At 43.7% G+C, this 288,358-nt stretch overlaps 4 protein-coding genes across 10 annotated transcripts; 2 read left to right on the forward strand and 2 right to left on the reverse strand.

Annotated features, from left to right (window-relative positions):
• Window positions 1–10,874: 10,874 nt before the first annotated feature.
• On the reverse strand, window positions 10,875–174,350 carry MAP4K3 (mitogen-activated protein kinase kinase kinase kinase 3). 4 transcript variants are annotated; one of them, XM_074989288.1, is made up of 34 exons: window positions 174,151–174,350; window positions 161,300–161,357; window positions 140,919–141,009; window positions 131,435–131,499; window positions 126,316–126,371; window positions 124,175–124,222; window positions 121,730–121,772; window positions 120,161–120,233; window positions 118,143–118,274; window positions 117,794–117,856; window positions 117,436–117,517; window positions 117,219–117,329; window positions 104,601–104,673; window positions 103,381–103,439; window positions 101,162–101,224; window positions 77,371–77,429; window positions 75,532–75,570; window positions 75,191–75,244; window positions 69,604–69,646; window positions 66,405–66,567; window positions 64,316–64,428; window positions 60,594–60,635; window positions 55,975–56,059; window positions 54,542–54,621; window positions 51,022–51,082; window positions 50,822–50,939; window positions 47,181–47,239; window positions 44,019–44,122; window positions 42,450–42,621; window positions 37,277–37,345; window positions 37,094–37,186; window positions 34,109–34,179; window positions 24,071–24,126; window positions 10,875–12,694 (listed from the first exon to the last, which is right to left on the reverse strand). In XM_074989288.1, the coding sequence occupies exons 1-34, from the start codon at window positions 174,250–174,252 to the stop codon at window positions 12,607–12,609; spliced, it is 2,688 nt and encodes an 895-aa protein (XP_074845389.1). In that variant the 5' UTR covers window positions 174,253–174,350; the 3' UTR covers window positions 10,875–12,606. The 4 variants fall into 4 exon arrangements, with proteins under 4 accessions (XP_074845389.1, XP_074845390.1, XP_074845391.1 ...); XM_074989289.1 differs by lacking the exon at window positions 75,532–75,570; XM_074989290.1 differs by lacking the exon at window positions 101,162–101,224 and having other exon boundaries at window positions 10,876–12,694.
• A 3,449-nt stretch (window positions 174,351–177,799) lies between these two features.
• TMEM178A (transmembrane protein 178A) lies at window positions 177,800–192,206 on the forward strand. 2 transcript variants are annotated; one of them, XM_074988427.1, is made up of 4 exons: window positions 177,800–178,166; window positions 188,113–188,226; window positions 189,412–189,552; window positions 191,965–192,206. In XM_074988427.1, exons 1-4 carry the CDS (start codon window positions 177,800–177,802, stop codon window positions 192,204–192,206), a joined length of 864 nt encoding a protein of 287 aa, XP_074844528.1. The 2 variants fall into 2 exon arrangements, with proteins under 2 accessions (XP_074844528.1, XP_074844526.1); XM_074988425.1 differs by having other exon boundaries at window positions 189,415–189,552.
• Window positions 192,207–194,582: 2,376 nt separating this feature from the next.
• LOC142010815 (uncharacterized) lies at window positions 194,583–225,071 on the reverse strand. 2 transcript variants are annotated; one of them, XR_012644892.1, is made up of 20 exons: window positions 224,947–225,071; window positions 221,796–221,878; window positions 217,088–217,202; window positions 215,668–215,796; window positions 215,061–215,177; window positions 213,191–213,309; window positions 212,821–212,922; window positions 211,826–211,952; window positions 208,639–208,840; window positions 206,091–206,235; window positions 204,249–204,434; window positions 203,251–203,315; window positions 202,537–202,624; window positions 201,732–201,801; window positions 200,954–201,173; window positions 200,605–200,695; window positions 199,747–199,860; window positions 198,711–198,829; window positions 195,818–195,993; window positions 195,117–195,226 (listed from the first exon to the last, which is right to left on the reverse strand). XR_012644892.1 is itself a non-coding variant. In XM_074989292.1 (19 exons), the coding sequence occupies exons 1-19, from the start codon at window positions 224,989–224,991 to the stop codon at window positions 195,081–195,083; spliced, it is 2,283 nt and encodes a 760-aa protein (XP_074845393.1). In that variant the 5' UTR covers window positions 224,992–225,071; the 3' UTR covers window positions 194,583–195,080. The 2 variants fall into 2 exon arrangements, 1 of the variants encoding a protein (XP_074845393.1); XM_074989292.1 differs by lacking the exon at window positions 195,818–195,993 and having other exon boundaries at window positions 194,583–195,226.
• Window positions 225,072–238,894: 13,823 nt separating this feature from the next.
• Window positions 238,895–288,020, forward strand: NPHP1 (nephrocystin 1). 2 transcript variants are annotated; one of them, XM_074988428.1, is made up of 21 exons: window positions 238,897–238,984; window positions 239,592–239,665; window positions 241,560–241,620; window positions 242,576–242,712; window positions 244,543–244,768; window positions 246,833–246,934; window positions 248,010–248,113; window positions 248,574–248,616; window positions 249,407–249,491; window positions 250,238–250,332; window positions 256,033–256,161; window positions 257,503–257,577; window positions 259,768–259,878; window positions 264,931–265,013; window positions 269,747–269,823; window positions 272,137–272,236; window positions 277,551–277,663; window positions 283,242–283,315; window positions 284,336–284,385; window positions 286,326–286,370; window positions 287,514–287,648. In XM_074988428.1, the coding sequence occupies exons 1-20, from the start codon at window positions 238,916–238,918 to the stop codon at window positions 286,354–286,356; spliced, it is 1,839 nt and encodes a 612-aa protein (XP_074844529.1). In that variant the 5' UTR covers window positions 238,897–238,915; the 3' UTR covers window positions 286,357–286,370; window positions 287,514–287,648. The 2 variants fall into 2 exon arrangements, with proteins under 2 accessions (XP_074844530.1, XP_074844529.1); XM_074988429.1 differs by lacking the exon at window positions 284,336–284,385 and having other exon boundaries at window positions 238,895–238,984; window positions 287,514–288,020.
• Window positions 288,021–288,358: the final 338 nt, after the last annotated feature.

Raw genomic sequence — 288,358 nt, forward strand, 5'->3', positions numbered from 1 at the left:
GGTGACTCTGGCCACAGCCTGAGCAGATTCCTCTGCAACCGATGGCGGTTAAGGAGGAACTGGCGGGGACCAGATCGCGCACGTGGCCGGAAGCGCACAGGGGAGCAGCGTGCGCTGGCGCATGCGCGGTACAGCAGAAACTGCTGGAAAGATCGGATCTGCGGCGCCGGGGCGAGCCCAGCACCTACCGTGGAGCACCCACGGGGACACTCGAGGAAGAATTTCAGTTATGTTCATAAGGGGGAAAAAAAAACCAAACCCTTTTGGCACATACTCCGTTCACCTGGGTCACAGTGCCAACAACCACAAACAGGACCACATTGAGTAAGTTACCCAACATCTCAAACACTCATTGTCTACTCCTAATGAAATACTCCAATAATATACTCCCATACTGCATAATTTTCCTCCACTATGAAATTGACTAGCCCTCTCCAATGTTAAGTAAACTGTTCTCCAAATAGTGCAATTTTAATAAACCCCCCCCAATACCCAACCGCACTAGATAATTATTTTACTCTAAAAGCATCTTGATAAAGATGCTATTCAAAACAAGCACAAAATTTAAAAATGGAGTTTGACTGTTTGCAAAGATCCTCTCTCAAATGGGGAGAAAAAAAAATGGGAAAAAACAAACTCCTTCCAGGAGCCAGACAACGCACTAAAGGAACTCCTGGCTTCTTCTAGATGGTGTGAAATGAGGCAGTGAAATCCAAACAGCTCCATCTGCAGCACTACACTGTGGCACTAGAAGAGTTTCAAACAGGGCCGCCATGCTAGGAAGACAAGGAGCCAGAATGCAGTTTAAATCACAAGCCCACCTTAGAGGATTTTTCTAGAATGGTCATTGTTTTAAATATTTTAAGTACTTTTCTTGTATGCACAATACATTACTGTCAGCTCTGTGTTTGGCTCTTTGTAATAAATAGGTCAAAATTTCTTGATCCTCAAATTAATTATCTTCACTTTTTTTTTTTGGTAACTCCCTACTCCAACTGCTACATGTCTGAACCTGCCTCTTTTCTCCCTCCAAACCCTGTTAGCATGAAATGTTCTGTCTGTGAAGGGCTCACACAGGCACTATGGGCTCATTTTTCACTGCAACATTTAGCTTGTTAGTACCCTTGAGTTATTCCACTCAAGCTAGCCTGGTCAGCGACAACAGTGTCCACCTCATGCACCACTTGAGCTACAAGAAATTGTAGGATTAGCTGCTGATACATTATAACTTGGACTGCTGTGTCCTCCACTAGCTCAAGTATCAGCAATGCTGAACTCCATATCTCCCATGTCATCATCCATAGCCCAGCTCCTGTGATTTGAAAGTACCATTTAATTTAAATTGGAAAGTTTTGTCTGCAGACGAGAATCAGGTTAAAGGCGAAACTTAAGTTATGCCCTGAGCTAACGAAGACAAGACCTAATGCTGGCTTTAAAATATGACAAAACTTTCACCATAAGACGATTATCTATTTCCTTTAACACAGGCGTGTCCTCCTACCTCGTCTTCCAGAAGAATAATTCTGAAGATGTTTTTAATGCACTTCCTCTGGTACACTCCAAAGTTGGCTGTGAAATGCCCTTTGAGCATTATGCACCAAAGGGAATGACTTACATCAGAAACAGGGAAAGTTCAATCATCATCATCATCATCAATCACAGGCTCAGTGCCTGTTCATGTCTGAATCCTCCTTTACTATTTCCTTCCATGCAAGCTCAGTCTCCCTCATTACAAACACATCCAATTTGCATATATTTAATTGTGAGAGCTTCTGAAAAGATCCGCTTTTCAGCAAAACTAAAATGACGAAAGGTGTAGAAAATATGCCCTACAGGAGACTAAAAGAATTGGGTTTGTTTAGCTTGGAAAAGAGAAGGCTGAGAGGGGACGTGATAGGAGCTGTGAAATACCGAAAAAGTGTGTTATGAAGAAGAGAAATTCTCCTTAGCCTCTGACAGGGATGATATAGATGGTGCTTTGTCCTGCCATGAGAGCAGGGGACTGGACTTGATGACCTCTTGAGGTTCCTTCCAGTTATATTCTCCAAGGCTCAATGCTCATGTTGATTTTATTTCCTTCTTTCTATTGCATACAGTAAGGTCTCAGAGCACGTGAGGGTTCCGTTCCATGCACCCTTGCATACCTCGGATTTCACGCAAGTTGGGGTCTGGCTTTTTCCCCAGCAGAACACACGTTCTTCTTCGAGTGTCCCCGTGGGTGCTCCACCATAGGTGACGGGTTGGCCGGCGCCACAGATCGGATCTTCCAAGCAGTTTCTGCCGGACCGCGCATGCGCCGGCGCGCGCCGCTCCCTGGCGCGCTCCTGGCCATGTGCGCGATCCGGTCCCCGCCAGTTCCTCTCAACCGCCGTCGGCTGCAGACGGAATCCGACTAGGCTAAAGCCACATAGCGTATTCAACGACTTTATTTGTTTTCTCTTTAAAGTTTTCAGTTATTTAGGCTACCATAAGTAGCCGGTTGTTGTTTTTGTGTTTTTTTTTTTTTTTACAAAACAAGCTACGGAGGGACAGCTCAAGCCAGTCCCAGTAACAAGCGCCGGAGGCCGGGAGCTAGGGCCATCAGCCCTCCTGCTGAGGCAGGCCATCGGACGGGGAAACAGCACAAAGAAGGTGCTAAGTACCCATAAACAAACTCAAAGACTCACCAACAATGTCCTCCTCAGGCTTTAAAAAATGTGAGTCCTGCCGAGAGGCGATGCCAGTGTCCGATGGGCACAGTCTATGCATAAGGTGCCTGGGGGAGTCCCATGTGGCACAAAAATGTGCCTTCTGTGCAAAATTAACAACCAGAGCACGGAGAGACAGGGAGATGAGGATTAAACTGCTGCTTCTTGACAAGGCCCTCCAGCCAGACGTGCCGGAGCGGCTGCAGCAGGAGGGACCCTCCGGGGCCCTTAGAAGAAAAGCTGCCTCCCTCACTCCATCAGCGCAAAAACGGAGGAAAGTTTCTCCAACCCGATCCCTGCCGGCAGCAACAGTGAGCGGGACGGGAGGAGCAAGCAGCCCCCAGCCGCAGCAACAGCTGATCGGCGGCGGCACGGAGAGCCACGTGGAAGCGGCTCAGCCTCCGATAATCAGCCAGCCGCCCCGCACCGCAGGCAGGGCGGCGGCTAACCAAGCGCCGGTACCGGCGGCACCGCAGGCAGCGGCACCGACCCCCGGGGAACCGGCGGTGCAGAGCGCGCAGGCACGTAGCCTGCAGGCGCAGAAGGACTCCGCACGTGCGGCACCGCCTTCGAGCGTGCCTAGCACGGTGCCGACGGGGCCGGGATCCCCCGCCCATCAGGGGGCGGAGTTACCTCCCTTAGGGAGGGGAAAGGCTGCACACAAGAGGAGGCACTGCAGCCCCTCTCCAGACAGGGCTGTGGAGCTCTTTTCTCACAGCCCTCCGCTCATGTTGCAGACTCCAACCAGAAGGCAGGGGTCCCCCCTAGCCTACCCGGAGCCCCCTTCTCCTTTCCTGCAATCAGCCTCCCCATGGCTGGCACCACCCTCACCCTTCCTGGGATTTGAAACGCTGGACTATTATGCAAAATCGCTCTCTCCAGTGTCTCGACGATCCCCCTCTCCCAGACACAGAGGGTACGTGCAAAGGGAATGGTCAAGGTCACCTTCCCAGGAACAGTGCCTATACTGCCATGGTCGTCCCTACCACGCGGGGCATGGACACCATCGGCAATCTACCAGGGAAAGATCCCCACATACTACCTCGTACCCCCGAGGGCAATCGCGATCGGGGACAGAGACTCAAGCATCCCAGGGGGAACTGGCCGTGGACCCACGAGATTTTCCCTCGCAAACCTCCAGCGAGAGGGCGCACCATCACCATCAAGAACCGGAAGGGTCCAAAGAAATGTACCCCAGCGGTTCCTCGTTTTCCTCCCCGGATGAGGCCACGGCCTTAGGGGACGTCCATCCTAAGGACGATCTCAAACAGTTTCAGGAGCTGTTTAAGAGGGTAGCTTTCACGCAAGGCATCCAGACAGCACAAGTGCAAGAGAAACATCATAAGCTCCTTAAAAATTTGAGCTCCCCGGCCTCCTCCAGAGTAGCAATACCGCTTGATGAAGCGATCTTGGAGTCCGCCACTACCATATGGCAGACCCCTGCAACTATTCCGCCTGTCCAAAAGAGAGCGGATAAGAAATACTTCGTGCCGGCGAAGGGCATGGAGTTCTTGTTTAGCCACCCCCAGTCAAACTCCTTGGTGGTGGAGTCCTCGCAACAAAGATTAAAAACATCTCAATTTAAAACAGGGGGAACGGACAGAGATGCCAAGAAGCTAGAGCTGTTCGGCAGAAAGGTCTATTCCTCCTCCACCTTAACGTTGCGAATGGCAAATTACGCAGCGCACTTGGCGAACCATAATTTCGACAACTATGCCAGATTAACTTCCCTCATGGACTCGCTTCCAGAGGACAAAAAGCCGGTCCTCAAGGCCATAGTGCAAGAGGGCTACGCGGCTGCGAGGATGGAAGTTCAGATTGCTTTGGACGTTGCGGACACGGCAGCACGTTCCACAGCAACTGCAGTGGTGATGCGACGGGAGTCCTGGCTCCAGACCTCGGGTATACCGAGAGATCTGCAGGCGAAGATAGTCGACCTTCCCTTCGACTTGCAGAAGCTGTTTGCTGAATCAACTGACTCGGTCCTTCATTCCAGTAAAGATTCAAGAGCCACACTCAAGACCCTGGGGATTTACACCCCTCCATACTCAAAGAAAAGGTACTACCCACAGCAAAGGCGGTACCAGTACCAGCAACAGCGCCCCCAGTATCACAGGGGTTACGAGCAAGGGCGGCATCAGCAGCACCAGCAGTACAGAACCCCCAGGCGACGCTCACAACAGGGCCGGCCGTCCTCGGGGCGGGGCCAAAGGCCACAAGTTTGACATACAGATCCAGGGCTGCACCATCACCACCATTGCACAAGATCATCCGAAACAACTTTTTCACCATCGCCTCCGACCATTCTACGACCAGTGGCAAAGGATCACCACAGACAAATGGGTGCTGGAGATCATAGCCACGGGGTACGCCATCCCCTTCCAGTTGCTCCCGCCGCCGCGACCCCCGCCCAAGCCCCACCCCCAGGAGGCCTCCCATGTAGCCAGGCTCAGGCAGGAGGTGGCCCACCTCGAGTTCATAGGGGCGGTGGAAAAGGTGCCGGAGCAACTGCAAGGGAAAGGGTTCTACTCTCGGTATTTCCTGACGGAGAAAAAGACAGGAGGCTGGAGGCCCATCTTAGACCTTCGTGGCCTCAACAGGTATCTACGCAAGCAACGTTTTCGGATGATCACGATTGCCTCCATCCTTACAGCACTGGACGATGGAGACTGGTTCGCAGCCCTCGATCTACAAGACGCGTACTTCCACATAACCATCCATCTGGCTCACCGGCGTTTTCTCCGGTTCATGGTGGGCAACGAACACTTCCAATACAAGGTCCTACCGTTTGGCCTTTCCTCGGCCCCCAGAGTCTTCACCAAGACCTTGGCAGTGGTGTCAGCCTACCTGCACAGACAGGGGGTGTTTATTTTCCCGTATCTGGACGACTGCCTGCTCAAAGGGACCTCGAAAAGGGAGGTTCTCTGCATGATACGCGTCACAGCAAACACGTTCTCCTCACTTGGCCTGGTTATCAATCTGGCAAAATCAAAGATAGACCCCTCACAGGACATAGAGTTCATAGGGGCTCGCATAAACTCGGTCTCGGCGAGAGTATACCTACCAGAGGCTCGCTTTCGAGCCATCGGTTCCCTCGTGCAGGTCATCACCTTCAGCCCTACAGTGCCGGTCTTGACGTGCTTGCAGCTGCTGGGCCACATGGCAGCGGCGACGTTTGTGGTACAGAACGCCAGGTTGCACATGCGCAGCATGCAACACTGGCTGGCAAGTGTATACAAGCCGGCAGTACACACCGTTCACAGGGTGGTGTCGCCCTCACCTGGGGTGCGCGAATCCCTGCAATGGTGGGTAAACCCCGGGAACTTGCTAACAGGGGTACCCTTCCATCAGCCGCAAATATCGGTTTTCCTCACTACGGATGCCTCCCTCATAGGGTGGGGAGCGCACATGGGCGAAGAGGTGGCTCAAGGACTGTGGTCACCCACGGAACAGTCTCTACATATCAATGTTCTAGAGCTCAGAGCAGTGTTCAACGCCTGCAAACACTTTCGAGACCGTATACAAGGCAAAGTCGTCGGGATCAGTACAGACAATACCTCCACCATGTTTTACATAAACAGGCAAGGAGGAGCTCGATCCCGTACCTTATGCGCGGAAGCAATCCGCCTATGGAACTGGTGCATCGCCCACGATATAATCCTGAGAGCCTCATACTTGCCGGGCGCGCACAACGTGAAGGCAGACCAGTTGAGCAGGCGTTTTGCGCTCACCCACGAGTGGCAGATCCGTCCCGATCTACTACGGCCGATTTTCCACGCATGGGGGTTTCCCCAAATAGATCTGTTTGCCACTCAGCACAACAAACAGTGCCCACGATTCTCCTCCAGAGCAGGGCTGGGCCGGGGGTCCCTGGGGGACGCGTTCGCGATCCCGTGGGGGGGCCCCCTGCTTTACGCGTTTCCCCCCGCAGTGCTGATCCACAAGGTTCTGCAAAAAGCCAGGAGAGAAAAGGCTCGGATGATCCTGATAGTCCCAATGTGGGATCGCCAACAATGGTTCCCCCTACTCCTGCGCATGTCGGACCGCCCACCGATGCCTCTTCCGGTGGCGCCGGATCTGCTCATGCAAGCCCAGGGGTCCATAGTGCATCCGCACCCCCAAAGCCTGCGACTGCAAGCGTGGCTAATCCATGGCTCAGCTCCCTAGAGAGCACATGCACAGTGGAAGTACAGCAAGTCCTAGAAAGTAGCAGGAGGACTTCCACTAGGAAAACCTACAAACAAAAATGGACTCGCTTCATGGCTTGGTGTTCTACCAAGCAGCTGGCCCCCCTTTCGGTGCCTATACCTACAATTCTAGAGTATTTACTGGACCTCAAGAGAGCAGGACTCTCGCTATCCTCGTTAAAGGTCCACCTTGCCGCCATCTCGGCGTTCAGACATGAGGATGGAGGGCACACGGTGTTCACCCACCCTATGGTTACCAGGTTCCTCAAAGGGTTGGTAAACCTCTACCCCCCTCGGAAACCGATTCCACCCTCGTGGAGCTTGGACCTGGTGCTTACCACACTCATGGGACCACCATTCGAGCCCTTGGCCACGGTTCCCCTTCGCCTCCTTACAATAAAGACGACCTTTCTTCTTGCAATTACGTCAGCTCGTCGGGTGAGCGAGCTTGCGGCAGTCATGGCAACGCCACCCTGCACTGTCTTTTCCAAGGAGGCGGTAACCATACGGCTGCATCCAGCCTTTGTTCCCAAAGTTTCTTCCGAGTTTCACATCAATGAACCTATTGTTCTACCCTCGTTTTATCCAAAGCCTCATAACTCCAGCGAAGAGGCGCGCCTACACCTCCTGGACGTGAGGAGGGCGCTAGCTTTCTACGTAGACAGGACCAAGTCCTTCCGGAAAACGGATAGACTCCTAGTCTCCCTCGCTCCCAAATCGAAAGGAGAAGGTCTCTCATCGCAGAGAATCTCAAAGCACATTGTATCCTGCATAAAAATGTGCTACGAGCTCAAAAAGACTCCTTTGTCGGCCACTCCCAGGGCTCATTCCACCAGGGCGGTGGCAGCATCAACAGCCTTTTTCAAGGGCGTTGCATTGAAAGACATTTGCAGAGCGGCGACCTGGTCATCCTACGACACCTTCGCCAAACATTACGCCCTTCACAGGGTATTCCAAGAGGATACCCGTCTCTCTGCAGCGGTCCTCTCGGGGACAAGCTGCACATAATCCGATTACCCACCTCCTATCTTGGGTTACTGCTGGGTAGTCACCTATGGTGGAGCACCCACGGGGACACTCGAAGAAGAAAGAGAAGTTACTCACCGTAGTAACGGTGGTTCTTCGAGATGTGTCCCCGTGGGTGCTCCACTTCCCGCCCATCCTCCCTGCTTCGGATCTCTGTTAGTGTTTTGCAGGGGCACCCGAGGCGGTTGGTCGAGGAACTGGTGGGGACCGGATCGCGCACATGGCCAGGAGCGCGCCAGGGAGCGGCGCGCGCCGGCGCATGCGCGGTCCGGCAGAAACTGCTTGGAAGATCCGATCTGCGGCGCCGGCCAAGCCGTCACCTATGGTGGAGCACCCACGGGGACACATCTCGAAGAACCACCGTTACTACGGTGAGTAACTTCTCTTTCTGCAACCAGGGAAGCAGCAGAAAAGTGGGGGGAGTAGCTGGGGACGGTTAAGCCTGGCGGTGGGTTGGGGCCATGGGAGGTGGGGGTGGGGATAAGGCTGGGGTGGGTTAAGGCTGCTGCAGGGAAAGGGGTGGTGGTAAGCTGGAGCTGTGTGTGGGGTGGTGAGTCAGCGTCCTTCTCAGGCGGTGAGCCAGGCCGCGGTGGGGGGTTGAGCTGGAGCCAGAGCTGGGCGTGGGTGGTGAGACGGCGGGGGGGGCGGGTGTTGAACCTGAGCCACGCATGGGGGATTTAAACCGGGACAGGCGTATGGAAACGGGGCTGCATGCGAGGGGTTTGAATTAGAGCCACGCAGGGGTTTAAACTGCGGTTAGGGAAAGGCGGGGGGTCAACCACAGTCACACATGAGGGGTGATCAGCCAGAACCAGAGGTGGGGGTGGCAGGTGAGCCAGAGCCGCGCATGGGCAGAGAGCCGGCAGGGGGTGTTGAACGGGGACGAGGGAGGTTGAGTTGGAGTTGCACCTGAGAAGTGGTGAGCTAGAGCCAGAGGGAGGGGTGGGGGGTGAGCGGAGCCGGGGGGCGGTGCTGAGCCTGGGCCATGCAGAGCCAGCAGGGTTGAGCCAGGGTGGGGGGAGCGAGTTACGTGCAACTGGAAATCGCCCTATAGGGTTTACAATAGGAATCAGGGTCATACGTGTAACAGGGGGGTCACGTGCTCTGAGTTCGTCTGCTCTGAGGCCTTACTGTATTTTAGCAACATCCTGTTTCTTCTGCTCATTGGTGTTCTCTCCATGCTTTACCATGTTTTTAAAACTTCCCTCCTCTTTAAATCACTCATTTTACTGTCCCCCTGCAGAATCTCTCAAAATCTGCTCTCGTACCCACACATCTCTTCACTTATCCCTCTAGATGTGTTCTCAGTAGCAACACACCCTTGGACCAAGGAACTAGGAAAGCAGGCAGTGACCCTACGTAGCTGGGGAACAGAAAATATACCTTTCGGTTCTCTCTGCTCCTGTGGTTCTTTGCCAGTCCCTGAGAGGAGTCGGGAGGTAAGAGGCTCCCTCCTTCTGCATGTAGGCCTGCAGGGGAGCATGCTGTTCCGTGGGGAAGCTCAATGCTGATCCAGGTAACAGAGGAACTGCAGCCAGAAGGTGGCACTCACTGCATCTGCAGAACCAGAGGCAGCCTGTGCTGGAAAGGAATTGAGCTGAAGCGGAAGTATGTGCCTGAGAAAAATCGGGATGAAGGGCAGCCCTGAAGATTCTAGGAAGCTACTGCCCAGTGCAATGTCAAGTTGTCTGAGTCCAGCCTTGAGAATGTGCCGTTCAACTATCAGCTTCCTCTGTAGTACAGCTTGTCCCACAAAGCTGAATCTGTCACCAGTGGAGATACCCTGTCTGAGGTATAGCTAGTGGACAGGGGTTTAAGAAACTGTGACTTTAAGAAACTGACTTCAAACTAGTATGTTGATCTTGGGAGGTAAAATCCTGTAGGCCTGTTTGAGAAGACCATGGATGTACTAAGTATTAATGTGTATTTGGGTGTATTACTGATAAGTACATAAATGATAATGTAATAATGTTTACATACGCAGAGAAATGTGAGGCAGGAAGGGACCTTGAGTAATCAAGTCCAGCCCCCTGCACTGAGTGCAGGACCAAGTCAACCTAGAACATCCCTGACAGGTGTTTGTCTGACCCCCTTTTAAAAACCTTCAGATGTGTTGAGATGATTTTCAGGAGACTGGACAACCCCCTCTCAAGGAAGGTCTAGGACAGGAGTTGGCAACCTGCGACTCCAGAGCCGCATGCGACTCTTTAAGGAGACACTTGCAGCTCCCTGCTCTGTCCCTGCTGAACTAATGGAACTAAATTTAGTTTGTTCAATGGCCGGCAGGGCGGTAGGAGAGATCTGGCCATTAAAGCAATTCACTTTAGTTCCATTATTTCAGTGGCGGCAGGGCAGGGTGCTGCCTGCGCTGCATGTGGGGGAAGTGAGCAGGGAGAGGGGTGGCTGAGACTGCCCCTGCTGGAGCTGCACAGCCCCACTGAGGAGGAAGAGGCAGAGGGGGAGGCCTCTTGGGAGCCGAGCACAGCTTCCCTCCCCACAAGGCCAGTGTGGTGCCCCCAGCTCCTCCTCACTCTGCAGCCAGGGCCCCTCCCCATTTCTCCTGGCAGCTGCCGGTGCCTGGAGCCATGTTCCAGTGCAAGCTCAGCTTCCCCAGGACCCACCCTAGGGACCTGGTCAGTCTGGTGCTGCTGGGTGAAGTTACAGGCACTTTCTGTCCTGAGAAGTTGAGCAGGTGGGAGGGAAGGAAGACCCAGAGCACATGCAGTGGGAGAGCAGCGAATGGGCAAGTAAGACCCAGACTCAGCAGGCAGGTTGAGGCAGGGCATCTGAGGCAGGTTAAGCCTGGGACTAGGGGGCAGTTTGGGGCTGAGAGAGGGTAAGCCTGGGGTTGGGGGAGAAAGTTTGGGGATGGGAGGGCAGATTTGGGGGGCTGAGGCAGATAAAACCTGGAGATGGGGTTAACTTCTTAACTGGTACAAATCATTGTGTGCAAGCTGTTCTTAAAAAGGGGCAAAAAAGTCCGGTTTAGCATTATTTATTAAGGACTGTCTCATATTCACATGCATTGCAGCTCTTGAAGGATTGATTTTGTAACTGAATTTGAAAAAAAAAAATTGCTCTTCTTGCTGCTTTGGTTGCAAACCCCGCAGTCTATAAAGTTTATTGGGTCCTGCCTCAGCACACAGGGCTGGGCTGGACTTCTCAAGGTCACTTCCAGTCCTACATTTCTAGCATTCAATGATTCTGTAAAGATACATATCTGCCAAAATCCAGTGTTAGGTCAAATGTAGTAGGGAATATTACATTCCTAGCAGCCTGACCATTCATACAGTCAGAATTCCCAGTTTATATATCAGGTACATAAACATTTAATATGGATATTTTCCAGCAGCAGTTTTTTAGTCTTATATTGAAAATAGTGCAGATGGTAAGCTATTTGTACAACAACATGTTAAAAAAGTTTATTTTACATTATGTACATTAGGGAACATTCAAAAACATTACCAATCACAATAACACAGACCATAAATTGCTTTAAATTTAGTTTGTTCTTAGTGTGTATTATAATAAAATATAAAGAACATATATAAAACAGAGCCAAATGTATTCATTTTGCTAAAACTTGGCAATTACATACTCCATTGGAAAACAGCAATCAAAAATACTTTTGATCAGAACTATGTTCCTGCAATATGAAATAACCACTGTGTTGTTTGTATGAGGTAGTAACTAAATTATTTTGGCCATGTGCTAATACCCTACATTGAGAAAATGGTCATAATAAGGCCAACAAAAAGTCAAAATATGACAAGATCTTTGAACCATTTCCACAGTGTGGAATGTTGTAGTTCATGATATGAATAAAACCATTACGAGAAGTCTTATAATAATGCTAATTTTACCATAGCATAGGCTAGTAATTCAGACAACTATTGCAGTGTTACATCAAGGTACCAAGTTCTGGATTTAATATCCACTCCAGAAGATATTGTTTTCAATCGCAGAGAAGTAATTGTTACAGAACTTCAATTAATTATAAAAATGCAGGTGCTTAATTGGTTTGTTTCACCAAAAACTACCAAAATAAACTAAAAAAGGTACTCTGAAGCCCAAATCATATCCACAAAGTCACAGCTTACCTTTGTGACTAAATACATCACAGATAAATACTTTGTGCAAAACAAACAATCACACCAGTGTAGTTGCATGAAAATTAAAAACAAGATTGTAATCTGATTACAGCCTTGGTTACAATTTCTAAAAGTTCATTTATTTTGATTAATATATATACTGTATAATAAAATACACTAATGATGTTAATATGCACTGTGTTCACTGCTAGCATCCCATTTTATAACAACTACACATAAGAAGTCCTTAAAATAGTACCCCAGTTGTGTTTCTGCTTCCTCGGCAATCTTTACATCTGTACAGGTAAGACACTTGTACATAACAGAAGGATCCCTATCTACAATTCGTCAGTGTAGCTCTTCAGCAATGTGTTTCACTTAAAAATACTGCATATATGTACAAAGATTACATAACAGTGAATTATTAAGCACTTCTGTGGTATAATATGCTACAGGTGTCCATACCACTAACAAAACTACCACCTTTTCTCTCATGCTACAATAAATTACAAAGTAACTGAAGTCAGGTTACTGCATTTTTTGTGCAATTTCAATCCTCCATCAGTGTTGCAGCAGTAGTGTTTTCTCCTCGTGGTTAACGGCCATGCGTGATTCTCAGTAACTGTTTTCATGCCCCGCCAGGATGTACAAGTTGCTGTTGGCCATAGGATTATCTGTCGGTCTGCTCTCCAATACAACCACCCTAGAATTTAAAAAAGTAAAGTAAAGTAATCTAGTGAACAATTATAACAATTACGATTTCAAATTCCCTGTCTGAATACTCAGTCACTCCCTAATCTAACTTTCCTTCAGGACTCATCTGTAAATTTAGTTGTCACCAATGAGTCAACTTCACTATTGCTGATCGGTTCACTTGCTTTTATCCCCTACTCCCTGGGCTACTGCAACTCTCCTCTTTACTCCCCCCCACCCCCCAAATCCTCCTGTTCTTCTGACCCAAGAAGTGCCAAACAGTGCTGCTCAGCTTCTCACACATACAAGCAGCACATCCACTTGACCCGTCCTCCAACTCTACTGGCTCTGTGCTGACAAGGAGGAAGAATGGCGCCGGTCTTAAAAGCACAGCACTAAAAGTCAGGATTCCTTCTGCTCCCATGTCAGCTCTGCCATAGACTTCCCATGGGAACCTGGACAAGTCAACTGATCTCCATTTGTTTGAAACACTTACCTACTCAGAGGTTTTATGTGAATTAATGGTTCGTAAAATCACATATGATTAACAGAATATGTTTATTTCACATAGAGTGCAGGGCTGTATGTACAAAACCAAACTTTTCTTCCTCTTAATTGAAAAGCAAATAGGTTACTTTCCCCAAGGAAACCATCCTGCATCTTAGAAAGGAAGAGTAGAGATTGTATGATAACTGATCACAACCTGACAGGTCAACAGGCTTCTGAAATAAAAACTAGCAGTTGAGGGAAGCTGAAAATCCTACTAATCAACCTTCAATGGATCTAAAAACTTGTTCTGTGTATAAGCCATGAAGACAATGGTTCCAGCTTGCAAATCTTGCAGCACCTCTAAGCCTTTAGAGAACAACACTGAATCTCTCCCGGAGAAGACATTGGGTATGCCCCATATAGGCACAGATCAGTCTCTAGAAGAGCGCCTAACCTAGTCTGGAAACTGACACAGTGATACGGATCACTTAGTAGCTGGGTGCAAACTACTGGCATGTTAATACAGCCAAATGCCAAGTCAGACATCTAGGAACACGTACAGCCTCCTAGAAAGCAGGTTATCTGACCACCTGAGCATGATCTCAGTTAGCATGAGTCTGTGGCCAAAAGGCCTAACAAAACCCTTGGATGCACGAACAGGAATATTCATCAGGAGCAAAGATGTGATATCACCTCTGCCACTGACACTAGTGAAACCACTGTTGTGTGCACTTTTAAAAGCATGTCCAAAATCAAAGAAGGTTCAAATAAGGGCTTCAAAACCGACTTAGGGTCTGGAGGACACATACCTTGCCATGAGAGAGGCTAATGGAACTCAATCTATTTAGTTTATTCAAGAGAAGACGGGAACAACTTGATTGACCATGCCATATGATATTTACACAGGGAGAAGATATTGGACACTAAAGGATTCTTTAGCAGGCAAAGGCACAATGACATCTAAATGACTAAAAGTTCAAGCACATGTAATTCAAATCAGAAAATGCTTTTCCCCCAAACCATGAGGATGACTAACCACTGGAAGAGATTACCAAGGGATGTGGTAAATTTTCATCATGTTGAACTTTTAAATCAAGACTAGATATCTTTCTAATTTCTAAAATATATACTGCAGTTTAGCCACAACTTAGTTGATGCAGGAATCAGTTGGTGAAAGCTTATGTCCTGTGTTATACAGGTGCTCAGACAGGATTATTTTAGTGGTCTTTCTAAATAATTTGTGGGTGCAACTGCTCTTGGTCATGAAGTAGAAAGAAGTTTCCCAACACCCTGTAAGGTGCAAGAAGGCAAGATCTTTGTATGTAGATTATAACCAAGTCATGGTAGACATCATGTAAACATCAATCAATCAATCTTGGACTGAACAAAAAACATCAGAGTAGGCACCTTATTCTCCAAATGCACACTGCCTGACAAGGACTAGCTGGCTGGAGGATTGTCCATGCACAGCCCCGCGTCACAAAAAGCTCATCCTTTTTCTACCCAAACTTATCACAATAAGACAATACTCCTATAGTGAACATTCACGTTCCTCACTTTTCACTTACTAACAAGTGGCTAAGAACAACTACTCTTCTTCTCCTGACAAACAATAAAACCCCAGAAAAACAAACATACGAGAGAAAAACGATATCAGATAATGATGTGTACAATTTGGCCACTAGTGGTGTGCCAGCCTACTCTCCTACAGCTCCTGCCATTCAGAAGTGTCTTCCCCAATTTCTCTGCCTGATTGACTCTGCTGCTATAGTCAAATGTTATCTGGAAAGAGATGTTTCTCCTGCTTTTTAATGAAGATCTCAGTCTCCTATGCCATGATAAAACTACACTTTTTAACTGTCTTGGTAGTTGCAGTCTTAACATATCTCTAATACAGAGACACTGAAAGGGTTTTTAAAGGTTGTTGACAACCACAATTTTTGATCTGTCAGGTGCCAACAGAATGCATAGCATTGTACAAGACACAAAATTAGGCAGTCCCTCACCCAAAGAGCGTGCAATCTAAGAAAACAGATACAGGTTCAACCTCGCTACTCCAGCACCCTCGGCACCTGCTGATGCCAAATGAAAGCATTGGCTGAACCATAAGGGGTCAATATTGTCTAGTAGCATTGCAAACACTTCCACATCTTACTGGGCTTTAAGAAGACATTTAGCGGTAAATTACAGCAAAATACCAGCACAGAACACAGTCAGGACTGGTGACTGTAAAACTATGGGACCATAGGAAATTTGGCCACACCCATGAAAAGTGGTGATCTGGCTAATTACATGACAGATTACGGATGTTGTCGGATGAGTGTGTTCTGGATTAGAGAGTTTCAACCCGTATAGGGAAATCTGTACGAAGAAAGGGGTTTCTAGAGGAAAAATAAGACCAGACAACTCTCTTCAATACAACACACCTTTTGGGAAATTACAGAGAAGTAACAAGTCTTTGGGCTGAGGAGAAGACAGTGACTTGGAGATTGACAGGGAGAAGCTTTTCCCATATATATATATATATATGGAAAACAACAAGCACTGGGGAAGAGATGAAAGAAACAAATAGAAACTGAGTCTGGCACCAGTGGCAAAGCTGGGGAGACAGGGAACTTGAAGAGACAAGATGCGAGATGCACAACGAGGGAGGCTGGCTAAGATTTTGTAGACAAGTTGTTAATATTCTGTTAAAGGGAAGACCCAAGGAGGAATTCAAACTGGGGAGAAATGGTCATCCTGATGGGTAAGGGAGAATGTTAGTAGCCACATTTTTAGATGGAATGAAGGACAGTGTTTTAACTATTAAGTAGGCTGTAATTCTCTATGCCTATTTGCCTCACACTCCACTTCAAGGGAGAATTGTGTTCCTTCATCTATTTTTTGTTAAAAATGTTTCTAGCCAATATGGTTTAATTGAGGCCACTCTAACAAAAAGCCATTGATTCTCTAATGAGGTGTTACGTGTGTGGACACACATTTCAAGAAGCGGACAAAGCTTCTGCAGCACTATGAAAACTGGCAGTGGGTGTGGACTCTTTGCAGGTTCCAAATGAGATAAACTTCCAGTGGCACATGGAAAATTGTGGTTGCCAGGGCCCCTGCAACGAGCTCTGCCTCAAATGCTGGGTTTGTAGGGAAAATGACAGCCTCCTTGGCATGAGAAGGAAAGATTATGGCAGAGCACTGAGCCTACTGGATTTTGAACCACTGGGCCTTGCAGCCTCTGCTGATGTATGGGCGAAAGCTCTAGGACAAGCAATGGTAACGGTTATGCAACCTCATCCTGAGTCAACTTCATACCGTAAATTGCATTTATTCTGGGGGGTGCAGTCCCAATACCAATAAAAGGGGACTCTCCAAGAGAATCCTCCTTACTCCTATTCTCAGAAGAGGCTCCCACAGCTCCTGCTATGCTCGCTCTCAGTAGGTATCATAGAGTTATTAGGTCAGTAAATGGACCGGGAGTAGTTGGGGATGATGCGATACATCTGGCACACAGGCTTGTGGAAGCCATAATGGGTTTTCTCAGGCCCTTAGAGGGGAATTCATGTGGATGGTATAATCAGAAATGTGACTTGGCAGGACGACAAGGGAGTATGTAAGGAATATGGAAGCAGGAACTTGAGGAATGTGTTCTTTACGGATCACTTACGTGGAAGGGGAAGTGTTTCAGGGAGGGTTTGTAAACAGTTGATTTGTTTGCAAGACCTGGTGTGTAGTAGATGAAGCAGTGTGTTTCACCTACTGTAAACAACTTGTAAAGTCACAATTTCTGTTAACACCCAGTGTAAGAATTGTGGAATATCACCAATGGTTGAAATAACTGTGGGGACACAGGGCAGTAATCATCACTGGGTAAGACGTGGCTCACACACGTCTCCCCTCAGCAGAGCACTGTGGAGCAGAAGGGGGTACCGGCTGAACCAACAGAAAGCCTTCTGGCCCTGCAGTCGTAAGTCTGGTTTGACTAGTCTCCCCCCTCACTGTTCAAAGACAGAACTAAAGCCCAGACCAGTGCTGGGATCTGCAGTTACTCTGTGAGAACACACCCTGGTGGATTCTGAGATTCTTGTGGCTAGGCCTAGAGCAGAAGCGACACAGCTGAAGCCACAGGGTTTTGCCTAATGCCAAACCCACAAAGCAACAGGCAGGCCAGCTGGGGAGAGTAGCAGGCAAAGTGGCCAGCAAGGGACAGCTGGGTGAGAGCAGTGGGCAAGTGGGCAGCCGGCGGAGAGCAGTGGACGGCTGGCAGGTGATCCTGCCCCAGTGTGGCAAGTCTCCATGCAGATGTACCTGTGAACTCTGAGTTGGTATGGACCAGACTGCACTGTGAATGGAAAGTTGAGGCACAGGTTCACTCTGTTAGTGGGGATGTGCAGATAAAAAGCTCCAAGGCAAGGGACTTAGCTCAGCAGACAATGGGGATAGTGCCTTGCTTATGGTTTCTTCTTTTCCTTTGTTTAGGAATACTGCGTGTGTCACTGTGTAAATTCATGTCCGGCTACTGTTATTAAACAAGCTGTTTCTATCTCAGACTCCGTGCTTGCAAGAGGGAGAGAACTGACTTCACAGGTACCCAGCAAGTAGGGTGAGATTGTTTCAGGTTACTGGGTGGGGGCTCCAGCCAGTTTGGTTGCATTATTGACAAAATATCCTAGGAACTGAACCTGGCCCTTCCGGTGGTCACCTGCCATTAACAGAAGGGTTACACAAATGGGGTCTTGTCCAGAAATACCCTTGAAAATGTGAACTTCTTGTAACCAGTGCACCTATGTGCACAGACAGCCTATAACAATATCCAGATAGATATGAACTCCTTCATTCATCTCATTAGCGTGCTACCCCTTCAGACTAATTATGACAGTTTAAAGAGCAACATTATTAGTTATTTCACAGCCATTCATTTTCACAGAACGCTCTAGCTAATGTGTTTCTTCTACAATTCCAAAAGGCCTCTCAGGCCTTTTTTGATACCTCTACCTGGTTGCTAAATCTCCAGCTTCTGCCAACAACTCAAGTATGCATTGTTAATATAACCATCAGATGCAATGAACGCTGAAATTCTAGAGGAATCAAATGCATTGAATTTAATATCAAAATAAATAGAATGCTGCATTGACTGCATTATTTATTTTAATATTCAACTCAATTAAAATTATATTTTAAATGTACCTGAAGCTGCAGCAGGATTTCCAATGTCATGCTGGTGTGCCACAGAAATCACAGGGCCTTGCTGCAGAATTTAGGTCCGCACTTTGCTTCAGAGTACATGGGGCCTTAGCTATCAAAGAGGCTGGTGAGAAGGATGCAGTGATCAAGATGGGAGATGATCAGGTCATACACGAATACTTTGGCTGTCAAGATAGAGTAAGAGGCTGACTATTTAAAACGCCTCAGAGAAAGTAACTGCAAAATCTGGACACAGCATGGATGCGTGGAGAGAAGCAGGAGAAAGGAGTCGAAGATGACCTATGCATGTTGTGAGCTTGAGAGATGATAGGGACCCTGGTGTAATTAGCAATAATGGAAAACTGTGGAACTTAGGAAGGAAGAGGAGGAAATATAAGGAATTCATCTGGAAATGTTGCAGATGGGGTGAAATTTAGGACTGAATTGGTAGCGACAAGTTAGAAGTGGAGAAGTAGTTTTGTGAATCAGCACAGATGACTATTTGTTAGAATAAAAAATTATTACCAAGAGATACAGGAGGAATAGAGAAAAGGAGGGGCCAACAGACCCATATGAGGGCACATCTAAGCAGCACAAAAAGACCTGCAGCAGCGAGTCTCAGGCTTAAATATATACCACTGCGGAAGATCAACCTGCTCAGGGTCAAATCTTCCGGGTTTGATTTCACAAGCTCTCAGGAGTCAAAGTTGCAAGAGGTGAGGAGTAAGGAAGGTCGAAGGGAGAAATGCTCTCATCGACCTTCCCCTGTTTAGGCAGACAAGTTAGCTGAGTGCAGGTACGTCGATTTTAGCTACACAATTGGCGTAGCTAAAATCACGTATCTGCAGTCGACTTCCATGTCTAGTAGAGATACAGCCTCAGAGCCTGGTTCAACAGACAGGCTCATGGGGCTCACAATAGCAGTGTATACATCCAGACTCAATGATCTTCCCCCAAGCCTTGTTTCAGGATCCAGCCTGCGCCCAAATGTCTACAGATGGCTATTTGTAGCCCTGCAGTGCAAACCGAAGATAGTTGACGCAGACTCTCAGATTCATTGCTGTGGAGGTTTTTTGGGTCATGTAGATGTACCTGAGAGTCCAAAGAGAAGCGAGGAACCAAGGAAATGGTAAAAGACTGGTCAACAAATGGGAAGGCAGTGACATGAAATGAAGGTTGATCAGATGCCAAGGAGGAGGGAACATTCAGCAATGTTGAAGACTGCAGAAAAGTCCTGGTAGATAACAATGGAGAAGAAGGGTCTAACCAACTGCCATGGCTTAAAGATGGGATAATCCATGCCAATATTGCCATATGGAAGCTGACCTTCCAAACTCATTTACTAAATGTTTCCAATCAAACATAAGCTGAAAGCCCCCAGTTTTCAGTGGAATAAGTAAACAGCAGCAATAAAACCCTTTTCTTAATGCAATCAAGGTACTGTATGTTGCCTGACTTCTTTAAGACCTCACATGAAATAAAGGAGGCTAGCTTTTTTCAGCACTATCTTTCAAGAAAGACATTTGAAAAAGAACGGTGAAAGAGAACTGGCAAGCAACAAGGAATGGCAGTTGATTGTATAACCACATTTGATCATGTATAACATGCACCAGTCTGTGATAATTCAAATTTACAAGCAGGAAAAACTGGGTTCTGTGTATCAATTGTCCTGTGAAATTTGTTGTCTCATGAATAGACAGACCAGAAGCTGAGAACATACAGGAAAAGATCTTTCTCTGCACTAATCATCTTTATAGTACCCTGACTTCTGTTGGGGTTGAGGTTGAGATTTGAAAAGGCAGAAACACAAGTAGAGGTCGCATAGGAATACTGAAACTAGAATACAGATTTCTGCACCTGAACAACTGACAGAACCCAAGAGATCTTACAGTTGGACTTGACATTTGGTGGTTTTAGTACTTTAGTTTTTCCACTGAACAAGTCAGTCCTTGTGAAAGGTATGTCTTCAGTTTCAGCCTCTGTTGCCTGCAACTAACTGCATGATCTTAGCCAGGAATGTCTTTGAAAAGAGAGAGCTGATGCCACAAAATGGCCAAAAAGCCTGCAAAATAGCAAGTCAGACAATGGGCACTGAGGCAGACTTTGCTCTTCAACCTCCAACCATTCAGTCCTTTTGAATTACCCTTTTAATAGGCAGGTGTTCATGTAAAAGTAGCAGACAAAATCCCTAAAATGGAATGACGACATAATTGTCTTGTATTTGATTTTTCTGATTGGTGTTTCCTTTAAGCTGAGTGGTGGGTGGTCACTCGAGAGAATCAAATGCTGCTGTTTAGCAGAATGTTAACAGCCAACAGTATGTGGTTCTTGTTTCCGTATCTTGTTTCATCATGTGGTGCACATCTGGCACGTCTTGGTGCACATAAAATTTATTCCGCTATAGTGGGAAAACATTAAACACTTGATTCCGACTACCAACCTGATTAAGAAGTATAGAGTATATTCCAAGCCCCATGTTTGTCTGAGGGAGAAGAAGTAGTCTTTTGATCTGTCTACTGCAGCTGATATAATATGGAAATGGTGGGGGGGGATTAAAAGCCCTGCTGTTGCACTTGAAATAGCTGATCAGCTTCTCTGGACACAGCAGGAGTTGCAACTGTGGATAGCTAGCCTTCTTCTGCAATTCTCAGGAGCCCTCCAGGGGTTCGCAAAATGATACTGCTTCTGCATTTGAAATTAATGGTACTGGAAAAAGTAGCAGGTCTTCTTGGTTATCTCCAGATCTAAAGAGTCAAACATTACTCCTACCAGCTCCTCGATGCTTCAGTAGTCTGGACACTGCTTGCTATGTCATCACACAGCTAAAAATTCCCTTTTTCTGACACACAGATCCACTGTTTTGTCGTCATTGCTTTGGTACTTACCGCTTTTAGGTTTTTATGAAACTCAGCAGCTGTGCTAAGCAGAAGGCTGCATGTGGGTCCATGGTATTAGCAGTTATGGACCAACAGCCTGAAGTATCTATAAGAAGCCCAGGAGACTTGAGACAGGAGAGCAGCGATCTGTGAGAAGCATACGTATGTTTGGAGTGGCTGGGTAAATGTTAAAATTTAAACCACGTTGGAAGACAAGTGCAGTTACAATGGAAGTTCAGCAACGAAGGGTCCTGTGGCACCTTATAGACTAACAGAAAAGTTTTGAGCATGAGCTTTCGTGAGCACAGACTCACTTCATCAGATGCTGATGATGAATGAACTCACGAAAGCTCATGCTCAAAACTTTTCTGTTAGTCTATAAGGTGCCACAGGACCCTTCGTTGCTGTTACAGATCCAGACTAACATGGCTACCCCTCCGATACTTGACACAATGGAAGTTCAGTTGTTCTCCTCACTGGAAACATCTAGTGCATAACATTTTCAGTGTGGTAAACAGGTTTTAATTGTAATGCTTCCTGGTTGCCCAACAGGTCTAACTTTTCAATGACTAACCTCTCCTTACTGGCCTGCTGCCTGCCAAGCTGCTGGCACTAAATTAATCAATCTGGGCTCTGTGCTGCTTAAATTTAGACCTAATGTCCCCCACAGGGAGCAATGCCTTGTTACTGTCTGAGAGGACACACAATGGACTCTGATGTTCACTGTAAATGTGGAAGAATTAGGTTCATCCCAGTGTTCATTCCTCAATATTCTCATCACTGTCAGAGTGACTACTGTGAATGCCTGTGACTGGCAAGGACAAAACTATTTATGCTTGTTGAAAGAATGGCCACAGAGGTCAAGGATTGCAACTGGGGAGGGATACCTCAGTGGCTTGAGCACTGGCCCGCTAAACCCAGGGTTGTGAGTTCAGTCATTGAGGAGGCCCTTAAAGGGTCTAGGGCAAATAGATTTAAAAAAAAATGTCACGGATGGTGTTTGGTCCAGCCAAGAAGGCAGGAGACTGACTCGATGACCTCTTGAGTTTCCTTCCAGCTCTATGAGATGTATATGTATACTTACACAGAACAGCTCACAAGAACACCAAAATGTAGGGCATGTCCATGTGATGACACAACTTATTTCAAAATTTCCCGCACTCCTAGAGGTAAAATGGATTTCACAGAATGGAGAGCTGTGCCAAATAAGTCTAAGGGTCTCAGGTGCTGGAAGACAGTAATTAGCCCTTTGATCCATCTGTTGCAGCTATAGATGCTAACTCAGACAGCTCTTGGTTCTTCCTAGGCCTCAGGACAGAGATTTCACACCAACATCTGAGACAAGGCAGAAATTGCAGGAGAATCAGGTCCTTTTAGGCTTATCCAAATATCCTGAATTCAGTCAGACCAAGCAACTGGCAAACGCCTCAGATCTGACACCCATGCTCTTGTCTTTAAATCAGACTGATTTATTAAAAAAATCAGATTGTGTTTGCTCTTAACTATGAGAAATAACTGGCTTAACAGCACTGAACTTCAGTAAGTACCCCAGTGGGAATGAAGAAGCCAAACGCTGTCTTAAAAGGGGTCTGTGTAATAGCTAAACAGCTATTCACTAAGCCAAAAAATTCCAAACAAATATAAGCTAAAGGAACTCTTCCCCAACACAGCTAACATTAACATGCAGTTTATAAAGGCACAGTGCAACATGTCACATTCTGTAAATCACGGCTGTTCACAAGAATTACAGGTGGTTGTGGCATTGACAAGATGCTTGCAAATTCAGATCAGTGAGGGCAGGCTTTCAAGGTCCCAACGGACAGTGCCCTTTTTGATAGTTCTGAGCTGCAGTTGCCAGGATGAAGTTCTGACAAGTGGAGACAAACATAGGCAGTTCTCAAAGGAAAACTAATGCATACCTTTGTACAGTACACAAAGGTGGAACTCTACTCTTGGTATATACTACTTAACACATACAACATATGCTTCAGGAATAGCCTTCAGAACACTGCAGCACTCCAGAGAAAGTAGGAAGGTCCCTGTGAAGCTCCTAAACTTCTCAGGAAAGTTACTGGTTGGAGAAGATGACCTTCCACTTCATTATTTAGTACTGCAGGACCAGGCAGAAAGAGTGATTTGGTACCATGGAAAGCAGCCTCTAAAGAGTAAGAGGAACAGAGGTCCTGGTAGGCTCTGAAAACAGCTCCTGGGCCTTCTTTTGTAATGTACTGAAATTTATGTTCTTAATATTTTGAATTTGTTTTGAGGTGCAGATCCCATTGTCTAATAAAGCGTAACAACTTAATGCAATATCTGAAATCCATTAAACTATTGTTTTAAACATGCAATGTACGTTCATGGAGGATGTGCCCACTGATGGCTATAACCCGTGCTTGAGTGTCGCTAACCCCTGTCTGGCCAAAGCTGGGAGCAGACGATAGGGAAAGGATCAGTTGATGATTGCCGGTTCTGGGATCGGCCACTTTCAGAAAAGAGGATACTGGGCTAGACTGCTGACTCTTTTCACCCTGCATGACAATTCGTACATTCTTATATGCTAGAACACCAAAAGAGAAATGTTTGGGGGGCTATGTGTGCACCTGTGAAACAAAAGCTTAGCAGTATTTTGTCTGAGGATAAACTCAGAAACAGTTGTATTACTCCTCAGGAAAAAAAGACAAGGAACATATGCAAGGAGAGGGCTAAGAGGAAAATAAAGACACGAAAAAAAGCCCACGAAGGAATCTCAGGTGGATGAAGTATTATGAGAAAATACTTACAAGAAATAGGAGGAAGAGTACGTATGTTACTCTTTAATTTTAACAGACCACATCTGGTACCATGCATACCTGTCAGATCCGAGAAGCCTGAATATTCTTGTACTGTCAGAAATTTCCTGTGTGATCTATTAAATGAAAACATACAATAATTATTCATGAAGCAAGCGTAGTTATATTTTCACTGATGTAGTATAACATTTCTTGTAGCTAGAGAAAGGAATTAATGCTCACTGAATTAACTAACTTGAGGTAACTGCCAATTCAAGTCAGTCAGAGAATTCTTTAAGTCTGTCCCTTTAAAACAACGGCTAAAGAAAGGACCATTTTCCAGAACTTTCTGCCGGATTATGCAATGTATGGAGATTAATTACTGTAACCAGAAGTTCTTCAAGATGTGTGGCTCCTGCCTGTACTCCACATGTGAACCATGTGCCTGAGTGCAAGGAGTTAACAAGCATTATCTAGGGGCCCACAGACCCACTGTAGGTTTATTTCCTCATGCTCCTGCATGTATAAGAGGCTCTGTGAATCAACCTCTGTCCCCACACACCCCGGGTCCTTTTCTTACTGTGAATTCAACCAGATTCAAAGCAGAGGGGGTAGCAGAAGGTGGGTACTGAAATGCACAGTGAAATGTCTTTGGGAGAAGTGTGGGGTTTTGCTAAAAAAGTAGATGGATAAATGAATACACTGGTTGAGGTGAATTTTGGAGAGGACCTTGTGAAGAAACTTAGGGTGAAGACAAAGGGACACCTTGTACTTCTGAAATGCCATAAAAAGAATTAATGCTGACCCTCCTGGCTAACATGATGGCCACTAAAATGTATTTGTGGGACACGGAACATGTCACTAAGAGTCCAAACAGAGGTTTGGAAAGTTTGAGCAGCATGAGGCTATGTTCTCATAGTGGTGTTGGTTTAGTTTCTGGATGCGATACCTTGATGAGGCTCTTCATAAATCAGATCACAGTTGGGTGGGCAAAGAGAGCACTCATCTACTGGAAGGAGGAAAACACTAATGGCTGCAAAGTGGACCTGTTACAAGCTGACTGATGGACCAGATTTCTTTAGCAACAGGAATAAATCTAAAACCATTAGGCACTTCTAAGAGGTTGAGTAATTCTGATTGTGCTGTACCGAGTAAGAGACATGCTTCCGTTTAGCCAAACAGCAGGTCTTAGCCAAGTCTTTTCTACTGTGGGTAAATATGGTGACAAGTTCTGATGGGTGACATTGACAGAACCAGTGCATCCAGGTCACTGTGCATTCGTTGGATGGACAAGCTGGTATCACAGGGTCTGGACGTGCTCTCATGGACAGGAAAGGTGGAGGACAATAAAGATCTATCTTTCTTTGCCACAATCACTGCTGGAACTAGCACTTTCTCCTTCATGCACACTTTATCTTCCGCCTGTGCCGTTTGATGTCCCTGCCTCCTCCCACCAATTCTGTTCTTTAGGGTCTGAGTGTAAGGAATGCCCAATCCTAACAGCCTTGGAGAAGAGGCATGTCTCTTACGGACCGTCCTCCATGGGGATCTAACCTGTGGCCATGAGAATGCCCCTTGCTCTCTGTGGGAAGCCCTGCAGAAAGAGTCTTTGAGCTTAGAAAATGAAGGCACTACTCCTAAGCACATGACTAGAGAGGCACTGCTCATCTGGTGAGGCCAATGTATGGGGCAGTTACCCTGGGCCCAGATGGTGATGGGCCTCACGGCCTTCTCCATTAAGTATTTTTAAGGTGAAACTTATGGGCTTCATGAGTTCTCAGTGGAAACAAGCAACAAAAGCTCCACACTTCACTGAAACGTGTCTCATCCACACAGCAGAGGCACCACAGGTATGTGTCGCGGATGGACAAGGATCTATGACAGGCAACAGGTTTTGAAGCCTGGGACTCTGGGCATAGCCCCAGATTGTGGGGTGGGAGTTCTCGGTCCAGGGAAACGCTTACACCAACTATACTGTACTGTAACTAACTGTACTAAGCTAAATGAATCTCTGTTTACTATTCTATTTACAGATTTTTCTGGACAGCTCAAGAAAGAGAGGACAAGTATATTCTGACTCAGGTCATGCAGAGGTGAAAAGGAACTGAGGGGCTATAGACCCACACTGCCTCTTATACATTTGCTCCGGAGCATGAAAAGATTTACTGTGCATGGGAGGGCCAACAGACATCACTTGTTAAAAGCTCCAGACTTGGGCATGTGGAGTGCACGCACAGAATACACAGAGACCAACACACGAAGAACCACCTCTTCACTGTAGACCAGCAACAATGGAGAAAGTTTAAGGACACATCCACACTGCAGCAAAGTGTGCAACTCTTCCTCGGATAGAGGGACTTGCACTAGCTCTAACCAAGCTACCATGCCAAGGATTGCAATGCAGCTGCACTAGCAAGTGACCCAAATAACAATCTTGCCCAACACCCTAGGTTTGTATTTGGGCAGCTAGCCCAAAATACCACTCGTGTCTGCAGCTACACTGCTATTTTCAACACACTAACTTGAAAGCTAACTAGGTAGGACTATCCACCCTGGAAGTTACATCCGAAGTTGCAGTACATTCTACGGAAATCAAGACCAATACTGCTAATCAAAGTAGTGCAGACAGACAAAGAGAAAATGTGGATAACATCTACTGGACAAAAAGCACGTGAAAAGGCACATGGCTATTTTGAAAACTGATTATGGGAGTACCAAAAAAACTGCTGAGTACACAATCACACTGAACAGAACATTTAATATTCCAATGTGTATTTGCTTTAGAAGGTGCCAACACTTAAAAATGAAGCTTAGTGTGGTGCAAAGAATCATACTATTGTAATAAGCTTTCATTTAGGTGAGCATGCAGGGCACTACATAAAACTGCTGGTGCAGTCAGTGAGGTCAACTATAAAAAGTCCCAAATTCACTAGCTGATTAAAGTTCAGCCCATTTATGCCATTTACAAATTTCTACTTCTGGGAATAGAGTAGAAGCATCTTGAATAATCTGAGGGTTAATTTGCTTGTATTTAGGACTTTGAGAGAAAGTTAACTCAAAGTAGTAAGTTCTGCATACAATTGTAAAAAGTCACCGTTGCCCATTGTAACAGTGAACCCAAAAAGTAGGTCAAATTCCCATGAAGGGTCTGTCTCGGCCACTCATACTTCTCTCCCTGATCATTAACAGCTTTACTGGTCCACTGGAATGTAGCAACAATGAGAGATCATGGTTGTGGTGACTTTTTATGTAGCTAAAAATCTACCCCATTCTGAGATTCTAATAGCCCAGAGAAGCTAAGCTGATGTGTTCAGAGTGGCCTGTGTTGCTAAGCAGGCAGGCAGGCCTGTCATCTTTTGTACCAGTCAGAGCTAAGCCATGCTATGTTGATTCATTCCTAGATATGATTTTTAAGTACCACTAGAAGGTAAGAAATGTATGTATCAACATGGCCAAAGTCAGTGTCCGATAGGATTAGGTATAATGTTCCGGGGAAACTACAAAGGAAAATTTTTAAAGACTGTGGCTATTTGGCTATGTATCAACAGTAAGATATCAAACAGACCCCAAATATTCAGACCCTGGAGGATGCACAAAAAGTAAAGGCAGTATGTTTTCATCAGAATGCATAAGTCATGAACTTGCCTGACTGCAGTTAACACAGAGGTATATTTTAAGTCATGAAATAAAGAACACTCTGCCAGTGGCTCAAGGGATGGTTTTATGAGCTGTATTAAAGCTACAAACTGAGGTCTATCCCAGAAATGGGTCCTTTACAGATTGAAAAAGATTTGAAAGTCCTTTTGTAATTTTCTGACCATACTATGTGCAAATACTGATGTATCAACACATGATATGCCAATACAGCCGCCAAAACAACCTTCAGCAAAGAATCTGAAAATACCTCCAGTTTTTAAATATAGCAAGTATAACAAAATACACTGGAGCCAGTTCTGCACTTTTAGGTTTCTTCTGTATCCAGCTCAGAAACCATGAGCATTTAAATTGGTATAATCTTCTGGTTGACTGTTTCCTAGCGTAATCTGCGCTTGATGGACATATCAAGGTCAATTAGAGTCCAACCACTTTCTGGGTTCACTGTCACTGAGGTATGCCTAGAATTGTCTGAAATCTTAGAAATCTGTTGTCTGGCAGAAAAGGCCACCTCTCCAGAGAATCTAAGATTCCTTCTATGAAAAGAATCTTCTGAGCAAGGCATAACAATGGTTTTGTCACATTTATTAACAGACGCAACTCTCTGCAAAGGGATGATGTACACTGAATGCCTCTGAGAAGTTCTGTATGTGATGTTGGTTTGAGTAGCCAATCCTCTATATATGGATAAAACAAATGTCTTTCAAATCAGCTGCTACAGTTGAAAAGCACTTTATATAATCCCTGAGAGCCACTGTAAGGTCAAAAGGGAGAAATTCTGCTGAAAAGGTTTTGGAACTTCCCTGAAATGGAGGTATTTGCTATGGCTTGGTCTTTCAGAAATATAAACACAGCAACAGTTGAGATTAAGAGTTTCATAAGCAAAGTAGGAAAACGTGGTCTAGGTGAAATTAGTATAAGGTGAGAGTACAACTGGCTGAAAAAACTGTACTAGGAGTTGCTATAAAACTGGTAGGTCACACCTACCGGGGGCTTACAATATTTTCATTAATGACTTGGATAATGGAGTGCTTAAAGCACTTACCAAATTTGTACATGACACCAAAGTGGGAGGGGTGCAAGCCCTTTGGAGGATAGGATTAAAATTAAAAATTACTTTGATAAATTGGAGAATTGATGTGAAACAGATGGGGCCTCTAGTTGTCTAATTCTATCTTGGCCCTCTGGTGGTTGATTCAACCTCAAATACATTACTGATATGAACAGCAGTGTCACTGGAAACACTCCAGATCCACAAACCAGTTAGTCAACATTTTAATGGAATGGGGCATTCTGTCAATGACGTAAAGGTATGTGTGTTACTGAAAAGGAATTATCGCACCGTTTTGGAAAGAGAAACATCTGAGCTGGCTTTTATATTCAAATTCGGCACATTAACACATGGTTTAAATCATGATGGGAACTTTCTGAGTCACTATAGGGGCTTGTCTGCATACTTGGCTCAATCTAATTCTTGACCTTCCCCCCCCAACCCCTCCACTCTCTGATTTGCTCACCTTGATTATCTTTTTCTGATTTGTCCTCCTTGCTTACTGTTTTTGGTTCTCTGTGCCTTAAATATTGAGTCTGTTCTGGTCTGAAGAAGTGGGTCTGTCCCACGAAAGCTCACCTAATAAACCATTTTGCTAGTCTTTAAAGTGCTACTTGACTGCTTTTTGTTTTGATAGTGTATAGACTAGCACAGCTTCCTCTTTGTTACTATGGAAGCATCGAATGAACCATCAAAACAAAGGTCAAGTAGCCGTAATGAGAACCCATGCAGGGCAGACGTGGGCCCCAGGTACTGAAGACCATTCCAATCCAACCAGAATATGCCAATCCAGCCTAATTTCCTTCTTTGACAGGGTTTCTGGCCTAAGCAGATGGGAGGGAGGGGGAAGAACTAGATGTGATATATCGTGATTTTAGTTAGGCTTCTGGCATAGAGCTTCCTAGATAACATTCTTATAAGCAAAGTAGGAAAACGTGGTCTAGGTGAAATTAGTATAAAGTGGGAGCACAACTGGTTGAAAAAATTCTCAATCTCAACTGTTGTTGTTGACGCAGCCCTCGATGCTGTCGAGCTCCTACCAGTAATGGACGAACTGGACCAAGAGCCGACCATGGATGAACTGAAGAGAGCCATCGACAGCATTGCAGCTGGAAAGGCCCCTGGTCAGGATGGTATACCACCAGAGGTAATCAAATGTGCCGCGGACACACTCCTGGAACCCCTGCATGAGCTACTGTGCCTGTGCTGGAAAGAGGGTGAGGTTCCACAGCATATGTGTGACGCTAACATTGTAACGTTGTATAAGAACAAAGGAGACAGAAGCAACTGCAACAACTACCGTGGAATCTCCCTCCTAAGCGTCACTGGTAAACTGTTCGCTCGCGTCATCCTTGGCAGACTCCAGAAGATTGCTGAGAGGGTGTACCCCGAATCGGAGTGCAGATTCCGCACAGAGAGGTCTACTGTTGATATGGTCTTCTCTCTAAGGCAGCTGCAGGAGAAGTGCAGGGAGCAGAGAAAGCCACTCTACATAGCCTTCATCGACTTGACCAAAGCTTTTGACTTGGTCAGCAGGGATGGTCTGTTCAAACTGCTCCACAAGATAGGCTGTCCTCCACGGTTACTGAAGATGATCCAGTCGCTCCACGAAAACATGAGAGGAACCATCCAATATGACGGCGCATTATCGGATGCTTTCAGAATCAGGAGCGGCGTCAAACAAGGATGCGTGCTTGCTCCGACATTGTTTGGGATCTTCTTCGCACTCCTCCTGAAGCATGCCTTTGGATCTTCAACAGAGGGCATCTTGCTGTACACAAGATCTGATGGGAAACTGTTCAATCTTGCAAGGCTGAAAGCTAAGTCTAAGGTGCGACAAGTCCTCATCAGAGACATGCTGTTCGCAGACGATGCTGCTGTAGTGTCTCACACAGAAGACCAGCTTCAAAAACTGCTGGATCAGTTCTCCAAAGCATGCAAGGACTTTGGGCTTATCATCAGCCTAAAGAAGACGAATGTACTCGGTCAGGATGTTGCTGAATCCCCATCAATCAGCATTGACAACTATACATTAGAGGTTGTCCACGAGTTCGTTTACCTAGGGTCCACCATCACTGACACCCTGTCGTTGGACACTGAGCTAAATAGGAGGATCGGAAAAGCGGCCACAACTTTGTCCAGACTCAGCAAGAGAGTGTGGAATAACAACAAGCTGTACACTCACACCAAAATGCAAGTCTACAGAGCCTGCATCCTCAGCACCGTCCTTTATGGCAGCGAGACTTGGACCCTGTATGCCCGCCAGGAAAAGAGGCTGAACGTCTTCCACTTGCACTGCCTCAGGCGCACTCTTGGAATATCATGGAAGGACAGAGTGACCAACACTGCCATCCTCGAGCAAGCTGGAATCCCAACCATGCACACCCTCCTCAGGCAGCATCGACTCCGCTGGCTTGGCCACGTCCACAGGATTAACGATAGAAGGATTCCAAAAGACATCCTGTATGGTGAGCTAGCCTCTGGCAAAAGACCTCCCGGACGCCCCCAGTTGCGCTACAAAGATGTCTGCAAGAGAGACCTCAGAGAGGTAGACATCGAGCTGGACAACTGGGAAGATCTAGCAGACGACCGCAGCAGATGGAGGCAGGGGTTACACAAGGGCCTTCAGAAGGGCGAGTTGAAGATCAGACAGCTAGGAGAGGAGAAGCGAGCGCACAGAAAGCACAATAAGGACTTGCCAGACACCCACTACATCTGCAAGAGATGCAGCAAGGACTGTCACTCTCGTGTGGGTCTTCATAGTCACAATAGACGCTGTAAATGAAGTCCTCAATTGAAACTTTAAAGGGTGCAATCCATAGTCTATGCAGACTGAAGGATGCCTACTGAAAGACCAAGCCATAGCAAATACCTCCATTTCAGGTAGCTTATTCAGGGCCTGAAAGGAAGTGAATATTTCTGAGCTACATGAGGCATTACCTCCATTTTGTATCTCTTTTCAGAAATAAGAGCTTGAATGAAGTCATCTGACGCTTGCTTGCTTGCTTGCTTTCTACAGAAAACTCTCCCAGGGATCCAGACCATTATGCATTCCAATGGGATGAAAATCTGCTACTGCTGTATCCACGTTTTGCAGTTCTGATAATTGCACCATTGACAGTTATGGTTTTGTCTTCAACATTGGCTTTGGACCCAGAAGAATTAAGGGATCCACAAATTGAGGTATCCATTTAGATCTCTTTGGACTGCTTTCATTTTTAGTCTGTGAACCAAAATGGACAGATTCCAGTCTGATGGACCCAATGTCCAACAACACATTTAGGATCTGACCCTGCTAACAATGGTCATCTTCTCTCTAGTCATAGTGTTCAAAATCATCTTCAGATGGATCAGATGGTATGGCCAATGCTTATGGCACTTTTTAGGCTTTTATAAATGAATCCTATATCCTGAATACTAGATGTGCTGTACGCACGAGAGAACTTCAGTGCTTATTCAGCAGTCTTCATAGGCATCTTACATTAGCAGCCACTGAACTTGGAGTGGACATGTTTTTTGCCTTACGTTCTGAGCTCCAGGACACCACACATCCAATAGGGAGGTTTACTGCCAATGCTTCCTGGAGAGCAGGTGCCTGTAGTATTTTGTCTGTCCTTACATGCTGTAGGAATTAATGTACTACAGACTGAGCATTTGGGTAGAGAATGTCCTTCATCAAGACACGCCAAACACCTTACACAGAAGTACAACCCCTGCAAAAGCACTGTGATCCCCTTCTGACAACAAAAATTGCTAACAACCCCAGAAGGGGGAGGGTGGGCTGAAGTGTGAGTCCACCGAAGCCCTGCCACCTCAGAGTTGAAGCCAGAGATCCAGACAAGGGGAGCCAAAGGGTGAAGAGGCTGTAAGTTGAGTCCCATCATCCAGGGCAGGAGCCAAAGCCAGAGTCTTGCCACCTTTTGCACCTCCTTTAGTCCCAGACCTCAGCAAATCTAACACCAGCCCTGGAGAACCCTTTAAAACAGGGTCCTGACCCACACTGAGGGCTCAACCCACAGTTTGGGAACTTCTGTTCTACATAAATAATGCAACTGTAATAAAATGGAATATCTAACATTGATTGATTGAAGTATGTAGACAGCAAATTGTATTGAAAGGTGTTGTATTGCTTACTCTCTTTTCTGATATGACAGATACGTTTACTATTTGGCAACAGGAACTTCAATTTCCTAACATTTAATGCTAAAGTTGAATGCACGAGCACCCAATTGTTGGGAAATCCCAACTATTGGTGTCAAAGAGTTAATAACTAGGGTACTGGTGTAATTCTTTGAACAGATACTCAAATAATTTTTGGTAAACATTTTCCCAGTATCCAAAGTAAATACCCATGTCAAGAGCACTGTGCACTCCTTATATTTCACTGCAGCAGCATTGTTAACTCTGCTTCTTCTTTCTGCTTCTTCAGCTGTCTCTTTTTCATGACTGGGAGAGATGAGTAGGCACTATCCTCCCCAGGCCATGCAGCTTCTCCTTTCATGGCGGTAAGCACCATGTCCTTTTCTAAGCATACGCAGCTAAATGAACATATGTAATTCCTGATCTATGCTGATTCATGTTGTTGGACCTGATTCTCCACTGCTTTGCTCCCCATATAACCATTTACAAGAGGGGGCATAATGCTACCACACCAGAATGTAATGCCTCCAACGTACCTAGTGTAGATTCCACAATATTCCACTGGGGAGGAGTCTGCACCCTGGCATGCTGTTCCTTAGCACAGCAAGCTGAAGTCCATTTGTTTTTGGTGAGGGTTTACAACACTAAGGCCGTGTCTACACTAGCCCCAAACTTCAAAATGGCCTTCGAAGTTTACTAATGAAGAGCTGAAATACATATTCAGCGCTTCATTAGCATGCGGGCGGCCGGGGCACTTCGAAATTGACGCGCCTCGCGGCTCGTCCTGACGGGGCTCCTTTTCGAAAGGACCTCACCTACTTCGAAGACTCCTTATTCCCATGAGCAGATGGGAATAAGGGGACTTCGAAGTAGGTGGGGTCCTTTCGAAAAGGAGCCCCGTCGGGACGAGCCACGCGGCGGCGAGGCACGTCAATTTCAAAGTGCCCCGGTCACCTGCATGCTAATGAAGTGCTGAATATGTATTTCAGCACTTCATTAGTAAACTTCGAAATGGCCATTTGCATGGCAATTTCAAAGTTTGGGGCTAGTGTAGACACAGCCTAAAAGTTTATTCTTGGGATGACATACTGAATTCTGTTCATCATGAAATTTAAATGTGGTTTATACAGTGTTAAATATTCAGCTGTAATGTCCAACACAGAATCCTATTTAAATTTATTCAGTTCAATAAAACAATATTAATTTGCTCTTATTCTTGTTATATTCTAACTGAATTAGGAGAAAAAAATGTAGGGAAGATACCACATGCTCACCTCATTTGACCTAAAACTCCTTCCTTGCATTCCATGCTTCCAGAAAGCTAAAACACTGTCTTGTAGGCAAACTAGAAAGAAAAGAACATGAGTTAGTTTTGGTGCAATTTATTCTTTCAAGGAAAAAAAAATAACCATTGCCTTCTATCAGAGCAATTTTACCTTCTGTCTGTAGACATTTTTAATTACACCAATTCCCTCACAGAAGAATCCAAAATGTTACTCCAGAATGACTTGAGCCACCACAGTGTCATCAAAAGACTTCTTTCCAAACCCTATTAGCTATGAGCCCTGTGCTATTTGTAAAATATTAATTCTCTCAAAAACTGTAAGAAACTTCACAAAACATGCAATGTTTGCAGGAACATAAGCATGGGAACTTCACAAAAACTTGCATTCTGCCTTTCCCTCCCAGCCTTGTGAGAACAGCTGAAAACTGTCTGCAACAAAAATCTTTTTACCCTCCCAGACCCCTCCAAAATTTTTTTCTTCAAAATGGGGAGTTATAGCATACACCCTAACTGCCTTCTAAATTGCATTAAATTCTAATTACAGAAGCACTGAAGTAGCTTTTTAAAGACCTGTATAAAAAGCTACTGAACTATAGTATGTTAAAAACTCAGAATTCATTTTCAAAAGACAGGGTGACTTTTTAGTTGTGACCCTAACAGCCACTTACTGCTCACTGGCAAAGGGCCAGTATGCAGGGACTCAAATCAGGCCTGACACACTCACTAACCCCAACATACCGTTATATATCCAAAAGGTATCCTGTAATGTATCCTACATAACTTGGTAAAAGGCTGGTCATTAATATTGCTGTGCTACGTATGCACTGGTTGTGTACAAAGCATGGCATGAATGTACTGGAAATACATTCTCAAAATGCATTTGCAGGCAGTGTATGATTCAAACCTCTTTTGAGTGAAACGTGAAACCCCTTGTCTGACTAGTTTGATTACAGCTAAAGGACAATAATGGTACATTTACATCTAAGGTAAACATAGCAATCAAGCAAGGGAGGAAACATCTTAGAAAGCACTCCAGGGACAGAGATTGCAAATCCAGAATGCCTCCCTGGTTCTGGAAGCACAGAAAACGGACGCTAAATAAAATAAAGGCAGCAAAGAGACACGTAACAGCCTGTCTACACTTACAATGCTTCAGTGCAGACACTATACCAAAGGTAATCCACATCCCTGAGACCCCTGACTGATGTAATTAAATTGGCCTAATTTTCTAGCATTGAACAGGCCTTATTTATCAACTGGTTAAGGGAGAAAACAGTGCAGAGCTCTTGCAATCTGTGAAAGGTGGATCTTTCAACAACGTGGAGGCTGAAGTGTCTGGAATTGACTACAAGCAACAGAAACTGTCTCTGACCAAGACTGCAATCTGTTAATCTGTAACCTGCTGGTTGCATGTTGTTTTGTTTATAACCATGCATAGGTCTCTTTTCTCTTGTTTAGTATCACTTACATCTGTTCTTTAAGATGCGTATTATTGTTTTATTATACAACCATCCCAGTGCTGCATATTAAACTGAAGTGTGAATCCTCAGCTAACATAACTGTCTGGCCTGAGCAGTCACAGCATCTTTTAGCTCTTCATCTTGAGCCACATGAGTCCAAGTCAATTGACCCAAGCTCAGACTCTGTGCCATGGGTTTTAACTGCAGTACAGACATACCTACAGAGCCCCGAAAAGTTTGCTGGTGTATTAAATTGACAGGTGTGGCAGGGAACTGACACATGGTCTAATCTCTAGCAACTCTCATTCTTGTTCACTGAAATGCATGTTGCCATATGGCCCAAAATAATTTGTGGCAGACATGGCACAACATGCTGTATCAGTAAAAACCCTCAAACATCTTCCAAGGAGTACCCATTTCCGTGCATGTGTGGGTGTATTATCATGGCAGGCTTTTGACAGAAACAAAAAAACAGTATAGTGCTCTCATGAGCCCCATCTGGGAAGAGGAAGGAGAAATGATGCAGAGAAATGAGGAAGTTGAACCAATCCACTCTGCCATAACCATACTAATAATATTTAGATCAGGGACCAGCAACCTTTCCGTGGCACAGTGCAGAAATTTGACCTTTTGACGCCTGTGCACAGTTGGAGTGCTGGTGACACTTTTTAAAGTCACTCAGAGTCCTACTTACAACAGCTTCATTAGTAAATAAATAAAGAGGGTCAGTGGTGAGTCTCCAACCATGGTCTTGTGCTCCTGCCCCCTTCCACGTTGCATAGCAGACGAATGGCGGACCCAGAGCCCCCACCGTGTGCCACTCTCAATCAGCTCGTGTGCTGGGGCGGGGGGGGAACCCCTGATCTAGATCTTCTATAGCCTCTTTTATTCACAGACCTCATTGCACTTTACAGAGGACAGCATCATTATTCCCATTAAAGATGGGTGAGAACTGAGGCACAAAGCAGTGAAGTTACTTGCTCTAGGTCACCAGGAACACTGATCACCTGAGTTCCAGTCCAATAAACTAGCCACTATGCCACACTGCCTCCAACTAAGGAGCCATAATTTATTTTCCTGAGACAGGGGGGTGCTGTATAAATTTAGTAAGAAAATAAAAACTGGTCAGCAGTGTGTTTTAGTTCACACTTCTCGCATTTGCAGTGTTCACGCTGAAGTAAACTAATGAACTGAAAGCATAAATGAAAAGAATGAATTAGCAACAGGAATAATTGATGAGTTTGAGTAGCCTGGGTGCAGACTCTTCTGTAGAGACAGTGTCCCAATGTTACCACACCATTTAGCCTAATCGGCACGGGGGGAATTCTAAGTTCACTTCCAGTCTCATCCCTCTTTTGGAAGCCTATCAATCCACCGAACTCTCAACCCAGCTCATACACCTACAATAAAACATAGGAACTGACACAGTTCATGTCAGCAAAGCCTGTTAAGTTACTACTGTGAGGGCCAAATTAAATGAACTACACCAAGCTTGAGTCCAAAACCATACTCACCTATTGATTCAATCTGGAAGTCAAACGTGAGCTCTGAGGACAGTTTTCGGCTAGATTTTAATCTGCCTTGTAGATTCACTATTTTTATACAGCCTGGAGAATAAACAAGATGTCACTTAGCCATTGCTCTCAAACAAGTGACCCAGTTTGAATATGTATATTTGATACATAACTAAAACTTACAATCCAGACACACTAAAATGGTATCTCTTTCCAGCTGTGTTAAATGTACAACACTTGCCTGCGCACTGTCTGTAACAAAAATAATTCCAGTTAATTTATACATAACACAAACAAATTAACATAAAATTTGAACGTGTGAATTCTAATGTTCAAAAGGTCATAAGGTACTGTTGTGTTTTTAACTAAAGAAAGATCTTCTTACTAGTGGACTTTCTCTTGTCTTGAAAAGACATATCCACTTACACAAACTGCTGGCTACGACGGAGACAAATCAAGCTGTAATATTAGAGTATTAATATTACAAAGCAAACAGATTTAAGTTGCTATCCACCATCACCTCTTTGTCCATCAGTATTTCTACTTCCTATAAAATGTGTGTGTTTCAGATGACTTCCTCTGGATGTGTCAATTTGCATTTTCCCAACGGGAATCCTGTTCTAACTTTCAGACACTTGTTTCTAAATCTTGCTAGGACACTTTCTACTTGTTCTCACTCCTTGCTACGGTCTAATTTCTCCTTAATCTGCAGATTTTATATGCTATTTACTCCTTCTTCCAAATTGCTAATGAAGGCAGTTAGAAAAAAGAAAGAGTAAACTTTCTTTCATATTATAGCTCCACCTGTCTCCATCACAGCAACCGGGGGGAGACTTGACTAGTGGACATACCAACTTAAAAAAGAGAAAATATAAATTCTTTTAACAAAGAGATGACAAAAGAAAAACTCTGCTAATCTCACAGTTATACCACAGGTACTCTAAGAGCCATTGACAAAACCAAGAGTAAAACTAATTAATTTTCTATTAAATGAGAGATTAAAAGGTTTTACATAAAATACGAAAAGCAGCTATGAATCACTCAATGAAGAACATTTTCGCCCCTATGAAAGAAAGCAGTTTGCCTCACTGAGCACATCTACTGCCTCTTATGTGCAGTTTGCTCATTTTTCTTTACCTTGCGCAGGACCAGTCTCCCAAGCTTGATACTTTTGAGTTCAAATTTGAGCTTCAGATTTTTATCACGACCTTTACAACACTCCAGAACTGGCATCCGAACCAAAGTGCCAAAAAACTAGTCAGACTATTTCTGCTATTCCTAGTCCTTCACCTGGCTCCCTGACTCACTACTGGATTCTGAGACTGGGGCCCATTGTTTTAAGGTATTAATTGGCAATATTTGGATCCTATACAGTTGAGAAGCACAATACAATTTTAAATATTTTCCCCTTTAACGCTTACATAAATCATACTCTGATCCCAAGGGATTATGCCCCTATTTTTGTATTCATACTGCACCTGCAAGAGTCTCACTAAAGCAGCTGTCCCTTCAGCTGAGTGGGCTGTGACTTGCCCTCCAATAACCTGAAGTCGCTCCTTAAACAGCTGGAGGAGTCATTCAGCGAGTGAAGACATCACCCTCCTCCCTCGTGGCTGAACAGACAGGCTTCTGATGCCTGAAGCACAACCTCACACGAGTTAAACCACTAACGATTCAGCCAAGACTAAGATTTTAAAACAGTAATACTACTCATGTAAAATCAAATTAAGTCGTGGAAAAAAATGTGCAGTACAATGTATGTGAATATTCTCATGAGCTATGTCTCTAGTTATGGTCTAGAAAGCAAAACAATATTAAAATATTTTTCTATATTTCAAAAGATTTCCCATCTAATGAAAAATTGGGAAAATACATTATAAGGCATTACAACCTTTCATGGCAACAAGCTTGGCTGACACCATAACCAGAATACACAGTGGTACTGCTTTTGGTGCCAGTGTCTTCTTGGCAGTCACTCAATAACGAGTAGGACGTCTTCATGTCACCCTCCTATTTGAGAGTCCATTGATGGCTGATCAGCCCGATGCTGGAGCCACAGATCATATCACCGAAGGAGCAGGCGCTGGTGGCCATTGAAGGGATGTGGGTAGTTTCTAACACTCTTCTTCTCAACCTCCCCTCTTGTGCACTGCAGCAGGACCTCTCAAACTCTGCCACCCCCTCATGGATTACCATTCTCCACTAGGGGTGGTCTTGGGCAAGGTTCACCCAAGAGTTGACACTGATGCTGCGCTTTTTCACACGTGCCTTCAGCAAGTCCTTATATCGCTTCCGCTGGCCCCCAATGCTCCTCTGTCCTTCCTACAACTGGGAAAACAGAATCTGTTTTGGGAGGCACCAATCAGACATCCCAACCATGCGATGAGTCCAAGGAAGTTGTTGATGAATGATAAGGCTTCAATGCTGGTCATGTCTGACTCTTCCAAGATGCTAGTGTTTATGCATCTATCCTCTCAAGAGGTATTTAGGATTCACCTGAGGCAGCATTGCGGATATTGCTCAAGTGCCTTCAAATGACGCTTGTATGTTGTCCAGGTTTCATATATACACAGTAGTACTGGAACAACCACTGCACAATATACAAGGAGCTTCGTCTTGGGATAGATGTCCCATTTCTTGAAGACCCTTTGTCTCAGGTGGGTGAAAGCAGAGCAGAAAGATGACTTCCAAGGTTTGTGAAGTGCTCCACATTTTCTGGTAGTTCTCCATTGACTTCAATAGAAGGTACATGAGATTGTCGTGTTGATGAAGGTTGGTGGAGCACCTTGGTCTTTTTGATGTTCAGTGTGAGGCTTAGATTCTCGTATGCATGATCAAAAGCACTTAAGATGGTCTGAAGGGCTGAGGGGAAAAAGAGCAGAACCGTGTTGTCGTCTGCGTACTGGAGCTCCATGATAGAGGTTATGGAGGTCTTGCTTTTAGCATTCAATCTGAGATTGAAAAGCTTCCCATTCATTCTATAGACAACCTTCACATCATCTGTAAGCTTGACATCAATGAGGTGAAGGTTCCTGGTGATGACGATGCAGAACAGTGATGGGGCAATGAGTGTAGGAGGCAGCTGGGAACTTCATCTTCTTTTTCCCTCCTTTGCCCCCATGACTGTGAAAAGAGACTCCTCACTCCATCTTTCTAATTTCTGGGACAGAGAACTCCAGTCTCAACCTTCCACCTACGTAAGGAACACAGCAGGCTGAGAGGTTGCTGTGATTTCAGCACTGGGTGCTCTGCTCAGAGTGTGAAGAGCAGCCCTCAGAATTACTGAAAATGCAACACATACTATCCTCCCTATAACTTAGCTGTCAGAAGCAGAAGGATGGGGATGGGGGAAATTAAAATAGGTACTGCTTCACCATCGCTTTCCAGGATTTGTATTCTTTGCCATTTCAAAGGAACTGCATTGGCTCTGCTTAAGACCACACTCAGTGAAGCAATATGTCCTGTGCAAGTCTCGCATGCCATCAGGCATGATTGTTTCTGGAGCAAAATGCACTTTCAGAGCCAATAATTTGGCCTGTCAGTCACAAGATGTATGCATATTCTGATTCATGATCACACAAACAGAGCAAAGACAATTATTTTGGAGCACATTTCCAAATAAAGCACCATGTATATAAAACAATAATTTGGTGCAAGCTATTTATGACCTACACATACTGCAGACATTCCCCTCTTCTCAGAGAGTGTTTTCGACTGTGTTCTCAATGCCCTGTCAGAGGACGGGGAGACTGATTTAATCACATGGCTTAAAGCACTGCTAATATAATAAGGAAAGAAAAACTGCCAACAGTACAGCGGCCTTGCAAGGACATACAAATGACTAAAAAAGAAAATTAGGATATAGGATATGGAGTGGGTCATTCTGTTAAAGACCCAAGAATCTCTGTCCTGCATCACAGAGAATTTAACAACAGATTAGAGCGTGAGATTTCTGAGTTAAAGTACATATTGAAATTCGACACACAAACACATATGAACAGAGACATCAACTACCTCACAAATCACAAAGGCTGCTTCCCTTTCTTTGATGCTCGTAATTATCTCAGACAGGACAATTAACATCCCCCCATCTCTCACCCTCTTCCTTCTATCCTATTTGATTTGACAGTTTTTATTGCCACCCCACCCTTTTTTTTCTTCTTCTTTTTGGTCCTCTGTACTTACAAGTCCGTCTGTATTGGAAATGAAATTGATCTGAAGCAGTGGGTCTGTGCCACAAAAGCTCATCATCGAATAAATCATTTTGTTAGTCTTTAAAGTGTTACACTTCTGCTTGTTTGTTTTGTAGGACAGAGGTAATAATTCAGGGAAGTGTTAAACTCTCCATGTTAGAAACAGAAGGTATTAAGGGAATAAAGATTTTACATTCACAGAGATACATTGCTGATGCAGACAGTGAAGACTGATGGACACAGGTACATTTTTAAGTAGTAGTTTTTCAACATTCTATTTTAATTATATTAGGAGCCCCAAGCACCAATTTGAAAATGGACCTCGAAGTTCAAACACACACGTATTACAGTATTAACTGGCCATCTGTGGCAGTGCTGCAGCGTATAACAGTCATTTGTGTATCTGCACTTCTATATACATCAATGTTTTTAAGATATTCTTGTAAAAAGCAAGTAAAATGGCATCTCTGTGAGCTGCACGTGATCGGATCACTGGGGCTTGTGCAAAAGTACTGAGGGATGGCAACTTACAAGCTCAACACAGATCAACAGGAGAGTGCCATTTCAGCTTACACCTCAGCCATAGTGCTCACTAAAGCCCTGAGAAAGACCCACTTACTGCTGGGCCAGCTCCGAATGGCAACTGGTTTTCAAGAGGGGCAGGGAGCAATTTAGAAAGGCTGTCTATCCACTCCCCAATAGCCACCTTAGCAGTTCCTGTTGCTGCCTCTCTGCGCTAACTCCTCATCAAAATGGCACTCAGGCCAGCCATGGGGATCAAAAATAGGTGAGGGCTTCCTGACCCAGACTACAGGGCACACGTGCCTGGCCCCTTTCTCTTCTCTTGAATATTGGGAGAAGGGAAGTATTTCCCTCTCAGCAAAAGCAAGCTAACTGGTGCCTTTGATCATGCTTCCAGGAGAAGGTGGTAGGCCTGAAATTCTATTAAAATCCATTTAAAACACTGTGAAGAGAACAGTGAAATTGCAAAGTGAAGCACACGATTCAAGAGAGGCCTAACTTATGGAAATAAGCAACTTTTAGAACTAATAGTGGGATCACTGTGTCATCTCTGTAACAAACTATGGAACCCAGATATTACCAGGTCTCTAGTTATAATACAGAAAACAATGTTGGGAATTCAATCATAATATTGCACAAACCTGTTTCTGTAAACCATGAAGAGGTAGAATTAGGGTTGACAGTCTCAAACTTCACCACCTGATTGAAGTCTCTCCCTCTACTGACACCAACACAAACTAAGGGGAACTCTTGTTCAGGTACTACTAGCATTTCAAACAATCTTAATGGACAAGGTACAGGAAAATCTATGTGCTAGAGTAAGAAACAAAAGAATTATTAGATAAAGGCAAACAAGTTAAAAAGCAAACAACTTAGTATATGTCAGGATTAGTAATTTAAACAGCATAGTAAGTTGGAAAAAGTAGTTTTACCAGTCACAGTTAACCTTGGTGTTACATAAGTGCGCTATTTCCTGGGATCACAATACTTGGCAGATGAAAGAAAAATCTGATTTATGAAGATTCAGGTTCCTTATGTTGATTTTCCAGCATCTGAAATTACACTATAATTTTTCTAATGGCTGATTGCAAGAGAGCCCCCAGATCCTGTCAGTGACATCACTAGGTGGGGAACAAGTTTAAAACATTTGTCCCACCTAGCTGACCAGACTATAGCTGCTGCCTGTGCCAGAAACATGAAGCACTGTGGCCTCAGCCTTGGAGATATTAGCAGGAGGAGCAGCTATTTGATTCTGAAGCACCCAAACGGTCATCCAGTCCAAAATGTCTTCTCCCTTAGTGTTTGGCTGCAAGTCAGAACTAAGGCGGAGGGAGAAAACTTGTTCATCTTGGCCTCTGAGGATAGAACAAGAGGCAATGGACTTAAATTGAAGCAAGGGAAGTTTAGGTTGGACATTAGGAAAAAGTTCCTAACTGTCAGGGTGGTCAAACAGTGGAATAAATTACCAAGGGAGGTAGTGGAATCTCCATCGCTGGAGATATTTAAGAATAGGTTAGATAGATGTCTGTCAGGGATGGTTTAGATAGTACTTGGTCCTGCAATGGGGACACGGGGCTGGACTTGATGGCCTGTCAAGGTCCCTTCCAGTCCTAGTGTTCTATGATCAATGTTCTCCTGCTAATTTTGGGGAGTAAGGGCACTTCGAAGTTGCACAGGTACTTCAAAGTGCCTGCAGCTACACAGCTTGCCGGCACTTCCAAGTTTGCAACTTTGAAGATGTCATGGGGAGAATTAGCCAAATGCGGTGCTGCATATTTGTTGCAGCACTTCGTTAGTATTCTCCACTCAGGCTGATTACCATGCTCCCTTTGAAGAAAGGCGCTAGCGGAGACACAGACTTACTATATAAGTGTGAAATAACACTGAGCGGTAGAAATAATCAACCTTTAAGACTGGATATTTGCTGGGGAAAGGCTCCAAATGACGTTTAATTAGGATCTAGAAAATGGTTCGGACATTTTAAACTGGTATTTTTCAAAATGATGTGAGCAGAAAACACCACTCATCTAGGGGCATAAGAAATTATTTATGTTTTGGTTATTCTCAACTTAATTATTATTATTATTTATTATTATTACAATAAGATAAAAGCATCTGAAAAAAAATCAACATTTTGTATTAAGACGTTCAGTCCTAAAGAGAAGGCAACTTCAGCTTGTGGACATGTTTGTGTACTTTTTACTTTTTACCTTAATTAACATGAACTTCTGCATCAGTTCAACCCATTCTAACAAGACAATGCTAGACTGTAGTGCTCCACAAAGGTATTTGAGGCCTGTGTAAGGATTTCTCACTGCCAAGAAAGAAAAGTTAAAGTATGTTAGCAACACTTTTTATTTACTATAAACACTTCCCATCTAATCTAACACCGACTTTGCAATTCTGAAAGTGCCAGATAGGGAAAGGGACTCTGAAAATCAGTTTTCAAACTACATACAATTCTTGGATTGTGAGTGCTTAGGACTGTCTTAAGAGTTTGGAAAACACTTAGGCCATGTCTAGACAGCCGTTTAGCACAGAGCTGCTGCCAGCAGTGCTATGCTAATGACAGGTCAGGAAATTGCAAACAGAGGACCATCTGCAGACTTGTGTGGTTAATTAGCATAGCCACACGAGATCTTACTGTCGGCGGGGGTGTGCTGGCAGTACACAGGCCATGTGGACGTGCCTCTGCCAGCTAAGTCCCCCTGTGTCACCAGTCCCTTATGCCTGAATGGTCATCTACACGGGACCTTATTGTGTAGTAGATGCTATCACAAATATCATCATAAAGCCATATTTTATATAAGGTATAACATATCTAGCTTATTTTGATATATCTGACTGATTATTTTTGACTGATGAAAGGGACCAAACATTCCTTGGCTTTCTTCAGGAGACACTAACATCAAAATATCCCATTTCAGAATGCAGGTGTGCCCCAATAAATTCTAATTAACATGAGAAACCTCCTCTAGTGTTCAGACATTGAAGATGATGCTGGGTATAGCGGTTGTTTTTATGACACTGACACTTATCCAACAGGACCTGAATGAACGCCAGCAACCAACTGACAATTGACAGTTGCTCAGTAGCCTCTCAGTCATTAGTGTCCCACACCAGGTTCTGCCAACTGATACAAAAAATGAAAGGCCCCATATATCCACTGTCAATTCTTCCAACTATCCAGTTGCTCTGGAAACTCAATTTCAGTGACAAAGTTGGCCTAAATATGTCACACTTGGTATATTTTGCACCAGTACCTAAAATTCAATTAGTACACTATTTAATTTTACACCCCAACTGAAATGAAAAAGGAGGGACATCAATCATCATAAGTTTTACTAAAAATCACTCTCCTTATCACTCTTCTCAGCACTCAATTAAAAAAAAAAATCTTCATTTAAAAAGAACAAGAGGGTGGACCGATACACCCTGAAAAGTTAAGGCTTAAAGTTGCATGCACTGCCTCAATTCTGCAGATACGTTACTTTACAAACTAAGTACATGAGTGCACTATTAAATCAACAATATGATTGAAGCAGTGCAAGGCATATAATGATAAAATCTCTGCCACAAAGACCTTACAATCTAAGGGTCTCATGCAAAGCCAACTGAAGTGATCTTGGGCTAGATTTATAAAGGCATTTAGGGGCCCAAAGACACAGAAAGGTGCCCAGTGTGGCTTACAGAACTGCCTGACTCACTGATTTACAATGTGGCTCAGTGGATGAAATCCACCAGCTGCCAATATTTGCATCTTTAGGCACCAAAAACACTTTTTTAAAAATCCACTCCCTTGTGCAACACCTCAGTTAACTACCAGTAAAATGGGGACAATGACACTTGCTTGTCAAATTAAAATTCAGTTCGGTGATATGAACTGCAAAGTCCACATAACTATTAACAGTTGTTCACAAGATGAGGCTAGAACGGTCTAGTTTTGGCCATCATTTTAGTGCTGCTTCTGCTAGGCCAAGGGGTACAGAACCTGTCCCCCATCACAGCCCTGATTCTACTATGTGCGATATTCTCTGTGGTCTGGTCATTTTTAGATGCTTATTGGTCAAGTTGGTAATAATAATAATGTTCTTTGAGCACTGCAGAAAGCCACACAGCCACATGCTAAGTATCTGCCTGGCCACACATGCACTCTTCTGACAAACCATGACAGGATTATCATGACAACTACATGATTATAGAGCTTCTCTGTTCTACACTGGAAGAGAAATCTTGTAAAATAAATCAGGCTGAAAGTTACATCTGCGTTCACGAAGAGCCTAGATAGTTTTATATCTGCTCTGAGTTTTCTTCCTGTCATTCCCCTGCCAATAGGTCAGACACTAAATCTTTCAGAAGTTCATTGTATTATTTTTTAACATTACACAGAGGCCTCAATCAGGACAAGGGCCCTTCATGCTAAACATTGTATAACCATATAGTAAATGACAGTCCCAATCAAAAGGGTTTACAATCTAAATGACAAGACACAAGAAGCAGATGAGAAAAACAAGTGATAGGATGTTTCACCAACAGCAGGAAGATTTTCAAGCTTCTCCAGTTCCCACTTACTTGAAATCAGAGTTGGGCACTTAATTGCCATATGAACCTTTGAAAGACTCCCCCATAAAACAACAGAACTATACTATGCCATTACTTATGTCAGAGAAATTGAAAACATTTCACGCTGATTTCTGTTCAACAGGGTCCTAAGTGCTACATGTATAGTGATTTGAGATGATCCCAGCCCACTTCCACACTCTACAGCAAGCACTCAGAGTTCAAGCAGCAAACAATTTTCCTGCCTTTTATGCACATTTATTGAACAGTAATGTTTCGCTGTTTGCCTCTCTTATACAGGAGTGGTGACTCACTGGTTGGTACACTGGACCATTGCTATTTTTATATGGTACTATTTTTAGAGAATCCATGCTGCCCTTGCATATCTTTCTAGCACCCCAATAAAATCTAAAATGAACCCCACAATATCAGTCAATAATAATATAAACAGTGATGGGCTCACACTGGCCAGTATTAGAAGTCCTGGCCCATGGCCTGATGCCTACTGTATGTTTCCCAGGGAAAATGAGGTTTCACAGGAAACCTGACATGCATTCTGCTGTTCTGAATTTGCTGTGGAATCTGATTAAGAGACAACAAAGGGGAAATTTTCACTCCCAATAAATGTGAGGACTAATCTGTTTGAATGTATTGCCTGCAGATGTATACACCTTTCTGATGACAGGAGAAATGTGACAGCTTGATAAACATTCTACTCTCCTTCGTTCCTTCCCAAGAGGCAGCTCGTTACAAGTATCTCAACCCTGCAGATATTTATTCCTCTGACATTTCTACTGTACATTTTTACTTACCAACACAACACTTCTGACACCATTTGGTTTCTGGAATTTTTGTAGACACTGCAAACTTCCTAAAGGATAGGAAAAAAGAATTATAAATTCAGTAAAACAAACCGAATCAGAAGTAACAGAGAGAAAGCCGTGCTAGTCTTTATACTACCAAAACAAAAAAGCAGTCAAGTAGCACTTTAAAGACTAACAAAATAAGTTATTCGGTGAGCTTTCATGGGACAGACCCACTTCTTCAGACCAGAGCCATACTAGAACAGACTCAATTTTTTTTCTGATTTTTCCACGTTGATTACTATTTTTGGTTCTCTGTGCCTTAAATATTATCAAGGTGAGCAAATTAGAGAGCAGAAGGGCGGAGGGGGTGGGGGAGAGTAAAGAATAATCTTGAATCAATGTGCTCCTTCTACAAGACGTTTGTAGAACAATCAAATTGTAGAACATTCAGTGACTGATACTCACTGAAAAGAACTAAATTAAGAGAACTATTGTACTTAATTGTACATTTCTCTTCTTCAAAACAGCATGTAGGACACATACATAGAGGTGGGTCTTCTCCATTAAGGTTCAGATTGACTTTAATTAGAGTTACAGCAAGTAGACCTAGTAACAACTGCTTTCCTCCCAGATTGTCTCACTCAAATAGCTGTAAAGACACTGTCAGAACTGGTTTACTTAAACAGCAACTCTTCTCAGCAATGAATTGTATGCATGAGGGATGAGAGGAGGGGACTGCATTTGTCAAGGCCAGAGAAAACGATGTTATGCTAACAGAAGTAAGATACTGAGAGCCTGGACAATAGTTTTAACAGTGTGGATGTTATTTGGAATGAATTTAACAAAAATTTAGACACAGACGTGATGCAAGGATCTGGAGGGACAGTGCAGAACTGGAGAGGATGGCCAGGTTATGAGCCTGAGCGACTGGCAGGACGCTAGTGCTGTCTTCAGTGCTTGAGAAAGGAGGGCTGAGCGAGGATGTATGGGGAAAACTCCGGCCACACTGAACCTAAGCTGACAGCTGGGCATTCCTGATATGTCAGAGACAAGCTGAGATTTTAAGTTCGTACATGACGAGATAGGTCTATAGTAGATTTGTGAAGAGTTCGCACACAGATTACAGTTAAATTTGGTTTTGCAGAGATTAGCCACCAAAAAGGGGGACGGGAAAAAAAGGGGGGGGGCTGTCGAAGGAGAAGAGAAGGGGACCAAACATAGAACCTGGAGGAACCTCCTCAGAAGGTTTGATGTGGGGGATGAAGAGCATCCTCAGAATGGCCCCACTGAAGGAGCAACATGAGAGAGAGAGGGCAAACAGGGAAGGTCTGAGTTAAGAAAGTCAGCAAAGGGTAAAATAAGTTGATTGACAGTTCCCAAGATGACTGACAGGTCAAGAAGGAAAATGGAGTATTCGTTCCAAGTTGTTCCAGGAAGAGGTTTATTAGGGACTTTGTCAAGAATTACTTCCGTGGAGTTCACATGAAAGAAACAAACAAACTGCAGATCATGACTTCCACAGATTGTAGGGCTCTTCTATCAATGCTGTGTCAGTTAAGTCCCAAATAAAGCATACTGTGTTTTGCTAATTTATGTACTGATGCTGATGTAGCTGCTTTGAATTTTTATTTGCTTTCTATATTTTAAGCTGGTGCATGATCTTTTCTCTGAAGAGAATTTTGCTTTCATTTTACATCAATTTTTATATTGCACTCATCATTGCATCCAAGAAACTATTGAAGGACGTGCTTTGACATCCTGCAGAAAGAATTCGCCTTGCTGTTTACATATTAAGACATGCATCTAGTAATCCTCCCTGCTACGGCATCCTTCTGGTGCCTATCATCCAAAAAGAAGAAGGCACCGAAGCGCAATTGGGAATATCTACATGATTCTGTCCTGTGTTATGTGTGTTTTTTTTTTTTTTTACTTTTGCCCCATGTACATTTGGGCTATTTAACATTTTCCCAACACACATAGCCTTGTGTCTACAGTTACAGTATGGGGTCTAGGAACAGAAAAAATGCACAGGGATATGCAATACAATGGTTGGAAAGCAGGCTGTGCTAGATATTGTGAGACTAGTTAAATTTCAAGGTGGTCACAGTGTTTGGTGGGTGTAAAACAGCTATGCATGCAGAAGATTGCAGAGGCCTTTTCTGCATCATACAATGAATGAAGTTACAAATGCTAGCTGTTCACCAAGGTAGCTAAGAATCAAGCCCAGTGATAAGATTGTTCTTTCGGAAGTTATGTATTGTGAATTGTCCTGCTGATTCATTGTGCCTTCTATGCCACTGAACGTTGTCTCCATGCTGCATCCTCAGGTTTCTTACTATTATCATTTCTCTCCAATGCTAGCACCATTAATTACATACCCAGAACACTTCTATTTTCAAGTCTTTGGAGTGGCAAAGGTCCTGTGGCTAATGGAGAACAAATTAGTCCTATAGCCCCTATCACCACGTTTGGTGCAGTCAGCAAGTGCCTGGCACTGAGACTGATGCCCAGACTATTTTTAAGAACCTATTCCCTAAACCTTGGTTGGCAACAAATGTAGTATTACTTGTGATCTCTAATATTCCCTGTCATCCCTGGTGATGCATATATTTGGTGGGATTCCATATGGAATTTGCTTTGGACATGCATAGGATAATACATCTATAGCTAGAGCCCTATAATCTCATCCTGAATAAATACTTCCCTATCCTTCTCCCTCTGGGAGGATAGGAACAACTTTATTTTAGGCTTCTGTGTGATGCATGAAAAGCATCTGTTCCAGTTCCATTCCCTTGATTTTTGAATTGTTTGACTGGCCCCTTCACTTGGCAGTTAAGTGTGTTTCTACTACTCCTGGGCTTTCTTCTGAGTAAACTGGTTCCATGGTTCTTTGATTCAAAACATGCTCCATTTCTTACATGATCACCTCCTGTTTACACGTCTCCCTTTGCACTGGAGGTGGAATGAAGAAAGAACAGCAGAGTCTCCAAGGAGTATCTAAAGAAATGAACACAGATTCCCACATACCCAACCTTACACAGAACTTGGCATCTGCCCTTCTAGGCAGATGTGTTGTTGAGCTTCTGTTGAAAGTGCTACAATTGCAGGCTTTATATTCCATGGTTCCAAGGTTGGAACAAGGGGTGTCCTCTCTTCAAGATCTCCGGGTGCAGCAATATTGAAATGAACATCTCTTAATCAATGGCCATCAATCTGTCCTCTAGTTCTAAGGTAAATATGCCTGAAACTTACCATGAGGTTAAAACAGAGGCAACCAGAACTTCCCTCAAGGAACAAAAAGTTTGACTTGTTCACTTGAATTATTCTTGAGTTACTGAGAAGTAAAATGGAACTGGGTCAGAATAAACCTGGTCTGAAATCAGATCTAAACCCGGTCTAACGTGACAAAAATGTGAAATGCAAACAACTGAAGTTTTCCTTTCAGAGTGTACAGTTTCATCTTCATTCATGTGAACTTAGATACCTGAACTCTAATTAAGGCTAGTATAAGTTATTCATGGAGCAAAGAAATATAAGCTCCAAAACGCCAAATGATTAAGTAGTCCCCATTGAGGTGGTGGTCCTGGGTCTCAGAAACAGGATCTTCTACAGAATATTGCTAATGCATTTGAGTAATGTATATTTACCTGGGTAGTATTCGGTCAGGCAGTTTGTGTGCTGGAATAGACACAGGTAACTTTTGCATTTGCCTTGCATAATCAAAGAGCCCTGGTAAATTATGGGAATACAACTGTGAAGCTTTACCTGGAAATTAAACAGAATAAAGCTTAATACACAAAACTTAAGATTTTCATGCATTTACACTACAAAAAGCAGACAGACTTACCAGATATTGATAATAAGCAATTGTTCATGACATACAACCACGTACATCTTCGGGGAAACAGCTGATAAAGAAAAAACACAACACACTCAACACAAAATATTGTGTAATACAGTAAAATTTGTAAGTTAGAATTTAGATAGACAATATAACCTAATTAACCTTGCAATGATTTGCTGTAGCAGAAACTGGCCTCAAATAAGTTAAACATGGTATTTTCACACATTTTAGAATTAATGCACAAGGCAAAGACATAGTACACACAACCTTTATATTTTACAAACACACACACACACACAATAGATATGCATTCTTTTAGTATGCTATATAACAGAGTTAGTTCAGATTTAAAGTTGAAAAAGTTTTTATATTTAAATTTCAGAATACACACCAGATTTACTGCACAATATTCCTTTATGAGTTCAAAGAAAGAGTACCAAATTGTCTCAGAGGGGTAGCCATGTTAGTTTGTAACATCACAAAAAACAAGTAGTGCTGTAGAACCTTGAAGACTATCAGATTTATCAGGTAATGAGCTTTCATGGGCACGACCAACTAACACTCAGTAGTAAATGCACCTTAAGTAAAATATAACAGTTCTTCTAACACTGTCTGAGAGAACCTTCCATGTCTGTGTGATAATCCATTTTGTCTCGATAATAAAGTAAACTGACTTCTGGTGAATGAAAAAGAAAACCTAGCCAAAAGACCTCCTGAGATAGCTAAAGCGAATTTTGTTGTGATCCTCAGCATCCAAATAATCATACTGGGCTCTATCAGTGGCCTGCCCAATAAGGGCTTGAAAGCTTGGGACTAGTCAATCTCCTTTAATCAGCCCCATTTAATACCATAATTATCTACCTCTCAGCCTAATGGGGCAGGTGCCTGATAATCACTGGACCTCATAAAAGGACACAGAGCTGTGTTAGGGAGAGAGAAGGAGGAACTACAGAAAGGAAGCTGGGATCCTTGGGAGGGATGGGGGTGCAGCCCATGCTGATTCAGGGTCTGGAAGATTCCAGAGAAGTAGCTGGAGATTCACCCCTCTGTCCCAGAGCAGAGACATGACAAGGAGAAGGGCTCCCGGGAGTCAGTGCTCTATTCCAGACTGGAGAGACTTAAGGGAGACCCAGAAGGTGGGGTGAAGAACAGCAGAAGTGGAATGAAATTGTTTTTGTTTGTTTGAACTTTTGTTACCCTGGAATTGGACTGAACCTTCAAAGTGACCTTGCTGAAGGGTTGAGTTGTGTAAACCTCTGGGAGAGTCAAAACCTGAGTCACAGGAAATTAAGGCAGGGACTGGACCAATGGTATTACCAAGCTCAGTCAGGAGGGGGTGCTCCTGGACAGGCACAACCTCAAAAGCCTTCCAAAATCCCAGATAAAGACCCTTTTCTAGCCACCTGGTTCCAAAACAGGATTTATTTTCAGCAGAGGGTCAAAACAATTATTTTTAATATACCAAGAAACAGGGCTAATTCCTCATCTGGAGATATTAAAAATGTTCTAATGAGATGCTTCCCCACCTTCTCAATGTCTGTAGAGTGATGGCAATTGGGCTAAAGATATTACTGTAAAAGAATTAACTTATTCTTCTCAGGGTATTTTAAATCAGACTGTCTATTAGCTCCTGGGCAGTGATATTTCTGATCTCTGCTTTGTTCACTGGAATAATAGCAAAGAGTAATCAGAGGAGTTAGCTTTTCTTTACATTTTGCCTCAAATTTCCAGTCAGTGCAGCAAATGACAAATCAACTTTATTTTAATTTAGTTCACAAGGAGATTTATTCCTTTTTTTTTTTTTTATCACTGTATAACTATATTCTCCACTGTGATTCTGTGCTTGGCCTTCAGTGTTAGACCAGCTCTGGGCTGGGTTTCTATATTATTTACACTGTTCCAGCTTACAGATGAAGGAGCCCTCCCGATTTTCAGTCCCTTGAGACTCCATCATCACTAGAATTTTAATTATTATTTTCTACCATCTCATATTAAGCATTTATGAAATCACTCAGATTCTTATAAAACTCATTAGACTCTGCAGTGTGAAACATGTCAGTGAGAGAGAAAACAAAAGCACGAGTCAGTGTGTGAATTCATATGTATTTATATTTATTCTCATTCTGCTCTTTGTATATTTTGGCAGAATCATCACACTAGTGGCATCTTTCAGGGCCTAAACCCTGTTAGATAAATGAAAAAGCATTTATGCCATCAGCTGCTTGTTTGTCCTGTCAAGCCCCGAGTCTCTTTCAGTTTGGTGCTAGCTGCACAGTTCTCTAGGCAGATGTACTCCATGCGGCAGTGAGGAGATGGATGCAGGGAGACATCAGAGCAGTGGCGCTGAGAGCCGTCATGGGCCCTGGAGCAAGGTGTGTGGGGGGCGGGGGGTCCTGGCTCCAAACTCCTGAAGGAGTGGGGCTAAAGGTAGAAGGGGCAAGGCTTAGAACATCTGGCTCTTGGCATCGTCTGGACCATGGCATTGAGCATTCCCGGCAGTCACAGCTGTGTGCAGCCTGAGCAGTGCTGCCATGGCAGTTCAAAAGGGGCCTAGAGCTCCAGTCAATGCCATTGCCAAAGGGGCAGTGGCTGTGGACAGAGCTCTGGGCCACTCAGAAGCTCTGGGCCCATGGGCAAGTCCCGGCTTTGCCCATTAGTGGGCATGTGTCAGTGGGAAAAAAGGGTCTTTGGGAGGAAAAAGGAAAAAACTTGAAGAAAGAGTGCAAAAGAAAAGGCTGTTATGGGGTCCACAAAAAGAAAACTGTTTGAGAGATGCCGAAAAGGCAGGAATTTCTGATGAGAAGGCAGAGAACTGTTGTTGTTGACAACTAGCTGCCAGTTGAGACCATCAAGACAATTTAAGACATTGGCATTTCCTCATTTTGAATGTTTCCCTTGATAATAAAAAATTAACATTTTTAGAAGGAACATTTTAGATATTTAAAACTTGATATCAAGGATTCACTGAGGATGCACTCAAAGAGGCACTGCCCTGCTCAGCGTGTACATTAACAGAACGTGGTATTAGATATGTTAACGCCTACTTAACTCTGCTATATTCTGTATGCACCTTCATATGTTGTACAGACCAACATAAGTTTGTTGTGCGTGCTGCCAAAAGAATGCGTGGAGACCACTGTTGAAATGAACAATAAAGAACTTTTGTTTCTTAGTAATCAAATAAGTTTGTGAACACCTTGTAAGTCGCATAGGCAAGTCACCATCCAGGGGCTATTTCCAAGACTTAGGGTTTATCATCTGCCTTTGTACTCAAAATGGAATTGCTTGTTCAAAATTTCAGACTTTCACCCTCAGCCAAAGACCACACCTGGAAAAATTTCAGTCTTGAAAGGTGAGGTCTGATAATGTTACAAGTAAATTAGACTCTAGAACTGAAACACTCAGGTAACCTTAAATGAAGCTGTAGGACACACAGATGCACTAAAGTGAAGGTGTTATGTCATATTACACAACACTCACCTTAATTACTGAAAAATATCTCAAAAATTCAAAACAAACATACCTGTTCCATTGATGTTTCATGAAGCTCATTGAGATTGAGAGTGTAAATACCTTCTTCTGCACCAAATATCAAGTACTGATCTATAAAGAGAGAAGGTAAAATTAACATATCTGGCATTAAGTGAAAATTCTATGAATATGGAGCTGTTTAGCAAAGTACTGTTTCACTGTAAGTAATTGAGGCACTCACATCAAAAGCAAGCAAGCAAGCAAATCTACTTTGTTTAATTTTCTTTAGATCAGGAAATTGTAGGATGCAGCAGTAGTCTTTTTTTTTTTTTAAAGCAGCTAAAAGAGATTCCTCTTATTTTAGTCCAAAATACTGGCCATAACAACTACTGCTGGAAGAAATTATATTAACAATATAATTTAGTCAACTTCCTGCTACAGAGATTAAGTTGAGCTCCTTAATATATGTTACTTAACAGTTCTATAAGGGTTTATGCAGATCCTATAATCGCTTATAGGGTGTTTACCAATGATGCTACTGCCTGACCTGTTGCACCAGTTCATCTGAGGGGCCCCAACAGATTTCGCAAAATTTAAGATAATTCCACATCTCTCTCTCATTTACAAGGACAACCTACTGAATATATTGACTGCCATAGCACTCGAGTTCTGAGTTTCCAAACAAGACCGAGTCAAAACCAATATTTGCTGAGAAACTGCAACAGTCCTATGAAATGCCAATCCAAAGACTAGTTTGATCACTTCAATTTCAGTGAAGTATGTTGTTGCTGGTCATTTTAGCACTACAGGTTGAACACCTCCAGTCTGCCACTCTCTTGCCTGGCAACATCCATAATCCAACATGATTTTAGTTAGCGAGATGTCCACTTATCATGAGTGTGGCCAAGTTTCTTGTGGTCCCATAAAGTTTGTTTACAGCCACCAGTCCTGGCTCTGTCAGTGTTCTGTGCTGTTATTTAGCTGTAATTTACCCCAAATGTCTTCCAACAGCCCAGTAAGCAGTAGTAGTGTTGGTAACACTGCTAGACAATATTGATCTCTCGTGGTGTGGCAAATTCTCTCATTCAGCAATAGTCTGGTCCCAACGGTGCTGGACTAGAGATGTTCAACCTACAGAAGCTTGTTACTCTTGGACTGAAAGCAGAGTCCGGCATTTCAGACAAAACTTGGGTTCGTTATCACCAATTCCCCATAGCATAGACCATTTCATCCCACACTGAAATACCTTTGCCAATGATGAGAACCGTGGCAGCTTTTCTCTCTGCCCACAACAGATTTGAGAAGTTAAGTGAACAATACTATATGCAATGAAACCACAGGGGAAACTGAGCAAGTCAGGAAATGGCTGTTTGTTCAAGTCACTAGGGATAACGGCATTACATTCTAACCTTGCATTTTTTATTTGCAAGAGAAGCACGTGTTTTAAACCTCAACCGAAAGAACACGTATACCATTATATACTACCTCTTGTCTCTGGATTAATCCATGATGTTGCACAATGAATTTTTAATGGACACCCATTGAAAACCTTTGAAAAGCAAGCACCCATCTGTAAAAGTAAAACAGAAAGCATTTAGAACAGAACAGTGAATGTTACTTTATATCAGCTCATAAGATAGCAATATTTCTAATTATGTATTGCAAATGACACAGTTTTTGCCCTATCTGAGGGATGAAAAAGTTAGTGACCAGTTTATTCTATTTTTATACGGTAGTGATTCAATCCTGATAAAACATACCAGAGAAAGGACAGCTTTTATTTTTCAAATTAAATGTGGCCACTCATTGCCTCTCATAACTTTCTGAATGCACACTGGAACCAACAGGTCTTGAAATAACTGATAACAACAGTGTCTATTCATTGCAGCATGGATGAAACTGAAACAGGCTCTATGTGAAATACAGAAGTATGATAAAAATCACAGTAGTCTCAAGAGTGCTATCTTTATTTTACAATTTTGAAATGTGATTAGTTGTTGCATGAACTCCATCCTGGTATCTAAACAGCTGGAAAAATTAGCTTAAATTTTTGTTTTTAAACTGCACTTGTTTGTAATATTTAAGTCCCCACAAAGTGGATCCTTTTTGAAGGTTTTTGCTGCCACACAAATCTCAGTAAGTTGAGCTTTACCATAAAATGAGAAGTTTCTTTAATGTAATACCCTCTTCCTCTACACCCTCTGCAGACGACCAGTAGCTTTTAGTGCTACTTTCTTTCAAAAAGCCTTTGTTAAAGTCATGTCTTCATTCCCAGCCAGCAGCAGCTGTGGAAAGAACAGAAAGCAGGGGTTCCTCCCTTCCATTCCCACAAGCAGTTAGCATCAGTTCACTCTGTCTTGCTCAGTCAGAGGAGAGAAGTGAGAGGAATCCTGGATACATCCTCTGGAATGTGCAGCATCTAGTAATGACCTGATGGGAATCAATTAAGTTGAAGAAGTGGACTATGGCTACACGAGCGAGTTTTGTTGACAAAACACTCCGCACATCCACACACAAAATGAGTTTTGTAGACTGTCTTTTGACAAAACTTGGCACTTCTGCTGACAGCCTTCTACCTCTTCCAGATGAAGAAGAGTGCCTTTGTCAACAGATTGTCAACAAAAAAGCTGTGTGGACACTGTGGGAGGGGCCTTCTTTCAACCGACAGGGCTTCCAGGACAGTGGGCAATCCTGTTTGCTGTGTGCCGCTTGGCCGTTTTGTCGCAGTCTGGCTGCTCCGTCGATCTGCTTTAGTGTATGGCTACATGCCGTTGACAGAAATGTTGTCGGAAAAATCTCCTCCGACAAACATCTGTTGACAGATGCTTCTAGCGTAACCATAGGCATGGAGTACAATTCAACTTAATGTGTTCATTAGTTAATTTCCTCTATTAGTTATGAAAGAGTTTTAGATTAATTGGGAAGACAATTCAATTAATTTCTTTAATCCCTCAAATCTCTCCTTTATTTTAATTAAAAAAAAATCCTACCAAACTGCAGTCAGTTGAAGCTACTAAGCAACCAACCAGTTCAGCTTCATTTAATCCACAGTAATTCCAGGCTGCACTCTCTAGCAACCAGTAAGCGGCAACCACAGCACCCACCAAGGACTTTAACAGTCACCAATCTTATACCACTATTCATGTATTCTACAAGTTCTCCTTCCTGAAAATCATCCCCCTGACAAATAGCAACTTTCTATTTACAATAACCTCAGTGTTACAGCTGTTTGAGACGCAAATATTTATAATGGGAAAGGACACCGAGCCCAGAAACTGTGAACTCAAATAACAGTAGCTTAAAAAACTAAGCAATTAAAAGCAGGATTCACAACAGAAACTGTTAACGCAATCTTAACTATATATCACTGCAGTCAGAGGAGCATGAGCATCACCTCGCCTGTTTAGACAGCACCCGGCTGAAGTGCTGCTTGCGAGAGCAGGTTGCAGCTTTCATTTTCTAGATAGCAGGAAGGTTCTGAGCTCATTTATGGCCCTAAAATCTGAGGATCCTGGCAGGCGCCCAACCCTCCTTCAGTTTCTAAAGCAACTAAATCTTGGAATGAGATGGCTGAAGTAGGCTTCTAGACCTAAATCTGAAACCCAAGGTTGAACAGCTGCGTGGCAGGCACTCATAGGAGTATATGCTTTCACTTTTCCTAAGAGCAGCCATCTGCAGTACAGGTTGAAACTCTCATGCGTGGTACTCTTTCATCCAGCAAGAGTCACAGATGTTGCTGGACCAGAGAGCACTTGGACCCAGCTGCCCAGAGTTGGTCTGGCTGGCAGGCTTCTCCTGCTGGTGAGAGAGCCCTGGGGAGTGCCAAGCTGGTGTCAGGGTGCCCCACTGCAGGGACCCCAGCCAGGCTGGGGAACCCTGTGGGAAGCCAACCCAGGACAGGGAGCAGCAGTGGGGAGCTGAGCCTGGTCAGGAATCCCCAGCAGCAGCCTCATGGCTGCAGAGAGCTGAGCCCGGCAGAAGTGGGGAGCCAGGCTGGGGCCACGGATCCCTGGAAGCAACTCCATGGGAGCAGAAAGCCCAGCTAGAGCCAAGGATCCCTGCCAGCAGCCCCACAGCGAAGAGGCCAACCAGGGCCAGGGATCCCTCCTCGCAACCCTGCAGCAGCAGGGAGCTGGGCTGGGCTGGGCAGAGCCCTTGCAGCCCAGAGGCAGGGAGCCTCACCAGGAGAGGAGCCACCAGGCAGCCTGTGTGTGGGGGGGTGCTGGTGGGGCCCAGATGGGGTGGCCTCCCCACCCGCCCCACACCAGGTGAGCCTGAGGCTTGACTTCTCCTGGTCCAGCAAATTCCCTCATTTGGGACCGGTCAGGTTCCAAGGGTGCTGGACCAGGGAGGTACAACATATCCTGCCTCCTTGCCATTCCCAGAAATGGACTACAATCACTGAATTGCTAATGGTCCACATGCAGGGAGAGGAGATGAGAGCAGACTGAGGCTGAACAGTGCATAGCTATGCCAAGACTTGCAAGGGGTGTCAACTAGGTACCATCTGCATGGCCCAACTGGCTGAATTTTTGCTATCTTAGCCACACCAGAATGCAATCCAGTAGGTGAAAACCAGCTGCTACCCTTGAATCCAGATTAATCCAAAGGCTAAAGCCTACCTGGACTGAAATCCAAACTATTCATATGCAAGATTAGATTGTGGAAAAACAAGAAAGGGAACTGCCATGCCCAAGGGATTGCAATGAAAGCCAGAAGCTGAATTGTGCAGTCAGGAGTGGAGGGCTCTGATTTTTCATTCATGTGCCATCTTTCCAGTGTTCCTCCCCACACGGAGTTAGTGGAAAGAAGCAGCTTCTTGTTCTCAAAGCCAGCTATTTCTATCCTGCCTATAAAAGCTAAAGCTACCACCTCCCAACACCAAGATGACTCCACATGTAAGCAGCTTTACAGAGAAAGTATTGATTTCTAAGCACTAATTTAGTTACTTCCTACAAATCTATCTCAGTAAGACATGCATCTCAAAGGATGAGAGTCCTGAAGCCACCTTGACTGTTTGAGAAGGGAATTACAGTGCCTAGGAACACTATGTGAAAGACGTGGAGATCAAGAACTCAGGTTAACCAATGCTGCTTCTTTGGAATAAATAAGTACCCGGAATAAAATCATCTGCATTAACAGAGGTCTGAAAGTGGTTTTATTTTCTTAGCTGCAGAAGGGTAGCCACTTTGTCTCAACACGTGCTCTTGACACAAACCCCTTAAGAGAGATGAAGGAAATTAGAAGTAAAACATTTCATGACAAGAGTGCACACAATTTATTGCTACAGTTTACAAGGTCAATTAAATCCAATGTTTTAGACTATTAGGCAGAAAGTAGGACAAAATTCTGCCTAAAGGGAAGAAAAGTGAAACAGTATTTGACAGATTTACTACTTCACTCTGCAGCTGGCTCTCAGAATTGCTACTAGAAACTATCACACTATTTGCACTCTCCATCACTGGAATTCTTTAAATCAGGATTGGGTGTTGTTCTAAAAAACATGTTGTAGTCCAATCACAGCTATCACAGGTCTTAATGACAAACTGAAATGTTGGTAATATGCAGGGAAGTTGGACTGGAAGATGGCAGTTATTCTAGCTTCAAGAGTGAATGACTCCTACCCTCAAAGTTTTGAATCCTGGCTTTGAAATAATACACAATTTTAATGCTAGTTATTTATGAGTCATTACCTGCTAGAATCATATGGGAAAACACTGCTCTTAAAATGATTGGCTGATAAAGACATACATCCTTTCAGATCCAGTAAAATTAGTTTAGGGCCATGAAGCAGAAAGAAAAGTTTTGTTTTTGCACAAGTGCACGTGCACACACACACAAATTTCACCACTCACCTTATGAGGAACTGATCTTAAAACTCAATCTGCCTTGACATGCAAATATTAAGACACAGGTATTGTTAATTATACGGTTTTCAAATATTTCACTTCATAATTATCTAAACCAGTTGCTCTATTAGACATTTTTAAACAGAACTAAAACTTGGCTGCACACACAAATTCAACTTTTTTCAGATTTAATCCAAAACCATTTCTATATTGTATACAACAATAGTTTGAATGGGTCCGGGGTTATATACTTACATGCACTTTAGGTGTGGGTGGAAGACCATTACTAATTGGTTTCTAGAAAAAAAAATATTATAAACTAGGATTATTTAATAGCTACATGTCTTTTAATAACAACAAAATTAGTTTACAGATTAAACATTAAAATATATTTGCTTTACAACCAGACAGTGCGTAATTTAGTATTTATAAGTACAACTATAGTAGATGAAAATAGCAAGCCAATATTTGTTCATGTATCTACTTGAATGACAACAGTGGCAAACGCTGTGCAAATTGTTAAACACAATAAATATAGGCATGATGCACGTTTTCAAGTTTAACACTGCACTTATTTAATGAGATGCACTAAACAATTACCAGAATACCAGTTTTCATAAAATTTGATGTGTGTGAACCTGTTAACCTTCCTTGTCTGCTGATGCTACCAACTTCCCCACCTCCTATAGAGGAATTACTGTTCTAGTGAAATTAATCAATTATGATTCCTTTAATTTCTACATAATTATATAACAAAATTTTCATATCAGAGATGTAAAAGAACACTAGTGTCATCATCCAATATTATAAAGCTTATACGAGCATTAATTAGCTGATCAAAAATAACTGGCCATTTGTCTAAATGACTAAACAGAAGAAAAAAATACACTAACACACAAAAAGCTGTCAAAAAAAGATGATAGGAAACATTTTTTTTTTTTTTTAAGTATTTTTTCTCCCAGATTTCTTTTCCCAAATATCTTCTCTTCTGCTGTCCTCATCCACTGTCTTTCTCTTGTCTTCTGTATTTGCTTTCTCCTGCTCTGATCCACATAACTCTGCTTCTCCTACGTCTCTTCTCCCATGTCCCTCCTGCCTCATTTCCTCTCACAGCAAGAGAGGAAATCTAGGAAGAGTCCACAAGGCTCTCCAATAAGGCTATTCAGCAGCTGCTAACTGTACTGTGCACCAGCACGAGACCCTCCCTTGCTGGCAATCAGCTGTGAATAAGGCTGCCAGCAGTGGAAAGAAAGCTGGGCAGATACTGAACCTTTTCCTCAGAAGATGTTTTATTTACTGTAGAAGTGGCTTTTGAGTTTCTCTCTGATAAGGACAATTCTCTTCGTAGTCAAGCAGCAGGAGTTAAACTGCAATCCAAAGCTAACTAATCTGGGATAAAGAATGCTATGACTCTGCGTGACATTATTAATTGAGCAACATGATCCTCAACAGCTCTCACAAATGGCAGAGCATTCACACAGATATTTTCTATTAACTCTAATGCAGCTTATACATAGCCCTAAATGTTGAATAACTAGTGGAAATTACTCAAAACAGTCCCTAGCACACTGATAAGAAGACAAAAATGAGGATTTGCTTGTACTGATATCTGTTACGCTGCAATGAAATCTGCTCCTAGCAGGCAGGCTTTCAGAAAGTAAAACAGAACCTCACTAATCCACATCATTTTATAACCCACACAAAAAACTCCCAACTTCCACAAAAATGCTTTTATAACAGAAAGTGTTGTAGTGAAATGTTAAATTCTTAAAATTATTTTTACACATTGTTAAGAATTAAATAAAGGCCAAATAGCAATTAGCAATGCAAATTAAACCACCTATTGTGTTACATTTTCCTTGATTTCCAAATTTTTTTGTTTGTTTTCCAGACCGACTAGTCAGTAGAATTTATTAATCTATATGTCCTCAACTCATCATTAACATGAATTATTGAGGTTCTACTGTACTGGATAGACAGGACACATCAATGAAGTTTCATACAGACACACAAATCTTGAATGTACAATATTTATTACTTTTAACGAATGACAGCTCCTAGTAGCATTTATAAATAAAATTGATATTAATGTTGACTGTTTAAATGTAGGTCAAAACTGCAGCAGGATTAAACAGTATAGACAAAATGTTTCAGGGACTCCTAAGGGAAAGCCATTCCATTGTTATAAAACACAAATCAATCATAGGATCACAGAAATGTAGGACTGCAAGGGACCTTGATAGGTCATCTAGAGCAGTCTCCTACACTGAAGCAGGACCATGTATTATACCGTTCCCGATAGATCTTTGTCTAACATGTTCTTAAAAATCTCCTATGACAGAATCCAAAACCTCCCTAGATAATTTGTTTCAGTGCTTTCCAACACTGACAGAAATTATTTTCTCATGTCAAATCTAAAATCTCCCTTGCTTCAATTAAAGCCCATTACTTCTTATCCTGCCCTCAGTGACCAGGGAGAACAATTTATCACCCTCCTCTTTATGTTTTATATACTTGAAAAGTGTTATGTTCTGCCTCAGTCTTCTCCTATAAAGAGTAAACAAACCTAATTTATCTTCTCATAGATCATGTTTTCTAGAACTTTAATCGGTTTTTATTGCTCTCCTCTGGACTTCTTCCACCTTGTCCACATCTTTCCTGAAATATGGTAACCTGAAATGGACACAGTACTCCAGCTAAGGCCTGATCAGTGCTGAGTAGAGTGAATGAATTACATCTCACGTTTTGCTTACAAACACTTACACTAATATATCACAGAATAATATTTGGTTTGGTTTGGTTTTTTTTTTTTTTTTTTGCGCAACAGTATCTCACTGACAACTTATATTTAGTTTCTGATCCACTATAATCCTTGATCCATTTCTACAATACTGCTTCTTAGGCAGCCATTTCCTATTTTACATTTGTGCAACTGATTGTGTCTTCCAAAGTTTATTATTTTGTATTTGTCCTTATTGAATTTCATCCTATTTAATTCAGGCCATTTCTCCAGTTATCAAGTGCCTGCTGAGTTCTAATTCTGTCTTCCAAAATGCTTGCAACCCCTTCCAGGTTGGTATCATCCACAAACTCTGCAAGTATCCTCTAAGGCACTATCCAAATAATCTACGAAAACATTGAATAGAAGCAAACTCACAAAACATCCCCATGAGGCCCCACTTCTTGTGCCCTTCCAGTTAGATAATCACTCTGACTAGCTTTTCAGATGGTTGTGCACCCACCTTATCATACATTTGCCTAGGTTATATTTCTCTATTGTTTATGAAAAAGTCATGTAAGACAGTATCAAAAGCAGTCAAGATATATCACACCTATTGTTTCCCCTGCCATCCACAAGACTTGTTACCTGGTTAATGAAGGACATTAGGTTGTTTTGATATGATTAAGTCAAACTCATGTTGACTTATTACCTCTTCTTTTTCTGGGGCTTACAAAATAGAATGGTTCATTATTTGCTTCATTATCTTTCCAGGTACTGAAATAAAGCCAGCTAGACTATAATTTCCTGGGTTGTCCTTATGCCCCTTTTTACAGATAGGTACTATGTTAGCCCCTTTCCAATCCTCTGAGATCCCTCCCATCCTCCGTGACTTCTCAAATATAACTGCCAATGGCTCAGAATCAATTCTACCAGCTCCTTAAATATTCTAGGATGTATTTCATCAGGTTCTACTGTCTTGAAGATACCTTGTCTAAGTAACTCCTAAACTGAATTTGTTTTCTTATTTTAGTTTCGAAACCCACCCCATTTATACCGAGGTTTGCTATGTCATCTAGTTCCTGCTAACTTGCGTGGTGAAAAACTTCTGCCATTGCTGCATTTTCTGTGATAGTCTTTCCCACCCCACCGTGTAATGGGCCCATCCTGTCCTTAGTCTTCAATAAAACCACATGCTGCTCCATCGAGGTAGTTTGTTTAAAAACAATAGGAAAACACACTTAAAGTCTTCACCTACCAGTATTTCCTTCTTTTCTTTCCTCGAAAAACTAGTGTCTCTATTTTCATTTGGCTGCTGGTGTGGAGATCCCTCTCTGTCTCCATTTACATATGAAGAACTCACTCCATTACCTTCACAAGAAACACTTAGGGTTACCAAAAATCTCTGCATTCAACAAAATGCAATCATCCACACACACGACACTGAAGTGTCAAACTCTCTAAAGACATTAATACCACTGTTTAATGGAGTTACAACAGCCAATAAATTGGCCCATTACATCAAGAAGAGTTGTAACCCTTTCAAGCCCCTTAAAAAAGATCAATTATTAAACAATTTCAGTACAAGACGGTATGAAATAGAGTTATTTCCACTCTTTTGGTATACACGGCGCAGGTGGAAAGAGGGTATTCACAGATTTAGATTTTCAGTCTTTTACTTAGAAAACAGATTTTCTCTTTGTAAACATGGCTGCCATTCCAGACCAGACCACGCCACCCAGCTGCTTCAAAGCAAAAAATCAGCAGGAGTTACAAAAGCCCATTCTCTGAAAAGAGAAGCTTATCACATGTATATCTTCATTTAACCTTCTATACTTGGGAAATTAATTATTTGTTTTTTTTAATTGATTAACAAAATAATTATATAACCCAGAAATTTCCTCCCCTCCCCAACTCTATGTAAAAATACCAGCTACTTTTTAAGCTAAGGGAGCCTGAAAAATCATGAATCTGAAGAATGTGAATGGCTTTTTTTTTAAAAGGCCAAATTTTATCTGACTAGAACTCAAGCTAATTAACAGATTTACCTGAATTTAATTTGCTAAATTTATTTTTCCTCAGATTATATACAGAACATTTGGGGCATACAGATGGTTTTTCCTACCAAAAAGATGGACTGCCACTTCAAATGCAAAATTAACACCCTTCTTACCTGTGAAAGGACTATAGTTCTTCACGGATACTCCAACACACACAGACACACATACACATAGAATTTTATTCTATAGGTTCTACATATAAATTGCTACCACATTTAAGTCACTAACAGAAAAAGATATGTGAATGTGGAGGTCTACATATGACTGAGACACACTTTAACCACATTTTGCAATGCTACCAGGATACCATATATTCTTATGCATATAAACACAAAACTACACGGTGCCTAAAGAATTAAATCCACACCAACCCTATCTTGGTCATCAAAACAAGTGAACCTATAACCAACACCCATGATCAAAGCAAAGGCTGCATGTTGGTTTTTTTGCATGAGGCGGCATAAAAATGTGCTTTTGTGGACAGAGGAAAGGATGAAGTTGTAGTTAGAAAGAGGAAACAGATAAGTATAGATGGATATTGAATAAAAGTTGCTTATTCCCTGGGATTTTTTGTTTGTGTTGGTGGGAGATGCGGCATAGGAACTATAGCTCAATGTTAATTTTTTTTTATGAAGCTTGAATGCATTTCTAACATCTAAATCTTTACATGTATTACATAAAGGTACATTTATGGTAACGTGACAGCAGAGACACAGAGAAAACAGTAAGATACGCTACAAACCAAGAATGAGTCTGATCCTGCATATGTTTAATATTGGGAAAACTAAGAGCATTTGTCAGGCCTTAAGCTCCATATTAAATGCAAAAGAAATACTTACAAATAGGCAGGACACACAAATAACTGGTATCTAATTAGTGAAACCTGCTCATTTGCTTAATTGTGAACCTCTGAAGCCAAGTTTTACTCTCAGGCATGTCCACACAATTCCAGTAGAGTTTGAGTACCAGGTCAGAATTTGACACCTAGTGTCTACGAAAACCTACAATGCTGCTAGTAATTACACAGTTTCAGCATATTTCACCTTGAGTATGTGGCTTAAGGATTCAATCCTGTCCATGCTGTCATCAAGAGGAAGTCCATCAATGACTACACCGGGAGATGTCTTTGGCCCAGATACATTGCATTGTACATTTATACTGCAACTGATTTCCCTGTGCTATTTTTGCTACTTGCCCACAAAAGCACACACTACTGTAGGATGGGTCTTGTGTAAAAGGATGCAGAAGTAAGCTTAATTGCACACTGCTTGGTCTCATTTGTATTACCTATAGGATTAGGCTTTGGGGGAGGCAACCGAGGAGGGGGTGGTCTGGGTGGAACTTGTGATGCTGATTTTGCTGGACTGTCTGAAACAGGGCATCTCTTGATCGTTCCTTGATTATCATCTTCAGAAGAGTGACCTTCGTGTGGTATGCAGATGGACTTAGGCTGAAAATATATATATAGCTATATTAATAAACAGTATAAACAAAGTAATTTATCTAGGCACTTATACCCGGCTCATCATGGTGATACTGTACCAAAGTTCTGCATCTTCTGTATCCCATGAGTGTATTGATAAAGAAAACAGTAAGCAAAAAAGTGTTTACTGAAGAAAAAACACACAACAATTAAAAATAAGTTCTCAGGCTAACATAAAACTCAAGCAGTGCACTGAAATCACAACTGGCCTGCTTAAATCTCATTACTTATGTCAGGCTCTGCATGCTGGGTGGCCAGCTCTTGTTGCTGGAGCAGTGGCCAAATGGGATCATCGGTTGAAGCCCTGGCTAAAAGCAACAACAATACCAGGGTCCCAGGACAGGGGTTGGACCTGGGGTCAAAATCTGCAGACAAGCCAAATCAGGATCACAGTCAGAAACAGGCAGAAGGTCAAAACCAGGCTGCAGTCAGCCTCAGGGTCATGAGGGAGGTGCAGGGCTGGACCAGAGAAACTAGAGCACGGACATGACTGAAACAGGCTGGGGCAAGGCTCAGGCAGGAACAGGGATTGTATCAAGAGCAGGCTAGAAGCCTAAGAAGTTTAAGGCCAGGTCTATACTGTACTGCCCCCAAACCCCATTTGATGTAACACAGGCAACGTCAGCTACTTGAATAGCAGAACTGAAGTCAACATACTTCCTGCGGTGCCTTCTACACGGTAATGTCGGTAGGAGCTGCTCTCCCATCGACTCCAGCTACTCTTTGCATCCTGGTGGCATATCAGAGTCAATGGGAGAGTGTTCGGAAGTCAATTTACTGAGTGTCACCATGAGAAATTGCCCACCAGCAGATAGCTTGCTGCAACGTCAATCCATTGTTTAAGTGTAGACATACCCTAAAGACTGCAAGGCAGTAACTGGGTTCCCGGACAAGTAGTGTTTTTCTAACAGACTAACCTGAAGCTCTGGCAGGGTCAGTGAAATACCAGTGCCTGTGGGTCACCTGACCTGGCCCCTGCTCAGGAACAGGCCCCTTGCAGCATTCGTTGGACGATGAGTCACTGCAGGTTTTGCTTATGGGATGAGTCACTGTGCAGCTAAGTTGCTGCACATGCTAGAGCTACAAAAGACTGCAGCAGGCTCTGCTGAGGAGTGAGCTGGGGCATCTACTGAGGCTGGGGGCATCTAAAGGCCTCTCCCCAGCCTAAGGGGGGAGCCACTGGCCCCAGGTATCAAGAATTATGGGGGAGAAAAATCCAAAAAACAGGGACAGGAGTGAAGATCACAGGACCAAAAGCAGGAATTCAGAGGGAATCTCTTCTTGCTCTAGTTATTCTTTTCTACCGTACCTTATTATTGTGACAAAAGACAGAAAAATGCCACTTTGCATTCAAGAATATGTTCTAACAAACACATGCGCTTACACAGCAATGTACTGTCCAATATGCCACCCAAACATTAATTTATCCACACAAATGGCCAAACAGATACATTCATAATTTCTATTTTATAAATCAGGAAATAGACACAACGAGAAATTGGGTTCCCCAGCATACAAGTTAGAAGATCCAGAATCGAAAAATTCAGAAGTCTTTAATGCTTGCCCAACACCCTAGAACTTGCTGGCTTTCATACTGCTCTTCTGCAGCAGGGAAAGACATTGAATCAAGTTTTAAATTGATTCTCTCTCATTTTTTTAAACAAACACTGTTCCCATTCATGACTTCAGCCTTACAAAACAACTAATTTGTCTGTGCTGCATTTTTTTATATTAACATTGACTGTCCTACTCTTGGAACCTTAAGAACCCAAGTCAGTCAATTACTCTTGCTCATTACGTCAGCATGAACAGCACCAGGCAAAGATGGTGCAGAGGTAGAAGTCCTTTCTTGGCTTTAAGAATGGCAACATCGGGGCTTCAGTGTGTGGTGCTTTCGCTGATGCAGGGCATACGTAGGACATACCACAAGAATGTGTCTGTTGTTCTGTGGTCCATTATGAGAAATGGAAGACTCTTGGTTAATGAATAGCAACAGCACATGGAGGCAAGGGTAACTGGAAGAGTCAGGGTTGTGCTTGCAAGGGTCACAAAAGCCACCATTATAAAACAGACAGCTGCAGCACTCCCTGAAGAAGAGAGCAATTATGAATGTAACAGCAAGGGTCCACTGGAGTCAAGAATCCCATAGGCCCACTAAACATCAGAACTACCTGGGCCACTGGGACAGAGTAACACTAGGCTCTGGGGGCCTGTGACTTCCTGGAGCTGATGTGCATGCTATTCTAGGGGCAGAAACTACAGATTGAGGAAATAAAAATGAGCCCAAAATCTGTAAAGCAAAAATCAGCAGAGGCCAACAGCTCAAGTGTAGACTACAGATATACAGTTGGAAGACAGTGGGCAAGATGACATCTAACAGACTCTAGGAGCAGGATGTTTTGATGCTAAAACACTGGATTCTTTTACGCCTATCTGCATAGCTAAAAGTGGGCAAGGTTAACCCATCTGAAATGGTGAATGGACACACAGAGAATAAGACGGGGCTTTTTTTGCACCTTTAAACTTACTCTGAATGTATACTGAAATTGTAGATCAGTGTTCACGTAAGTGACAGATTCTGAGATGATCTGTGCACACAACTGTTATAATTTTGTCACTGCATCTCAAGTTAGTTGTTAGATTCTTGCTGTGATACCCCCTCAGATGGAAACTCCTGACTCTCCATCCCCAAATCCTGGAAATACCTAATCTAATCCTGCCCTAGGTATTCATGATTGAATCACAAATACCATACCTGTACTGCTGAATACCACAGATTACATTATACACATTTTGCCAAATTAGATATGTACACAGATATTTGAAAGGTCAAATCTCACCCTGATTGATCTGGAACCAAAAGACGTTTTGACTAAATATTTCAGAAGTTCCTAAAGCTTAAGTCACTAAGACTACTAAGTCATATAGGCACTTATTAACTTTAAAAAAAATCTTTTAAGCATATTTCCCTCCTTATGAAATACAATGGAAAAACCGGCTTACCTTTGGTGGTAAAGGAGGTGGCACTTTAGGTTTCATTGTAGCTCTACAAAGAAAATAAGTAAAGATCATTTAGAAGCTATACAAATACAGATCTTTGAGATATCCTCACAATGTTTTTTTCTTGACAGAGTTACGTCGGATTTATTTTTACAGTTTTAAAACAACATACACAATTGAATCTTCCTGAGCATTTTGATCAATACCAGTGGTATTTCTAAACATTAACACTATGTTTCTTCTCAGTGTTGCTCCTCCCTCTGCCTCAGATAGAAGCAGGAGGAACCTAAGTGCTCCCTTGGAGCCCACCCCAAAAGTCATGAGTGACTATTTTCAAATGCTTGGCTGTAGAGACTATAAGGACTTGTGCTGAAGGAGAGAGGAGAGATTCCACAGAGGACACAGGGTGAATCCAGCATGTGCTGAAAAAAATGAGGCAGTTTAATATTTAAGTGGAGAACAAAGGCTATTTAGAGGGTTTTACTAAAAGTATTTATAGGGATTATGATAGTGCAGAATCATAATGATTATATAAAATCATGATGTGGTGGTGAGGTATGCATGTGATTACATGTGGGGACTCCACATAGGTGTGCTGTGCCTGAGGACAGCACACACTTACTGAACGACTGTTCATCTCATGCTGGCCTGTCAGAAAACTTTCCAAATGCCACACAGCTGGCCAGAAGTGTACTGAACTGCTAAAGCATGTGGATGCTACTTAAACCCTTTTACCACATTTTATTGTTTTTAAACTTATACATCTTTACCATTTGGAGAATTGGTCTGAAATCAACTAGATAAAATTCAGTAAAGTATTACACTTAGGAAAGAAAAATCACATTCACAACTATAATATGGAGATAACTGATAAGGTGGTAGCCCTGCTAAAAAGGATCTGGGGGGAGTAATATTTTGGGGATATATTAACAGGAACAAGAGCAGTGCACAAAGAGAAGATTGGGAATACGGGCACAGAGAAGGACCTAGATAAGAGAGTCAAAGGGATAGTCATGGCAATAGAGGAGGCAATTGAGCAGACAGTTCTGGCAAAAGAAAAGATCAATAAAAAGTGGATTAGGCAGGCGACACTGATGTTGATCCAAGAGAAAAAAGCACTGAAGGTCAGAAGGGATGTTACTGAGAAGGCAGAACAGCTATACAGAATGAAAACGCAATGAGGTACGGAAAGCGGCCAGAATGGCTAAGGCGAAATTGTTAGAGAAGTGTGAAGATAGAGAGGTATTATGGTGAGTATAAGACCAGGGAAGTGTATAAAATGATTAGGAACATTAAAGTGCCAGCCGAAGCAGATGTTGATCAAAGACGAGAATAATGAGGTGCTCATAAACAAGGAGATGGTTGTGCAGCGATAGACAAGATATTATACCTACCTGTACAAAGCACAGTTGGACCCAAGTGTCTCAGAGAGACTGATCAAAGAAATGAAAGAGATCTCTCCCAAGCATCAAGAGCGAGACCAATGTTTTCAAAGAAGGAAGTAAAAGAATAGTGAAATGACTAAACAAGAACCCTGAAAATGGTAAGATCACAGGAGACAGGATCAAATATGGCAGAGAAAAGTATGTTTCAGGAAATACACTGACTATATAATATAGCATGGAAAGAAGGGAAGAGACCGAAGGAATGGACAAGATCTGTGACAGTCACAATACACAAGAAAGGAAGCACGTTGGGAGTGCAACAACTACAGAACGATTGGCCTAACAAGTCATCTAGGCAAGGTGCTGATGATGATACTGACAGAGAACATCTAACGGATGAGCAAGAAGGGTTCAAGAAAGATAGAAGTACCATACAGCAGATACTGACACTAAGATTAATAGTGGAGAAAGCTCAACAAAAAAACAAGAACATCCACACTTGCTTCACTGATTTTCAGGAGGCATTTGATAGTATAGATCAGGAAGTGACTTGGGGGGGTGTTGGAGTTGTACAGAGTGGATAGCAGACTGATACTTTTTGAGGTTGTTGAAGGATATCAATGACAATGCAGAGGCAGCAGTGAGAATGTGAGGAGAGTTGGGAAGTTGGTTTAGAACGAGAAGAGGTACAAGACAAGGAGACCTGACATCACACTGAGTATCTTTGTCACGCACCTAGAGAACGCGATGGACAAAATCAAGGAGGAGGCAGAAGGGATAGTGGTGCACAGGATGAGAATTAACAACTTGAATTTTGCAAATGATATAGTTATCACTGAGGAAGATAAAGAGATGCTAGCGGGAATGGTGCAGGTGCTAAACAAGGAAGAAAAGTGGTAGAGACTGATTATGAACATCGATAAAACAAAAACAATGGTATTTGAAGATAAGGAAATAGGAAGGAAGATCACAGTAAATGGGATCAAACTAGAGAACACAGAAGTTTACATATCTGAGGAGCAAAATAACATGATCTAGACTGCAAGAAGGAAATAGCAACTAAAATAGCAAAAGCAAGAGTTTGAAGGCAATGGATAAGACTTGGAAAAGCAAAGCAATTAGCTTAGGAGAGAAGCTGAGTGTCTTGAAGATGTGTGTATTCAGCAGCATGTTGCCTGGATACTACAGTGTTAGACTAGCACGGCTATCTATCTCTATGTTGTATGGATGTGAAACGTGAGTGATAAGGAAAGACTTGAAGAGAAGGATATTGGTGTTTGAAAGGAGTTATAGAAAGATCCTGAGAACAGGATGGATGCAGAAGGTCACCAATGAGAAATTAAATAGGAAGATACACCCAAAAGAGAAGCTACTGCAGAAGATTATATAACAGAAGTTACAGCTATGTGGGCATATCTGCAGAATGAATGATGAACAGAAGATCAAGACCCTGGCATTTGGCATAATGGATGGTTTGAACAGGAGACACAGAACCCACAGAGAATGGGTAGAGGATATCACAGATTTGTGTGGAGCTAGTCTACAGAAACTAAGCCACTCCCCACTGGACAGGGAAAGATGAAATGAAATAGGGAAGGAGTCATTGGACACCAAGAGGTGCTGAGCCCATGGTTGCTGTTGATGATGAAGCAAGTAGATGGACTCCCTGGGCCCTGGGCTGTGGAGGGTCTGGCTCTGCGCTCCTGAAGAGGGCAGAGTTTCAGACTCAAGGGACACGGTTGGGGCAGCCAGTTCTCAGTGCCACCAAGACCATGCACCCCACCCCCAGCGCCACCCAGAGCACACTGACTGGGGCTCTGAACCAGAATGTGTGGGGCTCTAGCAGTGATTCAAAAGGCTTGGGGCTCCAGCACGTGAGAGCTCCAGGCCTTAGGACAACTGCAGGAGGGATGAAGAAGCTGGATGAGCGCATGGTGGTGAAGAAGCTGGCTCAGCAGTGCTGCCCATTTTACCTGCTCTCCTCACGCACAGGCACTGAGACGCAAAGAATGGAACAGCCTCGGGCATGCAGGAACAGAAGGAGCCAGCACCTGCCACCTGGTTAAGAGTGCGGCCTTGACCAGACCCAGTCTGAGGTGTCCAGGCCCTAGCCAGGCTCCACCCCATAGTGCAGCACAGACTTGCTCCCTCCATCCCTGCTTGGCAGACACCAACTGTGCAGCCTGGCCCCCTCTAACATCTTGGCCCCACACACACAGGGCAGAACCTGGCTCTCAGGCGTCTTAATCACACGGGGAAGCAGCCAGCAGAGCCGCTGTTCCCAGCACCATGGTGCTGGCCCAGGGCATGCTGAGCTCTGCAGGCCTCCAGGGCGCCGCTCACTGGATGGCAGCGGCAGCAGATGCGTGTGTCTGTTCTCCTCCACCCCGGGGCACGCGAGCGGTACTACAGAGCCTGCAGGGGTAGTTAGCTGCAGCTGGGCATAGGGGTGGTGAGCTGCAACCAAGATGGGGGTTTAAACTTGGGCATGGGAGTTATGGTGATGTCCAATAATCCGGAAAATTTGGTATGCACCTGTCCAGTCCCAGATGTCCCAGAGTAAAGGAATTTTATTGGACTATAAAAGATTAGCAGCTCACAGGTTTCTAATATGAAGCAACAGCTCTTTTAAAATAAAATGAACCCTGTCTCTAAGAGAGTCTTTGCTCCTATCTCATGCAAATGATTTAATTGTTTGAAGAAGGTGACCAGTTTCATATTTTAACATAACTCCTTCTCAGGTCTCCTCTGCCTTTACTACAGTTAAACTCAATTAATAATGGTCATTTTATTTTTTCTACTTAAATGCCCAATATCATATTTTTAATGTTGTAAATGATAACACACCAGGGTTTCTGATGCAACAGATTATCATTTCATGGTTTAACTACACTACAGTTTTGGTGAACAGGGAAAATAACAAGGTGGCAGAATTTGCAGACAAAAAAATGATTCAGGACAGTTAAGTCTGAAGCAGACTTAAAGAGTTAAAAGGGGATCTATGTATCTGGCTGATAAAATGCCAGATGAAATCAATTTTGATAAGTACAAAGTAATTAATAGTGGAAAACATCATCCTAACTATACATATAAAATGAGGGGTTCTGAATTACTTGTTACCACTCAGGAAAGGAATCTTGAAGCCACTATGGATAGTTCTCTAAAAACACCTGTTCAGTGTGCAGTGGCAGTCAATAAGCTAATAGAATATCAGAAATAATTAGGAGAGGGATCTATATTAAAACAGAAAATATCATAATACCACTATATAAATCCACACCTTGAATGCTGCATGCAGTTCTGGTTGCTCCATCTCAAAAAGATATTAGAACTGGAAAAATGTATAAGGAAAAGCTAAAAAATCTTACTAGGGGATGGAACAACTTCTAAATGAGAAAAAATTAAAACGACTGAACTATTCAACTCGGAAAAGAGATGACTAAGGGGGAATATGACAAAGATTTGTAAAATAATGAATGGTCCGGAGAAAGTTAGTAAGAAACAGTAATTTAAATTCTTTCCATAATGCAAGACCACTGGGTCACAATTAAATTAACAGGCAATGGTTTAAAACAAACAAGAGGTAGTAATATTTTACACAACACAGTCAATCTGTAGCACTTATTACCAAAAGATGCTGAGAAGGCTCATAATATAGTTTAAAAAAAAAAGAAGTAGGAAAGTTCATGGAGAATAGGTTGCCAATTGCTATTAACCAAGACAGGCAGGGATGCACCCTGAAGCTCCGGGTATCCTAAGCCTCTGACTTCCAGAAGCCAGGAATGCATGCCAGCGTATGGATTCTACGATGATCGTTCTGTTCTGATCATTCCATCTGAAGCATCTGGCATTGACATTTTAAAAAGAGAGCCTGCTGGGATAGGTATATCACTGGTCTGACCTAGTATGGCCATTTTATGTTGATTTAATTGCAATAATTTAAGAAAAAACAATTAAAAGGCACTGGGAAAGGGCTGCATGAAGAGCTGAATATTAAAATATTAGTGCAATGTTCATGAAAGTCAATGACCAGAAGAAGCAAAACACTAACAAGATGATCCACACAGAGATGACTGTGATTTAGTTACCTTAAACTATATCAGAAGGGGAAGCGCTGTCACACACAGAATACAATTCAAACCGACTGAAATTTTCAGCTACCCACGAATCAGAGCGCAGATGCATCAAAATAGGAAATGACTTACTGTTTAGCATCACTGTCTGCATCATCCTCATCTTCTAAATGTGCCACATGTCCCCTAGGGAAATAAACAAGGTACCATAGCTGAGTGCCCTTCATTAAGATGGCTCTAGCTACTATGAAAGAATTCTGGTACGCACTACCTTCTATACAGAATGTTATGATGTTTTGTATTTTTATTTTCTTTTTCATTATTCTTTAAAGCACAGATCCAGCCCAGACAAATGAGACCTCTCCCACACCTTCTTGGTAAATACAGATGCAAATGAGCATTAGTAGATTCTAACATGCAAGAAATAAATGGAGAAAAAAAAACCACTTCAAAAGAGAAAAATTAAAAGTTACCGCTGATGCAGTTCTTCTTCAACTGATTTTAGAAGACTCCTTCAAAATTATTGAAAAAATTACATTCAGTAACAACTGAATAAACAGTCAGAAAATAAGACAAATACAAAAGTTCTGAATTCAGAATAAGGTACTCTAGTTAATTCTAATATGTCTTTTTTTGTTAGTGAATAATTTAAATGTTTCTATATAGTTGCTGTATACTATTAAACAGATATTTATCTCCACTTACTAATGTACTCCTAACCAGTGTACCTGGCACTCATTTCTCTGCTATTCTGGCTTATTTCAATATTTACCTGTGTAAACTGAAGCCAAGATGCCCAAGATACACAGCACATTATAATAAAAAGTAAGATCGACAAAAAGATTAAATTAATATGGTCAATCACTACTACCAATTTTATCATCTTAAAATTCATATATTTTACAATACCGTTTTTCCCCCCCACAAAATGAAGGTTTCAACATGCTAAAAGTTACAACTTCTAAGCCAGTCAACAAAACTAAGCCCAGCAAATGTTGGTTGCAATGCAAACATCTGCATGCATACATGCAACAAAAGGATAGCTGGACTTTTTCAAAAAACAGAAAATGTCATTGTTTCCTACTGAAAAATAAAAAAATCTGTGAAGGAAATGCAATGCTTATACTTTAATCAAAATACTTATACAGCTTATTATTACAAAGTTATATGTCAAGAGTCTGACTTCAACAGACCGCCATTTTACATATAGAAGCACCATATCAGAGGGGTGGAGAGAGGCTATGATTATCTCACTTTACACAGTTAGTATCTGGATAACCACATTCAAACTGGATCTGAGCAAGCTTTTTCATATAGTTGATGGATCTCCATTCCAAATAGCTAAATGTAGTGCCTTGCATGTTGAATAGTAACAGAGAGGGTCTGTCCCATGAAAGCTCATCACTGAATAAATCATGTGTTAAAGTGCTACATGACCGCTGTTTTGTTTTGTTGGAGTACAGATTAACAAGGCTACCTCTGTTACTATTCCACATGGAAACTGACAGTGTAAAGATTAACTTAAGGAACTCAATGACAAAAATGTAGCAAATAAGTTCCTTACATATGTGCAAACATTTTAAATTCTTTTGTCTTTTCTTTTTCAACAAACAAATCACAAATGTGTAAGTGCATCCCCATAGCTGGTCAGCTGGGCAGTATCTTGCTGTAAGGGAAAGTTTGCCATTAAACAAGCTGATGTCTGCAACTGAAATGGCTGTTACATTTTAGAGGGGGGAGAGAGAGAGAGAGTGTGCGTGTTTGCATGCACGTGCGTGCGTGAGAGAGTCACACTCAGTATCCTGAGAGTAACTGTTCTAACTTTCAGGCCACATCTACACAGCATTCCCTTTTGGTGGAGGAATGCAAATGAGGGAGATCAAATATGTAAATGAAGCTCTGATTTACAAATCTTGTGCTTCATCTACATAATCTCACACGATCACGCTTCCAGAAGAGACTTTTTCAAAAGCAAAAACAGCCATGTAGATGGGGTTCCTTTGGGGAAAAAAACTCCGTTTTCAAAAGAACCCTTCTACCCAAAACAAACAAGCACTTCATTTACATTTTCAATCTCCCTTATTCACACTCCTCTTCCAAAAGACGTAGCCTCAGCTAGCACAATTATTATTTACAGAAGTCAAAAACAATTTAAAGAACTGTACTAATGTAAAAACCACAGGTTTAGCATGTTTTGCTGCATAAAGATCAAGTTGCATTTTTCTACTACATAGCCTGCCACTTGAAATTTAAACAATGAATTTAAGTCTCAATTCAGTTTAATAAACAAGGGAAAATGCCCTTTTACTCACTTATTTGCACCTAAGTAGCAGCCACTCTGGGGACCATGAGCATATTCTAGCTGTAGATCCTACAAATAGAAGAGAAATTGCTTTAAAATGAAAACGACAATAGAGTTAAAGACACATAATCTTGCCTCATTCGCTTCCCTGTATCCAAGCCACACAACAAATTCTGTCCTACTGCCATTTGTGGCTCTAGACACTCATTCAGACACTCATCCACTAAACAAGGGTCCCTTCCAAGCCCCAATTCTGTCATGGCTCACATCTCCTCAAATCCCTCCTTCAAACATACTTCCTTCATAAAGCCATTCAACTACCGATGCATTCTCAAGGAAACACTGAACTTGAGGTGCCTTTCCACTCATCACTATGGGGGGGGGGGGGGAAAAGCTTGTGGAACAAGCAAATGGGCTATGTCTACACTTACCAGGAATGTCAACGGCTACTACGCAATTTTAGGTACGCCAACTGCATACCTAAAACCGATTTTGCAGCTGTTGACATTGGTCCCTGTCTTCACTGCAGAATATCCACAGGAGTGCTCCTCCCGCCGACATTTCTTAATCTTTGCAGCTCGCAAGGAGTTCCAGGGTCAACACTGATCCCTGAATGCACCGTTTCATGCATGCATGAAATGGCGCCCAAAAGATCGAACCTAAGTGCTTGATCTTCCCCAGCTACTGTAGACCTAGCCATGGTGCATTAACCTTCAACTACTCGTACTTCTTTCCCATCCAATCCCCACACATATTGTGAAAGGTATGTCTATATCAAGTAGTGTATCCGTTCTGCATTTTTTTCCAAGAACTCCTCTTAAACTGTAAGATCTATGACCACAAAATTTGCTGTGCAGCTTCCTCTTACCAGAACTTAAACCAAAATCAGGGTTTAGTTGTGCGTGGACAGTCAGAAATGCCTGAAGTCCCAGATTTTGCGGAATATGGAAAGAGAGGAGGCAGAAGGAGGGGGAAAGAGAAAAGGGAGGTGAACAGACAGGAGGGACACGATACCGAGAGTGGCTACTGGAGGCAACTGTAGCACCAAGAGAAAGGCCAACAGGGATGGGGCTCTACTATCTTGTCTACCACAAAGACCGGGTAAGTAGCTTCCCTGCCCCAAACCCAGAGACTTCCCGCCCCAGCTGGCCCTTGGGGATTCTATAGGCTGCAGAAGGGGTTGCTGGAGGTGGAGCAGCTTGCAGACAGCCTGCAGGCCATGGGAAGAGGAAACAGCTGGAGAGGTGGAGACCCCTGCAGCCTGCAAGGGAGGAGGAATCCACTAGAGGCTGGGGGCAGCTCCAAGAGCTTCCCTTCCACAGCTTTGAGGCCAAATGGGAATGCCCCACCAAAGAGGCTGCAGGATTGAGGGGGCCACTGTGTGCTGGGGGTAGCCCCCAGGATGTCACCCCCACAGACCAGTGCAGGGCCAGGGCCAGGGCAGGGGCAGCTAGAGGCCAAGGTCAGACCACAAAGCACCGCACACCTTCAACATGCTGCAGGAGAGGGTGGCCATTACCCCAAGCAAAGACAACCCCTCCCCAGATTAACTGCAGGCTTGGGGGGCAGCAGCACGCTGGGAGCTGCCCCCAGAGTGCTGACCTCCCCCACACAGGCTGGAGGCCAGGGGCTCTGTCGACTGGCCCAACCTCCTGCCCCAACTGACAACTCCCAGATCCCTCCCTCCCTCCCAGGAGGAGTCACTGGATGGGGAGCACAGCCCCAAAGCCCCTGGGAGCTGCTACCACCATGAGAGCAGCATCCTCACGGCCAAGAGGGCCCAGTACTCCCACACTTCCCAGCTCCCTGCCCTGAGGCACCTGCCTTAATTCTGCACCCCCACTTGCCTTGACTTCTATACTCCATACCCTCTACCTTGAGCCCTTACCAACTCTGACCTAGACCACCCATCCTCCTCACCTCTGAACCCTCACTCCAGCCTCTTTTGGAAAATACCAGCACTGAAAATAGTATGCGTATTTTTCATTTATTTTCAAAAAATGACTTCAGTTATAGAGCTGAACAATGCTGGGTACATCTGCTAGTACCTTCTATCTTGAGCTCTTCAGGGCAGGGAACCTGTCATGGCTGTCACATAAAATTGGTGCTGTCCACATACATTTACAGGGACTACTGCAAATATCTTAGCTGTTTTGGATGTTAAGGCAACAAATAATTTAGGGACAATTACCATACAGACATTTATTTTCTATGATTGTACATGACTGGAGGAGATATAATCAATGCTCCCTCTAATATTTTCTATCAATGTACTATTTTTTCCATCCATGTGCATAATACATTTTTATGTGCACCAGAGAAAGTATGAATGGGAACCAACCATAAAAAACACAAAACTTAGCCGTGGGCACTCTGCTAATCAGCTGGGCAGCATTTGAATTTCTTCTGAGTGGTCACACAAATACACAGCTTGCAGGGAACTACTGGATATAACAGAGGGCTATAATGTCATGACTGATACGGAGAAAGTACACAAGGAATGTTATTTACTCCTTCTCCTAACACAGAAACTAGGGCTCACCACATGAAGCTAGTAGGCAATAGGTTTAAAACAAACAAAAGGAAGTAAGTATTCTTACACACAAACCAGAGTCAGTCTGTGGAACTCCTTGCCAGAGAATGTTGTGCAGGCCAAGACTATAACAGAGTTAAAAAATCCAACAACTAGATAAGTTCTTGGAAGATAGGTTTCTCAATGGCTATTAGCCAAGGGGGGCAGGAAAGCTGTCCCTAGCCTTGGTTTGCCAGAAGCTAGGAATGGGCAACAGGAGATGGATCACTTGATGATCACCTGTTCCGTTCATTCCCTACGGTACACCTGGTGTTGGACACTGGTGGAAGACAGGACACTGGGCTAGCTGAACCTTTGTTCCGATCCAGTGAGGCTGTTCTTACATTCACTCTGACTGCTCTAGTCATGTTCACACTGACTGCTCTCGTCAACACTGCAAAGTCCACTGCCCAGAGGTCACACATACCAGAAGCCTACCCTCCCCTTTAAAGCCCCATGGGATTTTTGAATTTCTTTTTTCTGACTGACAGCTTATGGAGCGTACCTAGCAGCTATTTGCTGTGGAGTGCAACTGTATAGCTGCCCACACAAGCTACACACTCCAGTTATGTTCCAACAAGAGATATTGATTCTTCTAGACCTATAAGGAAAATAAGCTGGACAAGAACAGGTATAACCAGCACTGAAACATGGACACCTACGAGCCAATTGCTCAGGGGAATCAGAAGAAGGGGTACTACATAGGCTAGTAATACTGTGGCACAAAAGCCAAATAGCTACAGCTCCCATACCAGAAGACCAACAAATGACCTGATGCTAAGTCATAGACTTGCTGCTTTTATTATGAGCTGTGTGACACACTCAGCAAAGACCCCATTTCCAACCTGCACAATAATGACATCATCACCGAGGCATCCAAGTAACAGGCCTTTATCAAGAATGGTGAGGGGGAGGAGGAGGATGGGTAACTACTAGCTCCATCTGCACTGGGAGCCAAGATCTATTCTTGATTACACCACAGTCCAGCCAGTTGAGCACAGGCTAGCCCAATGCAAGGGAAGGAACCTAGGATAAATTCTCCATTAGAGGAATGTGTTCCCCAAGCTCTGGTCCCATATGACCATAATCTTTCATTAATTTACTTCAGCTAGATCAAGTACTTCATGACTTACAGATTCACAAGTATGTTTGTTTGGAGCTCACAGCTGTTAACTTTTAACCACAGAAAACATCCTTGTTGGCAGTGGGATGATCCCTTGTAAGCTTAGCAGAATGCACATAGGTTCTTTTATTATTTTAATGTTCTTTTCTCTTTAATGCTTTTAACTTAAGAATAAATGTACTTGAAAGAGCTGTATGATAACTTGTTGCTATGGCAATTACACTGTTTATACCCTTTGAAGAGTATATAAAAGCAAATCAGGCCTGCTCAAGCAGTCAGATTTTGTTAGGGACATTCAGTGTAGGCAAGGAATCACAGAGACTAGAAATACTGAGGTCAGGAGGGAAGACAGACATGTCTCCATCCAGGAGAGATGATGGCTGGGGAGCTAGAACCTAGAGTGTATTTCCCTTCTACAGTACAGTAGACCAACTTAAATGATTTTGACTTAAGTGTTTCTTGCAATAACGCGAGTCAAAATCGTGATTGGTGGGGAGCATGGAAACTGACCAGTGCTGCTGCAGTGGTCAGTTTCCTGGCTCCAGCCAGTTGCAGCTCCCACACCTGACTTCCCTCTGCTTGTGGGAGCAGGGAAACTGACCCATGCAGCTGGAGCCAGGAAACTGACAAGTGAAGCACTGCTGATCAGCTTCCCAGCTTCTGCAAGTTGAGGGGAGCCAGGAAACTGATGAGTGCTACTGCGCCTGGCTCTGGGCTCCCTGCTGGCCATGGGCAGAAGCAGCCAGGCACAGCCAGGACCAGGGGACCCTAAGGCCGCAGAGCCCCTCCCCCACCTGGTACCAACTTATGCAAAATTTGACTTGCATGTGGTTACCCAGGAACACAACCTATGCATAATTCAGGTGTCTACTGAATTCTTGCTGGACTGCAAAAGGGAAATACAGCTACCCTGATTTGTGACACCTCTAGGCACTATACAGCTATCTAAACTGGGAGAAATTTTTCACCTTAAGTGAAAAGCATTTTGAATATAAATGCTAAAAGCATAAGACAGAAATTCTTTTAAATATGGAAAGCCAGGGTCCTAAGCTGGACAGAGCTAAATGGTCTGCTTTAATTTACACTTTGAATAACATGACAGGATACATTCTGCAGAAGTGACAGAAAAGTTAATATGAAAAAATAAGTAAACCTCTACAAGAGATCCTTCATCTGTCACTAATGGTTATAAGCCCTGAAATAATTTTTTTTATGAAAGATGGCATCTGTCAGTGTTACTTATGCTTATATATTTTAAAAAGGACAAATCCTTTGTTTTTATCCAATTTACTACCCTGCTGTCTGCAAGCATTACTAGATTATGTTTTCAAAGGGCATTTATGTTCTTCACTTCCTGTTCTAAACTGCTGTATGGTGTTCCTATTTGCTTTTGAAACATCACTGTATTTCGCTCAAATGTGACTACACTTCGTTACTGGGTAAAGTAATTCCTTATGTGTGCTAAAAATCAACCAGTGGAGAGTAAGAGTACAATATGGTGGGGGAGCTAATTTAGCTATAACTAATCTGGAAAGAGATCTTGGAGTTATTGTGGATCGTTCCCTGAAAACATCCACATAGTGTGCAGCAGCAGTCAAAAAAGCAAACAGGATGTTAGGAATCATCAAAAAAGGGAGAGAGAATAAGAAAGAGAATATCTTATTGCCTTATATAAAATCATGGTATACCCACATCTTGAATACTGCATATAGGTGTGATCCCTCATCTCAAAATAGATATATTGGCATTAGAAAAGGTTCAGAAAAGGGCAACTAAAATGATTAGCGGTTTGAAACGAGTCCCATAAGAAGAGACCAGAACTTTTCATCTTAGAAGAGACTAAGTGGGGATACGACAGAGGTATATAAAACTATAGTGGTGTGGAGACGGTGAATAAGGAAAAAATATTTACTTGTTCCCATAAGAACTAGGGGGACACCAGGTGAAATTAATGGGCAGCAGGTTTAAAACAAATAAAAAGAAATTCCTAACACAACACACAGTCAACCTATGGAACTCCTTGGAGGAACTATGGAGGCTGTGTAACTGGGTTTTAAAAAGAGCTTGATAAATTCATGTAGGTTAGGTCCATTAATGGCTATTAGCCAGGATGGGTAAGGAATGGTGTCCCTAGTCTCTGTTTGTTACAGGCTGGAGATGGATGGCAGAAGAAAGATCACTCGACCATTACCTGTACAGTTCACTCCCTTTTGAGGCACCTGGCATTGGCCAGTGTTGGCAGACAGGACAGTGGGCTGGATGGACCTTTGGTATGGCTGTTCTTATGTTCTTAAGAGTTTGTAAAGATTGAGATTTGGATAAAATCCATATCCTCATCTCCATCCAAATGCTCTGAGTTTATTACTGAGTTCATAGCTGATGAACAAAAACAGGCAAATAGACACACGTACAGATACCTACTGCACACTATGTACATTCATCCTCTCATCTAACACACATAAGGTGACAATATCAACCAAATGGCACTAATTCCTTCCTTTCTTAAGTGTCATGCCAACTGGTGTAGGCGATCATGGCCCTCCACCCGTCTATTCTGAGTGCTTTCTAGCATTTTTACATTGCTTCCGCACCATAACCAGGAAGTAATACTATCCCATAATTTCTTTCACTGCCTACCCCTACCCCATTTACCATCTAATTTCCCCATCATTACCAGGTATTCAAGTCCTAATTTCTTCATTACATGTCCTATAAACTTTGCTTGCCTTGTCCTTGTTCTCACTAGCAACGATCTCCCATACTGTGCTTCAATCAAAACGGACTCATTCGTCCTCTTAGCTGACCATGGAATATGCAACATCCTCCTTAAAAACCACATTTCGGTGGCTTCAATGGACTTCTCAACTTGCTTGCTGATTGCCCACGCTTCAGCCCCACACAATAATATTGGCTCAATATAACATCGCAAAACTCTTTTCCTAACTTCTAATGATAACGACTTGTTAGTGAGGATACTCATTCTCTGGAATGCAGACTTGGCTTGTGCAATTCTGCCTTTAACTTCCGTTGTACACCTACCATCTGAAGTGATATAACACCCCAAGTATTTAAGTTTAGTCACCTGACGTACAACTATCCCGTTTGCACTTATGTCACACCTTGGCATACCTTTGCTTTTAGTTATTACCACTGATTCCGTTTTTGCAAGGTTTAAATTAAGTTCCTTCAGCTCTCTTTCCCTATTAACTACATTGACTAATTCTTGAAGATCCCTTTCATTTTCTGAAATTAAAACTGTATCGTCAGCATACCAATATTTAACCCAGGAAGACCCTCTATTTTTCACATAATCCTTTCACTATACAAATTAGAAAGATTTGGCGAAAAAACATAACCCTCTCTAACCCCCCTTTTTATTTTCCTACAGTCACTTAGTTCGCCACCCATTCTTACAGCTGCTGTTTGATCCCAGTATATATTCCAAATTATTCTTAAATCCCTTCCATCTATGTCCAGTTCCTCTATGATTTTTATCATTTCACCGTGCTTTACCCTACCAAATGCTTTCTCAAAGTCTATAAAGCATAAATATAGGTCCTTTTGTACTTCTAATGCTCTTTCTATTGATGACCGTAAGATGTAAATAGCATTGGTAGTCCCTTTACCTTCTACAAAGCCACACTGTTCTTCAGAGATAACTGATTTTATCCTATTTCATGCCCTATTCCTGAGGATTTTCAAGAGTAGTTTGGTAATGTGGCTCATGAGACTTATTGTCCTGTTGCTCACATTCAGTAGCCCCTGGTTTCTTCGGTAAAGCAATGAAAACTGACTTTGATAAGTCCACTGGGATACGATCTGTATGGTATATTTCATTTAAAAGTTTTGTAACTACATCAATACCAAAGTCTTCTAATGCCTCAATCATTTCGCTCGTAATACTGTCTGGTCCAGGTGCCTTGCCTCTTTTCATGCTTTTTAAAGCTTTCCTTACTTCTGCCTGAAGTATCTGTGGACCATCTGCAATCTTACTCAAGATGTACTTTTCAGGCCTTACATCAGCGTATAGTTCTCCTGTGTATTCTGACCATCCATCTAGAATATCCAATTTCTCTGTTGTTATCTTGCCGTCTTTTGATTTCAAGCAGCCAGATGATGAGCATGATCTTTTTCCTGTTACCTCCTGGATGCACTTACGCATCTCTTTTGTACTGCTTCTATGCTGCTGTTCTATTATCTTACACCGCTCATTTAGCCAATTCTCCTTCACAATATTACATTTTAACACTATTTTCTTATTCAATTTTTCATATTCATTTGTTTTCCTCTTATTTAGTCTCCTTTTGTCAATTAACTGCAAAACTTTCCCCATCATCTTCTTTGAGTCTCTTTTCTTTATTGCTATGCTCTCTACTGTGGCAGCCTTAACTGAATCCCTCAGTGCTTCCCATTGCTTTTCGACATCACTTAGGTCTCCTAAGGCACTAAATCTATTCTTAACAGCTATACTGAATTGCTCCTGAACTTCTTTATTTGTTTGCAGTAACTTTAGATCCAGTTTTACGTTTCTCTCTGCTCTTCTGATTCTCTTTAACTTCGCTCTCAGCTTTCCTACCACTGGTACACGATCACTATAGCAATAGGCACCCGGCATCGCTTTAGCTGATACGAGAGCATTTCTGAATCTTTTATCTTCTGCACAGAGCCTTTCTATGTCACCATGGCACTAATAAAGCACATGAATGTTAAACACTAAAACCTGAGCCCTGTGTTTCTGAAATATTGTGAAATATACAACCATCAGCAGTGGGATATGGAAATTAAATTTTCTTCATACGATGCACAAAATTTCCCAAATTGCACTCTATTCTGAGCACTTGGTTAACAGCAAACCAGGACCTATTGCTGGTATTATGTATAACGGAAGTTCTACTTAGGCCACAAAAACCCCACTTTTAATGAGAAGTGTGTGGGCATCTACTTATAAAATCTCAATATAGTGGATAACGGTAAAGAAAAATTATGCAGAAGCATGAATCATGCATTCCAGGGAGGAAAATCTTTTTTCTTTAAATATTAAATAAACATCAAAGATGGGTACATTTGGAGAGTATGGCCATAGTGTGAAATTCCCCCTGAACCAAATCACACCTTCAACACTTGTCATGTGGTCTTAAGCTTACTGTAAGAAGTCCTGGGATGCCCAGCCCTTGGCCTAGGCGGCCACCACAAGGATTATAACACCGGCTTGCACTCAGTTGGGGGCGGTCAGCAGTTCCCAGTACAATACAATACAGGCCCCAGCCCTCAATCTAGGGCGGGGCAGCAGTTCTCAATAGCAATACGGTACCGGCCCAGCCCTCAGTTCAGGGCGGGACAGCAGTTCACAGTTACCCCAAGGTCCCGGCCTGGCTCGCAGTTCAGGGCGGGGCAGCAACACAAGGGTTTGAGCACAGGCCCAGCCCTCAGTTTGGGGCGGGGCAGCAACACAAGGGTTTGAGCACAGGCCCAGCCTCAGTCTGGGGTGGGGCAACAGCACCAGAGTCTGAGCGCAGGCCCAGCCCAGGCTGGCCCTGTCAAGGAGTGGGGTAGGGGGTCGCAGGCCCTCCCACTCCACTGCGACCCAGCCCGGGGCCCTGGGGGTTGCTCACACACGACCACGGCAGTGGGGATCCAGAGCACAACACACTGCCATGGGCTCGGGAGCGTCGTTCCCCGGGCCACTTCCTACCTCTACCTCCACTGGCAGAAGGTCCCAGTACATCTGGTCGGGGCGTCCCTCTAGGTCGGTCTCCTCCAGGTCGTCCACCTTCAGAGGCTCCAGCCAGTCGCTCATATCAATATCATTGGGGTAGTCTGGCGGCGGTAGCAGAGGGGGCCCGAGGCGATCGTGGGCCTGGGGGCTGTAGGGATCCACCGGGATGCTCGGGCAAACCGCTCCTGGGGCTTCTTCCAAGGCGGGGAGTCTCCGCCGGCGCGAAGGTCCTGGCAGGTCTGGGAAGTCTGGGTAGTCCCCCTGGGGCATCTGGATCCGGGGTTGTTCGGGGCCGCTGAGGGCTTGCTCCTCCGGCCTGGCCAGGTGGCGACAGGCCCTCTGCCCTTGGCGGCAGGGAGCTCGTGCAGGTGCGTCCTCCCTGCCCAGAGGCTCAGGCTTTAATGGGTCCCGAGCCCTGCCCTTGCCTCTTCTAGCCCTGGGCCCCACCCTCTGAGGGGCGGGCCTCTGGTGTTCTGGCTCCGGACCCGCCCACCAGGGCCTCTGCGCAGCCTCCTCGGCCTCTGCGTCAGCAGGAGGCCATACTGACTCACTACACTTACACTATTTCAATTCCAGAAAGTGCAATGTGTGTCATGTAGTATCTTATCATGTAGGAGCTATCTTTGTAATATTGATTTTCTGCTAATTTTATACTCTTAATTCTGAACATATTGATTGTGTAGGCATGAGCTGTACATAACAGTTTACTTTCTCATTTACTTTTAATTTAGCTTTCCAACAATTGTATTTGAATATGCATATGAACCAACAGTTTACATTTGGATACTGCATTTAACTGTAATTAAGTGGTCAGTAATCAGATTTGGAAGTATAACACTTTGAGATTAAATGTACTACTTGCTGGTAAGGTAACAGAATCAGAATCACAGAGCTGGAAGGGCCCTCAGGAGGTCATCTAGTCCAGCCCCCTGCTTCAAGCAGGATCAACCCCCACTAAGTCATCGCAGGCAGGACCTTGTCCAGCCGGGACTTAAAAACCTCAAGGGATGGAGAATCCACCACCTCTCTCAGCAACGCATTCCAATGCTTCACCACCCGCCTGGTGAAGTAGTTTTTCCTAATATCTAACCTACACCTCTCCCTCTTCAACTTCAGACCATTGCTCCTTGTTCTGACACCACTGAGAACAGCTGCTCATCCTCCTTTTCAGAGCTCTCCTTCAGGAAGCTGAAGGCTGCTATTAAATCACCCCTAAGTCTTCTCCTCTGTAAACTAAACAAGCCCAAATCCCTCAGCCTCTCCTCATAGGTCTTGTGCTCCAGACCCTTAATCATTTTTGATGCCCTTCGCTGAATCTGCTCCAGCAAATCCACATCCTTTTTATATTGGGGGGCCCAAAACTGGACACAATATTCCTGATGTGGCCTAACCAGTGCCAAATAGAGGAAGAACTTCTCTAGATCTGCTTGAAATGCTCCTCCTAATGCACCCTAGTATGTCGTTAGCCTTCTTGGCTACAAGGGCACACTGTTTACTCATATCCAGCCTTTTGATCCACCATAACCCCTAGGTCCCTTTCCATCGTACTGCTGCTGAGCCAGTCAGTCCCCAGCCTGTAACAGTGCTTGGGATTCTTCTGCCCCAGGTGCAGGACTCTACACTTCTCCTTATTGAACCGCATCAGATTTCTTTCGGCCCAGTCCTCCAATTTATCCAGATCCCTCTGGATTCTCTCTCTACCTTCCAACGAATCTACCTCTCCCCCTAGTTTTGTGTCATCCACAAACTTGCTGAGGGTGCAATCCAGTCCCTCATCCAGGTCATTAAGATGTTGAACAACACCGGCCCCAGAACTGAGCCTTGCAGCACTCCATTTGAAACAGACCACCATCCAGATATTGAGCCACTGACCACTACCCGTTGGGCCTGACCACCAAGCCAGCTTTCTATCCCTCTTATAGTCCAAGGATCCAATCCGTATTTCCTTAACTTATGGACAAGAATGTTGTGGCAGACCATATCAAAAGCCTTGCTGAAGTCAAGGTATATCACATCCACTGACTTCCTCATGTCCACAGAGCTTGTTACCTCGCCATAGAAGCTAATCAGATTGGTCAGGCAGGACTTGCTCCTGGTGAATCCATGTTGGCTACTACTGATCACTTTCCCCTCTTCCAAGTGCTCCAAAACGGATTCCTTGAGGATTCCCTCCATTATTTGCCCAGGGATTGAGGTAAGTCTGATGGGTCTATAGTTCCCTGGATTGTCCTTCTTTCCTTTTTTAAAGATGGGCACTACATTTGCCTTCTTCCAGTCATCTGGTATCTCCTCTGATCTCCAAGAGTCTTCGAGGATAATGGCCAAAGGTTCACCAATGACCTGTGCTAATTCCCTCAGTACCCTGGGGTGCATTAAATCCAGACCCGTGGACTTGTGTGGTTTTTCTAGATAGCTCAGAACTTGTTCCTTCCCCACAGATGGCTGCCCTCCACCTTCCCATACTGCATCTTCTAGGACCGTCATGTGGAAGTTGACTTTATCCATGAAGACTGAGGCAAAAAAAAGCATTGAGTACTTCAGCTTTTCCTGCATCATCTGTCACTAGATGCACTACTCCCTCAACCAGTAATGGCCCCACACCTTCTCAGATAACCTGTTTATTGTTCACATGCCTGTAAAAACCCTTCTTGTTACTCTTCACATCCCTTGCCAGCTGCAGTTCCAATTGTGCTTTCGCCTTCCTGATTACTGCCTGGCATTCTCCAGCCATATGTTTATACTCCTCCTCAGTCAACTGTCCACGTTTCCATTTCTTATATGCATCCTTTTTGAATTTAAGCTGACTAAGGATTTCCCTGTTAAGCCAAGCTAGTTGCCTACCATGTTTGCATTTCTTACCATGCAGCAGGATTGTTTATTCCTGTGCCTTCAGTAAGACTTCTTTAAAACACTGCCAGTTCTCTTAAACTTTTTTCCCCTTCATCTTCATTTCCCAAGGGATCCTGCTCATCCATTCTCTCAGGGAGTCAAAGGCTGCTCTTCTGAAATCAAGGGTCTGTATGTTACTGCTCACCTTTCTTACTTTTGTTCGGATCACGAAATCTGCGATCTCATGGTCACTGCAGCCCAGATTCCCTCCCACTTCTATTTCTTTTACTAGTTCTTCCCTGTTTGTGAGCAGCAGGTCAAGTTGTGCACGGCCCCTGGGTAGTTTCTTCAGCACTTGTACCAAGAAGTTATCCCCAGCATTCTCCAAAAACTTCCTGGATTGTCTGTGTGCTGAGTGGACAATACAAAATGGCCTAAACTGTTCAAAGGCAATCAGATGATGCTGAATATCTGCCATTAATTTAATGTCTACATTTTTTCCAGTCTCCCAAGTAGAAGAATAACTAATAATTCTTAGCCTCACATTCCCCCATTCAGGATAATGCTTACTGATTAACACATCATCGAATGCCTTAAGTCCTTATTTTATTAAAAATGAGCTTAAACTTTTCAGATGATGATGATAGGTTTACAAGGCGAGAGATACTAGTCTTCAAGGACTTTAATAAGCACACAAATAAAAAGGTCACAGCCAATCACCATGCAGGAATTTTGTAAATTATTATTGCATATCCACAGTTTTTCTTCTCCCCTTGTTCTGCAATTTCTTGCACAACCTTATATAATGAAGAGAAGTGTATCAATTTTGATTGGCTACTGTAATCCCTCTGCAGTGCCTGGCTCATAGAATCAATCTTTTAAAAACAATCTCTCAGAAACAAAGTCAGCTGTCTCAAAATATAACTCCCCTTGTCCATAACAGAAAATTTGCACAAAAGGAAAAAGATCACACCAAAGAAAATGTAGCTATTAAACTAATGGAAAGAACAACAACTTAGGGTCCTGTGGATTTATTCCCCCTTCCTATTTATTTATGTTTCCACTGAGAAAAATTTCAAGAATCTCCTCTCTCAATCCACTTTTGCAACATAACGTAAACATGGTTATTCTAGGGAGAAGACACTTGGCTTACAATGACAGACAAGGAGTGGTGGAAAAGACAAGATGGCACAAGGAGGAGGGAAATTAAAAGGAATAATGGGAAGGACATAGAAAAAATCCCCCAGCAAACCTGCTCTCTAACCTATTTGCCCTTCAACCATTTGACAGTACATTAGTTGTGTTCCCTTATATTTAACATTTAAATATTTAGTTTACAAATACACTAACAACTTAAATGATTCATCAACTTGGTAATAACTATATCCCGGAATACAACATTCCTTGGCACTGACCTCAAATTATTTGTTATAAATAGTTTGACCTTAGGCAACAGTTTCTTCAGTCTGGGGCACATTTACTAAATCATAAAAAGGAAGCTACTAATGTAAATTAGACCAAGCGTATCAGACCATTTGCAACGTACAAGAGCATAGATTCCGACGGAAATTTAAACCTCTTGAGTTCGTGACCACAGCATTTATTTTGTTCATTTAGAAATTCATAACCTAACTGAAAACAGTCATTATAATCTGACATTTGGCCTACCAGGTTAAATACCAGTTAATTTATCAGTTTACAGTTTATATTTTAAACATGTAAAAACAAAAATCACTCAGTATAATCTAAAAACACTTAATGTTTCTCTACTACAAATCCTTCCACAACAAAACAAAAACCAAGACTGCAGATTTATTGCTAAGAGAAGCCTCCTATTTATTTTTAGTGGTTACAATGAAATGGGATATGAACCTTCACATCTCAAGCAGGTGAGGAATCTTCTGTAAAAATGATTTTTCAACTGAAAAATGCAGTTTCCACAAAATGGTATTTTTCCCTTGGATTGTATTTTTTTTCAGGTGGGAAAGCTGAAATGAAAGATTTCATTGTGAGCTGGTTTGACCTGAATCAGGTATTGCCAGTTGTTGAAGTGACCCCATGCTAACACACAGGAGTACAAACAATCCCATTTTTGCTCTATTTCTCTCCTGGGGGGCAAATTCCTCAACTAGAGTACATCGTCCACTGATTCAATGCAGTCTCATCCCAGACCAAGTGGAATGATGAATTATGCAAGTCACATGGCTGCAGCTGTATCATGAGAGTTCAGTCCTCAGAGGAAAATGGAGGCATAAGACCTAAGCTACAACTTCCACAAGGCAATGCACTAGTAAATGGAACTGCAGTTTAATGCTGAACTTACTCTAAATCAGGATCTCAAACGCAATTTACCTTAGGGCCAGCTCCTGTTCTCAAATCCTCCTAGTGGGTCACCAGGCACCTGTGTCTGGGAGAGCTCCAGAGGAGGGGTGTATGTGTGTGTGTTCCTATATGCATGTTTGAGAGAGAGAGAGAGAGAGACACACACACACACACACACTCCCACCCACCCTGGCCCCTCCTACTGACCCACATGCACCCCCCACTCCCACTGTGCATCCCTGGTCCCACCTTCTGCCTGTGCAATTTATCCCCTGCCATGCTCCCACCATCCCAACAGGGCCCCAGTGCCATCACCAGCAGCACAGTGAGACTACAGCGGCTTTGGGTGCTGGATCTGTGCTGCTGCCAGCACCTACCTGTGGCCCAGGAAAGGTGTATTCACAGCTGTCCCATCCTTTGGTATGGCCTTTCTGGGTCCCACAGTGCCTGTCCCAACCATCTTATGGACATGATGGTCCCCCATGCTCAGGTTAGCCTGTGGGGTCCTGGATGCACTGGGTCCAGGTCAGGACCCCCTCTACTCACTGCGGCAGCAGGAGCCCAGGGGAAGTGGAGTTATGCAGTAGGCTGCTCCGCTCTGCAGCCATCTCCCAAGCCAACCTGTGCTGGGACTGGGGTGTGCTACTTCCCACTTCTGTGGTGAAGCCAACTGACCAGGCTGGCCTGTGAGCTGGTAGCAGAGCAGACCAGAGGCTGCTATGTTGCTTCATCTCCCTGTGCCTTCTGCCACTGTTGTGAGTGCAGGCTACCCACCTTCCTGGCTGGCCCAGGCCAGGACTCTGGTAATCCCTCAGGGGAGGGCACTTGAAGGAAGGGATGCAATGTGGGGACAGGGTGGGGTTGAACCAAGAGGAAGGGTATGAACCCCCTGGTCCTCCAGACCTAGGGCCACAGAAGTTAGGGATTCTTGTTCCACTGGATGTGTTGTGTGCAAGCTGGATTGTGGTACTGTGGAGCCCACAGATGGTCCCCAGGCTGTGAATTCAAGACCCCTGCTCTAAATGAAACTTTCCTGGTCAGTTCACCAAATTACAATGAAACCTTTTGATTTAGCAATATAAACACTTGGTTTTTTTTTAATCAAAATGCTGCCAAGCAGACAAATGTTTTGCCATTTCAAACAGGACATTTCACTGCATGAACAATTTTACTATTTCGACTTTTTGTAATAATGTGCATCTAAAACGAAATATTGAAAGATGGGCATTTCCCCCAGGATGAAAATTGTTTTTGCTCATCTTTACTCATGACATCATACATTTGATAAATTGTCTACATATATACTTGAATAAAAGTAATAGGTGAAGTATTTTAGGACTATTATGTAGACTGGGCCTATTATACCAATTCAGCGTTTCCCAAAGTGTGGTCTGTGGCCCAGTACCAGTCCTTGGAAAAAAATACCGGTCCTTAGAAAATACACAAATTATCGCTATGTACTATTATTATTGTGAATAAATAAAAACAGTGAAAATTTATTCATTTTTTTTTTATACACATTTATGTTTTTGGGCTGCAAAAAAAGATACTGAAAAAAACGGGTTCCAACTATATAAAGTCTGGGAAACCCTGTACTAACTCGCATACAATTCTAGGACTTTCTCATTAGGACTATAGAGCCAAAAGAAAGTGAACTGTCTTGCTTCAATATTAACTCGGTACAATGTCTAAAAGTCACTGTTAAACAATATTCACTGAGAGCAAGATTTGGAAATTATTCTTCAAACGTATACTTTTGAGACCCCAAGAATCAATGCATTGGTTTTAAAGGACAAACAGGAATCTTGATTTAAACTATACACTGGCCTTTCTATACGACTTAAGTGCTAGGGTGTGCAAATTGCCAGCCCGCAGAGTGAGTAAACAAGGGTTGCACAGCCTGGAGTGGGATTCTTGTGTTCTCAGCAGGCTGTAGTTTAGGGTGAACTTCCCCCAAGGCGCACAGATAAGACTATCTTGTGCTACCTGGAAGCAGTACTGATTCACTCTGTACCCCTTGGTAAACACAAACCGCACAGTCACCAAAAAAAGAACAGTGATCTCCAGACAGTAACAAGCAAAGTACATATAACTACACCCCCCCCCACCATCACCAATAATTAGGAAGGCATCAACTTAGCTAGGTAGGGCACTGGTAGAAGACTCTGCATTCCCTTACAGCGCTAAAAGAAGGCATGGAGAAAAGCCTGGGCTGGAGATTTCCTGACAGATACACAGTCTCTTCTCAGCCCACAACATAGCTACTAACAAAGTAATAAGTGTCCTTATCCCTGAATGGGAGGACTTTTGGAAATCAATACAGGATCTCTTAATATGGGAACCTATGGGAAAACAGTGGAATATGAAGCCATTTCCAAAAAAGTAGAATTGACCACAAAGTATTTTAGGGCTGTAATGTCACCTAGGGAACACTAGCTCACTTCCTTTGAACAGGATGTGTTCAGACAGAAGGGAAGGAAATTTCCTAAGGAATGATTTCAGAGCAATTCTAACAAACTGCTTATCTGTGAAAGGCAGAAAGAAGGTTCTTTATACAAGCATCTGCCTACTCATTAATTCTTTGAACAAAGGTGATAGAAATAAGGAACATCAGTTTAATAGAAAGATAATGGAAAGCAGCTTTTGCCAGGGGCATGAAAGGAGATTTGTTGAGAGCATTCAGAATGAAATTAAGGTTCTGTTCTGTTAAATGATTTTGACCGAGGGTTTGCAGCATTTAGCAGCCTGGAAAAAGGCAAGTGATGTGAGGATGCAGAATTAGGTTGTCAGATCATTTAGTCAGGAAATGAGAATGGATCTCTGACATTCAAGAGTGTTATAACTCAGCCCTCTGATACAGCTGTCTAACAAAAGAGGTGTGCTTGAGTTAGGGGGCCACTTCTCGTGTAGCGCCCACTAAAGAAACAGCAAATTGCTGTAATATGCTTGATTTGTAGAGTCCTGCTTGGATGTTAAAAAAATGTCAGAGGAGAACAGAAGCCAAAGCTTTGGAAAATTATTTTGTTAGCAACCAGGGCTGAAGTTTCTAAAATGACCAGTGATTTCTGGAGCCTGACTTGAAAAACATGCTAGGGAGTTGATTTTCAGAACATGCCAAGCACACGTTCCTTCTGACAATCATGTACCTGGGTGGGCACACACAACTGAAGCACCAAAAAAACCTCTACTTTTTTTTTTTATAAAGGTACTCTCAAGCTGCTATGCACAAGATGTAATCCGGGGCACAAGCTGGATCCTGATGGAGAAGGTTCCTTGTTTGAGGGACTTGCCATAGTTCTGATATGGACAGGCTGAAGATGACTGGGGAAACAAGGCCCTGTGGGACAGTAACAGGGAACAGATGATGAATTTGGCAAAAAAGGGACTGAAGGAGAGGCATGTGTTTAGGGGCTGAACTGTTGAAGAGAAAGCTTTCACCCTCCCAGTGTGAAGAGCCTTGTCTCTAAATCAAGACAAACAAGCTAGCTGTGTCTAGATGTGAAGCAAACATGTCTCTTTGTGCACAAAGCTCTATAGCAGCACCATCTCGTTAGTTTCTGCCATAAAGGAGGGTGGATCTGCTAGTCAGTCTTTTTGAGTGTTGAAATTTCCCTAGATATAGCCGAGAAACCAACTACTGAAACTTTTCTTCAATCCAAATGGCCATGTCAGAAACAGGTTTCATTTTCCCATGTCCACTTTTACCAGTAGTCAAAGTTCAAAATGTCAAGCTTCTTAAATATAATCTGCATGATGCTGGCGAAAGACGCTGCAGAATGGATAGATCCAGTGCCCAGATTCTGAAGATGATCTGAAATTCCAACTTGGGTCAATATCCAAGGGCCCCATATAGGCACTCCAGTCAGACACTTCTTTTGGTTATGATCCTGAAGACTCATGGGTTTGCCAAAAGCTTGTCCCTGATAAAGTACAGGTATATATTCCACAATGGGACAATTTCCAGACTCAAGTGAAATGGGAAGTCAGGTCCTCTTGATGAGAAAGAGCTATTCAAGCCCACTTCCTGATGGCTTAAAGAAACCATATATTGAACTGTGTCTGCAACTGTGATGACCTTCTCAGCCAGAAAACAAGAGCGCTCCCTTCGGTTTCTGTGCTTTCCAGAGAAAAGAAAAATAAATAAATAAAACCTCAAAAAAGTAATGCGACCCTGTGAACAAGTCAAGGAACTTCTCTCTGTTTCACAAGGAGCCAATGGAACTGCAATTTGGAGAGTGCCTGCAGATGAAGCTGAGGGGTCTGCAAAGTGCTCACGACTTTAAAGAACTCCTATTTAAAACTAACATTATTTCCTTCTGTCTTCTTTGTAGCAATCACTGTTATCCTAAATTTAAAACCACTGGTGAGAGGAGATGTCAAAGGGGAGGTATAGTCAGGATGTAAAAGAATCTTGGGCCATGTTACACTCAGTCAGCAAGGGGACAACACATGGAACAGCTACTTTAATCAGCTTATGCCAATCTGTGAGGGGCTGCACGAGTCTCATTAGAAACAGCTACCGAAAGATCTGCCAGACCCACTTCCATGAGATTAGCAGGAACAGTCTGCGTACAGATACAGTGAAGATGAAAGTGGCAGAAAGAAGTCTGCAAAAGAAGAGTCAGTAGCTGAAAAGAAAAGCTGAGCTGGAGTGCAGGACACTGCTGCTGGAAGCAGAGACACTGGAGCTGTACTCCCAGAAAAGCTGTTAAAGAACATTTGTGTATGTAGAAGAGAAAAATGTACACGGGACGGCTTCCAAAGCTGGAGTAAGCACGCTCAAGCTATTGGCAGACAGCATGCAAAATGCTGACTGTGAAAAGCCACCATTTTGGTCCACATTTATTATTCTTCAATAGACTCTGACTTGAAATGCTCAGTTTACTAAGCAAAACAAACTTGGGTTTAGTTGGAAGCACAGCATGTTCCACCTAATACAGAGTCCAAAAAAATGAAAACGTGCTCTCACTACTGTACACCTAACCACAAACCATCACCAACACCAGATACAGAAGCACAGTAAAACTTGCTGGCTTGATTTTCATTCTGCACTGCTAAAGAGGAGAAGATCTGGAAACAAGAAAAGGCACAGTATGGGCAGTACCAAACACCAAGGCTGCATCTACGCTACAGTTCTGTTTTGAAAGAACGCCTTTTAAAAGAGAACATCGAAAGATGCTCTTTCGAAACAGAGCGTCTACACACACCAGTGGGGACCGAAGGTTCAGTCCGTTCTTACAAAAGGCCCCCAGCAGAATTTTGAAAGAGAGCGTCCACACATGCCAGGCCACTCTTTCGAAAGAGCAGGGGCAGGAAGTACTACGGGCAGGGTCACATGGTGGATGAGCCCTTCTGGGGCTGCCGTCCGCCGTCCCCTTAAAGTGGCTCCCCCCAGACCTCAGCCTGCACACACCGAGGGCCAGCAACTCTGTCTCCAGGCAAAGCAAGAGCGAGAGGAATCAGAGGTGGCATCCTGGTCCCCCATGGACCCCAAGCAGCGGCCCCCATCCATCGCAGCCAGGGCCAGCACCCTGGCCGCAGTCCTGGCCGCCGTGCTGCAGCAGCTCCAGGTGGCCACCACAGTAGCCACCCTCCTGTATGCCACCCTCAGGGTGCAACGCCCCCAGCCAGTCCCCTGGGTCATCCACCGCCTGTGGAGCTTCCCCACAAGCAGCGACTGATGGGACTGGCTGGTGCTGGAGGACTGGGGCGATGACCGGTGGCTACAGAACTTCAGGATGACCAAGGGGACGTTCCTGGAGCTGTGCCAATGGCTCGCCCCAGTCCTCCAGCAACAGGACACACACCTAAGGCTGGCGCTCCCCCTGCAGAAAAGGGTGAGCATCGCCCTGTGGAAGCTGTCCACCCCAGACAGTTACTGATCCATCAGACGCCAGTTCGGGGTGGGCAAAGCCACCGTCGGGGCCGTCCTCATCGAGGTAAGCCAAGCCCAGCTCACACCTAGACTGCATGCAGGGGGCAGCCTAGCGACGGGTACCGACAGGAGAAGGGCAGGCACCCTGGGGCCGAGGCAGGGATGGAGACAGGCAGGGGCAGGCACCCCAGGGCCAGGGGCGGGGAAGGGGGCAGGTACAGGTGGGCAAGCCACACCCCAGCCCGTGCTCACGAGCACACCCCCCTATGCCCTGCAGGTCATCCAGGTGATCAACAAGGTGCTCCTGAGGCAGCTGGTGCGTATCGGGGACCTGAACAACACCATCCGGGGATTCCAGGAGCTGGGCTTCCCCAACTGCTTCGGGGCCCTGGATGGCACCCACATCATCATCCAGGCCCTGAAGCACAGCTACGGGGCCTATGTGAACCGCAAGGGCTACCACTCGGTGGTCCTGCAGGCCCTGGTCGACACCAACAGCCAGTTCCAGGACATCTACGTGGGTTGGTCTGGCCGCGCCCACAACGCAAGGGTCTTCAGGAACTCAGGGCTGGGATGTTGTATGGCTGAGGGGATCTTCATCCCCTGGCGGGAGCGCCCCATTGGGAACACGACGATGCCACCCTGCATCATGGCGGACGCAACCTCCCCCCTGCAAGCCTGGCTGATGCGGCCATATACCGGACACATCCAGCCAAGCCAGGATCTTTTTAACGAGCGGCTGAACCGCTCCTGGAACATTGTTGAGCAGGTGTTCGGCCGCCTCAAGGAGCGTTTTAGATGCCTCTACGCCAGGGCTGGATGTGCGCCTCCCCAAAGTACCGGTGGTGGCTGGGGCCTGCTGTATACTCCATAACCTGCTGGAGGCAAAACACAAGCCCTATATTTAGAGGTGGGCCACTGAGGCAGGGCGAGGGTACGACCAGCCGCCTCCCGCCCCGTGCCACCAGGACGGGGTGTGTGTAAGGGAGGCCCTGTGTCAGGCCTTTGAGCGGGGGCCACGGTAACCCCCCCCCCCACTGCACACACACGCACACCCACCCGCACCCATGCACAGGGGACACAGGGTAAACCATGAAAATAAACCATTTATAAGGGAAAACTGTGCCCCTCGTTATTCAGGGTCAACTATGTACAAGTGTGGGGGGAAGATGAACAGGGAGAACTATATACACGTGTGGGGAGAACTGTATACGTAGGAGGGGGAAGGTGAATGGGGAGAACTATTTACATGGGAGCAGGTAGGGTGCAGGAGTGACCTGCAATGGAGAGGCGGCAGGGTGCAGGTGGCTGACCATGGCCTCGGTGAGGGCATCCAAGTTGGACCCGCCCCCGTGGGTCTCACACCTGCCGCTCCATGGCAAGCCACTCCTGCACGACGCCCGTCAGCTCCCTCAGGGCAGCTGCGTGGACCATGTCCCCTGCCTCATCCTTCCTGGCCTGGTGTTGCTGGCGGAGGGGCTGGCTGTGGCCACGCACTGTCCCAGACCGAGGCCTGGGCCGCACCCCCTCGCCCTCTAAGTGGGGCTCCCCAGGCCCGTCACAGGGCTGGTCCGGCTGCTGGAGCTGTAGAGAAAAAACAGGAGAGGAAAGGGCCATTAGTCCTGGTGAGGGACCCCCTGAACCCACCCCACCATCCCACCTGCCCCATCCCAGCAGTCCTGCAGGGACCACATCCGGGGTTCCCAGTGTGGGCTGCAGGAGCGCTGGCTCTCCTCTGGCTCCCTCGGTCCCTCTGTGGCCCAGCGACCCATGGCACTGTGCAGCCCGCATGGTGCTGGGTGCCACACATCAGCCCTGCGAGGCCAGGGCAGTGGGGCTGTTTGACCTGCCCATGCCCTGTGGCTGATGTCCCTGTGGGTGGGCTGTGGCCATCCTGGGTGGAACTGCGCGCCCCCTCCCCACGGCCACCAGCATGCCTGGTACATACCTGTGGGTCCCTCCAGGAACTCAGGCGAGGCATAGTCAGAAGGGGCCGGGCTGGATGGGCCTGAGGGGACGTCGATGACGAGGGCCCCCTCTCTTGAGCCCTCGTCAATCGCTGGTGTCCTGGATCCTTGGGGGGTGCCTGCAGGTGGCCAGTTGTCCAGGCCAGTCCTCCCACTTGGTCCTCATCCCCATCTCCTCCGGCTCGATCAGAGGAGTCGGTGGTGTCGACGTACACAGCTGGGGGTCCTGCCTCCTTGGGCCCACCGGTGATGCCCTTGGCCAGGCACTCGAAGGTGGGTTCGTTTCAGCACCAGACACCCGTCTGCTGCAGGACCTCCTCATCTCCCCACAGGGCGAGGAGGTCCTGCAGCTCAGCCTCTGTCCAGGAGGGGGCCTGACTTTGGGGGTCTGGCTCTCCTCTTGGAAGGACTTCCCCCCCAGTCCCTGGACAGCCCCTGGAGTGGGCAGGAGTCCCGGCTGCTGGCCATGGTGCCAGAGGTGCTGCAGCTTCCCCCAGGGCACCGCAGCTGGGACCTGTGCGGAAGGCAGTGTGGGCTCCCTGCTGCCTGCACGCTCTCAGCTTCCTGACTGAGGGCTTCTGGGAGCCTGCATGCTGAAAGGCAGCCGGACCCAGGAGCCATAGGGCTCTGCTATTCCTGTGAGCAGCACCGCTTCCTGCCAGCTGATCGTGGCCATGGAGGACCTGCTCTTTCGAAAGAGCAGGTCGCAGAGCCTCCACACTTGCTCTCTTTCAAACCTGTGTTTCGAAAGAGGGAGCTTTTCCCATCCTGGGAGCGGAGGACCAACTTCGAAAGAACGGGGGAGTTCTTTCGACGTTAAATTCAAAAGAGCGCCGTGTCAGTGTAGACGCTCTGTGGCTTCTTTCGAAAGAACTTGGTCTTCCAAACCTAATTTTGAATGTACTTGTTAGTGTAGATGCACCCCAAGAGAACCATATTTCTGACCTTCTTTGAATGGTTGTAGTTTTACCAGCGTACACATTAATGTTTGTCTTCATTCTCTATTGTAATTACATTTTGGATAGTCAAGTCAAGAATACATATATATTCTAATCTTTCAAATGAATGGTTGAAAGAACAGTCAACTAAAAATACTAAGAAATATCTTCTAGACCCAGTGAAAAAAGTTAAAGACATTACAGTCGATGCATAATACCAACCTATCCTATAAAATGAATAGTTTAAATATATATGTCTGCTAGGTAAAATACTTTCAGAACTGACATTAAATACATAATTTCTCTCCTGTTTTTTAGAAATATTCATACACCTTAATCTATAGACTTTAAAAGCTCTTCTACAGAGGCAAACACAATGCAAGAAAATTTTAGCTTTGAAAAACAAAAATAAAGACACAAAACCAAAGTTGACAAAGAAAATCAGAAGATGAAATATACCAGGTTAGATCTTGCAGTGTAGTATATTTCTTCTGAACTGTCCAAAAAATCGTTACTGTTGGGCTGTTCATTAGACAGAGACCAAGAAATGTAGGTTATTTACTTTGAGAGTGAAAGCCAGACACACAAAAAGGGAAAATTTTTTGCCAACAATTTTGTTAATGCAAAATTAAGCCATATTAAAACAGCTTGTGACAAAACTGACATTTCACATCACAGCATGATTAATTTAGCATCAAGTTGAAATATTATTTAAAAGCAAAAAAAGCCAAAGGATTACTTTAATAAACTGGAATCAGCAATTAGCTTCCATTTCTTAATCCTCACACTCCAGAATTTTTTTATCTTCTGTTGGAATACTGGATATTGTCACAAACCTCTACCCTCAATCTCTCTTCCTACAAGGTCTTTCATCAAAATGAGTCTTAGAATGAATGGGACTACTTCTGCAGCCAGTTAGTGCTCGGACATCAATTGCCCAGAATGATCTAACTGTAGCGATACTGTTTCTCCTTTCCTCAATCTTTGTGAGGCTGACACCATCACCACATTCCTCTTGTTCTCTAATATGGAACCATTCCCTTAGTTTCAAGGATCAACATGGCTTTTTTTTTTTTTTAAACTATGCAGCATATTAAAAAAATCAGCCATTAAAGCCATTTGTATTTAATGTAATAAAAGCAGGTATCAAACTATTAGAATTATGTAGGTACAATTTCTTTTTCCAGTTTACAGTTACATTTCTATACAGTTCAAAGTAACCTCAAATACCAAAATAATGGTATTGTTTCACCTACATGCACTCTAAACATGAGTGCAAATACTTTTGCAGAGTGTTACAGGTAAACTGCTGCCATGGCCTCAGGAATAAGGTGGTGGCAATAATTTTAAATTAAAAATATCTGAAGATGTCCTAAAATAAATTCCTTTATAGTTAGAGCAAAGCACTCTCCTTCATCCTTCCTATTTCTATGCAGGCAATTAAGCAGTCTCTTTACCTCCCTGCGCATTAGGAGGAGCTACACTTGTTTATAAGGCTATTTCTGAGGAGGGAAACATGGGGGTTTGGGTAGTAGTTGTCTGTCATTTTGGCAGAGTCAAAACGAACAGCTCTGGTTCTCCCTTCTGGCAATGGCACCGGATTCCTTTTGTGCTGGTATTCTTATCGGCAAGATCAATCACTTCTCACAAGACAAGTAAGGTTCTAAAGTGCAATACTCCGGTGTGCTTCAACTCAATATGAAGTTGAAGTCTTCTCTTCCAAGAACATCTGTCAAAGAAACACTCTTTATGGCTTTGCCTTAAGTTCCAGAAGAAAACTTCACCCTCAGTTTGATAGCTCGTGAGTCTTTATTGCAGTGCAAGAAAAACGCTCTGCTGTCATCGAACACTGCCCAGCTGGATGGCAGGTACATACACACAGTCACAGTACATTTGGCCTTTAAAAGTCCTACCTAAAAAGGGCTGTCCTCTTCCTAATTTTAAGCCCCTTTTTCTTCATTAAAACTCATTTTGTGATTGTCATGCCACATATTCAAGAACTTCTCAAAGAACAAAAAGAATAACACAAAATTGGGGAAATAAATATATGCACAACTAAAGATTTCATTAATCATGTTTTCAACACTTCTCTGTAGTCTGCATCACTCTCAGAGGTAAAGTAAGTGGACTGACATTGTATGGTGACTTGGGCTATACTTCTCCTATGTATTTTTCTTGCCTGGGTTAGAATTGCTGACCCTCTGGTTTTTATCATCATACATATATACATAAAAATATTATAATCAGCATAGCAATAAATAATATGATTATGCAGCTGCACAGATGGGTGTGTAATTCCTCTCAAGTTGACTAAATTCTTCTTCATGTTAGATAAGCTGCTTCTCTCTACCCTGTTGGGATACTACAGGCTACTGTCCACCTCTCCCACAGCAGCTGGCTGGGGCAGAGTATGCACAGGAGCTCACATCCCCTAAGTCAGCTGGCTCTTTGCCAGAGGAAAGGATGAAAGGAGGGGAGGAAGCAGGAACCCTTGTAAAGCACCGCACAAGGAGCATACCAGCTCGGCTCTGGCATGGTCCGTATGACAAACGAGGGCAGCTCTGGCCTGCTCTCCTCCTGAGCGGGGAGTAGCTTGTAGATTTAATTGTTTGTGGAGTGAGAGAAAGGACTATAGCACAAGTCAAACTTTTTTTTCGTTTGCAGGAAACGTTACTCACAAACTCATGATGTGGCTCTGTCTCCTTTCTTAACGGAGGATTGAACTTTATTTGACCAACTACAGAGGGGAAAAAATAAAGTCAAGATCTGATTTACTTGCTTTAGGAAAGGACTCAGTTTCTAGTAGCAGTTGCCCACTAAAAATAATTCAGTTTTATGTACAAATTTCTGATCCAAATTTCTGGTGTACACATGCCTGTAGCATCTTGAGCTCAGAGCCCTCCAGAAAGCACCAAGTTCTGGGGACTGCGTATCCTTGCTTTTGTTCAGAGCTATGTAAAGGGATTACCCTTTGTTCCTTGCCATCCACCTATTAGAAGGATTACAAAGGATTCAGTTATGTTCATGGTACAGGAACATAACTCTGGAAGGCAGCTTACTCACCTGTAACTAAAGTTATGAGTAAGTCTTTTTAGTGAATTGCTTCTTCAAATCCATACTGTTAGCAGTAAAAATCCTTGAAGGAGGATTGAGGAGTACTAATTAAATTTTCCAATGCTGCCCTTCTGCAAGACACACTGGCCATTGTACCAAAGCTGGGAGCACAACAGTATCACCAATCTCGATAATTCAGAACTTGTTCTTAGTTTATAAGTTGTAAGATACAAACCCCAAATTAAAAAGTGCATTTTTAAGAAGGCGGCAGCTTGCCTTCTGATTCAACATCTAATGACACTCTCCCTCCACCAATTTGTGTGTTATCATTGCAGTTTGAAAATAAAACTGATGATATTAAAACAGTAGTTGCAGGAGCAATGTCAGTGTTATGCTCAGGGTTTTCTTTGCCATGGGTTCTTTACCAAGGCTTCAGGGGGCTTCCACTCCAACTTTAAATGAAACATTTTCTGAGTGACTGGCCCAAAGGCATTATACCAGCAATATTCAAATTAAGGAATCCATCCACAATGATAGCAACACGACGATGACATTTTGTTCAGTCCTATTTTGCTAGGCTGTACTAGTAGAGAGATGTGACATGAATGGGGTCAGTAAGGATAGTGCGCAGAGCACTCCTTCCCCCATGGGGCACAGGGCTGTACATGGCCCCAGCCCCTGGCCACTTTGAGCGGTGTGTAGATACGCAGCAGACAAGCAGCCTGCGTGCCTGAGGGTCCAGCTGGAGGCGAGCCACATCTTGCTCCTCATGTAATGTAAAAGCTAATTTCAAGTTATTATAACCTTCAACATTCTTTACTTAATAATGCAGGTACATGCTTACAGTTTATTTCAGAGCGTGTTTTTTCTTCTCTCACATTTCGACTTGTTGAATGAATTCTATGAGGCACAAGGGGCTAGAAGGAAAAAAAAAAATTATTACCAAATGCATACCTTCTATTCTGTGCACATACAATTGTCTGTCATGTATTCTACTAATTCCCTTATGTTTTTAAAATATGATTCAGGACAAGTCTAAAAGCAAAGCTATAAAGAGCATGTTTTGCATATTAAAGATAATATCACTACTTCAGACTACTGTCCAGGTGCAACACGTATTTCCATTACAGCAGTACGTTTTGTAGTCTAGGTGACTGCATAATGTCTTTATAGCTCTTGCATGTCGTTCTGAATTTAATGGGACCGTGCTAAGCCGTCCTGTTTCAAGAGCGTATTTTTCAGGAACCGTGGAAACACTTAGGGAAACATGGTTTCTATATCCAAATAAGAATTACGGAATCCATTTTAACTGAGCCACCCAGTCACCTGACTTACAATTCTGAGGAGGTGGGAGCTGCCAAGTGGAGCCCTTTAACCCAGCTGTTGGTGACTGTGCTAGAATCTGACTGAGACCCACGCCCTTCTGACACACACCGACAATCACAACGGTCAGGAAGCATCCACCCCATGGAGGACAGAGACCTCCTCATGGAATCAGATGAGGTGAATGGAGAAGACCTTTAAGTAGACTATAAAAAGTTATGGTTGAGGATAGAGTATAATGGTCTAGGAATCTCAAAACTGTAGACTTCCAGCTGTTTCCCCTCCTCCCCACATCCCCTGAAAGGCTGCTAACAATGCCTTCCTAAAGGACTGGAGGCCCCAGACACCATCATAGAAGGCAACTCAAGACTAACTTGTTTGTGCCCAATACCAAGACATCTTCAAGAAGAAACCAAGCATGAAGAGGATTATGGCCATATCGACTGAAGTCCTGTGGCACAGAACTGAGGCAGTGCTAGTTATGAGGATAAAAAGGTTAAGCAGACTACTGTACACATTTCTGTTTATGCTATCCTTAATCACGGTCTTCAGGAGAAGCTTTTTGAAGTTTGTGTTACAGACAGGGTAGTCCATGACCATAAACCTTGAACATCAGGGGACAGAAACTGTGAGCTCTGTGTTCTGTGTGCTGACCTCTGGAATGACTATTAAATGTTTTTATTGAGGTTATGTAATGCAATGTCTGTGCTTAACATAAGAAAACAGAGAACAAGGGATGCCCTTGGCCAATGCTGTGCAAAGCTCAGGAGAGCCTAACAGTACTTAAGCAAAATTACCATACTGAAGGATGTGTGCTTAGTGGACCTCCTAACCCAACCAAAAAGTTACAGAACCTTGCATACGAAAAAGACTAATTGTAAAAAATCTAAAAATATGTTAGTGAATGACCAGGGGACAAGCATGAAATATAAAGTATATTAAAACTTGATACCTGCAAATAAAAATGTCAATTAAAAAGGTCTTCATGACTGTGTTTCTAATAGAAGGTCTATGTGGCACTTAACTAAGTTGAAAATATTAATGGAGCTTCTCCATTTGTTTTTAAGGGTTATATGATTTTTTTAAATAAAAATAGTTTAAAAGAATCCAGCTATTATGTTTTTAAGAAACATACTTACAGCAACAAGCTGAAGTGCACATAGTAAAATCCAGGTAAAATAAAACAAATGTGTTCCAAATAAACCAAAAAGACTCCTATATTTTGTATAAAACATGGGTGTTTGAGACACATGTACATGAGAACAACTGAGGTGACACCACCGCTGAATTAAGCTGGTTTAACCATCACCCACTGAGAAAATGAGGTTGTGGGGAACTTCTGCCTTCAGATATAATCACTTACCTTAAGATTCTGTCACAAGTATTTTTAGTAAGAGTCTAGGACAGACTGCAAGCAATAAACAAAAATTCACAGAAGTTCAGCTGTTCTAGCAGTCCCAGGATTGGCAACACGTTAGCTGTTATGGCAGCACAGGACTGACTACGGGTCAGCTACTCTGGGACCCTGGAGCTGGACACAAGCTCCAGCCTTGACTCAGTAGTCCTGGACAGCAATGGAATCCACGACTTCAATAACAGACTCATATCCTTAGTAATAACATCCTCAAGTTTCCTTCATATTCCATCAGGGTTAAAGATGCTGAGTCCTTTGTGGGCTGGAAAAATTATCAATAAGTAGGTTGACCAGCATTTACCCATTGAAAGGAGGGTGGTGAGCACAGATAAAAAGTAAATTAAAGGAAGTATTTGAGGAGGGAGATGTAATTAATAAACAAATAATCTAAGAGCTGTAGTGATCAAATTAATCTGCTCAATACAGACACTGAACTTTGTCTGAAACAGAGTTGGGCTGGCATAAAACTGCTTTTTCGGAGACTGTCTTCTTATAACAGTCTCAGAGGGGTAGCCATGTTAGTCTGTATATTCACAAACAACAAGCAGTCTTACAGTGCCTTAAAGAGTAACAATTACATTAAGTCATGAGGTTTTGTGAGTAAGACCCATTTCTTCATTGATGAACCCAACATTATTCATGATGAATTTGGACCCCTCGGAAATTTTATTTTGGAAATCCAAAAATCAAAGCACACTGCCCACAAGACCTCTTCCTCAATGTTACCTGTCAGACTGGGTGAAACTCTCTAGGTGGCAGGAGAGATACATCCATTCTGATGAGGAGAGTGTCATCCTGGGGACTTGGGGCACAGTGGAATTGATTAGGGTTATATTAAAGGGGCACAAGGCAGCCAAAAAACCCAAAAAACAAGAAAAAACCCACCCTACGAAATCTGACAAATTCTGAAAAAAATCTGACAAATACTTTCCAAGTACATAAAATTACATTTCCATCAGAAACAAGAGACTCCAGGGTACCCTCAGGTGGTATAAGAACAAAGAAAACCAAAATAGGTAAGTCAAAGACAGAAAGTGTCTGATCCTCACAAAGTGCCAAACTACTAACTTATTTTTAAATTTTCTGCAGGGTAAATTAGGTGAAAGAATAAACCTACCCACTAGCAGCATTGTGAAACCCTTGACAAATTTCAATACCTAATTAAAATTAATATTTTAATACCTCCCAATTATGAAGTTTCATCCTTAAAGTTTATCAATGATGCAACAGCTTGTATGTATTGGAAGCACGCAAAAGAATATTACATGGCCTCTAACACCTTTATGTAACATCTTCTGGGCATATTTCACAGCCTTTTATGGCTGCTTAGAACAATACAACCTGCTAGACAAGTTCAAAAGAGATACTAGTCCCATGACACAGAGTAGATGTGAAAAAGGAAGGAGACTGGAACTCCCCTCTGGGGGATTATTTAAGGGACCTTACAAGCAAGATCCCAACAGACCAACATATCACGGAGTCTGTGTCAATAAGTTCAAAAAGCATATGGGTACAAGCTGCCTGGAGGAAAGACTTGCATGAAAATCAAGGACATTACCCTTAACAAGACAAACTATGACAAAATCAACTTTGACAATCTGACAGATCTAGTCTTCAATTATAGCACAGATCCTGAGAAGTATAACCCTTCTCCCCACCCCGCTCCCCTGCAAAAAAAGATAGAAGTGCAGCAGTCCTCTAACATAATGAACAAAAATCAGTTGCAAACAGTGACAAAGCCCCTTAAGAAAACAGTCACAACATGAAGGCCATCAGAGGAGGAGTTAAAAACTTTCCAAAAATGGATATATAGTAGAAATATCCTTTTTCTTTAATTCTTGCAGGAACTAGCAACTTTGGGAAAAGCCATTTTCATGCGGTGGATAACAATGAACAAATGTCTAATGTCTGAGACTACAGTAAACCCTAGAGAAGTGCGATTTCAATTTGCACTTAACTCACATTAATGCAAGTTAAGTGCAAATCAGCCCCCACCCCCCATCTCCACGCTGGGCTCCCCAGCTTGGAGAAACCATGCCTTAGGCAGCTGTGTGCCCCTCCGCTGGGAGCCATGTGGCTGCCACCCCCCTCCCACATCCCCCAGCCAGGGGAATTCGGGAATCTCCCCAATACCCCCTCCCCTCCCCAGTTATGTAGAATTTGATTCATGTGGAGGTTGCCCAGGATGCAACCTATGCGTAAATCCAGGGATTACTGCACTGTATGATACCACAGCTGTGGGCAACCTCAATACAAAGTAAATAAGATTGTCAACTATTTGATGAACTCTGTTTGTGAAAGTGCTGAAACGGAGAAAGCCTTTGCCAAGTACATGTATTACAGGAATGTGAGCATTATGCATATACAGGTTACATCTCCCAAAACTGGGATTCTCTAGTCTGGCAACATCCATGGTCCAGCAGGGCCACAGATATTACTGGACCAGTGAGCCCCAGCTTGGAGGCTGAGTGCTGGTGGCTGGTAGTCCGGCCCAGCAGGAGCCCAGCAACAGGGGGGCTGGCAGTCCTGTGCAGGGAAGCCTGGTAAGGCCTGTGTCCCCAAGGCTGAGGCTGCATTAGTAGCCCAGCTGGGGCCACACTGACAGCCCAAAAGAGGCTGAAACCAGTGCCCTTGGGGCCAGAGCTAAGGTTTCATCTGGCCACAGCTGCAGCAGATGCCCCCTGGCCTGGGGCCGAGTCAGACAGCCCGGCACAGAGGCATGGGGGCCAGGAGAGAGGAAGGAGAGCTGGTGGCAGGCTGGGGCAGAGACTGGGGGAGCGGAGGCAGGGGACTTCCTTTCATCCAGCAAATTCCTTCCTTTGTGACTGGTCTGGCACCCTGGTGACCTGATAAGGGAGATGTAACCTGTAGTTCAGAATGTATTTGGTCGGGGGGTGGAGAGAGTTGCACAATTAACCTAAATCCAAAGTACCTGGGTCTGTTCTTGATCTGCAAGTGTATGCCAGCAAGGCACAATTCTTACCAGGAACTTTTGAGGATGCTACCAAAGATACCTTATGGCCGTCTGGTAGTGGATTTAAATCCTTGACACCAGAAATTTATACATTAAGAACTGGTATTTACCTTCCAGACTGGCGCACACATTATATTTTGAGAACAACAGTTGGGTATAAAAGGAGATGAATTTCTGGAGGTTGCCAAACACAAGCACACCCAGCTATGTGAAGAGAAGCCTGGTCATTCTAAAATTACTTGGCAAACCAGCCCAACAGCAAAAGAACACTATTGTGTATGTTGTAAGGAAGTTCATCAAAGAAACCATTAGCTCACTGAGGGTCCACTGATAAAATTATAGCTGTATGGTGTGCATAGTCACGTGTAGTTTCATATTGTTTCTCCTACAATCTCTCTCTGATATTGCCAAAACACCCACACACAAATCACATTCAGTGTGTCTGTTAAAGCCTTTGCAACACATTTCTGCTCTCATTTTCCACATCATTGGTTGGCAAAACCAGGTTGAAGACGAAGAAGGTGTAACCCATGTAAACTGAGCATGGTTGATTAATAGAGAACAATCTTCCATTCATTTACCAGCTGCCTGTACCAGATTCACATTCTCTTGCACACTTTCTGGCTTTGAACTCTGGTTGCAGAGGGTTAGTTGGTGTCTCTTCACCATCCACACATAAAACCACAAAATTAATGTTGTAATTTTTAAAATGAAAATGGCTTCTAGCATATTTTCCACTAAAAGGCATCATTATCCACACACTAAAAGGACAAGCATTTTGGGTAACAATCCCATGAACAAGTTTTCCTGGATACTGACCCTGCTGCCTGCAGGGACGCTAAACACTTTCACTCTCATGAAGTGCATGCAGTGTTTAATATTAGGGCTAAGCAGTGTCTCCATGTATCCCAGAAGGACACAAAAAAGGATCCCAAATAATCTGTATTTTAAGGCCTTTCATTCCACAACCCATTAAGCAAATGATGTGAAAATTACAGTGGCAAATAATAAAACATCCAAATTATATTAAAAAAATGTACATTAACAATAGTATCACTTGAAAAAAAAAGTTGATGGTCCAACTATTCTATCTTCCTGCTCTGGGTTGTCAGGTTTGCCTGACTCACAAGCCTTTGATTCTCACCATCCAGTTATGGTGCTTTGCATTGTCTTTGTAAAACAGACAGGCAGAAACCTGTGCAGTGATGGTGCCATTGCCATAACTGAGCAGTCAATTCTGAAAAGGCCATGTAAGGGTAACAATTGTTACTTTGAGAAACCACTTTACAAGCTAAGTGACATCTAACTGATTGAAAAGATAAGGAGGAACGGTTAGAGGAGCAATGTGAAGATACAGAGAGGTATTATGGCGGATGTAAGACCAGGGAGGTGTATAAAACAATTAGGAATATTAATAGGAAATGGCAACCAAAGCAAATGGCAATCAAAGATGAGAACAAAGCAGTGCTCGTGAACAGGGAGAAGATTGTGCAGCGATGGACGAGATATTGCACTGATCTATACAAAGCATAGTTGGACCCGAGTGTCTCAGAGAGACTGACTGAAGAATTGAAAGAGATATCTCCGCTAACCATTGAGAGCGAGACCAATATTTCAAAGGAGGAAGTAGAAAAAGCAGTGAAATGACTAAAGAACAAGAACCCTAGAAATGACAAGATCATGGGAGAGATGATCAAATACGGTGGAGAAAGCATGATACAGGAAATACACCGACTATGTAATATAGTATGGAAAGAAGGGGAAGCGCCTAAGGAATGGACAAGATTTGTGCTAGTGACAAAACACAAGAAAGGCAGTACATTGGCGTGCAAGACCTACAGAAGGATTGCCCTCATGAGTCATCTAGACAAGGTGCTCATGACAACACTGACGGAGAGACTAAGATTGCAGATAGAAGAACATATAGCAGATGAGCAAGCAGGGCTCAGAAAAGACAGCAGTGCCATACAGCAGATATTGTCACTAAGATTGATAGCGGAGAAAGCTCAAAGAAAGAACAGAAACGTATACACTTGCTTCGTCAATTTTCAAAAGGCATTTGACAGTATAGATCAGGAAGTGACTTGGGCAGTGCTGGAGTCATACGGAGTGGATAGACTGATACAGTTGTTGAAGGGTATCAATGACAATGCGGAGGCAGTGGTGAGAACATATGGGAAGTTTGTTTAAAACATGTAGCGGTATGAGACAAGGAGGTCCCATATCGCCAAGTATCTTCATTGCACATCTGGAAAGAGTGATGGACAAGCTCAAGGAAGAGGTAGGAGGGATATCTGTGCATGGGAAAAGAATTAACAACTTGAGGTTCACGGATGATATAGTTATCATTGAGGAAGATGAGGAGAAGCTAGCAAAAACAGTGCAGGTGCTAAACGAAGAAGGGAAGCAGTACGGACGGATTATGAACATTGATAAAACAAAAACAATGGTATTTGGAGGTAAGGAAATAGGAAGGAAGATCAGTGTGGATGGTATTGAACTAGAAAACGTAGAGAAGTTCACATAGCTGGGGAGCGACATAACGTATGATCTAGACTGTAAGAAGGAAACAGTGACTAGAATAGTGAAAGCAAGAGCGAGTTTGAAGGCAATGGATAATATCTGGAAAAGCAAAGTGATTAGCTTAGGAACGAAGCTGAGAATCTTGAAAACGTGTGTATTCAGCAGCATGTTGTATGGATGTGAGACATGGGTAATAACGAAAGATTCAAAAAGAAGCATATTGGCATTCGAAAGGAGTTGTTATAGAAAGATTCTAAGAATAGGATGGATGCAGAAGGTCACCAATGAGGAATTATGTAGTAAGATACAGCCAAAAAAGAACCTGCTGCAGAAGGTTATAAAATGGAAGCTACAACTATACGGGCATATTTGCAGAATGAACAAAAAAATCAAGACCCTGGTATTTGGTATAACAGACGGTTCAAATAGGAGAGGCAGACCCCACAGAGAATGGAGAAATGATACAGTACATTGGTGCAGAGCTAGTCTACAGATATTAAGCCACTCTGCACTGGACAGGCAAAAATGGAAAGAAATAGTGAAAGAGGCATCACACACCAACGGGCACTGAGCCCACAGTTATTGATGATTATGATGATGATGAAATAAGAATTTACCAAGCCCACCTCAGCCTCCACCCCTTGTTATTAGTGGTTCCATGTTTCTACAACACTGCACCAAGAATATCGCAACTATTGTTTAAATCCACATCATGTGTGCTATTCACTCCTCTAAAAATGTCAATGGGAGCAGCATTCATAACAGCCAAGAGAGGTGGTACCTTGATGTAGTTACTAATCTTAATGTTGGGACCATCTGGAACAAGTCTAGTTTGGATAGAGTGCACTCTTCAGACCTGCACTGAACAAAAGCCAGGTTGACTGAAATCTCTTTCCCTTATGAGGTAGACAGTAACTACTGCAGTTTTCACGGCCGTGTTTCCCCTCAGAATTTCCAAAATTTCTGAAATATACACAGTTGAACCAAGATCTCCTCTTCCACAGGGAGAGGGAACTTCTAGGAATAGAGCTGCCAGCTAACAGTTAAAATCCAAACTGAGGGTTCTAGCTAGATTCTTGTGTTATAACTATTCTAACTGGTGTATGCTTCCCATCCAGGAGGGCCTACGGGGTAAAACTCGATTAGTACAGGGCAATGGGGGTCAGAGTCCACCTCTTGCCTCTAGTCAGGTGTAAATCTCGATGCTGGAAGTAATGTCACAGAGAGTCACTTATAGTGACAGCTGGGTGAGATCCTGGAGGCAGGATTAACTTTTGACTGACTTTGTATCCCTAGACCACTGGCTCACCTTGGCTAACTTTTCTTTCAACTGCTACAAGTTCCACACTTGAAAAAAGTTTCATTAATTCAATCTGCTGGCCCAGCATCAAAGAACTGAGGTATGTGTTGGTATGATAATTTTGCTTCTGGATTCACGATTTCACTCTAGGCACTCTTCTGTAAACTATCATTAAATTCTAGTAAAAGGCTGCTTACTGATCTGTGACCTCAACATTTCTTTGAGAAGACAGCAGCAGCTCTGCCACCATGTACTGTAAGCACTCCACTTAGGAAACAGATTCTCCTTTCTCTTCTCCCCAGCCTTTTCCCATGCTTTACATAAGATCTAAATAATGCTGCATTTATGTCTCTTATGGCATTAAGTGCACTCTCCTTTAAAGGCTGGACATTTTCCAAGAATGATAGAAAGTTTTTTCCCCTGTGTCTTCCACAAGCAGTTTTCCATCCTTTGTAGACTACCTCCAGATCATCTGCTGAAGTTGTTTCAGTTGTGCTTTCTATCATACCTCACCACAAATTTGCATTCTTGATTCAATTCTTGACCTTTGATTTTAATCGGAAGTTTTTCAGACTTGCTAAATAAGTGAATGAAGACAGTTTCTTCACTATGTCATTTAGACCTGGAGTTAGGTTGGGTGCATTAAAACAGGTCTCCTGCCATAATAAATGAGAGACAGCTCATTTTGTATTTCTCATTTTCCATGCAATGATGTAAAATTTCTTGTCACACGACCCATTTTTATCATGCTCGTTTATCAGACAAGGGAAAATGTCCTGGAGGGATTATTATAGGAAATATTAGTTTCACTGCTTGTAAAGAAATGTAGTTCTTTTACAATCTGCTATTTTTTCCTGCTGCTTTGGTACCTTTAAGACATCGTCTATTCCCCCTCCAACTTCTCCTGTGGCAATACCTCCTCTGCCCGTTTCTGTGTCTATGGAGCTGGCAGACCTTGCTGAAGCTGCTTCAGTATGTGGCCCACATCCCAGTGTCTTAAGACAGTCTCTTCTCTACATTCCTTTGTGAGGTAAGTCTATTTTTCTCTGGTCCCTACTTTGGGTTGGAGTTTTTCTTGCCCTCCATTTTTCTTCAGTCATTTAACTGGTCTCTCAGTTTCCTTCAAAGCTAAGCTCTGCCCTGATACCCGAACCAAGGCTGCTACAGTGCTTCAGGATAAGGAAATTAAACTTTCCATGCTCATGGTAATGAAGTTTCACTGATTCTCTCTCTTTTCTTCTTTCTCTAAAGAAATGATACAGCCATTTCTGGAGCCATGTTGCTTGTACTTGAACACACAAGCACTAGCAGCACACTTATAAAGAGATATAAGAACTTTATTAGTAGTAAGCCAAAAGTGACACAAAAGGGTAAGCCCTGCTTTAACTCTAAGAGCACTTCAACACAATTATGATCCCCATGGAATGAAATGGCTCCAGTAAAGGAAGATTTGACATGAACCATTTCCAGGGTCCAAAAACAGAATTCAATATGAGTAAGGTGCAGATTACATCCAGGACCCTTCCACAGGCAAACTGCAGAAGAAGACTTTACAGCAATAATTCAATCCAGCTTCCAAGGAATCACAGAGCACCCCATAGAGAGAACAACTCTAAGGACCTCTCCTTCTTAACCTCCTGCTGCAATTTTAGAAGGAACTATATATGCAATTTTAAAAGGAACTTCTCCCTCTTTTTCCTGTACAAACAGTATTTAATAAGAACTAAACAGCAAATCAGAAATGCAGGAAAGTTACTGGTTTCACTCTCTGTCCATATGTTGTCTTTTTGTAAATCTTAAGGAGAAGTTTTTCCTCTCATCATCATCATCATTTGGATTATGGAAGTTCAAAAGGTAGTGACTGACACCAGTCCAACAGGCGTAGCATTCAGTAGATCATCTCCTTTAGCTGCGTGCTGCTCTCCCTTATTAATTGTTTAAACTTTAAATTGTAAGATTTTCAACGTAAAAATAGGGTCTATATCTCTTCGGTAAATTGCCTGGATGCTTTCTGGTATTACAATAATTAACAAGAATATTACATTTCTATACTGCTTACTCCCACCCCATGGCATCTGTCTATATATTTTATTTCTCAATCTCTTCACAGCATACATACTACTGCGTAGTGTCCAGCAAGTTGTTGGCATCACCAGAAGCAAACAGTATAACATTGACTCATTTCAAGTTCTAATGAGATATGTTAGTCTACTATTGTTATCTTCAAGTATTATTTCTTATCACATCTGACCAGCTTTTCTCTACCAGTCTCTGAAGTTAAAACTAATACATTTTTAATTCAAGAGTTCAACCTGGTCTCACTTTGAATGATTACTTCAACTTACAGACATTCTGAGACAGGCAGACTTGTGTTTGATCTCTTTTGTGAAAAGCTATGCTTTCAAAAACCAATAATCAATCTGGATAACTAGTTTGGATAGCCTACATTTATACTGTGTATTCAAATATACCATAAACTAGATACTGACTGCATGCTACCCATTTTCTCTTGCTTGTGAAACAATTACTGGATAGTTTATCATTCTTCTATAAGCATACTACCCCCCACCCCCAGCCTACACCAACAGAAGCTGGAACTGATGTTATCATGCCTTATATGACCAAATTATAAATGCAATCAAATTTTCAGAATATCTTAAAACTGGAAATAATATAAATATAACTCATAAAAAAGACTATAACAGAGTACAAACAATTAAAAAAGGATAAAAAATTATGTGAAATATACTTTTTCCTGTGAGATTAGTGCTGACAGACAAGATTAGCAGTGGAAGGCAAAGTTGTACATTGACCCTAAAATAGTTTCCAAGCATTATCTCCTTGCTGGAGATAAGGCAGAGGTGAAAGGGTAAAGCAGAAATCCCAGTGTAGAAATGGACAGAAAGAGACCCTTGCTTTCCACAGTAGTACCAAAGAGTTGTATACCTATATGGTTTAGGGCAAAATTTCTGACTTGTTTAGGGAATGTTGTTATATTCCCAGTGCAGATCCCTTTTAGATGAAAAGAAGCAATCACAAGGTTTGCTACTAAAATTAAATTATTTGGGGAAGAGATTTCAAAACAGGAGAATCTCTGTGCTCCACACTCACGAGCCTGAATATCCATTAACAAGAGATAAAAGAATACAAGCAGGTTTTGTAAACAATTTCTATACCTATATTGCTATGGGTTAAGGTTTTTTTTGTTTTTTTTTTTCTTCTTTCAGTGCCACGTATGACCTGGTCCTTATTTAAATAATATTTAAGAATGTAAAACACCACAATTAGATAATCTGAAATTATTTCACCTTTGCTTCCTGCTTCATGTTTTTCTTATCAATTACAACAAATTTTGAAAATTTACTGCACTGATTATACAGAGATGAAAATGACCTTTTAAAAGCTATGGAGATCTCAAAACAGCTGCTACAGTAAATGCTTTTATATCTGTAAACGTCAAACGTTTAAGAAAACATTTACTAGCAAACTGAGATTGAGAGGTGAAATTACAGGACAGCAGCTGAAGCCAGTGAGAGCTGAAATCACAGGGTTTTGTGGTGAACCAACCCCACAGCCAGCCAGCCTTTAGCTCACGTGGTAGAGTGCAGGGCTTTAGAACCTGTGCTCGCAGAGTCTATCCCTGGGCTGGCAACCCGGGTCTGTCAGCATCACACACAGAACTCTCAGGGGAGGGATAGCTCAGTGGTTTGAGCATTGGCCTGCTAAACCTGGGGTTGCAAATTCAATCTCTGAGGAGGCCATTTAGGGATTGGGGCAAATAGATGTCAGGGAGGGTGCTTGGCCCTGCCAAGAGGGCAGGGGACTGGACTAGATGACGTCCCCAAGGTCCCTTCCAGTTCGAGGAGATGTGTATCTAATATTTAAAAAAAAAAACTCATTAATTTTTGTGGTTAACACGTATTCTTACCTCAGGGTCATCATCATCAAAATCATGGTATGCAGAATGATCAGGATTATTCATTTTATCCAATAATTCAATAGCAAGGGTTCGATTTAATGGCTGTGTAACAAAAGGATGCTAAAAGGCAAGGACAAGGAAAAAGAGGGAGATTACATTAAAACTTCAACAGTCAGTTTAAAAGCACTTTCATCTCTCAACTACTTCAGAAACTACAAAATCATACCTGTAGTAATTTTTCAGCTGTAGGTCTCTTTTTAGGATTTTTTGTAAGTGCCATTTTCACAAAGTGATGGAAGTTATTTGACCTGAAATATGGAAAAAAAAGGAACATTAGAATTTAATAGTTTAGTGAAATGCGTGATTAATCTCTCTTTGTATATAATTATTTTTCATCCAGGGCAACAGAATGATGTCATCACATCAATCTGCAGCCCAGGGGCTGGAAGGAAGGAAGGAGAGGGAATAGGAGACTCCTGGAAGGCTGCATGGCTCCCACCCCCTGGGGAGGGACACTGGTGAGCACAGCTAGCCATGGATGCTGCCCCTTAGTATAATATAAGAAGACAGTAAGATACGTTTACCATTTCAATTTGTCCTTTAGCTTAGGAGGCTGAAAGTTGCTTTTCGTCATCAAAAACAGTGCTCTGAAAAAAATCAATAATAGTTTTGTGACTTGTTGTATTGTGATTATCCATTACTTCATAATTTTTTTTTTTTTATTTTTGGCTGCAATAAAAGTCTGTCAACCCAAAAAACTGAGAAGCGGCTATCTCTTTATGCAAAATTCAGCCACTAGAAAATTTTTGTGTGTACACTTCGGAAACTTGCAGCCAAAAGAACTTGCAATAACCCCTCATTCTACAAACCGTCTAGCCGACTATTTTAAGCATTATTTACAGATCTTCACAGCCTGCCATAAGCATTACCAACCTCATGGGATGCAAGTCAAACATGGGAGGCTGAAGTTCTGCAAGTTCTATCGCAGTAATTCCAACAGCCCACAGATCACACAGTTGGTTATAGCCCCCCTTCCTTTCAACTGCAGCAACTTCTGGAGCCATCCTAAAGAAAACATGGTTTTAAGACATTTCTCTGTTAGTTTTACTTCCCTCTGCGAGTAACTCAGAACACCTTTCAGTTTATGTCAATGATTTATTATATAGCACACTGTATACACGACCTTTCATTTATATACCTTATTTGTAAGCACTTGAAATCATCTTCGGATCTACTGAGCCTCAATGGTACTGCAGTTTTTCCCCCCCAACTTTGTTCTTTCCACTCTACGGCATTAATGTTGTGGTGTTCACTCACTCATTTGAGGAGCGCTGGCTGCAAATCATTCCAAAATCAGTTAATATTCCTGAGTAACTGCAACAATGAGGTGGAGTTCTCTCCATATTGAACACACTGCTTCCCAAATACCTCAAATGGACTTTTTAGCCATAGCACATACCACTAGACTACCAAACTAGCCCTGCATTTTATGATTAAACTGAACTACAGTCTTAGTACAGTAAAAAGTTTAAAAACATGACCCTGGAAATTGCTAAAATGAAGGATAAGAGAAATCTACAGGAAAACGCATCTAACTTCTTTTGCATTCCTTGAATCTCCAGACCTGGGGTCTATTACCAGCTCTACACACGTCCTCTATGCTACTTAAACACTTTGCACCTCAATTTCCTCATCTGCAAAAGTGAAAAAAAAATTTTCTAGTTCACTGGGGTGTTGAGACTATATTAAAATTTGCAGAATACTCGGATATCCTTAGGTGTAAAAGTACTATATACACAGCTGATATGTATTAAAAAAAGCACCAATACATTTTAACATACTGACTAACCCAAAAAGGCTTGTTTTGGTTTGTTGTACAGAATTACATGATTACATGCTATAGCCATGTCAAGTGCTGAATTCTATCTGAGCATGGATGGACTCATTAATATGGAAGACCAACAAAAACATCCCAGTTGGAGTAGGAGTTCAATAAATGTTATTCTTCCCTCTCAGTTAGTAACGAATCAATGCCTCAGACCAGTGGCAGATGATACTATGTAACAGGAAAAATTTGAAAACTGCTCTAAATGCCAATATCCTTACCACCTGTGACCACAAAAGATGTTCTTTGCCTATCTGTGTTGTTAAATGTAATGACTGCCATCATGTTCCAACATGGATAAATACTGTCTGCTTGCCTAAATTTGTTCTGCCATCTCGGCTGAGTACATTAGTCTATGTTCACTGTCCCGACTACTGTGTAACTTCACTAGAGGTGGTCAAAAACCAGTATTCAGTTACGGATCTTTTTTTTTCCACATATTCAGCTGGGTCCTGAACAAGCAAGGAATCTGGGCAGCAGTTAAGCCAGGCTGCCTCTAGAGCAGGGGTGAGCAAGCTGTTTACGTCGCACTCCCTTGCCGCCTTTGGCCCTGTAGTTAGCTGCCGCCACCGGCCCCCGCAAACTGTAGGACGACCACAGGAAGGGATATGGGGCGGGGGAGGGGGAGAAGAGAGTAGGAAGAGGGTGCTGTGAGGCTCCAGGGGGTGCCCCAAATGGGGGGGGGGGTGCTTACGGATAGGACATTTGAAACTCAAATGGGTGAGTAGAAAAAGTATTTGTAAGATCAGAATTAAAGGGGTGCAACCCCATGGACAACTTTAAAATTAGATTCAGTTACTGATATTAGTCAATGGTGATGAAGTAAACAGCTGATACAACTATTTTTCAGAGTATCACAGTATTTTGACCACAACATTCTGGTATTTAGCTAGTTTAGCATTTGGCATAAGTCATTAAAAGTAAAATATAAGAACAGTAAACTGAGGTTCTCAAAATGCTTAGTCTAACCAGGAAAATTAGTAAAGAAATTTCTTTTTATGCAAATTATTATTTTTGGTATTTTAACAGTTACCATTACTGAAACAATGAAGTAAAACACAATTACCAATATGGGGTACCAATGAAAGATTTCCTTTTGGCAATTGTAGCTGTTATCTGTGCAGACACTCCAAAATCAGCTATAAAAAATGAAGATTATTAATTAATAAAGTAATGATCAAATTCAAGTAATTAATTATCAACAGGAGAATTAAGGTTTTTTGCATAAGAATTTCTAAAGATCTAGGGACACAGAAGCTAATGAACTTTTTGTAGGATCCATGATAAATTTCCACTGAAATTCTCCTAGCCATCCTTTCAAATACACACCCCAGGACATGTGAAGAAGGAATTACAGTGTACTAGTCCCCAACAGGCTCATGTACATGGGAATATGGATATACTCCCATGTTAGAGAACACCTATGAATTTTACGCCATCTATCCATGTAATAAAAACCTTAAAAATGCTTTAAACAAAGTTATTTCTTTCAGCTGTGCTCTGCTGAGAGCATATCATACCAGTACTTGGAAAACCTCTGTGAAGAACTGAAACGTGTGCTTTATATTAGACACATAATATAACTTATTATAATACTTATCATATCGTACACGTTCATTTTGTTAATATAAAGCATGGCCAGAAATGTTAATATTGATAATATTTTAAAATAATCTTTGTCGCTACAGTCAGGGGCATTATAACCATGGTTAATGATCATATTAATGTATCTTGAACAACATAACATAGTTAAGTTTAAGAAAGTCATCCGGAAAAAGTAATTAATTTACCAGTCAAAACAAAACTATTAACATAGACATTAAACCACCTATCAAATAAGATTGTGTCTGACCCAAATGAATTGTAAGAAGTGTTTTAGTGTGAATCATCTTCTTTTACAACGGTGGTTTTCTCTTTATTCATTTTTAAACAAAGTATTTCTTTATCTTTCCAACTGCTAACCAACTCTGACCGGGAAGTCACTTAACTCATGTTAAAGTTAATATAAATTAAAAAGAAGTAAGACTTGAGGGTTTTCGTTTTCTACTCTGGCATTATGTAGAATGCAATCAATAAGATCAATAATATATTTTACTATTTAAAATTCTCTCCATAATTATGAGTAATTGTATAAATTTAATGCAATATATTTCTGTACCTATGACAAATATTTGATTTTTTTAAAGAGAGACTCTGGTAAGTACTGTGCTCAGAAGGATTTTCTGATATATCCTTTTAGACTGATGTAATTATATACCTTTTTGAGATAGGGTTTAATAGGGACTTGAAACTGCCAAGTCTCAAAAATATAAAAGCTATTCCAATGAAACCTATTAAATGACTTAATTTTTAGCTCATCTTTTCACTGTTAGACTAATTCACTATGGGAGCCTGTCTTTTGCCTGATTTCCAAAGCTACTATCTGATTAGCTAGATGTGCACATCTACGCACCAAATCAATGACAGATGAGACCTCATCCATGAAAGAAATAGTTTTAACAATATCCCCTTCACTGAAGTTTACTGGCATTACATAACATTATGGCATTCTTGGGCGAGAATTCAAGGAAGGTCTTATGATCTGCAATATCTTTTAGCATACATACAAACTGATTAAGATTTCTGAACTACTTACCTAATTTCACATGGCCATTATCTGTTAAAAGAATATTTGCACCCTTAAAAGAGAAAAAAAGAATTAAATTAAAACATACAGCTTTTTCTAACATTATACTTCCTTATATTATGAAATATAAATCCTGACACCAAATATTACCCATATCCTGTATTTTATTTAGTTTATTTAATTTTACACAAATGTTAAGAGAACATCTGTCCAGGCGTTCCAGAAGCCCTTGGCATAACAAAAATAAATCACAAATAATACTTAACAACAGTACAATTTATTATAATCTCCCATCAATAAGGCAGACAAATTAAAAAGGGGTCAAATCCCCTGTGTCTCCAAATAACCTCCCACCTTTACTTAACTCTATGAGCTAAATCTACATTAGAGGGTTTTGTCGACAAAACTCAGTGTCTACATGCAAAAGTGATTTAGCAGCAGAAGTTAGTGCCACAACAAGCTGGTATACCAAAAAGCCAAGCAAGTTTCCAAAAGTACTGCTTGTTTTTTTGATTACCAGTATTTATACAAAAGGAGAGAGTAGGCCCTAAGTAACACCCATGCAACCGAAAGTCCTTGAAAGGCTTTGTGCAAGTGTGACTGATAGACTTTGCAATTGAAACTTGGTACATAATTCTGCAGCTAGTGCATAGCTGTACTACAATCCAGTTCCCTTGCTAAACTACACTGATTTTGCAGCAGTAAAAGCAGCAAACGTGTAACTTAATCACCAAAGCAGGCAGACATTGCTCAATACAGGAAGCATACCTTTAGCTTAAGAGAATGACATCTTTCCATAGTTATTTTTCACTGTAGGATTGCATTTCATCATACTAACACAGCTTTTGTTTAAATTTCATTAAGCATTCTGGGCCTGATCTATAACCAAATTAAGCCAACCGAAAGATCCCAAACAATGAATCAGTCTCTTTATTCCTGTAATATGAGCAGGGGACAAAAAGTAGTTCTAGATTTTGAAACTACCTTCAATTGAATTTTCAGGTCTTCTAACACAAAGGTCGTGTCTACACTAGCCCAAAACTTCAAAATGGCCATAAGTTTACTAATGAAGAGCTGAAATATATATTCAGTGCCTCATTAGAATGCTGGCAGCCGTGGCACTTTGAAATCGCGTGGCTCATCCAGACAAAGGTCCTTTATGAAAGGACCCTGGCAGCTTCGAAATTTCCTTATTCCTAACACCACACAGGAATAAGGGGATTTCGAAGTTGCCGGGGTCCTTTTGAAAAAGACCCCCATCTGGACGAGCCGCGTGGCGGCAAGCCGCATCAATTCAAAGTGCCATGGCTGCCAGCATTCTAATGAGGGGCTGAATATGTATTTCAGTGCTTCATTAGTAAACTTCAAAATGGCTATTTGCATGGCCATTGTTTTGGGCCAGTGTAGACATATCCATACGCTTTTATGTGGGCCAAACTAAAGCACTTATTACAACTCTACAATCTGATCGCAGTCTTGCCATTAAACAGCACAGAGATCTGGTTGAGGAAAATTCAGTTATTTATCCACACCTTGTTTTCTTAAGTGTCCTTTCACTATATTATGGCCAAAAATTTCAAATCTAAATCATTAAAGTTAAGCTCCATGGACAAATTACCTGATTGTCACAATTACTAAGTTCCTACATATTCAACTGAGATAAAAGGAAGTTAGTCAGAATGCTTGAAAACCAGGTCACATGCACTAACACACCTAGGATTAAAAACTCTGCCTACAAGTTTTGTATCCCTAGCATATTTTAACAGCCAATACCATAAGGACTTGACGTCAAATTTCCAATAAATGTTTAAAATTTAGCATTTAAAAAACAGTATGTGAGAGGGTTTGGGTTTTGATATTTATGAGTTATGATGTAAGAATTAATTCAATTTACTGCTAACACCATGATTGCAGCTACACGCTAATCTGATGACACAATGGAGGAGAATGAATGCCACCCATGATCACCTTTTAGTGCGAGATAAAACAGCAGCTCCTGCCCTGAAAGTTACACTCAAAAAAGCTGCCTTTGGCTGTGCCATGACTCCATCCTACTGGCTGGTGCTAAAGAATGTCCATGCTGCATCTTAAACATGTTAAAGATTAACTCCTCCTCCTTTTCTCTAGCACAACTGAAAACGCTCTCCCAAGGCAACAAGTCTCTGTATTTTCCCCAATGCAGGACAGTAGCTAAAGGCCACAATTTATCCCCAAATAAGTGTTCTGTTGGATTTACATGTTAAAGTCTGAATTATTCTCCAACCATACACTTCAGAAGTATCCAACTTCTTCCCTCTTTTGTACAGAAATGGCGTGTGGCTCATAAAAATGGCATTCGTATAAAAAAGGGTTGGTTAGAAGCGGTTCTTAAATATTTCTCTATAAAATGGATATTCAATAATCAACTAATTGTGAAATATTTTTTCTAATTTTATCCCAAAACAATTGACCTACCTTTATGTCTCTGTGCATTTTTCCTTTACTATGGAGATAATATAAGCCCTGCAGTATAAGAACAAGGTTTTTAGTTAAATATTTAAATCGTCTACTCTGAAACATTTTTCATTTTCCAGAAAATTACTTACTAGACTAAAAGAATAAAACTTGGGATACAATTCAGTGCTTTGCTACAGTAAACAAATACTATTTGGCTGGCTGTGAAATGAGAATCAAGCTCTACATTTTAACAATCATATGTTCAAACTGCACTTATCTAGAGTGCCATATTTTGCAAGAGGACAAAGAATGAATAGGGACAAGGAAAAAAAATCAGTAATTAAATATAAACACCACCTCATCCATACCAGGAACACACAGAGAGTGACCATATTGTCCTTCTGGGCAGGTAGAGAGCCATCTCTGTTGTCCAACACTTAGCTATTTCTAAAGGTTTTATCATTGCTTTATCTTTTTATATGTATCAGTAGCTTAGTTACTGATCTTCAATTAACCTCCTGAACTGTGCATAAATATATAATTTTTTGTGCACAGTGCAGGAGCTCCACTCTGGTCTATTAGGGTCAGGGGTGGGTAGCTCTGTGGTTTGAGCACTGGCCTGCCAAACCCAGGGTTATTAGCTCAGTCCTTGAGGGGGCCATTTAGGGGTCTGGGACAAATAGATTTTTTTTTCTTTAATCTCTCAAGGAGGCTGGCAGGACTGGGCAAAGAATTTACTCATTCCCACTACTGATATGAAAGAACTCAAGGCCAAGACTTTAGAAACCAGATGTCCAAGACAAACTCCATATTTAGGCACCTCAAAAGTCCTATCAGCTTCAATAGGACCAGGATTTCCCACCTTGCTTTGGGAAGCCTTGGACTAAGATTAAAAAGACCTTTACAGAATGATACAAGATGTATCTTCCTCAGTCTTGATTGATGAGGATGGCTGGACTATAAATTTTGCCTATTTTAAACACGTTAGAATCTATGAATGTTATATTTGTTCAAAATATTGCAGGTTTTGATATCATACATGAATCAAGTGATAGTGTCAACCTACAAAAACAGTAATTCATATAATATTAAGAGAATGTATAGGAGGTATTTCATTATTTTTCCTAAACATACACATACTAAATGACGTCACCTTCTCAAATAACTAAAAATGAAATAGCTCCAAAAATTTCACCCTATTATAGCCAAAGAAATCCCTCATTTGAGCGAGAGCCCAAGACTCTCAGACTAGAAGGATAAAATGGTATCAAAGTTTTCCCAAACAAAAAGGCAAGAGACCAAATATTATAGCTTGGTGTTTTCCAAACAAAGATATATGTATCCTGTAAGTAACTAAAATATGATTATATTTATTTCATAAGAAAAGACCTATAACTTATTTACATATCCAAAACTGAGCTTTCAAGTTCTCTACTAATCTATGGTAAAAATCAAATATTTTATTTAATGTAATTATGCACACACAGACAAAGTATATGTAGTTGTTTCCACTAGTCTTCAACCTTTTGCTGTCAATTTCATGACAATGGGAAAGATGGAAGATATTAACTTCCTTTTTTGAAATCTTTGTGATAACATGGATCAGAGGACAAAACTCTACATTCTGTGAAGGCTATTATACAGGATCATCACTCATAAATGGATACCTGAGGCACATACTTTGCTTTAAATGGCAAGACTTGGTTACAAATGAGGAGCTTTGGAACAGAACAGGAGGAGAATCATTTGACATTCAAATCAACAGAAGAAAGTGTGGATGGCTAGGCCACACACTCAGAAAAATCAGTATCCAGCAGAGCCAATCAAGCTCTCAAACGGAACCCACAAGGAAAAGGCAAGAGGAAGACCTTCGACAATGTGGAAAAGACCTACTGAAATTGAAGGATAACAACTGGGGTACTTCTGGGGTCAGCTAGAAGTTTTGTACCATGACAGAGTGAAGTGGAGGAGACTTTTAGATGACCTATGATCTACCCAGATTACAAGGGTTTAAGTCAAGTTAAGTCAATTCTCTTCAGCAAAAGCTAGAATAATTGCTAGGGTATGCAACATGATTCTTCCAGATGACAAGATGTTTTAGGTCATTTTATTTTTCCCTGTAAGACTAACATTTGGGATCAAATTAGAATGTTAGTTACCTGTAGTGTTTCTCTACAAACATACGCAATCTGCTGTTCAGAAAGTGGTCCAGTCACTGCAAGAAAGAAAATATTTTTTTCCTGGTGTTGTATTTCAGTGCTCTACATAAATTCAGCAGACAATATGCCAAAGAACTAGTTTATCTTCTGTTGTTCCAGGTGTACCATTTTTACCCTGAAACTAAATTATCCTGTAAAGAAACAGCAGCCCTCTTCGCAAACTCTTCCAATTTGGCAAAGTAAACAGAAGAAATATGGCAGCAAAAATGTAACACTTTAAAGACTAACAAAATGATTTAATTGGTGATGACCTTTTGAGAGACAGAAAGCTCATCACCAAATAAATCATTTTGTTAGCCTTTAAAGTGCTACGCTTCTGCTGCTTTGTTTTGGAGTACAGACTGACACAGCTACCTCTCTGTCACTAGAAGAAATATGGGACAAGCAGTCCTGTAGTACCTTAAAGACTAACAATATTATTTATTGGGGAATGCTCATTACCTAATAAAACTGTTAGCCTTTAAGGTGTTACAGGACTACTTGTTTTTGGTGCAGCTGAAGACTAACACAGCTACCCTTCAAAGAAGAAATATGGATGAAGACTGAGATTTCCCAAAGTAAATTAAGAGTTGAGTGCTAACATCCCACCAAAATCCAACAGGAGCTGTGTGCTTAACTCCCCTAGACTCCTTTGAAAATCCCAGCCTTAACACAAAACACCATCTTGTAATATGAAACTTGACAAAAAAAATCTAAATTGGTCTTTGCTCTCCTGAGGATCTTGAAAAAAAACAGTAGTTACACTTTGGAAGCATGGAGCTCTGGACTTAGATAAATCTGGACATCCAAGAAATCACAAATTTTTCTTAAGAATTAATAAGGGCCCTACTAAATTCATAGCCATAAAAATGTCACACAGTGAAATCTCATCCATGCCTGTGAAATCTGGTCTTTTGTGTACTTTTACCCAATACCAGGGGTCTGCAACCTGCGGTTCCATAGCCGCATGCGGCTCTTTAAAGACTTCTTTGTGGCTCTTGACACCACAATTGCAAAGAAAAAAAATCCTTCTGATTATTTTTAACAAACAGCGAACATCTAAAAGCCCAGAAAATGAACAACTCATATATAAATAGAAAATAATATGTAATCTCAAAATATTGTGTAACTTTCCCTAGTGTCCTCCAGAGAGGATGGAAATTTGGGAGTGAAAAAAATCAGGAAAACAGTGGTACAAAGTATGAGGAAACAGAATATGTAAAAAGTCTGAACGTCCTCAGTAAACATGTATCACATTACAAATAATTGTATGTGCACTGCTTTTAAAACAGGGATTATAAAGAGTATGGTTTGATGTTATTAAGGGCTGCCTCGTATTCACATGCATTGCAGATCCTGAACTGAGTTTTTTTTTTTTAAACCAAACTGGAAAAAATGGCTGTTCTTGCTATTTTGGCTGCCAAGCCCTGCCCTATACTATACAGACTACCTACAGTAGACCAGCATTTCTCAAATTGGAGCTTCATGGTAGTCACAAAATTATGTTGGGAGGTGGGGGAGACAAGAGAAGATGTCAATGTATTGCTACCCGTGCCTCTGTGTTGCCTTCAGAGACCTGTGGCCCAGTGCCCCCACCAGCATCAGCACAAAAGCAAGGGTAGGAGTATCATACCATGCCACCCTTACATCTGCGCTGCTGCCTTCTATTCTGAGCAGCCAGACAGTGGCTGCTGGTGACTGAAGGCCCAGCTCTGCGGAAGGGTGACAATACCATACTATGCCATCCTTAACATTTGTGCTGTTGCTCGGAGTAGTCTGCCTTCAGAGCTGGGCTCTCAGCCAGCAGCCATAATTCTCCAGCTGCCCAGCTCTGAAGGTAGCACCACCACCTGCAGCAGTGCAGAACTAATGGTAGCAGTACTGCTAATCGCCTCTCCCACCCCCAAACACACAGCAACCTTGCCCCCTCCCCTTACTTCCATTTTGGGTCAGGACACCTACAGTTACAGAACTAAAATTTCAGATTTCAATAAAATAATGACATTATTTTTAAAATCTTATGGCAATGAAATTAATCAAAATGAACCGTGAATTTGGAAGAGCTCTCCCTATAACTCATCATTTTGAAAGTCTGTCTTTAACTTGCTAGTTAGGGACTTTCATTACAGCACATGTATATTAACCCAACTTAGGCTATCAATAATTCTTTGATTTCTGATTTATCCACACAATACTGAGCATACATACTTCTTCAAATTGATCTCACAACATCAATCAAAGTAAACAACAATATTACATATTGAGATCATGACAATGGCCCAAGAAGTTAGATGAGTGGCCAACTGAGAGGCTGGCATTTCTGCTAACATTGGTAAGAGTGCCAGTTGCAATGACAGTTTCTGTGATGTAGAAGAAAATACGCTTATTTCGCATAAGTAGATGAACAGATGTCCTATAGTATTTGGCTTCAACCCTGCTTTTTGTAGTAGAAGGACTCTAAGTCATTTAACTAATTTCCAAACTGTGCCCCCACCCAATCAGACCTCAGTCCTCAACCATTAAATTCTATGTCTACACTGTAGTTAAACACTTACAGGACTCTAGCCAAAGGACTGTTCAACTACAATGTAAAATGTTGGGCTTCAGGCTCTGGGACTCTACCTTCTTGTTAGGTCTCAGAACCAGGATTCCCATCCTTGCCCAAGCATCTACACTGCAATAAAAAAGACCCTTAGCCTGAGTCCTGCAAGATCAAGTCAGCTGATACAAGCAACTGGAAGTATTTAGTTCCAGTGTAGCCATAAGCCCTCAGGGTTATGTCTACACAGCATAGTTAACAAACAGCTAATATTTCAAAATAACTATCCTTGCATTTACACAAGGCAACTGCTATTTCTAAATTATTTTGGAATAGCAGTTGAATTATTTTGCAATTGGTAATCCTCATTCTATGAAGAATAGCGCTTATTTTGAAATAGGCACTGTTAAGAAAGGGAAATAGTGCCTATTTCAAAATAGGCACTGTGTGCAGACAATGTATTTTGAACTATCTAATTGATATTGAAATGCATTTTTGTGTGTAGCAGTGTTACTCTGAAATACCTATTACAGAATAGCTAAATTCAAAATAAGGCTGCTGTGCAGCCATACCCCCTGGAGCCTAGGCTTCAGCCCAAATCTAAACAAACACAATTTTTAGCCCGGCAGCATGAGATCAGTGAGTCAATCATTTGACCTGGGCTCTGAGACTTGGTGCCTCTGTTTTTTGTTGCAATACTGATGTACCCTGAGAGATAACATCAATGGATTTCAGTTCCATAGTACACAGGTTTCTCAAAATACCCATTAACAGGGTCATACAAAATTCATGGTCCACTTTGGCCAATTTCACGATCACAGGATATTTAAAATTGTAAATTTAACAGATTGCACTAATTTCACTATGTTGCATCTGCACACAATGTTACAGCTGACCCAACTCTGAAGGCAACAGCGCAGAAGTAAGGATGGCATACTATAGCCACCCTTACTTCTGCGCCACTGCTTTCAGAGCTGGGTGCCTGGCCCCCAGCTGTCACCCAGCTCTGAAGATAGCGCAAAAGTAAGGTGGCAACACTGTAACCCCCTACAACATCCTTGAGACACCTCCCCTCAACACTCCTTTGAGTCAAGACCCCTGTTTTGGGAAACACTGGTCTCCCCCATGAAATCTGTACAATATCAGGGGAAAGTACATGAAAGACCAGATTTCATGGACCATGACATTTTTCAGAGCTGCGAATTTGGTAGGCCCCTATACATGACAATATACGTATCTATTCGAGAAACTCTATTTATGACACTAGGTCCAATACATCAGCTATCTACAAATAATAGTGTGTAAGAAGGTAAAACCACACGTATAAGAATGTGGAAGGAGATATATACTAAAACTGCATGAGCGGAAGACATGTTCTTCATTTTATCTTTTACATTACAAATACTGTAGTTTGCTTCTTGGCCTTATGGCTAAGACATGAAAATATTATCTAGTATAAAAAACACACCAGTTATTTCAATTTCTCTCAAAATTTTGTTTGTTCTTGCAAATGTTTTCTTCTACTAAATAAAATATTACTTGTCCTTAAACAAGTTAAAACTGCCATTAAATGGCTTTTCATATATATCAGAGCCTAAGACACAGTAAACAATGCTGATCATTTTTAAAAACTTCATTTTTAACCCTGTAAATAGGATGACTAAATTGGTCTAACAAGTTATATTTAACAAAACAAAACGGCAATCATGCAGCACTTTAAAGACTAACAAAATAATTTCTTAGATGAGGAGCCTTCATGAGACAGACCCATTTCTCCAGATCTCCAGGTTGCAGGTGGCCGGATTTGGGCTGAAGCCTATGCTCTGAGGGGTATGGCTACACAGCAGCCTTATTCTGAATTTAGCTATTCTGGAACAGCTATTTCAAAATAATACTGCTACGCACAAAATGCATTTCAATACAGCAATCAGCTATTTCAAAATACATTCTCTGTACACATAGGCCATGTCTACACAGCCCCCTCCCTTCCAGAAGTAGCATGGTAATGAGCAAAGGGGAATATTGAAATGAGGCACAGATTTAAATATCTCATGCCCCATTTGCATAGTCCCACCAGATTTCACTTTCAGAAGAGCCCCTTCTGGAAGCTACATAGTCACATAGACAGGGCCCTTCCAGAAGGAACCGCCCCCCTTCTGAAAGCCCCCTTACAGGGTTCCTTCCAGAAGGACCCCACCTACATGACACTGTAGCTTCCAGAAGGGGCTCTTCCAAAAGCGAAATCTTGCAGAACTATGCAAATGAGGCATGAGCTATTTAAAACCATGCCTCATTTGAATATTCCCCTTTGCTCATTACCATGCCCCTTCCAGAAGGGAGGGGGGCTGTGTAGACGCGGCCATAGTGCCTACCTCCAGATCAGAAAAAGTGGGTCAGCCCCACACAAGCTCATCACTTAATAAATTATTTTGTTAGTCTTTAAAGTGCTACACGACTGCTTTTTTGTTAGGATACAGACTAACACGGCTACCTCTCTGTAAGTTATATTTAAACTTTCACAGACATACAGCAGTGGCTTACCGTGATAAATGTCCTGTAGAGAACCACCTCCACAAAACTCCATGCAGATCCATAATTTATCTCGCCTAAAAAGTGAAAACATTCATTAGCTTTCAATATTTACAACCTGGCCTACTAAAGATAACTCAGAAGTCTTAAACATTAAGCAACAGACCATAATAAGCCCACACATTATGCAAGTACATACGAAAAACAGACAGTATCTGTTCTAGTATGCTACTCAGAATACCCACTTTAAACAAATGTCCAATTTTTTGCATCAATGTGAATAAGGATGAAGCATATGTGTGCTTTAAAATGCCTAAATCAACTACAAAAAAAATTTAATTCCCTGCTCACTGACTAATTTGCTGCCTTTTATTTATTACTACTACTACATTTATTTTATAGACTAACGGAAATGTATGAGCATAAGCTTTTGTGGGCAAAGGCCCACTTCATCAGATGCAGGTGCACCTGCATCTGATGAAGTCAGCCTTTGCCCACAAAAGCTTATGCGCATACATTTCCGTTAGTCTATAAGGTGCCACAGGACCCCTTGCTGCTTTTGCAGATCCCTACATTTATTTTGTAACAGTGGAGAGAATGCAAACACTTACTACCAATCGCTTGATCTGAATGGCAGATAACAACTAATCTCCACCCCATGGTTTTCACGCTCCAAAAATAGAGGAAAGGAATGATCAGCTAGTCCTCTCAAAGGCATACTTTACAGAAGATACTAAAGAAAATTTGAACACTAAAAATAGAGATTCATTTTTTAATTTTTCTCCTACTCAGACAACTTTACTTAAATTAATGAAAATATTTTTGTGGAAAATACAAGTCTAATACGGTGCACTGAAGAAACACAAAGCAATGTAAACACCCATCATAATACTATGAGAAATGGAAGAAAAAAAGAATACATATCTTCAGTAAACCAAAAGTTAAAAAGCAGAGAAACATTCCTTCCTTATCAATAAAGCTGAATCACTCAGATGAATCAAAGAAAAATAACAGGCTATAAAATTCTGATTCAACCAGCTCTAACACAGTAGGGCCCCCAGGGGTAACTGAGTGGGCTCATCCCTTAAAGAGTACAAATAAAGAATTAATAAGTGTTTTCACTACACCAAACAGAATTAGTTACTAAGATGCTGGCAAGCCAATGCCAATTCTAGCTAAGGCCTGCCTCGCTATGGCGAAGAACTAACAAACTCACATCTGGAAACATAACCAGCTCCCCTTAATGCTATTACTCTTATTAGAATGTGTTTAATATTTAGACTATAAAATACTTGTAAACTGCTGCATGCATTTAATCTCACTTGTAATGTCTGTATGCCACGCTATGAAGTAGTACAGGTTGCAAGTCCCTGGTACTGCACCCTTGGGATCACAGTGGTCCCCAACAAGGGCAGGCCACAGGAGGAGGTTAATGCCCCACCCCCAGCTGCCCTCCAGCCGCAGTTCTCCAGCTCTCCAGCTCTGTCTGGAGTTGGCCCAGACCCAAGACCCAGCTCCAACCCCTGGGCAGGTCTGCTGGGGCAGCTGGGAGGCCAGCTCCTCTTGCCCTACTGTCCCAGCTCTCTGGTCCAGGAACAGCCCCAGTCCTGCCAGACGAGGGATGTTGCCAGATCAGACGATGCTGGTTTTAAGGAAGTACAACCTTGTAGGCAAGTTTTGCTTTATAATTCTAAAAATGTTTGCTATGAACTTGTGAATCCAAGCTCAGGAATCAAAGCCCTCTCCTTCCACTGTCCATTAAGCAGAGATCTATCAAGGTTAAACAGTCATTAAGAAACACTGCAATGCAAAGGGCTGGTGAATGGTCCTACCACACTTTGTAAATACTATATGCCGGGCAGCTCCTGTCATAGACCAGAAATCCAAATGTAAAAGATAAAACAGGATTACAAGAAAATTTGTCATCCCTTTGCTGTTTGTATTCTCACAGGGCCAGAGACAATAAACTAAGGCAGCAATCCCCAGGAGTCTCCCAGGTCCGTCCGGAAAGATATTTGAATTGATAAATTACTACATCTCTGTTATCTTTATGAATCATACACAACAGCCCTTTGTGTAAATACAGTCGCTTTATTTATAGGCTGAAGACGACGGGTTTTTTCCCCCCTAATTAATAAACTGTCTACAGGATTGACTATAGGCATTGCAGTTGGTGTAAGATCTACCAATTGATCTGTGGTCAGTACTTTTCTCTTGGGACTGGAAGCAACCTGAATAGTGTGTGATTTTTGTGTAACTAGCCATTTTGTCACCAGATTATTTGGGTGACAAGATACACTGGAGAGCCACAGGGGTCTGTATGTGATTCTATGATAAGACTAATACAGTGCTCCAAGAGTTTATATGATAGAGTTGGTGAAATACTGTGACAGGATTCCCGCGGTTCAACCAGGAACAACTGAACCGCCGGGCCCTCCCTAATTCTTACAAGCCGGAGCTGTTCCTCACAATTCCTTGTTAAAAACAAAAGAGTAGTCATGTAGCACCTTAAAAACTAACAAAATAATTTATTAGGTGATGAGCTTTCATGGGGCAGACCCACTTCTTCAGATCTGGAAACAGTGCTAAAATGAACTGGCACAAAGAATATATAACAAAGATAGAACACAAAAAAAAATTAAATTTAAACTGACAAATCAGCTAGGGAGTGTAGGGAGGAAATTACTTACTGCAAGTGTCTATTAAGTGACATGCCTGAGATCATTACGAATATCAAAGATGGAGAAGCTGTCTTTGTAATGCGTAAGGTAATTGCTATTTCTATTAAGGCAAAGGCACAAAGTGTCAAATTTGAGAATAAATTCCAGTTCAGATGTCTCCCTTCATAACGTGGTGTTAAAATCTCTTTGGCAGGGCAGGGATAGCTCAGTGAGTTGAGCAGCGGCCTGTGAAACCCAGGGTTGTGAGCTCAATCCTTGAGCGGGCCCTTTAGGAATCAGGGGCAAACAGACTTAAAAAAAACAAAAGAATCTATCAGGGATGCCAATAGGTCCTGCCATGAGGGCAAGAGACCGGACTCTGACCTGTCATGGTCCCTTCCAGATCTTTGAGATAGGTGTATTTGCATACATCTATTGTAGGATGCAGATGTTCAGGTCTTTAATACTATGGCCTACTCCACTGAAATGCTCACTGACAGGTTTGTGCATAAATCAGACATTAGGAATTTGAATGTGCCCATTCATTTTTTGGTGAAGTGACTGTCCAGTCTGTTCAATATACATAGCAAAAGGGCACTGCAAGACCATGATGGCCTATACAACATCAGTAGAGGTACAGGAATCTGAGCCCCTGATCATGTAACTGACGTGGTTTGGTCCAGTGATATTGTCTCCAGAGTAAATATGTTGGCTAAATTGGCAACAGGGTTTGCTGCAAGGAAAAGTTCCAGGATTAGTATTTCTGTGGTATGGCACGTGGCTGCAAGTGAGAATCTTCCTGCGGTGAGGTGGTTGTCTGTAGGACAGCACAGGCCTCTCACCCTGATTTGTCAGTTTTCATTTTATTTTGTTGGTGGTGGTTTCTCCCTCTGTGATATATTCATTGTGCCAGTTCATTTTCAGCACGACTTCCAAATCTGAAGAAGCGGGTCTGCTGAATGAAAGCTCATCACCTAATGAATTATTTTGTTAGTTTTTAAAGTGCTACAGGACTGTTCTTTTGTTTTGTGAAGATACATGTAGAAAAATCCTCTTCTGAGGTGATTTATACGTCCCTGTCCATGAGCTGTGGTGTCTGTATGGTTGCCCTGCATCCTGACCAAACAGCTCTTAAGCTAAGCATTCAAACTTATAATCTGCTTTACCAGCAGTGGTGACATATTTCCCTCACAAACCACATCAAAATTAGATAAATTAAAAAACCATATTCACTGTTAAAATGGAGTTTTAGAAATCCAAAATGGCCACCGGAGAATGACAGTTAGAAAATGACAGTTGTAATTAATATTCGGCGAGCTATGAATATGTATGAAGTTATGGTTTGAAAAGTTTCAAACTGATTGGTTACTTTAGGATCCTCATACATATGTAATAGTCAAATGCCCCTTTGATACATTGTGGCACCGAGGAGGACCTAGCAGGCAGAGGTTGTCAAACAGGTCCACCCAGGCTGCATATATTCAGGAGAGCAGCCCTGCTTGGGGCATTCTGGACCAGACCTCGGAGGAGAGCAGAAGAAGAAAGAAGACTACAGAAGGACTGAGCTAAGAGCTGGACTGAGCCTGTAGCTGAACATCGCTGGCAGAAGAGCCGAAGCTGACCTGCGTGTCAGTCATCGCTCTCTAGCCGCCGTGGGCCGTCGAAGAACAGAAGAGCTCCAGTCTCCATAGAGCTAAATCACTAGTAAGGCTCCGGTTCTTTTATCCGGAGGGTTTGCCTGGCAGACCGCACCGCCCAAACAACGGTGCCCTGCACGGGGAAACCGCAGCAGCGACCCTGCCCTTCCAGTCACCGACCTTAGCTCAGGCCGGTGTCTGAAATATCACGGTCGTTCCTAAAAGCACAAGAGGTTTTTGTTAACCAAGCTGGTTTTTCCTCCTGGCTCTCTTTTTCTCCCTCCTTTACTATCTGACCTGACGCGGCTGCCGTACAAGCGCGCCGTGAGGGTCATAACTTCCTAGCTCGAAGAGAACTACAGGCCCAGCGCCTGGATCACAGAGCAGGAATAAGGAGGTATTCATGGTCTGGGTTTAGGGTTAAATAATTGGGTAAGCAGTTAATGTTTTCATATAGCTTTGTAATAGAGGGTGGATTAGGACTTCCCCAAGTCCATGATCAGCGCCTTATATTTTGTATTCCTTGTCCTTCTGTAAAGGCACAGGAGGCCAATGCTATTGGTTTAGCTTAAAACTATTGCATGCACACAGGAGGGTAGTTAGGTAAACTGCGTTGTTACTATAATCCAGAGCTATAAGCTCCCCGCTATTTAGGAGGGTAGAGCGGTCAGGGATAACCCAATAAAGGGAAAACCCTGGTATTCTTAGTAACCCTTTAAGGGTAATGAAGGTCTGCAATAAAGGGCTACCATAACAAGGTGGTCAAAATAGGCAGTACCATTTTTTGAGGGGATAACCTTTAACTAGGAAAACCCCTCCACTTAACTAAGGGGAAAACCTCTCAGTAGGAAACCCCGCATATACTGGGCTCTCCCCTGCTTGGCCAGCAGGGCAACCCATTTAACTAGAGAATTGACCTAGCTTAGTGCAGGCAAATTCTTATTCTTATAAGATCTGCTCCCCGCGGTAGTCGGCCAAGGGTTGAGCGACCTGGTGAACCTCAGGAAGATCCAGGAATAAATAAATAAATATAACTCAGCTCTGAAGTTAATCTTTCCATTTTACAGCACGCATCGAAGGCTGCACGGTCCGTCCCGGAAGCACAGTAAGTAGCTGAGGGATTAGATAGTAGTGCTGTTACAGCAGTTACCTATTGTTTAAGGCTACAAGCCATAGTATTCAAATCCTGTGCCTATTCCACAAAAACAAGGGCTTACATATTTTGTGCAACTTAGCTTACCAAAATTCATACTTTTGAGTTATAAAATAAACCGTCTCCCTGTTTGAACCTGACATCTTGTTTGTATTTTCTTCCTTGGGTAAACACACCGCAGCAGCGCAGTTCACACACCCTGAAACCCCGTTGTGATTAGACCCACCGTAGACGGCGAGCAGGGTCGCGGGGTAAAATCCTGGGAGCATTGGTAAGGACTCAGTTTTAGTCCAGTCCATTGCTCCGGTGTGATTGACTTGACCTAATCAAATATTCAAATTTATTCATACGTCACTCGCATCCTCGATAATACAGACTAACACGATTACCTCTCTGTAACAATGCCTTGCTACTTACAAGCAGCAAGCCCCTCCAGGTGCTGTTATCACTCAATATAACTACATGTGGACCCCAACACCCAGCTGCCAAATTCCATGAATGCTCTCAGAGCCATTCATGAATGTCTAGGAGTAAGGCACCAGATGGATTCCTTTCCCAGCCCCCACCCCACTAACTCCCAGTAGCATACCTCAGGAATTTACCCTCTATCTTATTAATTGGTTCACCACTTCAGTGCAAAGTGGACATACACCAGCCTCTGTAAAATCAATCCCTGAGCAAATTTATCAAATGCTTCAGGCAAACTCACTGGCAAACAAGTTTTACTGCCTACAAATGATAAATGTTCTGTTTGTAAGGGATAGCCAAAAGGCAGAGCGGTTACCAAAAGAAAATATATAAACATGCAGTCTAAACACTGAACCCTATCGGACAGGGCAACAGTTAGATTATACCTATAATGGGAAGAATTCCACATCTCTGCGAAGCAAGCTGCAGGGTCTCTCTCGGTAGTAAAAAAGGAGAGGTGGTTTAGGAGGACCTATGTACCCTGATGAGAGAGGGCAGCTGACATGAAGTAGACTCCTGAAGTGGGCCCCAGAAAAGGCCAACTGACAGATAGCCATTCCAGGGTGCAGCACACTGGAATGGAGGATCCAGCTTACGGACAAAACTTCATGGAGGTAACCCCTGACAGACTTCTGCAAAAGGGAGAGGTGGGGAGGCCACAGGATAGATTAAACAGTCAAACACAAGGAAGAGGCTGAAACTTCTTTTTCTTTTGCTTGTAGTGAAAAAACTCCAGGGAGAAGTCCTGGATCTACTATTCTGGCAGAAGAATAGGACAGAAGAGGAGCATACCATATTGCTGACCAGCGTCAACTGAGACACCATCACCCTGGAAGCAGATGGACTTTACTCAGCTAGAGAGCCAGTCATGAGAGCAGGAAAACAGCTGCAGGACAGGAACACCATCTGAGCGGATACTAGGTAACGAACAAGTTTGTGCGCTCCACCCAGCAACAAAGGGTGTGCCTGTGGTCAGAGCACTTTCCTATAACAACACAAGACTAAAATACTGCATTCAAATGCAAGTCTGAATAAATTTAAGATACAACAGGAGTACAAACCAGAGCTGGCTAGAAAATAAAAATTCTGTTCTGTGATAAATTTCTAAGTTTCAACATTTGACTTGTTCTGCATGAGAACTCAAGCAGATTTAAAAAAAGAAAAAAACAAAAATTGTGAAGAACTATGAGTGGCACAGACATGCACATATAATTCCATTTCAGAATAGACAATATTTATTTGTAAGGTGGGTGATGTTCCTGCCCTTCCCCGTTTGGAATAGGGACTTCAGTCTATTGCCCACGACTCAGGTGAGTGCCCAGCCACTCTGGTTTCTGTCACTCTCTCTCACTACCTCACTCTTTCCTGTACGGAAAAACTCATTGGGCCTCAATCTCTCACCCAAGAATCTACTCAAGAGGAAACAAAAAGCAGGTGAAAATGAGACACCAATTGAATATGTTGACTATGTTGAGTTTGTTATATGTTGACTACTGCCTATGGCATATTAACAGTATATATTATCAAATATATTTTATATATTAGTATGCATTAACCATAAACAGCAATAAGCACAAATATTATAGCACTTATATAGCCTCAATCAGCTGATACCTTTATCATAAGTCTGTTCACTTACGCAAAGTATTTCGTAAGACCTTGCATTAGCAGAAGAAAGCTTCACCTTAAGTAGATGGGAAAGCTTTAAGGTTCAGGACACAATTATTATAGCATAACAGGTGTAGCGAGTAATTCTCACAGTTCAATGCTAGTATCTAAAAAACCACAAGGAAAGCAACACCACAAATAAAGAATTGGGACAAGCTGATGAGTTGGCTTTTGCTGACTTGTAAAGAGATGCACAATTTAGGAAATCCTCCTATAAACACTACCAGCTGTGATGTGTAACTTTTGGGAGCACATGTGCATAAGGGGAATGTAACAATGATGACTATTTAGCTTTCTGGATACTGGTATAGTAATTGAACCTTTTTTCCTGTAAACTCTCTTTTATATTCAAATTTGACACATCAACACATGGTTTGAGCCGGGATGGCAACTTTCTAGCTCATTACAGGGGCTCTTTGACATACTTTGCTTTATCTAATTCTGGATTCCCCCCGCCCTTCTGCTCCTCTGCTTTCTATTTTTCTGATTTGTCAACCTTGAATACTATTTTTGGGTCTCTGTGCCTTAAATATTGAGTCTGTTCTGGTATGGCTATGGTCTGAAGAAGTGGGTCTGTCCCACGAAAGCTCATCACCTAATAAGTTATTTTGTTAGTCTTTAAAGTGCTACTGGACTGCTTTTTTTGTTTTGATATTATATAGACGAGCACGGCTAGCTGTCTGCTACTTTTTTCCTGTACCATATTATTAATGGCTTATAGCAATAATCCTGACTGCTAATGGCTAGTTGGTCACAAATATACTTCATACTAAGGATGTAAAATCCCATTTAATTAGTGAACTGATTAAAGGGGAGGGGAACAGCTGGGCAGGGGGTGGAGTGGAAGAGGCTTGTCTCATGTGCTCCCCGTGCATATGGGGGCTGCTCCAGCTGGACTGGTGCACCCCGCCTGCAGCACTGCCAGGTCTGACAAGCACAGGGGCTGCTCTGGCCATACTGGAGTGCCCCCTGCCCATGGAAGGCCCCACATGGCTGACGCAGCCAAATTCCATGGCGGGCTGCTCCAGCCCCCATCAGTTAGCCATAACCGGTAAAACTCATCTGGTTAGGTGAGGTTAACATCCCTACCTCATACAGAACCAAACTGGACAAGCAATTTAATACATATAGTACATTCAGCAATACAAATTTATTACAAGACAGAGTTAAGACCTCTAAATATGCTACAACTATGCTGTCAAAGAACAGGGCAATAAAATACAGAACTGACATAAGCATCTTCAGATATCAAAGACAACCCCAAAATACAACATTATTGGCCTTCAGAATTTTTTAGTTTCATTTCTCCTGTGTACCACAATAATGTCTCTGAGTTATACTTATTTTAGAACTACTTTTCCAAATGCAAGAGAATTACCATCTCCTCAGGCTTTCCTCATAATTTTCTATGATCAAATAGCCAAAAAATTTTAATGCACAGTCTAGTTAATGCACGTAAACATCACGTGCAGATGTAATTATGTCCAAACTACAAAGACACATTTTAAAGATTGCTAGTACATTAAGAGAAAAATCTATCTAGTAAAACTTCTCATTCTCTTTACATGCAGCATTCGCTTACTGGACTTATTCAGTGTTGTCCCAATACAAAGTTTGTGAAATCTCAATTCACTTTCAAGGATGTGGTTAAATGTCATCTACACTGAACTGTGAAGTCTCTGAAGGATCCAGTAAGTATGAAAAGGTCTATTTCTAGAGAAATATAAGTAGAAAAAGTCTATTTATAAAGAAATAGAAATCAGTACAGTTGTTAAAGGAAATACAGAAGACATGGCAGTGTAATAGTGGCTATAAAAGTATGTTTTGCTAAGTTTTGCTATGGATGATTGCTTTCCAGAAAGGCAGCACTATGGCATTTTTAAATGAGCAAGAGAAACAAAAAATTGTACCTGAGATAGCTGCCAAAATAAGCAACAATGTTTGGATGCTTACAGTCTTTCATCATAATGATTTCCTGCTGCACAACAGCAAAATCTTCCCCTGAAGAAGAAAACAATTGATATTTTTGTAGTTTTATTTAAATACCCATCCCTCTGAGTTTGGCTTTCAATGTTTCTTTAACTGAAGAGCTTTGGTAATTATTAAACTTTGAAAGTACATCATTTATAAAATACTGCACTTCATAAACCAACACAAGTTCCAAAAGACTAACGTAATAATAGGTAACTATATATTCAAAATCAGAAATGCCAGTATAGAACGCTACTTCACTATTTGACACCTCTTAGGACAGTACTCACAGCTCTTAAGCCCCTTTTAAAATCCCAATTACTCTTCGTTTAAAGGGTAGAAAATGACAAAAACCCATTTACTCTTACTCCTATGTAGATTCTCTTGTAGGAAGCTCTGCTTGTAGACTCCAAGCAAGTTTACATTTTTTTATATATGTGTATATATGAAGGGTAAAGTGGGTAGTAGTAAAATTATACTTTATCAGCAACGTTCCTATTTATAGCCAGCCACAAAAGTAAACAGCATCCTGGTTGTTTGCTCAAGCGATTCTGTTCTCCTTGGCAGGAGTTGCTCTAGAAAAGGAAGTTCCTAACAATTCTTTTCCTTGGTATCTTGCTGTGTTAGTCTCTAGATGTATTATCCCTAATCTACATTATTGAAATACGACAAAATTTGTTACCCCAGCTACTATCTAGATCAGGGGTCACGAGATGATTTTCACAAGCATGCGAGGCAGGAGCTCAGCCCCATCCCTCTTCCCCCATGCTGCCAGGAGTTTGCTCGAAGCCATGCCACCTGTGGATTAACCAAAGACCAGCTAATGCTACCAACCACCGCCTAAAAACAGTAAAGCTCTGCATTTTAATGTATTTATTAATGAAGCTGTTCTAAGTAGGATTATTAGAGACTTTAGAAAGTATTACCAACACTCAGACTGTATGTAGAGATCAAAAGGTCTAATTTCAGCACTGCGCCTCGGAAAGGTTGCTGACCCCTCATCTAGATCTACCTTGAATCACCTTCCTATAGAGAAATCACATAATAGCAGTCCTCGGTGACCTTGCAACAAACTTAATGAGCATAACTACGTGGAAAGTGCTAAGCTGTATGCTCAGGCATTTTATCAGTGTCCTCTGTCACTTATCTGAACCTTGCTATCTGGTGCCCAGATTGTGTCACTCTTTCCATTACAGACTTTTAGTATCAGGTTTATTGATCAAGAAAAACTTGGTTAAACTGTAGCAATAAATTGTTCTATCACTGTTGTATTGTTGGGGAGAGGGCTTGGAAACCACGTGGGGAGGGTATGCAATGGGACAGGAAATAATTTAACTTTTTTAAAAGCCCCCCCACGCAAGCTGTTATTTTTCAAGTCAGTATTTAGAGCATGACCTAGAAAATCAGATCAAAGCCACTAGGACAAATTAGAAACCATATGTATTTTGGAAAAGCTATTTTATAGACATTATTTACTATCTATTAGAAACATGCATTTTAAATGAGTCCCCAGATTCTTAGTAACCTAAGATAGCTTTAAGAACTTAAAATAAAAATATCCTGACAGATTACAAGTGCCAACATTTAGCTCTATGAGCAGTTTAATAAATAATTACATATTTTAAAGACAGAAAAAACAAAATAAAAAAATTCAAAAGGTATCCTGTTACAATCAGTTATCGGAAAAGTTTCTGATCAGTGCACTGTGTTACATATACATTATACTTCATGTTCGCATAAGAGAATGACAATGCTTTTAAGCCAGATTTTTACAAAAGACCAGTGTCAGGAGTTGAGGACACACACTAAACTTTTTGATTGTTCTGGCCATAAATTGTTATAACCTCAATGCTATTTTAAAAGCATATACATTACCAAAAGTTAGTATGGTGCAAAAGAGCTTCCAATAAATAGAGAAGTCCAAGTTATTTCTTGTGAAGATGATAGGTTGCAAATTTAGCCCTGTAAGTACCCAAATTTTTGCAAAAAATATAGTATTTGTAAAATAATTAGTTTTGTGTATCAAAAGCGGCATTTCAATCTACAGGCTGCAAAGTAGCTGCTCAAATTCAATGGAAGTAATCAGGATATACTATAAATAAAGTCACAGGATATAGTTTCTACTCCCAGAAAGCACAAACAGCTAGTAATCATTCCTCCCTCTACAATCGCTCCATCTGCAACTAGCAGAAGGACTACTACCTGGCTGACATGTGGACCTTGCCTCATGAGCCAGCATTTGCTATATCCAGATCCGATTGCTGTAACCAGCTTTATTTAGGACAGAGTCATTCAGAAGCCCTGAACAGAGCTGTATACAGAATGGAGGCAAGTTTCAGTGCATCACAACTAGGCAGCACCCTATCTATTAGGTGTCAAAAGCCCACACAAAGTGCCAGTCACAATTTAGCCTCATGTGACATAAGAGTCTCTAATAACATTTGAATTTATTTCAAGATCACCATACCATTTACATTAATCCAGAACACTCTCCTGTGAGTGAAGTACATAGGTGATTAAAACAAAAAGCAGTCAAGTAGCACTTTAAAGATTAGCAAAATAGTTTATTAGGTGAGCTTTCGTGGGACAGACCCCCTTCTTCAGACCATAGCCAGACCAGAACAGACCCAGAGTCTGTTCTGGTCTGGCTATGGTCTGAAGAAGGGGGTCTGTCCCACGAAAGCTCACCTAATAAACTATTTTGCTGGTCTTTAAAGTGCTACTTGACTGCTTTTTGTTTTGATAGTGTATAGACTAGCACGGCTTCCTCTCTGTTACTATTTAACATAGGTGATTAAGGCAGACTTGCACCATATTTAAAGAGAGTTGCAAAAACATCTTTTCCACTTACTGAAAGCTGAGAAATCTGGTCATGTAATTAACTGCCGAAGATTCTCTGTACTCCATAGCTCCTGGGGGAGCATGGTGTTTCTGTTCCTAACTACTTGGAAGGTTAACCCAATATAAATTGTAAGACCATATTCTTTGGTGATGGGTGCCTCTTTATATTACTGTACAGAAGTTCATGGAATGATGAAACTGCAACTATTCTCAGGACAGTTCTTGCTTAAAGCTATACCACTATTAAACTGATTTGTACTACCAGTTGAACCTCTCTAGTTTGGCACCCTCAGGACCTGACCAGGGCCAAATGACAGAATTTGCTGGACCACAGGAGGTCAATATTGTCGGGCAGCGTTACGTATATTTTCACTGCTCACTGGCTGCAAGAAGACATTTAGGAGTAAATTACAGCTAAATAACATCAGAGAACACTGAGAGCAAGGGCTGGTGGCTGTAAGCAAACTTCATAGGACCATAGGTAGCTTGGCCACACCCATGATAAGTGGTTGATCAGCTAACCAAGAGCACGGTTGTGGTACACATAGGTACCAATGACATAGGAAGGGGCAGAAGAAATGTCCTGGAGGCCAAATTTAGGCTGCTAGGAAAGAGACTGAAATCCAGGATCTCTAAGGTGGCATTCTCAAAAATGCTCCGTTCCACACGCATGGCCAGGTCAGCAAGCAGAACGTCAGTCTCGAAGTGTGGATGAGACGAAGCTGTGGGGAGGAGGGGTTTAGCTTTATTAGGAACTGGGGAACCGCTGGCACTAAACATTAAAAAGATTGTAGTGCAGGTTTTAAACTAAGATGGGGGAGAGCTCATTGGTGCAGAGGAGCACACGGATGAGACAGAGACTTCTCTTAGAGGAGAGTCCACTGATAGGGATTCTCGAGGTTTTAGTCAGAAAGAGAGATGGGGAGATGATATAATATACACCAGATCAGACAGGAAACACTCACATAATAAAAGAATCTAATACATCAGGGAAGGGCTGACAAACAGTGGCAATTTTTTAAAGTGCTTCTACACAAATGCTAGAAGTCTAATTAGATGGGTGAACTAGAGTACCTCATGTTAAAGGAGGAGATTGACACACTCGGCATCTCAGAAACCTAGTGGAAAGAGTATAATCAGTGGGACACAATCATATCGAGATATAAAACACATCAGAAGGACAGAATAGGTCACGTGCGTAGTAGAGCGGCACTGTATGTGAAAGATAAACAGAATCAAATGAAATAATCTTAAATGAATGAAAATGTTCCACAGAATCACTATGGATAGTAATTCCATTCTCTAATAAGAATATAGCAGTAGGGATATATTATCAACCACCTGACCAGGACAGTGATAGTGACATTGAAATGTTATGGGAGATTTGAGAGGCTGTCAAAATAAAAAACTCAATAATAATAGGGGATTTCAATTATCCCATATTGACTGGGTGCATGTCACCTCAGGACGAGATGCAGAGATAAAATTTCTTGGTACCTTAAATGACTGCTTCTTGGAGCAGCTAGCAGAGGAACCCACCAGGGGAGAAGCAATTCTTGATTTAGTACAGGATCTGGTCCAGGAGGTAACTATTACAGGACCACTTGGGAATACTGATCATAATATAACAACATTTAGCATTCCTGTGGTGGCAAGAACACCTCAGCAGTCCAACACTCTGACTTCTCATTTCAAAAAGGGGAATTACATAAAAATGAGGAGGTTAGCTAAACAGAAATTAAAAAGGTACAGTGACTAGAGTAAAATTTCCTGCAAGCTGCATGGAAATTTTTCAAGGACACCATAATAGAGGACCAACTTAAATATATACCCCAAACTAAAACACAGTTAGAGACCTAAAAAAGGGCCACTGTGGCTTAACAACGTAAAAGAAGCAATGAGAGATAAAAAGGCATCTTTTAAGAAGTGGAAGTCCAATCCTAGTGAGATAAATAAAAGGAGCATAAACACTGCCAAATTAAGTGTAAAAATTTAATAAGAAAAAACATTTTGATGAACAGCTAGCCAAAAAATAAAAAAGTAATAGCAAAATGTTTTTCTAAGCCTATTAGAACCAAGAAGCCTGCTAAACAAACAGTGGGACCCCTGAATGATCAGGATACATAAGGAGCAAATCAAGGATGATAAAGCCATTGTGGAGAGACAATGATTTCTTTGCTTCAGTCTTCATGGCTGAGGATGTTAGGGAGATTCCCAAACCCATACCATCCTTTGTGGGTGATAAATCCAAGGAACTGTCCTGGATTGAAGTGTCATTAGAAGAGGTTTTGGAATAAATAGAAAAACTTAACAGTAACCAATCACCGGGACCGGATGGCATTCACCCAAGAGTTCTGAAAGAACTCAAATGAAAAACTGCAGAATTAACTGTGATTTCTACCTTATCCTTTAAATCAATCAGCTTCTGTACCCGAAGACTGTAAGACAGCTAACATAACGCCAATATTTTAAAAAGGGCTCTAGCTGCAACCCTGGCAGTTACAGATTGGTACTTCTAACCTTAGTACCGGGCAAATTAGTTGAAACAATAGTAAAGAATAAAATTGTCAGACACATGGAAGAACATAATTTGTTGGGCAAAAGTCAACATGGTTTCTGTAAAGGGAAATCATGTGTTACTAATCTATTAGAATTCTTTAAAGGAGTTAACAAATATGCAGACAAGGGGGATCCAGTAGATATTGTATACTTAGATTTCCAGAAAGCCTTTGACAAAATCCTTCACTAAAGACTCTTGTGTAAATTTGGTTGTCATGGGATAAGAGGGAAGATGCTTTCATGGATTGAGAACTGGTTAAAAGACAGGAAACAAAGGGTATGAATAAATGGTAAATTTGCTCAATGGAGAAGGGTAACGAGCGGTGTTCCCCAAGAGTAAGTCCGAGGACCAATCCTATTCAACTTATTCATAAATGATCTAGAGAAAGGGGTAAGTAGTGAGGTGGTAAATTTTGCAGATGCTACTGAACTGTTCAAAATAGCCAAGACAAAAGCAGACTGAAGAACTTCAAAAAGGTCTCACCAAACTGAGTGACTGGGCAACAAAATGGTTAATGAAATTTAATGTGGATAAGCGTAAAGCAATGCAATTTGGAAAAAATAACCTCAAGTATACATTCTATATGATGGGGGCTAATTTAGCTACAACTAATCAGGAAAGAGATCTTGGGGTTATCGAGGATATTTCTCTGAAGACACCCATGCAGCAGCAGTCAAAAAAGCAAACAAGATGTTAGAATTATTTAAAAAAGAGATAGAAAATAAAAAGAATATTTTACTGCCCCTTTATAAAACTATGGTACTTCCACATCTTGAATACTGCGAAGAGACGTGGTCTCCTCACCTTAAAAAAGATATTTTGGCATTAGAAAAGGTTCAGAAAAGGGCAGCTAAAAGGATTAAAGGTTTTGAACGGGTCCCATATGAGGAGAGGTTAAAGAGACTGGGACTTCTCAATTTAGAAAAGAGGAGACTGACGGGGGATATGATAGAGGTATATAAAGTCATGAGCGGTGTGCAGAGGGTAAATAAAGAAAAAATTATTTACTTGTTCTCATAATATAAGAAATAGAGGACACCAAATGAAATTAATGGGTAGCAGGCTTAAAACTAATAAAAAAGTTCTCTCTCACACAACTGACAGGCACCCTATGGAACTCCCTTCCAGAGGAATCTGCAAAGGCTAAGACTATAAGAGAGTTCAAAGAAGAGCTATGTAAATTCATGGTGGTTAGGTCCATAAATAGCTATTAGTCAGGGGGTAGAAATGCTGTCCCTAGCCTCTGTTTGTCAGAGGCTGGAGATGGATGGCAGGAAGCAAGTTGCTTGATCATGGTCTTCGGTCCAACCCCTCTGGGGCATCTGGCTCTGGCCGCTGTTGGCAGACAGGATGCTGGGCTGGATGGACCTTTGGTCTGACCCAGGAATGGCCATTCCTCTGCTCTTATCATAGAATCATAGAAGAGTAGGACTGGAAGGGACCTCGAGAGGCCATCAAGTCCAGCCCCCTGCCCTCATGGCAGGACCAAGCATTTTCTACACCATCCCTGAAAGCCATCTATCCAACCTCTTCTTAAATATCTCCAGTGATGGAGATTCTACCACCTCCCTTGGCAATTCGTTCCAGTGTTTGATCACCCTGACAGTTAGGAACTTTTTCCTAACGTCCAACCTGAACCTCCCCTGCTGCAATTTCAGTCCATTGCCTCTTGTTCTGTCCTCAGAGGCAAGGAAGAACAAGTTCCCTCCCTCTGCCTTATGACACCCTTTTAAATACCTGAAAACTGCTATCATGTCCCCCCTCAACCTTCTCTTTCCCAAACTAAACAAGCCCAATTCTTTCAGCCTTTCTTCATAGGTCCTGTTCTCTAGACCTTTGATCATTCTTGTTGCTGTCCTCTGGACCCTCTCCAATTTCTCCACATCCTTCCTGAACTGCGGTGCCCAGAACTGGACACAACACTCCAGCTGAGGCCTAACCAGCGCAGAGTAGAGCGGGAGAATGACTTCTCGTGTCTTGTTCACGACACACCTGTTAATGCATCCTAGAATCATGTTTGCCTTTTTCACAACAGCATCACACTGTTGACTCATATTTAGCTTGTGGTCCACTATAACCCCCAGATCCCTTTCTGCTGTACTCATTCCCAGGCAGTCCTTTCCCATTCTGTATGTGTGACTCTGATTGTTTCTTCCTAAGTGGAGCATTTTGCATTTGTCCTTATTAAACTTCATCCTGTTTACCTCAGCCCATTTCTCCAGTTTATCCAGATCCTTTTGAATTATGACCCTATCCTCCAAAGAAGTTGCAACCCTTCCCAGCTTGGTATCATCTGCCAACATAATAAGTGTACTTTCTATGTCAATATCTAAATCGTTAATGAAGATATTGAACAGAACCGGTCCTAAAACAGACCCCTGTGGAACCCCACTAGTTATACTTTTCCAGCAGGATTGAAAACCATTAATAACTACTCTCTGGGTACGGTTATCCAGCCAGCTGTTCACCCACCTTATAGTAGCCCCATCTAAAATGTATTTGCATAGTTTATTGATAAGTACATTATGTGAGACCGTGTCAAATGCTTTACTGAAGTCTAGGTATACCACATCCACCACTTCTCCCTTATCCACAAGGCTCGTTATTCTATCAAACAAAGCTATTAGATTGGTTTGACATGATCTGTTTTTAACAAAGCCATGCTGGCTGTTCCCTAGCACCTTACCACCTTCCAAATGCTTGCAGATGATTTCTTTAATTACCTGCTCCATTATGCCAGATTAGGGATCTCCCTGGACAAGAATGTGCCAGATTACCTACGTTCAATGTGTATTTAGGATGAGATGTGTGTGTTAATACACATACATATCACATATCCAATTAAAAATATAATCAGCGAAAAATATTAAGATTTTCTCCTATAAAATAGTACAACAGCTAAAAAAATAAACTAAACTTGCACCTTCTATCCCAACTCACAGCATTCGTCATGCTTAATAAATCTATAATCAGATATGTCCTTCTTAGAATCTAATCAAACAATTAATACATCTATTATAGTAGCCCACAAGGTCTACTTTAGCCTTCTATTTAGCAGTTCAATTCTACTATGTGCTTTTAAATCCGCATGGTTACTCAGACTACATTGAAATCTGGCTTGCCTCATGAGGACGAATCTGGAAAATCTTTTTGCCATGGATAAACACAGATTTTGCATTTTTACAGAAAAAAAAAGAAGTTACTCATTTGTGTAGTAACAATGGTTCTTCAAGATGTGTCCCCGTGGGTGCTCCACAGTAGGTATCAGGCTCACCCCGGCGCCGCAGATCGGAGATTTCCAAGCTGTATCTCGCCGGGTAGCGCATGTGCCGATGCGCACCAGTCCTTTGCACGCTTTTGGTCATGTGCACGATCCGGTCCACGCCAGTTCCTCGACCAACCACCCCAGGTGCTCCTGAAAAAACACAAAGCAGAACTCCGAAGCAGGGAGGAATGGGTGGGTAGTGGAGCACCCACAGGGACACATCTCGAAGAACCATTGTTACTACACACGTGAGTAACTTCTTTTTCTTCTTCGAGTGGTCCCCGTGGGTGCTCTACATTAGTTGACTACCCTGCAGTGGCCCCAGAAAAATGGAGGTGGGTACTGGATTTATGTGCAGCTTGCCCTTGAAAGGACTGCTGTCGATAGATGCGTATCCTCATCCAACACCCAGTGAATCGCACAGTGTCTAGCAAAGGTGTCGTAGGACGACCATGTTGCCACTCTGCAGATGTCCTTTAATGCGACTCCTTTAGAAAAGGCTGTCGAGGTCGCCATTGCTCTAGTGGAGTGAGCCCTGGGCAGAACTAGCAGAGGGGTCTTACAGAGCTCATAGCACATTTTTATGCAGGGTACAATGTTATTTGAAATTCTTCGTAACGATAGGCCTTCCCCTTTTGATCTGGGTGCAAGAGACATCAGGAGCCTATCCATCTTCCGAAAGGGTTTAGTTCTGTCTATGTAAAAGTCTAGCACACTCCTCATGTAGAGTGAATGCAGCCGTACTTCCTTACTCGAGGCATGCGATCTCAGATAGAAGGATGGTAGAACTATTGGCTCATTAATGTGGAACTCCAAGGAGATCTTTGGCAGGAACACCGGGTGTAATCGCAGGACCACTGCTTCCTTTGAGAAAGTTGTATAGGGCAGCATTGCCATTATTGCTGCTAGCTCACTCACCCTGTGGGCTGACGTAATTGCAAGGAGAAAGGTTGTTTTTATGGTAAGTATTTGGAGGGAAACAGTGGCCGAGGGTGGTCTAGGCAGTTTGTCAAGGACCAGGTCTAAGCTCCATGAAGGCGATAACTGTTTCCGCAAAGGGTATAGGTTTGTGAGGCCCTTTAGAAATCATGCAGTAATGGGATGGGCAAATACAGTTGACCCATCCGCCATATGTCAGAATGCCAATATGGCTGCAAGGTGGACCTTTAATGATGATATAGTGAGTCTGCCCTGTTTCAGGTCCAGTAAGTACTCCAAGATTGTGGGAATGGAGACCTCTAAGGGAGTTAATTGTTTGGACAGGCACCAGGATGTAAAACGCTTCCACTTGTATGCATAGGCCCTCCTGGTAGAGGCCCGTCGACTGCATTGCATGACCTCTTTTACTCCTTGTGAGCATGTTCTCTCTAAGGCACTGAGCCATGGATTAGCCATGCTTTGAGGCGGAGCATTCGAGGATGAGGGTGTGTCATGGTCCCTTGATTCTGCGTGAGGAGGTCCAGTACAATCAGGAGGGGGAAGTGGTGGGCAGCATGACATGCATAGCAGCAGAGGAAACCAGTGCTGTTGATCCCACGTTGGGGCTATAAGTATGAGGCGTGCCTTCTCCCTCCTCACTTTGTCCAGGACCTTGTGGATGAGTACTGTGGGAAGGAATGCATACAGCAAGGGGCCCTTCCAAGAGAGCAGGAAGGCATCCCCCAGTGAGTCTTGTCCAATGCCGGCTCTGGAGTAGTATCGAGGGCATTTCCTGGTGGTGTAGGTGGCAAACAAGTCAATCTGAGGAAACCCCCATCTGTTGAATATGCTGTGGAGTAGATCGGAGCGGATCTACCACTCATGCGTGAGCGTAAAATGCCTGCTCAGCTGATCTGCCCTCACATTGTGGACACCAGGTAAGTATGAGGCGTTTAAAAGTTATGTTGCTTGCAATGCACCAATTCCATAGTTGGACCGCCTCTGCGCACAATGCGTGAGATCTGGCTCTGCCCTGGCGATTGATATAGAACATTGTGGAAGTGCTGCCAGTATTGACTCCGACTACCTTGTTTCGCAGGTATTTGTGAAAGTGCCTGCATGCACTGAACACAGTCCTGAGCTCCAGTACGTTTATGTGCATCGCCCACTCTGTGGGGGACCATCGCCCCTGCATTGCTTTGTTGTCCATGTGCACCCCCCGCATACTATGTGGGAGGCATCTGTCATGAGAAAAACTGCGATTTGCGGTTGGCTGGTGGAAGGGCACACCGATAGCAAGTTCTCGGGGTCTGCCCACATGCCAGAGACTTTCACACCTCCATTGGTTGATATCTTTTTTGTGAGAGGCATGTATCGTTGGCCTGTACACCGTTGCCAACCAGTGCTGAAGGCCCCAAATATGTAGTCTGGCATTCTGCACCATGAATGTGGTGGCAGCCATGTGTCCCAGTAGCTGCAAGCAAGTTAGGACTGGTACTGTGGGGCTGTACGTCAGCACTTGTACCAAGGATCGGATGGCACGAAACCATGCATCGGGCAGATATACCTGCGACGTAACAGAGTCTACACGTGCCCCTACGAATTCTGTGTTTTGCGTGGGGTCTGTCGTTGATTTTTGGAAGTTGATGACTAGGCCCAGTGAATGGAAGGTCTTTGTGGTAACGTCTATCATGCATAGAACATCTGCCCGTGAGATACCCTTCAGTAGGCAGTCGTCCAGATACGGAAAAATGAATACATCCTGTCGATGCAGGTAAGCTGACACTACTGAAAGTGTCTTGGTAAAGACCCTGGGCGCTGAAGAGAGTCCAAAGGGGAGGACTCTGTACTGAGTGTGTCCAGTGCTCACTGTGGAGCAGAGAAAATGCCTGTGTGCCAGATGGATCATTATGTGGAAGTACGCATCTTGTAGGTCGAGGGCTGCGAACCAATCCCCATCATCCAGTGCTGTGACTGTGGAAACGATTGTGGTCATCCTGAAACGTTGTTTGCGGAGATAGTGATTGAGAGCCTGTAGGTCCAGGACTAGCCTCCAGCCTCTTGTCTTCTTCTCTGTGAGAAAGTATCGGTAGTAAAACCCTTTCCCTTGGAACTTGTCTGGGACTCTCTCCACTGCCCCTAAAGATATGAGGTGGTCTACCTCCTGCTTTAACATCATCTCGTGAGAGGGGTGCCTGGAGAGGGACTGGGTAGGGGGCTTTGGTGGGGGCATGGATTGAAAAGGGATGGTCTATCCCTTGGTGATGAGTTCTAATACCCACTTGTCCGCAGTGATGCTTTCCCATTGACGGTAAAATGGTGAGAGTCGGTGGTGGAACATATGCTGTGAATGGCATTGAGCGATGCTCGTGGTGTCGCAGTCCTCAATGTAGCCATCAAACTTGCTGCCTTTGAGTTTGTGCCACCTATGTATGACCTTGCTGGGGACGTCGCCTAGGCGGCCTTTGCTGCTGCTGTTGGTGGAGCCCTTGATCACAACCTCACTGGTACTGTGAGTGCTGGGGTTGGTAGGTGTAATGTCTTTGTTGTAGGTAGAATCTCCTCCTCCTGTAGGGAGGGGTGTACATTCCCAGCGTTCTGAGCGTGGTCCTCAAGTCCTTGTTAGAGTGAAGGACTGAGTCCGTGGACTCAGCGAACAGCCTTTCCCTGTCAAATGGAAGGTCTACGATTTTTATTTCCAGGTCCTTGGGGATGCCAGATGTTTGGAGCTACAATTCTCTACGCATCACTACTGCTCTGGCTGTGGAGCATGCCACTGTGTTCACCACATCTAGGGCAATCTGGACACCTGTACGCGAGGCTGTGTAGCCTTCCTGGACTATCGCCTTCAAGACCGGTTTCTTATCGTCTGGGAGGAGGTCCATGAGAGAGGTAAGTCTGGTATAATTGTCAAAATTATGGTTTGAAAGTGGGGTGGCATAGTTGGCCATGTGCAGCAGTAGAATGGAGGAGGAATATACCTTCCTCCCAAATAAGTCCATTTGTTTGCACCCTTGTCAGACCCTGTAGATTTGTACTGTGGTGTCTTCGATCTCTGCTGAGAAGACTCCAACACCAGAGTGTTTGGTTGGGGGTGGTTGAACAAAACCTCCATTACCCTGGATGGGAAAATATACTTTTTGTCTGCTCGTTTGTTAGTAGGTGGAATGGAGGCTGGGGTCTGCCATATATTTGTAGCAGCTTCCATAATGGGTTCATCTAGTGGGATGGCTATTTTAGATGATGCCGGGGGAGTGGGGGGGGAGTCCTCAGGTTCTTAAAGAGCTTATGCTGTTTCTCCTGCACTTCCGTGATCTGTATGTCCTGAGTGTGTGCAACCCTTCTAAAGAGCTCGCGGAATTGCTTGAGATCATCTGGGGGAGATATATCCTCTGGAACAACCGCTTTGTCCGGGGAGGACGAGGAGGCATCACTGTGATATGCCTTCCCCTGTTCCTCAGGCACCCTGTGTCCGCTCCCTTAAGGATTCCAGGGGAAGGTCTAACAACTCTGGACCTGTACCCTGTGGAGAGATGTGCTCTTTTTGAAGGGAGGGGGGAGAAGTAGCTACGCAACGAAGGTTGGAATGGGGATCTGTCCCCTGACCTTGAGCCCTGGTGTCGATGATGTTCACTACAATACGAGTGACTGTAGCAGCAGGGGCAGGGACCTGGTGATGGAGATCTAGACCATGACTGGTGTCTGTATGCATAGCGCTGAGAGAAGTGCGATCTCCTTGATGATCTAGAGACAGGCGGGGATGCTCTACAGAAGCATTCATGCGGTTCCGTTAAGACAACTTGAGAAGGATGCCTAAGCCAGGGGGAAGGTGGTTGTAGAAATGGAGATGGAGGTCTCAGGAAGGCTGGTGGTGTTGCCGGCCATTCCAGGATGCACATCTCAAGGGGAGAGCTGGGCGAAAGTGGCATCGTGAGAAAGTCTGGTGATGGACTTCCGTGCCAGGTCTTAGATCTTGCCTTGCCTGGCCCATGCGGCTGTTTGGTTGGTGCCACTGCCTCCGGTGCCTGGGATCTCAGTGCGGGTGTCGGTGCCATCAGTGCTGTGCCCAGTACCTCTGCGTGCAGTTCCGCAAGCGTAGCAACCTCCAGCACCATTGGGCCCCATGCTGGGGCCTCCCGTTCTGGTGCTCTTGGTGCTGCGAGTCTCGGTGCCACAGCCTCTGGTGCCGGCTGCTTTGGTCCCGGCAGGATCCTTGGTGCCAACTCTTTGCCAGTTGGAGTCCCAAGCACTGTCTTATGTTCTGCGGTCTTCGCACTGCCTTGAACAGCAAGCGCTTCGCGGCCCTGTGCCTCACTCATCCTGCTCACAGATACCACTGGCAAGGATCGAGTAGGGGATATCTTCTTTCTCTTGTGCATTGAGGAGGTCAAAGAGGTTGCCTTCCTCCTATGTGGCCCTGAGGGCCCTTCCCCTTGAGGAGTCTCCGGCGGCTCAGGCTGAAGAGCTTTGTCAAACAAAATCATTTTTAGCCTCATTTCCCTGTCCTTCCTCGCTCTGGCCATCAGTTTGGAGCAGTGAGGACATATCTGAGGGACATGGGCCTCTCCCAAAGAGCAAATGCACTTGCTATGGCCATCAGAGACAGGCATAGCTTTGCTGCACTATTCGCGTATTTTAAACCCTGGCGGAGACATTCTTCAGAAGTACTTAATGACTTGTAACTTTAACGAAGTACTTAACAGCTACTAATAGCAACTAGACAGATATCGTTCAGTCTCTGGAGATAGCGGGCCACCAGAGGTGGCTGCCGCTTCCTTCTCTTCTCCCCCCACCCCCTTTTTTTTTTAAACTATATACAGAAGAACTTTAACGGTTTATAAGAGAACGAGAAAAAAACTAATGATTATATTAATAACGTATTTATCTGTCTTAGGCACTGGAGCTGAAGCGAATTCCGTCTGCAGCCATCAGCGGTTGAGAGGAACTGGCGTGGAACAGATCGCGCACGTGACCGAAAGCACACGAAGGACTGGAGCACATGGACAACCTGACAAGATACAGCTTGGAAATCTCCGATCTGCGGCGCCAGGGTCAGCCCAACACCGAATGTGGAACACCCACAGGGACCACTCGAAGAAGAACGTTTTGTTTTCAGTTTATGAGAAAATAAAAATATATTAACCATTAATTAAATTTTACTGAAATTGCCAGTGTCACTTATTCCAGAGATTCTTAACCTAGCGGGCATCCTCCCCATTGCCTAGGGATCACTGTGTATTCTGGGAGAGAAGCTGCTAGGGGCATTGCTGCCTTCTGAGCTTGCAGTTTGGCCAGCAGCCACCCAGTTCTGAAAGCAGAGTTGAAAGTAGCAGCTGCTGGCCAGGTGCCTCAACTGGAAGTCAATACCACCACCAGAGAGCACAAACGTAAGGGTGGCAATATCACGCCATGCCACCCTTATCTCTCCACTGCTGCAGATGATGGCACTACTTTCAGAGCTTGATGGCTGGAGACCGGTTCTATATTTAATGATTGATAGTATTGGCAGGCCTCGAACTTGCTTAAAAACTGTAAATATATCAATAAAACTGTGTTCAACTGATACCTATATGTACTATGGCTAGGGAAACTAACATTCGGCATTATTTCTTAGTCATATTAAAAAAAATATTTTTTACTTGGAGAATTTTGGGGTCTTTTATTCTCAGAAAACTAGCACTCTTGCTCCTTGAATAATATGGTGTAATTTAACCAACTGATTTCTGAGATACAGCTTTCAAACAGAGGGTGGGAAGCTCTCAAATTTGACTTTTTCCTAAATGTTTTTTTTTCTGGAAGCTGAAACCATGACACTTATACTGATAAAGAGGTCTCAGTTGCTAATGAGTTAGCAACTGAGTTAGCTCCCTTTGGGGGAGCAAGATTCAGAACAATATCCAAAGAGTCTGCACACAAACTAAACGGATTGCATGGAGCACCACAGCAGAAAAGAGCCAACAGGTTTGTAGTCCTGTACGAGTTATTGCACCTGGATGGCTCAATGGGATAAGCAACTTCACTCATTCACATCCTATGTCAGTTAAAGAATCAGCAGGTGCAGAAACATGGTTTGAAAGTACATTGTGTTTTGATTAAATTCCCCTTACACAAAATAATCTAAGTAACTGAAAAAAATCAAACATGTGGCAGGTTGGCTGGAACAGGAAAAGCTGTTGTGAGTAAAGCAGTGGGGATGAATAGGGTGAGGGTTTGAGGCTACAGCAAAGGGAGAAGGGATATGGGAGGGGGAATATGAAGGTAAATGTCAGGAGAACTGAGGGAAAATAGGGGAAGGGGCACTGTCAACCCCCAGGTCTCCCTTCCATTGTGTATATCAGCATGTGAGAGGCTGAGCCTTTGTGTGTGCGCTGACACGCAGACCTTCTTCCACCATATAGGCTGTGATTTTGGGGGTGGGGGGAATGCCCTTCGTGCTCGTGGGTGTGTACCATGATCTGGGGATCTCTGCCCATTTACATGGTTCTGAGCCTCTCCCCCTTACACCCTCCAACATTATCTGGGATCTCTGGGTTCTCGTCCTTTTAAGTGGTCCGTAAAGAAAAATCAGTTATGAATGTGAATATTTACTATGAGGAGAGGAAGATGGGGTGGAAGAGGGGATGAGAATAGGGAAAGGGACAGTTGTATCTGCAGCAACAGCTGGAGAATCGGAGGGGGAGGATAAACTGGAATAGGTGGTAGGGAAAGGAAGAGGTTGGACAATGTGAGGGGAGGCAGAAGAATTCCATGTTCAGGTCCTGGAGGCTAATCAGCCCTGAATTCTCCCTTCCACATGGGATCTGGGAGAACCTATCCCCTACAAGGTTTTGAGCCATCCTCCCTGTCCAATGTATGTCCTGGAATCTGCAGGACCCTGCCCTACCTGGTGTGTCTGAGCCACTCTCCATGTCCTTCTGCATGAGCTGAGATCTGAGCACCCTATCCTTTTACGGGATGAGAGATAACCTTCTTGCCCCCATGTGAACTAAGGGAGGCAGAAAGTAAAGCAAATTCAAACATATGAAATTCATTCTATGAACAGTTAGGATACTTTAATGTCAGGAGGATGAAAAGGGGAGCTGACAAGTTTGACTGAAGCAGGAACAGGAAACCCAGTTGGGGCTGGACAGTGAGGATAAAGGATTCAGTTTAGTGCATTTCAAAGTATGTAACCAAGGAAATGCACAACATCCAGTAAGCTGCTGCTTGAGACACCGCAGAGCAGCCAAAGGCAAGAGGCAGACAGAGTAACTTCCTGCACAGCAAGGGCTTCCACAGTGCTAACAATGACACACTTTTTGGCTTGAGGGCAGCAGCTGGGTATAGCTCCCAAGGGTGGTGCTATAGGAGACCAGGAGGGGATTGGGTCCACTGCTAGGTACCTGGGGGCTGCCAACTAGGGGCAGGGTTCCAATCCCAAAAATATCATGGCAATATTGCCCCTCTGCAGTAGGCTCCATGCTTGCTGGAAGATGGTGGAATTGTGAGTGCATGGCTGGGGAGCACCGAGTGGGCAGAGCAGGGCAAGTCCCCAGTCCTGCTCCACAGTGAATTAAAAGGTCTGCCAGGCCAGATGTGGCAGACAGGCCACAGTTTGCCCACCCCGGCTTAATGAGATGGGAAGGGAAATCTTGCCTAGGATGCTACTTGTTACAGTGAATGGTGGGAAGGGAGATAAAAAAGGGCAGAGATAAAAAAAACTGGCAAGATCTGGGGACAGACCTTGTTTGAGATCGCTGACCAGCCCTGGTTGCAACAACACAGTTCAAGCATAACTATTGCCCCATCCCACCACAACAGTGGGAATACAGAGGAGGAGGAGCACTGAGAAACCATACAGCAACTACATGACCTTGTTAGGGATGTTAACAGTTACCTGGCAGGGGCTGGAGCAGCCTTATGGGGCCCACTGTGGCCATGGGCATTCCAGCCTGGCCAAGCAGCCTCAGTCCACAGCAGTCTCAGGGGCGGGGCACTACAGCCCAGCTGGAGTAGCCCCCATCCATGGTGGGGGGAGGGATGTCCTCAGTTTAATTGGGTTAACTGATACAACTTAACACTGGTGCTTATTAATGTAGGTTATTGTAAAACTAGGAAACTATCTAGATAAGTTGATATATAGGAGGGCAACGAAAATGATCAAAGGGATGGAGCACGTGACCTATGATGGCTTGTTTAGTTTGCAGAAGAGAAGACTGAGAGGTGATTTAACAGCAGCCTTTGACTTCTTGAAGGGGAGCTCTAAAGAGGATGGAGAAAAACTGCTCTCAGTGGTGAGAGACAGCAGAACAAGAAGCAATGGTCTGAAGTTACAGAAGGAGAGAAGTAGGTTGGATATTAGGAAAAACTACTTCACCAGGAGGGTGGGGAAGCACTGGAATGTGTTGCCTAGAGAGGTGGTGGAATCTCCATCCCTAGAGGTTGTTAAGTCCCAGCTTGACAAAGTCCTGGTGGGGATGACTTAGTGAGGGTTGATCTGGCTGGAAGCAGGAGGCTGGGCTCGATGACCTCCTGAGGTCCCTTCCAGTCCCAGAATTCTATCACCACCTGAAAGACCTCTGCTTGCCCTCAATGGTTCACATACTTCTGATTCAGAACCTCTGGCCTAGTGGGGAAACCACTGGCTTGGGACTATTCCTGGCTTTGTCACTGGGCTGCTGAATGATCTTGGGAAAGTCACTTTGTCTACCTGTACCTCAATTTCCTATCTGTAACATGAAAATAATAATGCAAAGTTCCGTTAAATATACTGATGCAAAATATACCATACAAAAGCTAATGCTTCCTTTAATTAAAAATTAGTGACTCTACCTGTATTATATCAACTAAAAACCTATGTGAGAACTAAAGCTATCCAAATGACTAAGACAAAAAATATTTCTCTGGTTAAAAAAATACTAGGAAACTTAAGTGATTCAGAGTTAAGGTTGCCCAGAGATATCTCATGCCCTTTTGGAATGTCCAGTTGAGTAAAACTCAACCCTCTGAAAAGTCAGGAACTACAGAACTAAGGTACATGCAAGCAACCTGAACTCTGGCTTCTTTGAGAGATGATGTAATGCTCCCAAAGCACACATTCACATGACTACTTTGCAGATAGCACACATCATTCAGGGAAGAGGACACATGACCCCTGTTACAGTCATACACCTTCTGTTTGGTCAGTCAAAACTTGGTTTAGGTGAGTTGTACTGAACAGAAGCTCTCCACCCTCAAAAACTGAGTCTGCTACCAAAACAAGCTCCAACACTTGAAAAAATTTACAGACTTTCTCTCTTACCCAACCAATTCTACTTCACACTCCACTTTCACTTACTAACATTAAACACATCAACTGGTCTCGTATCTACTTCACTGCTGATCAGCTGCATGGCAAGAAGGTTTCTGCTCCTCCTACTGAGCAGAGCTCAAATGCTGAGTAGAAAATCCCCCAAGATCAACATGCACCTCCTTCCTCTGATCACACACATTGGGGATACTACCTCTGACCCAGATCTCCTTACATGGTCAATCATACTTCTGCCAACATGCTCCAGCTAATACCTCCACCATTTAATATACCTAACACAGTGACTGTAATAGACCACATGTAGGGCACAAGAGCTAGCTCAGTGGTTTGAGCACTGCCCTACTAAACCCAGGGTTGTGACTTCAATCCATTTAGGGGTCTGGAGCAAATAGATTTAAAAAAAAAAAACTGTCAGGGGTGGGTGCATGGTCCTGCCAAGAAGGTGGGGAACTAGACTTGACCTACCAAGGTCCCTTCCAGCTCTATGAGATGTGTACTATCTAGATAATTTCCATGGGCTATTCCCAGCTCTTAGAAGTAGCTAGTATTGAATTGGCATAAATCTTAACTCTTCACTACTTGGTTTTCAGAATGTACAACCTACTTTAAACTGGAGCTTTAAAAAGTTTCCTTTTAAATGTTTCAAGCCCATTATTTGCTTGTATCTAGTAAAGTTTCTTAGGTTTTATCTGTGCAGAAACTGAAGGTGTGATCTGCAGCCCAGAGAGCTTCAATCCAGCTAGCATATTAAAAACAGCCATAAAAATACAGCAACACAGACTAGTAATACAAGTACATTCCTAAGGGAACTAGGTAGGTTTGCAGAGCCTATACTGAATCCCATGCCACTATGTCTTTGCTACTAATATTAGCATTTCAGATTAAACCTAGCACATATGTTCCTAGCCAAACTGCAAATCATAACCTTTAAATGCATGGCAGCCATGCTCATAGTATAGACTTTGTCTAATCTGCTGCTCATTATAACAAGCTTATGTCAAGTGTTCATGGACACTTGATTTTCATTAAGAGGTGCCTTAATTCTACTCTGCCACGCATGTCTTCCTGATGTTAACCTGTATGGTGGGAATACTGAGAAAGCTATTCTCATATTTATCAGTTATATCTAACCCAGGATATTAAGTACCCTTTACAGCATAATATGCAAAGACAGACACAAGACAGAAGCAACAGCAAGAGTCAGCAATGTGAAACAGCACAATAAAAGGTTAAAAATACCCCCCCTTTTTTTATTTCTTTGTGTTCACACTTACATCCCTGAAAACGCATTAAGGGATGCATTTCAGGAAATTTGGATACAAGAAATTATCCCTGTCCTCCTTCATGGCCATTGTTTAAAGAAATACTAACAAAATGAACACAACTAAAACATGAAAAACATTTAAAGTCTGTAAAGCAGAAAGCTTCAACACAAGAGGACACTTACCTGGTTCTAATTTTATTACTTTAATTGCAGCTAGCTCACCCGTGTTAACATTCCGAGCCTATTAAAAAAAGAGAAAAAATATATTAGGACACAAAAAAACAGTAAGAATCTTAATTTTATATTCTTCAATAATGTGAAGAATCACGCCAGAGCGACTGCAAACTCACAACCATGAACTAAAAATTCATTAATATTTTTTAAACAAATCCAATGGTTTACTGGTCTGTGTTAAATTACAACATTTATTAAATTTACACATCACATCTGGCTTATAATTAGTTTAAGATTAGGGTTTTTTCCTAGTTAAATGTGTTACTCTAATTAAATATTGTTGTGCAGTTAGTACTATTACATTATTTAAAATGTCTTTTAAAGTAGGATCCCCATGACTGTCTGATGATAATAAGCCACTCATCTTTAAGTCGTGATTGGCTTCAAGAAGCCATGCACCATAATCCCCACATACTGCACACTTTATAACATTCAGCCTTTTTGTCTTCCTTGTGCTATCTTTTCAAATAGTTAACTATGCACTTAACTATGCAGACTTTTATTAACCATAGTCCCAAGACTAGATTTGCAATCACAACCTGCAAATCTTTAACGAGCTTTATATTGGCACTGGTCAGATTTTTTCCATGGTTAATTTATTTTATAATTACAAAGCAAACTATCTTGCAATGACACTAAACAAAGTTAATTTGGAATGAAGCGTGTGCTCTGGCACATCAGCTATAAATTATGCAGCAAGGCCCCTAGTTTCTGGTGCATTGATCCTCTGTAAATTTGTGATATACTGGGAATTGGAGCAGGTTGCTTAAAAAATAGTTCCAGCATAAAATGTGTCCCAAATTGGAGGAATCAGCAGATATGCAGCAAGTGCAGTGTCTTGATGAGAAGCAGCTTCCATCCAAGACTCTTGAATTTTGTTGCTTTCAAGACAGTACATCAATCTCCCTCTCTATTATCCAGAATATTTGAATAACCAGCAACCTCCTGGTCCTAGGGCTGCCAGAGATGAAAAAGTTTACTGTAGCTTCACAGGAAGCAGATACTGTTGGTATGTAGTAGAATACGAGCAGAAAAGATTGATGTACTGTCTTGAAAGCAATAAAACTAGATAACACAAAAGAAAAACAAGATGAGATACAGTATACCCATGATTTAATGGACTAATGGGGGGAAGGAGGGTCCATTAATGCTGAAAGTCAGTTACATCTGAACGGTTATACTGTATGATGATGCACTGACCTTCCCAGTCCTTTACTCACTCCTGTCCTCTGCCCTCCTTCTACCCTTCATCTCTCCTGCCCCACTCTTGCCCTCATCACTTCCATTTCCCTTCCCCAGTTACCAGGAGAGGAACTGAAGGCTGGCCTGGCTCCTTCCACCTCCTGCAGCTCTCAAGTACTGCAGCTCCTCCAGCCCCTGGCTCCAAGCCCCGCCATGCGAATTTAGAGAATGGCTTCCCCCATCCTGCAGCCTGAATCCAAACTGTCTATACTCCATAGCTGACCCAACTCCCTCCAAGGATGAAAATTTCTCATCTTTGCAGGAAAAAAGAAAAGGAAAGGAAAAAAATTGATGAAAATGTATTTGCTGCTGGGTACCTGACATTCATAACAAAAGCTGTCTTTTCTACGTGAATTTTGGCAATGGTAAGGACATAAAAATGGCCATACTGGGTCAGACCAGCGGTCCATCTTACTCAGCATCCTGTGTTCCAACAATGATCAGTCTCAAATGTGTGAATTTTCAACATGCCTGGGTAATGCAGTTATACAGACTTAAGACAGGAATTTAGAACAACCTCCAGTCAAAAATCAGTTAATGACTTAAGCCCTGGGAGAAGCTCGTCTGTTGGTATAGGTGGCATCTTCACAAAGCTACTGAAGCTGTATAAATGAGCCCTTAGTGTTTGGTTAAGACCACAGCTGGCTGAAGGTAAATTAAGACAAGACAAATTTGTTCAAAAAGCAACCAAGACACATGCAAACATTACAAAGGAAGGTATGTATTCATCCGTTTGCACTTGCAATGAAACAGACTCCTGGATAGTTCTGATGATCAAGAAATTGCAATAACCAAAACTGGGTTTTCCCTTATTTATACAGCAAGTCTCCAAATTACAAAAAGGACGTGTTCCAAAAGTTCATTTGTAAGTCAGCTGTTTGGAACTCGGAACACATTTTCCCATATAAATATTATATAAATGTTATAAATAGCAATTAGGTTTCCAGCCCAGCCCACAAAAGCCCATTTAATCCATAATGTAGCTAAAATAAAGTATTCTTGCAGTGAAAAGCTGTAGAAATAGTTTTTTATTTAACCTTCAATGCTGGTGATTGAGGAGAGGGTAGTTTAATTAGAGGAGGAGGAAGTGGTGGTGGTAGATGGAGATTCTGAAAGGGACTTATAGGCATCCTACAGCAACCACCCCATGCCTCTGCAAGTTCTGCACTGTCTCCTGCAGCCAGACCCATCCTCCAAATATCCCTTCGCAGGAGGTGGCAAGCCTGGGCAGGAGGACTCCTCAAGAGTAAGGGGCAGTCACGCAGCTGGTGAGAAGCAGCGATTTCACTTTCAAAGTGCTGCTTCTTTGCAGCTGCTGGCTGCATGACTGACCCCTGCTCCTTTGGAGACCCCAGGCCAGCACTTGCACTGCTCCCCACCACCTGTGCATCTTGTCTTCTCCCTGAGGCTGCAGATGAATATTTGCTTGTAAGTGAAGATGTTCGTAAATCAGGGAGTGCCTGTATATGGCTGGATGCTTGCAACTGCTTTTCTCAAATGTATACTTTACTACTGTTGCTTGTTCCTCTCTAAGCTCAAGAGCAGAGTATAGCAATGTGCTTCACATAAAGCTGCATCTTAAATCCACCCAGAAAATGAAACTGGTACAAAAGTAATTGGTTCTCTCGTTGAATCATCTCACCATGAGTATATTACAGTAATTTTCTGTGATCTGTATTAACTACTATCTTTTTTCCAGATGAAATTAAAGATGCTGGCATTGACTTATTAAGCCTTATCTGGTCATCTACCAAATGCAGCATCCATATGCAGTCACAATGACAATTTTGATATGGTCAGATGGCATGTGTTCAGTGTCTGATTTCCAAGCCCATAGCAAATCCCGATACTAATTGTCAGAGAGGAATGCTGCTCTGGGGTAAACCTTCACATCTGAGGAAGTCTCTCAGCATTTTAAGGCCTGATTAGCAATGTTCCCTGTAAGCTGTCCACTTGGTCAGCTGTCCAGGAGAGATTCAAGTGCCACCTAGATAATTAGCAGGGCACCCACAGCCAGCACTATGTTTCTGCTAATGGTGCAGAGCCTTGGCTCGCATAACAAAATTTATTCCACTCACAGATGGAAAAAATTACAGGGAATCCAGCTGGCCAACAGTGAAGTAGTTATGTCTACCTAACTCTTCTCTCAGGGCAGTGGAAAAAACCTCACCCAGCCAGCACAGCTGTAGCAACCAATCTCCCTAGTTCAGAGGCAGCTATATTGACTGCCTCTGTCAGTGTAACATTATTTGGGGGCAGTGATGCTCCTACACAGACAAAAAAAAACCAACCTTTTGCTTGATGTAGGCTGTGTTTACACTATAGGATATATACACACTATAGAGACTAAGTAAACTTTGAGATACATTAGTTCATCATCTGGGACTCCCCCTACACAACACAGGTCCACATGATAGCTTACATCAACATAATTATGTCAGTGTACATCACTTGACAAGGCTGTAGTGTTTAAGCGCCCTACTACACTGACATAACCCCAACTCTATGAGAGGCACTGGGCTTACATCAGTGTACTTACTAACATGTAGTGGACAGTGTTACTCACATGAACTGTTGGCTATCTTGTCAATTTCAGGGCTCTGGGCGGCAACTGTGAAACTGATGAGAAAGCCAGCCTGCTTCCAGTCCAGCTGTGCCCTCCTGGCTCCCCCCTCAGGGAGATGAGAATGACCATAAACCATATGTTGACTTGGCAAACTGGCTGGAACTCATAATTTAAAAAATCTGGAAAATCATGGCATGATAAGGTCTAACCAGGTGAGATTCTGCAAAGGGCAAGTGTCTCTATTAGAACTGTTTGATCTTGTCAATAGAAGAGAAAATAAAGGAGGCTGACTGACAATTTTTACAGCTTTTTTCATGAGAGCAAATTGTCAATTTTCATCACAGTAAAAGGGCCGATGCCTCAAGGTTCTGCACTTGGTCTGGTATTTACTCTTATTTATTAACAGTTTGGAAAAGATGTGTGTGGTGACAGCACAATTTGCAGACAACAATTAGATTCACTAAATCCAGAGAGAATTATGAGGAACTAGAGGGTTGTAAGTAAGCTGGGGGAATGGCAAAATTCAATGTTTATGAGTATTGCCTGTTACAGGAAAAAGATTAAACTCTCCTCATACCCCTACAAGATTCTAATTTAACAGTGTCAGCTCTGGCAAAGAACTTGGATGCCATCCATTGTGGTCATCTCAGTGACTAACTCTCTTCTGTGTAACCGTAGCCAAAAGCAAACAAGATATTAGGATACATAAAGATGACTAATTAAAAAATAATACCATTGTAAGTCAATGGTCCACACCTAATGGAGAATATTGTGCACAACATTTGTACCCAATCAAAAAAGATTTGCAGAATTAGACTGGGCTCAAAGAGATCTTAATATGAAGAGAAAGAGTGGAACTGTTTACCTCAAGAAACAAATAGAGAAAATTATACTCGGGGGATGGGGGGAATAGAGACAGAGAGAGAGAATAAACTCCCAATCTCATAAAACAAGAACCCCGGGGCAGAGTATTAAATTAAATTGAAAAGTGACAAACTCAAAAGTGAGAAAGAAAATACTTTTTTCGCATAAGGCATAATTAAAACACAGCATACTAACACTCCAAGTCATTGGATGTGTTTTAGAGCACAGCTCAGAGCCAGCCTCCCAGCCTGAGTAAACAGGATTCTGCTAGCAGATTAATATTTACTGCTCAAAATAGCTGTGTGGATGTCGCAACAAGGGCATTGGTTCATTCTACCCAAATGAGCTCAGGTCTAGGGATAGGATGGGCTTAGATTAGCCATAGCCCCACCAGTGTCTCAGTCTCTACACAGCTATTTTTAGCTGCTAGCACAAGACTTTCTACCCATCCTGGAAAGCTTATTCCAAGATGCAAGATTCAAAAAGGACTCTAATACAGATAAACATCCACAATTACAGCAGTTAATGGTTTAAAAAAAAAAGGCAGGGGAGAGGGAAGGGATATAAATAAATGTTCACATTTCAGGGTTTAAGCCAATTTCTACTTAGGATTCAGATGAGATGTCTACAGTGAGCTGGATCATCCTATTTCTGCCTCCTGTGAGTCTGAGACTTCCTCTGAAGACTCTGCCAGAAAAAGGACACTGGACAAGGTGCACGTCTGGCCGGATTCAATCTAGTAATTCTACATTCCTTAGAAGGTTGTTATGCCATTCACAGTATCACCAAACAAGGAAACTAGATCATTTTCCACTCAACTGTCGGCAAAATGTGGGGGACTCTTTACAAGACACCTTATTTGTACACATACATAGGCGCTCAAAATTATGACATGATGTTTTATTGCTATCGCCTTCAAAAAATGAGAGGTGAAAAGTCAAGAAGTTTCTCTTCTTCAACATTCAGGTCCACCAACCCCACTTCCAACATAACTTAAGGACACGATGCCATCGTTAGATTCATCTATACTCCACTTCTTGGAAACTACCAAATAGGATTCTTTCAGAGTTTTAACATAAAGAACTCAGAGGAAGTTTTCTGTGAAGGTTTTCTACAGCACTGAAATAACAAACCCACCACTTTTCCCTCACTGAAGCCCATGAACGTTGCCTGTAACTCAGTAGCGCCAAATAGCAAGAAGGAAAATTCCTCTTTTTATACCCAGAACCAGCATTTACCATGGTTTTTACAGTAGCAAATCCCAGAAACAAAAGATGCATGAAAATAAACTCATACCTGCCAGAAATATTTTTCACCCTGGCTAATAGTAATCAGTTAAACTTTTCCCAAGTCCTTTTTATCCATATGTCTGTTCTGTTCAGCTCTTATATCACAGACATCACCCTAGAGCCTGAGAATGCATCAGTAGCAGCCTGACTAAATATGTGCTATGTGTTTATTCTCTCAACCTTCTCTTTTGGTAAAGGAAGCGTGTGCATCAGAATGTCTTGTTTTCGTAGGTTTTTTTTTTCCTTTTAAATGTGTGTTACTATGCATGTATGTTTCAGCGCAGTCAAAGAAATACACTCTGCATTTGGAGGTGGTGAGGTTTGGGATGGTCCTTAGTACCTGGGGAAGTTCAAACTAGCTGTCACGAAAGCGCACCATGCCAAAACATGGGTGATTCACCCTTAATGTAAAGTGTTCCATTATGTCCTAAGAGTATGCTTGTCAAGCACAATCTTAACCACAGATCTTTAGGTGGTCTTTAAGAAATCCTGAGCTCAGCCATGGAACACCACAAAGGAAAGGATGGAGACTTGCACTTGATTTGAAATTCTGTGGGAAACAAGTGGAGAGAGCGAAGGATAAGTGTTTTGTTCTTGTGGTAATCTATGTTATGGAGAAGATGAGCTAAGGTGTCCTCTAACAGAAGTACTAAATCATTCCCAAGAACACTGCACTGCTGTAATCCAACAGAGAGATAAAGCCGTAAATAACTGTGGCCTTGTCATCGTCCACCATGATACAACAAGTATTACTCACAGATGTGGCTACATGAGAGTTTAGTGTTACTGAGAAACACAAGAGATCTCTTAGACAACAGGAGAAAGAGCAATTATGGCTATGTACCTTCAAACAAAGGGGGGTACACAATGGCCACAAACTCTTAAAAATGCGTTCTTCCGAGCACAATTTCTGTCTTACAAGGATTCGGCTTCAGAAAGCTATTCTTCCTCAATGAAATTACCTTCTCCAAGCACTAGAATGCTAATTACAGGAGAGCCATGGTAGAGCTGAATATAACTGTTACTTAAAGGCATGTTATCTGACCTGTTCCACCAAGAATCACAAAAAGATTAGGGTTGGAGACCTCAGGTCATCTAGTCCAACCCCCTGTTCAACGCAGGACCAATCCCAACTAAATCATTCCAACTAGGGCTTTGTCTACTACTACTTAACCCTTGCATTCTGCATGGAGCATAAGTCATCTACAAGTCTCCTCCACTTTACTCTGTCTTGGGACAAAACTTCTCGCTGGCTCCAGAAGTACCCCAGTTGTTGTCCTTCAGTCATAGAAGACCTCCTCCATGTTGTCCAAGGTCTTCCTCTTTTGCGTTTTCCTTGTGGGCTCCATGTGACAACTTGACGGACTATGTTAGATGACGGTTTTCTGAGAGTGTGGCCTACCCATTCCCACTTTCTTCTCTTGCTTTCAGTGTCAATTGGTTCTTGTCCTGCTCCATTCCAAAGCTCTTCATTTGTAATGAAGTCTTGCCATTTGATGTGAAGAATGCACCTCACCCATCTGTTTCTGAATGGCCTTAAAAAGCTCTAGGGATGGAGATTCCACCAACCTCTTAAGAAACCCGTTCCATGGCTTCACCACCCTCTTACTGAAATAGCTCGTTCTAATATCTGATCTAGATCTCCCCACTGCAACTTGTCATCACTGCAGTTACATGAATACATTCAAAAGGATTAGGCAGAATCTTTCCTTGAGGGAGTTGACAAATGAGGGACTTAGTGTTGCAGTATCGGAATTTGAGGGAAAACTTTCCAATTCAAAAATCATCCAGGCAGACGTGACTGAAACCAGGAAAGCAATTTTGATGGAGCAGACTAAGTGGCTTGAATGGCAGATTTATTAAGATGTACAAAACAGATGTATATCATGATTACACCATAAGTTAAAACAAAGCGTCCACAGGCCACCTTTGAGATGGTGTCTGCAGGAATCTCTGAAGTACAGCTCTACTCTGAAAACAACTAAAAATGGTGCCATTAGATCTACTCTGTGTTTAGGCTAGGTCCATATCTGCAGTCTTTAGTGACAAAAGTAAGTTACTACTTTTTACTCCTGCTAGATTCTAAGAGAACATAGCTCTGGAAAAGGAAGAAGGAGTCTGATGCTGCTTTTCTATCCTCCACAGAAATATTTACAATGTTTCATTTACAGACCTAATGAGTTATGCCCATATAAAGACAATGTAGCTTTAATGGCGAAAGGCATTGTCCTCATCCTCTTCAAATAGCTACTGAAAAGATAATTTCACGTGCAGTACTTCTGTTATCTTAATTTGTATATTCTGGAACAAGTTTGCATGGAGGTTGGAGAGAAAAAGATATATTCTTCCCCATAAAACAAGTCTGTTTAATATGGAAACTACTGCAGAATCAACACAAACCCTTGCACATCTATTTTTACAAACATTCCATTATCATTGCCATATCTTCTCTCAAAAGCCACTTCAAGGAAGCTCATAAAAATGTAGCCATATGCATTTGTTTAAGAAAAACTGTGTATCCCTCAAATACTGTACACTAGTATATTACTGGACACCATATAAACAACAGAACCAATCCAAACAATAGCAGGACATTGTCTTCACCCAGGTTCTTATATCTTCCATAAATTGTAAACTAGTCAGGCAACCTTTTATAACCAACACAGCTACATATCTATTTTTGTAACACACAAAGTACATCTATGGCTTCAAAGAAACAGTGACCATAGAGTGGTATCTCTCAGGTGACAGTGCAATTACTAAAATAAAATAAAATAAAATAAAATAAAAATCAAGAAGTCATAAGGATTCCAGAAGATACAGGTTGCACCTCCCAAAATTGTGAGTCTTTGTTCCAGCAATATCTGGACCACAGATGTGTCTGCACCAGACAGCCCCAGGCTGGGAGGCTAGTGGAACTAGGGCTTCTGGCTGGCACCTCTGCCAGACAGGAGCCCAGTGACAGGGGAGCCAGAGACCCTGAACACCAGGATCCTGATGGGGCTTGTGTCTGCAGGCTGGTGTCCACAGGGCCAGGGCAGGCTGGAGCCATCGTCCATCAGCCCAGCTAACATCTGGGGCTGGCATCAGTCGGTCAGCTTGGCCTGGGCCAGAGCTGGTGTCCATGGGGCTAGAGGTGGCGGTGTGGAGATGGGGCTAGCAGCAGTCCAACAGGGGCCAGAGCTAGGGTTTGCAGGCAAGCTGGGCTGGTTGTAAGGGGGCCCACTGGGCCTTGAGGTAGGGGGAGCTGGAAGCAGGAGGGTCAGCAGGGGCAGAAGCATGGAGAGAGTGGCAGGGGACCTCCCTGTTCTGGCCAATTCCCTTGCTCAGGACTGGTGAGGTCCTAAGGATGCCAAACCAGGGAAGCCCAACCTGTAACAAACTGTCCTGACTACCTTCTCAACAACTTGTGTGTGTGTGTTATAGTTTGCTCAACAATTAGCAAGGGCATCAACATTAAGGAGAATATCTTCTCCCTCCCTCCACCCCAGGAGAGCAACAATTATAATGCAGCCTTGAAGTCCCAAGTTAACCCCCATCACAAACTGCATGGATAATGAAATCATGACAGAACAATAAACCAGGTTAATTCCAACATCAAGAAATAAAGGAGTCAGATTACCTGCAATAATTTAATCTAGTCTTATCCTGGACCTTGCAGGCACCTCATGAACGTAAATCAATCCATTTTTCAGACTAGAATTTATATGTTTGAAGATAGGAATCGTTATATTAGCCATCAACAAAACACCAAGCTGAAGATTACAGTGACTCTCAGCCAAAGTCACGCTGCTCCCCACAAACCCTTGCCAAATCTAAAATAACCTAAAAATAAATACACAAATAACAGTACTATAACTGGAAATATTTCATTCTATAGTTTGAGGTAATCTCTCTTTAGGTTAACCAATTGATCCTTGTTCATCAATTTGTATATATCTTAAAACCTTACTCACAGTGCTAAAAACAAAGTCAGTCTAGTTATTGGAATTGTTTCAAAGTTATGAACTACCCTGGATGAAAACCCATCCAGATTCGAAGTGGCAAGTTGAAAGAGAATCTGAACACTGAGTAAATATACTTTGGAAAAAAAATTACATTAAAAGTCTAATGAGACTAGAAGTTCGCATGCTGATAAGGTGCCAGGACAAGGAAAAAATAAGCTTATTTTCTACAAAGCTGTGATTAAGAACAAGGAATTTGGTGAAAAAGGTCCAAAATCCTTGTTAATATTTCAATACGATCAGATTTAACTGAAATGCCACACAATAACCTAAATGGAGTTTATGAATATTTAAATGAAAAGTGTTAAGGTGGAACCAGTGTTACTACCACACAACAGAGCACTACACATTAGAAAACCATAAATATTTAGTGATGGTCCCACCACATATACCTTAAAACAGGGGTGAGCAAATACTGGCCTGCAGGTTCCTCAGCGTTAGCCTACCGTAGTCTATGCCACCACTTCCTGCAGCTCCCATTGGCTAGAAATGGTAATCCGCAGCCAACAGGGGTTGCAATTGCCTGTACCTGCAGATGAACGGGTAACTACAGCAGCAGAAACCTGCCAGGGGCTAACCATTGTGAACCATCATCATTTTATTGCCCATGCTTGTCTAAAAAGAACGAGTGCTGCAAGAAAACCAAAAAATGTTCCAACACAACACAGAGTTTCGTTCTGTCCTACACACATTCAAACATATGGAGGTAAATAAATGCATGTGTAATGCCACTTGGGGAACTAGCAGCAACACCGCATTAGTCAGTAGTTAAGCTGGACACATAAAATGGTAATATTATGTATTATTTTATGTTAACTTAGCGAGTGCCTTATGACTTCTTTACGGGACCAGTTAAATTTGACTGAGTAACATCACTTAACTATGGAGATATTACAGTACTGGCATTTTTAATTGGTATGCTTAACCAAGTATTTCTTTGTTTTCCAACTTTATAAAGAAAAACAAAAACAAAAACAAAAAATCCCCATTATGAAGCCATGTTCTGGAAGACTACAGGGAGTAGGAGATGCTGTTATACATTAGCAAAATTACCTTCACCTTAACAAATTGATCAGTGGAAAGGTGCTATTGCAACTCATGATCTCCTGGCTCCCAGCCAGGTGAACATTCTGTAAACTAAAAGTCATTTTGTAAGAAGTATGCAACATATTCATCTGTCTGATCCTTGTCCCCTACTAAATTTGGAGATGATGATGCTGAAGTTATGTGCAGAATGCAGTTAATGGGGTCTACACACCATGGCAGCAATATAAAGTGCACCAACACCACTCTGTCATCTCATTCTAACTCCATATAGGTTTAATAACTTGTAAAAGATACTGGAAAAAAAGGTCCATCAGTTAAAACATTAAAAGTTTTCCCCTAGACATAAGCAATTCAAAACAGCTTAGTGTGAGGTGTTCAGGTTCTTCCACACAAACTCAATCCCGACCTGGCCTACTCATTTTCAGATCAATCTGACTTTTCTTTAAAACTCTACAGAATGCAATATGTGGTTTTAAATGAAAATGTGGGTGAAAGCTTAATAAATGTTCTTAAATTTTACAGTACTTGCATTCAGAGGTTATTAATACAGTGCTACATATGATACTGTGCTCATTTGGTTGTGTTATCTTTTTTCTTCTGGGACTTGTTTTCTGGCAGATTTGTCTGAATAAAAATGTAAGCTGATATATTAATGTAACTGAGGCCTCACTGACATGCGCAATTAACACCTAAAGGGACGGCAGAATTAGGGAACTAAACAGAGCTTTTGGTTTAAGAAGACCATGTCTCAGCCTAAAATGAGACTACACAGAGAACCATTTACTAACAATGGACAAAGATAGAAATGCAGAGATGATGTCAAGGTCCAGTTCTCCATAAACAGCACATGGGCACAGCATGTGGCACAAAGACTGGCTTCTGCAGAGTAATCAACACAATCCAAATGTGTGTGAAGTAGTGTGTAGTAAATACAATGAAATGTGCATATGTATATGGAGGGAGAATGTGTGTATAACTTTGGAAGTGTGGTGTACTCTAGATCAGAAGTAGTCAGTCATTTATTTATCATGGTTTAAATGTCTTGGCCAAGGTATAATCAAGGTTCAGACTCCTAATGAAAAAACAACAACAATAAGGAAATGAAAAGATTTCAGGGTCCATTCAAAAGTGTCCAGATTTGATCCTCCATTCACCTATTAACAACCTTTGCTTTAATCTCTGCTCCCCAGCTTAAGTCCGCTCAACTCAGCATAGCTTCATGTAGACCAAATAAAGGAAGCAGAGTGACAAAATCTGGAGTCATACTAGTTTCCTGCATCACAAAGAATGGACAAAGGATTTGCCCAGAACTAGACACGCTGTCCTGGATAACCTGCAGGAAAAAAGGTCTCTAAAAATGACTCATATGTCCCCACCAGGCACCCCCCTACAGCCAACTCGCCTTTAAGGTAGTGGGCTCGTTACAACCAGTTCGGAAAGTTATCCTGGGCAAAGGGGCTCTGGCACAGCAAGGAGATACTGACAAGGCGACTCGGCTCCCTGGCAGCTCGCCTAGCAGAGGAAAGCCAAGCCCGCCTGTGCTGTCACTGGGACACAAACTGGAACAGCCCCTGCTGCTGCTGCTGCTGAGCGGGGCTAAGCCGGGACTGCAAGCCCGGGGAGGCGGCCTCCCGTGACAGGACCCAAGCCCGCAGCAGCTGGCGGAGCCCGGGGCAGGGACCCGGCGCAGGAGGGAGCCGGACAGGAGGGGGGTGACGGCGCTGCGTGGGGAGGGGCTCCCCAGGGCTGACAGGCGCTATCCGCGGAGGGCCCTGCCCGGGTCGGTACCTTGTAGACGTCGCCGTAGGTGCCGCTGCCGATGCGCTGGATGAGCTCGAAGTCCTCCTGGGGGTTCCGCCGGGAGAGGTCGCGCACCCGCCCAACGCTCATGGCGCCGCCGCGGCGAGGGGCCCCGCTCGGTCACCGGAGGGGCCAGCTGGGGGAGGGGGACACCGAAGAAAGCTCAACGCCGCCCCCCGGCCCGCTCAGCCAACATGGCGCCCGACCGACACAGTGCGCGTGCGCCCCTTCCGGCCAGCGAGCCGAAGAGCGGACGCTGCTACCCAGCGCGCGCATGGGCGGGGCGGGGCGGGGCGGGGAGAGGAGAGCAGCGCGCGCGCCCAGCTCTGTCACCCAGCCCCTCCACCCCCCGTGCGCACGTGGCTGCCTGGGCTCGCGCTCGCGCTCGCGCCGAAGTGGAGCGGTCAGCGCAGACAATGCGAGGAGCGAAGGTGCAGGGTCTGCAGTACCGATAACGAAGAAACCTACGTACTGTACACATGGTGGAAGGAAGTCTGCTCTCTGTTTCCCGGGCTGCCCTCAGCTTTCTGCACCGAGCACGCCCCTGGCCCACTCCTCAGCCCCGAGCTTCAGCAGCCCCTGCTAAACAAGGCCTTGCACGCTTTGAGACGCGCAGTCACTCCCAGAGATCCTGTTCGCCTGCTTGTAGCAGTTTCATTCTGCCCACATTCGACTTACTGGGTTGTTGACCTCCTAAACCCAACAGGACACTATCCCTTTTAAGCATGAGTTGCTCTGCCCCAGGGTTGGTCTACACTCCCCAGGTAAGCTTCCATCATAGAATCATGGAGTTCTAGGTCTGGAAGGGACCTCAGGAGGTCATCTAGTCCAGCCCCCTGCCTAAAGCAGGATCAACCCCAACTAAATCATCCCAGCCAGGACTTTGTCAAGACAGGACTTAAAAACCTCCAGGGATGGGATTCTACCACCTCTCTCAGAAATGCATTCCAGTGCTTCACTGCCCACCTGGCCTTGCATTATTCTACATCACCCTAACTATGGAAATGTCTGCACAGAGATGACCCGTCCATTGGACAGTTCAAGAAGGTCTCCCTATGCTTTGGGGGGCCTGCAGAAGGAACACAGGGGCTGGCAGCAATGTTACCAGCCCTGCTTCACTGACTGTCAGCACTGCTTCTTGGGAGCAAAGGCGTCAGGGCTTTGGGTAACGGGAGGAATGGAAGTAGGATGAGGGCAGAACAAGGGCAGGAGAGGGGACAGGTGACGCAGTTGTCCCAGGTGCCATATCCCCTAGGGAGTGCTCTGTCTATACTTAACTTGCTCCAACTGATGTCACTGACCCTCTAAGCTGACTTAGTAACACACCCTCCACAGGTGGCTTAGAGTCAAGATAGTTGAAGTGATGTCCTGTTGTGTCTATACATACACTGTGTTATTTACATGAGATATTACTGGCTTTTAGGCATCAGCCCACAATGCCCCACACTGGTGGTATAATCAATACAAGCTGTCCTGTTGGAGGCCCATGCCACTGACACAAGGAGCAAAGTTTAGACATGAATGAGCAATATAATTACTGCAGCGGCTGTGTGTCAGCGTAAGTTTGGTTGACTTGAATTTGTAATGTAGACATGGTCCCAGTAGGTAGCATTCAGTATCGCAACATAAGCAACCATATGTGATCAGAGCCACACAGAACATGTGAAATTTGTTAGCAAGAAACAGGCCAACAAGCCTAGACATACTTGTTTCCCCCAGTTCTACTCATAGTTCATCTCTTTGAGGGCAGATTGTTAAAAACAACAGCTCTCCAGTTACCCACAGTCTCCCAAGACAAACAGGAAATGTAACCACAATTCAAAGGGAGAAAAGAAGCAAGAAAAAAACAACTCAGTGATCCCTGTGACACCCCCCTGCACAATTCCAATGATGACCATCACTTACACATAGAAGGGAAAGACCCTGTAATTCCTCCACTGCCAAAGTGAGTGGCCTCATACATGCAAGGGAGGGTACGGGGATGAAGCTCACCCCAGCTAACTACAATATTTAGGTTGCTCCTAGTTCCAAAGGATTAGTCATTTACCCTAGGTCAATATATTTTAGAGCCTGCGTCAAAGACAACACTTGTAGCAACTCCTATAATAAATTAACTAAAGATTTACTAACTAGGGAAAAGAGATCTCCAGATCTGAAGAAGTGGGTCTGCTCCACAAAAGCTCATTACCTAATAAATTATTTTGTTAATCTTTAAAGCGCTACATGACTGCTTTTTTGCTTTGTTAGGGAAAAGAGGTAAGATTATTTACAAGTCAAAAGAAGTAAACACAACACACAAATGAGTTACATTCTTACACTGCAAAAAGTAACAGAAGCTGAGGTAACACCCAAGCTGTAGTATAGATGTCTTTCAGGGCTAACCCAAGCTAAACAATCAGGGATCCCGTGCTTATGCTTAAGAGTCTTGCCCTCTGCCTGAAGTCCAGGCGTCATAAGCAGGGGTACCTGATAAGTGGGGCACTGGCTACATGACTGTCCTGCCCCTCAGCCTGGAAAAGGGCCCGGAGAGACCCCAACCCCAGGCTCCACCTCTCCCTACCCCTGTTCAGCCCCACCCTAGCTACACAACCTCCTCCCCTACCTCCAGCCCCTGAGTGATGCAGCCCTGGAGGACTAGCAGGGCCAGGGGGCTGGCACTAGGGGTCTGCCTCCCCAGCCCTTCACACAACCACGGCAGGTGCTATGACCCTGCCACTTACCCTTGGGGGGCCTGTGACTCCGCCCCACACCCCCATTCCCAGAACTGTGATTCCAACCCCCACACACCCAATGGGAATGGTGGGGCTGTGACTGCCCCTCCCACGCCCACTACAGCTTATTACCACGCCCCTCACGCACAGCCATAGAGAAGGGGCTGCCATGATTCTGCCCCCAAACGGGGGCGAAAGCTGTGACTCTGCCCTTCACACACGCCTCAGTAAAAACAAGAAGTTTTGTGGCACCTGACAGACTCACAGATTTGGGAGTGTAAGTTTTCATGAGCAAAGACCTGCTTGGTCAGCTGCAATGTGGTGGAGACTCTATAAGGTACCGGAAGACTTCTTGTTTTTCCCGGTGCAGACTAACACGGCTACCCCTCTGATACTCGTACAACCACTAAGGGCTGCTCTTACTCCGCCCCACACATGCGGGGGCTACGACTCTGCCCCCTCACGGGACCATTAAGAGAGGCCATGACTCCGCCATTCCCACCCTCGTTGGGCTGCTATGACTCCGCCCCTCACACGTGGGGAGGGGGGTTGTGACTCCGCCCCGCACACAGCCAGAAGGAAGGGGGCTGCTTTGACTCCGCCCCTCACATGTGGGGAGGCGGTTTGTGACTCCGCCCCTCACATGTGGGGAGGGGGTTTGTGACTCCGCCCCTCACACACTCACGGGGGCACGAGCCTTGGCCCCGGGCCTGGCCGGGACCCCCACGCCGGGCCAGGGGCGGGCGGCGGGCAGGGGGCGGCCCGGGCGCCGGCGCGGGGCGGAGCCGGGCTCGGCCGGAGCTGCCCGGCTCCCCCTGGCGGCCGCGCGCGGCGGGCCGGTGCGGAGGCGCCGCTGTCCTTTGTGCTGCAGCCGGGCGGCATGTGCCCGGGCTCCGGCGGCGGCGGGCGCGCGGCGTGAGGGCGCCATGGGCAGGCGGGCGCTGGTCAGCGCGCTCAGCCTGTGCCTCGGCCTGTGCGCCCTGGGGCTGCTGCTCACCGCCCTCCTCAGCGACCACTGGTACGAGACCGACCCCCGGCGGCACCGCGCCGGCTGCGAGCGCCGCGCCCGCGGACCCCGTCCCCGCCTGCTGCCGCTGCCGCCCCTGCCCCTGCGCCGCCCCCGCCGCGCCGCGCCGGCCCCCGGGCCCGAGCCCGCCCGCACCCCGGCGCTGCTGGGGCCGGGGGTGCTGCAGTCCGCCTGCGCCCGCCCGCTCTTCGCCACCCACGCCGGCCTCTGGAGGAAATGCTACTACCTGGGCGTCGACCCGGACCTGGACAGCCTGGTGGAGAGAGGTGAGGGGGCGGCACGGGGCGGCGGGCTGCCCCTGCGCGGCCGGTGTGCGCCCTTCATCCCTTGCACGGCCACGGTGCGCCTTCCTCCTCCCCTGCATGGCCACTGTGTGCCTCTCACTCCCCTGCACGGTACGGCCGGTGCGTGGCTTACACCCTCCTACATTCCCCTGCACGGCCACCTTGCACCTGGCACCCCTCTGCATGGCAAGGGTGCGCCTTGTGCACTCTCTGCACGGCCAGTGTGTGGCTGACAGCCGCTGTGCGCCCTGCACCCACTAAACCCCCCTGCACAGCCGCTGTGCGTCCTGCACTCCTACACCTCCGGCAAGCCTGTTGTGTGCTCTGCACTCCCCTGAATGGCCACTGTGCACCTTCCTGCCAGACTACTCTACGCCTGTACCCTCTACTCTCTTCTACCTTGCTACTGTGCACTCTAGACCCCCCAACACCCTCCTGCATAGCCACTGTGTGTGTGCTTTGCACACCTACCGTGTGCCCTACACCTCCTAGGGTCCCCTACATGGCCATTGTGCACCTGGCGCCCCTGTTCAAGGCTACTTTAAACACTAACAAAATAATTTATTAGGTGATGAGCTTTTGTGGGACAGACCCACTTCTTCAGATCTGTATCCAAAAAAGTGGGTCTGTCCCACAAAAGCTCATCACCTAATAAATTATTTGCATGTCTTTAAAGTGCTACATGACTGCTTTTTTTGTTTTGTTAGAATACAGACTAACATGGCTACCACTCTGTTACTATTCATCGCTACTGTGTGCCTTGCATCCTTGTCACCCCCATGCACAGACCCTGCATCCCTACGTACCCCCGAATGGCCACTGTGCATCTTGCACAATTATTGTTGGCCTGCCCCTCCTACACCCCACAGCATGGCTGTGGTGCACCCTGCAGAGCCACTGTGTGTAGCTTATCACAGAGGTAGCCGAGTTAGTTTGTAGCTTCAAAAACAACAAGAAGTCCTGTGGCACCTTATAGACTAACAGATATTTTGGAGCATAAGGTTTCGTGGCTAAAGACCCACTTTGTCAGATGCATGAGTGGAGTGGGGGGGTTCAGAGGAGAATTTAAAAAGGGAGTCTCTCTAAAGGGGAGGGCCAGGGCTGACAAGGTCTATTTAGTCAGGATTGATACGTCCCATTATCAGTGGTTAATGTGGAGTTGTGAACATCAAGAGAGGAGAAATCAAGTCAGTTCAGGCAGGGGGGATGTGGTCCATTGTCGGTTGCTAATGTGGAGGTGGGAACATCAAGAACGGAGAAACTGCTTTTGTAGTGGCCAACCACTCCCAGTCTCTGTTCAGTCCTTGGTCGATGGAGTCAAATTTGCAAATGAATTGCAGCTCTGAAATCTCTCTTCGCGTTTTATTTTTGAAATTCTTTCGTTGTAGGACTGCTACTTTTAAATCTGTTACTGAGTGTCCAGGGAGATTGAAGTGTTCTCCTGCAGGTTTTTGTATGTTACCATTCCTGATGTCTGATTTGTGTCCATTTATTCTTTTTTGTAGAGACTGTCCACTTTGGCCAATGTAAATTGCAGTGGGGCATTGCTGGCACATGATGGCATATATTATATTAGTAGATGTGCCCATAATGTAATATATTATACTACTCTGAGTCTTTCAGGTGCCACAGGACTTGTTGCTGTGTGTGTACCTTGCACCCTCTATACTTCTCGCATGTCTACTGTATGCCACATACGTCCAGCATGGCCTTGCAGTCTGCCTTGCATGTCCTACACCCCTGGCCACAGCCATTGAGTGCACTTTGAACCTCAAAGACCTCCTAGCACAGCCACTGTGTGCCCTGCACTGCCAACATCCCAATGTACCTCCTCTGTGTGCTCTGCACTCCTGTACACAGACACTGTGTGATGTCCACCCTCCATACCACCAGTATGGCCCCTGTGTGTTGTGCACTGCCAACACCCCTGCAGTCACAGAGCACCATGCACCACCCTTCATGGGCACTACGCAGCATGACTCCCAACCTTGGGCACTGTGTATCAGGCAGTCCCAGTACCTGCTTGCACACCTCCAGCACCTCTCTGCACCGGCACTGGGCAGCATGCACTTTCAGATATGGCGGTTGGCCCCACACCCTATCAATCCCAGTGGATGGGAAGTGCCCCCTCCCCTCACTACCAGTGCACCGGCGCTGCACATCCCACCACGCCTAGTGCATGGGTGTTCCCATAATGCACAAGCACTACACACCCTTCCCACCTCAGTGCATGTGTACCATGCCTGAACACCCCCAGCTTCACACCATGCACCCTCATCTACCACACCAGTGGATGGCTGGGCACAGAGTGTCCCCCAGTGCACCATGTACCTTCTTTCCCACCACTGTTAGGTGTGATGTACCTCACCACCAGTGCAATGGATGTGAACTGTGCACCCTTACTCCTTGCAGTGCACACATACCAGACACCTCTGGTGCCCAGGTACTGTGTGTTCCCAAGACTGCCCTCCCAAACACCATATCTCCTTAGATCTAGCAATGCTTTGGCATTGTGAAACCTTAATGCACCATGTACCCACCTCCCCATGCATGGGTACTGTGGGTTCTGCATGCCCTAATAAACTGTGCAGCTCCCTAGCCACCAATCCACATGCATCTTCCACACTCTCACCCACCACTGGACAGGCATGGTGCTCAATGCCCACCCCCCATCATCCTTCCATGGATAGGAATCATGCAGGCCTCAGTGTGTCATACACCTCCCTCTCTCACTAAAACACAAGAACTTCCCCTACTACACATGCACCATATGCCCTCCAATGCACTGTGCATCTCTTCTCTCTCCAGTGCTTCAGGTTCTTCACTCGTGTGCAGACTCTACATACCTCCTTCCATACACAGGTACCAGGCATCCCATCTACCCCAGTGCACAGGAACAGTGCACACCTTTATATCAACACATGGACACCATGCACCCTTCTCCCCTGTAGTGTAGGGGCACTGTACATCCCCAGGTGCAGAGTAACCCTGCAATAGCTTGCGTTCCCCTCACAGGGCACTTGCAGATACTAATGTCACATTCTTCCTCAGAACACTGGCGTATGAACCCTTTCTCCCGCTGGACTCCAGTCTACTCAGTCCCCCCAGTGAGCACATCCCATGGCTCTCCATCTCTCTCACTCCATTATTGGGGGACCATGCCCTCCATCCCCCAAATACACAGATACTAGGCTCTCCTTCCCTCCTCTGTAAATACACCGGCTCCGTAGACTCTTCCACCTCTCCTCCCTGTTCCCGCTAATATGCTGGCACTATATATACTCTTTTTACCACCAGTGGACATACCTCTCGCTCTAGCCGGGCCCTCGTGTGGGGGACAGCATGTGACACAGACCCACGATGAAACACACCAAAATTATTCATGCAAGCAACTTAAATTGCAGTGAATTCCTTCCCTCTACTGTATGTGACCATCCGTAGCCTCATCCTTATGCTTCTTAATTTCTGATGTTCATAATTTTCAGTCATTTTTTCAGCCTGCAGTGAAGGACATTCCTCAAAATAAGGGTTGTTTGAGGGGTACGCCAACAAATAAAATAGCACCATACACTCACCTTCCCCTGCCACCAATAAACTGGCACCAGCCACCCTCTCTTCTCTTCCCCCTGTGTATGTGTGTGTGTGAGGTGACAGGCAGGACGCAAGGGCATGGAGTATTGTCTCAGTGTTGATAAGTAATGATCACTCCAAAGTAGTAAATATCTCAGGGTAAATATGGAGCAGGTGAATTAAATGGAAGGGCCTGCGAACAGCTTAGTGTCTGTCAGCGTATTTATCCTTCAGCACCACTTAGGGTGGACATGTTTAGCTCTGCTCAGCTCTTATTTTTACTGCTGTCCCTGTGTTTGCCAGTCAAAATATTCTGATTCTTAAACCAGCCTGTACTGAACTTTGGGGAGTGTAATTTTCGATTTTGGCTAATGCTCAGAGGGAAAGAGAGAAGCACAGTCGTGTCCCAGGGGAACCAGAACAAGCAATAGGAGCAGGTAGCTGCTTAGACATTAGTCTTGAATATAGTGGAAGTTGTCACTGCCTTTCCAAAGTAGCATCAATGAAGGTGTGATGAGGGCAAGGAGCACAGGTTTCTAGGGTTTGATAAAATTCAGACCTCACTCTCCTTCTGAGTGAAAGACAGAGAAGGAAATGACAGGAATCTAAACTCCCTCCAGAAAATTATCATTTGACAACACTCTGGTGGACCTGCTGCCTGCTTCGGCTCTTCTGTCTCCAATTTACTCTCATTTGGATGAAATTATTCAAATCAAATTTGTCAGGGTTCAAACTGTACACCGGCTTGCTCATGCAAACAGAAGTCGGACTCCTTCCTGGCATTGCCCCATGTGAACGAGATGTGAAATCTGTTAGTTTTCTTCCAGGAACACACAGAAAATATTAAACAGATTGTTAAATTATTTGGGATAAACATATAATTAAATGACAAAAAGATTCTGTGGAACTGAGTGAATCTGCAGGACTAGAATGACCTGTAATGAAGTCAAGCTTTTTTGTGGGAGAGAACCTCTTGTTGCCTACTGCCTTCTTCCAAAGCCCCTGCTCATTAGCAAGGGCACCCAGCAGTAGATAACAGTGGATTAGAGGTGGAAAGGAAGTGTAACAGAGTTCCAGGTCTGATATTCCCCATTCCATGCTACGGCTGTGACTTCCCAAGCAGATAAGTGGGGCACAGTAGTTAGTCCCAGGCCTGAGCATGTCATGCACAGTGGTTCGACATGGTGAGAACAGCAGCTGCAGTTGCATTATAGCATTATAGGTTGGCTGCCAAAGCTTTACATGCAGGAGTAGCTGGCCACTTTCTGCACCACGTGGGCTCAGGACTCCTCTTCTATTGGTTCTGCAGTTCTGCTGCTGTGTACCTGTGAGCACATCCTGTCCAATATTAAGCAGGCCATTTTTTGTTACTTTTCTGTGACCCTGATACTGCCTTTGAAGGCCTCCTGTACATTTTTTCTTAGTGTAAAAATAGGGACTGGTCTTCTAGTATGGGGTGAACAAAACGGAGGGCAGGCCCCTTGGGAAGGCATGAAATTTCATAAGGGGGTGCAGAATGATTGGCTGCTGGGTATCAGGCTCATCCATCTCATTAAAATGTTGAAATATGTTACTGTTTGTGTGTGTGCGTGTGTGTGTGTATGTGTGTATTCACATTTATATGATAATTAATAAAGTTTTTACATTCTACACGCTTACTTGCTTACACATCTGAAATTTCCAGCAGTTTGGATTACATTAGCCAGGTTGAGGGGGGCTGCTAATTGAAGGATGGAAAGGGGGGGCCTGATGTAAGAAGTTTGCTCTCCCCTCTTCTAGTAGAATCTGTTTCTCCTTGCCAAAAAACCAAAGCAACCCCCACCCCAAACACTGTGGTCCTGCTAACATTGCCTCTCTCTCCCTTCAGAAATTAAAAGGATTGGTCAACAAACATTGGTATATTTTGTCACCCCACTCTGTGATGTGATATGGCGTGACTGCTACTTCCTGTTTTTGTTATCTGTTTGATTAGGCATTTGTAGAACAGTCAAGTCTTACATTACATAGACAAGAGCTAATGCTTTTCTTTAGTATATATGGGGGAAGAAAGGTAACATTTTTTATATTGCATGAATACTGTAGCTTAAAGGGGGAGGTTCGTTTGGCTGTTTTGTTTTTGCTTTGAATTTCGCTACCAGCACTCTTGCACTCACCGCTTTGTATCCTAACAATGGTCCTCTAGTGCTTTTGCTAAGAAGGAATCTGCCTCATATCTCACACTTCGTTTCATTCCGACCAAATGACTTCACAACTGCACATTTCTCTTGATGCTGTCCAACGCATCTCTGCCAGTCCAAGTATATTGCATCAATATCTCTCCATCTCCTTTCAAAGCAGCTCTAATTTTTTCCAGTCGCCCACAACGTTTTGATGTTCCACATTCCAATTGACAGAGCATGTGTTAGTTATAATTTTCTTTCGGTAGCCAACTAATCAACGCAACCCCTATCTCTCAATTGGTGTCACGGACCTTGTTTATCTGGGTCACGTCCAAGATGGTATCTTTTATCAGTTGTACTGGCATCAGATTTCATTTGTATTGTATGATGGTAGCAAGATTCAAAGCAAAATCATTCAACATCCCAGTGATTCAAGTGTATGCACCCACACTGGACAAATACAGAGGAAGAAATTGAGCTATTCTAAAAAGACTTGACAGAGATGCTGGAAGAGATACAGACGAGAGATGTGTTGATCATCGGAGGAAATTGGAATGCAAAACTCAGAACGGATAACAAAGGTTGGGAGAAAGTCATGGGAAGGTTTGGGTACAGAGAAAGAAATGAACGAGGTGAGACACTACTAGAGTTTGCTATGGAGCATGATATGGTGATCTGCAGCATGAGATTCCAACAAAAGGACTATAGGAAGTGGACATGGTGATCAAATGACAGGAAGTCCAAGAATATGATAGATATGATTCTGATAAGAAGATGGGTAAAATCAGTACAGCAGTGCCGAACGTTCCAAGGAGCAGATATAGACTCGGACCACAGTCTAGTGATCGCAAACATCAAGAATGAAACTCAAGAGAAAGTGTAAGACACAGTTTAAGAAAAGAAGAGACCTGATGAGGATAGGCAAGGAAGAAATAGGGAATGTGTATAGAGGAGCACTCGAAGAGATTAGGAATGAGGCCACGGAGGAGGACCTAGATAAGAGAGTTGAAGGGATAGCCACGGCGTTAGAAGAGGCAATTGAGCAGACTGTTCCGAAAGAAGAAAAGATCAATAAGAAGTGGATTACGCAGGAGACACTGAAGTTGGTCCAAGATAAGAGAGCGTTGAAGATCAGAATGGATGTTTCTGAGGGGGCAGAACAGCAATATAGAGTGAAATGCCATGAGATAAGGAAAAGTGGCTGGAAAGGATAAGATTAAGTGGTTAGAAGATCAGTGTGAAGATATAGAGAGGAATTATGGCGAATGTAAGACCAGAGAGGTGTATAAAATGATTAGGAATATTAATAGAAAGTGGCAGCTGAAGCAGATGGTGATCAAAGATAAGAACAAAGAGGTGCTCATGAACAAAGAGAAGATTGTGCAGTGATGGATGAGGTATTGCACCGATCTATACAAAGCACAGTTGGACCCGAGCATCTCAGACAGACTGATCGAAGAACTAAAGGAGAAATCTCTGCTGAGCATTGAAAGTGAGACGGATATTTCAAATGAGGAAGTATTAAGAGCAGTGAAATGACTAAAGAACAACAAGAGCCCTGGAAATGATAAGATCACGGGAGAGATGATTAAATATGGTGGAGAAAGTATGATTCAGAAAATACATTGACTACATAATATATTATGGAAAGAAGAGACTATGAACATCGGTAAAACAAAAACAATTGTATGTGGAGATAAGGAAATAGGAAGGAAGATCATTGCAGACAGGATTGAACTAGAGAATGTAGAGAAGTTCACGTATTTGGGGAGCAACGTAACATATGATCTAGACCATGGGTGTCCAACCTTTTGGCTTGCCTGGGCCGCATTGAGTGAAGATAGTCTTGGGCCGCGTACAAAATATATAATATAGTTAATGTATATAAATCACATAATAATGTTAAAAGTTCACAATCTTGTGGGGCCGCATTACTAGCTGTCCAGGGCTGCATGCGGCCTGCAGGCTGCAGGTTGGACACACCTGATCTAGACTGTAAGAAGGAAATAGTAACTAGAACAGCGAAAGTAAGAGCGAGTTTGAAGGCGATGGATAAGATCTGAAAAAGTAAAGTGATTAGGTTAGGAACAAAGCTGAGCATCTTAAAAATGTGTGTGTTCAGCAGCATATTGTACGGATGTGAGATGGGGTGATAACGAAAGATTCAAAGAGAAGAATATTGGGTTTGAAAAGAGTTGTTATAGAAAGATCCTGAGACTAGGATGGATACATAAGGTCAACAATGAGGAATTATGTAGGAGGAGACAGTTGAAAGAGAACCTACTGCAGAAGGTTATACAATGCAGATTGCAGCTATTTGGGCATATTCGCAGAAAGAATAACAAATGAAAAATCAAGACCCTGGTATTTGGCATAGTGGACGGTTCACACAGGAGAGGCAGACCCCACAGAAAATGGGTAGATGATACTCTGTTCTGTGCAGGGAAAGATGGAAGGAAATAGTGAGAGGCGTCAGACACCAACTGGCGCTGAGCCCATGATTGTTGATGATGATGATGGTGTTTTGTTTTGCTGAACATTTAACGCTGGTATTATATCTCATATGAACCTTTTACTTGCACTAACAAAACGTATCATACACTGTTTACTGCACAAAAGGGTAGCCAGGCATTGCTTTATCTTCTTTAGCCACTTGTTTAAAGAAACAAGACACACTGCAGGTACGTTGTTAACATCACCTGCAGTGAACCGCAATGTCTGTGCACAAAATAAATTTAATGGAACATTTCAAAGGTGTTCCCCTGAAGACACAAAATTTAATTTGGCAGCTTGGCCTGGGAAAAAGGTATATAGCTTTCATTATGGCAGTGAAGATGCAAATGTAAGTGCTGCAGTTCATACCGTCTTGAGTCAAGCAGTACACATGCAAATCAGTAGAGAAATGCAAAAATAGGCATTGCTTTAAGTGGTCTTATGCTCATGATCAGTAGACTCATTGTGACATTTCATTGCTTGTGCCTTCAGGGATAGCATTTAGTATGTGGAGTCAGAGACACCCTAGAGCAGAAGCAAATATCTTCCTTGGGCTGATGTTGTATTTTCAGACCAGCTTTGCTTATAACCTATTTCCCATGTCTCTGTTTATATCCAAAGTGGCATTTTGTTCTCTGCAGCCATGAGCGGTGGCTTCTGATTAAAGTCCAAGGGCCAGCTGCTCAGCTGGTGTAAACTGGTATCCCTCCAATGATTTCAGTGGAAGTATGAAGACTTACACCAGCGGAGGATCTATCTCAAAATGTCCCAGAGTGTATTTTTCAATACTAATATGTACAATAAGAGAAATCATATGGGCCCCGCATTTCCTCTCATGCTCCAGTTTTATACTGGTGTGTCCATCCGGTTAATTCCTGATTAGCATGAGAGGACCTTTTATTCCTGTAGGAATGAACTCTAATCTAAGCACGTAATCACTGTGCCTGCAGACAGGTAACTATTTCCTTCCTATAAACACCGCTGCTCTCTTAGGCATAGGTCTCTCTCCTCAGACTCCTATTAATCGTGTTAGCGACAAATGTATTTATAGTTGATTACAGCTTCAGGAAAAAAAAGTGCTTTCACGTTTGCAACATAGATAAATTCAGATCATGACCTTGGATCCCTTTATTTTCCATACCCTGTCTGCTCCCTTTCATGAAAAGGTTTAAGCTATTTTAACAGCAAATTATACTAAAAGGATGTCCATAACGTTTCTTTCCTGAGGCTGGTAACTCACCTTCTCTAAGGAGAGGTGGAGAAATCCATATCCAAGGGTCACTGATAGCTAGGTGCCAAAATCCTACCAGTATCCCATTGACTTTTAATGCCACGAGGGCCCCCAGTTGCATCCATCCCTTTTGGAAAAAAGACTTAGGCATCTAAACCACTTAGTTTCTTTTGAAAAATTTACCTCAAAGTCCTGGGACCTTGTGAGGCTGGGTCTGATCCAGTCTCTTCTGGGGGAGAGGGCTGCATAAAAAATGCCCAGAGTGAATGCGGAGCAGTGTGGGGAGGAGGGATGTGGACTGTCCCAGCATGAGGAGCTTACACAGAGCAACTGGAGAGAAAGCCGTGTGGACTAATCGAATTAGAATACAATTTACAGCCTGATTCTGAGTGCTTAACACAGCATTCTGTTGGGGACCTCTTTGGTTTTTAGCGCGCGCACTGGTTAATAAAGTCTGTTTCTTCCTCTCCTGAAGGTATTGTTCAGAGATGCACAGCTATCAAATACCACTTCTCCCCACCCATGCGCCTACGAAACATTCCCTTCAACTTAACCAAGACCATCCAGCAAGATGAGTGGCATCTGCTTCGTAAGTTCACCATGTGTCAGCTCTGATCTTGGGACACACAAGATTCTCAGTAACTCTATCAGGGTTTCACAAGAAAAAGCAAGACAACTTCATGGTCTGTAGCTAGGGCTTGCCATGCTGAATAAGCACAGTGAACTCTCCCTGGGTCACAGCTGGAATCAGATATCCCCTACTGAGCAAATATGGAATAACCCACGTACGGTGAAACAGCTTCCTAGCCCCCAGCCTTGGCAGCCCTGAAACATTACTGTTTATAGCCCTTCTAAATCTTTGTTATTTTAAATCTCATCTGATAGAACTGTGGATATTCTTCAAAAAACAACACGTCCTGGGGCACCTTATAGACTAAGAAATATTTTGGAGCATAAGTTTTCATGGGCAAAGCAAAAGCTTATGCTCCAAAATATCTGTTAGTCTATAAGGTGCCACAGGATTTCTTGTTGTTTTTGTGGATATTCTTGTTATTCATATAATTGGTCACTTTTTTTAAAAAAATCTTGGTAAACTCTTGTCTTAAATTATATTTTGTGGCAATGAATTCTACAAAGTAATTGTGCAGTATATTGTAATGTATTTGTTTTATCCATTTTTAATTTGTTGCCTCACAGCTTCATTAGATGTCCCATCATTCTGTTATGAGAAAGCATAATTAGAAACGAATGCCTGGTTTAATTTTTCCGTACCATTGTTTTCTTTACAATCTGTCAAGTCCCCTCTTATTTCTCTCATCTCAATAGTCCCAATCACTTTAAAGCTAATTTTTTCATGCCCCTAATCCTTCTTGTTGCCTGTCTCTGAAACACTTTTATTATCTGCTGTTTTCTGGCGATGCCAATATTCCAGGTCAGGTCACTTCATTGGTGCAGAGAGTGACATTAGAACACTTTCATTATCACTTTCTGTTCCATTGTGTCTACACCTAATCATTCTGTTGGCTCTTTTGACCATTGCTGCACGTACAGACAAGTTTTTTAGCCAGCTGTCCACATTGGAGCCCACCTCTTCTGCCTGAGCAGTTACAGTCCATTTGGAACTCATCTTTGCCGATGAGTGGCTCAAAAGATTCTTTCCAATATGCATGACCTCGCATTTGTCAACAGGGTTTGTAAACAATTCCTCACTCCTCTCCTTTTTGCTATAAGCAACGTTATGCATTTAATTTCTACTCTACTTCTGATCTGAGAGCAGATCTAAGAAGAATCACAGCTGGTTTTCTGGGCATGGCAGCTGCTGTCCTTCTCTGTGGATGCATCGTCACAGCAGTCAGCTTCTTTTGGGAGGAAAGCCTCACGCAGCATGTGGCAGGCCTTCTCTTCCTGATGACAGGTATTGTGCCATCTTGTGTGCGAATTATACATGAAGCTCACGATTAGGTTTCTCTTTGGTAGCTAGTTATCCACCAGCAGAGTACACCTTTCTTTGATCTTTCCAGTTAGAACTGACTTTTCACTGAAGTTTTTTGGATAGACATTAGAAACAGCAGGCCTGACTTTTGAGTATTGTATGAAAATAGAAAAGGATCCATTTAGTTTCTTCTTCCACAAAGGGAATTAAAAAAAAAATGTGATTCACAGAACATCCCTATGCCTGGGAGAAAGGAGATAAGAGCACTCTGTACAGCTCTTGCACTCTAGTACAGCTCTGTTACAAACTCCAGCATGTGAAAGACGAAGACTGGGCAGAGCCTTGGCCCCTTGTCTTCAGTTTACCAGCTAGCACACCTGAGACAGCACTGGAGGGTATCGTAATTTGCTGGGAAATTATTTCTTTCCAAAGTAAAGAGGGAGACTCAGACTGCATTGTGTTTTGAGTTACATGTGTCAGGATTAGTCCTGGAAGACGTAGTTTACATCCCCTATTTTGCACAAGACTGTCTAAAGCCAAAATCCACCCCTAACTGCATGACTTCCTAAGGTCCCTTCCAGCCCTATGATTCTGTGATTACTGAGGAAGGTAAGACGATAGAGCTTCCCAACCCCAATTCTTTCTTTTCAACTTTGTTCTTAAAACAACAAAAGACAAGCCGAAATTACAACCGAAACAGCAGTAATTTCTCAGTGGGGTTAAGTCTGCATAAAAGTCTTATTTTTGTCTCAGTTATTTACAACTTCTTGAAATTTTCACCCCTCAGCCTGCCATTTTCTATCATTGGTCTTTTTCTTAAAAAACAAAAAGGGAGACATTTAAATTGGAAATTTACACATTTGACACCTTTAACCTTGGCATGAAGAGAGACCTTAACTATCTTATGCATTGCAAGGGGACTTTTCCACCTTTGCTAGTCACAGGCAGGAGACACATCCTACTTCATTGACTGGTTCAACTAGTGTCAGGCCACCATTTTTTTCCTCTCTCTGCTATAGAAACTCTGGATTCTGTTTTTTGCCTATGTTTTCATCTGAAAAAGTGTTTTTACTCACAAAAGCTCATGCTGTAGTAAATTTGTTAGTTTCTCAGGTGCCACAGGACAGACTAACACAGTTACCCCTCAGACTTTTAAGGCAAGTTTGAGGCAAAGCCTTTAGCTTTTTTTTTCAAAAGTGAAGGTAGGCAGGTATTATTTGCAATTAGCAAAAATGACCAGGATTAAGGAAGGGTTAAATTCACTGTGGGAAAAGCTCTTAATGAGAAGCCATGCTTCTCCCTGTGCTGCAGGGAAATTTATACTATAAATCTGAACAATTTATAAACCTTTGAAAGCCACAAAACTGAGCCTGTGCTGCAGATTTTATCCTATAAACTTGTAAAGTGCAAGCTTCAGGAAAAATTTGTTGTGTCTGTATTTGAGTGGCTAATATCACTGCATAATGAAAAAATTAGCCAACTAGATTGCAGACCATGGAGGGACACTTGAGAGAGGGAAACTGAATTTCTGCAGACAGATGTGGAGGCTTAGCAGCGAGGCACTCACTCTTACACCCCAGAGCTGTACTGGGGATGCGTATTGGAGTAAATAACATGCACAGACTAGTGCCTACACAACTGTTGCCTCGGCAAGCTGTGGCTCTTGTGAGGGGTGAAGGGGCTATGCTCATGGCAAGTCTACATTAGACCTTCAAGTCCATCCTAGATACGCAATTCCAGCTACAACAATTGCACAGCTGGAATTGACATATCTACGACTGACATAACCAGGTCATCCTCACTAGCGGGATGGGAGAAACTCTCTTGTTAACCTCCCTTACTCCTTGCAAGAATGAGGCGTACAGGGTTGACTGTCAGCCCAATAAATTCAATTTTGCACATCCCCACTAGACATGCAAAATTGAACCCCAGAAAACTGGCCCAAAGTGGGTCACTCTCACACTAAGTGCAGCTGTACCCTCAGCCACGGTTCTTAAGATGCAAGCAGAGAAGCCTCCGCTGTGAACCTGCTGAGCAAGCCTCATGAATGCACAGGCTTCGGGCTGAACACTCTTGCTCTAAAAGATCTCTCTTGGGGTAATGACTGTAGCAAACCTTAACCCACCTGTAAAAAGACAGCACTTTCTCAAAGGAGGAATTAGAAGTTACTCCCAGTTAAGTTCATGCTTACGCTACAGCGCCAACACTCAGACTTGTACAGTCAGATGAAACGCTGAATGCTGGTATCAAACACCACCCGTTCTAGCCTCCTAAGAAAACAGCTTTTTCCTATTCTTTGATTATAAAAGCTGTTTGCTCAGCATGGGCATATTGCTTTTTATTTATTCCATACTGTGTAAATCTACTAACCCTGATAATACGCTTTGTTTGCAGGAATATTTTGCACTATTTCTTTGTGCACCTATGCTGCAAGTATATCATATGATCTAAACCGCCTACCAACATTCATATACAGTCTTCCTGATGATGTGGAGCATGGATACAGCTGGTCTATCTTTTGTGCTTGGTGCAGTTTAGGATTTATAGTAGCAGCAGGATGTCTTTGCGCTGCTTATCCATTTGTCAGCAGGACCAAGATTATTCATCTAAAGTCCACCAGAAACTCTTCGGTATGACTGTTTCTCACAAGATGACCTTCTCTACGCTTGTTCAGTGACAGGTGAACAATATTGTTCAATAACTTTACCTCCCTCCCATCCCCCAGAAGAATAAAGGAAGGGAAAGTTCCATTCAGGATTCCAGGCACAAATATGTGGTCCCTTACAATGGACTACGTAGGCAACAAGATAGTTCTGCTCTGCTTTCTAGCTGCTTGAAGTCAAATAAAGGAAACACCTTTTCAAGGACAAAGATTGAAGTAGCTGGTGCCGCACTGTAAATGTGCGATCTCAACCTGTTGCTGAAAGGCATGCTAGTCACACAGGAACAGTTAAATGGTCGGGGAAGAGAAGGGAAAGCTGTGATAAGAATTTGGGGCTATTTCTGTTTTTCAGCTGTTTGTACATTAAGTAACTGACGGCTGAGGGGGAAAAAAAAAATCTTGTTGCTCAAATGAGTCTGAGGCAACAGCCTATGCTTCTCGTGCCCTAGGGTTCTGTGCGATTCATTTTATTGCAGCATCATCTGAATTTGAATGGAGGGGAGGGGTTAGGGGTTTTGCTGTCAGGCCCAGTTTTTGCCTATGAGCCCCCTATGAATGTCCTTTCTCAAAACAAGATTACTGTTTTGTTTCCATTCCCTTTTGTATGTCCCATGTATAAAAATGTTCATTGCGTGTACCAATGGGAGACTCACGGTGTGGGAGATTAATTCCTTCCCAGTGGTATTGTTGGAAGTTGCCTCTGTTGTGAAACTTCAATCAGCTGTGTGCTAAGCTATGGTTTGGTAGTAAACCATCTCCTCTTGCAAGCAGCGTGTTTGTGTTGAGTAGCAGTTAGGAGCTTGGAACTGGGTTCTCTCTTGAAGATAGAGCAGCTCAAATCTCAATCATTATAGTAGGACTCAAGGGAGAGGGTAGTCACAGATCCAGCTAGTGCCCCTCTTGGTTCTCACCAGGCTGCTGTGAGAGGCAATCCAGACTGTGGCTCCCAGGTTTTAAGCCTCCAGGCTACCCAGAGCTGCTGGTGGTCCCTGGGGGAGGGGGGCTCTGCCTACATCCTGCCCCGCCCCTCCCACAGAGATATAAGAAGTCTTGGTTTTCAGCTATAGTGTGGACACATGGCCCTGCACAGTCTCATCCACCTTCCTTTCCCTGTTCTGCTCTCAGGCTTCCTCAGTTTAGCAAAAGGAACAGATGTTCAGGGGCCTTTGCACCCTTTGCTTCAAATGCTTGGGGGTGGAAGAGGGAGAGAGACAGCGTTTCCTGACAGAACTTGAAGTGGGCAAGTGGTTAGTGCCTACACTGCCCGGGCATGAATGAGCGCAGGCACTTACCCTAGATCCTGCTGGTGAGTCACCTCCTCCTCTTTCCTTCCACCTAGAGGGCAGCATTTCCCGATTCTTGGAAAGCTGCATAGCCCTGTGTGAAAGTGAAACCACCTGTACCTTTCTTCTCAAGCGCTGCGTTCATGCAGGCTCATCCCCGATGAGGACTTGCTTACCCAGAGTAGACTGAAGAGCTCTTCCCAGCAGGCTATGTCCTCACACGCTTTAATGAGCGATGGTTTGAGGCCCTTTGCCAACTCAAGTACACAGCTCTGCATCAATCATGTTTGAAGACTAGCACAAGTGTTGCTTTGCAACTGCAAGAAAAAAAAAAATGGAGCCCTTTTGGATGAGAGTGGGTGCTTTTGTCAGTGGTTCTTCAGGCTCATGTGCACACACCCTTCGGAGGAGCAGTGTTTCAGGCTATTTGGATTTGCTCAGATTGAATATTAGCAGCTGAGAAGGTTAAGGCACTGGCCAACCTCTGCCAGCCCATGCTCCTCCCATTCCCATCTCACCCCACCCCCACTTAGCGACCACGGCTAACAAGCCCTTTGAAAGCACATCATGACAAGGGCTCGGTTTAGGGGGCTCAAAGGCCACATGCAGGTAGGAAAGTTGTATGAGAAGCAACGTAGGACTGGGGGTTGGTGTGCAGGAAGGAGTGTGGCTGCATCCTGGTGCCTATTAACGTTAGGCAGCTGCTGGGTGGCAGCACAGCAAAGTGTAGGCAGGCTCCCTGCTTCCCCATGGCTCCAACAGACTGGGGAAAGGGCAGGGAACTCTGCATTCTGCTGCTGTTAGCAGGCACTGCTCCAACAGCTCCCATTGAGTCAGAGCAGGGAATCGTGGCCCAAGGGAGCTGGGGGGGGGTGGGGGCAGGGGCTGCATACAGATACCACCTACCTCCTGCGGCCAGAAGGGACGTGCTGGCATGGGGCTACAGGCAGGGAGCCTGCCTTACCCTGCATGTCATGGACTGGGGCTTTTAATTCAGCCTATGAGATAACTAACCAGCCAGCTGCAGCTACTGGAATAGCACACCAACTAGCAGCTTTGTGCCAAACTGCAGACTATTTCTGGTATCATTTTATTTCAATCTACACATTGATCTGTGGTTGTGACAGTAATGTATCTAAAGTCACTGTACTAGAAAATTTCCAGTTACAAAGAGCTAAATATTCCTTAACAGAGAGTCAGACTTTTAGACAAATATGCAATGCTACAACATTGTCAGGTAGCATGATCTCAGGTATGCTTTTTTCTTCACGCTCCAGGAGCTTCTTCTTTGCAGAACACTCATTTACAGGATTTATAGGGGGTCTTTTCCCTCCGGGTAAAACTGACCATTCTGACTCGGGATGTTTACCAGTCTGCTGCTAATTTAAAACAGAACCTGTCCAATGTGCAGAAGAGTGTCATTGTGCAGATTTGCTCAAGAACTCTCAAGATCCTGTATACAACAGCATCAAAAGTTGCATGAATTGGAGTCAGAGCAGAGACATCTTAAGAATTAATAGAGATGGAGCTTGTATTTCCATTCCTGTTCCCTTCTGTTCTCCACACTAGGCTGTGCTGTCAAAGGTTGGATTCTTTGGGTAAACATCAGCAGGGGAGAGATTTAAAATCTCATCCAACAATGGCCCTTCATCTTCTGGTGGTATCTCTGCTTCAAACATTCGCTGAAGCAAAGCATCAACTGTCCTATATCCTGGTAGAAGGAAAAACAAAAACACAGGTTGGTTTCTGTGCCAGTATAGGTTTGTTAGCCATATTTCCGTGATTGACTTTATGCACAAAAAGTAAACGGTCACCTTGTTTCTCACTTTTGGTGACAAGTCACTAAGGTATCCACCCTGCCTGTTTACATCTCCTTTCCCCAGCAACAAAGAACGTTTTCCTATTGGCAGGTGTTATTTACCACACTAAAAATCACATAAATGCGAGAACTTTGCTCCACAGGATTGTTCCCTACAACATTTTGTAACATTTTTGTCCAATAGCTGTTTGAACATCCTGAACAAATCCACAAGGAATGAGCAAGAACATTTTCCATTAAATGCTGCCCTTTCAGGGCCTGTTTTTAAAAATGATGCCATTTTGATAGAGAACTTGAGGAAGAAGCAGGGGATGTCATATGAAGCCCATAGATTCACATTTTCTATCATTTTTGTGTTAAAAAGCAAATCTAGGCTTATTGCGAGCATCAGTAGGAAACCATCCAAGATACAGGGGGAGAGAGTTTGTGGGAGGGAGGGAGAGATGTGCATTAAGCCAAGCAGTAAGAGTTGCAAAGAGTTACCAAAGAACCTCAGCCAGGATGAAAGCCAAGTGGACACAAGGAGAAAACCAGCGATAGACAAAGAGGCTTCCCAACATCTGGAGAAGCTGGACGACCAGGACTCCCTTGTGCAAGTAGTTACTGCAGGCGACGAGCTTGTGGCAACTGCAAAGCCAAGGAGCTAGACAAAGGAAGCACTACAATAAAAATATAAAAACACTATTAGAACCTGACTGGAGATGTGTCAAATTCCATTTTAATTGGCTGGTGGGCCGAACAGATTGGCTGGGACACTAACTTGTAACCTCACTCAGTGGCTAATGGAAAAGGTGCCAGAGCTCAGGCAATGTTTTGCTTTCCTAGTTGACAGCTAGCATGGAGGGGCTGGAGCTATTAACTGCCCAGTGAAGAGGTGCCAGCCAAAAAAAAAGAAAGCACTGCCAGTGCCCACACTACACGGGAAAGGAGAAGATGGGGAGGGTTGGAAATCATCCTAAAGAAAGAAACTCCTTGGCTCCCAGCCTGCTGTTTGAAAAGCGATTGAGAAGAAGCCATGAGCTGGGTTTTAGCTGCAGACACTGCTCCCCCCTGTATCAGTTTGCCTTTTCACTTCAGCCCAGGGCTGCTCCCCTCCCTGCCGTGGGACCTGAAGAGCCCCGGAAGCCTGTGCTTGGGGAGAAGGGAGAATTTAAGGTTTTGAACAGCTCATCTCACCAGCAGTGTCCCCTCCTCTGGGAGAACCTAAAGTGCCACTAAACGCCCCCTGCCCTCCCATGGTCCAGTGAACATGCCACCCCTTAACAGTGACCATACACACGAGTAGGCTACTGGAGAGGGGCTCAGGCAGGTAAAAACTCAAGGTGAAAGTAAGGCGGGTTCACCCCAGCACGCCAGGCTGCTCTGCTGCAGGAGGAGGGATGGCACGCTCCCAGGGTTCTCCTACAGACTCACGACCCCTCCCCCACTAGTAGCATTTAGGGGTGCCAAGGGGATGGTGCAGGGGAGGGGGAGGAGGTCCTCATTAACATGCTGCCTGCTCTTCCCTTTCCTGTCACAGGGGGCGAGAGGCAGGGGCGCCATTTCGGCCACTGGAAGGGAGCACTCCCCCTCGCCCTCCGCCTCCAGGCAAGTCACTTAAGGGTCAATATACAGGCTTAAAATATTCATTTACATGGTGTTCTTACTTCGTTACTACCTCTGCATAGAGAGAAGTTGCCAGGATCCCTGGGCTCTACCTCAGTTCTGGAGGGCAGTGCAGTCTAGTGGATTACAGAAGGGAGCGGTACATCTGGATTCTACATAAGACTATCAGAACGCCCACACTGGATCAGACCAAATGGTCCAGCTAGCCCAGTATCCTGTCTTCCAATGGTGTTCAATGCGAGGTGCTGCAGAAGGCGTGAGTAGAAGAGGTAATCAAATGATCCATCTCCTTTTGCCTGTTCTCAGCTGCTGGTAAACAGAGGCTAGGGATCCATCCCTGCCCATCCTGGCTAGTAGCCATTGATGGACTTATCCTGCTTAAGCTTATTTGGTTTTCTTAGAACCCAGTTGTAGTTTGTGCCTTTCAGTCATCCCACAGCAAGAGTTCCACAGGCTGACTGGAGAAAGTTTCTTTGTTTTAAATCTGCGGTCTATAAATGTCATTGGGAGACCACCTTGTGTTAGGTTAGTGAAGGAGCAAACATTTCTTTACTCAAATGCTCCTACACCAGTCGTGGTTTTCTAGACCTCAGAAGTCTCTCTCCACCTTTTAGTTCTCTCTTCCAAGCTGAGAAGTCCCAGTCTTTTTGATCTCCCCTCCTATGGGGGCTCTTCTTTTCCAAATCCCATATTCTGTACTTAAAAGGGGCGATCAGATCTGCCTTTGTTATTCAAGATATGAGCATCCCATGACTTTATAGGGAGGCAATGATCTTTTCTATCCTACAGTCTATTCCTTTCCTAATGATTCTCACTAGTCTGTTAGGTTTTCAGACTGCCACTGAACATGGAGCCGGTGTTTTCAGGGCACTATCCACAAGGGTTCCAAGATCTTTCGAGTGGCAATAGCTAATTTAGACCCTGTCATTTTGTATGTGTAGTTGGGATTGTGATTTTCTACATGCACTGCTTTGCATTTATCAACACTGAACTCTGCTTGCCCTCGCCCCAGTCATCAAGTAAGGAATTCAGAGGCTGTTACGGCACCGCCTAGGTCATGCCCTGGACGAGAGGACAGCACCCGGCATGTGGACATTCCACTCTCTTGTGGCTGGGGCGGGGCAGAGGATTGGCCAACGCATGCTGGGAACTTCCCCCTCATTTCCTGACAGGGATGGAAAGAGGAGCAGCATCCTGGTAGGAATTCAAGGGCGGGGGGGGAAGGGGAGGTCAGCTCTCCATCCCTAAATGGTGCTCTTCACAACTACCCCCCCCCACACACTCTGTACCCTGAGCTCCTCCTCACACCCATACGCCCTGACTCTTGCAGCCCCACACCCCATCCCTTACTCTGAGGCCCCTCACCGAGACTCTACTCCCAGCCATGAGCCCTTCATGCTCCACTTCGCACGTAACATTTCATACAGGTACTATCATACTGCAGTACCCCCCAGCTCCCCCTCCCAGGCTTACCCTGACCTCCACACTGGGGGAGAGAGGGGTTGTGCAGTATGGCAAGAAGCTCAACTTATTTTCACCCCATATAGGCACATGGTATCACCCCACACAACACCACAACAGAGCACACACTAACTCTTCATTGCTGCACATTGATCAATGCCAATTCACAGCAGTTCAGTCAGAATCTCTGTGTGCCAGCCCAAGGGCCACAGCCCTGGAACACCTGTAATCTCAGAGGTACCAGAGAGAAAAGCAGAGGATTCAGCAGCAGATTTGTTCCCAGGAGAAGAGCCTTTGGGAATGGACTTACTTTTGGAAGCTATTTTAAACATCAGTCCTTTAGCCTGGTTCTTGGTTATTTCTTCCACTCCGAGGTCATTCTCGTTGGTTTCCATGTTCTCTATTAATTTACCATCGCGTAGTTCTTCCCTTTAAACAAAAAGCCTCCATAAGCTCCACTTAAAACTTTACTCCACCACTCTCCCCAAGTTCACATACCAGACTGGCCCTCCCAGACTCCTGCTATGGGGGATGAGAGCTACAGCAGAGAGCCCTTTGAGGAAGGGCTGCAATGCAGAGCAGCGTATGGTTCAGAATCAATGCCACAGACTCTGTAGCAGGAGGGCAGGGCCCCTACACTGCCAGCAGGAGGGCAGGGAGAAGGAGAAAGCAGTCCCCCCCGCCCCCATTCTAAATCACAGAACCATGGACATGGTCTTCCAACCAGGGGAGTGAAACGCCAGCCTCAAGTCCATCTACCTGCCACCCTGCACCTAGGAATCAGCAGAGGTGTCTGTCCAGAGAGGGTTCTCATTTTAGCTGTTAGCCCCTTATTGACCAAGTCAGCTGTGCAAGCTTGTAAGCCTCTGCCCCACCCATGCTCTGGGCTCGGTTTAAGCAAATAACACCGCATCCTTCAATTAGAGTCCAGACCAGGCCCCCGAGGCTCATTGAAGCCACTTAGTCCATTTTCCGTCCTCAGACAGGCTGTCTTGAGCAGCCAGAGGTTCTGTTTTGTTGCTTTTACCACTACAAGTAGCTCTCCAAGAGGTGTGCATGCAGCTGGTGAAAGAATGGAGAGAAAAATGGAGAACACAGCTAGGTAAGAGACCCCACAGGAGAACTACCTGTTTCTTTTCTAGAGGCGTTTGACCACCACAATGATGGGGGAGGATTTTAAAGAGAGGGAACTAACCAGGAGATACTGCAAACCTAGATCAGATGCCCAAACTTCTGTTTCTCGGCTGCACACCACAATGGGTAATGTGATTACACTTTCTGTCCAGAACTGATGTGCTGGGAGACCCGTTCACAAAAGTGCCAAATTTCCCCTGTACTTTACTTACTCTTGGATGCCTACTCCCAGCTCTTGAATCTTCCTCTCAATGGCAGTTTCTACTTCACTCTTGTCTAGCGAGTACTCCACAAAGAACGCTTCTAGGATAAATGCTATGAGAATACTGGCGGGGAGAAGAGATGCAGCTTGAGATACAACATGTATAATCCTCCATTTTATTATTAACAGGCCAAAGGGCTTTGGCGAACCAGCCCTCATGTTAATCATGGACTTTTGCTGTAGCTACCGTGGACCCTCCCCCACCTCATCCTGCCCCCAAGCAGTAGATGGGCTTTGCTATTTGGCAAAGATCTCCAAAGTGTCTGCATGTCCTGGCACGGAGCAGGGATGGAGGAGCCTGCAGGAGTTCCCTGGCAGCTTTCCAGATGCAGTTTGTTTCTTATTCTTTAAGATTCCAGAGCTATGGCCAACAGCATTCAAGATTCATATAGGACTAGATGTATCCCTTGTGCGGGGGAGGGTTGGGGATGCATTAAAGCAAGGAGGGGCAAGACCCTGCATTCCTTCCTGCCTAGTTGGTCCCACCTTTTAAAGGAGGAAAAAATCACCCTTTTCACTCAGGAGGCACCTCCTGGCTCAGTACCTTTTCATGCACCTGCCAGCAGGCAGTTTCTGCAGCAGGAGCCACCATAACTCAGGGCCCAAAATATCATCCCGACAACACAGCAGAGCTCCAGCAGCCCGGGGGCAAGAACCTTGTAAATACATTTGCAGACTTTTCAGCTGAAGACCTAAGAGCTATGTCTCTAAAAGTTTTGTGCTGCCCTCACCTTCCCCAAGCCTGCTGTATCTCTCAAAGCCCCAGGCTGCCCCATCCCCACACAGACAGAAGCCTCACTAGACTTACTTAACAATCATGATCACCACCACAACATGGAAGGCAATGAAGTACAGCTTAGCAGCCTGGTGGGTGACAAGAGCAAATCCATTGGCGAGAAGTAAGAAGTTAAGGACCAGGACACACAGGGGAAGTCCCAGTGCTGAGAACACATTGCTGGGGACCACAGGAGGATGACAAAACAAGCACATTTAAACTTCACTGGATGATGCTTCCCAGTGAAGTCCTTGACCAAAGGACTTTAACATGGCACACCTTCTCCATTTTGATCTAACTGAGGTTAATGGGTTGGGGTGTCTCGGCCTTGACTTCTGTGGGCTGTGGACTGGCCCCCATGATACCGATACAGAAAGGATATCGTGCCACTGATTGACGACCGTCAGCTCCATCAGAACAACAAACGACGACGTGATGTCATTGAAGTTGTTCTTGCAGTACTTAGCGCGAGAAAACTGAGAATCTTTCAAGGCAGGGTTTCCGCACGCCAGGGCATGAGGATCAGTGGAACCCCCAGGAAAGAACTGGATTTTGCCCTGGAACAGTTCCATGCCAATGACAGCAAACATGTAGTACACCACCTAGGGAGAGACACCATTGCCAGAGACTGGCTTAGCACTGTTTTACACTGCACAGCATGGAAGCCTCAAGTCTCCCACCACATTCCACAATGTGCTTTCCAGAATCTAAGCGTAGGGCCACTTGACCCCACTGGGGCATCTGTCAGACACATTTGGAGGATGGCTAGCACTAGAAGATTAGCGACACACAGAAGTACTGGTTCCATGCTAGGTTTTAAACTACACTAACCCTGGAGGGAGTGGAATCTAAGTTGATCCAGTTGGGTATTTCCGATTTAATCAGGAAATTTGGAGGGGGGAATTAAGAGTTTCCATGTCATTTCCTTGCCTAGATCAGAATTCAGGAGCATCTGCATGTCACAGTAGCACCGAGCAGAGAAGAGGTCCCTGAACTGGCCCCTGTGAAACAGCTTTACCCTGAAAATATTCAGCGCTACACATACAGCTTGATTGGGGCCAGAGTGAAAACTCGCTGAAGCTTTATCATGAAGCTAAAATCAGACTTGCAAGGAAAACAAGGGCACATTACTCTGCGGGGTTAGGGTCCAGGGTGCTTACCAGAGCCAGCCCACCAAAGGTCAGCATCGTGGGCACAATGTTTATTAGAGTATTCATGATGACCCGGAACCTAGAACAAGACAATCCGTGAGACCTCCCCCTGCCCAGGACATTTAGAGATATTCCAGGAATTCCCTATAGTTTGGGGGCTCCCTGGCTCAAAAAAATGGCACCACTTTGTTCTGCAGGTGCGAGAGAAGAGACAGCAGATCTGAGATGCCTGGCCCATCTGCCTTTGCTGGTTATTCATGCTGGCTTTCTGCCCCCATCCCATATTAATGCAGAATAAGACTGGATATAGGGCTCTTGAGCCTGTTTACCACTGCTGTCCCAGTGCTATGTGTGCGGCAACCTGATTTGGCTTCCCCATTTCACAGGGGCAGTGCTTTGTCCACTCTAATGGGCTCTAACTTAAGTGTCCAGGGAAGGGGTGAGGCTTATTCCTATTTGCGAAGAGAGCCTTAAGTCTAGGCTACACTTGATTTCCACTGGTCCAAACTATACTGGGTCAGGAGCGATTGGTCACCAATACTGTTACAAAAATCCTTTATCCAGAACAGTGGTTATACCAGGATAAAGCTGTACTAGGAGTGAGACTCTTTACTCTCCCTCCCATATGGGAATAGCTACACCAGCACCAAAGCCCCTTTGTAAAGCTACACAGCACTAACAATACAGCTGCACTATTACCCCTTCCATCTGTCACCAAGGCCTAGAACCTCTCAGCTGAGCAGATGCAAGTAGTCCCCTGCCAGCCTCTAGCCCCACTCAGTGCGGTGGCAGTGGGCTCCAGCCGCTTCCTTACCTTTGTATGCTGTCCACAATCCTGATGAGCCGGAGGACTCTCAGGATGAAGACAAGATCCAGCACTTGCTGGCTGTTGTACTGAGTGTCTGCAGAGGAAAGCAGCAGCAGAGCCTTTAGTAAGTGGAATCTTCCATGCCTCCCTGTTTGCTTAGAACAGGGCCTAGTGCAATCCCTAAGCAAAGTGCAGAGTGCTTCCCCATCAGCAGCAGGAGCTAAGCCCCCAGATGATGGTACAACCGAGCGTTTCTATTTCTAGCCTTCTCAAAGACAGGTACTAGAATTACGTGCCGACACTTCCGATTCCAACGGAGAAGCATGGGTTGTACTTCCAAACTTAAGTGATAAAATAAAGAGTGTTTCTGCCCCCAGTGTAAGAGGTAGCATTTAACTACTTTCCAACTAACTATTACACACACACCTGGAATAAACATACTCTAAATGTTACCTACTCAAAGGGTACAGGTTATGGGCTCATTCTTCCGCCAACTTGTATTTAAATTTTATACTTCCCCAACACCCTCCACCTGTCCTCTCCCACCCCCAAACATGCAGAATTCTTCATGAATGTCAGTGGAAACCAGGAGCCTTGAGTCCTGCTAGGATACATGTTGAACACAAACCAAAAAGCCCACAACATGATTTCTCAGGAACTTGTGGATAAAGTCATCTTCTGTGGCACTAGCAGAACGCTGAAGAATAATGCTGCACTTACTTGATTTAAGCGAGGTGTTGAGAATGGTCGCTAGCAACGCAGCAACAATGATGGAGGTATCAAACCTAGAGTCAAGGAAAAGGTCATTCTGTTACAAGGAACATTCATTCTACCTCCATGTGTAGTGCAGACACTTAGATAGTAATAGCAACTGTCACAGTACAAGGCTTTAATCGGCAAACTCTCAAGCACCCAAGTCAAGGTGCCTTCACAGAGTGAAGCAGCCATACAGGAGTCGCTAGAGAGTTTCCTTATTGGACAGGATGTTTGCAAATATGACCTGCAAAAAAAAAAAAAGGAGGGGACTGGCTTCCCTCCCTCGCTCCCACCCAGCCCTGCTCTCACAGCCACTTCTCCATAGTGGACGAGAGATCTGGAATGTTCTTTACACTACTAATTCAGACCCAGTTCATGCTCCAACTCCCTGGAGAAACAGCAGGGGCAGGGGGTCAGAGAGGATTCTTTGATGGATTTTTTGGGACCAGTGGTTGTTTGTTGTTAATCAATGGGGTGCAACTTAAGAAGGGGATAATAAAGCTCTTATACACAGGAACCCCAATGGGTCAGTGACAGCTATAGCTGGACATTCCCTATATTTTTAGGGCAAAGATACAGTCTCAGGCTACCATCCCACTCAGAGACCTTCATGAAGTACCACAAACCCAATTTAATTTGTTTTCATGAAAAGCCATCCCTCCCCCAACCCTGACTCTGGTACCTAGAAACTAGTCCAGTTTTCATATATTGCATTCCAGTTTGAGTTAAGATCACTTCTGTTGCCATCTTGCATTTGTGGTCACTGAGCTTTAGTTATACGTCAGTTATGCAAGTATGACCTTTACCTGTCTAGAGCAGGTGGTTTTACAAGGAGAATCCAATCAAGAGACAAAGTAAAGTCTCTTTGGCTGCGAGGAAAAGTTGGAAAAAAACCCCAAACATTCTTCCCAGATCCCTCTGCCCCCAAAACCACCATAAACACAACTCAGCACCCCACGTACCAGTTCCAGAATTGAGTCTTTGCAAAGAACATCCTGGGTTCATAAGTGTACACTTTCAAGAGGATCTCCAGGATATATAAAGAAAGGAAAACCCACTCTGCATAGGAAATCAATGGGTTTTTCTCATCTAGAGCAATGAAGACGGCGTTTATTAGAATGATTACATCGTAAGTCCAAACAAAGCCCCTGCAAGAAGCGGGAGGGGGGAAGAAAAAAAAAAGATTTGGTTTGCTCCCACCTGTGAAGGTTTTAACAAAAGCACCATCCCCCAGAAGACATGCGCATAACCCAAGAACCCTTCAGTCCCAACTGGTAGAGGGGCCCACTGTTGTGTCATTATGACTGTTACTTAAGGTATCAAGTGAAAGCTGATGACACGTAGGTCATGAGTCATGTTAATATTGGATAAGGAACTGTGAACACTTGTTGGTATTATGCTTTAGAAGCCTGTGCTCCAACTGGAAGGAAAGCAGGTTTTCTTTGAGACAGGAGGGAGAACAGATACCTCCTCATCTCTAATGGGAACAGTCTCTGGCATCAGAATGTTCAATGGCAGTACAGAGATAAAACAAGAAGAACAAATTAACACGAGGCAGTGAAGTCAGCATGGAAACATACCAGAGTCTGAACAAGGCTGCTGAGAACCCTACTGTAAACCCAGTATATAATAGAAATCACTTAAAACCCGCTGGCACTGCAGCATCCCCTGTGCCCTCAGTTCCAGCATGTATGAGTCTGAACCCTGGCAATTGATCCCAACTCTGGTAACAAAACACTAAGGAATTAAAGAGAGGCAAAAAGAAGTTATTATCCAACTCAAATCCCTGCAATGCATCATTAAAAACCTACAGCCTATTCTGGATCAGGATGCTACACTCCAGAAGCCTCTAGGTGACAGGCCTGTCCTTTCCTATAGGCAACCTCCTAACTGGAGAAAGATTCTCACCAGCAACACAGCCTACACCACTATATACATTGGCAAAGGCTTTGCCCAGTCTGTCCAAAGAATAAATGGCCACAGAGCAGACATCAAGAAGCTCAATACACATAAGCCGGCCAGTGCACACTTCAGTGGAGTGGGCCATTCTGTTAAAGACCTGAGAATCTGGCTCCTAGAGCATAAAGAATTTAACAGATTAGAGCGAGAAATTTGTGAGTTGGCGTTCATATTCAAATTCAGCATATTAACAGGTGGTATGAACAGAGACATCAGTTACCTCACACATTACAAGGATTGCTTCCCTTCCTTCGATAGTCAAATATCTCAGATCGGACAATTAACATCCCTCCCACCGCTCACCCCCTCCCCTTCAATCCCATTTGATTGGTCAGTTTTTAATTGCAATTTTTTTTGGTCCTCTGTATTGTAAATGTCAGTCTGTGTTGGAAATGAGGTTGATCTGATGAAGTGGGTCTGTCCCATGAAAGCTCATGGAGTAAGCCATTTGGTTAGTCTTTAAAGTGCTACATTTCTGCTACTTTGTTTTGTTGGAGTACAGACTAACAGGGTGACCTCTGTTCCTATGTAAGTGCAATTAGCAAAACTGCCCTATCCTGGGACACCATCATCTTGGTTACAACAATCTTGTAGCCCAATGAGCTGAAGAAGGTCCATTCCCTAGCCTAGGTTGTCCCCATTGCTGGTCTAATGGCACCTACTAAAGTTAAGAATCAATGGGAGTTTGATCCAAGGAGAAGCAGAGACAGGCAAAGACTGAGTGCATGCTCCCCTGTGCAGGACTGGCACTTCCAGCCTGCCATGCAGGGGAACAAAGGGATATGCTGGTTTACAGCATCTTTCATCTTAGGAGTAGCTCAGTGGAACAGAGGAGAAAGACCTACTTGTGCTGAACCATGCTGCGGATGAACAAGCTCACTGTCGAGTTATACACATGGGGCACCCAATGTTCCAAGGGGTGGGTTTGTATCTTCACTGCAATCACCTGGATATTCAGCAGGTCTGCCAGGCGCACAAAAGACTTTTTGTCTGCAGCAGACAGGAGAGGAGCCCGTTAGCAGCATTTCACATTTGCAAAAAAAAAAAAAAAAAAAAAAATTAATACACTGTCCTTATGTAAAGTATCGGAGGAGTAGCCATGTTAGTCTGGATCCGTAACAGCAACGAAGGGTCCTGTCGCACCTTATAGACTAACAGAAAAGTTTTGAGCATGAGCTTTCATGAGCACAGACTTAAACAGATCAGCCACACCATTGTGGGTTCATTCAGCTGCACATCTACCAATATAATTTATGCCATCATGTGCCAGCAATGCCCTTCTGCTATATACAAACTGGACAGTCTCTATGTAAAAGAATAAATGCACACAAATCAGATATGAGAAATGGCAATATACAAAAACCCGCAGGAGAGCACTTCAATCTCCTGGGCCACACAGTAGCAGACTTAAAAATAGCTATCCTACAGCAAAAAAATTTCAGGACCAGACTCCAAAGAGAAATTGCTGAGCTACAACTCGACACCCTCAGCTCAGGCTTAAACAAAGACTTTGAATGGCTGGCTAAATACAAAAGCAGCTTCCCCTCCCTTGGTGTTCACACCTCCAGATCAACTGCTGGTAGTAAGCCTCACCCTTGCTGACTGAGCTAACCTTGTTATCCCCAGCCTTGCTCTGGCTTATTTATACCTGGCCTTGCAGATTTCCAAGAGCAGCATCCGATGAAGTGAGTCTGTGCTCATGAAAGCTCATGCTCAAAACTTTTCTGTTAGTCTATAAGGTGCCACAGGACCCTTCGTTGCTGTCCTTATGTAAGAAGCAGTACTTTGTTCTGCCCACTGCCATACACAGAGTGCACAGGACTTGTCCACCTGGGCAAAATGGGCACTTGCTTCAGCCAGACTAGCTCCTTGGTAGCCAAGAGCTTTCCTAACCTGTGCTAGGCATGAAGCAGCCAAGAGACTTGCAGTGGGGATGGGAAGGAGGGAGGTGGGGGTAAAAACAAACAAACAAACCCACCACATCAGGAGGACTCACTTCACTCCTTACTTAGCAAATTTTAAGCCTCATCTCAAGGCAGCCGGTCCCTGGGTCAAGCATCTACAGGCAAGTGGTCACCATTAATTAAGAGGTGATAACTCTTAAATTTGTTGAAAATACGGTCTGCCTTTTTAGTAGCCCTCTTTCCTAAAGGGAGGCTGGAAATTCGAAAGCCTATTGATATGTGTAAGGAATTTCCAGAGTGCATCACATAAGAGCTCTGTCTTTCCCAGGATCCTGTCTCTAGCAGTGGGTAGAACAAGTTGCTCAAGAGGAAGACATAGGAAACAGCAGTGCAGGAAAACTTCTCCAATTGGGTTATTTTCTTAACCCCCCTAATAGGGAGGCTGATTCATGCCTGGCAAAAGGAGAGCCTAGATCCCTGAGCTCAAGAGCCCTGGTGGAATCAAAGTTTCTTCCATACAGATGAAGAAATCTGCTTTTTTAAAAATGCCAGATATCTTTGGAGAGTCTCCTACACACTTATGGTGACGGAGTTTTAAAACACGACGTCATGAAGGCTTCAAGCTACTCCATGCATGGAAACAAAATGTCATAGTTAAAAATGTGGGGGGGCGGGGGGGAGGAGGAAAAAAACAGACCACTACAAGTTCAGTTATGTCAGGAGCAGGATATGCCTGGCTGGCAGTTTCACGAGTCACCCGAAGCCAAGTGACTGGATGCGGGTAGCATGACAAAAATCCCCGCAGTTTAGACACTCTCTCTCCAGCACCCACTTGCTGCTTGTTGAGCCACCCTCCTCATTGGCCGGCATGAGGGAAAGAGAGGAGACCAAACTCTAGTCTCCTCTGCCTCTTCAAGTGATTCAGCGCAGGACAGACCCCTTCACCACAATTAGTCCTTCTCCTGTGCTGGACGGAAAGTTGGTGATGGGAGAACCCAGGCCCACCCTCTACTCCAGACTCCAGCCCAGGGACCCTGTGACAGCAGCTGCCTCAGCACCTTGTCTCCTCACGCACGGCAAGCTGACAGAAGGGAAGCCCCTTTTAAACCAGCCTCAACTGGTTCCTCCTTGGTCCCAAGTGTCCTGATTAGTCTGGCTCCCCTGATTCTGGAAATCTCCTACTTGACTCCAGAAGTTTTACCTAGCCCGCCTACCCTACTTGATTCTAGAAAGTTCCTGCTGGCTCTGGATTAGCTCTTGTTAGCCTGCTTTTGGGAAAGGGACCTATTTAATGTAGGGCTAACATATTTCCCTTCCAACACTCTCCTGCAGCCCTCTGGCCTGACCCTCTCACAGCAGATTTTTAGCATTCGCTGCAGATTGTATGTTCAGTGTGCTTCAGAATAACACCCAGATGTCATTGCTTAAGCAAAAGGGTCTCCCCTAGTTTTGTAACCCCTCCCTACCATGTTTGTTTACTGCTACTCACCCACATGGCCTTTCTGTTCTTCATCTGATACTCTCAACAGGAGCTCTCGATGGGAAGTGCTGATATCTGGAGCCACCAGTTTGACTAGTTGCTTCCATTCGGCTTCCTTAACCACAAACTCTGCACCCTCTTTGACTTTTAGAATGTTGAAGGCTTCTACCATCTTGCGACGCTTCATGTAAGCAAGTTTGCGGATCTCATTCTGAAGACGACAGTGGATTTCAGACGCGAGAAGGGTGGGATAACTTCTCTCCCACTTATTTTTAAAACTTTGTGTAGTTCTGGGATATTCATGAACACCCACCTGGTCATGCATTTTTACACTACGGTGTCAGAAGGACTTTATGGGAAATACACCAAACTGCAAAGTTCATGGCCAACTAGGCTACATTCAGCCAGAAGAGCAGAGAATCTATTAGTCTATAAGATGCCACAAGACTTCTTGTTGTTCTCGAAGCTACAGACTAACACGGCTCCCTCTCAGATAATGGTCCCCAGGGATGCATCTGGCCAGGGGAGCACCAGTAGCAGGTTATGGGGAAACCCCTGCCCTGCTCCCTCGTGTCGACCGGTGGCTCCAAACCTTTTCAGTCACACAGTACAATTCAATGAGACAATTCCACTGCACACCCACTTTTTGCAGCTGAATCAATTGCCCATAAACATCGCATTTGCTTACACTGACTACGGATAATGCTCTTAGGAGAGGTTTGCAACAAAGTAGTGCATACGAACAGGCGAGACAAACACATTTGTGTTTCAAATCCACCACAGAATACACCGTCTTAGACAGCGAGCACAGACAGACATTTTCAAGATCTGCTCAACACCATGCTAGGGATGTTGTGTAAATGAGTAACTACTGAAAGCAGTTCCCCTCCCCATCAATCCATTGGAGCTAGGACACAGTATTTAAACCGTGTCACCAGCTCCAATATGCTTCTGCCCTTCCCCTTGCAAGGAGTGGGGCCTGGCTCCCCGCCAGGTCGTTTGGGCCAGGAAGGTGCCATTCCAGCTGCCTCGCTGTGTGAATGGGGTCCTGCAGGGTCGGCATTTCCCCTCAGGGTGGCTCTGAAATGAGCCACTGCGAGGAGAAACTGGCAAAGTTTCACAGCATGCTTGGTCAGTTCTCAATGGCACACCAGTGCGTGTCACGGCACACTGGTTGAAAACTACTGCTATAAACTTATCCCAGCCCCCCATTTCCTGCTCAGTCATCAAAAACCACCTCAAAACATATCCAGGTAGGCTCCACCCCAGAAGATTGGTCCCACAGGACAGACAAAGTCTACATGGCCTTGGGGGGTAGTGTGCAATTAAGGGGTTGGCAGGGGGCATTGGTATGCAAAGGACAGCATGGAGAGGTGAGTCACAATGGCTTTATCATGGACTGGCAGAGAAGAGGAGGGACTGGATTCAGACATCACATTAGCACTAACGAGTGATGCCTCTGGCAGCTACTCATCTGATTTATGTGGTGCACAGATGGGAGGGGATCCTGCCAACACCCAGCTCCAGGAATTTGGGCAGAAGAGGCAGCCTGCTTTAGGTCCTACCTTCACAAGGCAGTCTGCCCAGCAGACTGCAGGCAAGGAAGGTTTTTGTGGGTTCCTGCTAATGCATTTGGCAGGAGACCATGTGAAAGGGAAGAAAGTGAGACTCTTCCTGAAAGTTCCAGAGAAATTTTAACTTTAGGCCTTTAATTGCAAGTACAAGAAACACTTCTATATCCTCATTTACCATGAAACATGGTGGGTGCTACTGGGAGACAGCAGCTCTGTGCCACTGATTGAACAATGCATCCCCTGCTTTGTCCAATCAGTGCTTTGAGGGGATGTAACGGAGCCAACACCCACGACGCAGGGCTGTTCCTGGATGGGAGCTTTCTTCCAAGTGAACTATTCCTCATGTTCAGCAGAAACAGTGCACAAAGATCACTGCACCCTATTTATGAGCACCCGGACAGCACATTTGCTGCATGGAGTTCAAATCAAGTGGTGCTCACAGCACTCTATATTAAGTAATTCCATATTGCACTCATTTTTATTGCAGTAGCACATGGGAGCCCCAGACATGGAGCAGGACCCCATGGTACTAGCCCAGGGATGGGCAACCATGAGTGTGGGTGAGCAGCATGAGTGGCCCTCCTTCACCGCAGAGGGCTGCAGCAGCCAGTGGCTCACTGGGATTCCACCTGCAGCCCCCAGTCTGCCTCCCTCCCACCCATACCTCTTGTGCTCTGGAGCACCAGAGCCCTGCACTCACCTGCTCCCTTGCAGGGACAGAATGCTAGAAACAGCCGATTTGTGGCATTCCTGATCTAGGAAGGCCGGGGAGGATGGGGATGGAGCACAAGTCAGCAATCTGCAGCTCCTCTAAAAGTAAGGAAGCTTGGGGAGTGCAGGGCTGTTGTGCCCCACTCTCCAGCTAGAGGGAGGGCCAGCTAGGGGTCCATGAGCCACAAGTGGACTCCAGTGGGCCACATGCAGTTTGCAGGTTACCCCTCCACCATACTAGGTGCTGAGCAGGCATAGAACAGAGTCCACTGCTTATAGTGCTTTCCTGTTCTCCCCACTGTTGGGTCACTTGTCTAACTGCAAGTGCTTCAGGGCAGGGCCCATGTTTCCATAGGGTTATACCAGCACCCAGAGAGCCGGGACATTAAGTGACATATGGAAACCTCATTAAACGGCTCCAAAGGATGGCTCAGAATCAGCAGCTGACTAACTGCGCTGTCCCCTGGATAGGCCGAGAGGCTGGATGGGGTATGTTGCTTTGAGGATCCTTTGTCTTGTCTGTGGGATTCTTCCCTGTACTCTCCAAAACAAATGAAACAAAGCCCTACACGAATGCAGTTGTGATCCAACCCCTCTCCAAAGACTCCCTATGAACAGGAAACACCAGCACCTTGCAGCTGTACCTGTACAAAGGATTCTGAATGGGAAACCCACCACCATAACCCACCTGACATTTTCTACCACCACCAATTCGGTGGCCTACCACTGGAGTCAGATTCACGGATTTTAAAAACAAAAACACACAGTCGGCACTGAACTCAAATGCCTAGAGATATGCAGGACTGAAAGAAGAATGAGACGTAATTAAAGCAGAACACTCCATACTGACGTGGGCAGAGTGGTGTTACTGTTATGCCATGTTCAGAGATATTCCCCTCTACCTGCTTTACCTTTAAATGTTTCCTGTAGTTGTTGTACACAACCGCCAGGAAGACCGACATGAAGAGGTAGGTGTTGATTACTACATAGGTTATGAAGAACAGGGAATACCACCAGCTGTAGTCAAATGCTGGCATCCTAGATGGGGAGAGAGTGACTTTAGTCATTCTGTATTAGTCTGAAATCAGCTATTCAAATGGAACAATAAAGCCTCTGCGTCTATTTCCAAAATGCTGCATACCCCAAGACAGTGCTGAACAAGCACAAGACTGAATACAGTGTTAGAGCAGGTCAGTCTGAAATCCAACAAGTCAGTCACTCCACTGGCAGAATCACGAATAGCATGCTTTGTGAGCCAAATTCTTCCCACGGGTACTCATGTGCAATTGCTAAGGAGGTAGATGTGAAGTCGGGGGGGAGAGGAAGGGAAGCGTATTATTTGGCCGTTGGGTAGAAAGCAGGGGATAGCCCTGGAGAGGACTGCAGTATGGGGTCTCAGTCCCAAGGCTATTGTACAATGAATGCAGCTGCTGAAGGGCACATGCGCGTGCAGGAGAGAGAGAATCTTACTGGTAAATGCAACCCTGGATTAAAGGCTAAAAAGCTGCAACCTCCTCTGCAGGTGGCAATAGGACCCACGACAGTGCAGATTATAGAGGGAGGGACAAGCAAGGCTCAAGGTTTTCAACTCCCCACATGCAGCGTCCATCCATGCCAGCGCTTGGAGACTTTTAGAAGTACCATGCTGTTTGCAGCATTTGAACAGAATCTACAAAAATCTAAGAAGTCTGCAAGTCTGTGATTTAAGGCCCAGAAACATCCCTTGATGTCAAACCAGGCAACAGATTCTGTGTAGATGTGTCTTTCCTCCTACTGCAGTGAGCTCCGGCTCAGGCCCTAGGCTCCTGCTCAAGTTCCATGCACAATACAGTGCTTTCCTGATTCTCAGAGAGAGAGAGAGTTGGTGCGCCTGGACATCCAGGCATTTTCCACACAAGGTACATACATGATGTCAGGGCTGTTGGCTGTTGTCACCAGCACGTACAGGTCAAACACAATTTCTAGGTAGTTTGTGAAATACGGAGATCCTTCCACTGTCTGGAGATTCCTGACAAGGAAGAGGCACCATGAAATTACACACAGATGCCACACTGTTAATGCCAAGTCAGTAGAGCGGTTGACACTGCTGTGAGACCCCTTTGGCCTTATGTTTTGGGGGAGTACCAAGTACCCCCAGATAAGGGCAATCCTGTTTTCTCAGCAGTTCTCCACCCCCACCACACTGTCCTCTACAGGATTTGGAGCCAGCAGATTCTCAGGGAGCCAAAGATGGAAGCCCACCACAAAGGGAACTCCAGAGAGGAGGACACTCTTACCGGTCACCGAACAGCTTCAGAGCCATGAGGGAGAACATGAGGACGCTGAACATGAAGAGCAGGAAGACGTACGTGATCTCTGGCAGCGTGTTCCGTATGCTGCGGAACACTCGCCGGATCTGCCGAGACAACCGGGAGCATTTAGAAACAAAAAACACCGGAAGGTTTCCCCACTGGTGTTTGCAGCCCCGCCCCACTTCCCCGGATCAGGCAGAGCAGGACACAGGCACTTTCTGCTGAGAGAAATGGATCTAGCAGCTCTGGGGCTCTCCTGGCTGCCCCCTGTAAGCCGTCTGCTTGTGCAGCTGCTCAGGAGAGATTCAAATGCTGCCTAGCTGATCAGTGGAGCACCCACAGCTAGATTTTTGGTTGCTGCTGGTGGTGCACATTTGCACATACTTTGGTGCACATAAAAGCAATTCCACCCACAGATAGAAGAGTTAGAGGGAACACCGCCCCTTATGAGCGGCAGTGGCTGTGTGGTGGGAGAGCATCTCTGGCCAATATAGCATGAGCTACACAAACACTTTTGTAGGTGAAGCTTGAAGAGACACATGTCTCAGAGATGGAAGGGACTGTGAGAAATCATCAAGTCCAGTCACCTGCCCTCACAATGGGATGGTGATAGAGCCTACTTTAAAAAACTGACTTGCCCCAGACCCTTGAAAGGCCCTCCCAAGGACTGAGCTCCCAACCCTGGGTTTATAAGGCCACTTTCTCACACCACTGAACTACCCCTCCTGCCTTCCAGCCCTTCAGTCAATTTGTCAGATCACAGGAAGTCGGTACTGTCCAGCAGCATTACCAACACTTTACCGCTTCCTGGGCTCTCAGAAGAGATTTAGGGGCTAACTGAGAACCAGGACAAGTGGCTGTAAATAAACATTATGGGATCATGGGAAGCTTGGCCAGATCTATGAGAAGTGGTCATCCGGGCAACTAAAATCATGCCAGATTACAGATGTTGAGGACACCAGAGTTCCAGATTAGAGAGGTTCATCTGCAGCATTACCCTCTGACAAGATGGACAGAAACCCACAACAATCCTGCCACATTCTCTTTCCTCAACAGAATTTCGGGAACTTGACATTGATCCATTAAGAGAAGATGATGAAGGGGGACACATCAGGAAGAAAGGGTGAAACTCATGTTATTGCAGGGGTTGAGAGAAATAAAGAGAATCCAAATAAAGTGACCCCTCAAGAACCCGGGGCCGTGCATGGATTAAGTTGCCAGCTGGAAGGTTTTCAATCCTGTTCCCGGAGCTAGCAATTGTTAGGCAGGTCACTGAGTAAGTGGAAACACTCTCTCCCCTCCCCGCCCCACCCCGCAGATGAGCAGAAAAGGATTTTCCCTATTGCAGATAAAAGGTCATTTTTGAAGTTACTTGCAATTCCCTATTATTTCTCTCATTTCAAAGCCATCACTCCATAGCCTGCAGGAGTCACTTTCTTCTTGCCTGCCCGTCAATGGGAAATCTTCACTCCTTGCAGGAGAGAAGCCAGACTGGTATGGATCCTGCCCTCCCTCTCTCACACAGCCCCGAACATAGGGGGTTCCCCATCACACTCCCTACACTCTCCCATGGTCATGCACCAAGAGCTAAAACTCTAGGGACAAGGACAGCAGCTTTGCAATGAAGCACTAGGATCATTTTGGATTCATACAAAGAGATGTGTCTGCACACAGCCTACAGTTCTCACTCTGACTAACCACAAGGGAATCTACACAGAAGAGGGGTTTGAAAAATATGGTAAGGAGAGAGAGAAGGTTAACTTCCAGCACTCAGTCAAATGCTTGTACACCAAGCTATTCCCGTGCAACTCCACAAAACACCTAACCCGTCTGCGTGATGGCGGGTGCTGCTTACCTGACGACTTTCCGCAAAGTTTATTAAGAAAATGGGTCTCAGGAATCTGGACCATCTAATGCTGTTTATATTTGAGATTTTAAGTGCCCCATAGATAGTCAGGTCAATTAAGGTCACCTGTAGAAGAAAGAGCAGCAACAATTCACAGAAAAGGGTTTGATCTACCACTGAAGACTCACGGTAACACATGGACCTGTTCTTGGACAATTAAAAGACCCATGGTTTCATGAGGTAGTATTATCCTTTTACAGGAGATGGAAGTTTCAGTAGACTAGACCATGTCATGAGAAAAAGACTCAAAACACACAATTTAAAAAAAAAAAAAAAAAAAAAGATCCCGACACATTGTCTTTCCTCAACTGAGTTTCAGGAACTGTGCCTCTTGTAAACCAGCTCACGAGTGGTCCATTAAGAGAAGATAATTAAGGAGGACATATCAGGAAGAACAGGCTGTTCTTACACCTGGACTTACAACAGCCCCATCACCTCTCACTATCCTTGTCACAATGGAAGCGGAAGTTCAGGGGGAAGAAAAAAAAAAAAAAAAAGTCTACAGATGATCAAGTTTCCCCACACCTACTTCACAGCGACCACAAGTGCAACTTACCAGTATTGCTATCATGATGCAGATATTCTTTGTATCCTTCCAAAACACGTTGCGAGGGGTGACTTTGGCAAAATGCACCAATCGTCCAAAGAACACCAAAAGGCACAAGACCTCAGCCAGCGAGGTGGCCTGCAAAGGGAGGACAAATTAAGTTTAAGCTTCATTAACCCCCTCACCCTGGTCCCCACAACTTCATTGCAAGACTTCACCCCCCTGCCACGCACACACACACACACTTCCCCTTAGATGCTTATTCTCCACCTACTGTCAAACAGGTTCAGAGCACAAGGGAAGTCCCAGGGAACACACACCTGATTGGGTATCCCTGGCAATTTCCTGTTGATTACTCTACTCTTTTGATAAGCCTCAGATCATAAAAATAATGATGTCACTGATGTGAGGTTGGCCACAATTATTTCAGGCTTCCCAGGTAATGCTATGAATGGAGTTGTGGAAAACATCCTAGCACAAATTAGTAGATTTTTCACATGTACAGAATTTGGGATGGGATTCGGTCAAGGTATATGGTTATGCTGCACTGGTATCATAGGCTCTGGCAGTATATTGCAAAAATAAGTGCTCTAGAAGAACTAGGAGTACTTTCAACCCTAGATCTCAAAGCACTTTTCAGAGGAGGCCAGTGTAATTACCCCCAAGTTTCACAGAAAGGTGAAGCAACTTTCCCCCAGGTCACCCAACAATGGCCAAACTAGAATCCCAGGTCTCTGGAATCCCCATCGTTCTATCCCTGTATCAGGTACATGATGTAGCTTCAACCTACAAGAACCCTGAGCAGAAGTCAGCAATAAAAAAAAAAAAATTGGTGTGCTAAGCACCCCAGACTGCAGCGTGAGACAATCCCTGACTCAAGTCAACACTGGATGTGGTGAGACCACAGCAAGAGTGTTGGGCCAGAACTACTGTACTCAGAGGGCCAGGCACAAAGCATGAGCAGCAGGCAGATATTTGGTTTAAAAAAAAAAAAAAAAAAATGGAATAAGACAGTTAAGTGCCTTCACTGGTCAGTTTGCAGAAGTACATCTCCAGAAGGGAGAGAAATGAAGGGAGGTTGGCAGCCTTGCAACCAGCTCAAAAAGATGCTCTGTGCATAGGAGGTGGCCTGGCAAAAGGCTGTGAAGTCTGGAAGCAAACACACGATATTAAACTGACCCCCGCACCCACCCCTACAGAAAGAAAAGTCATTCCTTGTTGGCTATGTTCCCATACAGTTCTGCAGATGACATTAATTCAGGAATGCAGGAATCAGAGATTACTATTTTAAAAAACCATCCAGTAGCCTCCTCTATCAAATGCAAGCAGAGAAATACTCCAGCTTGTTGCATAAAGATTACGGAAGGTATGAACTTTGTCCATCCATCAATGTGACAAAACTGTTGCTCCCTTTTACCCAAATACTTACCAAGAAAGGAAGTGGGTACACTGCAGGTTCTTCAAACACAGCAAGGAAAAGGTCTACAAAGATAAAGAAGTAGGTGGCTCCTTGCATAGTCCAATGGTTATATAGATAATAAAGTCTAGGAGGCAAACATATCAAAAATTAGAGCACTACTAAAAGGTGTACTGATACAGCAAATGTACTGTAGGAAGAACACCACCACAAGCCTTTCCAATTTGTTAGAAGTAGGTTTTAATTTCCAACAACAAACAAGAGGGACCCATGACCACCTAAAGACTACTGGAACATAGACAGTGTGCATCTTGCAAGGCTTCAGAAAGACTCAGCAAGTCCCCCATACCAGCTACTTGCAAGATTTTCTTAGAATTGTCCCTGGATGAAACACTTTCCTGAGTGAGCTCATTCATTTAGCCAAGTTCTTGCTTCTATTGGATACTTGCCAACTGTTCAGATGGCTGATGACTCAGAACCTGTATTCCCTCAAGTAAAATCCACTTACTCTCCAGTTCAGTTTAAGGTTGGGGAAGAATGTTAAACACAGATAAGAGGTAACTTCTCCAAGTTTAACATAAGAATGGCCATACTGGGTCAAAAACGAAGGTCCATCCAGCCTAGTATCCTGTCTTCCGACAGTGGCCAATGCCAGATGTCCCAGAGGGAGTGAACACAAGAGGCAGTTATCAAGTGATCCCTCCTCTGTCACCCATTCTCAGTTTATGGCAAACCAAGGCTGGGGACACCATCCTTACCCATCCTAGCTGATGGGCACTGACAGCACCATCCTCCTTGAACTTATTTTGTTCTTATCAGAACCTTGTTAAAGTCCTGGTCTTCACAATATCCTCAGGCAAGGAGTTCTACAGGTTGCCTGCGCTTTCCATGAAGACATACTTTCTTGCTTTAGACCTATGGCCTGTTAATTTCCATTTGGTGACACCTAGTTTTCGTGCCAAAGACTATCCAACTGTGTAACTGAATTGATGGACATTCTGGGCACTGACCTTGATAAGAGATGATGATGACATGACATGCCACAGTCTGGACTAATGAGGAGCTGTCACCTCAATCCAGCAGAATTGGGTGCCTTCCAATGCATTGGTGGAAGCAGTTCCCACTTGGACCACTCAGCCTTTCAGTCTGCAAGCCACATCCTGAGCATTTGTGCAGTTAGTAACTGCAGTTTTCCAGCCACACTGATTACATTCTGGCTAACACCATACTTCAGAGTGACCCCAACAACCTCCCACAGTCAGACACTCTCCCTCCTCCTCCCCCAGAAATGTATGTCCTGTATTTATCAGGCCTTCCCTGGAAAAAAGTTATTTACAATGTAGGCTAGGTCATCACTGGTTCTGATGGTGTGGTCCCCAGCTCAGGTATACAGATGGGCCCTACCTCCACTCCAGCCATAGTTTTTGTTTTTACCATGAACATATAAACATAGCAGCTATGACAGTGCATTGGGCACTAGTCGCAGTTCTGTAACACTAACACGGCTACCTCTCAGATACTTGTCAAAAGGTTCTACAGTATAGTCTGTTTATACAGAGAACTACACCACTTGCCTACTTTTAACTGGAGAAGGGAGAAAGGCAGGAAGAACACCTCAGGAAAAACAAAATGGCACTACAGACAACAGATGCTAGTTCTGCATTTGTGACTGAAGATTCCAAAAATCTATTTCATGATTATGGCTATAGCGCACCCTTCCAAACACCCAGAACTACCACCACATAAATATCACCTCCAGGAACAGAATAAAATAATTCAGGGACAAGAATGCCTTGGTGTTTTAATACAAGTACTGTGCTATTTGAAAAAAAATGGGCCACATTAAGTTATGCACCTGAGGTTTAAAAATAAATAGGGAAGGATTATTGTACCAACATGTATAGCTGTGCCCTACGAAGGGACTTTAACACCAGGTTAAAAAGGGAGACATCTGAACAGACATTTGTCCTCAAATTCAACACTTTGCAACTTGATCTTAATTGAGATAGCAATTACCTTACACATTACAAAGTTACTTTCCCCATCTTTGTATTTGTCTCAGGCAAGTGACTTAATAGGCACTTGAAGTTAAGTAATTTCCTCCCTACTCTTTGGCCCCCCCACATTGTTTGCCAGTTTTCATATTTTTAGTTGGTTTTCTCTCTCTTATTTCCAGATCTGAAGAGGTGGGTCTGCCCCACAAAAGGGCCTTCACCTAATAAATTATTGTTAGTCTAAAGTGCTACATGACTGCTCTTCTGCGTTATGTATCGCCACTGTCATTCAGCTAGTACTGCCTCTAGTCTTCCGTAGGTCTCTCTTTTGTACTAGTTACCATCTTTTCATTCTTTAATACTAATAAAGTCCTTCATTCTCTCAACTATGTTCACCTTTAACAAACGAGCGAGTCACTGAAAGGATAAAGCCCAGACGTTTGCTCTAACAAGAGCTGCTTGACAGAGCAATCTGCTAACAGTTGACGAGAAAGACTTGTTAATAGGTCAGCATTCCCTGCCATTCCCAGGAAGCCAGGAGAAAGCTGCAGCTATTCTTCACAGTGGGATGCTGCTGTCCCATACTGGTTCTCTGAAGATTTCTTCAGCAAAAAGGGGAAGAACCGAGACTTCTCATCACTGAGGTAAGAAACAGATCGTGGTGGGAGGGAAGGGCATACAGCCCCCTCTCTGGGAAGAATTACTCCTCCTACATCACAAATGGCAGAATTTAAAAATGCGTATTCCTCTCTTCTCAATTATGAACACAGATTTTAAGATGCCCTCCTGGTTTTTAAACTGTTTTTACAGTTGCTGGGAGTTAAGGCATAGATAAGTGTTCATGCAGTGCTGATACTGGGGCCGCTCAGCCATTTTGGGAGCTTTCTGTAGCCCCAGTACACTCCAGCGCCAGAGACACTGCAGCCTAGGGCCAAGACCCCAAGAAGGAGAACAAGTCCCTGGCTGCAGAGAGGTCACGCCATGGCTGAACAACTCATTCCCAAAGGAGAATTATTTCAGCAGGAGCATGGCCTCCACTTCAGCACCCTTCTCCTCCTCAAAGCACTGGCTGGGGTTATCAGCTATGCCAGGCAAGGCCCCAGACTTCCTCACAGCTTGCACCTGCAGGGTGCCATCTACAGCCTCGCTGTTGGAGTGAGTGAATGGGTCTGTGATGGCTGGGCTTTTAGAGGCCTCCCTGCACTGGTGTGGGGGTGATGAACTGAATCCCTCCAGGAACGTGGTGCAGGGAAGGCCACCTGCTTGTCAACAATTACCAATCCATGTTTTGCTAGCAGGTGAAACAACCTCTTTATTCTAACTTGGGATACACAGACAGGGGGCACTAAGGATCCTGTTAGTCCTTTTTGCCACAGCATCATATAGAGCTCATATACTGGTGATTATCCACCATGGCGCTAAAAATCTTTCACTCTGGGAAGCAGTGACTATATTTAGTTGTATTAAAATACACAGTGCTTGCTTACACCCAGTTTCCAAGGCATCCTGCTCATTCTGAATCCATGACCCGTTGTCTTCATTATTTCTGACTCTCCCAATTTCAGGGTCATGTGTCACTTATCAGCAATTAATTTTTTTCCTTCCAGGTTATTAAGAAAATATTAATTACGATAAGGCCAAGAACAGGTTCCTGCCAGGCCCCCCGTGAAAGCACTGTCACTTGATTAGGATTCCCCAATCACATTTAAAACAGAGAAAAAACTAGTCTCAAAAAGCACCATATGGTATCACATCAAACACCATTACCGTTATCTACCAATATAATAAGATACAAAGTTGGGCAGAATTTATTTTCCACAAACACAGGTTTATCTGTGTTTCTTCTGCTTGTGCTCCACAGATGTGATCAGTCAAGACTGCTTGTACCCAAGATGCCATTAATCTTTAGTTCAATGATCAACTGTGCTTTATTCTCTGGAGGAATCCTATAGTAGGCCTCATCCTCCATCAGCTGCAATACTTTAAGGTAGGAAATTGGCATCCATTATGTTTAGACATTCCAAAGGTGATTCAGTGCAGGTAGTGTGGATCTCCAGCATGTCACACAAACTGAAGTACCCCATGATTACGTGGGGTTTTCCCCCTCCCTTGCACATTATAGATGGGTGTGTAAAGACATGGTCACCCTATACCCTAGTTTAATTTGGTGGTCTATAGCAGACAAACTAGTACTCCTCTATGTGCTTTATTGCTCAGACGTTTAATGCCTATGGAACAGGGATCATTTTCTTCATAGTCATTGGTGACTCAAACAGGTAACGCCTTCGTATTTTCCCCATCCTTTTGCCCAATTGATTCTTCCTCAAGAGCTTAGGAACATCAATTTTATATTTCAGACTAGATGGAATTTATTATGTGCATAAATGAGGAATGCCAGTTCTTCATGTTTATTCCCAGACTGCTAGCACCAGTGTCCAGGCAATTCAAGACTTTCTTCTTTCATGTCCTTTGAGTAATTTAGTTCTCAAAAATCTTGGAGATAGTCCCACTTCACATAAGGGCTGCCTATGGTCTTTGTTACTAAATTAAGACTGTACATAGACTTTTATAGGCTCCAAGCTTTAGCGAGTACGTTGATTTAAACCGAATTTTATTTGCATCAAGTATCCCCCAACCACTCCACTTACCTGAAAATATTTCCTAGTTAACTATTTTAATTCTTAACACAGAATATCGTTACACTGGATGGTTGCTTGTTTTCTTACCTGACGGCTTGAGGTGAGGTTTCAAATGGAATGTTTCGGTTGTACTGAGCATCATAAACATAAGCTGCTGCCAGTAGAAGGTCCTGTTGATGATGGCGGGGAGGAGAGGGAAGAAGAGTGACACGGTTTAATTCAGTCAGAATTAAAAACTTCTGACCTTTAAGAAGGTAGTTCCCAAGACTGCTGCCAGGGGAGCATCTTTTTACCATAAGTCATTCCCTAAATAGAATAACTAATATAAATGTTGCTCTGAAAACAGTGCTACAAAAGGCACTTCATGACATGCAGATTATAGAAGATATTCCAATTTATAAAAAGCGCAAACTACTATCTTCCCTTCCTCCTAGTCAGACTGGAAGAAAAAAAAAAATCCCAAATTCATTATAGACCTTCCAAAAGAAAAAGAGCAAAAATTGCCTGATTGCTTCCTATAAATTTAAAAGAGCTAGAAATACAACAATGCAAGGAGAGGTTTAGGCGTCGTCACCTGACGGTTACTAACTGCCCAATGTCTTCAGGACTTCTTCACTGGGGAAATGCTGTGTGCAGACTATGCTTTTGCTCATCTCACTTCAGAGAGAAGAGCAATGTTGTTTGGTTTTCTTCCTCGTGTACCTAACTGCCAGGTACTCAGAGCAGTACCCATGATGCAGGGAGGATATGGAGTTCTCACGGGGAAGAGCTACGAGGAGTTCTGAATTCCTAGTATGTATTTCAGACACCTGTATTCTGTTTCCCTGGTAACAAGGAAGTTATCACCCTGTCATCTCACTGAGTTTGTACCAGATTCACTTATGCACTTCTCAAAAGAAAGATGTCAGTGTATCAGCCCCCATGGTCTGAGTCATTCATGGAATGACATAATGGACAGAAACTTAAGGGGATACTGTATTGTAAATAAGTAACACACAAATGGAATACCTCCATGATGAATTTGTTTAGCTCATGCTCAACAGTGTTTTGGTTCATCTTTAAAGAAGGGAGAGTCAAATAAGCAGCTCGCACTTTGGCAGCTGAGCCTCGTATTTAATCATCTACCTTGTTAATGCAGCATGGAGAATCACAGGTTCTCTAGCTCAGAGGGCAAGAGGAGAAATTTTCATTATGCCTACAAGTCTGTACTCTACCCACAGTGTTTGCTATCATTAGTTTAATGGTTTAACTATTAAAATGCAGTTATTGAGGGTCTTTTGTTCTAAGAAAACTGCTCAAAGGAACTTAGTGACATCTAGTAACAGAGAGAAAGCTGTGCTAGTCTATATACTATCAAAACAAAAAAGCCATCAAGTAGCACTTTAAAGACTAACAACAGTTTAGTCTTTAAAGTGCTACTTGACAGCTTTTTTGTTTTGTTAGTGACATCTACTGGATCTCACAAGGACCTGCAGCAATGTGAAAGGAAGCCTCTTTGCTCCTGGACACTTGCTCTTTGTTTCTATATTCTTTAAACTCACCAGCTCAGAATGAGAACAAGAAGTCCTGTGGACGTCCTCCGGATCATCTTTGCCCACGAAAGCTTATGCTTCAAATATCTGTTAGTCTATAAGGTGCCACAGGACTTCTCGTTGTTCTCATTGATACAGACAAACACAGCTACCTCTCTGATGCAGCTCAGAATGAGTTTGTAACACAGCTGACAACATGCAGCCCATGACCACAGGTATAGGGTAAACACATAGTTTCTAACAGTTTCTCTGGACTGCGTTTCAGCCCCGTTTGTGGACAGGGTGGTAACCTAACTCTCAGGCCACGAATGGGATCTCAGCCAGTTCCACTGATTAGACAGGACCACAAATCAACTCTCAGGTCATCCCTACAGAGGAAGTCGTTCCAAAATGCATGTGCTGTGTGGAGAACACCCACGCATCCACTGCTTCATATGCAGCAAGGGAGGCAATATGCAGTAGTGATGCAGAATTTCCCAGTGTGCCTTGATACTAACACCACCGCACAGGGGGAAAGAAATGGGCAGGCTAATACAGCAGTGTCAGGAAAAGAACTGTTGTGTGGATGTGCTGAGTTGTGTTGACTATGAACACACCAAACAACCTGCCTAAACAACAGATAAAGCTGCAGAAACAGAACATGGTTAAGACACCATCTATACACCACAGGTATGCCCATGGAGACAGACCCCAGTCAATATGAGCTAGCTTGGGTTCTGGAGCAGCAAAGTCACAACATCAGAGGCTTTAGCACAACCTAGCCACCTGCATAATTACCAGGACCCCCAGGTTTGTCAGTGCCTGGTGAGCATCACGCTCCTGTGTTTTCACTGTTACACGTACCCAAAATAAGGAGATGAAAGCTGTCTGCTACACAAGCTGCTATCACATCCCATGGCTGCATGTGTCAATATTGCCTATGAAATGGAACTCTGCGGTACTCATACAAGAAGCAGTCCCGTCGCATCTCAAAAACTAACAATTTATTGGGTAATGACCTTTTGTGGTTAACACCCACTTCTTCAATTATCTGAGGAAGTAGGTCTTACCCACCAAAGCTCATTACCCAACACATGGACTTGTTAGCCTTTGAGGTGCTACAGGACGGCTTGGTTGTCATGCTACGGACTCACATGGCTCCCCTCAGCGTCTATCTGCCACTCAGCTCAGGGGACAAGGCTGTAACCCGGCGTTGCTGACAACCAAACGTTTTGTGAGCATTGCAGGAAGCACCTTTGCTTCCCTCACCCCCTTCCTGAGATTCAGCCACTGATTTTTCTTTAAATTACCCCACGTCAGCCCTACCCACCGACCAAGTCACTCCCGCCTCTCTTTTGGGGACCAGTGGCCGAGCCAGGGAACAAATCCAGCTGTGTCTTCCGACTGGCTCCCCGGCTCTCTCCACTAGGTCACACTGCCGCCTTACACGCGAGGTCTCCGCTCAGTTTAGCCCCAAGCAACAACGCCTCCAGGCGGCCGGAGCGGGCTGCTGAGGCCTCGCTCCCGCGCAGGTCGCACACGCCATGGCTCGCCCCCCAGAGGGCCGGCGGCTGCTGCTCGTCCGCGGGGTAGACGGAAGCGCAGGGGGCCCGGCGAGCAGAGGCGCCGCCCGCTGGGTCCCGCGGAGGGGGCGCGGGGGACACCCGGGAGCCGCCCGGCCCCGCACCGAAGGCTCGGCGGGGACCCCGCCCGCAGCGCCCCGTTACCTCCTGCCCCAGCGGCGGGTCGCGGGCGGTGGCTGCCGCGGACATGGCCGGGTCGAACCGGACCGGGCCGAGCTGCGCAGCGCTCAGGACCGGATCCCGCACTCCGCGAGCTCCATCCCGGGCGAGCCCCGCCGCGAGCTTTAACCTCGTCCGCACGTGACTCCGGGCAGCGGAAACAGCCCCGCGTGCAGCCCGGCCGGGACAGACGGACGGGGGAGGGCGGGGGCTGCAGCCACGGACGGACGGACGGACAGACAGCGGAGGAGGGCGGGGGCTGCAGCCAGGGACGGACAGACAGACAGCGGAGGAGGGCGGGGGCTGCAGTCAGGGACAGACAGACAGACAGACGGAGGAGGGCGGGGGCTGCAGTCAGGGACAGACGGATGGGGGAGGGCAGACGCTGCAGCCAGGGACGGACAGACAGACGGGGGAGGGCAAGGGCTGCAACTAGGGACAGACAGATGGACAGGGAGGGTGGGGGCAGCAGCCAGAGCCACGAAGAGGGACGGGGGACGGTGGGGGCTGTAGCCAGGGACAGACGGACTGGGGGAAGAGGACTGCGGTCAGGGACAGAAGGTGACCCAGTCAGGGAGCGAGGGATGGACAGACTGGCTGACTGAACTGCCAGGGGATTATGGCCAGGCACAGACAGACTGAGAACCAATTGGGAAAGGGAAGTTCAGACAGGTACACAAGGGATAGATGGGGAGGGCCAGGGAAGAGCTCAGCCAGAGCCAGGCAGTTAAACGGGGGGAACCAGGGACAAGAGTGGAGCCTGGGGTCTACCAGGGCCAGATGGACAGGTGGATATGGGGGGCACTGCCAGCCATGGTCAGACAGGAGATCCCAGCCAGGCTCAGGACTGAGGCAAAAAGGTGAGCCGGGGAGGAAGAGGCATCAGCAGACAGATGGCCTCGGGAACACAAGCCAGAGAGAGAGGGGATGGCTGGAGGAGAAGCGAACAGGCAGGACAAAGGAGGCCTATACTCAGTTTCACAAAACCCAGTCAAACTCATATACAAAACTTAAAAGGCAGCACCAGCAATGCTAAGGCAGAAATGTAAATAATAATAATAATAATCCCTATCTCCTACCTAGTGCTTTTCATCAGTGTATTTCAAAGCACTGTACATTTTACAGATGGGGAAGTTGATGCACAGGGAGATGAAGTGACTTGCTCAAGATAAGTGGCAGAGATGGGTTCAGGTCTCTTGGTCCCAGGTCAGTGCTTTGTGCACTAGATCACATTGCTTAGGAATTAAATTTTTATATACTGTATCAGAATACACTTGAATCTATGGAAAGGTATAACGAAATCCTGTGGGTGGAAGCTGAAGGCAGACAAATTCAGAGTAGAAATATGGTAGAGGTTGAACTTCTCTAGTCCAGCACTCTCTGGTCTGGCAACATCTGTGGCCTGGCATGATTTTACTTAGCCAGATGTCCACTTCTCATGGATCTGGCCGAGTGTCCTGTGGTCCCATGAAGTTTGTTTACAGCCACCAGTCCTGGCTTTCAGTGTTCTGTGCTGTTAATCTAGCTGTAATGTACCCCTAAATGTCTTCCAAGAGCCCAGGAAGCATTGGAAGTGTTGGTAGTGCTGCTGGACATTATTGACTTCCTGTGGTTTGGCAAATTCTCTCATCCGGCATTGGTCAGGTCGTGAGGGTGCTGGACTAGAGAGGTTCAACCTGTACACAGGTCTAACTATGAGATTAACTAAACAATTAGAACAACTCCCCAAGGGAGGTTCTAGGTTCTCAGTCCCTTGGAGTTCTCAAATTAATAACAGGTACTTTCTAAAAGGCTATAGCTCAAACAGAAATTATGAATTTCATGCAAGACTAATGACTGAAACTCTGTAGCTTGTGTTATGCAAATACACTGAATTATCATACATGCACCTTCTGGCTTTAACCTATAAATCTATAAAACGTCCTACATGCATGGACTATTTGATGGTTAGATGTACTGATCTGTTGATACGAGACAGTCCATCAGGTCACCCTGAAGGTTTTGCTTTCAGACTGAAAGCTGGATGAAGTTTGAGTATGCATTGCTTTCAGTGTCTGTTGGAGATGAAAGTGACAGCCTGGTAGTGGAGTGTGGTATCAACAGCATTACAAGCCACATGATGGTGGCATGGAAAGCAGATCACTTTCTCCTACGTACAGCTCACAAAATCAAATCCCTGGCATTGCAGTAGCTTGGGCACTGACACACCTCCATCCTGCCAACTCTCTGCCTGTGGGACACAGTAGTTTAGTCTCCAGAGGGCTTTAACACCTTTCTCTAATCCAGGTTATATTGGGCTGACTATTCGGGGAAGCAGGTGAGGTTTAGAGACCTCCAATATGCAGGAGGTCAGTAAAGATGATCTGTGGTCCTTCTGAGTCCATGACAGACTTTAAAAGCACAGAAATTGGAAGCTTTGGGTCAATGGGATGTGGCCTTCTGATGCAACTTTGTGTCCCTTAAATTGTTATTATTTATATTGTCTCCACCAAATCCAGAGCCAATGCATATGTGGACTTCCTGCTTTAAGTTTATGGTAAATCTGGACCAAATTCAGGCTTAATCAGTTCCTGCTTTCAGCTCTCCCTTCCTCTTCAGAAGGCCCCTCTGCCAGTGTGGCGTCAGCAGAAGGGAAAAGGAAGCTCAGCTTGTAGCCTGAAGTTTCCCACCCCTAACCCCCATTTCTGTGTGCTTGTTTGGTATTTCCATAAGCAGTCTTTGCCTTTGGTCTGCTGAGAAAGCATTTCTCTGTGCAGGGACTGAGATAATACAGGGCTTGGTATAAAGTAAATGCAAAATTAAATGAAACCCTTCTTAGATAAGTGAATTGAAGGAGTCGCTTATTATGCTTCAACAGGCTTCTGATTCCCTTCCCCCCTTTCAACAATATTTATCTGAGAGATGTGTCCAAGCCACAAAATATGAAAACAAATCCGAACTTCCCCAGATGTTGGGAGTGTCCTGGATTCAGCAGTCTGGGGAGATTTGGTGTAGTGGAAAGGTGGCAGACTCTCTACATTTAAATATGTAGCCAGTTTACATTATTAAACCCATTTTTGAACCTTTGGTTCAGAAGAGTTGGCCTCAAAATTGTCACATTTACTCTGAAAGTGCATAAAGGACGATTTCATAAAGTTAGAAGAAATGTTACCAGTTTCAGTTACAGATCACAAGATTGTCTTAATTTGAAATTCTGGCTTGTTTTTGGTCCCTCAAGCTCAAAAGCATCTTGTTACTATCCCTACCACTATCTCTTCCATCTCTCCTTACAGTTAAATCTCCTTGATAACTCATGCATGGGTTATCCTTGAAGAAAATGAAGCAACAGTATGAATCATGTTTGTTGTCTACTTTTAGGATCAATCTGGCTAACACAGAAGTCAGTGTGAGTTTCTATGACTCTGTATACATGTAAAAACAAAAAGGCAGTCTGGTAGCACTTTAAAGACTAACAAAATAATTTATTAGGTGGTGAGCTTTTGTGGGACAGACCCACTTCTTCAGACCATAGTGGGTCTGTCCCACGAAAGCTCACCACCTAATAAATTGTTTTGTTAGTCTTTAAAGTACTACTGGACTGCCTTTTTGTTTTGATAGAATATAGACTAACATGACTATCTCTCTGTTACTATTCTGTATAGATGTGTAAGAGTGTGTTGCCCAGTTGCAGCTCAGAAGGAACAGAAGGGTGTTTCTATAGCTATTGGCTAACTCCTTTTCACCACAGCACAGATTCCAAGTTTCAAATAGCTAGAAGATCAAACCCTTAAACTGAGCAAAGTGTAATTATATGAGCTGGAATTTGGCCACATCCATATTAAAATTCTTACTGTTGCGAAAAGTGATGTGCGGCTATTTGTTGTGGTTTGCTTTTTTAAAAGTGGTAATGGCTTTCTTACTATACCCCTCTTGCACTTTCTCTATAATTTCCTCATTTTGTCCTCATTGACCAGCTTGCAATTCTCTGCTCCTTTTAGAGTTGACTTCTTTAATAGATTTCAAGGCCAGAAGAGACCTATGTGAACATCTAATCTGACCCCCTGTGTAAATCTGGTCACAGAATAATCCCTTTTGAACTACACCATATCTTTCAGAGAAACATCCAGCTTTGATTTAAAAATTACCAGGGATGGAGAAATCACCATATTCCTAGGTAAATTGTTCCAGTGGACAATTATCCTTAATGTTATTCGTGTGCAATCTCTTTCTGGATGACCACCCACTTCCTGAGTGTACAACCGCTGCTCCACATGACAGGAACTGACTTTAATTTATATTTTTGGGGTGATGTGAACTTGTCTCTTGGCCATAGTCAGAGAGTGGCTCAAAGCCTTGTGGTGAAGATACTAAACTGGGTCTCAGGAAAGCAGAACTTTATTCCTGTCTCTGCCACAGACTCCCTGTGTAACCTTGGGCAAGACACTCTACCCTCTTTCTGTCTGTGTTTCACCATCTGTAAAAGGGGGTTAATATTTCTGTGCTGCCTTGACAACAGTAAGTTCATTAATGTGTTCAATGTGCTCAGATATTACAGAATTAGGGTGCTGAAACTGATGACATGTGAAAGTTGGTATCGGTACAGTGTACCCCTTTTAATATATTATTGCAGCACCAAAATGTCTACATGCTATACAAAGTCCCTGCCACAAAGGTTTAAATTGTAAAATGACAAGCAGGTGCACAGCCTATAAGAAAATGTTGAGAATACATTCTTTTAAAAACTAGTGCCTAAACCCCCCATCAACACCACCTCTGCCCAGATGTGCCAACTAACGTGTTCTGCCCTTGCTAATCCCATGTGCTCTCCTTTTGTTGACTCTCTCCATGGCATAGATTCAGGCACAATCTAAAAGCTTGGAAGATGGAGACAAAAAATTCTAACAGCCCAAGTATTCAAACAGTATGGAAAATGCCTGAGAATGACAATGCATCTGATGAAGCAGGTCTTTGCCCACAAAAGTTTATGCTCTAAAATATGTTAGTCTATAAGATTCCACAGTACTTCTTGTTGTTCTCGAAGATACACACTGACACGGCTACCTGTCTGATACTTGAGAATGACAAAAGTAACTGATGTGGGGTGAGGGAGGGGCTTTCTGGAAATGCAGACAGAACCCTACATAACTTCACTTGTCCCCAACAGGCTCTGGAAGCTCGTAGTCTGGGTTTAAGTTGATGAAAAGTGTGAGTAACAGTATACGGCCATGTCTGAAAGGAAGGTCACAACCATTTAATCAGGTATCGATAAGAAAATACAGTTTTGGCCATGTCCCAGCTTGTCTGAACATCCTTGCATCCAACAGCAGCCTTGACTCGAACAAGAACCTTACATTGTGAAGCTATCATGTAAAAAAAAATGACAACTGCATCCCATCAATGATAGATGTTGAAGCAGGGGACAGGACTAGATGACCTCCTGAGGTCCTTTCCAGCCCTATGATTCTATATAATCTTTTGCACACAACAAGAAAACAATTGCTTTCACCTTGCATGTGCTATTGAAAGGAAGAAGGATGTCTGACCCAATGAAGAAATGTAGCGTGGATTTATTTATTTGTTAAATACCAAGTGTTAACAGACCTTGGTCTGCATTGCACGTTTGAAAACAGGGATGAAATGAACATTTTTGATTTTAAAAACTACCTTTGTAGCTCCCCTCTCTGGAAAGATAACTCCGGTGTACCTGATCCAGCGGCACCTGCCCGGATTTGTAGAGCGCCTGATACAATGGCACTAGGAGCTGTACCTTGCTCCACTGCTCTGCAAGGGCACAGCTGCAGGGTGCCCTTGCCAACGCAGTTGCTCCTAAGGAAGGGGGCCATGGGGAGCAGGGTATTAAAGATACCCCGCCCCCCCTCGATTTTAAAGTCCCCCACCCCATGCCAAAGGGCACCAGCGGCCACGCCCCAGCCTGCCCGCAGCGCTTTCCTGGTGTGCCCCCCCCACTGCATCGGAGACACCTCGGCCACGGCAGGCGAGACGGGCTGTGTGCACGAGCCACGCCTGCCACGTGGCGGCGCGAGCGCCCTGGCGCGGCCCAGAGCGGGGCGGAGGGTAGCTTGGGCGCGCGGGGCCGCCGTAGGGGCCGCCATGGCGCTGGGCTCGGAGGCGCTGTGGGAGCGGCCGGTGCAGCTGGCGCTGGTGCTGGCCTTCGCCTCGGGTGCGCTGCTGGGCTGGCAGGCCCACCGTGTGCGCAGGCGCTTCCTGGCCTGGCGCAAGCGGCGGCTGCAGGACCTGCTGGCGGCCACGGAGAAGAAGCTGGACCTGGCCTGAGCGGGGTGCGACTGGGGCTGGGGCTGGGGCTGGGGGGGGCGGGCCGTCCCGTCCCGTCCCGTCCCGTGCTTGGGGTGTGAGCGGCCCCCAGGGGCCTCGGCCTCCCGCGGGGCCCAGACCGGGGCTGGGCTCGGCTTTACTCCTCCCCGCGGAGGGACGTGGGCAGGAACGCAGCCCGGCCTCAGGGCAAGGCGAGCAAGGTGGATGTCCCGGCCCCCCACCGACTGGGCCCCGCTGTCAGGTGCTGCGTGGGGCCGGGCCCGGGTACAGCTCGTGCTAGGGCAGCCCCGGCCAGCCCCTTGAGCGCGGTGTGCGCAGGGAAGCGAAGCGCTTGTGCAAGTGGGGAGCGGGGGCTGCATGGCCGAACAGGACCTGCAGCAGCCAGCTGGAGCAACTGACTAGGGCTGGCGTCGGGATAACAAGACCCCCCGTAGACCTGCCTGCTGCAGCTCAGATCTGCCTGTGCCCCTCGCTGGGTTTCAGAGCACAGGCTCCAGCCGGAGCTGAGTGCTGGCCTTGCTGTTTTAGCCCTCTAGCACAACCAGTGTTCGCTCGAATTCTCCCATCCCTGTGTGGAATAATTTTTAATGTGCACCACCACTAGAAACGCATGCTGCTGGCTGTCGGCACTCTGCTGATCATCGGTGTGGCACCCAAATCTTGCCTGGTTGGCTGCCCAAGCACTCAGCTTACAGGGAAAACAGAGCATGACCACAAGTCACTGCATGATTTTCTTTGCAGTATGGGTGTATTCTGAGTATCAGTTGATCCCTCAGTGTCAAAGACCCCTTCTTCAAAACCCAGTTTCTTTCAAATATTCATCTTGTCCTGGTGCCTAATACGAAGGAATAATTTACTGTCTACAAATACTCACAATTAAATACTCTGCCATTCACGACTCTGAGGTTCTACCGTACACTGCCTTAGACTAAGTCCAAACTGCACTTTGGTTGTTAAAAACATTTGCTACTCAGTGGGAGTGGAGGGGGGGAACACCCCTGACCCGCAAAAGTTGTCATGACAAAAGCACCATTGTGGAGAGTGTTTTGTTGGTGGGAGACTAACAAAGAGAAGCTATACTACATGTCAACAGTAGCAAAGCAAGGCTTTTAGTGGCACAAATGTGCTGTGTAGACATAGCTTTAAGTTGATAAACCAGACTCCTATTAGATAGAAGGAGAGGAAAGAGAAGAAATAAGATAGGTAAGAAACAGGACATGGGAGGAGAGATGGTCTTATTTCCCAGGTGATATTTTGGGATTTAGCCAGAGCCAGTGTCACCTCAGTCCTACTTTCTGTGCCAGTCTGGTTAGGACTCTTGATTAGGACGATGAAGGTCCCAACTGTGTTACAGGATCTCAGAATATAGTGGGAGGGGAAGCCAGCTTTTGCAGTGATTTGTTGGCAGACAGCTACTGCTTTGGTGGGGAAATCAAGAAGCTTTTTCTGTGGCCATCCCCTTATTGTTTTAGTATTTTATCCAGTTAAGTCTAATTGCTCATACATGAATTTTGGTCTATTGATTTCCAGTTCCGGACTAAGAATGGCCATACTAGGTCAGACAGAATGGCCATCTAGCCCAGTATCCGTCTTCTGCAAGTGACAAATGACAGGTGCTGCAGAGAGAATGACAGAACAGGTGTAATCATCAAGTGATCTATCGTGTCACACATTCCCAGTTTCTGTTTTGTTTACCAGAAATGACCTTAATACTTTCCTTGAATTAAATCTGTAGGCTTTGTTTAGAGTACTTCATCCTTTGACTCCTTTTTGCATCTTTTCCATCAATATCTATTGTTATAGGTTATTATGGCATCTTAAGAACTTTCACTAACCTCCCACACTTGAGCTAACAATAAAGGAAAAGGTGCAGGTTCAATTATTCCCTGGGATTTTCTGGCATACGCAGTTTCTTATTCAAACCCTATTTACAATTTCAAAGGGGAAGCGGGAAATACTTTGAGGAAGCATAATGCGGAAGAATTACATTTTGAGCTGGGAGTGGCATATTTCTGTTCCTTCACAACAGTCTAACCATCCCAGGGATGTAACTCTTGATATGACCAGAGACACCCTTTGTCATGTACAGTTAGTTAATATCTAGTTCCTTATTTAAGCCATAAGTACATTACAAAAGTGGAGTAACGGCATAAAGTTCCAGAGCATGCTGCACAGGAACTAAGCTTCAGGTTGGTGAGTGGCACATTCCAACTACTTCAAAATGGTCTAATGGCAGCAGGGATGAGTCACTTGGATGACTTGAGACTAATTTTGACAAACGCAGCATAAATAGACAGTTACTGTCTAGTTCAGGCTAGTTTTCTATTGGGAACCTGATTTTTTTTTTCTTTTTTAAACAAATCTACCTCTTTCCCTCCCCAAAAATGTATATTTAAAACTTCTACATGTGTGGACCTTAGATAGAGGCTACACTTGGGGATGCGGGGCAGCTAGGGGGAGAAGAGGAGAGTTGATTGTTGGAAACAGAAGTTCCTGAGCTGGGACCCTTTAAAAAATCTGAACTGTTTCTCTTAGCAAGGGTATGAAGTACAAGAGAGCTCTCATTTTCAAGATTCCATGTGACCTAATGTGGGAATGCACTGCTGACACTCCTGTATATCCCATCCTTGACTGTATTTGACTGTACTTCAAATGTAGTGAAATTATCTGTCAGATATTAAATTCAAATAGATTGTATATTTTAGACTATTACAACATAGTTTTACAGCGCGCTCCAAATTGCAGGCAGTCAGCTTGCTGTATTGTAGTCCATAAATTTGAATAACTTTGATTGGTCAGTGTTCTGCCTGCTCCATTGTTAGTATCTCTTACTTCTGATTTTCTGCCTTAATCTTTGATACATTACAATCTGCCTGAATATTGTTTTGACCACCTTCGCAATTTAAATTTTACAAACAAACAAACTATGCAATTTTTAATTTATTTCACTCTCTTTTAACAGACTTATTCAGATGAAAGTTGACAACAGAATGAAAATAATTGGACCCATGCTGCATTCGTATGGAAACACAGTTTAAAAGGTGGACTCTGAAAACTAAATATTTTGATAAACAAATGTATTCTAGAAAGAAGGCATCTCATTTGCTGAAACTGACATCAACAAAGATCATCGTTATATGTGTTAGAATAACCTACCTACAAAATTATGTGGTGAGCTTAATTAATTCATCTGTATTATGACTATACAAACCAGTCCCATTATGTTTTTAAGGATTGTATGTTTTGCTTTGTGACTTTTAAGGCTCATCCTGAGCTCTGTTTGACTCTTATTTTAATAAATTAAAAACATGATTTAATTTACTTGTCATTTGTAATAAAATATCCGTTAAGTGAAGAGTGAAAACATGAACATAAGAATGGCCATACTGGGTCAGACCAAAGGTCCACCTGGCCCAGTATCCTGTCTGCTGACAGTAGCCAATGCCAGGTGCCCCAGAGGAGGTGAACCGAAGACAATGATTAAGCAATTTGTCTCCTGCCATCCATCTCCTGCCTTCGACAAAAGGCTAGGCACCATACCTTACCCCTTGCTAATAGCCATCTATGGACCTAACCTCCAAATATTTATCGAGCTCTTTTGCAAACTCTGTTATAGTCCATGTATAGGTTCGGACATTAAACATTTTAGATATTTGAAAGTATACGAACCAAAAGGGTTAGTCAAAAAGATTATGGCAAAAGCATACTGGCGTACACTGATAAGATAACTTCACGTATTAAATCAGTAATGCTGGGCTTTTTGTCTGAAATTCAGCAAAAATATTCAAATACTTCTGTCTAGAGATCTTTTAGCAACTTCATAATTAAGAATACGTCAGCCCTTATACTTACTCCTCTATGTAATCACTTCCAACAGAGATGCTGAACGTCATGAGTTAACATCCTCTGGGTTTCTTTTTGATTGATTTTGGTTGGGCCCCATGCTACATATTTCAGTCATCTCTGTGTTTGTTACTTCCATGCATACGTGAACAGCTTTCTCCAAAAAAATCCTAATCAGTGCATTTGTGGAGTGATTCTATTTTTTTTTCCTTTTATATTGGTAAGCAGGTGCCAGCCTCATATTGTGCCAAAATAGTTAAAGGTGCTGTGTAGGTACAGAATTTACCTCCTGCCCTTAGCTTGCCTTTATTAGAAAGCTAATCCTAAAGGATAACAAAAAAGCTAGAGAGTCTCCTGCCCCTGCCTTTTCCCCCCAGCTTTTCTGTTGGAATTTTTCTCTTAGCACTGCTGAGGCTAAGGCTGTGATTCCCAAACGGTTTCCTGAGGTCACCTGCCAACTGCATTTTGTCTTTATTTTTGCAAGCCACTCTGGTATCTATGCACCCTCTGCCCATGGGTTGCAATCTGAATCCTGCTCCAGTGCAGAGTGGAAGCTGGGGGCAAGAGAGGCTGAAGAGCAAGCCTACCCTGCACTCACCCCCCGAGATGGTTCCTGTTCTGCAGCACTTTGCTTACCTCTCTCCTCCAAGGCTATGTCTACACTAGCCAAAAACTTCGAAATGGCCATGCAAATGGCCATTTCGAAGTTTACTAATGAAGCGCTGAAATACATATTCAGCACCTCATTAGCATGCAGGCGGCTGCGGCACTTCGAAATTGACGTGGCTCGTCCAGACAGGGCTCCTTTTCAAAAGGACCCCGGCAACTTCGAAGTCCCCTTATTCCTACGAGCAGATGGAATAAGGGGACTTCGAAGTAGGTGGGGTCCTTTCGAAAAGGAGCCCGGTTGGGACGAGCCGCGCGGCAGCAAGCTGCATCAATTTCGAAGTGCCACGGCTGCCCACATGCTAATGAGGCACTGAATATGTATTTCAGCGCTTCATTAGTAAACTTCAAAATGGCCATTTGCATGGCCATTTCGAAGCTTTTGGCTAGTGTAGATACGGCCCAAGTGTTATGACCTGTTGCATGGTGTCCCAGCACCAATGAGGTTTGGCAAGTGGCCAGCCTAACCTAAGTGGGTCTGCAACCTAATATTGCTGTAGCAATCAAAAAAAATAGTTTGGCAGCATTCATTTTCAGTTTGTATCATTTTGATGGATAATGAATTGTAGATGTTTATTTCTGCCCATACTTCCCTAGTTTGTAGCTATTTAAATTGGCATAGTTGTGGGAAATAAAGGTGAGGTCAGACAATCACCACTACCCTTCACAGGTCACTCTCCTAGACTTTGGGAGGCAGGCCAGTCCTTGCTTACAGACAGCCCCCCAAACGGAAATAAACATACCACTAACCATGAGCCCCACAACAGAAACATACGCTTGCAACAAACCTTTATTGCTAACTGTACACACCATCTATCCTAGCAACACTGTTGTAGGACGTAACCACATCAGTAACAGAGACAGCCATGCTAGTCTATATACTATGAAAACAAAAAAGCAGTCCAGTAGCACTTTAAAGACTAACAAAATAATTAATGAGGTGAGGAGCTTTTGTGAGACAGACCCACTTCTTCAGGCCATAGCCATACCAGAACAGATTCAATATTTGGTGCTTCGAAATTGACGCGGCACGCGGCTTGTCCCACCGGGGCTCCTTTTCGAAAGGACCCCGCCTACTTCGAAGTACCCTTATTCCTGTGTGCAGATGGCCATTTAGGTGGCCATTTCGAAGTTTGGGGCTAGTGTAGACATGGCCACAGAGAACCAAAAATAGAAATCAAGGTTGATAAATCAGAAAAATTATGATCAAGGTAAACAAATCAGAGAGCAGAGGGGCAGAAGGAGGGGAGGGGGAACTCATGAATTAGATAAAGCAAAGTATGTAGAAGAGCCCCTATAATGAGCTAGAAAATTGTCATCCCTGTTCAAACCATGTGTTAATGTGTCAAATTTGAATATAAAAGAGCTCTTTTACATACTTTGCTTTATCTAATTCTTGACTTCCCCCTCCCCTCCTTCTGCCCCTCTGCTCTCTGATAATTTTTCTGATTTGTCAACTTTGATTACTATTTTTGCTTCTCTGTGCCTTAAATATCAAATGTGTTCTGGTATGGCTATGATCTGAAGAAGTGGGTCTGTCCCACGAAATCTCCTCACCTCATAAATTATTTTGTTAGTCTTCAAAGTGCTACTGGACTGCTTTTTTGTTTTCTAATCACATCAGGTGACTATAAAATTCTCACTCACCCACACATCTACTCATGAGATATATGCCTGTCTCATAGAACTGGAAGGGACCTTGAGCGGTCATTGAGTCCAGTCCCTTGCACTCAGAGAAGGGCCTATCACCATCTTGTTTTTTTTAATTTATTTGCCCCAGATCCTTAAATGAGCCCCTCAAGGATTGAGCTCATAACTGGGAGTTTAGAAGGCCAATGCACAAACTGCCAAGCTATCCCTCCTGACTAGCTAGCATGTGACAGCGATACACCTCTTCTATGTACAGTGTACAAACTAGACTGTCTCCATACAACAGAATACAAGAACACAAATCAGACACCAAGAAAGGTAGCATACAAAGCCCACTGGGTAAACATTTTAACCTCATTGGACACAGTTACAGATTCAAAAGTTCCAGAGGAATAGCCACATAAGTCTGTATCTGCAAAAACAATGAGGAGTCCTTGTGGCACCTTAAAGACAAACAGACAGACTTATTTGGGCATAAGTTTTCGTGGGTAAACACCACTTTGTCAGCTGCATGGAGACTTGGAAGTTGCCATTCTCAAGCAAACATTCGTCAAAAACAAGACTAGAATGTGCAACTGCTGAGCTGGAATTCATATGCATATTCGACAACATCAGAAAGGACCTGAATAGGGACTGGGAATGGCTCTCTCATTACGTGTAATTTTTCCACTTTAGGTCTTTTTGCTGCTTATCCACACCCACCAATTGAAGAAGCTCTCATCTGTGTACCCTACTAGCTGTTTCTTTTTCTTTCCCTTCAAGCATCTGAGGGAAGTAGCAGATTAACATAAGGGCAAAAGGAGCAGTTGTCCCGGAGTCCCCAGGTGTCAGGGGCCCCATGGCTCCATAACGCTATTTGTGTAAACAATCCACTTGAATGGAACCAAAGAAATGTGCCATGTCATTCTTATATTTTAAAGTTAATTCAAGTGTCAATTTGTTATGCAGCTTGAGTCATAATAAGCATTAATAGATTTTAAAGCATAAATGAGATCACATTAATATTTTAAGATAGTGGCGGCTGCTTGTGACTCTGCTGTGCCAGGGCCCCCTCACTTCTGGAGGGAGAGTTGCCCCCCTGCTGGAGGGAGTGAGTTGCAACCCAGGAAAGTTTATGGCCTATTGTTACTCTTGGTGCCACTGGACTCCTTTTTGGTTTGGCTGAAACCCACCGTCCTTTAACTATCAATGGGGGCATTTCTTGTGTGTCTGCGGGCCCCACTGGGGCTGAAATCAGCGCCCGCAGCTCAAGCCACCATCCCGCACGCCCAGCTTGAGCGCCAGGCCAGCGCAGACTACCGCCCCCAGCATGCCCTGCTCTCTAGGCTCCCAGCAAGGACTAGTGGGAGGGAGCGCGGCATCCTGGGACTTGAAGTACAAGATGGAACGCCAGCCTTCCCCCTCCCCCTCCATTGCATGCCGGGACTCGTAGTTCGCCTGGCAGCGGTTGCTCCCGCCCTCCGCTGCCCGGGACGCACGGCGATGACGCACGAGCGCCCAAGCGTTCGTCTCCTTAGCGACGATGTCCAGACGGAGGGGCCGGAGCCCGTTGCAGGAGGTTCAGCGGCGGGGCCGTGGGCTGCAGCAGCAGGTACCGAACGTGGGGGGCGAAGCGCGAGTCCCCAACTCTGCCCGTCCTCCTGTTCCTCTCCGGCCCAGTGCAGGGGGATGAGAGCGAGCTCCGCCCGCAGACTGCCTTAGACCGGGCTGGGGACAGCCAGTCTGCGCGCGGGAGCGGCGCCCCCTGCCACTGGAATCGGGGGGGCGGATCTCGCCTGTTGTGGGGGGAGGAGCGGCGCCCGCTGCCGATGGAATGGGGGGATCTCGCCTGTGTGGGGGGAGCGGCGCCCCCAGCCGGTGGGGTGGGGGATCCTAGCTGGGTGTGGGGGGAGGCGCAGTTAGGTGGGGGGAATCCTGCCTGGGTGGGGAACAGTGGGAGGGGATCCTGTCTGGGTAGTGGGAGTCGCGGCCCTTGCCAGGGGTGTGTGGAATACCGCCTGGGTAGGGGGAGAAGCATCCCCTGTCAGTGGGGTGGGGAGGACCTATCTCAGTGGCAGGGGAAGGGGCAGTCTGGGCAGTGGTAGTGGTTCCTCGTGGGTATTGGTAGGGTTTGGGAACAACTGTTGTTTGATATCTGAGCTCCCAAACCTGTCTGCCCAGTGCTGTGCCCGCTGAATGCTGAAATCTTAACCATGCAGGTGGAAGAATTGCTTGCAGAGAGCAAGGAGCGGGGGGCCCTAGATCCTGCGAAAAGGAAGTACCTTTTTCAGAGGTAATTAACCCTAACAGTACACACTGCAAGGAGGCAAAATTCACAACTGCATCTGAAATGCAGGCTGGAGGATGTAGGGGGAAATTTTTGTGGAGGACTGCTAGCTATCTCATGGCTAAGCACTTTGTCCCAGAGGGATAACTGCAGCTGGTTTTGATAGAAATTTTCCTGAGCAATTTTGCTGTAAATTTATCTTCAGTGTTATGGAGGGATGCCCTTGTAAATGAATAATGAAGTGGCAGAGTACACTAAAGGTGGGAGACATAGGTTCTAGTCCCAGGCCTGCTGCTGACCTTCTGTGCCGCCTTGTCTGAGCTGCTTCACCTGCTTCCTCATTTCCTCACTCATAAAATGAGTATATACCATTCTTCTTTTGCATCTTTGCTTTGTTGTCCATGGATCAGAAGCACTTCCTGTCTGATGAACCTAATATAATTATTTTAGAATGTTCAGGTAATCAAAACATGAAATACAAAAATCTGTTCGGAAGAGGTAAATTTAAACTCCCAATTCAGCTAGTAGAAAGGATGAACTGGGAGCGGGGTTGATATTAACTCTCTCGCACTGAGCATGTGTATAAACAAAAATATATACATTTAGGCCCTGATCCTGCAAATTGTTATAAACGTGCTTGTCTTTACTGCATTGGGTAGTTCCACTGAAATCAATAGGACTCCTCTTAGCAGTAAAATTAAGCCTATGCAGGAGTATTTGCAGGATCAGGGACTCAGTGGCCTAATTAGTATATGACTGTGCACCATTAGTGGACGCTTATTGTACTACCTAAATTAAAAAGGCTTTAAAATATGTGTCTGAGTGAGATAAGATTGCCCCATGGATTCCAGCTTTTTAATATTTTTACTTTTTGTGTGTGAAATTATTATGCTAGAAGACTTCTAAATTTGATTTTCTGTTTAAAAAGCAGAGACTCCGCTTGTGACACTGTGGTGTAGTTCCTCCGTGTTTGATGTTTTGACCTTGTGTGTGCTGATAAAAAACTTAGTTGCAGTACTGTGCAGATTGCATTCTACACCAGTGCGATTCTGGTGGTTATGTATCTTGAAACTTTGAATAATGTTTTTCTACAAATCCACAGAGCCATTTTTTCTTTCAGATTTGTGTGGTTTTGAAAGAAACCTGTAAAATGCTCCAAGTCAGTAGGATTCATTGAGAACTAGTCAAATGTAAAGTGAAAATTCTAAATCAACCTTTTAGAAATGAAAGATCGTCTGTTACTTAAAAATATTTTTTTACGCTCAGAGAATATGGTAATTGGTGGCTAGAATTTCTGCTGCAAAAACTGTAGCTCAAGCATCAGCTTATTAATTATTTATTCATTTCTCTTATTATTTAACAGAGCAAGGCCCCAGTACTGCCATGTGTAGCACAGGAAGACTGCTGTATCCCCTTGAGCCCTCCAGGGTGGTCAGCAGGGTTCCATGCTAGTGCAAACAGTTGGCTACACAAAGCAGGACTGGGACCTACACTTCCACTTCAAACTCCAATAAAATAGGAGATAAAATATTTGTTAAATGAGTTGATTTTCTCAGGACAGAGTCAAAATATTTTTAACGTTGCAGCGAGATCCCTTTAAATACTTTTTATTTTGATGTGCTAAAATGTTGGCTTTTTGATAGATTTATCAAATATCAAAAATATCAGTATTCAATATTGAGTCTGTTCTGGTCTGGCTTTGGTCTGAAGAAGTGGATCTGTCCCACGAAAGCTCACCTAATAAATTATTTTGCTAGTCTTTAAAGTGCTGCTTGACTGCTTTTTTTTTTTGATATGTGCATAAGTATTTTCAGGCTCTGAGGGCTAGCTTACATGTTTCGGAAACTATACATAGCATCAGAAGAGAATATGCAAACTTTGTCCTTTATTTTGAATATAGATGTATAGAGTTGAAGAAATCAGTGGATGAAAATGCATCTGTTCTCCAAAACTTGAAAAAAGTAAGTACTGAGGTTAAAGCAGAAACTATATTTTCAAAATAAATATTACAGCATGTTTAGAGAACAGTAATTGTGTACATTCATCAGGACAGACACCATCTTTTTGTACAGCAGCTAGTCTGTGTGTGCCCTGAACTTGACTGAGGTCCTTTGGGATTAGTCTATATAAATTATTAAATAATGAGATATTTGTCTAGGTGCCTTTTAAATGTAAAGTTCTGTGGCTGAAGAGTTTCTTAGCATTACTTAATACTCTAGTGTGAGGGAGAGTTAATAGAAAAATTATCATAGAATGAAGAATGAGAATATAGATTTTTCACCCCCTCTTGGCTAGATAGAAGCTCTGTTATGTAAACAGGAAAACGACCATTTTCATGCTTAGTTTCTTAATATCTTTAAAGAATCTAGAGCGTATTGATCAAATAAGAAGTTCAAATTAGCTGAGAGCACTAAAGCCTGAATGCATTCAATGCTAATCCTCTTCCTCCTTTTCCCTTCTCCACTCTGACCACCTGTCTGTTTTATGTGAACTCACCTGAGGGGCCTGATTATGTAGATGATGGATGAGCATGCCTACTGGACGAGGCCCTGCGTGTGGCTTAGGTGTCTGAATACTTATCTTCCCCTGGTTTGTGAATTGTTCTGGGGCTCAGGCGAAAGGTGGATGCTGAGGTGCTTACAGGGAGCAAGTACTGCACAAGTCCAGAAGTGGGAACTTCGGTGCCTTGGGAATGTTTTCTGCAAGATTTGATGTGCCACCGAAATTTAGGGCCCTATGGAATTTGGCGTATGTGCGTGGGGTGGGCGAAGAGTTGTATATTGCATTGGTGCCAAAACAGGAACTTAGGTGCTTAACTCCATTTGTGCATTCTGGCATAAGTGATTTAAAAACACAGTTTAACTGAGTGGTTAACTTCATTTAACTCCTTCAGCAGTTTGGTGTACTCTTTTTTAGACTGATGAGCCTGCACCTGTGGGGAATTATAATCAGAGAAAAGAAGAGGAAGAAAAACAATTGTTAAAACTCTCCCATCAGCTTCAGGAACTTGCTGCAGTCCTGAGTCAGGATGATGTGACCAAGGGTCATACAGTGTAAGTACTTTCAACGGAGAAATAAATTTTAATTAGTCTACTGTTAAATAGTAGGGGACAAATGGCTTCATTGTATAACCACAGGTCTTGTTTTCTTACTCTTATAAAATGTATTTTTATACAGCTGAAACAGGCACATTCATATAGAGGGAAGCTGAAGATAAAATACCAAAACTTTCCATATAATCTGTTCTGAAATGTGGGCATTGTACTGTTCATACTTTTTTGCGTTTTTGTCTTTTTGTGATATTTCCCTGCCAGCCATTGAACCAGAGGCCAATTCTCACCTATTCCCTCAGAGAAACCCTTTCTTCTCCATTCTTCAGTCCTCCTAGCCAGGGGTGTCCAACCTTTTTACGTAGGGGTGGGGGGGGGCACACTGTAGTTTATTACATGCTCCGGGGGGGGGGGGGGGGGGGGGGCCTGAACATAAATAGCCCCAAGCTTAAACCCCTCGCAGCTCCAAACCACTCCCTGACCCCAGCCATAGATCCCCCGCAGACCCAAACTGCCCCCCCAAACATCACACGGGGCAGGTCCCTGCTGTGGTGAAACAATAGGACTCAATTTCATTGGTTTAGTGGCCTGATCCTTCCTTCTGGCTGTTAAACCAATTAAATTGAGTTCTACTCCAGTGTTTCTCAACCTTTTTTAAATAAAGTACCCCTTTAAAAAAAATTGTACATACCCCAGTACCCATAATTTTCAGACATGGAAAATCCCCAGTCCCCTGCTCCCAGAGCCAGGCAGCCCCAGCCCTCCAGTTTAACCCAGTCCTCCCTCCCCCAGAGCCAGGCACCCCCATTTTCCCCGCTTTAAACCAATCTCTCTCCTATCCCCCAGAGCCAGCCCCCACCAGCTCTAAATAAATGCCTTCTCTCTCCCGCTGAGAGCCAGGGACCCTCAGCCCAAACTGAATATGGCAATTTACCAGAGCTGCTGCCACCTCAGGAGCAGCAGGAGCTCTGTGAGCCGGAGCCAGAGCTGCATCCGCATCGGGGCCCATGCTAGGGCTCATGTGAGCTGCACCAGCTAGAGCAGTGCTGGCTGGAGGTGGGGCACAAATGAGCTGCACCGGCAGGAGCTGCACCTGCTGGAGCCAGAGCCCGTGTGAACATCACCGGAAAAATGGCAGTGCTGCCAGCAGTGCAGGCTGGATAGAAAGGCTCTGCCACGAGCTGTGAGTTGGACACCCCTGTTCTAGCCCCAAGAACAAAGGGACACCAGCATGTAAATGCAAGTTGTTAAGCTGAAGACCTGTGCCATGGGAGGGAGGTTTCTCTGGGTTCCTCTTTGCAGCCAGAGCAAGTTGAATTTTTCTGAACCCATCCCCTTCCCAAGAATGTGGGGTCGGAAAAATGAACCAAAACAGAAGAAGGCCCAGACCTAATGAAAAGGCTGGGAGGGGCACCAAAAGGAATAGTGTAAGTAGCTGGGCACTGAACAGGTTGCAGAGCAAGGATGGTGGCTGAAGAGGAGCACCTCCTGTGGTGGAGCAGTTTTGTTGATTGCAGGCAAGAAGAATCTGACTAGAAGATTCCAAGGGTAGTGGTTAGGTTCAAAATTGAAGTTGACGGTCATGGTGAGAGAGGGTGTTTATGTCCTGTACTGCAACTCCTGGCAACAGGGACCTTTGCACAGTTAAGAGTTTGGGAATTTCTGCCTGTTACGCTGGGAAGCTGAGACCCAGGAATGAGCACCTCACTGAACTTCAGAGATGCTAAGTGGCAAAACGAAGTAATTTTAAAGTATATGTTGTAGAATAATCTGGAGGCGATCCATTAAAATAAGAAATTGTGATAAACTGGGAGTATCATTTGTCTTGTGCAGAGCTGGGAAACGTCAACATAGTCCTCAAACAGAACAGGAAGATGATGAGGATGAAGGAAGTAGTGTGGAGGAAGATGATGAAGAGGATAACGATGATGATGATGGTGATAATGAAGAGCAGGAGGAGGAGGAGGAAGATGATGAAATGGAAGATCAATCAACAATTAAAGAATTTATCACTGTCGGTGATTTTGTTGCTCAGCAGGAAGGGGATCTTACATTTAAGGTAAATATATCTTTGCAAACATAATTAAGTGTGTTAGAACACATACTACATTCTCTGAACAACATAAATAACAGTGTGTATTTATCTCTCAGAACTCTGATTAACATAATTCGTGCAAGTCCACCACTCTCTCCAGTCTCTATTTTTCAATTTACTGTCGTCTTCTAGACAGGCCATCTCCTCATGCTGTTCTCATACAAAATAATGCTCCTGGAGTAATCCTCTTATCCAGCTGCTCTGACCACATCCCGTTCCCTACACTTGCTGATTGTTTCTTTTTTCACATCACATTCAAACTCCTTATGCACATCTTCAGATCTTTACATAAATCTCAGTCCTTGCTGTGCTCCTTTTACTTCTCTTTCCCTATCTCTCTCTTTGTTTCCTTGTCCCACCATTGCCATTATGCCTTTCATGTTGCCCTTAAACTTGGAGTAGCCTCTTATTTTTGTCCACTGAGCAGTTCTCTGTACTCCTTTAACCTTCATTTTCCCTCTCTATACTGGTCTTAACAAAGTAACAGAGAGGTAGCCGTGTTAGTCTGTATTCAGTCACAACAAAACAGGAGTCCTGTAGCACTTTAAAGACTAACAAAATGATTTATTAGGTGATGAGCTTTTCTGGGCCAGACTCGCTCCATCAGATCTGATTGACTGAAGAAGTGGGTCTGTCCCATGAAAGCTCATCAACTAATAAATCATTTTGTTAGTCTTTAAAGGGCTACATGACTGCTGTTTTGGTCTTAACAAAAGCTCACTATAACCTCCATTATTTGGTAACAGAGAGGGAGCCATGCTACTCTATTTACTATCAAAACAAAAAAAGCAGTCAAGTAGCACTTTAAAGACTAAAAAAATAATTTTTTAGGTGAACGTCTGTCCCACGAAACCTCACCTAATAATAAATTATTTTGTTAGTCTTTAAAGTGCTACTTGACTGCTTTTCTCCATTATTTGATGTGTTGTCATATATTCTGTCTTTGATTGTAAACTGTTTGGGGTTGGGCTATATCTTTGTTTAAAGAGCAGTGTGTGCATGCGCACTTTAAAAATGGTTCATAATACCTGGTTGGAAATGTGATTAATCTTTTTCAGACTACTTCTTTGGAGCAAATCACTCAAGAAAATTTGTTAGAGCTGTATACTTAACAATGAAATCAGTCCATGCTTTTAAAAATACTCTTAACAAATTGGAGAATGCCAAAGCAAGAACTGGAATGGTGGGGCTCTGAGCTGCCTTGTGGCATGTGGGTGTTTGGGCCTTGGTCTCTTGTACCTGGCCTCTTGAGCAGGAAGAGCATATTTCGACAGATGAGCTCTAAAAGGAGTCTTTGTGGCTGGACTCTGATCAGTTTAATACGAAGGGTTAAGTATCTTTGTTTTCATCTCCCTAAACTGATGGTGCCTCCAAGAACAGCTGAGAAAGAGTAAACCTTAGGAGTTGGGGACATATTCTTAAAGTTGGCCTGTAACTCTACTGAAATGTCTTGTGCTTGTTTTTCTTACCTAAAAATAAAATTGAGCTTTTACCACCTTTTGGATATTTGGAAAAAAATAAACTAGTTCACTATGGCAATGCCTACAAAGTGGGAGCTCTTTTGGGATACAGCAACTTTCCCATCATTTCAAAATATTTTTCAAAATAATGAGCACATTCTTTCGACATCCCTGTTTACCCCATTGCAGGAGGAGTAAGGGAAGCCTCGAAAGAGTGCTTTATTTCAACCTATGGCGTCATTTAGACAGTGCCACATGCCAAAATAGCCTACTTTAAAATTGACTCAAAGTAGCATGAATTGCATAGCTTATTTTGAGTTTAGGCTGTCATGTAGACATAGGCTAACACTGCAGATATTTCGAAGAATTTGTGATAAAACAGAATATGCAATCATCCGGGTAAGCCATGACAAAATTAGATTTAAGAACAAATTTTGAAACAGTTATATTTTAGTGTAAAGGACAGAATGTGACCAATAGTTGTTCCACGAGTAAATTTTAAGCACATGAATATCAGTGCATTTGTCTCTTTTCTTCTCTGTTCTTTGCCTCCTTCCCATTACTGAAGAAAGGTGAAGTGTTGCTCATACTTGACAAAAAGCCTGATGGTTGGTGGATGGCTAAAAATTCCAGAGGGGAGAGAGGCCTTGTTCCTAAAACCTATCTCATGGTTAGTATACTTGAGAGAGATGATGGGTGAGTATGTATAAAGCTAGAGACGGTTAGCAAAACATTTTTTCACAATGATAAATCTTATAGCCGTTGGTGTGTTGTAAGCAAAAATAGCATGCTTGAACCATGATCTTTGACATGAAAGGGCAGCTGTGAACGCCAAGGAGTACTATAGAGTAATTCACATGGTGGAGCTTAAAGAACACTTTCAAGTGCTTCTTTTAACTTTATTTGCTAAAGTTTTTGTGCCCCATGAGACTTAATAAGGTGCATAAATGGCATTTTTTGTATTTCAGTTGGGAAGATGTCTAATGAGTAGACATGCACAGATTTCCATTTAGATACCCCACTTGGGTAGAATAAATCATGTTCTGAAGTCTGTATCTATCTGTCTATCCTGTTGTATTCTACTGGTTTTTCTCTCTTGTGAGAGAGCCTTGCAGGGCCAAATGACAGAGCACACCACCTAGATTTGGATGCTTTGTACCTAAAGGTGCAGGTGCAGTTTCCTCTCTGAGTAGGCTTGCTCTGGATATGAGCACTTCTGTTTACTATTTTAAGAGGCAAACACTTGCTGTTATAAAAATTTTAAAATTACTGACTTTAACTGCAGAACCAAGGATAAATACATAGTCTCATCGTGTCCTGTAGCTGTCATTCATTTTGTTCACTGACCGTTAAAACCCACCAACCTCCTCTTCTAAGGCTATGTCTAAACTAGAAAGTTTCCCAGTCTGGACATTCCAGAGCGCCCTCTGTCAAGAAACAGGGCTTCTGGGACACCAGGCAGCCCTGTCTTCTGGTTGGCCATTCTGTCGAGAGAGCAGACAGCAGTCCGATCCCTCTTGGTCGAGAGAGCGGCTTTCTCTTTCAATCCGATTGGCACTCTAGCCACGATCTATCAACAGAAGTTTTGTCAGAAGATATCTTCTGACAGAAACATCTGTCGACAGATCATTCTACTGTAAACATAGCCTATGATATCGAGCCATCATGATGAATGCTGAAACAGTTTTTAAAATCTGAGCTATGAAAAAGGTGAAATACTTGACAACTTTAAACCTGAATTATAGGCAAGCAATAAAGAAGGAGTTGACCAAGAAGCAACTGAAGAGGAAAGTGAAGAAGACATAGAGGTGATCGATGAAACAGCAGATAGAACCAAAATTAAAAAAAGGTAAAATGAGATTTGCATTGGAGAAAATAAAGTGTAGTGTAACCAGCATCCCTCATATTTATTTTATTTTAATGTGAGTGGTAAACTACTTGAAATGCAAATACTTTGCCAGTTAAGGGTTTTTTGGGCTGTAGCAGTGGCTTTTTAAGTACAGGAGCATCCGTATTTATTGTGTATAGTTCTAGTTTGAATTTTACTTTCACCTTCCACACCTTCCAGTCTTTGGTTTCATAAAACCAGCTGCTATGCTAGTTTCATAAATCAGACGACTGATTGCAAAATAGTGATGTATTTTCCAATGATCTGTTAATAGGCACATCCACCTAATGTACTAGATGTTCACTATTCAGAGACAGACACATGTGTCTTGCAGCAATTGTTAATTACACAGGCATATGTTGGCAATACATTCATATCATTTTGCTTTATGGTTTCCTTTTATTTCTCACCCTACCTACAGAACAGATTCTCACTGGAGTGCTGTTAGGAAAGCTATAAAAGAAGTAGGTATATTTCTTCTTGTACTACCCTGATAACTGTCACTATTTTTATTTATTTAAATTCTGTTTGGCATTAGAGCAGCCTTTGATACCATCAGAGGGGATTTTTCAGCAAGGAAAGGATTTTGTAGTTCATTGTTTCTCATGATATAAGGTGGCAGTGTGCTTCAGTGATGGGTACCAATCAGCGTTCCCTCTAATTTTTAACATCCATGAGCAGAATAAACTTTGTTGTATGCAACAAGATCTGTGTGGATGTGCACCACTGATAGAAGCATATGCTGTCCCCTTTGGGCACTCTGCTAAGCAGCTGGACAGCACCTGAATCGCTCCTGGGCGACCACCCAAGTGTGTTCCATTTACAAGGAACACTGGTTCTAGTATACACTTCTAAATAAATACAGATGTGTGTCTAATTTTTGGTTTTTTTGTTTTTTTTTTTGGTAGCACCCATTAAATCTTGTTTCAGAGATGTGTTTAGTACAATATAGTAATGTCAGTGTGACTCATTGCTGTACTATATCTCAATAAAAGAAGTTCTGTCAGTGTGGGATAGCAAAATGGGAGGTTGTGTGTAATTGTACATGAGGTCAGTCTAAGGATATTTTGAGCTGAGAGACCAAAATAATTTTTACGATAACTTACAGGAACAGATGACTGAATCCCAAGATTTGTCTGTTCTCCTTTGAGATTGGCTGACCTGGGATTAGAAGTTGAGCTAAAGATACATGGTATTTGGTAGACAATGAAAATTGCTGCAAATTTAGAAAATAAATCAAATGTTTTTGAGCAGAATAATACAATTGATGTGCTGACAACCATGGGGGCCGTTCCTGCAGGATTCCGTCCATCTACTCTCTCCCAGCTCCTAGAAGAAGGTAGGATATTCTTGCAGTAATTGCAGTGCAGCATTCATTAGCACCTGTGATGAGCTTCTGAGCCAAATTACAATTCTTTTAAGAATAGTCTTTCATTTCAAGTTACTCAGGATTGGGTACCCTTACTAGTTTGTTTTTGACTGAGTAGTGCATAGGAGTCCTCATAGTTTCTTTCTTCATTTATCTGGTGTCAGATCCTGTTCCCATTGAAATTAGTGACAGTACTCTTTGTCAGATGCATGAGTGATGAAGCGGGTCTTGGACCACGAGAGCTTATGCTCCAAAATATCTGTTAGTCTATAAGGTGCCACAGGACTTCTTGTTGTTTTTGAAGATACGGACTAACACAGCTACCTCTCTAATACTCCTTTGTGATCTTAATGATTCCATCCCTGGACAGGAGAAGTCTCCAGGGCAGCTCCCAAAGGCAATTAAAAATACTAAAAACTCTCCCTACTCTTATCACAATTTTTCTAGATGTAGCTTTAATTGCAAATAATTTGCCAGTTATGGGTTGTTTGGGGTTCATTACTTTAAGCTCAAGAAGGCACTTGAAGAATGTTGACAGCAATGTTTTTTTTAAAAACTGTACTTTTTGAGTTCCTTGTGTCCTGAGAAATAACGTGTTCAGTCAATGGATATTTGCCGGTAATGATGAAATCTGTAACTAAATTAAATCTATGCTGTTTGAAGAGATGGGTGAGGGAATAGAAACGCTATAATAAAAGGTAAAAATCTTTTTCTAGGGAATCAGTTTCAAGCCAGTTACTTCATACAGCCTGAATTTACACCTTCACAACTGGGTTTCAGAGACCTGGTGTGGAACCCTGAAAAAGAGTCGGTGAGTAATTTCTGTTGATAAAGCTGTGAATGTTGTCTCTTTCAGGACAGATGACAAGAGTCTTTATGGACAAGAGCAGAGCACAAAAACCAATTAATCATATTAGTAAATACTGAAGAGAAGTAAATGTTAACATTCCTCTGTGTTACCCAGGGCATTCCAACCAGTAGATATTATCTCAACCTATTAGCTGGTAGGCAAAACATCAAAAGAAACATGTGATGTCAGCTTTTTAGATCAGAGCCAATTCCATCTTCATCATCTGGACCCATGGGAAGGAGATTCTGGAGGAATTCCACCGGGACTTCAACAACTTTCACCCCAACATCAACCTCAGCCTGGAACAGTCCACGCTGGAGATCCACTTCCTGGACACCACGGTGCTAATGCACGATGGCCACATCAATACCACCCTGTACCGTAAACCTACTGACCGGTACGCCTACCTTCATGTCTCCAGCTTCCATCCCAGACACACCAAACGATCCATTGTCTACAGCCAAGCACTAAGATATAACCGCATTTGCTCCAACCCCTCCGACAGAGACAAACACCTACAGGATCTCTACCAAGCATTCTTGAAACTGCAATACCCACCTGAGGAAGTGAAAAAACAGATCAACAGAGCCAGATGTGTGCCACGAAGCCTCTTACTTACAGGACAAGCCCAAGAGAGAAAGCAACAGAACACCACTAGCCATCACCTACAGTCCTCAGCTAAAACCTCTACAGCGCATCATCAGGGATTTACAACCCATCCTGGACAATGATCCCACACTTTCACAGGCCTTGGGAGGCAGACCAGTCCTTTCCCACAAACAACCTGCTAACCTGAAGCAAATCCTAACCAGCAACTATACACCGGACCACAGTCACTCTAACTCAGGGACCCATCCATGCAACAAACCTCGTTGCTGGCTCTGCCCACATATCTACACCAGGAACACCATTACAGGACCTAACCAGATCAGCCACACCATCGTGGGTTCATTCAGCTGCACATCTACCAATATAATTTATGCCATCATGTGCCAGCAATGCCCCTCTGCTATATACATCAGACAAACTGGATAGTCTCTACGTAAAAGAATAAACGCACACAAATCAGACATCAGAAATGGCAATATACAAAAACCCGTAGCAGAGCACTTCAGTGTCCCAGGCCACACAGTAGCAGACTTAAAAGTAGCTATCCTACAGCAAAGAAATTTCAGGACCAGACTCCAAAGAGAAATTTGTGAGCTACAATTCATCTACAAATTCGATGCCCTCAGCTCTGGCTTAGACAAAGACTGCGAATGGCTGGCTAAATACAGAAGCAGCTTCCCCTCCCTTGGTGTTCACACCTCCAGATCAACTGCTGGTAGTAAGCCTCACCCTTGCTGACTGAGCTAACCTTGTTATCCCCAGCCTTGCTCTGGCTTATTTATATATAAAAAATATTTATTTTATTTATAAGTGGAGAACATGGAAACCTGGAAGATGGGTCGGAAGTAGGAGGGAGCATGGGCAACAATGTCAGAGTAAAAAGAGGGCCAGAAAAAACTGGGGGGAAAGTTCAAATCAATATCTGAGATGCCTATATACCAATGCAAGAAGTATGGGTAATAAGCGGGAAGAACTGGAAGTGCTAATAAATAAATACAACTATGATATCATTGGCATCACAGAAACTTGGTGGGATAAATACACATGATTGGAATGTTGGTATTGAAGGCTACAGCCTGGTTAGGAAAGATAGACAGGGAAAAAAGGGGGGAAGTGTTGCCTTAGATATAAAAATGTACACACTTGGACTGAGGTGGAGATGGACGTGTTGAGAGTCTGTGGGTTAGTTTAAGAGGGGTAAAAAACAAGGGTGATGTCCTGTTAGGAGTCTACTACAGGCCACCTAACCAGGTGGAAGAGGTGGATGATGCTTTTTTTTAAACAACTAACAAAATCATCCAGAGCCCAGGATTTGGTGGTGATGGGGGACTTTAACTATCCAGATATATGCTGGGACACTAATACAGTGGGGCACAGACTATCCAATAAGTTCTTAGACTGTATTGGAGACAATTTTTTATTCCAAAAAGTTGAAAAAGCCACCGGGGAGAAACTGTTCTGGATTTGATTTTAACAAATAAGGAGGACTTGGTCGAGAATTTGAATGTGGGAGGCTGCTTGGGTGAAAGTGATCATGAAATCATAGAATTCACAACTCTAAGGACTGGTAGGAGGGAAAATAGCAAAATAGAGATGATGGATTTCAGGAAGGCAGGTTTTGGTAAACTCAGAGAGCTGGTAGGTAAGATCCCATGGGAGGAAAAACTGAGGGGGAAAAACAACTGAGAGAGTTGGCAGTTTTTCAGAGAGACATTATTAAGGGCCCAAAAACAAGCTCTTCCCCTATGTAGGAAAGATAGTAAATATGGGCAAAGACCGCCTTGGCTTAACAAGGAGATCCTGCATGATCTCAAACTAAAAAAGGAATCCTATAAAAAATGGAAACTAGGACAAATTACAAAGAATGAACATAGGCAAATAACACAGGAATGCAGGAGTAAAATTAGAAAGGCTAAGGCACAAAATGAGCTCCAACTAGCTACAGGCATAAAGGGTAACAAGAAGGCCTTTTACAAATATATTAGAAACAAGAGGAAGACCAAGGACAGAGTAGGGCCATTGCTCGGTGAGGAGGGAGAAACAGTAACGAGGAACTTGGAAATGGCAGAGATGCTTAATGACTTCTTTGTTTCGGTCTTCACAGAGAAGTCTGAAGGAGTGCCTGACGTAGTGAATGCTGGTGGAAAAGGGGTAGAGTTAGTTTTTGAAATAAAAAAAGAACAAGTTAAAAACCATTTGGAAAAATTAGATGTCTGCAAGTCGCCAGGGCCTGATGAAATGCATGCTAGAATCCTCAAGGAGCTGATAGAAGAGGTAGCTGAGCCATTAGCTCTCGTTTTTGGAAAGTCATGGGAGACAGGAGAGATTCCAGAAGACTGGAAGAAGGCAAATATAGTGCCCATCTACAAAAAGGGGAATAAGAACAACCCAGGAAATTACAGGCCAGTCAGCTTAACTTCTGTGCCAGGAAAGGTAATGGAGCAGGTAGTTAAGGAAGTCATCTGCAAGCACTTGGAAGGTAGTAAAGTGATAGGGAACAGCCAGCATGGTTTTGTAAAAAACAAATCATGTCAAACCAATCTGATAGCTTTTTTTGACACGATAACGAGACTCGTAGATAAGGGAGAAGCAGTGGATGTGGTATACCTAGACTTTAGTAAAGCATTTGATACGGTCTCGCATAATATTCTTATCGACAAACTAGGCAAGCCCAACTTAAATGGGGCTGCAATAAGGTGGGTGCATAACTGGCTGGCTAATCGTACCCAGAGAGTAGTTGTTAATGGTGCTCAATCCTTCTGGAAAAGCATAACAAGTGGGGTTCTGCAGGGGTCTGTTTTGGGACCAGTTCTGTTCAATATCTTCATTAATGATTTGGATATTGGCATAGAAAGTACGCTTATTAAGTTTGCAGATGATACCAAGCTGGGAGGGGTTGCAACTACCTTGGAGGATAGGGTCAAAATTCAGAATGATCTAGATAAATTGGAGAAATGGTCTGAAGTAAACAGGATGAAGTTTAATAAAGATAAATGTAAGGTGCTGCACTTAGGAAGGAATAATCTGTTTCACACATACAGAATGGGAAAAGACTGTCTAGGAAGGAGTACAGCAAAAAGGGATCTAGGGGTTCTAGTAGATCACAAGTTAAATATGAGTCAACAGTGTGATGCTGTTGCAAAAAAAGCAAACATGATTCTGGGATGCATTAGCAGGTGTGTTGTGAACAAGACACGAGAAATCATTCTACTGCTCTACTCTGCGCTGGTTAGGCCTCAGCTGGAATATTGTGTCCAGTTCTGGGCACCCCAATTCAAGAAAGATGTGGAGAAATTAGAGAAGGTCCAGAGAAGAGCAGCTAGAATGATAAAAGGTCTGGAGAACATGACTTATGAAGAAAGGCTGAAAGAATTGGGCTTGTTTAGCTTGGAAAAAAGAAGATTGAGGTGGGACATGATAGCGGTTTTCAGATATCTTAAAGGATGTCATAAGGAGGAGGGAGAAAACTTGTTCTTCTTGGCCTCTGAGGATAGAACAAGAGGCAATGGACTTAAGCTGCAGCAAGGGAAGTTTAGGTTGGACATTAGGAAAAAGTTCCTAACTGTCAGGGTAGTCAAGTACTGGAATAAGTTGCCAAGGGAGGTTGTGGAATCTCCCTCGCTGGAGATATTTAAGAACAGATTAGATAGATGTCTATCAGGGATGGTGTAGATAGCGGTCGGTCCTGCCGTCGGGGCAGGGGACTGGACTCGATGGCCTCTCGAGGCCCCTTCCGGTCCTAGTGTTCTATGATTCTATACCTGGCCCTGCAGATTTCCAAGACCAGCATCTGATGAAGTGAGTCTGTGCTCACGAAAGCTCATGCTCAAAACTTTTCTGTTAGTCTGTAAGGTGCCACAGGACCCTTCGTTGCTGTTACAGATCCAGACTAACATGGCTACTCCTCCGATACTTGAATTCCAGATTAGCGTACCTGTTGCTTTTCTGTTTTCCAGGTGAAACAGCTGTACAAGGCTGAACTGATCTTTTAGATAGATCTTTAACTTTTGTCTGATACTGCAAAATCACTTGACTTAGTTGAATAGTTGTTTTTCACCATGGGATTTAGGTTCATTTCCCAATATAACTTTGCAGTGCAACATTGTTTGAATACCGTAGTTGCAAAAATGCATGCAAAGCCAGACATTTAGAAGAGGGTAGCTCAGAAAATTGAAATGCCAGAAAGTCCTGAAATACTTGGAGGAAGTACCAACCTTTCCCTCCTGGGTTTTTGCTTGCCTTATTATCAGAGGGAGAACCTACAGTTTGCCCATTAAATTAACTTGCATCTTTCCAATTATGAGTGTGAATTACAATACAATGTTATTGCCATCAAAAAAAGAGATGGTCTGCACCAACCTTGCCAGGTTATGTTGGAGAGACAGGGTGGTCTCAGCTTTTTGTCTTGTCTGAGAGTACATTTATAGGCCACAGACCTCTGGCACATATTCAAGATGTACATGAAAGAATGTTGAATTTTGGCCTGTGTCTGGAGTGTAGGTCCATGGACAAAACTGAAGGGTGAATGGGGTTGAATTGTTGTACCTTGCCCACCATGGAGTGGTGAAGAAGACTTTAGATGGTAATAATTGAAAAACAATCTCTGTTGTGTAAATAAGTGGCCTGTGTCCAGCTATAACTTAGTTGGCAGTGTTTTTTTCCTCCAGGGCTTGTTAGATAGCTTTTTATAAAAATATTATGTGATAACTTGAGGGGGGAGGAAATGGAGCTGGTCTGAAGGCAGACCCTTGTAAACCTGTGTTCATAAAAGCACCACTACACTTAACATTAATTAATACACCTGTCTGAGCAGAACAGCCAAGAGCTAGGAGGAATGGAGACTCGCTGGTGTCCTCCAGAAAAGGTCTCTTCACAGAAGGGTTAAGATATTCCAGAAAACCTTTGCTGTTGCCACTTGTGCTTATACTGTGTTGTGAACAGAGTAATGCAGTCTCCATGGCACTGTTGCACTTGTCACAAGCCCTAATGTACCATATTGAGGAGGACCATGTAGATTTAACTCTGTTTTTTATTATTTTGTCTGCTTCACAGATTCAGCCAAGACCAACTCGAATATCACTGATTTTAACTTTATGGAGTTGTAAAATGATTCCTCTTCCAGGAGTGAGCATACAGGTTCTCAGTAGACACGTTCGACTCTGTCTTTTTGATGGTAACAGGGTGAGTTGCTCTGATATAATCAAATATAACTTCCAGAAACAGTGAGGTTAAAACATGATGTCTTTAAGAGATTTCTCAATGGATTTAAAATGAGAGGCTGACATCTGCCTCTTCTTATGGATAAAAATTGTAGAGGTGCCTAAGTGATGGAAGAGATGAAATTTCATTTTTAAAAGTGATTGGAACATTTAAGAACTTAAGCCTAACTGCAGAACAATGGGATTTGGACTTCTACATGCCTAAGTCACTTTTGAAAATGGGACTTAAATCTGGATCTCCGATTTCATATACTACATTTATGATGCTTTTTAAACATAAGAAACCACTCTGCTAAGGAAATTGTATTTTTTAAACTTAGTTTCTGGAGAACAATTGTATCTTCTGCTTAATTGCAGTCTACGCCCCTTTTAAAAAGGTAATATGAAAAAGACATATATAGACTGACAGCTTTATGTGAGCTCACATTATTTTAAAGGTTTAATTTCTCTAAAGCAGGACTCTCTGGTCTTGCAACATCTCTGCTTTGGCAGAACCATGATACTGCTGGATCAGAGAGCCCCAAACAGCTGGGAGTCCAGAGGCAGCCAGCCCAGTGGCAGTGGGGCTGGCAGCCCAGTCACAGCTGGGAGCGGGGCTGGTGGTGGGGAGGGGAGCTTGGGAGCTGTGGCTGGTGGCCAGCAGGGGAGCCCAATGGTCAGGGGGAGAGCTGGGGGGCAGGTGTCGACCTTTCCTGGTCCAGCAAACTCCCTGTCTTTGTACAGGTTAAGTCTGGAGGGTGCCAGTTCAGGGAGGTACAAACTGTAGTAAATAAATTGTTGATATACATTTGATCCTGTTGGTCTAAAAAGCACCAAGCAAACTTTCACCATTGTATAAATCACAGACAAAAAATAATTTCTTAAATACTGATGAATAAAAACATAGCATCCAGATTTTCAAAATTCTGAAAATATTTTATAATCTATCACCAACCTTTGTGGACTCCTCAGAATTCAGAGGAGCGCATTTATTTCACCCCACTATTCTCACCTCAGCGTCAAATCATACGTGCACATGGCCAGGGAAGTGTTGCGTTGCACTTTCCGAAACTACTGCTAAATGACAAAAAGCACTGCTAGAGAGGCAGCACTTGGTGATTCTTTTGCAGGATGTGTGATTCCTGGGCAGGGGTCTTCACACAGTTCTTCACCCTCCTTAACTTAGACATGGTCTGGTCTTGCATTGTAATGCAGCATGCCAGACTAGCCTTGTGTGATACTATATTTTCTTATAGCTGCATAATTTTCCAGAAAACAAGTTTTTTAACATTTTTCCCCACCATAATTTCCTATCTTATTTTAGGTGCTGAGTAACATTCATACAGTTAGAGCTACATGGCAACCTAAAAATCCCAAAACATGGACCTTCTCTCCACGAGTAGGTATATTTCATAGCAAATGGACTTGGGGTGGGGTATCTGCTGTTGAATACAGCAAATCTAGATGTTGTCGGCTAATGGCTCATTTTACTTTTAATCTTCTTACACAAAGAAAATGTGTTAGAAAGGAAAAGGGAACATTTGAACTGTATTTGGGGGATTTAGCCCTCGACAGCATTAGCTCTGAATGAAGGGCTGTGTCTTGCAAACACTTGCTATCAAGTATAGTACTTGGTACTCAGAGTAATCCCAGAGGCTTCATGGTAATAAAGCACTAGGCAGTGTGTGCAGGATTGTGCCCTAATGCAGCAACTCTGTTGGCTCAGTTAAGTAAAGACTATTCCAATTTCTCTGAGCCCACATGTCTGACCCCATACGTTTTCAGTTGGGGGAAGTGATAATACCCAGCAGTGTCTGCCCCTAGATCTCAGAACCCCCTACAAAAGTGGGTGTGCATTATAATTCCTGCTTGACTTATGGGAAGACTGATACATAGATGAAGTGACATGCATAAGGTCACAAACACAGTGAAGCCAAGCTATAGTAAATGTTGTAAGGCTCACAGCTACACAACCTCAGAGTGGAACTGATATGGTTTTATTAGCTAATCAGGACTGGGTTAGGTACAAGCTTGACAGATCTCCATTTTTTCCAGCAATATTAATTTTTATATTTTTTCATATTTTAATTATTTGCATGTTTACAGTTGTGGGAAATGAAGGGATGATAGGGTTGGGATTAGGGAGAAGTCAATCAGCAGCAGGATGCCCTCCCCACAGATGAGGGCTTGTCCTTCTCCTGGGGCTGGCCAGGGCTCTGCTGTGGCTAGCCAAGACCACAGTCTTCACCCCAGCTTGCACCTTAAGGGATCCCATATCACCAGCTCTGTAGCCATGCAGCTCTGTAGTCAGGACTCTGCTCACTTACCTAACAGCAAGACAGGAGAAAGCAGCACAGAGAGCTATGGAGCTAGTGGCGCAGCATTTTTGGAGGTACAAGGGGTGTGGGGTGGCTATACCTGCGCTGACTGTGTTGTTGTTGATTTCAGCCTGTCAGTTGAAATTGACAATGAACAGCATCTGTCAGTGTAAATAGAATCCTGTCAAAGCTGTATGTTCACAGGGACAGGAAAGCACAAGGACATGCTGTGGAATACTGACATTAGTTATTCAGAATGTGGAACTCTGCACTTGGAATCAGTATAAACTTGAGCTACAATGTGGTGTTAGGAATGGAAAGAAAGAGAGTGCTACTGTGAATAAACGTTCTGTGTAGTTTCATTATCATAGTTTGGGGTGTATGGGGTGTCCAGGGAGGGGTGGCACCTCTGGTATGGGGACTTGTCTCTTCAGGGCAGTTCATGCACCTTTGGTCCCCACCTGGCACCCAGCTCTGACCTGCGGCTCCAAGAAACTGTACCATGCAGCAGCCACACCCCGATAAACCACCTCGACAGGTGGGCTAAACCAGGTGAGGGTAGCTGTCAGGTCTGAAACCTGCGGTGAGATAGGGAATTGTCTATCCCAGCATGCAAAGTTGGCCCTGTTGGACTGGGCAGATGAGATCAACAGCAAGATCCAACGACCAGGAAGGTGGTTCTACCACGCTCTGTGGAGAGTGAAGGGCATGACAAGGCACGAAAGACGGCATGGCCATCCCCTGCAGCCTAGGAAGTCCCAGCCGTGACTTTTCATACCACTGGAGCCAGGCTTTCTGAGGTTGAGAGAGTGGAACTGCCCCTGTGCAACGTCTTTACCACTTTAAACATTCTCCCGCACAGGTTCTTCGCAACGTCATCGTCGGACATGACAGACTACCTACCGTCATAGTTTATGACCTGATAATCTGCTCTAAACTGGCGTTGTATAGAATCACTGTACACCATCAAAGGGTTGCTATAGGATGGCTGTGTTCTCTGGTGGGCAAAATCGTCTCTTAGCTCTTAAATGTTTTGAGAGCCAGCCCTTACCAAAGAAGTTACTTTTAGAGGTTAGCAGCATTTTATGGAAAAACAGAACGGAAACAGTATTTTTGCTTTAAATTAAATCTTTTTCGTTAAAATAAATTGATGAGTAATGAATGACTCTAAGATCTCCTGTAAAAGATTCAGTGTGTTTTGGAGGTTTTTTTAAAATTGGAATAATGAAGATCTACGGTCCTCAAATCTTATTTTTGTTATAATTTATTAGGTAACAGGCATTTTACCCAGCTTGCTTGATGGTGACTGTTTTGTCAGATCCAATTCTTCAGCTCAAGACATTGGTATATTATTTGAACTTGGCATCACTTATATTCGCAATGTAAGTATATAAAGATATATACATTTTTCAAAACTGGATGTTTTATTATTATTATTTCCAGTATCTCAACATCAATTGTAATACAGTAGAAAATGTAGTTCTTTAATTCTTCCTGGGTTTTATTGCGGTTCTTTTAAGTTGATTTTTAGTGCTAGTCAAATGTTAGGTTGACAGCAGTGGAATATGAAGTCTTCTTATCCACAGAAATGGAAAAACATCCATCGCACCCCATCCACTACCATATGTGGAGGAACACAAAGGTAGTTTTTGCTCTTTGTTTAGCCATCAGAACACTTTGTCTTTCTGATCACTTGTCATCAATAGGTTTTATTTCTCCTGAAAGCATTTTTATTGGTCTTCCAAAAGTCTGATAGATTGTGAAGGACCAATTTCTTCTCATTCATCTTGCTTTCCCCATTGCCTTCCAATTTTAGCAGGATTAATAGCTCACGAGAGGGGTGTCCTGAGGTGGGGCCAGGTCTTGGGGCAACCTCCCCCAATGCCCCAAATGCAGGGCCCAAGGCAACCTGCCCTGCCCCCTTACTCCCTTTTCCCAGGAAATGGGGCCCAGGGATTACATGAGGCTGCAAGTTAGGCAGCAGTGGCAGAAGGGCTCCCCTCCCTTTTACCCCACCACACATCAAACAGGTGGCAGGAGCGGCAACCTGCTCTGCCCTGCTGCACCACTCTCCCGGCCCACTTCACCTCGCAGGTGTCGGGAAGTTGAGGGGCACTCCATTTTCCACCGCTGTAGGGAAATGAGACACAGTAGGCTGGGAGGGCAGAATGGCACAGCAGAGCAGACTGCTGCTCCTGCCACCTGTGTGATGAGTGTGGATCGGAGGGTAGGCGGGTGACCCTCAGCTACCTCTGCCACATGACCCTTGGCCTCACATAACCTTCCATCCCTCCTGGCTGCCACTGGGCCTGGGGTTGTCATCCCAGTTTGTCCTATGGATGGGACGGCTCTGGCTTACAATCCAATTGTGCAAGAAAAATCTTCCATATAATTTGAAAAATGAAATGGTGAACTCTTTCAAAAAAATGTGTAACATACTGGTTTCTAGGTCCAGTGGGTACGATTTGTTTGGGACTAATGAGAATTGGGGCTAACAGGTGATGTGCAGAGAGCTAGTTATCCGAGGCATGAGCTCCCATGAACTCTGAGATATGAAACAAATAATTACACTGCTGGAAAGCAGAGATTTCTAGCTTTTATTTCTGGTGGTTCATGCACAGGGGTTCAGAAGAATCACATGTTCCCCTGTCCAGAAGTACTTTATGCCATTATAGCAAGTTCCCCATGGGTCATATAGAACCTCTCTCCTGAGTCATTGCACTAGCTGTGATTTTTTTTTTTCCCTGTAGCAGTTATAATTTCATGTTCTATGTGCAGAATAATTGGGTATATGGATAGACTAGCTCTGTGTCTTTTAATCATTGCCAGTCTCAAGGGGCCTAATGGGGAATGAATGATGACCTTCCGTATATTATTCTGGTCAGAATTTTATTAAGTATGTGTGGACAGAATATGGTTATACAAGGGCTAGAGTTAGTGCAACTGTAAGCCACACATTGTGAGATGTGGTTTACTGTCCCATGTAGCGGCAGTGAGACCACTTACAGAGAGGATGATTTTAGCTCATGTGTAAGAGGTTTATGCACTAAGCTTCAGAGGTCCCAGGTTTGATTCTGCTCGTAGATGTCTGGGGTATGCAAGTGACACACAACCACCCTGTTGGTCTTAATAATACTTGGCACTAGCATTTCACTTCCCATCTGTTGATTTCGAAGCACATTACTAGGAAGGTAAGGGTGATCATCTCCATTTTATACATATGGAGAAACAGAGGCACAGACCAACAAAGTGATTTCCCCCTTGGTCACCCAGCAGGCCAGTGATGGAACTGGGAATAGAACTCAGGACTTCTCAATCCCAGTCTCTTCCTCTATCAAGCAAGAAACACTTCCATTATATGGAAAATATTCTAGTGTTTTGTGATCACTAGTGTCGCAAAAATGGTTACTATAGATTGATAAGCTTCATTTAATTCTTTTTGTCAAGGAATCACTAAAGGTTGTTTGGAGGCTTTACAACTATGTATTTTTCTTTTCCTGTACAAAAATGAGAAGATTAGTTAAAGAAAATTAAAAGCTACAGTGCCAACAGTAAAATACCTCAAAGCTGCATGGAAACTTTTCAAAGACACCATAATAGAGAGTTTGTGTTCTGGAGAAAAGAGACTTTACAACCGTCTACAGAGAGGATGTTCAGAACTAACATTCGTATTCAAATTTGACACATTAACACATAGTTTGAAAAGGGACAGCAGTTACCTGACCCATTAAAAGGACTCTTTCACATACTTTGATAGTAACAAACAGGAAGCCGTGCTAGTCTATACATTTATCAAAACAAAAAGCAGTCAAGTAGCACTTTAAAGACTAGCAAAATAGTTTATAATATATATAATATTTTTAATAAATATTGAGTCTGTTCTGGTCTGGCTGTGGTCTGAAGAAGTGGGTCTGTCCCACGAAAGCTCACCTAATAAACTATTTTGCTAGTCTTTAAAGTGCTACTTGACTGCTTTTTGTTTTGACATACTTTGATGTTTGACCTAACACTTAACTTCCCCACTCCACACCCATGCCTCTCTGCTCTTCTAGCTGATATGCCAACCCTGACAAAATTTTTTCTGATTTGCCAACCTTCCTAAAAATGTTTGGACCTCTGTGCTTAATATATATTAAGTCTGTTCTGGTAAGGCTATAGATCTGAAGAAGTGGGTCTACCCCATGAAAGCTCATCGCCTAACAAATTATTTTGTTAGTCTTTAAAGTGCTACATGACTGCTTTTTTGTTTTATTACCCCTTAAGAGAGAGATCTTGGAATCACTGTGGATAGTTCATTGAAAACATCCACTCAATGTGCAGCATCAGTCAAAACAGAAAACATAATGGTGGAAATAATTAAAAAGGGTTAGAGAATAAGATGGAGAATATCTTATTGCCTCTATATAAATCCATGGTATGCCCACATCTTGAATAGTGTGTACAGATGTGGTCACCTCATCTCAAGAAAGATATAGTGGCATTGAAAAAAGTTCAGAAAAAGACAACAAAAATGATTAGGGGTTTGGAAAAGGTGGCCTATGAAGAGAGATTAAAAAGGCTGGGGCTTTTCACTTACAAAAGAGGAGACTGAGGAGGTATATGACAGAGGTGTATAAAATCATGACTTGTGAGGAAAAGTGAATGAGGAAAAGTTATTTACTTGTTCCCATAACATAAGAACTAGAGATCTCCAAATGAAATTAGTGGATAGCAGGTGCTTTAAATATTGAGTCTGTTCTGGTATGACTATGGGCTGAAGAAGTGGGTCTGTCCCACGAAAGCTCACCTAATAATTATTTTGCTAGTCTTTAAAGTGCTTCTTGACTGCTTTTTGTTTTGATAACAAACAAGTTTTTCTTCTTGTAGCATACAGTAGGCCTTTGGAAATCCTTCCCAGAGGATGTTGTGAAGACTGGGACTTTAACAGGGTTCAAAAAATAATTAGATAAATTCATGGGGGTTAGGTCCATGTATGGCTATGAGCCAGGATGGGTAGGAATGGTGTTCCTTACCTCTGCAGAGGCTGGAAATGGCTGACAGAGGAGGGATCACTTTGGTGATTACCTGTTCTGTTCACTCTCTCTGGGGCACCTGGCATTGGCCACGGTCGGAAAACAGAATACTGGTCTGGATGGACCTTTGGTCTGAGGTTCTTTTAGAGGACTTGTGTACGCAATGCTGCAAAGCATGCCAGAAGAGTGAGATTTGTGAAGTGCAGTAATGTGTTGCACTCTTAACTACACTGTGGTTGCTGTTGGTGTGCTCTAAAAGATATCTGCTTTGATCTACTTTGTGTTAACTGAGTCACGTTAACCTAGTGTGCTATGCTGGCACTGTGTAGGCAAGCTGTGGGTGTTTTGTTTTCTTAAGTTAATTGTATCTGTGCATTTCCTGGTTTTCTAAAGCTTGTTTTTAATGACTACATTTTGTAGCATTTTGTAATTCTTAAATTACTATTATGAATTCTATGCCTCAACTCCATTGTAACTAATGATGGCTATTTGATGATGTAATTTTAAGGGCCTGTGGGTGTGTTATTTTTTTAATTGTTTGTTCTTAAATTCAGCATAGACTAATGACAACTTTTGGTCACACAACTGGACAGATATTTTCCTGTTGTGGTAATAGCTGCACAGTTTTGTAATACCAGCCCAACCTTAATTTGAAAATCAAGCCCATAATCTGTATTTAACTTTTTGCTTGCATGCAATCACATACATAACACAAGGGCAAAAGACGCTTTCAGGATCTACCTGACATAAGCGCCCCCTCCCCCTGCCCTTCCATCAACCCCTCTCATACCCCAATCCCCTGCCCCAGCCTAGAGTCTGCACCCAAATTCCTTCCCATTGCTGGCACCCCACACCTCCTTCCACAACTCTGGCCCCTTACCCCAGACCAGAGCTTGTACCCCAATCTTCTGTCCTGGCCTAGAGCCTGGACCCCTGTCCTGCACTAAAACTCCCTCCCAGAGCCCACATCCCCTCCTGCACTCTCATTCCCTTCCCTAGCCTGAGGAAACTGAGTATAAGTGGGGGAGAGCGAGCAATGGCGGGAGGGGGTTGGTGTGAGGATGGGTGCCGTCTCAAAGAAAGAGCATGACAAGGGTCTTTGGGTTTGTGTGATAAGATCATTGGCAACCCCACTGGGCAGGCATGTGGAAGTCCTGGCTGTGCCAGCAGCTCAGTGAGCACCAGCCAGTGCAGCACTGCCCAGATGTCGGGTAGACCACGTCTGTGTAGGCATAGCTTGGGTGTCGTGCATGGGCTCATTGATTATCTGTCCCTTGGGCCTGGAATTCCGATCAGTGGGCCTGTCTGGAACCTTTCCTATTTTTTGAGAGAGATTTTATCTGTGGCTCCACAAAACGTCCTTCATCTCTGAAGTTTTCTGGTTTTTGCTGACTGAAGTTCTGTTCATCTCTTGCTTTCTAGTCAACTGGTGAAAGAGGGGAGCTAAGCTGTGGATGGGCATTTCTAAAACTCTTTGACCCCAGTGGAATACCAGTTTCTCCCAAGTAAGTTGGCTGTGTTTTCCTGTCAGAGGATGGGACTTCTTTTAACTTGTACATTTGGTTACATTTTTCATATACAAATTTTTGTTGTAGTTATTGGTGCTGAAATTTCACAAGTATTATCCATATAAAGACACTGTGACGGGTCATCACACTCGCCACCCCAACACCTCCTGCTTTGGGAATTAGTTCATTCAGCAGCATCACCCACCACTCCTCACACTTTCTCCACCATCTTCACAGTTGGACCTTTGTCCAACCCACGGCACTGCCCTCTAGCTGTGCCTTGGCTCTGCTGTCTCTTCGCCCTTTCAGAGGAATGGCAGCTCCTGGTTTTATCACTCGCTTCAGTTGCTCACTGCAGCCCTCAGGCTAACTCCTTTCTCAAAGTGCATGCTGCAGTCTGGCTTAGCCACGCTCATCCTCAGAAGGGGGGACCCAGGTCTGCCTACTACCCTGGGGTCAGACCCAAGAACCCTCTAGCGGAAGCCACTTACTGCCCTCCTCCTCCTCCTCTCTTCTACTGCTTGCCTTCCTGGGCCACTTCCCCACAGCCCCAGTAACTTCTCTGCCCTTTGTGTCAGGGCCCCAGTCTGGCAATCAGCAGCCTAGTGCTCTCCCAGCCTCTGCTGACCCTATCCAGCATTGCTCTGTTTTAAGTGCCTCTCAGAGCCAGTCCTTCTCCTTTTGTCCTCCAGGGAGAAACTACTTTGTGTTCTGCTGTGCAGCCCCTTATATCTGGCCTGCTCCAGCAAGCCCTCACCTAATTTGCCTTTAATGAGCTCTTTCCCCATTGGCTGGGTTCTGTGCAGTCGCTCCAAGGCTGCTCTAGGCCCTCCTGTGCCAAAGTGGGGCATCTGCTCTACTACAGGCACATGTATTAATTGCAGAAAAGTTAATCAGATCTGGGGTTCTAATATTCAGGTAATGCAGGAACTTCCCACCAGAAAGTTTTTGTCCTCTCTGTTCTGCCCTTCAAAAGCTCCGAATTAAGTATCCAAAAACTGGCGTACAAGTATAGTTTGCAAATCCTTTACTGAATGATTGGTTTTTATTTAGGTTACTAAAGGGACATTTTGGTTAAGTGAAGAAATTAAATATCAAATGTCTTAATTCCCATTGATGCTCAGTTTGCATTTTGCATGTATCTTTGGCTAGACAGTGAGCTGTAATACTTTGATCTCATTTCAGTTGTTGAGTTTTGTGTGCAGGTGTTGGGTGGTGCCTGTGATATCCTGGAGATCAGACTAGAGACCTGAAGTCCCTTTGGGCCTGATACTCTTGCACAATGGTGGGCATCCTGCAGTTTTGTAGGGCATGTGCAGCTCACTGGGGTTCCACCTGCAGTCTGCCGCTCTCCCTGGCTATTCCCCTCCTCCAGCACCTCTTGCATATCAGGGCACTGGAGCCCTGCACTTTCTTGCCTCTCCCTCTCAGCACTTAGGGAGTAGCCAGGAATCACCTGATTCACACGCCATCCCTGTTCCTCTCCCTTCCTTCCCAGAGCTGGAATGCCGCAATTCAGCTGTTTGTAGGAGGCAGACAGAGGGGCTGCAGGGCTACAGGTAGATTGCCAGTGGGCCCTGGGCTGCTATGGCCCACTGTGGTGAAAGAGGGCTGCACATACAGCCCAACCACTATTCAGGGTTGCCCAGCACTGCTCTAGCACCCTATCTAGTCCTTGAATCTTTCTTGTGGCTTGTTTTTTGAATCCTCTCCAGTTTATTGACAACATTCTTGAATGGTGGGCACCAGCACTGCGTACAGTATCTCAGCAGTAGTTACAGCAGTGTCAAATACAGAAAAAAACAATCTCTGGACTCCTCCTCTGGATTCCTCTGGTTGTGTATCCCAGGATGACATCTCTTTTGGCCATAGCATCACACCAGGACCTCGTGTTCTGCTGATAGTCCACCAGGACTCCCAAATCCTTTTCAGAATCATTGCTTTCCAGGTTAGGGGCCCCCAGGCTATAATTTATAGGCCCTTAGTTCTTCAAAATGCTGCAGGGTAATATTTGTTTAAAAACACAATAGAACTTGCTACCATAAGCAAGGAGTGACACAGTCTCACTGCTAGCAGAACTAGAATGCAAATCTGAAAAAGCAGATTATTCCACCTGTTCAACGGGGCAGAATTGGGGAGATCATTGTGTTTTTAACATGTTGCAGGATGCTCAGATCTCATTATGATGGACATGGCTGAAAAACATAAACAGCTGGAGAAAATTTACTGAAGCTCTTTAAATGGGTTAAGGGAACAAGACACAAATATGTTTGATATGGGCTATTCATCTCAATTCCATGCAATTGTTCCAACTTTTAGAGGGGAAAAACCAAATTAGTCCTAATTGTCTGAGTAATTTGACCATATGAAGCATCCATTCTCCAATGTGCTTTGTTTTTTACCTCGGTTTTAGTTTGTGTGCAATGTTCTAATTTAAGAACTAGTAGTATAAGCTCACCACACTCCAGTGCTATGGCTAGTCCTCTTTACAAAGAGAATAAATCATATCAATTTAAATGTTAGCACTAAGTAAGCAATAACTAGCAATCTATAAGAGGAAAAACTATGCAAACCAACACACCTCTCAGTTGTATTATCAAGACTTGCGCTTTTCATCCTCCTCTTATATAGGTGCTCATTCCTTTCTTCTCCTTCCAAAATGGCATCAACCCTAAATGATATGTGAGACGAGAAGTCATTTTATCGGGGTTTTACTTCAATATGAATAATATTACCCAATATGCACTGTTGTAAATATACCGTTTTGTTTCTTTCGGTACTTCAATAAAGAAGACAAGGCAAAAATGACCAATCAAATTTAATGGCACGTTCAGACACTGGCATTTCTTTTGGGTTTATACTCCCTGGGCTCATCCCTTCTATTTTGAATCAAGTTATGCCAAAGGATTTATTAGTGGAATAATTGAATGAAATGGGATTAGAACTGAAAGTTGGGGTCATGTGTTACATATTCACTCTGTCAGCAGCTTCTGAGATAACACACTTACTAACTAGGTCTGTAAAGTATAATATTGTACACTGAGCTATTTGAAATATGTCTGTCTGATCTGACTCAAATCTTAATTGATCCAAACCATTTATAATAGAATTTTGCTGATGTGCCCTGTCTCCATAAAAGTTATATTTATGTTTGAGTGGAGTAAAATGGGCTAGAAGATGAAGTGGGGAAAAAAAAATCTAGTGTTCTTTCTGTCCATAGTCCTTTTAACAATAAAAAGCATACAACACAAGAGAGAACCATTTTCTTCTCATTTCTTTCCTCTCAGTGTACAATCCTTCTATAAGACTCAGGTTCTGTCTTGCTGCTAATACAATGATGTTAATAGTGTCTAGAATGTTGAAACTACGTGTTTATCTTCAGGATGAAAACTTTCAAATTTGGATGGCTAAAGTGTGACTCTTGAATTAATGGTTAGATTCTTAAATTACATCTGGATTCAAGAGATTGACTTTGGTGCTTAAAGTCAGTATGGTTTAAGGAATCTGGCTTAAGTTATACAGCAAGGTCTTAGCGCATGCGAACCCAGAGTATGTGACCCCACTTTTATGCGGTTGACCCTGATTCCTGCAGTAAACCCTGGAAATGCACAATTCCCGATTGCACTTCACTTGCTGTCCCCCACCCCTGGCTTAACCTCCCCAGCTCCGTATGGCCCCCGCTCAACCTCCCCGGCCCTGCTTCAACACTCCTGCCAGCTCACCATCTGCGCACAGCTCCAGCTCAACCCCCATCCCCGTGCCTGGCTCTGGCTCACCGCCTGTCACGCGTGGCTCCGGCTCAACCCCCTCATGCCCCAGTTCAACCTCCCATCCCCCACATGTGGCCCTGGTTCAAACCCCCCGCGGCTTGGCTCACCATCCCTGCACACAGCTCTGGCTCAGCTCCACCCCTCACCTTGCTGCACCCTTAACCCACCGCCAGGCTTAACCCTCCCCAACTCCCTCCCCACCCCAGGACTTACCTTTCTGCTGCTTCCCTGGCTGCAGAATGTGTGTTCTGCCAGGGAGAAAGCCGGATCCCACTTACATGAAATCTGGGTTACGCGAGGGTGCATGGAACAGAACCTCGCTTAAGTTGGGGGTCTATTGTACAAATTATAAAATTTCTCAAGTAACAGTGGAAGTATCAAGGAGGAAGTGTGTGTAAATCTTGTGCCTATTAAGTTACCAAATTTATTGAAACCTGAAAAATATCAGAAAGTTGAGTCTAGACTTGTCCAATACAAATGTTGTCTTTGAATGACTGAGCATTGTCAACACAATGTTTCACATTGTTGAAATGTATTTTTATAAAGTACCTGTGGTGGTTGCGTTGAGTGAATGAATGCAATTGATATAAAGTGAAGACTGCAATTTGTGAATATGTGAGTGAGAAGAGATATTTGTTCAGACTGCAGAAATACAGGTTTGTGGGGAATGAAAACATGATGAATTTTGTGTTTATATTTCATTTTAAACAAAGCTGTTGGGAGTCAGTTAAGGGAATTGTAGCTGCTATTTATTCTGAAACGTGACTACTTTGTTACAGTAAAAGAGAAGAGCCTCAGGCTTTTTTCTTGAGTTTCACCTATTGTAAGTGATTAAGCAAAAGCAGCTCTTATTAAAAGAATAGTACAAACACTTGGAGATTTTTGCTTTATTTTCAAAGACAAGTGATCCTATTGATTTCATTTCCCACTAATTTTGTTTTTTAAAATGTTTCTTTACAGGACATATGAGCTTCTTCTGAATGGTGGCACACCCTACGAGAGAGGTATTGAGGTGGACCCATCAATCTCAAGAAGAGGTATGTAGTCCCTGAGGGATGGCTGTGTTATAACAAGCAGCCATGTAGCACCTTAAAGACTAAAGCTGTGTCTACCCTTGCATTCCTCTTTTGAAAGAGGCATGCAAATGAAGGAAATTGAAAATGCAAAGGAAGCACTGACTTACATATCTGGTGCCTCATTTGCATAGTCTCCTTTTGAAAGAACTTTTGAAGTAAAAAAAGCAGTGTAGACGGGGCTCTTTTGAAACTAAATGAAACAAAATAGGAAGATGGGTTCTTTTGAAGATGGGATTTATTTTTGAAAAGCCCCAGCTACACTACTTTTTTTCTTTCAAAAGAAATTCCTTTGAAAGGAGAATATGCAAATGAGTCACCCAATATATAAATCAGTGCTTTGTTTGCATTTTCAGTTTCTTTCATTTGCATGTCTCTTTTGGAAGAGGAGTGCAAGTGTAGACACAGTTGAAGAAATTTATTAGGTAATGTGCTTTCATGGGTAAGGCCTACTTCCTCAGATTATTGGACTAGTCTGATTATCTGAGGAAGTGGGTCTTACCCACGAAAGCTCATTACCTGATAAATTTGTTAGCCTTTAAGGTGCTATGTGACTGCTTGTTATTTTACAAAGAGGTACAGTTTTACATGTACCTTACAAACATGCAATGACACAAGAATTGGATACTCCCTTTTGCAATCTTGCAAGCTTATAAATCCTCTGAAGTTCTTAGGAGACCATGGAACTGTGCTTGACATTCACTTCTCTTGTGGCAGATTGCAGGGACAGGAAGAAGAATAGTCATGAGCTCATAAACAATTTTATGTGACAAACATTGATGAAATTGACTTTATTTGGAACGTGCTATTGACCTTCATTTTGTGCCAATGAATTACCACCATTATGTATAATATCTACAGTTATGTTGTTCAAATGGAGACAAGCAGAAAGAGACTTGAAATAAAAGAAATGTATGTCAAGATGACAGAAGTTTTTATTGCCACTCTGATACCCTACTTTATTCAGACTTGGATTCAGTTCACACCAAAATGTGGTTACTGCAAACAAATGTCAAACTTTTTTTTTCCTAACAACTTTCCAAGGCTCTGTCTACACTAGCCCAAAACTTCAAAATGGCCATGCAAATGGCCATTTCGAAGTTTACTAATGAAGCGCTGAAATACATATTCAAAGCCTCATTAGAATGCTGGCAGCCACGGCACTTCGAAATTGATGCGGCTCACTGCCGTGTGGCTCGTCCAAATGGGGCTCCTTTTCGAAAGGACCTCGGCAACTTCCAATTCCCCTTATTCCTAACAGCAGACAGGAATAAGGGGATTTCAAAGTTGCCGGGGTCCTTTCGAAAAGGAGCCCTGTCTGGACGAGCCGTGCGGTGGTGAGCCGCGTCAATTTCGAAATGCTGCGGCTGCCAGCTTTCTAATGAGGCATTGAATATGTATTTCAGTGCTTCATTAGTAAACTTCGAAATGGCCATTTGCGTGGCTATTTCGAAGTTTTGGGCTAGTGTAGACACAGCCCAAATAAGCTATCCATACCTTGATTATTTTAATTAGACCTTAGCAGAGGAGGGTATAGTTGAGGTTCCTTTACACTGTCCCTTTATAGTATCACAAATGAAGAGGCATAGAGAAGTTGTTTGGGTGCTAGCTAGGAGCATTCTTCTGTTAATGTGTCTGAGTGAATTTGATGCTAACATAGTCTGGTGTTGTAATTGGTTAGATTAGTGTTATTCTTTTTCCTTGTCTTAAGCATTCCATGATTATTTTTTTTTATGCATCTGATGAAGCGGGTCTTTGCCCATGAAAGGTTATGCTCCAAAATATCTGTTAGTCTATAAGGTGCCACAGGACTTCTTGTTGTTCTCAAAGCTACAGACTAGCATGGCTACCTCTCTGATACATGATTTTTTAATAGTTGAGGTTTGTTTATTTTTCAAAAGGCTTAGCGTAATAGCATATTGCTTCTTGAATTGCACTTAGCAGCCTTAACTAAGTTACTTTTGATGGAATATGTAGTGTGTTTGTGCACATCCTACCCTGCTGTAGATGAAATTTCACCGTAAGCAGGTTCAGATGGTGCAGTGTCTATATATATTAACGAGGAGTGTGGCCCTAGTGTTCCTCCTTGGCTTTGATAAACCCAGTTTGCCAGACACTTACAGGAAGTTTCCTTTTCATACTTGAAAAGTGGCTTTGGAAACATAGCTACATTTTTGCCATGTGCACATTTAAATGTGCCTTTTTATTTTATTATAGTCTAGTTTCAAAATATCTGATTTTCATTTTTGATGTTTATTTCAACTGTTTGTCTTAAAGCAAGCAGTGGTGTTTTCCTTCAGATGATAACATTGAAGAAACAGCCTCAGCTTCTAGTGAAAGTGAGATCATTAAGCACACGATCAAAAGACTTCCTGAAGTAAGTGTTCTACAGCGGGAAAAATAAAGTGAAGATATGTCTATGATCATTTGTTTGGGTGGATCAGTCTTATTTAATGTAAATTTGATAAAGTTGATCACCATGTATTGTCCGTGGTGTGGTGTTAGTTCTAGAAAACGTCTCTCTATGTATTTAGGCTCCATCACAATTATATAAATTCATATTCCACAAATATTGATCAAATGACACAATTTCTGAGGTGGGGAAATATTGTTATGAGACAGATGGCGTGACTTCCCTGAAGCCACACAGAAAAACTGCCAGAACTGCAAAATAAAGCCAGTCTCCTGAATCCTCATCTACTCCCTGAAGTACAAGGACATCCTTTCTCCTTTTAGGCCCCTAGTAGAGGGAGTGCTTATCCCAAAGGTATAACCTCTGTAGAACACAGTGACCATTGACATTAGGTATGTTCCCCTCAAGAACTGAATGGCTACGTCTACAGTAGCCCCAAACTTCGAAATGGTCAGCCAAATGGCCATTTCGAAGTTTACTAATGAAGTGCTGAAATGCATATTCAGCGCTTCATTAGCATGAGGGCGGCCGCGGCACTTCGAAATTGATGCGCCTCGCTGCCGCGCGGCTCGTCCCAACGAGTACCCCGCCTACTTCGAAGTCCCCTTATTCCCATGAACTGGCCCAGAAGTCGGGAGAATATTTTTTGGTACTTTGGTGAAGATCATCATGTGGCATGTATCTGAGTTAAACAGGCACACGGAGTACTCTTTTGGTCTTTAGAAAGTACATGGCTACTATTTCAAGATTTGTACATTATTTGTACTTTGTATAGGAGAGTATGCATCTTTTTAAGAGTGACATCTGAATTCAGATTGGCAATATTGCAGCAGTTGCTGTATAAACTAATTTGGCAATTATGACCTGGTCCTCCACTTTGTAGGCTGGGTATTTTGCCATGGACTTCATAAGAAAATGACTGAGGCTATGTCTACACTATGAGATAGATTTGAATTAAAGGCAGTTAGGTCAATATTACAACATGACTGTCTTCACTGTAAATACCATTAGTTTGATTTAGGGAACACTCATATTGATATAATACAGTAGAACCCCGAGATACGCGCACTCAGGTTGCGTGTGTCTTGGGTTAACGCGATTGAGTGGTGGGGTGCTGGTGCCACTCAGGGGAGCCAGGAAACTGACCAGGCACCTGCTACCCACCACTCAGAGGAATGGGGAAACTGAGCAGCGCTTGTGCTCTTGCCTCTTGGCTGCTCACCCCTCACAAGAGACCCATCGGTGCTGTGCTGGTCAGTTTCCTGGCTCCCGCAAGTTATGCAAAATTTTATTTGCGTGGGATTGCACAAGAATGCAACCTCTGCGTAAGTCAGAGGTCCACTGTATTGTCGGAATTGGCTGGATGTAGTGTCAAGTTTGAATTTAAAAGTGTGAATAAAGGGCTGTGTGGAAGCACCATGTCATAAAATCAAATTTATTAGCCTCCATCGAGGTTTCTTATGTAATCCACCATGCCACACAGTGCTCCACTCTGGCTGCTGCTCTCCAGGGCTACGTCTACACGTGAAGCCAACATCGAAATAGGCTATTTCGATGAATAGCATCTACACATCCTCCAGGGCTGGCAACATCGATGTTCAACTTCGACGTTGCGCGGCACCACATCGAAATAGGCGCTGCGAGGGTACGTCTACACGCCAAAGTAGCACACATCGAAATAAGGGTGCCAGGCACAGCTGCAGACAGGGTCACAGGGCGGACTCAACAGCAAGCCGCTCCCTTAAAGGGCCCCTCCCAGACACAGTTGCACTAAACAACACAAGATACACAGAGCTGACAACTGGTTGCAGACCCTGTGCCTGCAGCATGGATCCCCAGCTGCCGCAGAAGCAGCCAGAAGCCCTGGGCTAAGGGCTGCTGCCCACGGTGACCATACAGCCCCGCAGGGGCTGGAGAGAGAGCATCTCTCAACCCCCCAGCTGATGGCCGCCATGGAGGACCCAGCAATTTCGACGTTGCGGGACGCGGATCGTCTACACGGTCCCTACTTCGACGTTGAACGTTGAAGTAGGGCGCTATTCCGATCCCCTCATGAGGTTAACGACTTCGACGTCTCGCTGCCTAACGTCGAAGTTAACTTCGAAATAGCGCCCGACGCGTGTAGGCGCGACGGGCACTATTTCGAAGTTAGTGCCGCTACTTCGAAGTAGCGTGCACGTGTAGACACAGCTCAGTTGTGCAGGAGTTAGGTAACAGGAAGACCATGAATTTTAATTTGGGACCAGGAATCCTGTGGCTGTGGGGTCATGTTTGTGTGAGAGGCTGATTCTGTGCTGTTAGCACTGTGAACATATCTACCCATTACAAATAGCCCCAACACAGAATTTGTGGTTCTGTCTCTACCTCTGCTAGCTGAGCACTTAGTGCTTTTTTCTTTGCTGCCTGGCACCAGCTGCTGCCCCACCATACCATGTGTCAGCAAGGCTGTTGTGGGGGTCATGCCTGCATAAGAGGATGAGAAACTTCTCAGCGGTTTACAAGCATGCACTTTCACCTCTCCCTCTGCCACAGGCGTCACAGGGTCAGGGTCTTTCCTGCGTTCAACCACATCACATGGCTAGCCTCCATCACAATAAAAGGATGTGTCTGCCATTTGGTGCTGACCATGCTGCCAGGCAGCACCATGTCCTGGCTTGCAGGCAGTTAGAGCTCCAAGGATGGGAAAGATTTTTGGGGGCCTGCAACCACTGGGGGAGGAATCTCCCCCAGCAGCTATGAATTGTGGGGCCTGGCTGCCACCTGGGGGAACAGTTCAAGTGGCCCTTGAGCCACGGACCCTGCACATTACGGCCAAAAAGATTTTTGGGGACCATGTCAACTGGCCATTCAATCTCCCAGATACCAAACCGCCCCACAATGGCAATGAAATTTGGCGAGCCCCATTCTCCAAGTTGGCAATGTCTGCGTAGTGAAGAGGGAAGCCAGTTGAGATGATGCACACAAGCTGTTTTTCAAAAAATCTTTCATAATTCAGTTACAGCTACTGTTTTCAAAAGCAATTCAGTTCTAAAAGAAAGAGATTTCTGTGCATTTGGTGATCTTTGTTGATGCGCTAGTTTTCCTTCCTTCCACCTGGAACAATGGATGTTTGCTTACCACGGGAGGAGAATGAGGGCAATGCGGTGTGGGAAGATGATGTCAAATACCAGCAAAAATACCAGAGTGCTATGGTAATGAGGGAACTGTGAGATAGGTTCCTACAATGCACTGCTGCAACAGTCGCTATTAGCCGATTGAGAGTGACAGCAATAAGTCGACTTTGTGATGAGCTCTTGAGGAGGTGAGGATAGTCAAATTCAAATTTATAAAATTCAGTATTACAAAATTGATATTAATAAATTCGAATTTAGCTTGCAGTGTAGATGTAATGTAGACCCTTTAAAGAACAATGTCCTCTCTCCAAATATCTCCTATGTAGGGTTTAAATATGTTGCTACCAGATAAAATTTGAAATGATATGTATCAGAGAGGTAGCTGTGTTAGTCTGTATATTTGAGAACAACAAGAAGTCTTGTGGCACCTTATAAACTAACAGATATTTTGGAGCATAAGCTTTCGTGGGCAAACACCCTCCTCATCAGATGCATGAGTGGGGGGGTGATTTCAGAGGGGTATTTAAAGAGTGGGGTCCCAGTAAAAGGGAGAGCCAGAGCTGACAAGGCCTATTCAGCAAGGTGGAAATGGCCCAGTATCAACAGTACTTATCAAAAGAGGAAAAAACAAGTCAGATCAGACAGGGGGACGTGAGCCTTTGTCACTGTCTAATGGGGAGACATTAACAGCCAGAGTAGGAAATTGCAGTGGGGCACTGCTGCCACATGATGGCATAAATTATATTAGTAGATGTGCAGGTAAAGGAGCCCCTGATGGTATAGTTGATGTTAGGTCCTGTGATGATGTCACTGGTGTAGATATAAGAGCAGAGTTGGCAGCGACGATTGTTGCAAGGGCTGGTTCCAGGCCTAGAGTCACTCGTTTGTGATTTGTAGTGGTTGGTGAGGATTTGTTTAAGGTTGGCAGGCTGTCTGTAGGCGAGGACAGGCCTGCCTCCCAAGGTCTGTGAGAGTGAAAGATCATTGTTCAGGATGGGTTGCAGATCACTGATGATGCGCTGGAGAGGCCTTAGGTGGGGGCTGTATGTGATGGTCAGTCGTGGTCTCTTGTTTTCCTTGCGAGGCCTGTCTTGTAGCAGGTAGCTTCTGGGTACCCGTCTGGCTCTATCAGTCTGTTTCCTCACTTCCTTAGGTGGGTATTGTAGTTTGAGGAAAGCTTGGTAAAGGTCTTGTAGAGCCCCTGCAACAATGCTCACTGCCAACTCTGCTCTCATATCTACACCAGTGACATCATCACAGGACCTAACATCAGCTATACCGTCAGGGCTCCTTACCTGCACATCTACTAATACAATATATGCCATCATGTGCCAGCAATGCCTCACTGCAATTTTCATTGGCCAAACTGGACAGTCTCTCCGTAAAAGAATAAATGGACAGAAATCAGATATCAGGAACGGTAATGTACAGAAGCCTGTGGGAGAGCATTTCAATCTCCCTGGACACTCAGTGGCAGATTTAAGGGTGGCAGTTCTGAAACAAAAAAATGTCAAAAATCAAATGGAGAGAGAAATCTCTGAGCTGCAATTTATTTGCAAATTTGACTCCAGTAACCATGGATTAAACAGAGACTGGGAGTGGATCGCAGCTTACAAAGCCAGCTTCTCTACTGTGGGTGTTAATGTCTCCCCATTAGACGGTGACAAAGGTTCACATTTCCCTGTCTGATCTGATTTGTTTTTTCTCTCTCGATAAGTACTGGTGATACTGGGCCATTTCCACCTTGCTGAATAGACCTTGTCAGCTCTGGCCCTCCCTTTTACTGGGACCCCACTCTTTAAATACCCCTCTGAAATCACGACCCCACTCATGCATCTGATGAGGCGGGTCTTTGCCCATGAAAGCTTATGCTCCAAAATATCTGTTCTTGAAATTATATGTGCATTTTAATGACTGTCCTTCCATTCGTATGATCAAACTGACAGTACTAATGACTGGCTCTCAGTTTTTTCCTGCTTCTGAACAATCAGAGCTTTTTTGTTGGTGGCACTGAACTGCTTCTCATGGGCTATGCATAAAGCAATATTCATAGTGATGCCTTTGTGAGTCTGTAACTTCATATGTTTATTCACCTATAACTGTAGGAATGCATTGCATTAGTTGCTTTTAATATTAATCTATAATTTTTATTTCTCTTCTAATAGTCTGTTACCAGAAACATTAACTGGCAGTATGTGCTACATTCAGCTCTTGATATTTTATCGACAAATTCTCAATGATGTACTCTTCAGGGACAGAATAAACATGCAAAGTGCTGGTAAGAATTGTTGTTCTGATAAAAAAAGAGTCAAATGGGAGACGGAGTGTTGGTACGCTATGCTTCTTGTTGCTTTTTCAGGAAGAGAATGTTTTCAGAATTACCAGAAGTTAGTCCTAGCAGAATATAGTACAATACATGCAGTCAATGGATGTTTCTACACACGCCGCCACTTCGACAGTGGCATGTTAATAAATGGCCCAAAATATGCTAATGAGGCATGGATGCAAATTCCCCGTGCTTCATTAGCATAAGGTCGCGTGATTCGGAGTCCGGAAGATGTTCTTCCAGACTCCAAAACGCCGTTTAGAAGCACGGCCCCTGGGGGGATGGGGGGGGTGGGTCTTCTGGAAGGAAGCCCTCCTTCTGCAGGCCCGTTCTTCCCAAAAATTTTCAGGACTACTTCTGGACTCCAAATCGTGTGACCTTATGCTAATGAGGCATGGGGAATTTGCATCTGCATCTCATTAGCATATTTCAGGCCATTTATTAGCATGCCACATGTAGAAATGGCCAAGTAGTATATATTTTACTTTTCTAAAAAGAAGTTTAAAGATTTGCACAATATAATGGATTTTAGGTAATTAGTGTGGTAGCATATTGTTTTGTAATCCTTTGTCATTAAGTCCAGTCTAAAACAGATCTGAAGCCCACTGTGTTAATTGCCTTATGTTTCTTGCTAACATACACAGTTTTACCTACATATTTTCAGGAGCGTGGATAAACTTAGCATAGTATCTGGAATATATAGACATTCTAACCATTCAGTTTGGAGGAGTTTCATTTACAGTTTCTAGTGGAATCTGAATGAAACCTCTTCTCCCTCAGCCACTTCTAAGCCATGTCTACACTAGCCAAAAACTTTGAAAAGGCCATGCAAATGGCCATTTCGAAGTTTACTAATGAAGCGCTGAAATACATATTCAGTGCTTCATTAGCATGTGGGTGGCCGCAGCACTTCGAAATTGACGTGGCTCGCTGTTGCGCGTCTCGTCCAAATGGGGTTCCTTTTCGAAAGGACCCTGGCTACTTCAAAGTCCCCTTATTCCTATCTGCTCATGGGAATAAGGGGACTTCGAAGTAAGCGGGGTCCTTGGAGCCCCGTCTGGACGAGCCGCACTAGCGAGCCGCGTCAATTTTGAAGTGCCGCGGCCGCCCGCGTGCTAATGAAGCGCTGAATATGTATTTCAGCGCTTCATTAGTAAACTTCGAAATGGCCATTTGCATGGCCATTTCGAAGTTTTTGGCTAGTGTAGATGTAGTCCTAGAGAGTTTGTAGTTCATGCTTAGGTATCCAAAGAGGTTTAATTTTCAAAAGTGCTCAAAGTCATAATTCCTATCAAGGCTTTCAGTGACATAATCTGTTGTTTGTAGATAACTCCACACATTTGAAAATTAAACCCTTTCTTTAATTTTAGCATGGAGAATTTCTCATTATTTTATTAAATGAGACTCGGAAGATAAAGGTCATTTAGTAGGTTATTAGATTTTTAAGGCCAGAAGAGACTGTTTTGATTATCAGATGTGACTTCCTCCTTGATTTAGAGACTTGAAAGGATGGTGAATCTTCCACATCCTTATTCATTTGTTTCAGTGGCCAGGTACCCTACTATTAAAAGTTTCTTCCTTATTCTTCCTCAACTGATTGCACATGTCCATTCCACCCCATGCATGATTGTCAGAGAACTCTTGGAGTGGATTGAACTCCCTCTGTCACCAGGCATCAGCATCTGCCAGCATTGGAGGGAAGAGCCATTCCTCAGTTCTTTCTGTCACCAGTGACTGTAGTTGGAGAGCTTCCTCTCTTGCTCTTGCAAATTTATCTCTCTCATTCTTTTTTTATACTCTGTTTCTCATTTCATGCTTAGTGGAAATAGTTCTTAGTATACAGTTACTGGTAGACAGTGTTACGCTTTTAGCTATTAGGTCTGTTTTGGACCAAATTTGATTTTTCAGGACCAGAGCCATGCCTTGCTCCCCAGGGTTTATGCCCTGGCAGTCCTGTGCCAGACTGATGCTTATCAGTAATCTACACCCCAGTTAGTTAAAATGTGGGAGAGGCATATGTCAGTCACAAGTGTTACTTCTATAGGGGCTTTAAGCTGTGCTAAAAAAATCAGCAGTGAGACTTCAGTGCCATTGGAACTGCCATGTTCAGAGGCATCATCAATACCTACTGTGTTTCCCAAGGTGTCTTCAGCACCATGTTCAGTGTCCCTGGTGCCAAAGAAGAGAGACCGTTTTCCCAAAGAGTTGGTACCTTGCCACGTGAGACCTGCGGTACCAAATCCTGCTGAAAGCAAGGCCCTGTGAGGGGCTCTTAGGGAAAGCGTTCTTTGGAGTGCTCCTTTCCTGTAAAGTGGGGTTTGTTGACCTGTGTCAGGTCCACTGAAGTCAACCTCTGAAGTTTCTATTCATCAAACTCAGGATACAGCACCAGTAGCCTGTGCTGCTGCCTGAGGTCTAGACATCTCCAGTACCGATGTCCCTAGTAGTGTGAGAAGGGTTTCAGCTGCTACCAGTGATTGTAATTCCTGCATCAGCCCTGAAGAACATGAAGTACCAGTGCTGCTTCCAGTGCCTTGGAGGCCAATATTTTCCAAGGGCAAGCTGCCATAAATATCCTTAGTGGTGCCATCTCTGGCTTTGACCTCTCTCCTGTCCACCTGGGTTCAGTTCTACCCATTGTCACAGCACTCAGAGTCATCCATATCACATTCCGAAGTGGGAGCTTTCATGTCCCATTTCAGACAGGCCACTTGTTCTCCATCTGAGCCATGGTGTCCGTTGAAGTCTGACCAGTCCCACTGAGGGGCAGTGGATAGCACATCCATGGAATGGTTCTAGATGCTGGAGGTTTCGCTTCCACTGCTTGGACCTCTCTTCACCCATCCCAGTTTGGCTTCTTTGAAGGTGCACAGATCTCAGTGGTGCACACAGTGTTCCCTGATGCCAAGTATCAAACAGCTGGAAATTGCTCAGACATCTCCTGTTGCAGCAGAGGCAAATCAGACATTGCCTCAGCATCCTCGTGTTTCTTCTTCCTCATCACCAGGTGAGGCTGTAGAGATAAAGTGTGATTCTCCACTCCCAGAGGTTTCTCAGGGTCCCTAAGAACAGCTGGTGGCAGTGTAGTTGTAACTGTGTTGGTCCTAGGATATTAAAAAATACAGCAACTGTTTTGTGTAAACAGACAGGGATGGGTATGTACATTGCAATTGTGCCAGGAGGTAGTTCTGCTCTGGGAGTTTTGCATAACCAGTCCCATTGATCTCAGCGTGACTTACCTCTTAGAAGTGCAGAACACATTGGCAGGTCACCTGTGCAGTGCTGCTTTCTCCACTCACCATGAGCAGTTGCTGCATCCAGACATAGCTTTCAGCTGCAGGTAATTCCCCAAGTGGACCTGCTTGCAATAAAGGAGTCACAGCCATCCATCTTTGATGGACACTCTCCTGCTATCATGGCAAAACTCCCTGCTGTATACCTGTCTTCCAGTACTGTTACTGTCTGGAGTTCTATTCAAGACAATCTAGGATCAAGCTGACTTGATACAAATAGCACGAGCATGGCCTTACTAGCATTCGTTCCCAACCCTGTTAGCACTGTTGAAGAGGTCTCCTTCATCTCTCCTGTTAGATTCAGACGTGATTTCTCAGGACCACAGCCATTGGCTATGTCGATACGTGCCCCAAACTTTGAAATGGCCATGCATATTCAGTGCTTCATTAGCATGCGGGCTGCCGCCGTGCTTCGAAATTGATGCGCCTTGCCGCCCCGCGGCGCGTCCAGACGGGGCTTCTTTTCAAAAGGACGCCGCCTACTTCGAAGTCCCCTTATTCCCATGAGCTCATGAGAATAAGGAATAAGGGGACTTCGAAGTAGGTGGGGTCCTTTCGAAAGGAGCCCCGTCTGGACGCGCCACGCAAGGCGCATCAATTTCGAAGCGCCGCAGCAGCCCGCATGCTAATGAAGCGCTTCATTAGTAAACTTCGAAATGGCCATTTGCGTGGCCATTTCGAAGTTTGGGGCACGTGTAGACACTGCCATCTTCTCCAACCCAGTCTACAAGCCGTTCATTTGACAGAATGGACATTTCATGGTTAACACCAGTAGAAGTAACTTGAAAAATGTTCAGAGTGTGAGCTTACCTGGCCAACTGGAAGCTGTCTGGTCTCAGGAGAGCAGTCTCTTTCCAAGGTAGACTTCCATTAATCAAGTTGTGGTTGTCTGTTACACAAAAAGAAACATTGAGGCCTATCAGTTAGTACCAGTAAAGTATATTTGGCAGCTGTTTCAGCATTGCACCCTCCGCTGGGTAACAGACTTTTTTTTTTTTTTCCCCAGCCCCTTAATTATCAGATGCCTAAAAGGGGTTGCATCACTTATATCCTCTGGTTGAACAACCTGTTCTGCCCTGGGACCTCTGCCTCATGCTGGGGCCTCCTTCTGAAGCTCTTGTAACATGCTTCCAACTCCACCTCTCTATGAAAGTGGCTCTGATTCCAATACCCTCAGTAAGCAGAGTGGGCAAACGGAGAGCCTTAGTCTGAGTACTTCCGTACACAGTCATCCATAAAAAGAGAGTTTACCTGTTCCCTCACCCAAAATTCTTTAGAAAGTTGGTTTCCAATTTCCACATGATCCAGGAAATGTGTCTGCCAATGTTCGTCCGAAGGCCTCATAGACACGCAAATGAGCAGAAACTTGGTTTGTTGGATGTGAGGAGAGCATCAGCTTTCTACCTGGACTGCACTAGACCATTTCGGGCTTTCATGCAGTCACCTGTGATGTGATGCCGTCCCTAGGAATATTGGCCCATCTGTCTAGAGTGCAAGATCCTGTTCAGAACATAAGGCACCAACCTGATCATTGTTTCACGCTTTTGCTGCTCATTTTGCAGTTTCTCATTAGTCCAGGGATGATGCCAATTTTGGACATGTTATTCTTCAATCACAGCTGAGGTAGACTCCAAGCCCACCTCCCTGCCATTGTATAGTGGTGCCCTGTGGTGAGGGTTTTCAAGCCACACTTAGGGAAAATGCTCTCCACCAACTGTGCATGACGCATAGGCACACCTATCATGGGATGGGATGGGCAATATATCTTACACAACAACAGTTATGGAAAGGTAGGTAGTGATTTTTTTTTTTTATCTAGTTTAAATTTTTCTAGTTTCAGCTTCCAGCCATTGGATCTCAGTACACCTTTTCCATGTAGGCAAAACAAAGCAAGAAGGATGTTGTTCAGAGTTATGTAAAAGTCATTGGTATTTGAAACAGAACTAATACTCCTGAATTAGGCAGTTTATAATCTCTGTTAAACTCTATAAAAACTATTCAGTGTTATTTAACTTCTCTCATATATTTGATAACACTAAATTTTTAATATTTACTAAACCTTGAATGTTTTGCCTTCAAAATGTGGATTCTATAGACCAGTACAGTAGATTGCATTATCTTCAGGGGTATTCAAATTCATGAGAGAGTACAACAGTGTAAACACTGAAGTTCTTCTGATCCATTTTTAGTGCTGAGATAATTATAATGTTGATGGATACATTTGTTTTCCATTTCAGATTTAATCAGTAATTCTATTTTAGCAACTTTCCCCAAACTCCTGGAGCAGCCTGATCTTATGGATGCACTTAGGGTATGTACTACATTGTATATTGATACAACACTTCTAGGTTTTGAGGTATTACATGTGATTTGCCCTCCCCCCTGCTTTTTTTTTTTTGTCTTGTAAATAGTATAAAAAAAAAAAAGGCATAAGCAGATTGGTTGAGTCAGCTTTCCTCTTGTACCTGATTGCCTTCCTAAAGTATAACAAAAATGAGTAAATGTGGTAGACACAAAAATATGTAAATACTACTTTAAAATCTTCCCATAGTGTCTGGAGACAGTCTTTTTTTGGGAAGTGGGAGGAGATAAACTACTTAACATAAAATAACTGGTTATTTAAATTTTCTAATTAACCTTGTTGAAATGTGGATTTTTTTATTCCATGTATCTAAGGAACTTATGAGGTCCCACTGTTGTAGTATAGCCATGCCTCAGAATCTTTAATATATTTATCCTCACAATATTCATATGAAGTGGGGCAGTGCTCTAAGTTTCATTACACAGATGGGAACTAGCATAACTAAAGATAAAAATTGTAGAGATACCTGCTTGGACCAGTAGGTAAAGACCTTTACAAATCTGTCCGCTGGGAACTTTGTGATACAGCAGGGAATTGAACCCTAGTTTCCTGGTTAGTGCCAAACCCTCTACACAATACTTCCTGTTAGTACAGGGTTAGGCAATAAAATAGTGTTGTTTAGCCCATGGCAGGCCACCACTGCTATATTTACCTGCGCCTCTGCAGGAAAAGGCAATTGCATCTCCCATTGTCCACGTATCACTGTTCCCAACCAATGGGAGCTGCAGGAAGTGGCATGGACCAAGACACTGCTTCCTGTAGCTCCCATTGGTCGGGAATAGCAATCCATGGTCAACGGGAGCTGCAAAAATCCATAGCTGTAGAGGTGCAGGTAAATACAGAGTCAGTGACTTGTCTGGGGCTTTCTCGGGAGAACTGGATCCAGCCCTCAGGCCAGTATTAGCGCCCTCCCATGTTTATATATAACCATTGTTCTGATTAATACAGCCTCTGCATTTGGGCTTATAGATTCTGCAAGCTTCAGGTTATGCTCAAGTATCGCTGAGCATCATGAAGAGGTGATTTCTGAGATGTGGAACACTGCAAGTAGTTCTACCTATAGTGTCTTTGAAGTAAATGTTGGTCTGGTACTGAGTGAAGATGCAATTTATAAAGTTGTAACTGAGCAATACTGTTAAAAAAATAGCACTTTGACACTTTGTCCAAGCCTGGTACCTGATGGTAACAGCTATATTTGTCATGGTGAAATCGTTGCCCCAAAATGCCATTGCAATATGGAATATAAAGAATACAAACTATATAAAATCACCAGTGATAAAATTATTATATTGTACTATGTATTATTATCAGCAAATGAATTTAAATAGTACAGTTTAAAAGAAGGCATTTTACATTTTTTTCGTACTTGCTGCTTTTTGCAACTTATTAACCGATTAAATTCAGCCAGTGCTAAATGTTCTTCTGTCAGTGAAGTGGACAAGATCACCAAGCAAAATGCAGATTTTTGTGGAATCATGAAGTATTTGGCATTCCAGTGCAATTTGCAAAATGTAGAGTTTCAGTTTAAAAAAACTGAAATCTGTGTAGTAGTGGATATGACCTTTCAGATATAAATGAATGCACTGATGTCTTCCTGAGTCTGCAGGCAGACTGTTGTAGTAGTAGTAGTAGTAGTAGTCACTCTGAGATGTGAACAGCCCTAATCATCTCAAAGTGGTTTTAAGCAAGTTTATTGCTAATCTTCTTGGCAGAAATTTTTACTGTTCAGCCACATAGTTGATGTTCCTCAAAAATGATGCTGCAAATTAAAAATTTGAAAATTCCTGATTATTCTGTTACTCTTTTTAAATATTATTTTTTTAAAAATTATTTTGAATCTTTTTGTTTTTCTCCCTGTCCTTGCCTTACTCCAGGTTAAAGATTCCAGATTAAATGTTATAAAACTATTTGGTGACCCAGCCTGAAGAAGGCAAAATTGTATTAGAATTGTTTTCTAAAAATCAGTTTAGCTCAGATCATTTTTAATTGGGGGCCTAACTAGTTAGGGCCAACTTCTAGGGCTTCCTGTACAGTGTGGTCCAGGGATGGCTCAGGGTTTGAGCATTGGCCTGCTGCTGAACCCAGGGTTGTGAGTTTAGCCCATGAGGGGGCCATTTAGGGATATGGGGCAAATAGATTTTTAAAAAAAAATCTGTTTGTGTGGTTGGTGATAGGTCCTGTTGTGAGTGGAAGGGACTGGACTTGATGACCTCTGAAGCTTCCTTCCAGTTCTGTGAGGTAGATGTAGGTAAACCTATGGAAAGCCAAGTATACGTGTGAAACTAGACAAAAAATAAACTCCTGTAAAATTCATTTGCCATTGAAACGCCATAGTTTTTGGCAAAAATTCCTCTGATGAAATTACCTTGATTTTGTTGATAGACTGAGCTGACTTCATCAAAACTCCCTGCAGATTATTACTGCTCCTGGAAATGACCATAATTATGCACCATCCTGATACAAGAGACATGGAAACCATCTCTATTTAGTCTTTGAATCCTTCTGGTCCTCTTTGGGTCCATAGCATCTCACCGTTGATGAAAAAAATACTGGAGTATTGTATGGGGAGACACACTCTTGTCTCCCAGAAGTACTTAAAAGTTCCAGGAACAACTTTTCTTTTCCTTTTGGTCTCTCTGTTTACTGCCATTTTCCTTTCATCTGTCCGGCCCAAGTCCTGTCCTGCTATATGTGCTTTTTCTGTAGACTGTCTGGCAGTGACAAGAAAGATGGATGAGAAGAGGACAGATTCCAGTTTTATGCCAGAAAGCTCTGCATTCTGCTTTGTGACCTTATCTGCTCTTTGATATCTGAGGGTAATATTCCAAGTATCACCTAGGTTGAATGAAAGCCAAAAAAAAAAAAAAAAGCCTTTTACAACTCAGAAAATGTCCTTATGTGCATCTTCAGAGTCTCCCAAACACAGTCTGATGTCAAGCTTTGTGTTCTATTATTTTAGAGCGCTTGGGCCGAAAAGGAAAGCACATTGAAGCGTTCAGAAAAGGTAATAACAGATTTTCTCTGTGAAATAAATCTAATCCAAGCCAAAGGTATTGCTACCAGTACTCTAACTAGCTGGAATAATTTCTGTCGCTAACATAGTACTTACTGCCTCTAAACTGATCTCTGTCATTAACATAAAGGCATTTAGAAGAATTAACTACTATAAGTCAGTTCTTCCTATCTTTTTAAATCCATACTTGTTTTATACTATCATACCAACAAAAAAGGATGCAATGTTATCTTGTAATATTAGCCAGCTTGCCTCAGTGTTAATATAGGATCATCATGGGTTGCTTTGCAGCGCTCATAGTCCATAAGTGTAAATATCCCCTAGTGGTTTTGGTCACTGTAAGATGACAAGCTATTTTATTTTATAAACAAATAACACTGAACATACATGTGTTATTAGCTGTAGGCCACATGCTTTTAAAGTTGAACTTCTACGAATAAAAAGGTAAGTTTGTAGTTTTGTTGGGGCCTGAACCAAAGGTGATTGATATAAATGGATTTGGATTAGGCCCTTGATATACTTTAAAAAGATTGCATCCGTTTTCCCCATAATAAATAATCTGCCCTCCAGCAAAGACAAGACTGGAAATCCCTGATATGTCTCTTTCTAACATAGACAGAAAAAAAACATTTTTCTAGGGGGAAAGAAAAGAGGTTTTAAAACTGTTTTCATATGGTAGATCTTAAAGGAGCAGTAAAGCACACACACAGTTTTCCCCTGAGACTTAACAGTTTCATGTTAGTTTATTTTTAGTTAACCTTCTTTCACAAAGGAACCGGCCTGTGTAGGGCGACCATATCTCCCTTTCCCAAATATGGTACAGAGAGCTATGCGGGGAGGGGCGGCTACTCCTGGCTCCTCCAAACCCCAGGGAGCCAGGACGGAGACAGCAGCCACCTGCCATCCCCATGCCCTGGGCCACAGCAGCCCCCAGCACTCCTGGGAGCCCCAAGGAATGAGCAGGCACAGGGCAGACACTAACTCAATAGCTAAAGATGTTCCTGGAAACAACCTTCAGTAGAATTACTGTATCTTCTCATTTTAGGTTTGTACACATGAATCTTTAAAAATGCTGTCAGACCTCCCAGGCTTACACTGGGGCCTTTCTGAACAATTTTATTTTCTTATTTTTAGAGAGACCAAGAATTTCTGAAGTCTGTGTTTTTCCTGGTGTACCATGACACTGTCCTCCCTCTTCTCCACTCCACTTCCCTCCCTCAGCACAAGTGGGCAGACGAGGAGTCGGAAGCCTCACGCTGGAAAGTGATTGCTGACTTCCTGAAGCAAAACCAAGAGAAAGAGGGGGCGCTTTACTCTCTGCTCTCCTCAGAAACTGTTCACAAAGCTTTTGATATTTCAGAGATCACATATGACTTCTTGGGACAGGCAAGGAACAGCAGTGCCTCAGTTTGAGTGCCCTTTAAGGCACTTACACTATTGCACATAAATTAAAAACATAACTAATCGTCCGATCGTAGCATCCTAGAGCTGGAAGGGGCCTCAGGAGGCTGTCAAAATGAGAAAGGCTTATATTACCATAATATTATTATATTATGGTTTGTCCAAAGCATATTTGGTGAGTAAATTTTATTGTACATCACAATATTTGAACATGTAATAAACTTCCTTTGTTATACAGCATATACTCATGGTTTATAACAAATACTTTATCTCCTTATGTACATTTTTAAAAAAAAATTCTGTTCTCATTTTTACATGAGCACAGCTAGCAGTGGAACCCATTGCTCTTCCTGCTTTGTGGAGCTGAGTGTTATGAGAAGTTCTCTGTAAACGCCCCCAAAAATACTTTATAATCCTCCTTGCTGCTTTGCTGTGGTGCCTCAGGCTGCTGGTGTTCTGAGACAGCAGCATGTCATGCTGAGACTAATATTGTCTCATTAATTCCTTATACTCCTTCCAAGAATCTCTCTATAAGCATCAGTTATCTCTTAACTTGGATGGTCAAGTCTTTCTGTTCT

The sequence above is a fragment of the Carettochelys insculpta genome, chromosome 3 (assembly GCF_033958435.1).
Source record: "Carettochelys insculpta isolate YL-2023 chromosome 3, ASM3395843v1, whole genome shotgun sequence".
NCBI lineage: Eukaryota > Metazoa > Chordata > Testudines > Carettochelyidae > Carettochelys > Carettochelys insculpta.

Excerpts from the sequence above, each read along its gene's own strand:
- LOC142010815 (XM_074989292.1), bottom strand. The coding sequence starts at position 224,991 with ATGTCCGCGGCAGCCACCGCCCGCGACCCGCCGCTGGGGCAGGAG. Across the intron at positions 211,953-212,820 it reads GCCAACAGCCCTGACATCAT|GATGCCAGCATTTGACTACA; the intron begins GTATGTACCTTG and ends CTCCCCATCTAG. Across the intron at positions 202,625-203,250 it reads CAACACCTCGCTTAAATCAA|ACACTCAGTACAACAGCCAG; the intron begins GTAAGTGCAGCA and ends TTTCCTCTGCAG.
- MAP4K3 (XM_074989288.1), bottom strand. The coding sequence starts at position 174,252 with ATGAGCGTTGGGCGGGTGCGCGACCTCTCCCGGCGGAACCCCCAGGAG. Across the intron at positions 120,234-121,729 it reads TAATGGCCATGTGAAATTAG|CTGATTTTGGAGTGTCTGCA; the intron begins GTAAGTAGTTCA and ends CATTTTTTATAG. Across the intron at positions 69,647-75,190 it reads GCAGACAGTGATGCTAAACA|AGCTACAATGAAACCTAAAG; the intron begins GTAAGTCATTTC and ends TTTTCTTTGTAG.
- TMEM178A (XM_074988427.1), top strand. The coding sequence starts at position 177,800 with ATGGGCAGGCGGGCGCTGGTCAGCGCGCTCAGCCTGTGCCTCGGCCTG. Across the intron at positions 188,227-189,411 it reads AGATGAGTGGCATCTGCTTC|CAGATCTAAGAAGAATCACA; the intron begins GTAAGTTCACCA and ends CTGATCTGAGAG. Across the intron at positions 189,553-191,964 it reads CCTTCTCTTCCTGATGACAG|GAATATTTTGCACTATTTCT; the intron begins GTATTGTGCCAT and ends CTTTGTTTGCAG.
- NPHP1 (XM_074988429.1), top strand. The coding sequence starts at position 238,916 with ATGTCCAGACGGAGGGGCCGGAGCCCGTTGCAGGAGGTTCAGCGGCGG. Across the intron at positions 238,985-239,591 it reads GCCGTGGGCTGCAGCAGCAG|GTGGAAGAATTGCTTGCAGA; the intron begins GTACCGAACGTG and ends TTAACCATGCAG. Across the intron at positions 241,621-242,575 it reads TTCTCCAAAACTTGAAAAAA|ACTGATGAGCCTGCACCTGT; the intron begins GTAAGTACTGAG and ends ACTCTTTTTTAG.